At 39.7% G+C, this 243793-nt stretch overlaps 1 protein-coding gene across 5 annotated transcripts; it reads left to right on the forward strand.

The window, feature by feature from the left end:
* The first annotated feature begins 30547 nt into the window (after positions 1-30547).
* Positions 30548-242399, forward strand: COL14A1 (collagen type XIV alpha 1 chain). Of its 5 annotated transcripts, none has more exons than XM_058698926.1 (48): positions 30548-30654; positions 47222-47344; positions 52990-53106; positions 56443-56586; positions 61623-61712; positions 83193-83348; positions 84186-84305; positions 85399-85563; positions 88578-88739; positions 95367-95518; positions 96924-97053; positions 97736-97881; positions 100421-100550; positions 102638-102777; positions 108956-109082; positions 110900-111039; positions 111530-111662; positions 112976-113035; positions 114843-114994; positions 121018-121147; positions 124636-124758; positions 128669-128818; positions 132273-132389; positions 140628-140774; positions 144630-144686; positions 146066-146205; positions 149797-149920; positions 150141-150284; positions 151373-151537; positions 152122-152160; positions 152295-152433; positions 156650-156792; positions 160033-160142; positions 162224-162382; positions 171993-172070; positions 175187-175273; positions 185706-185759; positions 189092-189187; positions 190592-190645; positions 191027-191080; positions 205202-205255; positions 205721-205792; positions 215796-215831; positions 216858-216924; positions 220513-220701; positions 238026-238103; positions 239740-239895; positions 241527-242399. In XM_058698926.1, the coding sequence occupies exons 2-48, from the start codon at positions 47257-47259 to the stop codon at positions 241604-241606; spliced, it is 5394 nt and encodes a 1797-aa protein (XP_058554909.1). In that variant the 5' UTR covers positions 30548-30654; positions 47222-47256; the 3' UTR covers positions 241607-242399. The 5 variants fall into 5 exon arrangements, with proteins under 5 accessions (XP_058554909.1, XP_058554912.1, XP_058554908.1 ...); XM_058698929.1 differs by lacking the exon at positions 30548-30654 and adding an exon at positions 30688-30867 and having other exon boundaries at positions 240713-242399; XM_058698925.1 differs by lacking the exon at positions 30548-30654 and adding an exon at positions 30688-30867.
* Positions 242400-243793: the final 1394 nt, after the last annotated feature.

Genomic DNA, 243793 nt, shown 5'->3' on the forward strand with positions numbered 1-243793 from the left:
ATTTATTATTTATTTATTTATTTATTTATTTATTTATTTATTTATATTTTTAAAATATTTATTCATTTTTGAGAAATAGAGAGAGACAGAGCATGAGCAGGGAAGGGGCAGAGAGAGAGGGAGACACAGAATCCGAAGCAGGCTCCAGGCTCTGAGCCATCAGCACAGAGCCCGACACGGGGCTCGAACTCATGAACCGTGAGATCATGACCTGAGCGGAAGTCGGACACCCAACCGACTGAGCCACCCAGGCGCCCCAACATTTGTTTACTTTTGAGAGACAGAGAGAGAGCATAAGCAGGGGAGGAGTAGAGAGGGAAACCCAGAATCTGAAGCAGGATCCAGGCTCCAAGCTGTCAGCACAGAGCCCGACATGGGGCTCGAACCCATGAACTGTGATATCATGACCTGAGCCGAAGTCAGATGCTTAATTGAGCCACCCAGGAGCCCCCTTTCTCTTTCAATTTAATTGAGTTCTATTCTATCCAACCTTATTCTATTATATTTCATTTTTTAAAAATGCTACTTACAATCCAAAACGTATTTCAAACTTGATCACAATCATAAACTTAAAAAATATTGTTTTATATCCAATCAGAAGACAACAAGCTAAAGGTAAGCCCTAATTTTAGCCAATCAGAGATTATTTTACTAGTTTTACATAGGAAATGTCATAGTGTCCATGGTTCTGCTTGAAGGGAAAAGATAACAAAACAGAACACTGTTTTATTTTAGCACAATCAGCGAGGCTCTCTTCTCATCAGAAGAAGTGGACTCTAGTCATGTTCATTTATACAGCAGGAGCAGATTATTGATCTGGCAGAACCCATGCAAACCCCAACTGATTTAAATGAGCACATGCTCAGGGTCAGATTATAATATTTAGCAAACATAGAAATGTCATCCCTAGGATAATGGATGTTGTGGGTTGGTTGTTAGAAAATCCCCAGTACTTCAGAATTTATGAAACAATACTAGAATCCATAGGGGCAGAATTAACCCACATTCTAGAATGAGAATTATATATACCTTACTATACAATTAACATTCCATAATTATATAGCTCAAAATTCAGTTACTGTACGGGGCGCCTGGGTGGCGCAGTCGGTTAAGCGTCTGACTTCAGCCAGGTCACGATCTCGCGGTCCGTGAGTTCGAGCCCCGCGTCAGGCTCTGGGCTGATGGCTCGGAGCCTGGAGCCTGTTTCCGATTCTGTGTCTCCCTCTCTCTGCCCCTCCCCCGTTCATGCTCTGTCTCTCTCTGTCCCAAAAATAAATAAAAAAACGTTGAAAAAAAAAATTCAGTTACTGTACAATGGTATTCTACCAAAGAATACCAATTGCTTCTCACCAAGGAACTGCTGGAAATCATTAGTTTGTGTAAGTATGTCCCAACAAATTCTATTGTCATTTTATAAAGTCCTGAGTTAAACTCAGTAGGAATTATGATTATAGTTATTGTTTTTTTTTTTTTTTTGGAAGAGAGCGCATGATCAAGGGAGGGCTAGAGACGGGGAGAGAGAGAATCCTAAGCATGGCATGGCACGCAGGGCTCGATCTCCCCACTGTGAGATCATGGCCAGAGCCAAAATCAACAGTTGGACACTTAACTGACTGAGCCACCCAGGCACCGTGAACTTAGTGGAAATTATTATAAATATATATATATGGAATGGACAGACTTTATCATTTTTTAAATTTTTTATTAAAATTTTTTTAATGTTTTTTTATTTTTGGGAGAGAGACAGAATCTGAAGCAGGCTCCAGGCTCTAAGCTGTCAGCACAGAGCCCCACGCAGGGCTCAAACTCATGAACCACAAGATCATGTCCTGACCCAAAGTCAGCTGCTTAACCAACTGAGCCACCCAGGCGCCTCTGTACGTTATCTATTTAAAATAGATATATTTACGGGGCGCCTGGGTGGCGCAGTCGGTTAAGCGTCCGACTTCAGCCAGGTCACGATCTCGCGGTCCGTGAGTTCGAGCCCCGCGTCAGGCTCTGGGCTGATGGCTCGGAGCCTGGAGCCTGTTTCGATTCTGTGTCTCCCTCTCTCTCTGCCCCTCCCCCGTTCATGCTCTGTCTCTCTCTGTCCCAAAAATAAATAAAAAATGTTGAAAAAAAAATTTAAAAAAAATAAAAAATAAATAAAATAAAATAGATATATTTAGGTACAAAATAGGTAAGACCGTGTTTTATAGAGCCCATGCTCATTGCATTGTGCACAAAAGTAGGAGACAGATTCACACCAACTTTGAGGGATCGCGCCTCCTGGTGTTGTACAAGATGGCGTTGTTGGCCAGATAAGCAGTCTTCCATGTGGAATGTGTGTTCTAGGGCTTTACCCCTTTGGCTCTACCAGGTAAGCAAAGCTCTCAGCATAAGGTGATGGACTAAAAACATCACTTATCTCCACTTGAAAGGAAATGAGGCTTTGTGAAACTGTGGTGGGGACACCACCAAAGTGTCACAGCTGATAAGAGGCAAATCCATTATGTAATTATACCAGTGTTCTTCTGTCTGCTCCTCTACGATATTTCACTCCTTCTGAATGAAGAGCAAAAAACAAAAAAACACAAACCAAAACAAACAACCAAAAAAACAAATGGCAATCTTTGAGACAACATAGGTATATAAAGATGGAAGAAGCGTCTAAAGTCTCAGTGAACATAACAGTTCAGTTTCTGGGAACTTAGCTTATGATGCACCTGAGTATGGGAAATGAAAACAGTGCCATCAAGAGCTCCTGCTTGCTATGAAGAAACATGGAAGCAAGAAAAGGAATCCTGGAAAATCTGGAAGCTTCTCCTACCTAGCCGGAAGCTTGGAGTTGTCTTTGCACTTACAACTTCCCAACTGAGTCAGAAGATACCTGAAGGTTGCCTTGTGGTTTACTAAGGATAAATCAGAGCCAAGAGTCCCATCGTTTAAAAACTGAAAAGAAACAAGTAATTCGGCTTGCCTGTTAAAAAGGTGAGAAACATTGAAAAGATTAAAAGAGCCTTCTCTCTTCTGTTGAATGTGGGTAGGAAGGACAAAAGTGGTGGGAAAGGGAGACAGGGACAGACAGCCCCAGAGTCGAGTCCGTGGGTCGCTGCTGTGTGTGGATTCTGCGTTTGTGAGAGAAGACACATGACAGTCTTTCTGCAGTGAGAAGCACGGTGAGATGTTCAAATACCTAAATGACAGGTGGATAGTGGCCATGTGTGGAGAGACTGGGACTAAGACGAGAGTGTGTGGCGGGCTGTGGTTGGTGCAGCATGCGTGCTCCTCCTAAAGTGTGTAACTCCTGTCACTGGTTGAAAACAAAATGGAACACGTCCACCGCCCTAACAAACCAAAACGCCTCTGCAGGCCCTGAGCTCCCCGCAACCCACACACGTTTGTGTGCCGTCCCTGACTGAAAGAGGTCAGAAGCTGGCCAGAGCTGCACCTCTCCGTGTTCTGAAGGTCACAGTTCTGCCACTCAGTGTTCCTTTCATGGGCCACTTCAGGCTTGCTGTAAGTTCAGTCTTGCTCAGGCAGTTCACCCAAGCACATGGTGATAATTCTTCCTGGAAACAAATGTACAGTGAATCATATTAATTATATTCAGGTGTGGCTATTTAGAAGGTTAGGGTTTAGAATCAGTCAGTATAAATGAAAGATGATTTTGTATTGATCAGTACAATCTGGGTGTGAAAATGTGTTCATTTCTGGAGTATTTAAACTTTGTCTCAGCAAGCAAAACCATTAAGCCAATAATAAATAACAGGTAACATTTGTTGTGCTCCCTATGAGTCAGACACCATACGCTTACGCAGGTTATCTCATTCTGTCTTATTAAATGTTGGCAATGACTCTCTAAGGTAGGTGTTGATGTTACCCTAATTTTCCAGGTGAGAATGCTAGGTTACAAGGAGGTTAAGCAACTTTCCCAAAGACACGCTGTAAGTGGCAGAGATGGGATTTGAATCCAGGGGGTGTGGTCAAGTCACCACCCTTAATTCTAAGTAACCAACGTGACATCTCTTGTCCCACCCCCCACTGGACTCCACGAATTCTTTTGAGTTTTTGCCCAGGGCAATGGAGGGAGACACTTCAGAGCCTTAGACCTGCAGCCATTCCCACTCTCACTGCCTCACTGCCTGGCGGAAAGAGATTCATGAAGGCTGTTCTTTGTAGCCCCCTGAATTCTTTTTCTTTTTTCTTTTTTTTAAAAAGTTTTAACGCTTATTCATTAAAAAAATTTTTTTTAACGTTTATTTATTTTTGAGAGGGAGAGAGACAGAGAGCAAGGGAGGGACAGAGAAAGAGGGAGACACGAGATCCAAAGCAAGCTCCAGGCTCTGGGCTGTCAGCATAGAGTTTGATGCAGGGCTTGAACCCATAAACCATGAGATCATGATCTGAGCCGAAGTTGGAGGCTTAATGCACTGAGCCACCCAGGTGCCCCAGCGTTCATTCATTTTTGAGAGACAGAGAGAGACAGAGCATGAGTCAGGGAGGGGCAGAGAGAGAGGGAGACACAGAATCTGAAGCAGACTCCAGCTCTGAGCTGTCAGCACAGACCCTGATGTGGAGCTCGAACCCACAGACCACAAAATCATGACCTGAGCTGAAGTCTGACGCTTAACCAACTGAGCCACTCAGGTGCGCTAGTGAATTCTGTTTCTAATTGGAGCATCATTATCTTTGTTGAAATTCCTCAGAACAACGGCGAGAACCTCAGAGTGTAGCTGCATATTTATGGCCAATTGGAGCATGGAAGAGAATGTCCAGCATGGGCTGGCAATTGAGAGTTCTACCAGCATGAAAGTTTGATGCATCCTAGGTGCAGGAGTTATAACTGATATCTGGTCCCTAGGGCTAAGACTCCCCAAACTGGTTTCCTTCTGATCTCCCAGGCACTGTGCCAGATATGGAAGCCATGCTCCCTGAAAAGTAAATGTGTTTTGGGGTACAGAAGCTTGGGACACTTGCTGGGGATTAACAAAGAGGGGTTTTTTTTTTTTCAATGTTTTTTTTTTTTTTTTTTTTTTTTTATTTTTGGGACAGAGAGAGACAGAGCATGAACGGGGGAGGGGCAGAGAGAGAGGGAGACACAGAATCGGAAACAGGCTCCAGGCTCTGAGCCATCAGCCCAGAGCCTGACGCGGGGCTCGAACTCACGGACCGCGAGATCGTGACCTGGCTGAAGTCGGACGCTTAACCGACTGCGCCACCCAGGCGCCCCCAAAGAGGGGTTTTTAAATTCAGTGCCATTCAAGTTGTTTTCTGCTTCAATACCGCAGAATTTTGGTGTAAGTTCCTTAGAGAAATAGGGAGATAAAGGGATTATTAATGAATCAAATAGCAAAGGAGAGCGGAGCTAATATGCACCCTGAGGACATGGAGGGATCAAAGCCATCTTGCTTGTGACTTAATAAAGGAGTTTGGCCCCAGTAGGAGGACATTTCAATTATCTTCGGCCTCTAACAGACTGTAGCCGTAGTAATTTGTAATCTGCTTTTTCTCTGGCTGGCTGGCGCCCAGGCTCTTTCTTGCCCTAGTCTCACTTTGGCTCCTTCTGGCCCTCTAGATCACCTGAGCCTCTGCCATGTCTTCTGCCTTGCCCTCTGGCTCTGCCCATCCACCCCCAGGCTCGGCCTCAGAGCACCCCCATCCTTTGCCACGGTGGGCGTGTGTTAGGTTGGCAAGCTCTTCACTCTGCTGCCTTCCAAGGTTTCCTAGAGCTGCAAGAACTCCTGGACCCTTGGACGGGGAACTACCCGGAGAAGCTCAAGTCAAGGCTTCCCTCTACTAACCACAATGGATCACCAGGCTTACTTTGACGTGGCTGTTGCCAAATCAGGAGGCCTGGGAAGTGGCAGTCACTTTCCAGGGTCTTAACTGAGAAGGAAGTAGACATCTTCTTCCAATTGGCTTTCTTCTCCAGGTTTTAGCCTTTATCCCAAATAGGAGAAAACAGGACACACGCTGTGAGCAGTTCATCCTCCTTCTCCATCCCACAGCCCCTTCTGTTAGAAGAGGTGAGCTTCAGTCTTACTTTCCTGACATCGTAGTCCCCTTCAACATGGAACTGCAAGCCTCCTGTCCTGGGTGGCAGAAAGGGTGGCTTTTCTATACGATGAGGGAGTCTGTGAGTTAGTCCTAACCTTGATATAGTAATGGGCTCTATAGCTAAAAGCTACAGCAAACTCTCATTTTCTCTCCGTATAAACTCTGATTTTACTGTCCTGATAAATAAGACGAGCACCTTACATCTACCACCCTGAGGTTTAATAATACTTCTTGTAAGAAGTCAGAGAATGCAATAAAACATGATTTGAGGGTGTAACTAAAATGCACATCTTTAACATTTGCAAACCATATTTTAAAAACTATCACTGTCTAACCATTCCCTCGAGGTCTCCTTTCTGTTGAAGATTAGCACATAATTAAACTGGAAGCCTATTTCTGCTCTGGACGTTGATTCATGTTTTATTCAAATTGAACTACTCATTCCTCATCTTTAGGAACAGGCGCCAGGCAGCTGTGCCCTAATCTGTGTCCACAATCAATGGAGACCTTGTCCATGGGCCTTTTGGTGAGAAGTCAACCATTTTCAGCATGCACCAAGTGATCTTGAAGCCAGAAAGAACAGTTGAATGATGTGAGCTTTGGAAAAGGGTCCACCATCGGGAAACATAAGTGGTGATGCTTGTGTTGCTGTTCTTGACCTCTGGTGATTTAAAGGAACTTAAGGTGACCCACTTAATAACCTATTTGGACTTTAGTTTCCTCGCTCAGTAAGACGCTCTCGCTAGGCTCCCTTCTCAAACTCTGGATCTTTACTAAAAACACTTGGTCAACATTCTTTATAATGTTATGAAATGCTGCCCTCTTGTGTTTTTCAGGGTCCATCCAGTTTAAATAAAAAAAAAAAATCTTAATTTTAAATGAAGCCTGATTAAAAATTCCTGATTTGAAAATTGACCCGTTAGGCTCAGCTCCCATTGTATCAAATATTACAGACGCATGGCTTCAAGAAAAAAAAATCCTCTTCTAAATGCCAACCCCATCCCATTAAGTCGGTCATCCTTTCATTTGGAATGCACTGATTCGGACACAAATTCCAGTGCTTAAGAGCACTTAAGGAATTTAAAACGATTGCAGTTTTTCTCAGTGAGACTCGGCATAAACCATATTCTTTAAATAAATGTTTTAACAGAAGTATAACAAGCACAAAGGAAAATGCACAAGCCGTAAGTGTATAGCTCGATCAGTTATCAAAAAATGAACCCAACTGTATAACCAACACCTGAGTGAGGAAAAGGAGCCTTGCTGGGGCCCCAGAAATCTCCCCAGGCCCCTTCCGAATCACTACTCAATTCTTTCTCCTGACTTTTCAGGCTAACCACTCTCCTGACTGCTGATACGGATTCATGAAGTGAAGGTGAAGCAGGCATTCTATATCTTGATCTGAGTTGGGTGTGTTGGGGGTGTCACATCTTATATATCACATGCATAAAAATACATTGAGCTCTATACTTAAGATTTGTGCATTTGGCTGCATGAAGATTATGCCTCAGTAATCTATCCTAGCTTTTCTGATTGTTCTCAACAGGAGAGCTAGCCCCAGATAACCTTCCTTTTCTGTTAACACCTTACATAACCATAGTACAGTGATCAGAACCAGGGGATTAAAATCGGTATTCTGCTATTAACTAACATGCAGATGTTATTCCCATCTCATCAGTTTTCAACTATTGCCCTTTTTCTATTCCAGGATCCCACCCAAATTCCCATTTACTTGTTATTTCTCCTTCATCTCCTCCAGTCTGTTTCAATTCCAACTGGAAGCAGAACTTTCCAGTTGGAATTGAAACAGACACACAAATCCAATCACACCTGGAATTTTGTGATGCTCAACAGCTTCTCTGGAGGTTGGACTCTAGATTTCCACCATTTCAGTAGGGCCTCTCTTCAAGTTTTTCTTTGTCCCAGTACGATAACTATCACCAAGAAAATGTGGTTCCGTCCCCTTGTCTCATTACTCCTCTCAAGGAGTAGCTGTGTCAGGTCAGACTCACTGGACTCACCTCCTGGAATGCTAGTAAGTAACACTGTCTCTATCTTTTGAGCTTAGAAATTCAAGAGACATCTTTACTGTCACTTGAAGGCTGGCTCAGGTGTGGCACTGATATGCTGATAGCTGCACCCCTGCTTACCTGTATCAGTTTCGTTGACATGTCACAGGATATGGTGAGCTTAGACATCATTGTTGGAGCTAGAAACCATCCAGTGGTGGTTTCTAAACAGGATGGTGGGAAGGATGTACAGTTGTGTGTGTGTGTGTGTGTGTGTGTGTGTGTGTGTGAGAGAGAGAGAGAGAGAGAGAGAGCGAGAGAGAGAAAGAAAGAGAAAGAGAGAGAGAGAGAGAGAGAGAGAGAGAATGCTGAATATAGAGCAGGGCAAAGGGTAAAATAGGAAAAGCAGCAGCTTAGACAGAAACCCAGCAACATGGTGAACACTATGTGTCAGGCACTTTATATGCCCTATCTCATTTAACCTTCACATCAACTCCATATAGTTAGGTATTTTGCTATCCATTTGGTAATGAGTAATCTGAGAGAGACTATATAATTTGCTTAAGTCAGACAGCTAATAAGTGTCAGAACTTGGGATCGAAGATGTGTGTGTACAAATTCCCCACTATATGTTTGCACCTCTAGGCCACCATGAGAATTACAATATGATATGATATGATATGATATGATATGATATGATATGATATATGATATGATATGATATAACTAGGAGTAAGAAGCAGAGATTGCTGATGTTCCCAAGAACAGTTACTATGTGTCACCCAATTGATGTGTGTTATCTTACTTAGTTCTCATAATGATGCTGTAAATTAAAGACTACCATTTTGACTATTTCATAGACAATGGAACTGGGGCTCAAAGGGTGATGTTATTTCCCCAAGGGTACATATTTTTTAGTAGAGCAAGAATTCAGATTAAGTCAACTGATGGCTAAGTCGTTTTCTCCCACTTCCAGGATGGCATCCAGCCCTGGAGAGGCCCTAATGTAGATACCAGAGGGTAACATTAGCGGAGCAGTGTCCTCTGTACATGGAACAGGAAAGGAAAGATGCACTACCAATGCATCTGCTTAAACAAGCAGTTAAAGGCAATACTTAATTGCAAAAGGTTGAGAAGACTCTATCTGAATGAGGAGCTTATTAAAAATGTAGAAAACCACAGAACAAACACTCTTACCTTTTTATAGTGATGGTGCACTGTTGGAGAGTATTGGCAGAAGATAATTTTGTATGGAAAATAAACCCATGAAAATTAAGGGTTAGTTTCAGAAAAAAAAAATGCTTGAAGCAGCTTGTGTAAATGAGGTAGGTAGGATTTGATCCCTTATTGGGTTGTGAAACACATTGAGTGGGTTGAAACCAGCATGGAAGAAGAAACAGGGTATACTATAGATGATCTATTGGCACACAGCAAAAGTGTGTATTATTTCACGAGGCTCTTCTTTGTAAGTGTATGTGTTAGAGTGTGTGTGTGTGTAAGGGATCATGATATAAGTTTTCTCATTGCAGTGAAAAATGTTTTAAAAATACTAAGATATTTAATGAAAGTATTGCATAGTTTAGAAAACAAAACAAAGAAAACATGTTTTTGGAGCCGGAGACATCTAGGTTCAAATAGCTGCCCAGCTATAATTTTTGTAAGAACCTAAGTCTAGTCTGCATGCTCACTTGCTGCTTTCCATTGTGAGAGTCTTGTGGAAAAGGTTTAGAGAATCTCCTATATTTTCTTTTCATGAAAAGCCCATCTCTCTTACTGCTTACAAAACATCACTGAAATGCATTTCTTGGGGGCTCTGCTCCAAACATGCTTCTGCACATGATGGACTGGACCCCACAGACCTTTGCACGTGCTTCTCACACATCATCCATCATGGCCTCTTTCTCACTTTCTCTACACCTGGGAGAATCTAACCATTGTTGAGGGGCCAGGGCTAACACTTGACTCAGAGAGTCCGACATATTGTTGGTTGGTGTAGAAAGGTTTTATTTTCAGAATAATTTCTTTCCAGATGGTTTATACCTGAGACCTAAGTGCCCAAATTTTAGGGAGATTCTTAGGAAGGGGAAGACCAGGAGGTCATCTAGCTATGGAGAAATGGAAAATGATTAAACTCTGAAGGAATTTGAACTCCCTTTTGGCAAGTACCCTCCATTTTTCCAGGCTCTCTGCCCAAACATGGATTTACTCCACCCCTTGCAGGTGTCTACATGACGCAGTGGGAGTCGTTTCATGGCAGTAGTGTGGGCTGCAGAAGACCTGGCTTAATTATTGGGACAGATAGTCTGAGGAAGGGGAGGGGACTCAATTTCTTGATGTTTCCCCAACTCTCCCCTTTGCAACTAGATTCCCCCTCCCTGGAATTCAATTTCTAGAGCAAAGAACATTACTAAGTGTTTTCAAAGTCAGAAAAGAACCATACACAAAATTAAAAAAAAATAAAAATAACCTTTGTAAAAATTACAAGAACAAGGCATAATAACGATAGAGAACATTAACAATAGAGAACAACAGAAAGAAGAAATTATTTTAATGTTTATGTTTGAGAGAGAGAGAGAGAGAGAGAGAGACAGAGAGAGAGAATGTAGAGGGAGACCTAAAGCAGGCTCCTCAATGATAGCACAGGGCCCAACACGAGGCTGGAATTGACAAACCAAGAGATCATGACCTGAGCCGAAGTCGGACGTTCAACTGACTGAGCCACCCAGATTCCCCAAAAGAAGAAAATTTATATTGTCTAGTATCTCATGACCCAAGAAAAACCCCGGTTTGCACCTTGGTATATATTCTTCCAGATCTTCTTTATGCCTATGGGACACGGTTGTCTGCTTTGTGATTATCCTTGTCACTTAAACTTCACATAGAGCCATGATCATTCCTTAGGACAATTTCTACAAGTAATTGCTGCATTGCCTAAGTCAAACGGTACACAGAGTTTGAAGGTCCTCTCTTTCAGAACCAGTTTTCATACACATTCCTGTCCTGCCCCTGCCCTGTAACATTCCTATGCAACCTGGACACATGTTAACACTCATAGCAGTGTTGCTGTTCTGCTGTAGTCCATAATATCCCCATTTGCTCGGAAATTATTTGATAAAAGACAGTGTCTGGTATGAAAAAATGCTCAACATTAATCATCATCAGGGAAATACAAGTCAAAACCACAATGAGATACTACCTCACACTTGTCAGAATGGCTAACATTAACAACTCAGGCAACAACAGATGCTGGCAAGGATGCAGAGAAAGAGGATCTCTTTTGCATTGCTGGTGGGAATGCAAGCTGGTGCGGCCACTCTGGGAAACCTCATATGGAGTTTCCTCAAAAAAAAAACCTAAAAATAGAACTACCGTACGACCCAGCAATTGCACTACTAGGTATTTATCCAAGGGATAGAGGTGGGCTGTTTCAGAGGGGCACATGCACCCCAATGTTTATAGCAGAGCTATCAACAATAACCAAAATATGGAAAGAGCCCAAATGTTCATCAATGGATGAATGGATAAAGAAGATGTGGTACATATTCATGTATACACAATGGAGTATTACTCGGCAATCAAAAAGAATGAAATCTTGCCACTTGCAGCAACGTGGATGGAACTAGAGGATATTATGCTAAGAAAAATGAGAGGAAGACAAATATCATATGACTTCACTCATATATGGAATTTAAGATATAAAACAGACGAACATAAGGGAAGAGAAGCAAAAATAATGTAAAAACAGGGAGGGGGATAAAACATAAGAGACTCTTACATATTGAGAACAAATAGAGGGTTGCTGGAGGGGTTGTGGGTGGGTGGATGGGCTAAATGGCCAAGGGGCATTAAGGAAGACACTTGTTGGGATGAGCACTGGATGTTATACATAGGGGCTGAATCACTGGACTCTACTCCTGAAATCATTATTGCACTATATGTTAACTAACTTGGATGTAAATTATAAATAAATAAATAAATAAATAAAAAGACAGTCTGGTTATTCCTGTGAAGGGTATCAGAATATGCCACCCTCAGGGGCGCCTGGGTGGCTCAGTCGGTTAAGTGTCTGACTTCGGCTCAGGTCACGATCTCACGGTCCGTGAGTTCGAGCCCCGCGTCGGGCTCTGTGCTGACAGCTCAGAGCCTGGAGCCTGTTTCAGATTCTGTGTCTCCCTCTCTCTCTGCTCCTCCCCTGTTCATGCTCTGTCTCTCTCTGTCTCAAAAATAAATAAATGTTAAAAAAAAAAAATTAAAAAAAAAAAAAGAATATGCCACCCTCAAATATGCCACTTTGGTATGAGGATTATTTTGAACTAAAAGCTATCGAGAAGTAGACACAAGAAAAACTCTCTGCCTTCCCCCGATTTGTCTAAACCCAGGACATAAACTGATAAAGCCCCCCCGCCAACCTCTCTCTTCTAGGAAGGACAGAAGTCAATCACCAGAGACAACTCTAGATCCCTATCAGTCTAGAGACGGCACCGAAGGAACCTATATAACAACCCTTGTGAAAGCTAGCCCTTATCCACCATTGGTTTTCGCATATATTTGCCTTCCCATAATTTGCTGGCCTTAGAAGCTCAAAGCTTTTCCTTTGGCTTGACACCTCTAAACACATATTTGTTCTTTTGTTAAGATGCTATGCAAGCCCACGTTCAAATCACCCCTTTGAGTTCCTCATCCCTGGGTACTCCCACGTGTATAAACGATGCACAGGTTAATAGACTTCTGTTTGTGTTTCTCTTCTTAATCTTTTATTAACCTGTTAGAGCCCCAGCTGAAGAACAGAAGACAGGTAGAGAAAAAAACCAGGCAGCACAGAGGAGTTAGTTTTTTATGGCATGCAACGGGGACCAATGGTGAAAAAGAGACAGGGGAGTTTGTCTTCTAAGAGGTATCCCTAAAAGGCAGCATTGCAGCAAAAAACAAACAAAAAGTTACAAGATAGGAGAGGTGATTGATTTGCACAGTAATACTTATCAAATTTCACATGACAAACCCAAGTCATTATACTTGGAGGTACACTTTCATTTCCTTGGTGGAGCCTTCTGTATCAGTCAGGGTGCAAAGAGGCAGAAGCCTGAGGAAGTAAACACGCCTGTAAGAGCTAGTTAAACAGCCTTTGTGACACTATCGTCCGGATAGAGAGGGCCATTTTGCACACCTGTCAGCAATGTGTGAGACTACTAGTGACCCTACAGCTTTGCCAACAGAATACATCATCATACCTATTAACTGTTAACTGCTCTGTGGTGTTTGAAGTTCTTTTTTTTTAAGTTTATTTATTTATTTTGAGAGATAGGGTGTGATCGGGGGAGAGGGGCATAGAGTGAGACAGAGAGAGAGAGAGAGAGAGAGACAGAGAGAGACAGAGAGAGAATCCCAAGCCGGCTCCATGCTCAGCATGGAGACCGACGCTCAGGGCTCAATCCCATGACGGGGAGATCATGACCTGAGCCAAAATCAAGAGTTGGTCACTTAACCAGTTGAGCCACCTAGGCACCCCTGAAGTTCTTTAAATAGTGTAAGGAATATTTTATATCTTTTTAGGGGGCTATTTTCTTTAAAAAATTTTTTAACGTTTATTCAGTTTTGAGAGACAGAGAGTGACGGAGCACAAGCAGGGGCAGGGCAGAGAGAGGGAGACGCAAAATCCAAGGCAGGCTCCAGGCTCTGAGCTGTCAGCACAGAGCCCAACACTGGGCTCAAACTCACAAACTCTGAGATCATGACCTGAACCAAAGTCTGATGCTTAGCTGACTGAGTCACCCAGGCGCCCCTAGGGGGCTATTTTCTGCGTCACATGTTTTGCCCCTGGGTTTTAGTCTTTTCTCATTTGATGTCTAAGAGTTCTTCACCTATTAGGGATACTAGTTCGGTATCTATAATACATACTACAAATACTGTCTTCCATTTTGGAATTTGTCTTTTGACTTTGTTCATAGAGCTTTGTACCATGCAAAGCTTCCTTTAATTTGCTTTTATTTTTATCTAGTTGAATTGATGAATCTTCTATTGTATCTGAATTTTTAAACATATTTAGTAAGCATTTCCTTACAGGATTCAAAAAAAAAAATTCTACATGTTCTGTTAGTACTCACATGGCTTCTTTTTTGTAATTAGGCTTCTTATCCATTTGGTCTTTTCTGTTTTTTGTTTTTTCCCCTGTGTATAGTATGAGTTAGGGATGCAATTTTACCTCTTTCTAAGTAGATTCCCAGTTGTCCCAAGCCAAGTTTGGTCTCAGTGCCTAGAGATGCCAACTTTATCACACATTACATTTCCATATGTATTTTTCTAGTCTATTCCATGATCTATGTGTCTATTCATGAACTAGTGCAACACTCTTGTACTTATAACAGCTTTCTGACATATTTGACTGATAGAGATTTCTTCTTCCCTCACTCGTTAATGGTTCTTGTTCAGTGTTTCCCTGGCTATTCTTGCATGTTTATTTTTTCACGTGACTTTTAATATTAACTTATCTCATTTTAAGATAAAAGCTTCTTGGTATTTTTATGGAGGCTATATGATTAACTTATGGAAAACTGACATCTTTATAATGTTGAGTCATTTTATTCAAGAACAAGGGAAGTCTGTCCATTTGTTTAAGTTCATAGGACTTTTAGAAGTATTTTGACATTTTTCCCATGTAGATTTGGCAAATTTCATGTAAGCTTATTTCTAAGTATTTAATCTTTTTTATTGCTACTGTAAATGGAATTTCACTCTTCTATGATTTCATGTATATGAAGGATATTGATTTTTATATGTTAATTTTACATTTTGCTACCTTTCAGATTTTATTGTTTGTATGTGTTTTAGTATTGGTTCTCTAGATTTGAGTTTTTAATTTTTCAAGTATTAGAATTTTCTTTTCTTTTCTTTTTTTAAAAACATTTATTTATTTATTTATTTATTTATTTATTTATTTATTTACAGAAAGAGCACACAAGCTGGGAAGGGATGGAGAGAAAAGGAGACACGGAATCTGAAGCAGGCACCAGACTCTGAGCTGTCAGCACAGAGCACAACGTGGGGCTGGAACCCACAAACCATGAGATCATGACTTGAGCCGAAGTGGGACACTTAACCAACTGAGCCATCCAGGTGCCCCTAGAATTTTCTTTCCTAAAAGCTCCCTTTTCTTTCCAAATCTACTTAGCCATTTTTATAATTTCTTTTTCTTATCATATTCTCAATTCCATGTCTTATTTTCTTGAACATATTGTGTGCTTATTAATTTCACCATCTAAAGTTTTTGCAGATCTGGTTCTATTGTCTGTTTTATTTCTGCTGTCTGTTGCTCATGATCTCTTATTTCCTTATGTATTATGAGATTTTTTTTTGAATGCATATTCATATTCTTTGGAACCTTATCAGTGGAATTATTTGAGGCCCGTGTTTAAAGTGAGTTCCTCCAGAGAGGATCAAATTTGTTTCTGCTGGATGTTTAGGGATAACATCAACATGTGACCAATTCAAAATAACTCTTAGCCTTGGGCTTTTTAATTCCATGGAGAGTGTGAATTCAGGCCATAAACCTTGATGACTATCTTTGGGCTATAGTTTCTCAGAGAATCTCTTTCTTCATCCATTCACTCATTTCCAAGATTAAAAAAAAAAATCTTTACTGTCGGCTTCTCAGAGTGGGTGTATTTCTGGATCTCCCTTTCATTGGTGGTGCAGCCATTAAGATTTCCAGCTGTATGTGGGAGTCACCCAGAAGAATTCTCCCTTGAGAGGCCCTGGCCTTGAGCTTGAGAGACTGTAAAAATAGATCAGTCTCCAGGAGTTGGCAGATGCGCTAGGACAAAAGCATGCTTAAGTGCTTGCTCACCTCTGGATTCCTGCCTTTTATTAATTTTTGGCTTCTAAGGATTTTTTTTTTTTACTTTCTTACTAGCTTAACAATATATTTTAATAGATCTTATTTAGATATGTTTATATAGCTTTTGAGGTTTTTTCAATGGAAACGTTGTTAAGAGTACCCAGGCTGCTGTACTTCCACAAGACTTGGAGGCTGCAGGTGATTTTAAAAATATCAAATACATTTTAAATTAATTAAAATTATGATAAAGATATCTATTTAAAACATGGAAAGATGGTAGTAGTATGATCAGTGAGAAGAAAGAGTTACAAAAGTGTAAAAAGCATGAGCTCATCGTAAAATATTCTCAGAGATCCTTACATACAGAGGAAATAGTTTTTATTTTATTTAATTAATTAATTAATTAATTAATTAATTTATATGTTTATTTTTGAGATAGAGACAGAGAGTGAGTGGGGGAGGGGCAGAGAGAGAGGGAGACAGAATCCGAAGCAGGCTCCAGGCTCTGAGCTGTCAGCACAGAGTCAGATGTGGGGCTTGAACCTATAAACCACAAGATCATGACCGGAGCCAAAGTCGAATGCTTAACTGACAGAGCCACCCGGCCGCCCCTAATTTATTTACTTTTTATTTACATCCAAGTTAGTTAGCATATAGTGCAACCATGATTTCAGGAGTAGATTCCTTAATGCCCCTTACTCATTTAGCCCATCCCCCCTCCCACCACCCCTCCAGCAACCCTCTGTTTGTTCTCTATATTTAAGAGTCTCTTTATGTTTTGTCCCCCTCCCTGTTTTTATATTATTTTTGCTTCTCTTCCCTTATGTTCATCTGTTTTGTATCTTAAAGTCTTCATATGAGTGAGGTCATATATTTGTCTTTCTCTGACTAATTTCGCTTAGCATAATACCCTCTAGTTCCATCCACATAGTTGCAAATGGCAAGATATCATTTTTTTTAACGTTTATTTATTTTTGAGACAGAGGGAGACAGAGTATGAACAGGGGAGGGTCAGAGAGAGGGAGACACAGAATCTAAAACAGGCTCCAGGCTCTGAGCTGTCAGCACAGAGCCCGACGCAGGGCTCGAACCCACAGACCGCAAGATCATGACCTGAGCTGAAGTCGGCCGCTAAACCAACTGAGCCACCCAGGCGCCCCAAGATTTCATTATTTTTGATTGCCGAGTAATACTCCATTGTATATATACACCACACCTTCCTTATCCATTCATCCATTGATGGACTTTTGGGCTTTTCCATACTTTGACTATTGTTGATAGTGCTTCTATAAACATTGGGGTGCATGTGATCCTTCGAAACAGCATACCTGTATCCCTTGGATAAATCCTTAGGAGTGCAATTGCTGGGTTGTAAGGTAATTCTATTTTTAATTTTTTGAGAAATCTCCATACTGTTTTCCAGAGTGGCTGCACCAGCTTGCATTCCCACCAACAATGAAAAAGAGATCCTCTTTGCCCGCATCCTCGTCAACATCTGTTGTTGCCTGAGTTGTTAATGTTAGCCATTCTGACAGGTGTAAGGTGGTATCTCATTGTGGTTTTGACTTGTATTTTCCTGATGATGAGTGATGTTGAGCATTTTTTCATGTGTCAGTTGGCCATCTGGATGTCTTCTTTGGAGAAGTGTCTATTCATGTCTTTTGCCCATTTCTTCACTAGATTGTTTTTTGGGTGTTGGGTTTGATAAGTTCTTTATAGATTTTGGACTCTGACCTTTTATCTGATATGTCATTTGCAAATATTTTCTCCCATTCTGTCGATTGCCTTTTAGTTTTGCTGACTGTTTCCTTCACTGTGCAGAAGCATTTTATTTTGATAAGGTCCCAATATTTCATTTTTGCTCTTGTTTCCCTTGCCTGTGGAGACGTGTTGAGTAAGAAGTTGCTGCGGCTGAGGTCAAAGAGGTTTTTGCCTGCTTCCTCCTCGAGGATTTTGATGGCTTCCAGTCTTACATTAAGGTCTTTCATGCATTTTGAGTTTATTTTTGTGTATGGTGTAAGAAAGTGGCCCAGGTTCACTTTTCTGCATGTAGCTGTCCAGTTTTCCCAGCCCCACTTGCTGAAGAGACTGTCTTCATTCCATTGGATAATCTTTCCTACTTTGTCAAAGATTAGTTAACCATACATACGTTTGTGAGTCAATTTCTGGGTTCTCTACTCTGTTCTATTGATCTGAGTGTCTGTGTCAGTACCATACTGTCTTGATGATTATAGCTTTGTAATACAGCTTGAAGTCTGGGATTGTGATGCCTCTAGCTTTGGTTTTCTTTTTCAAGATTGCTTTGGATATTGGGGGTCTTTTCTGGTTCCATACAAATTTTAGAATTGTTTGTTCTAGCTATGCAGAGTTAATAGTTTTAAGCAGTGGCTATTAACAGTAGCTGTTTTGGGGCACCTGGGTGGCTCAGTCAGTTAAGTATCTGACTGTTGATTTTGGCTCAGGTCATGATCTCAAGGTTTGTTGAGTTCGAGCGCCACACTGGGCTCTGTGCTGGCAGTGCAAAGCCTCTTTGGGATTCTCTCTCTCCCTCTCTGTCTTTGCCCCTTCCCTACTGGTTCTATCTCCCTCAACATTAAAAAAAAAATCCTATAATAAAAAAAAAAAAGCAGTAGCTGTTTCAAGGAGGTTGAATTTTAGGATATCCTTTTATTTTTTTTCTTCTTGTATAGTTTTTCATAATGAACAGGAATTATTTCACTAAAAAGATATTAAAAAACTATTTTAAAAATTATATAAATCAGGGCCCCTGGGTGGCTCAGTCAGTTAGGCATCCGACTTTGGCTCAGGTAATGATCTTAAGGTTCGTGAGTTTGAGCCCCATCTTGGGCTCTGTGCTGACAGCTCAGAGCCTGGAGCCTGCTTCAGATTCTGTGTCTCCCTCTCTTTCTCCTCTTCCTTTACTCCCACTGTGTCTCTTTGTCTCTCAAAAGTAAATAAACATTAAAAAAATGTTTTAATAAAAAATTTTTAAAAATATATAAATTTGAACCAAAGTATTTCAGTATGAAGCAGGAATGGTGTTAGTTGTTTTTTTTTTCATAGCGATTTGGGAGTATCTTACAACTTATTAGCTTCGACTTAAAGTCTCTCTCTTTCTCTCTCTCTGGATGTAGATGTAGATGTAGATATACACACGTGTTTCTGTTTGTTTTCCCCCTCTCTGGGAAAAATCCCTTGAGTGTAGGTTTCTATCTTCTGGAGAGCTATTTAGTATCTAGGAATGAAAAACTTTCCCCCAAATGAGGATGTCAGTACAAAGGGAGGAGATGAGGGTGATTTGCCTTCACTAAAGTCTTAGCAAAAGTATGAGGGTAGTTTGAGGAGTTGAAATGACTTAGATGATTTCTTCCCTGAAAGCAGAAAATGGAGGAGATAATCCCACAAATCCTTCCAGTGGATGATTCTTTTTTTCTGTATGAGTGTTCCCCGGCTGGAATGATTTCTCATCACCCCCCCCCCCCCCCGCCACCCCACACTACCTCATTTAACTAACTCCAGATGAAGACTCTTACAGCTTTCAACTCTTTAAGAGTCTATGCTTTTAATGGGTCTTTCTAGAATTGATTAGAAAGTCTATAGACAGAAACTTATTATGGAAATCAGTAGATCATGAACTCCAAGGACACTGTAACAGACTTTTTTCTGGGCAAATACACAAGAAAGTGCCACTCCAACGAGATCAACTGTGCATAAAAGCAGCTGCTGTAATACAATGAAAAAGTTTGGGAAAAACAAAAAGAATACACTTGAGACTCCAGGAAAATTCCACTTGCATGCATCATACAATTAGATTAAAAAAAAAAAAAAAGGAAGACAGTGTAAGGCCATCCAAGTCAATTCTTGTGTTTCAGTTTAGCCCCAAAGACTTGGTGATGACCGACAGTCATTTGAATTGTGAAGTTCAAACATAAAAACTATATTCACAAGTTTTAAAGGGAACTGCTTTTTGAGACATGCTTCACGTTTACCAGAATTTCACACCTTCACCAACAGAATTTTTGCTTCTTCTAGATGTGGCTGGGTTTCAGTATCAAATAAAATTCCTGAAGCTCTTACAACGTTATAAATGAATACAAATGGTATCCCAGGAGCAAACCAACCATGCTGCATCTAGTTATTTCAAAGGTTCGATGGATATGTTCATTCTGATCGTTGATTTGAAACCTCTTAGATGAGAATACATTTTTGTCCTATGTAGTTAAGAACATATTTTGAAATCTTGATCAGTGCTATCATCACAGGCAGTCAAAAATTACTCCATTATCACAAGTGCTGACAGATCAGACTTGGCAAGTTCCCTTCGCAAGAGGTTCAGAATGAACTGAAGGTTTGTGAGCATTTCTTCCCCAGTTTAAGGTTGGGTCTCTGTGCCAGACACCTCCTCTAGGCAAGGAATATATGTAACCCTTTATGGTCTTGGAGCCTCCTTTGGGTCTCTAAACAGAAGCGTTTTTGTGGTGTTTGAGAATTTGAATGAATTATGCAGTGAGTTGAACCCCATCCTAAAGTGGTAGTTCTTCCTGGAAATCTGCCATGGCCTACAAGAAACATTTTTCTGGGGCATCTGGGTGGCTCAGTTAGTTACGTGTCTGACTTCGGTTCAGGTCATTATCTCATGATCTAATGGTTCGTGAGTTCGAACCCCACATTGGGCTTTGTGCTGATAGCTCAGAGCCTGGAGCCTGCTTTAGATTCTGTGTGTGTGTGTGTGTGTGTGTGTGTGTGTGTGTGTGTGTATCTGCCCCTCCCTGGCTTGTGCTCTGTCTCTCTCTCAAAAATAAATAGATGATACTATGTGCTCTTTCTATAACAATAGCTTTGTGGTGAGGATCATACATAATTGTTTATTTCAAGAAGTTTTGAAAGCAAAATGGCTATACTATAAAATTCTTCTTGTCATCATTCTCAAAAACAAGATTTTCAGGGGTGCCAGGGTGGCTCAGTTGATTAAGCGTCAGCCTCTTGATTTTGGCTCAGGTCATGATCTCATGGTTCGTGAGTTTGAGCCCCACATCAGGCTCTGCACTGAGACAGCAGAACCTGGTTGGGATTCTCTCTCTCCCTCTCTCTTTGTCCTTCTCTTGTTCTGTCTCTCTCTCTCTCTCTCTCTCTCTCTCTCTCTATCAGAATAAATAAATAAACTTTAAAAAATGGATACCTTATTTTAAAAAAAGCAAGATTTTCAGATAAGGGAAGCAAATGAGAAAGACACATCTGGATGTTGAATGGTCTTGGTAGTTAAATCCAGCCATATCACTCATATGTTTAAGACTCCCCTTCTCACGCAGAGTAAAAACCCTAAGCCTTTGCCTGTGGGCTTTATGCTATGTGGACCCAGCAGCCTCTCTGATCTCATCCCTCAACCATGTCTATCTTTCTTACTCCTCTTCTCTCTCAGAGGCATCCTGCCAGTCCCTCCAACCTCACAGGCTTTGCACTTTTGCTTTTCTCTGCCCTCCAGCTAGTTCCACAGTGGGCTCCCTTCCTCCATTCAGTCTCTGCCCAAATGCTCTGTTCTGGGGCTCATCCCTGAGCCTCCATCTAAAAGGGCAGCTTTTGTCCATTTCCATACCCATCTTTTTAATTAAAAAAAAAAATATATATATCAGTTTGTTTGAGAGAGAGGAGGGGCAGAGAGAGAGCGAGAGAGAGAATCCCAAGCAGGTTCCATGCTATCAGCACACAGCCAGATGCCGGGCTTGATCTCATGAACTGTGAGACCATGACCTGAGCCAAAATCAAGAGCTGGATGCTTAACTGACTGGGCCACCCGGACGCCTCTCCACCCCTGTCCTATTCTTCTTTCTAGCACTTACCAATGACAATATATTATATATTTATTGGTTTATGTGTTTTCTGTCTCTCCCCATCAAGGGTAAGTTCTAAGAAGCAGGCACTTCTTTTCTTTACTCTGTATCCCCAATACCTTGAATATTGCCTGGAAGGTCACAGGTGATGAATGAGTATTTACTGATTAAATGAATATATAAATAAGTGGATGGCTCCTGAAGTTTCTGTCACCTACCCTCTTAGTCAGACAGTCACCATGTGCTATGCATATGGATTTAGGTGGATGACTTAAAACTGATGATAGCCATATGGGAAGAATTGAGGAGGCATAATTGATTAATTTCATTCAATGCAATGTAGCAAACCCTTATCAAGCCCCTATTAAGAGTAAGGCCCTATGTTGTTGTTGATATTAGCACATCTGCTTCTCCACAGAGGCCTTGTAATTGATAGTTTTTACACAGGAAGAATCAAAGCAAAAAGACTTCCTCAACCAGTTGGAACCCTGCTTCTGATTCCTGTTGAAATAACTTACAATGACAAGTCTTTGTTGAATCCCTACTATAAGCAAAGCAAGAGGCTATGGGTTATCCCACTGATGCACTTCACAGTGGTGTCAGTCTTTAAGGTTTAAACCATAGCAAACCTAGTACTCAGGAAAAAGAATTTGGTCCAGCAATACAGCATACGATTCTAGACTTTTGCAGGGCTGCATTACCCTGAATGCTCCTAGCAGTGCAAATATTAAAGCAATTACAATTCTATTAGGGTCTTGCTCTCACACTGCTCACTGAAGTGAATTTTTGACCACGACAAAAGGACGTATTACAAATTACAAAAAGTACATATTACAAATTAGTAAAAAAATCTATTTTTTCTAATTATTGTCTGAACATTTAGGACTAATTTTTTGTGCAAATAGGTATAGAGTTTATTTCTGGCATATTTTATCTATATAATTTTCTAATAGTAAATTTTAAATGCACACATATATATTAAGACCTCATTGTACAAAAAGATGGAATAAAAAGAGTGGATGATACAAAGAGGTATCTGGTGCAGTTAATATCAGCTAGCAGTGAGGAACTTACTAGGTGCCTGACACACTTCTTAGGTTTTTCATGGATTCATTAAGTTGGATAGATTAATTCATTTAATAGTTACAATATATCCATGAGGAACATACACTTACTGTTCCTGTTTTAGAAATTAGGAAATGGGAACAAAGAGCTTCAGTAACTTATCCAAGGTTACTAGTGGTGCCAGAACTCTGCTAGAATCCATGCTTTTTTATATTGCTCTATTTTATTGTCTCCCAGAAAGCAGACATTCTACCTGGGCAGGTAAGAAAGAAATATATTAAATATCACCCAGAGTTGACAGCAATAGAAGAGCTCTCTTAAAGTAAGTTTGTTTTTTATTTTTGCAAAAATATACAATAATTACAATAATAGTTGAAAGGAGGGAAAGGTTAGTTCTGCTTGGAATGGAGTTGATTAAAAGTCAGAAATGGCTTCTTCATTACACCAGCAATGCTAGAAGCAAGAAATAAGAGAGAAATGTCTTCAAAATTTTGAAGGGAAATTACTTCTAAGCTAAAATTCTATGCATAGGCAAACTAGTAATGAAATTTAAAAGTAAATACAAACAAAATCTCAAAAGTCTCTCTTCCTTCCTCATGTACCCATGTTATGATACCACTAGAGGATGTCCTTCTTCAAAACAACAGAGTAAAATTAGCTCTAGGAAGATGTGCAACATGGAAAACAGTATATTCAACATAGGAGAGAAATAAAGAGAACTCCCAGGATAATACTTGGGCTTCATGTGCATAGGGCAGCCATTCAGATCGAAATAGCATGATTCAAGAGACAAGCTATCATCACCATGCCTGCTACTGCTGAACCATCTTTTCACCTGGAGAAAACTCCTGGAGGATGTAATCAACCAAAACAAGAAAATATACTTGAAGAAGACATGATTTCCAGAGAATCAGGAAGCCAATCTTGGAGAAAGACAGAGGGAATTCCAAGTAGTTAAGCAAAGGCCAGGATGACACTGAACAGCAGGTCTAAAGAGAAATCTGCCTGGAGAAGGAAGGATGTTTAAATTTTTTTCTTACCCAATATATGTGGCTTTATGAAACCGTACTAAGATGTTATTGGAAATAGTTGGAAAGATCAGCAAAAAAGCAAAAAGAAAATGTAGCAGATGAAAATCAAGGCAATAATTAACTCCTGGAAAAACTAAAAGTAAAAAGGGAAAATAATCATAATGCATTATGATGATTTTATATGAATAATATTTGCAAAGCATATGAATGGAAACACTGAATACGGATTTAATCAAAAAATGTAATCTACTCATATTGGAAAGATAGAGGAGAAGAGAGGATGGAAGCCTAGAAGACTACACCCTCTTCTACCATAATAGGAAACATAAGAATGATGCTTAAAATTGATTAATAAACATATAGCAGTACCTGTGTTTTATCTAGAAATATGGAGATTTGAAAATGTCAGAAAAAACTGCTAAGAGTTAAAAGTGACTACTTCTGGAAAGCAAGACAATATTTTAAAATAAGCTATTAGTATTATTTGAGTTTTTAAATTACATGTATGATTATTTTACCAAAATAATAATTTAAATAGTTAAAATTGTCCCTTTGAGTCTTCTCAAATATTTGGTATCCAAAAGACTCTCAGTAAAGTCTTTTCTTATTATTGTGGTGTTATTATTATTGGAAAGAGTCGTGGCTTATTGTCAGATGATACTAAATCTAGTAATATCTGCCACTGACTCTTTCTGGGGATTTGGACAGTGGATTTGATTCACTGGACCTCAGTTTCTTCATTCGTAAATGGGAGGGGTTAGCTAGCACACATATATAATCCCTTAGGCTTTCTCCAACCCTATTATGCCATGAATAGAACCTTTTATACAGCACGCATACATTGACAGGGTGCTGTCACCCATGAAAAACTGGGCTGCTATTAAAGTCCTGACTTTGATCTGGGCCATGGAGATGAGAAGAAGAGGAATGTCTTAATCACTGGTTCAGGAGTATGAAAGGTGATTGTGTGGAGCTGGGGGGACTCCAGCCCCACAAAGGACAGAATAAGACAGTATGATTTTAACCTTTGGAATGATTCTTGCCTTGCAGAGCCGATGTATTAAAATAGGATGAGATACTTGAATGTACTTCATAAAGCAAAAAGCCTATATATGCATAGGAGGTATCACCAGTATTGCTTGGAAAAGGGTCAGTGCACTCTGGTGGGGAAAAGCTCTGGTCTAGGAGTTAAGACATTTAGGAATTCTAGTGTTGACTTTGCTATTAATCCTCTAGGGAAGGTTGGATATGCTCTCTCTTCTTTGTCTCAGCTTCAGGGTTGGTAAAATGAAGACTGACTCCATTGGAGTTCTTTAGTTAGCAGAAAAAAAAAAAAGCAGATTTAGAAAAAATGGGGTAGCTCACAGAACTGAACAAGAACTTCAGGAAGTACAGAAACCAAAGATATTCTGGAGTTCTGTGCTGATATTAAAAAAATTGAACAACAATATGGCGCAGGCACAGCCCAGTCTGAAGGGGTGCCAGTGGCCACACTTGAGCAGAGACCCAGAGGCCCTTAGCTGATGTAGGGTGTTTTATCCCTTCCTTTTGGGCTGCTATAACAATATGCCATGGACTGCACAGCCAATAAACAACGGAAATTTATTTCTTACAGTTCTGGACACCGGAAGTCTGAGCTCAGGGTGCCAGTACGGTGGGATGAGGGTCCCCTTCTGGGTTGCAGACTTCTCCTTGTAACCTCACAGGGTGGAAAAGGCTAGGGATTCCCCTAGAGCGTTTTTGAAAAGAGTGCAAATCCCATTCATGAGGGTTCCAGACTCAGGATTTAAGCAAATTTCAAAGGCTCCATCTCTTAATACCACTACATTTGGGGGTTAGGATTTCAACATGTGAATTTTGAGGAGACACAAACATTCAGACAATAGTATAAGGGTTAATTCTGCTGTTGTTGGATCAAAGGGAGACCTGGGATAATGGTCCCAGGAAAGGGATGGTGAAGAAGACATTCAGGGGTGAGGGAAGGCAGTTATCTACTAATTGCTATGGAAGTATTTCAATATTTTGGCAACAGGCACAGCTGTATCGGTGAGTTTCTACTGGATGTTAGAACTATGTCTAGGTGTATTTATTAGTACCTCAGGCCTCACTGCTAGGATGATTTGAGATAAAAATTTAGTAAACACTTTTTTTCTGCCCTTTGTCCCACCACTTTCTACTCACATTTTAGGGACAGAGCATCTAGTTGGCCTAGTTTAGAGTTTATGCCCACACTTGGCTAGGGGAGACTAGAGAACTCTTCATGACAGCCCGTCACAACTACATCCAATGGAGTAGAAGCAATTTCCTGAAAAGAACTCAGAGCTCTGTTACTCTAGGGTGAGATGCAATATTGATGGCAGGGACATCCATCAATTATAAGGTACATCAGCCCTTGACTATGGGGCAGGGTCGTGAAAGTTCTCTGCTGTGCAGGAGGTTAATTCTCTCTTACTAGCTGTGCTGATGCAAGATCATGACAAACACTGGGAGTCTCAAGAGCAGGGATGGGATAGTCAGCATGGAAAGGGGGAATATGGGAGCAGGGGCATGGGCCATGGGTATGGCTTGAAGGCATGGTGTATTGTCAGCTGGTGCCTGCCTACTGGCTGAGGGTGAACCCTCTGTTAACAAAAGAAGGGGAAATGGATGCTAGGCTGAGGAAAAAATCATAGCTGCCTGTTACCGGGGGGTTGGAGAAGAATTGTAAATAACTCATGAAGCTGGAAACTGTGGTTTGCTACAGAGTGTATGAGAAAATGCATGGTGGTATTTTGGGTTTTCATAGTGACTAGGTGAAGAGGAGAGTGATACTGGAAATTGGTGATGGAGTCAGAAATAATTAATATCCTGCCATGATGGGGGCAGTCATGCTGTCCTACCAAAATGCCAATAGCACTTCTGTTGAGAAACATCGCAAGGAGAATTTTCTGGAAGGGGCTGCTGAAGAGGGTATAGCCATATGCAATGGGCAGAAGAGGGACAGTCCTGGTTTGGGTGATACAGCTACCATTTATCATTATCACGGATAGGTCCATAAACCCATCTGTCTTTTAATCCACATGGCCATGCCCTGAGATGCAATTAATGACTCCCTTCTTATACACAAGGAGTTAGGCTCAGAGAGGCAAAATAACTTCACCAAAGTGAAACAAGCAAGAGACAGAGGCCCTTCAATTCAAGTTTGGATGCACAGTCCTCTTGTAAGTTTTCAGGTGATTGGCAGGAGAAGGGAAACAGTGTGTGTGGGGTCCTTAGGGAGAAACAATGTCACAGTCATGTCAAGCTCAGGATGAGAGTCTAAGAAGAGTTGCTGAGTCCTGAAATCAATTACTGTGGGAAGCTGACGTTTTTTGGATATGTTTGGGAAGGCCCAGATGTTCACATGTTCATTCAGATATAGTTTTTTCTAGATTGAGGGAGGAGACCATCTAGTCTTGTTTCTATGATTCTGTTCTCTGTACTCTACCAGGTTCTGAGGGCTGACCTTAAGATAAATGTTGAATAAACACCCCTTTGAAGGGGCTGGAAATTTACACACAACTGCAACCTAATGGCCAGCTGATTAAAACCAGTCATTCTGATTCAACATTAACTGAAATTTGTTTACATTCAAAGTGAAATGCCACAAGTCAAAAGTTAAAGAGATGAAGGTAGGATGAGTTAAACTTTTAAAAAATAACCTTTTGGGGGCGCCTGGGTGGCGCAGTCGGTTAAGCGTCCGACTTCAGCCAGGTCACGATCTCGCGGTCCGTGAGTTCGAGCCCCGCGTCAGGCTCTGGGCTGATGGCTCGGAGCCTGGAGCCTGTTTCCGATTCTGTGTCTCCCTCTCTCTCTGCCCCTCCCCCGTTCATGCTCTGTCTCTCTCTGTCCCAAAAATAAATAAAAAACGTTGAAAAAAAAAATTAAAAAAAAAACAAAACCTTTTGTACCATTACAAAATCAATATTCATTATTGTATAGGATTTTTACCAAATAGTATGCTCTATTTGCTGCATATGGATTCTTGTGCACATATTTCACATTTAAAAATCATTTCTACTTTTCTATAGTTTTATCCTAAATACTTTTTTCTCCCTCTGCCTAAAACTTTGTGCTAATATGCCACTACCTCTCCCAGTGGAATTGCAGGAAAAGCTGATTTTACACCAGTCATCTACATCTTGGTAAAAATGAAAGACATGAGTAGATTTTTTAATGTTTATTTATTTTTGAGAGAGAGAGAGAGAGAGAGAGAGAGAGTGTGTATGTGTGTGTGCGTGAGTGGGGGAGGGGCAGAGAGAGGTAGGGGACAAAGGATGCTAAGTAGGCTCTGCGCTGACAGCAGCGAGCCCAATGTGGGGCTCCAACTCAGGAGTAGTGAGATCATGACCTAAGCCGAAGTTGGACGCTCAACCAACTGAGCCCCCCAGGCACCCCAACATGAATAGATTTTATTTAAAAACAGAAATATCATACAATCATGATCCCAAGCCTCTTGAGTTTGAACCAAGCCTTGGGCTTTGTGCTGACAGCTCAGAGCCTGGAGCCTGCTTCAGATTCTGGATGTCCCTCTCTCTCTGCACCTCCCCTGCTCACACTCCGTCTCTGTCTCTCTCAAAAATAAACAAACATAAAAAAAATATCATACAATCCAGTAATTCCACCACTGGGTATTTACCCAAAGAAAATAAAAACACGAATTCGAAAAGATATGTGTACCCCTACGTTTACTGCAGCATTATTTACAAAAGCCAAGTTATAGAAGCAAATTAAGTGTCCACCGATAGATGAATGGATGAAGAAAGTGTCACACACACACACACACACACACACTGGAATATTACTCAGCCGTAAACAAGAACGAGATCCTGCCATTGTGACAATATGGATGGACTGAGAGGGTATTATGCTAAGTGAAATAAGTCAGAGAAAGACAAATGCTATATGATTTCACTTATGTGTGGAATTTGAAAAACAAAATGAAGCAGAAACAGGCCCATAAACACAGAGAACAAATTGTTGGTTGCCAGAGTGGAGGGCGTAGAGGGATAGGCAAAATGGGTGAAGGGGAGTGGGAAATAGTGGTTTCCAGGTATGGAATGAATAAGTCCCAGGGATGAAAGGCACGGCGTAGGGAATATAGTCAATGATACTGTAATCACATTGCATGGTGACAGATGGTAGCGACACCTGGGGTGAGCTTAGCATAAGCTAAATCACTATGTTGTACACCTGAAACTAATGTAATATTGTGAGTCAGCTATACTTAAATTTTACGAAAGAGATTTTATTAGTGAAAAGAGGGAACCGGCACTTGCATGGGGAGGTGGGGCAGAGGAGCAACCAAAGTGGTAGCTGTCTCCAAGAGTAAATTTTGTATTTCAGGAATTCTGGTCTCTTCAAGGCAAGGTGGATGGCTATCTTTGCAGTTCCCGCCCTCTCCCAACCCCCCCAGGCGGAACCACCAGGTGGCGCTCGCACCCTTGCAGTCTATCTGGAGCGCTCGGACGCGGTCGGCCTCCTTCAAAGTTGCACCCGCTGCCTGACCCCCCCCCCCCCGCCCCCGAGAAGTGAAGCCCAGTTTGCAAAACCGCGCCTAGCTTGGGCCCCGCCCTGTGGCAGAGCCAAGGCCAATTTGAAAAGGGACCAATGGAGGCAGAGCGTCGGTGCGGGCCCTTTCCGCGCCAACCGCGGGACCAGCGAGGAAGTTCAGAGCATTGACAAGGAGATAAAACAGCACGCAAAATCGGGGAAAGGGGAGTTGGTGGCTGACAGCGGTTGGGCCGGTTAGAATGTCCAAGGGACCTCCCTCTAAAGGTTTCAAACGCCCCTCTTTCTGTATTCTCAGCTGGGCTTGTGGGAAGCAGGTTAAGAAGACCGCTTGCCCTTTCTCTTCTATCATGAGCCGTTAGCTGTTTTCCAACGTGAGAGAGCTTTTTCCTGCACAAATGAGTTCTTGCTAAATTGTTTCTGTAACTCCCTCCCCAACGTTTGTGTGCACACAAGCTGGAATGTAAAGAACGCCGAAGGGGACTTGTGCACGGTTCAAAAATGGCTAACGATGATGACTTTTTTAGGGGGCCCAGAGGGTGACTGCGCAGCCCCAGTCCCTTGACACTGGACACGGGGTCTTCATATCTCAGGGTAGAGACCCTCACAAGGTGGCCTGCATGCATCAGAACCACCAGGGCGTTTGAGAAATGCAGAGTCCCGGCCTCAGCTCAGACCTGTTGAAACAGGATCTTTGCGAGTGGGAATCGGGAGGTTGCAGCTGTGGACACTGCCGACATTCGTCCTCATAAGCCTACAAAAACATCCATTTCAACACCCTCAGATGATTCTCCTGCACGTCACAATTTGAACGTCGCTGCGTTGGCAGCCCCCGGTTCGGACAAGGAAGCGAGAAGAGGGGAGGAAGGGTACCTTCCGCGCTCAGTGGGTGCACGCTCCCAAGCTCAAAGTCCTTGACGCGGGAAGACAAACCGGGTTTGGGGGACGGGTAGTGGGCGCACAGTAGCTGAGTCCTGGAGGGGGTGCCACACCTCGCAAAGCGGCCGCAGGGCCTGGCTCAGCAGCCCCACACTAGCCACGGTCCGAGGCGGCTCACGACACCCGGCTGCGGCGCGCACCTGGGGCTGCAGCCAGGTCAGGGGCGGCGCAGGGGAGGCGCGCGGGCGGGCTCCTTTAGTGGGGAGGGGGTGGGGAGAGGAGGAGGAGATAAAGTAGGGGGCGTTTGAGACTTAGGCCTGCCTCCCACCTCCCCAACCTCCGCCCCCGCGGCCACCTTCCGCTCTATAATTGGCCGCCCATTAGCCTTCCTTTCCTCTTATCTGATCCTGGGCGCCTGGCAGGAGGGAAGCGCCGGAGAGGAGGTAGCTCCGGGCTGCCGAGTGGGAGCTGGAGTGGGAGAGGGGGAGAGGGAGTAGGGAAGAGGGAAAGAGAGAGCGAGAGGCTAATTAAAAGGGGGCACAAGGCGGGAAGCGAGTGAGAGCAGAGCGCCCCCAAGAACCAGCTCTCGGCGGAACTTGGATCCTACCTAGGCATCGAGAGGTCCCCAACCTGGGCTAGAACATTCCCCTGCACAGGTCAGTTCTAATGTTTCTCTGCCCTACTGCGGGTCGGCCTTGAAAAATCTATTCGTGAGGAAGGAAAAGTGGAGAGAGAGGGTGAGCCACCTGCAGACGCAGCGCAATTCCATGGACCTTATCAGAGCGGGCTCCCGGGATGGCCGGGGACCTCTGGGGTGGGATGGGCTGGTGCACCCAGATGCCTCCTAGCGGGGTTCGCTGGGCAGGGAGTTTGGAGGTGCTACGTGCTACGAATGCAAAGCTAGTGTGATGCCTTGTGTTGTTCCCGGGAACTTTGCCCTGTACGTGGGTGCCTTGAGCGCGCGGCGGCAAGAAGAGGTTTTGGCTTGGAGACACGGGCAATTCCAGGATTTCCAAGTGGAAGCGGCTTAGTCAAGGCGACAGTCTGGTGAGAAAGGGGTTTAGGAATTTGTCTTGGAGGGCTGTATATAAATAGACAGCACGGTCTTTTTATTTAGATTGTATTTGGGGGCTCTTGGAAGAGCAGTCGATGGAGGTCATGGGAGACCAAATTTACCCAGCCACAGATCAGCGCTGGGGTCAGGCGCTAGACGCAAAGAGGAGCAAAAAGAGCGCATAGATGGAGGACGTTGGCGGTAGCTGCTCTTCTGTGTCTGCGCCAGGAAACCCGGATGCTGCGGGCTTTTTTCTCGCAGGAGGTTGCGGCTTTGACACGCACCGCCAGGCTGTGGTGTCGGAGGGTCTTCTCCGCCCTGGCTTTTCCGCCCCTCATCTCCTCCAGGTTTATCCCTCTGCACCCCTTCCTGCTTGAAGCCTAAGGGTACGCACGCTGCGCCCGGGCAGGGATGCATCCAGGAGAGCTGGGCTTTGGCGTGCAGCGCGCACCGGCAGGGCAGGGTTAGGGAAGGGCCGGGAGGAACCAGCGTGGGGCCACAGGAGTGCCTTCTGTCCTAGGCGAGTCTGGACGCCGCCCGCAAGTCCAGGACTAGAGGCCCTCGGACTGTGGTAGTGGGTTCTTGGGTCCTCTGTGTGAAGCACGCCCTGTGGCACACGAGCTCAGGGTTGACTGGGGGTCTCCCTTCCTACGTAGTCCCAGGCTTTGGGCTTGTCTATAGGGAAGATGCCCAAATGGAGCCCGTGTGCAGTTCTCACCGGGGGCCAGGATTTCCCCCCTGAAAATTGCTTCTGGAGCTGCTACTGAAAGCCTCATTCCCTCTGGAAGTTTTGGACTCCCTTTTGGAAGTTTTAGAGAGTCTGCTGGGCAGAGGCTGAAGGGGGAGGAACAGGGAGAGGGAGGAACAGAGAAAGTGGCAAAAACGCAAACAGATGTTCCTGAAACTCCCCTTTAAAGACTTTGGGGCCCCTCACCTAGGAAGGGCTTAGGAGGGCGCTTCCTAGTTTCAGCCTGTGATAAAGGGGTTGTATGCAAACCCAGCAAACAGACTCGTGCTGGGTGCCATGAGGAAAATTGGTGTTCCGTTTCTGATAAGGTGGTCCAGTTGTGCACACAGAGAACTCACTGGTAAATTTAGAATGAGTGAATGAAGGAGTGACTGAACGAAGGGATAACATTTGGACTTTTGCTTGGTTACTGTAATAGGCTTCAGGATTTTTTTTTTTTAAACAGCTTTATTGAGATATAATTCTTATACTATACAAGTATACAATTCCATGGTTTTTATATTCAGAGAGTATATTCACAGAGTGGTGCAGCCATCCCCACAATCAATTTTAGAACATTTTTATCATACTTATCATATTCCATACTTAGCAGTAACTTCCCATTTCTTCTCAATCTGACCATCCCCCACCCCTCAGTCCCTGGCAACCATTGACCTATACTTTCTGTTGACATTTCATGTAAATGGAGGCACACGATATGCACGTGGTCCTTGTGACTGGCTTCTTTCACCTGGCACAATGTTTTCAAGGTTTATCCATGTACAATATACACACTCACTAAACACTGGGCACCTCCTTCTGTCTGGAGAGCCCTGTGCCAGGATGGACCTGAGCCTCCACTGCAGCCCTGGCCTCCTGGGGGTCCCTTTGGAAGGACGGGAGCCACACTGGTGAGGCCTCTCAGTAAATCCCCGAGAAGGCTTTCTTGGAACCCATTAGAATTCCTGGAACAATTTTGGGCAGGTCCCAGGCTTCAGGATTGATGGGAGGAGCCCTTTGGCCCTTTTCCTGCTGCTAACGGTCCAGCTGAGGATTTCGGAGAACTCTTGGGGCCTTCCACGTGCGCGTCTTGGTTTTCCGGATCAGCCAGGGCTGCCTGAAGAATGGGCTGAGCAAAGTGGTATGACTTAAGGGGCACTAGGTCAAGCCCCAGCCCACACACCAAAAAAAAAAAAAAAAAAAAAAAAAAAAATTCCTTGGGGTGTGTGCCCTTTGGCTCTTAAATGCTTCCTAATGTCACCTAGTAAAGCACAAAAATCTTTTGCCTGTTTTAAGCTGACAGACAATTTTAGCAGTTATGTGACTCCAGAGCCACATTTGCCATCATTTTTATCCAAACTCAGCCAGATGACTGCCGTTTTCCTGGCCTGTTGTGTGTAACCCAAGATTCCTTTAAAGGACAAAGGCCTTCCTGAATTGCTGCAGGCTGAGGTGGTATTATTTGAGTACCGCTGAGCTAACAAATTATCTGAGATGAGGACAGTTTATGTAGAACAAGGTTTATGTTGTTAAATGAGACACTAGATGGTGCCCCCAGGGTACAGAGGAGACAGCTGGAGTCCGGGGTGGGGAGTGGAGAGCTTAAAGGAAAATGACAAAAACAAACTTCCTCCTTGGCAGTTTTGCCCTTGATAGTGCTGGGTGTCGGGAAAACAATCTCTTCTTGCTTCTTCTATAACTAAATACAAAGTGGCAGGGATCCAGTTACTCTTCTGTATACAATAAGCCTTGAGTGGAGACCAACCTGTTCCAGCGGAGGTGGTGAGTGTGTGTGTGTGTGTGTGTGTGTGTGTGTGTGTGTGTGTGAGAGAGAGAGAGAGAGAGAGAGAGAGAGAGAGAGAGAGAGAGAGAGAGAGAACTGGCATTTTTTTTTGAATACCTATTGAATACCTGCCTTTTTGTCTTTCAGAAACACATTTAAGTCTCTCAAATACTTGCAGAAGTAAATATTATTCTTCTTTTAGAGTTCACATCACTGAGCTCCTAGAATAGAACTACCTTGCCTGGGGTCACAAAACAGACACACGGTTAAGAAAAGTCTGTATAAGATTTGAATGGGGATGCCTGGGTGGCTCAGCTGGTTGAGTGTCAGACTCTTGATTTTGGCTAGGGTCATATTCCTAAGGTTGTGGGATTGAGCCCTGCATGGGGCTTCATGCTGGGCATGGGTCCTGTTTGAGATTCGCTGTCTCTCTCTCTCTCCCTTTCCCTCTCCCCTGTCCCTGGCTTGCTCTCTGTCTCCGTCTCTCTCTCTCAACCTCTAAAAATTAAAAAAAAAAAAAAAGATTTGAACCCAGATCCCACTGGATATATTCTCCATCAGCTTCTTTGATGGGGTTGGGGAGGGGTGTGTGAATGACATGGACGGTGTCAACTGAGGCCATACAATCTCGTAGCTGAAACAGGAGATGGAACTTGCTCCTCTGTGCCCCTGTCCATGTTTCTTAACCTCTCTGAGCTTTATTTTCCTCACCTAGAAAACAGGGATAACAATAGCCACACTGGAGGGTCAAGATCTATGATCCAGTACAGAGCCTGAAAGACAAAAATGGCTGCTCTCATCCCTTACTCTCCCTTCTTCCCACTTTCCCCCTTCTCTCTTTCTCTTCTCCATTTTTGAGAGGGTGGTGACTAGAAAGGCCATGGGAATTTCTGAGAGTTGAGGGTCTAAGTCAGGACTTGGAGACTAGATTCCCCATTTCTTCAAGGTGATTTTTTTAATCTATGCTCTTGGCGAACTTAGCCCTCAGTGGGTCTTTGTTGGATCCATCCAGGCAGGTGTCTCTAACTTTCAATTTTAGGGAGCAGCGCTTGGTCTCTTTCTTCCCGAAATTACCTGGATTGTTTATGAAAATTGATCTAGAGGGAGGCTGGGCTTTGCTGAGTCCATCGATTGTCTTAGGATGTGTCTATAACTAGGGGCACTAAGGGGACACTATTAGACAACTGTCTGTTCCTTCCTGGGTGGCTCTCCATCTGTTTTTATAGACAGATTGATAATCTACATTGAAATGAATTGATACCTAAAAAGAGTTTACTGCAGGTTTTTGGCTTCCATTCTTCCTCAACTTCCCTGAGCTGCCTCCTGCCATGTACCAAAATTGTGCCAACCATTCAAAATACAATATGCGTTGGTAGGTAGAAATGCAAATAACCAATTACAGTACAGTGTTAGGTGCTTCAGAGTGCAATATAAAGATTACTACCATAGGAACCATGGTGGAGCATGTGACCCACACCTGGGAGATCAGGGAAGCCTTCCTAAAGGATGAGATACCTACACTGAGATGTGCAGCTACCCTTTATACTGCTTATATAGTATAGAGTTTAGTTAAAGACAACCCCCATTTCTTTGACCAAGGAGTTATGTCAGTCCTTAAAAAAAGAAGGAGGTAAAAAGAAAGAGCCAGCTCATGGATCATTCCTGAATCAAGGAGCTGTCACTCTAATTTGTCATGCTTTGGGGATGGCTGTGCCTTCTATCCTGTAGAACTTACAGCACCTAGTTTAAGACTGAGCGGTCTTCTGAGGTCAATTTGCAGTCAAGTCCCTTGCATTTGAGTCATTCACAGGACTGCTGTTAATCTACATAGGATCTTTCTATGAATTAGAAAAAGTTGGTCTCTCTGGGCATACCCATGCCATTGGAAGAAGAAAATAGTACCCTTTCCTCTGAATAACACAGCTTTGCATTCAACTCGGAAAGCAGAGTGCCAGTTTCAAGCATCGCTCACTCTCAGCCAAGTGCAAATTGTACAGTGCATCAACTGTAACCTATACACATCAGCCCTGATCATTCAGTCATCTATTATTCAATCAATCAACACTTATTCATGACCTATTATGCACTTTGAACTTTTTTATTATGGGCTAAGCTGCCATCTAGATGTCTTATAGTATCTAAAACCCAGAAGGTAAAAATAGTTACCAAGGCTCTGTGGTTTGCTGGAGAGTTACGGTGGACAGAGGGGCAGATGCAATCCGTTGGGAGGTCTGCAGTGAGGGATATAAGCCAGTGCCAGGCAAATTATAGTCTGCTGATTGGTGTCTATCCACAAACTGTTACTTCTGCCTGCTGAGATAAAACTACCAGGATGTAAATCAAATATGTCAGTAAGCAAACTGTTAGTTCAGCAGAGATATTTTTTTTTTTCATAGCAAAGCTTTCTTGAAGAAGAAAGCAAACCAATGCATTGATTTACATTTTGGCATAATTTCCTTATCTCATAGTTCATAGACTGAACTATTTTGAGGTTATTTTGAGGACTACCAATCTAGGCAACACTGGCCCATATTTGGCCAGGAAGGTGATCTTGGATCCTTTCTGTCTCTCTCTCTTTTTTTTAATGTTTATTTACTTTTGAGAGAGAGGGAGAGAGAGCGAGCAGGGGAGGGGCAGAAAGAGAGGGAGACACAGAATCTGAAGTAGGCTCCAGGCTCCGAGCTGTCAGCACAGAGCCCAATGTGGGGCTTGAAATCATGAACTGTGAGATGATTACCTGAACTGAAGTCGGATGCTTAACCCACTGAGCCACCCAGGCATCCCCTTTTTGTCTTTATACTATGTATGAGTGTGTGTGTGTGTGTGTGTGTGTGTGTGTAGAAGTACTGCCTTTTTTCTTTTTTTGAGTACCTGCCTTTTTGTCTTTCAGAAACACATTTAAGTCTCTCAAATACTTGCAGAAGTCAATATTATTCTTCTTTTAGAGTTCAGATTGCTGAGCTCCCAGGACAGAAACTACCTTGCCTGGGGTCACAAAACCAGCAAGTGACAGACACACCATTAAGAAAAGTCTGTATAAGATTTGAACATGGGGCAGTATGTACTGTCTTCCTCTTTCCCTTGTTTTTTTCTGTATTTTTACTACCTTCTCATCTTGTCTTTATAATTTTTCCTCTCCTCCCTGTTTCCTTATTTCTAGCTTACTGCTTCTTTTCCTTCTACTTTGATGTTGTGAATTTGATAGTTTTTTTAAATTTTTTTTTTGTAATTTAAGAAGCAAAGTGAGAGGAGCCCAAATGTTTAAGTAATGAAAATAGAAAACAATCACAAAATTACAGGAATTTATAAGAATTGAATACTAATTACAATTATTGTATGTCGATAAATTAGAAAACAAGGATGAAATGGATTACTTTTTTTTATTTTTTTTTAATTTTTTTTTTCAACGTTTTTAATTTATTTTTGGGACAGAGAGAGACAGAGCATGAACGGGGGAGGGGCAGAGAGAGAGGGAGACACAGAATCGGAAACAGGCTCCAGGCTCCGAGCCATCAGCCCAGAGCCTGACGCGGGGCTCGAACTCACGGACCGCGAGATCGTGACCTGGCTGAAGTCGGACGCTTAACCGACTGCGCCACCCAGGCGCCCCTGAAATGGATTACTTTTAAGCAAAGTACAAATTAGTAAAACATCCTAGGTTTATAGAAATTATAAATAAGACAACAGGCATAAAAAATTTGAAAAAGTTGTTAAAAAGTAGCCTCCCCTTTGGGACACCCGGGTGGCTCAGTCAGTTGAGCATCTGACTTCAGCCCAGGTCATGATCTCACAGTTCGTGAGTTCGAGCCCCGTGTCGGGCTCTGTGCTGACAGCTCAGAGCCTGGAGCCTGCTTTAGATTCTGTGTCTCCCTCTCTCTCTGCCCCATCCCCACTCATGCTCTGTCTCTCTCTCTCTCTCTGTCTTAAAAATAAATAAAACATTAAAAACAATTAAAAGAAAAAAGTAGCCTCCCCCAAATGCCAAAGTTCCATGATTTTGTAATTAAATGGTTAACAAAAATGTACAAGAAATCAATAATACCAATACTGTTATAACTGTTCCAAAGGACCATTTACAGAAAGAAAGGAAAAATCAAAATTAAATTTATGAAATCAGAAAAATAATGCTGATATACACACTTGACACAGCGTAAAAAGAAAGCTACAAACTAATCCCACTTATTAATATTAGTGCATTTATTCATATGAAAATTTTATTAGCAAATTTTATCAAAGAATAATCTGCCTCTCTATTGTCATTGCAGTTGCTTTTATAGTAAGGCTTGTTATCAGGAATTATGAGTCATCTGACTTTGTTCTCCTTTTCAAAGATTGTTTTGATTGTTCTAAGTCCTTTGCATTTCCCTGCAAATTTTTTGAATCAATTAGTTAATTTCTATAAAAAATGACCTGAAATTTTGATTAAACTTGCTTTGAACATATAGATTAATTTGAAGACATTTTAACAATTGGGTTTTCAATCCATGAACATAGTATACTGGGTTTTTCAATCCATGAGCATAGTATACTACTCGATGTATTTAAGCCTTTTTAAATTTCTCTCAGGAATTCAGTTTTGTATTTTTATAGTTTTTACATCAAAGAGTGTAGAGCATACCATGTCTTAATTGATTTTTAAGTATTTTGTGTTTTTTGATGTTATCATATATGGAATTTTAAAAACTATTTTCTTTTCCATTTGTTTGTTGCTATGAGAATATGATTAATTTTCACCTATTGATCTGTGTTCTGCAGACTTCCTAAATTTACTTATTAGTTCAAGTAGGTCTTTTTTTTCTTTGATATGTTCTTTAGGGTTTTCTGTGCAGAAAATCATGTTGGTTTTAAATAAAGATACTTTTACTTTTGCCTTCCCATTCTTTCTGCCTTTTCTTTTCTTTTCTTTCTTTCTTTTTTTTTCCACCTTATTGCCCTGGTTAAGACCTCTAGTACAATGTGGAATGAAATGGTAAACATGTTACAACGCTGACATCCATTTCCTTTTTTTTTTAAAAAAAATTTTTTTTTTAACGTTTATTTATTTTTGACAGAGCATGAATGGGGGAGGGTCAGAGAGAGGGAGACACAGAATCTGAAACAGGCTCCAGGCTCTGAGCTGTCAGCACAGAGCCCGACGCGGGGCTCGAACTCACGGACCGTGAGATCATGACCCGAGCTGAAGTCGGCCGCTTAACCGACTGAGCCACCCAGGCGCCCCTCCTTTTTTTTTTTTTTTGTTTCATTCAGAAGGAAATTTTTTTAATTTCTTTTTTCAATTAATTTCTTTTTTATTTTACATCCAAGTTAGTATATAATGCAACAATGATTTCAGGAGTAGATTCCTTAATGCCCCTTACCCATTTAGCCCATCCCCCCTCCCGCAACCCCTCGAGCAACCCTGTTTGTTCTCTATATTTAAGAGTCTCTTATGTTTTGTCCCCCTCCCTGTTTTTATATTATTTTTGCTTGCCTTCCCTTATGTTCATCTGTTTTGTATCTTAAAGTCCTCATATGAGTGAAGTCATATGATATTTGTCTTTCTCTGACTAATTTCGATTAGCATAATACCCTCCAGTTCCATCCACGTAGCTGCAAATGGCAAGATTTCATTCTTTTTGATTGCTGAGTAATACTCCATTGTGTGTGTGTGTGTGTGTGTGTGTGTGTATACAAAAGTATATATATACTTTTTGATTAAAAATATATATATTGGGGTGCATGTGCCCCTTCGAAACAACACACCTGTATCCCTTGGATAAATACCTAGTAGTGCAATTGCTGGGTCATAGGGTAGTTCTAGTTTTACTTTTTTGAGGAAACTCCCTACTGTTTTCCAGAGTGGCTGCACCAGTTTGCATTCCCATCTTGATCTTGATCTTGATCCCTATTCTTGATCTTAGGAGAAAAGCGTTCAATATTTCTCCATTATATATGATTTTTTTTCATAGATGCCCTTTGTCAGATTAATAAAGTTCCCCTCTATTAGTTTGCTAGGTTTCTTTTAAATCATGAATGGGTAGTGAATTTTCTCAAGTGTTTTCTCTGTTTCTATTGAGAGGATATGTATATTTATTTATATATTGTCTAACATGCTGAGTGATATTGATTTTAAGATATTAAACTAGTCATAACATTTCTAGAATATACCCTACTTGGTAATGATTTATATATATATTGGTGAATGGATTTTTGTTTCTATGTTCATGAAGGACATCGTGTAGTTTAAATTTTTTGTAATGACATCGGTTTTTGATAAAAAGATGCTAGTTCACCTCTGTTTTCTGAAAAGGTTTGTGTGGAATTGATATTATATCTCCCTTAAATATTTGATAGAATTCACTAGTGAAACCATCTCTAACTTTGCTTAACAAATGTATACATATATATACATATATATTCATAAAAAGAAAAAATATATATATATTTGAGTATAATTGACACACAATGTTACATTAGTCTCAGATTACAACAGGTGTGATTCAACAAGTTTATACATTATACATTATATTATGTTATGTTATGTTCACCACAAGTGTAGCCACCATCTGTCCTGATACATTACTATTATAATGTCAGACATATTCTTTATGCTGTGTCTTTTATTCTCATGACCTATTCATTCCATAACCACAAGCCTGTATATCTCACTCCCCTTCACCCATTTTGCCCAATTCCCATTCCCCTCCCCTCTGGCAACCATTAGATTGTGAATATTTTTAATAACAAATTTAATCTCTATAATACATATAGGGCTGTTTGGATTTTCTGTTTCTTCATGTGTCTGTTTTAGCAAGTTCAGTGTTTCAAAGATTTTTTCCAATTAAACTAAATTCTTGGACTTACTGGCATAAAGTTATTAATGTTTTTCCTTGTTATCACTTGTTGGTTTGTGAAATATGTAGTGATATAATTTCTTTTATTCCTGGTATTGTTAGTTGTGTTCCCTATCTTTGTCTCTTGACCACTCTTTCTTAAGATCTTTCAAGTTTATTAATATTTCAGAGAAGCAAATTTTGGCTTTGTTAATTTTCATTAATACTAGTTTATGTAGTTCCTTGGTTTGTACTCTTTATTAATCCCTTTCTTCAATTTAATTTGGATTTAATTTGCTCTTCTTTTCCTGGCTTTTTTAGGTAGAACATTAGATCATTGATTTTAAATGTTTTTTCTTTTTTATGTAAATATTTTAACTTAGAGATTTCTCTCTAATCCCTCAACTGCATTCCACAGATGTTCATGTGTTGTCTTTTTATTTTTATTGGCTTCCAAATATTTTTAATTTCCATTGTGATTTCTTCTTTGACCTATGGATTAATTAGAAACATGCTCAATCTCTAGATACTTTGAATTTTTAAAGATATTGTAATATTTCTGATTAAAAAAATTTTTTTTTAATGTTTATTTACTTTTGAGAGAAAGAGACAGACAGAATGTGAGTGGGGGTGGGCAGAGAGCCAGGGAGACACAGAATCCGAAGCAGGCTCCAGGCTCTGAGCTGTCAGCACAAAGCCCAATGCAGGACTTGAACTTGTGAACCATGAAATCATGACCTGAGCTGAAGTTAGACACTTAACCAGCTGAGCCACCCAGGTGCCCCTGATATTGTTGACTTGTAATTTAATTCTGTTACTGTCGGAAACCATACTCTGTAAACTTTCAAGCTTTTGAAATTTTTTGAATCCCATTTTATTGCCCAGTATATGGCCCGTTTTATAAAACTTTCTGTGTACACTTAAAAAAAAGAAGTACATTCTGCAGTTGTTGGATGTAATGATCATTGCAGATTAATTTGTTGATAGAGTTATTCACATCTGCTGTGTTGTTATTGATATTTTGTCTAGTTTTTCAGTCAGTTTCTGAGAGGAGTGTTAACATCTCTAATTTTGCTTATTATTCCTTTCTTTAGTTTATCATATTTTGCTTCATGTATTTTGAAGCTCTGCTATTAAATGCACACACATTTATGATGGCTAAGTTTTCTTGATTACTTGACTCTTTATCATTCCGAAGTATCTAGGATTTGAGGAGAGTTTTTATGCTGATTTTATTTCTCCTCATTGTGGCACACTTGTCTCTGACATGTCCCTTCTCAATTTGCAGTTTCTAGAGTTCCTGAACTCTTTTTGCCCTTTGATACTTTATGCTAATAAGACTATGGCTTTCCACTTGATTTCTGGTCACCATGCCATGCGCAATGGGGAGTTCACTGGGGGCAGGGGTGGGGGGTGGGAAAGGCTAATCACCAAGCTAATAGCACCAAAGCTAGGTCTTCTTGATTCCTAACTTAGAGTTTTCTACTATGTCATGGTGCTCACAGATAAGAGTAATAATCACTAACTTCCTCTGGGGCTTAAGTCAACCTCATTAGCCAATCCTGGAAACTTCTTTGGTTATTCTGGATGTGAGGAGGGTGGTATTTTCACTGCAGAGAAGAAATAAAGAATGCTAAACGATGTTAACACACTGGACCAAAGCAATAGATCTAAAAACTATAGACCTGTTTTTAGTCTTTGCTTTTTTATCTGCAAATCTGTATGACCTAGATCATCAGTTGACTATAAAATTCTCCTTTTATAAAGTGAACATTAAAGTATAAACAGTAGAGAGTTGGAGAAAGCATCTTAGAGGTCATTTTGTCCAGTTCCCTTTCCCTTCTATAGTATCTCTTATAGGCTACTGCCTCAGAACTTCTAGTAAAAGAGAAGACCCAGTTCTAAGTTAGAGAATTTTCACATCTAAATCCACATCTCTTTGGGTTGGTTCATTGATTCAACTTCAATTTGCAGAAGTTGCACAAAATAGCTTGTTTGATTTTCAATAACATGAAATCTCTTCAAGTATTTGAAGACATTCATCATATGCCTCTGATTCTTATTTTTCCTAGGCTTAAAACATGCTTCAACATCCCCATTTTTTTTCACATCCTCATTTCTTTTAAATCTTTGCATGAACTTGTCAACTAGAACTGCTAAGTCTTTTTTTTTTAAGTCTATGAGTTGCTCTTAAGTCAAATTTTTCACATGCTCGTATGGTTGATGATTTTCAATCTATATTGAGCTGTCATGTAGGAAATGATAAAACATGGATAGGAGCATATTTTGAAAAGTTTAAAGCAGTTCACTCATGCGAATAATTGTGTCTCTGTCATTACCTGGGTCTTCGGTTTTTACCTAAGCCTTTTGCCAAGTTAGTCCTACAACCGTAACATGATGGGATAGATAAAGACATCCTGCATTTCCTTCCTCCTTTCGTGTTTACTCCAGTAGCAAAATTTATTGATTCTATCATTCCCTTGTCCTTCATGTTCTTAGAATGTGTTGCTAACGTGGAACTAGTTAGAACTTTCTGAGAGCTACCTTTGTTCTAAATACATTATCTGCATTATCTCAATCACTGTATCAGATAGATGCTAATTTGCACATTTTGTGTGAAGAAACCAAGTCAGAGTGGTTACACCAGTTAGCCAAGGACCCCTAACAAATTATTGGCAGAATTGTCTTCCTAACTCCCAGTTTTCTATTTATATTACCACTTTGTGCTAAGTCTTTCTTCTATTTCATACTTACTTTTATTAAGCTTTGCAATGTATTTGCTCGTGATCTTTCTTTTCAATAAAATTGTGAGATCGCTGAGGGCAGGGATTGTATAGTATAAAGTTTTGTATTTTCCTTAGTAGCAAGTAGAGAGCTTTGGTTATATAGTGGGACTCTCAACAAGAGATTGTTGGAATGGAAATCTCAATACTACAAATAACAAACTCTCTCAAGACCAAATGCCAGATAGCTAGCAAAGATTTTGTTGAAGTTCATGGTTTGTTTGGTTGGGTTTTTTTGGTAAGTCAGCACTGATTGAAGAGAACATTATGCAAGATTGGAAGGTACATGTGTGTGTAAGTCTGTACAAGTGTTTGTGTGTATGTATGTTTGTGTGTGTATCAGTGGTTTACAAAAACTTTAGAATAAATATTTTAAGGAATTTTGATAAAACTGGCTATACTCAGGGCCTTTGCTCCTTATTAATCTCAACTATACAAATGAGATTAAATAAAACAGAACACAAGAAGTAGAAGGGCAAATTAGCCCTAATTGGGATAGTTTTAAATTATGGACCACAAAATTGTGACAGTGTTTTGAGACAACTTATACTAAACATTATCAACTTTCCCAGAATTGGGTGTATACCTTCTGAACTTAGAACTAAGTACCCATTTTTAATATGATGTTTTTAAACCAACAAAATAAAACGAATGAACAAACAAAACAAAAAAAAAAACCAAGGCAGAGTTATTTGTGTTGGGCAGGATTTTGGGCAAAGTTTCAACAAATTAGGCTTTGACATTTTGGTAAATGTTAAAGTGTCTCATGGCACTTTAATAGGAATTGGGATTCTTCTTGCCCCTATTTTACTGTCCAAAAATTTGGAGACTTGGCAGAAAACCTTGGGAAAACTAAAATTCCACTTCTCTCAATATGCTATTACTCATCCTAATTTAAAGTAAACAACAAAAAGGAAGATTTAAAGATAAGCTATGGCACAATTTTTTCCATCTAAATAATACTGTTTGTTTTTAAATTACCAAGAGTAGGGTAGAATAGTTGATTGGTTAATTAATTAATTAAAATTAAATTTTGTGAAATGCAAATTAGCTTCCATTGTGTTGCGTTAATTATTGCTTCAAAACACCTGGACACAGGACTTGTGTTTTGAAGAGAACAGAGAAAGGCTTTTGGCTTATGGTTTGTAAAAGGATCGTTTTCTCCTATGTTAAAATCCTATCATGTGGTATCTAACCAAAAGTCCCCTGATCTTAAAATGTATGCCAGAAACACAAATGTGGCCTATTTCCTTACCTTTCTTCCCCTTGCCTGTTTCTGGTTGAAACCTACAGTTATAATGTTGGGGTACAAAATCTTAGAATATTTTGTTTGAGTTAAGAGGGTGATTCTGCTGGTATGGTTTTTTGGGGGCTGTACAGAACAGCTGTCTGGGTGACTGGCAGATTTATTGATTTCTTGGTTGTGTTAGGGCTGAAGCCCACTCCTATATCTTTTGAAATCCTCTGTATTCATGCCTTTTGTCTACATAAGTGCCACTCATATCTCTTTGGATAATCCATCTAATCTTATTCTTGCCTTTGTAGAGTGAGGGTTCTATATATGCCCCAAGGTCTTTGCTCCTTTAATGTATCAAAATTTGCTCAGTGTTTATTCAATTTCCTTTGTGTTCTGACAAATGGTTGGTTTACTAATCTGTGGTGAATCAACCCATGCTAAAATGCTAAATATATATATAATAAATACATATATTAGTCACTTAATGTGTTGCTTATTCTTTTAGAATAGGCACTTAATGTATTGCTTTCCATTTGGAATTTTAAGGAGCTTCCAGTATGTGAATATTTCAGTCCAAGGAAATATTCTTTGAAAAAAAAATTTTTAATGTTTATTTTTGAGAGACAGAGAGAGAGAGAGAGAGAGAGAGAGAGACAGAGTGTGAGCAGGGTGGAACAGAGGGAGAGGGAGACACAGAATCCGAAGCAGGCTCCAGGCTCTGAGCTGTCAGCACAGAGCTCAATGCAGGGCTCGAACCTATGAACCGCGAGATCGTGACCTGAACCGAAGTTGGACGCTTAACCGACTGAGCCACCCAGGTGCCCCAAAGAAATATTCTTTCGTAATTAGTATTTTGGAACTATGGTAGGATGATAGGAGAAGATATTTTTTGGGTCTCTAGGCACAATTGAGCACATTTTTAAATTTTTATTACAGGATCTTAGCTTGTTTATTTACATGAATATCAAAGCTTACAGATTTCCCTTTTATTGGCAACACAAAAGAGTTGTACACAAGACTATCATTGGGTATTATACAAAAAGTACTTGCCCCCCAATTTGTTTTTGAATGATTTCCTGAGGGAAATACAATTTATTCCTCTGAATATACACTGTATTACTCTGGAATTACACCAGAATCTCAGAGGTTTAAATGCATTAGTCCTATTGCTTTCTCTGTTCATAGACTTTTAGGCTTTACTACATTCACTGAAATAACTCTTCAGTTAAAAAGGAAGTTGAAGCTTATATGATGTGGCCAAAGCATATTCAGAGGAAAACTAATGGCCTCAAATAAAGAATAATATCACATTAAGATTTGACAAAAAACAAAATCACAAAGAAAAACAAAAAGCAAAGAAAACAATAAGAAGAGAAAAGCGAAAAGAAGCAATTCCTGATGATACGCGCAGAAATAAATCAGAAAACAAAACATAGCATTGATGAGTAAACAAAACAAAACAAAACAAAAACTTGTTCTCAAAAAAACCCCCCGCAAAGTGGATAAATATATAGATTCTCTATTCTGGAGGGAGAAGAGAAGTCAGAAACACACCCCTTGAATACTGATAAGGGAGCAAGAACCAAGAAAGATAAGGTTTAAGCTGAGAGATCACACAATTTTGCTAATAAATTGTGTAATTAAATATGTTCTAAATATCACAATGGACATACTAAAAACATTATTTGCTATTTATCTGAAATTTGCCTCAGATCTTTTGTGAGACAATATTGGAGAATGAATGAATGAATACATGAATGAAAAAATGCCCTAGGTAGAAGAAAACTTTTCAGATGTCTTTTTATCCTTTGAGGAAATTTCTTGGAATTTCTCCTTTGTAGTGGCTTATAAAATAATTATGGTCAACAATTTGTAGACTGCGCTCGTAAATTGACCAGTCACTCTTGCTTCTTCTCTCTTCACGCTTCTTCTTTCCCTCCCTCCCTCCTTTCTTCCTTACGTACCTTCTTCTGCCCCTTTTCATTTCTCTTTTTCTTAGAGTTTTTCTTTCATTGATTTCCTCGTGAAAAAGAAAACCTTGGAAGAGTTTTTAGATTTACACGTAGGACAAAAAAATTTATAAGAAAAGGTGAAAGGATTATAGACTTTTCAGCCCAGTGAAATAAAGGCAGAACAGTGATTTAGTATTAGCACAAAGTGGTTTTTCAAATTCTCTTTAATTACCAGAAGAAAGGTCCTATATATCTTTACTTTGTAGGCAAATAGAAGGACTTTTGACTTTATGTGAAAAATCCTGGAGGAACACATTCCTGTCAAGGAAATTGTGATTGTCTCATTTATAATGCTCATTTCACATAAACTTTTGGAATTTAACCATTTGGAAAATTCACTGTGCAATTTATGCCTCACAAGGAGTCACAAAGTACTTCCTGAACTTCTTTCCCAAATCTTTTAGATCATTCTCTCCATTTACAGCATCTTCTCAAAAGGTTTTCTTTTATCAGTTCATATTTCAGAGTGAAGTATACGGTGCCCGGGAGAATGAATTACTTCCTGACATTACTAATCCGTGTTGGGTGGTTGGCCGGTATTAGAGGACGCATATACATTATTTTCAGGCTTCTCAAAACATTCCTGTGTTCTCTATTTCCAGGATTGCTGCATCTCATGTGAAAAGCAGAGGATAAAATGAAGATTTTTCAGTGCGACATGCAATACCGGTTGTTTCCAGCTTTTCTGGCAATCGCTTATTTTTGCACCATTGTCCAGGGTCAAGGTAACGCAAAACTTTAAGATAATCATTAGGGCTGGGACTCGAGCTGCACTGGTTCCGATTATTATTTTTTATCTTACCTACCCTAATAGTTTCACTGGTTCTACTGTGTTTCTAGGCAGGGTCATATGTTGGCTTTTACTCAGTTTTACCAACTGTTTGCCTTGTAGAAATGTGCCACACAACTTTGATGACGGTTAAGACCTCACCAGTGGCTGAGCATGGTCATTTTGTGGTGGTTTGTTGAATAGCTCATTGTTCACATGCTTCTGAAAAGGCTGTGCAGATTTAATTGGCAGAAGCCAAATTTGCATGCTACCAAATCAGTTCCATTAATGGGGAGCTATAATGTGTGTATGTAGGTACCTGAGTCGTGCCTCGTCTCTTAAATAGAAGGTCTACAAAATATTTCTACCACTTGATACCTGGTCCTTATTTTGTTCCTTTCTTTAAAAATTGAGCACACAATGTACAGTTTCCTAAGAGTCTGACAGAAACTGCTGATAACACCATTTTAAGCATTTCCGGCTATTTCTAGCTTCGTTTTCATTGAACTTCATTTTTGAAATCTACTGTTTGTATTACTGGGATCTGCACCTTTATTTTTGGTTTCGACTCATTTTTCTAAAGTATGTTAAGAGTGGGTAAACTACCACTCATGGGCCAAATAACAGAAGACTGCTTGCTTTTGTCATTAACGTTTTATTGGAATGCAGCTATCTGTTTACATATGTCTGTGGCTGCTTCACATTGAGAACTTGAGTAGTTGTGACAGAAACTGTATAGCCCCCAAGGCCTAAAATATTTATTATCTGGCCTTTTGCAGAAGAAGTGTGTTAACCTCCGGAGTAAGTGCGCAACGTGTATAAATGAGCAAAACTACCTTACTGGGTAAACACGATAATCTTGCAGAAACAGAAATGTTGGTACAGAAATCGTCATTCATCAGCTTAGCAAGGAAATGTAAATGAGATAAAGAAAGTTGTTTTAGGAGTGTTTATGTCTAATGCTTGGAATTTACAGTCGGAGAAAAGTCAAATGTTAAGAACCACCACACCCTGCTTCCTTAAAGTGAGGCGTGCTTGTTTGCAAAGGCATGGAACGTGACCCTTGGCAGGCTCGAACAGTGTTCAAACACTGAGCAAAAGACCGTATTTCTGACTACTTCATGCAACACACAGGGAACAGTTAGACAAATTCTGCTTACCCCGTTTACATTAATGTAAGAACACTTTCCTCAGTGGTACTAGAAATCTCAGGTAACTCACCATCGAAACTGTGGGATACAAGCACAGGTCCTTAGGAACAAAGAGCAGGCAAATCACAAAGCCCTTCAGAGCCACTATCTTAGTCTAACTTAATTCAGAAATGGTCGTTGGTGGAGTAACTGATCGCACAGAGACCCTTCTGGGGTGCTTTCAGGGATGCCGTCAGATAGGCAGATAACTCACAATATAAGTTCTGTGTGTGGGGTGGGGCTGTAGCAAAAGACAAAGCTGGAAAGGTAGATTGGAGCCAAATTGTGGAGGATTTTAAACAGCTCTGATTTTAGCAATATCGTTGCTACTCATATTTGTGACCCATAGTGGCTTGGGGAATAAGAATTAAGTAGGAGTGACCATTGGAAGATTATACTAACGTGTCTGGGAAGTAGAGGTTGAGGGTCTGAGCCAGGTGGGGGAACAGAGAGAAGAGAGTGAATCCAAGAACCATTTCAGAGGTAGAAGAGAGAAGACTTCCTTCCTGATTAGATATGGAGGGAGGTGTAAAAGGGAAATATCAAAGAGGACTGTAAGGCTTTTTGCTCAGTAGACGGGACCTTTAATTTCAACTCACATGTTATTATTGCTTCTGTACATTTGCGTCATAATTGCTTGTTTACCTATACTTCAGTACTTCTCTTATTGGTGTCTATATCTCTGATGCAGACCAATGCCTCAGTCATAGTAGACATTTGTTGAAGAGATTAATAAAAGAATAGGGGTGACTGGGTAGCTCATTCGGTCAAGCGTCCGACTCTTGATTTCAGCTCAGGTCATGATCTCAGGGTTCATGGATTGGCCCCGCATCAGGTTCTGTGCTGACAGGGCAGAACCTGCTTGGGATTCTCTCTTTCCCTCTCTCTCTACCTCTCTCTGCCTCTCTCTCTCTCTCAATATTAGAAGAAAAAAAACTTGAAAAAGAATAAATGATGAAGCAAGTTTAATCTGAAGATGATGTCAGTCTCAGACACATATGTGGAGCTTCCACTGTTTGTGGAACATCCAGGACAAGATGTCTGGTGGGTAGTGGGTGGTCTGGAGCTTAGGTGAAAGGAATGAGACAGGGGATATATCTGAACTGTTTTGTGCTTGGAGGTTATCTGATGGGGACCTTTGAGGTCTCAGGTGAATTGAAAAGGCATGGGCCAGTGGAGAAACTTTCTAGAAGGAAGATGGTGGGCACCTGCTGGAGGAAATCCCAGTAAGAAAAGACTTCAGATGTCATTGGCTTCTTTGGCTTTTAGGAAAGTACGTGAGATGTTTGAGAAACTGAATCTTATTTCTATCTACCATGACACCATTTATTTATGTGATTGATTTTGAGCAGAGAATAAATAATTGGAGTTGCTTAAAAAAATTGACTTTAAGTTTTATCTATTTGAAAGGGAGAGAGAGAGTAATTATCACTGGAAGTTAAGTGTACGTATAGCAGGACCTCCTTTGGGCTGCAGAAAGAAAAAGCATGGGTCTGGCATTAAAGGTCCACAACTTTTTGTTCCATAAGACATTTATTTGTGCACTGGGTTTACAATGTTTCTGTCAGTCTTGCTACCCTTGCTCCGGCACAAGTCCCAGTGTCTTCCATACAGAGAAAAAGGAGCTAATTTTGAAGTTTGATACTATGACCTCATGCCTTCTTCTTTCTTAACTAGCATTTTTTCTGTTCCCTGTTTTTCCCCGATAGGCAAAAACCGAAAGGAAGTGTGAACTCTGTGTCTACCCAAGATTTTCTTTTCATGATTGAGAGAGTATTTTTGCGTATATAGGCAATAGGTGTGGTCTGTTGATCAAAGAAAATGGTGGTATTGCTTTTTGCTAGCAGTTGTAATGGGACTGTAGTCATCTGCATCATTTATAAATTGTTTAAAGAGTTGAACGTGGATGGATATTGTTGTTGCAGTTGCCTCACATTGTATTTCTTTGAGCAGTTCAAAGGAAGCCAGTGCCCTCTGGGTCTGGAGCACCCTCTGTATTTTCTGGGCATGGAATCAGAGCATGGCCTTTGTTATCCTAATCACTTTCTCCTGGAGGTTCAGAAGGCTGTGGCTGTTGACTAAAAAAATGTGTCAGGCTATAAACTCAGACCACATTTGAAGAACAGTAGCCTGGCCAGAGAATGCTGTAAAGATTTCTAATCTTTAACCTAGGAATCCTGGGTTGCCTTATTTGCCCTCCTTGAGAAGTCCGCACACCTGGGGTACCAACAGAATGGGTTGATCCTCTTGCAACTGCCTAGACCTGAGGCCCTCATCCTCTTTACTGTACTTTTCCACTTGACGATTCCCAGGCATGTCAGCTGTCTTTCACCAGGGCGTTCAGGCAGAACTCTTTCATGAGCTTGGCCCATGATGTCTAGCAGCCCACTGGCAAGATTTGGTGGAGACACTTGATATGTTGTTTAAAATGGTTTAATTCTTATTTTAAATTTTCTTCCATAAGTCATAAGAGCCTACCTATGAATACATTATTCTCCCCAAGTTCCAGACTGAGCAAAATAGTAATGGTTTTTCTGTTCATCCAAATGTTATGTTCAGCTATCTTCCTCTTGAATTGCAGTGTAGTTGTTCTTATGATAAATCCATATTATCCCATAAACCAGAGAAATGTAAACTCTTCCATTCATGTCAAATTGAGAATGGTAAGCTAATGTTTTTGTTTTGTATGGCTAGCATTCTCTGCTAAGAGGTAGTAAAGGACAACAGGAAGAGAATAATTATTCTTTTTTAAAAAATTTTAATGGTTTTATTTATTTTCAAGAGAGAGACAGAGCATGAGTGGGGCAGGGCCAGAGAGAGAGGGAGACACAGAATCTGAAACAGGCTCCAGGCTCTGAGCTGTCAGCACAGAGCCCGATGTAGGGCTTGAACTCGTGAACCGTGAGATCATGATCTGAGCTGAAGTTGGACACTTAACCAACTGAGCCACCCAGGCACCCCAGAGAATAACTATTCTTGATTGTGTCCTTCACTGCTCATTGATTTTGAATGAGTGGATAGTTTGTAGAGAGGTAAATCACTCATTCACCTAGCTCAATAAAGGGTGCCTTCTTAATATGGCTCTTCTGCCAAAGAAACAGAGCATTTTGCTGGGGGTCAGAGCTTGTCATTCACCAGTATGTAAACTTGGACACATCTCTAGCTTCTCTTTGGTTCCTTTATATGTAAAGTTGGGATAGCTGTGTATTTTTTGTGAGAATCCAGTGAGCTTTTGAGATCACCCATTAGCTGAAGTAAGGGCAAGAGGAGCAAACATTTACTGACCACCTATTATTATACATTGTATCCATTAGCCTATTGTCTACTGCCATCCGTGTTGTGCAGAAAGTATTGCTGTCACCTTTTCTAAAAAGAAGGCTTTGGAAGAAACAATCACTTACTCAAGGTTCTTTATCTAATAAGTGACAGAACTAGAATCAAATTTGTGCCCAAACTCCATGTCATGCTACATCCCTGTGAAAGAGAATGTTTATTTCCTCCCCTCTGTGTTTTCTCAAGCGAGAAAGAAAAGCAGGGCATAAAAATGGGTAGTAAGTGCTAACTTTTCTGTTACACATTAACTTTTCTTTTTTGACAAACTAATTTCGATATTATATCATTAAAATCTTCTTCTTAAAGGATTTCTTTTGAAATTCTGGGACACTGATAGTAGGGTTCCAAAAACATGTTTTGAAGTTTGAATGACATACGTAAAAAGTAATATAGACGTACCCATTGTGTGAACTATCAGAAAAGATTAAATATACTGGGATGATTCATGACCATGTGCTATGGGTCTTGCCAAAAGATACAAATCAGCCAAATTTCAAGAATGGATCAAAGTTTATAAAACATAATCATCTTTTATTGGTCTTTTTTATTTTGGTCCCTTTTAATCTCTTTCTCAGATGTTTTTAAATGAAGATCTTATTACTCTAATATGTCCATGATAGCCTTCTTAAATGACCTTATCATAAAATATATTGGATTATGAAAGTAAAAAACCTGAAGGCATGAAACAGGCCCCAGGAGACTAGATTATAAAAGCTCACATGTTCCAAGTAGGGACACACACACACACACACACACACAATGTTTGTAACATAATGAACACATTTTGCAAGATTGCCTTCAGTTTAAAGTCGACCAGATTATTAAATTTTAATCCTAAGTCACAGTTTTTTGTCATAAGGTCAATACTATTTGACAAATGCTTATCTCTTAAGAAATAGATACTCTTGGGTTTGTATCATTGTGCAAACCGATCAATTCATTAATGGGGTTATAGAAAGAGCATATTTTGAGGTTGATGAAGTCATATATTTTGATTTCATTACTTTGACTCTTCAGTTTAACTAATGGAAACTTAAATGTTTCAATACTTAAGCAATTTTTTGTTTTTCTTTCTCAGTGGCTCCACCCACAAGGTTACGATATAATGTATTATCTCAGGACAGTATACAGATTTCATGGAAGGCTCCAAGGGGAAAATTTGGTGGATACAAACTTCTTGTGACTCCAGCTTCAGGTAAAATAGGGCTGTTTGTATTTTGTGGAGTATTAGCAACTTTTTACACATAGATAACTAAAAATGTGAAATACTGAGTGTTGCTTTAAAATCATTTGTAAGAGGATTTTTTGAAAGTTTTCTTTTTAATTTAATATTTGAACTTGAAATCTCACCCTCTAATCAAGGAAATAATGTTCCTAAAGTCTAGAGAGTCACTATTGAGCTCACCATAATTCTCCGCAGGAGAAGTTTCCGGATTAAAATCTTCACCACTTCTGTTTTGACATAGGATGAATATTTTTGGTGTGTTGACACTTAAAAAAAAGTCCAATACATCTGGAAGGCCGACGGTTGTGACCAGCTGAGTAAATTATGATTAATTAACTTGATAGTATATTATTCAGCAATTACACATTAAAATTATAAAAACTATACATTATAAAAATAAGTGATACGTTAAAACAGGAAAGACAAAAGTTAAATTTATTGATCATGAAGATAAAGTAGTTATGTAAATTTTTATACATTAAATTTTGGTTGACTTTTTTCTTCTATTTTATGTTTTTACTGTACACATCTGATCAACTAAAATAATACAGAGTATGTGGAGGAATCTCCACTGCCACATGGTGGTCATGGAGACAAAGAAGGGATCAAGAAAACAGACTGCTTGCTTTTAGAACTTGGTTCTGTGGGGCGTAAGATGTCATGTGGGCAAGTTATTCAGTCTCTCAGTTCCTCAGTTTCTTCTTACACAAGATGCACAAACAGCATTAGTACTCACCTCATGGAGTTGTTGTAAGGCTTGGAAGCACTCAAAATGTGCTCTGGGAATCAGCAGCAGAAGCATCAGTTGAGAGCAAGTGCAGACTATTGGTCCCCACCCCCCACTTACTGAACTGGCATCTAATTTTTACCAAGACTCACAGAGGATTCCTATGCGTATTAAATTTGGGAAACACTTGTTGTAAGGACTAAATTAATTTATAAATGCCAAGCACTTAAAAGAGTGACTGCCAAATAGTAGGAGCTCAATCATATTAACCCATGATTGATTTAAAGATGATCTTGAGTACGTCTCTCAGACCTCAGTTCCTTTCCTAGGATACATTTTCACATAGTACATAACAAATATTTCATATAACACATCTGTATAATATATATTTACATAAGTATAATTTTTTCCTCTCTATTGGTGATAAAGAGATTTATAAGAACCTGGACTCCTTGCTGTTAGACACCTTTCTGCAACTCATTTAATGAGGTCAACAGATGCTCTGTTGTTCATAGTTGTGGACATTTTACCCAGTGGTGGATTTAAAACAAGCAGATGAAACACCTGGTTTCTTGCTCGGCCACTACTAAAAAAGAACCTTCTTCTACTAACAAATATTACCCATAGGCTCCTTAGAATGATTCTTGGTTCAGTGTTACCGATGCCAACTTTTCCCATGGTGGCCCACAGAAGTGATTCACTTGCAGAAAACAGTATTTCATTCTCAAGCCTGGTTCAGAATTTTCATTTTGAAGCATGGCCCACTTTTGAAATAACTTTGACTTCTGAAAACGGCAGTTTACATTCTAAAATAAGTCCTCATGGGAAATTCAAGTTAAAGAGATTCTTAAACATCATGACTTTAAAGGTCAAAATACAAGTTTCCAATTTGCGGTACCTCTGAGAATTTCCCATATTGGATCTTGAAAGGTTATTCTTTTTTTGTTTGTTTGTTTCCTTCAGGTTATCAGTGTTTTAACTACCTGATTAATTGCTGATAATACTAAACTATTGAGTACCTCACGTAGTTGTCATAAAGGAATCAGGGAGTCTTGGAAGTGACTTGTGTAGCTTTGGAACCAAAGCTCAGCCAGATCTTTCAATCCCCTCCACCACAACATACCCACAAAGCAGACCTCCAGCTCTTGCTTAAACACCTCCAGAGACAAACTAAAAATTGAGAATGAAAGCAAATGATTTCTTCATGAATACTTGTTACATTTTCTCCAGTGACCCCATGTCCTTGCTGCCGTGACCCAAGCCAATAACACAGTGTCGACACTCTGGTATCTCCTTGATAAAACATAAACAGAGTAAATAAAGAGAGTAATAAATGCGTCTAGACACAAAATGCAGACATTTGAACACTGCAAGAGATGTTCCAAGTATTGTTTATATCAGTCTTTCCCAAAGCATGGTCCATGGTAATCTGAAAGATGCTACAGCTCTTAATACAACCTAATGGTTTAATGGTCAAATAAAGTTAAGAACTCCTGTCTTAAAGAGTTTAAAGCTTTTTTATTGCAAGATTCTCAAGGCCTTTAGTAAAATAATACACCCTATGCCTCTCAGAGTGGGGCTCTAATACAAAGTATCCTAAGACACTTTTTTTTTTTTTTTAGTGATGCACAAATTAAGAAAGATTTATTTGTAAGTATTTGTAGGAGATGAGTTTTAAGCAATAGAACTTTGTGAAACCAGGTTTAACATCTCGGACATAAATGCATTTAAAGAAATGGGTTTCGGCAAGAGAAAGGTTTCAGATTTCAGACATAACATCATTAATTTTATGAGAATATGATTAAAATTTATTATAATCTGTGTTATGTTTAATTCATTCAGCAAATTTCAGATGCTTTTTGCTATTAGTGTTAGTGAGGCAGAGGTTTTAAATTTCTCCTTTCTCAGACTTAGTAACTGCTATTAGAAATCAGAAAAGAAAGCTATCTTTGGAATTTTGCATAAAAGTTGAATATTCAATCAACAGTATTTCCAAGAAAGCCTTAGATGTTAGTCTAATTTGATGGAGAGATCATGGAGGTTTGAAATCTTTTCATGAACCAAGCTAACTTTTAAGTAGCCAGGCAATGATTGGTTCCATCAACATCCTGAGCCAGTTATGCTCAGATTTGAGATAATTAAATTGCTAGTGCTTCAGGGATGCTCTGACTCAGTTTAGAGAGACTATAGCAAAAATTCCACTGTAGACAATGACATTCAGTCTGCCCATACCTTTCCCTGCACTTTTAAGTGGAATTCTTTCCTTGAAGAATATATCTGATGGGAAGGGCTTACTGTCTTCTGATCCTGTACTATGACTTTCCCTAGCATATAAAAGCAATAATGCATTGTGATGAATGATTTTTCTGAATGTGTTTTGTCCTATTTAGACAACTGTTTAAGTTATACAAAGAGTAGAGCTAAGAATGAGGAGGAACAATATATTAAAGTTAAGTGCAATGTACATATGCACCATTGTATATATTTTTAAATGTCTTGATTGCTTGATTAATAAATTTTCTTAATGTATACAGTTAACCTGTTTCTTAGTACTGATTTATCTTTCTGTTTTATTATAGGTGGAAAAACCAATCAATTGAATCTCCAGAACACTGCAACTAAAGCAATTATTCAAGGTCTTATGCCAGACCAGAATTATTCGGTTCAAATTATTGCATACAATAAAGACAAAGAAAGCAAGCCAGCCCAAGGCCAATTCAGAAGTACGTATTTACAGTTCTGAAAGTGTCAGCATGGGACTCTGTTCCAGCTCTGAGTTTGCCTATAGTAAACATTGTAATAGGTTAAAATTGGATTGTTTCGATTTGAGGAGATCTTGAAATCATTTAGTACAATCTTCCATGAGTTCCTGTCACTGATGCACCTCTGCTTCTCCCTTTACCCATTTCACTGCATGCCTACTTAAATCCGTTAATTTTTACTTTTTTTTAAAGTTACATCACACTTTTTTTTTTTAATGTTTGTTTATTTTTGAGAGAGAGAGAGAGAGAGCACGAGCAGGAGAGGGGCAGAGAGAGAGGGAGACACAGAATCCAAAGCAGGCTCCAGGCTCTGAGCTGTCAGCACAGAGCCCGATGTGGGGCTCGAACCCACGAACCACGAGATCATGACCTAAGCCAAAGTCAGACGCTTAAGCAACTGAACCACCCAGGTGCCCCTAATTTTTACTTTTCAAATGCTCCTCCGAACACTGTTCCCTGAACCTTACCCAGACAACTCATCTACCCAGCACGTAGCAGGTGCTCAATAAATACTTACTGAGTGACTCAATAGATGATGCCTGTACCTTCTTTATAGTAGCCCTAACAAATGCCAGTCCAGCCTCTGTGTAAACAGTCTATACAATAAGGAATTTAACTTTTTCTAATAATTAATCAGCTGATTTTTATCATTGGCCTGTTACGTGCCAAGTCCTATGACAAACAGACTTGTGAATATGGTAAGTATTGGCTAGAGACATACATTCAGGGCTCTGTGAAGGGAGGTGATCTCTCTGCCCCAATAATGGGCTAGGGGACGGGGGATGGCTTCGTATTTGAGACAGTTCTCAAATAGTAAGTTGGGCAGACAGGGAAAGGCAGGGCCTGCAGGGATATTCTAAGCAGGAGAGAAAGCTCCGAGGTAGCCCAATCCGTGTGTGCATTAGAAAGCCTTTCCTTATACTGAGTTTAAAAGTTGTTCATACAGACAGTGATTCTTCTTTCAGGAAGATACTCATTCATTCATTCATTCATTCATTCACTGTTTTTTTTTTTATTTACCAAATATATACTGCATGACTACTAAGTGTCAGGCCCTATTTTAGGCACTGGGAACATGGCAGATCCCTTCCCCTGTGACCTTATATTCTCATGATCAGAGACCACAGCAACTCCCTCTTCCTGGGAGGGGCCGTTTAAATGTGGACGGGAAAGTTTTGTGTATGGTGAATGCAAACAGAAGAGGCCTGTCCTAGTTAACTTTCTGTGCTACTTCATTGTTAATATAGACTCTTTAAAAAATCCAACTTATTAAAGGATAATTTGAAACATTTTAAAAATCAGGATAGTATAGGGGCGCCTGGGTGGCTCAGTCGGTTAAGCGTCCGACTTCAGCTCAGGTCACGATCTCGCGGTCCGTGAGTTCAAGCCCCGCGTCGGGCTCTGGGCTGATGGCTCAGAGCCTGGAGCCTGCTTCCGATTCTGTGTCTCCCTCTCTCTCTGCCCCTCCCCCGTTCATGCTCTGTCTCTCTCTGTCTCAAAAATAAATAAACGTTAAAAAAAAATTAAAAAAAAATCAGGATAGTATAATAAATCCCTAAGTATCCGTCCGTCAGTCACTTCAGCAGTGAGCCATTCATGGCCAGTCTTGTTTCATGTATTATCCCCCCACCCCACCACTCTGCCCTAATTTTGAAGCAAATCTAGACATTTCAAATAACAATAGCTTTTAAAATCATGCCATTAGATTAATCCACAAATCTGGGAGGCTGTGGTTTCTAGAACTCTGTGTGTAGCAGTGTTCTATCTGGATTTTCTGCCCCTCTTTCCTTTTTCTTTTTTTCCTTCCTCTTCTAAGTAATGTTTTAGGACATGTATTTTGTGATTTTTTTTTTATTAAAAAAAAACTTTTTAAACCAGCTACCTCTTAAAACTTCTGAATAAAGACATTTGGTAAATCCACCTGTCAATAGGACAGGGAGATGTTTCAACATGCCATTCTTTTGAGATTCACATTGTCTGGAGCCTCTGGAAAAGGTTTTTATGTTATTTTCCATATAAATCAGTCTCTGTCTCCCTTTATGGCACCGTACTTCAGTTTCTGGCCTTGGACATTCCGAGTAAGCAAAATAACACTTCTTAAAATTTGTGAGAAGCAGTAAAAAGACAAGGAGACATTTTATTTTAGGCTGAAGTTACTGCGATTGATTATTTCAGATAGTTCCGCTGATTGAGCAGCGTAAGAAACAGGTGACCTTAGAAAGCTTTCCCAATAGCTATTTCCTCAAAACACAAAAGGAAATGCAGTTAGGGGTCCCTGGATGACTCAGTCAGTTGAGTGTCTGACTCCTGATTTTGGCTCAGATCATGATCTCAAGATTCTGGGATCGAGCCCCACATCAGGCTCAGCACTGACAGCACAGAGCCTGGTTGAGATTCTCTCTCTCCCTCTCTTTCTGCTCCTTGCCTGCTCATGCACTCAATCTCTCTCTCTCTCTCTCTCAAAATAAACATTTTAAAGGAAGGAAATGCAGTTTTCAGCTTGCTTAAACTGAAATAATCTTAGTGAGACAGTCTAACTAAGACTAGTGGGATAACTTATATGTAAGCATATATATTTCTTAGCTGCATTGTTTTTATTGTCAAGCTGGAGGGATTAGTTCTTCCCAAATAAAAGTTTGTAACAATGAAATTAAAATAACTTTGGTTGGTTTTCTTTTTTGTTTTGCTCCTTGTGAAATGGAGCTATTAGTCTGGTCTCCCCTCCCTGGAAGACTTTCATGGTTGGGTCCAAGAAAATGATGATCCAGACAAATGCTGTGCATATGGGTTTATAATTAGTGTAGAGACTTGAGGTCCTCATGAGTCCATCTTCTGAACACAGGGAAGCATGAGAAACAATATTTGGAGTTTGAAGATAGAAAAGCATGTCTGATTTGGTGTGTATATTTGGCCAAGCAAATCAAGCATGGCCTCAGTTTTCAGCAAATGGGAGTAATGATATATGCCTATTACTGTGTGGATTAACTCACTTCAGCACATACTAGAGGCAAGGTTGCTGTTGTTATGATTAATGCCACTTTGCTTATGACAGTCTGTTTTCCAATTTAGTCTGCCTCCTGCATGAGGAAGACAGCAGCTTGGTATGACATATGTATTACATCTTATATGTAACCTAAGGGCAAAATTGAAAGATGACTGCTATAGATAGATAGATAGATAGATAGATAGATAGATAGATAGATAGATAGATATAGATGATATAGATGATATAGATATAGATCAGAATGGTTTATGGCTCTATTTGGCAAACTTTCTTTTTGGCCACCATTTTCCTGTCATTTTGGAATGACATTTTGTTAATCTCTGCCTACAAAATTGTGTTCATCTTTTCATCTTTCCAAGTCTGGCTTAAATGTCACCTTCTCTGTGAAGTTTCCATGAGTCTCCACCTCTGGAATTATTCTTTGCCAGATCTATTTCTGCTTCTATCACTACTCGGCACAATTGTTCCCACATTAAAGTTGCAGCCTTCTTTTACAGAATGTAAGCAATTTGAGGCCATGGCCTATGGGTGGGTGGGGTTGAAGATGTAGATTTGGAAAATTTCCACAGGAGGGTGAGCATTACACTTGTGGGATGATAAAAGTGTAGGCGGGCTGTACGGAGATGCAAGGCAACTTTAGTATATGATCATGTTTCAGGAATGGAAAACAGAAAAAGGAGCCAAAAAATGAGAATGTAAAGGAGGGGTCTGAGGAGTACAAGAAAATCCAGGATAGTGCCTTTGTAAAAACTCACAAGGAGAAGAATTTACAGAAGGGGGTGTTCCAAAGTGGCCAAAACTCATAAAAAAGCCAGAGAGTGAGGTCTAAAAAAAAAAAAAAAAAAGGATTTAGAAAATTAAAGGTTCAGTGGGAATGGCAGGATCAAGGCATCTTGTACTGTTTTTTATTTTTATTTTTATTTTTATTTTTAATCTTGGAATTTAACCTCTAGGGTACCAGAAAGCCAAGGAAGGTTTCTAAGGAAACAAATAACAGAACTAGAGCAACATGACCTTGGCAGTTGGCAAGTCTCAAACTCTTTCAGCAAAGGGATTGAAGCCAGTAGAAAGAAGAGGAGGAGAGGAAGGAATGATAGAGATAGCATTAATGGAATAACACCTTAGAGAAAGCAGGAATAATGGTTCGGAGAAAAGCATTCCTTCCCCTCCATAGTCCACGGTGCAATAAATTTGCTGATTTCTTTGAAGTGAATGCAACAATTAAATGAAGTATCTCATCATAAGATAGCTTCTGCCTTTTCATGGGGGTTTTATTTGTGCAGAAACCATCACCATTGGTGGTGGTCTTGACTGACTCAAGCAAGTGAACGTGCCAAGCAATAGCAGGAAATGGCTGTGGAGTTTCAAGCAGTGGAAAGTGAAGCTATGAGGGAGTAGATTGGTACAGATGTATTAATTAATTCAGTATTAATTTTATACTGAAATTGACAAAGAAATACTACTATTTATTAGTAGGGACACTTTTTTTTAAGTTTGAAAGGAAATTATTTTGGATTCTCCACCTTCTATCGCAGATAGCCCAACTCCAAATGAAGATATTTCTGGACATGATCTTCCTAGAACAAAGGCCAACTCACTGACCTTGTTCAGAGACCAGAAGACTTGGCTTGAATCCTAAGCCAACACTTTCCGGTTTTATGAAATATGTTTTAATTACTTAGTCCTTTGTTCCCTCATGTACAAAATGGGAATAATCATGCTGATTTCATAGCAGTTGATGAAAGGTTGAATTTATTAGATACAGCTGCCCATAATGAGTCCTTGACCAAAGTAATTCCTTAGGTGTTTTCCACACCTTCCCATGACAAGGTTAAAATAAAATAGCAGTTCTAATCTTTGGGAGTGGAATTCTACCATGGAGCTAATTTCTACTTAATACTCTCAATACTTGCAAAGGTTTTGGTAAAACTCACTGAATATTTTCTTTCAGACATTAACATAACATGTTGCTGTGTTTCTACTTTCCTTCCAGTTAAAGATTTGGAAAAAAGAAAGGATCCAAAACCCAGAGTCAAGATTGTGGATAAAGGAAATGGGAACAAACCATCTCCACCAGAAGAAGGTCAGATTATTTTTTTTATTTGCTTATTTTGGCAGTTGAGTTTTAATAACACAAGCAATACACACATACCTGGCCGTCGCCCCATCAGAAGAGTGCAGATCTGATATGGAACTCTCCTTCATCCCCATGTCACTCCTGCCTTCCTCACTTGTAGAAACTGTCAGCACTTTTCTCTCATTTCCTCTCCGTCTTTAGTACATCACCAGGTTCTTGTGAATTTTTTTGTTTATTGAAATACTGACAGAATCTGTTCGTTTCTTTCCATGTCAACTGCCATTTCTTTTCTGGTGTACAGGATTATTTAGCAAAATCTCTATTTGTTTTCTACCCAGAAGTTTGAGCAATCTTTTCAAAAACAAATCTGAACTTATGCTCTCCCCACACACATCTTAAAACCCATTCAGTGGCTTCCAACTGCTCTTAGGATACAGGCCAGAATTTTTAACTAGACCTCCAAGCCCTGCCTACCCTTGGAACCTACCTGTATCTTCCTCTCCTTCCTCATCTAACAGCTCACTGCTTTCTAGCCCTGCCGGCTCTCTTTCAGATCCTTTAAAGATCTGGTCTCTCTCTGCTGCACTGTCTGCATGAGATACTCTCCCCATCACTATGCTGCTTAAATACGTCCTCTTCTTCCTGCAAAGCTCAGTTTGATCTCCTTCTTCACATGCCCTCATACAACAACTAGCTTTCCTTCATAGCATTTTATATTTACTTATACTTTGTTTTTTTTAATATTTACTTATAATTTGAATGTCTTTTCCACTAGACTGTAAGATCTGAGAGAACAACCATTTGTCTGTTTTTGCTCCTCACTGACTCCTCAGTATCTAGAACTGAGTATCTAGTAATTTCTGATACGTAACAGGCATCTAAGTAAAGATTCACTGAATGCAAAGATACGTAAATGGTCTACTAAAAATGTAGAATACTAATGGATAAAAAGTATTGTCACCCAGCAGTAAACACTCAGTGTTTATTTTCATGCTTTGGCATATGACTTTTCAGTCACTTTTCTGTGAATATACGGACACATATGCAGAGCCTGCCATATTGTATTTCTTATTCTGTGCATTGACAAAACTTTCCATGTGACTACATCTAGGAGGTATGACAGCCTAGTGGCAAATTGCATCAGCATGCCATTTACCTCCCTGAATTCAAAGCCTGCCTTTGCCTTAAGTTTGAGTGATTCATACTGGTTATACTAAATTCTTTTCCTTTTTTTTTTTTTTTTAATGTTTATTGATTTTTGAGAGAGAGAGAGAGCAAGCAGGAGAGGGGCAGAGAGAGAGGGAGACACAGAATCTGAATCAGGCTCCAGGCTCTGAGCCGTCAGCACAGAGCTCAACATGGGGCTCGAACTCACAAACTGTGAGATCATGACCGGAACTGAAATCAGGAGTTGGACACTCAATTGACAGAGCCACCTGAGTGCCCCCAATTTTTTTTTCTTGTTTTTTTTTAAATACATTTTCCCCCTCTGCTGGACTTAAAGTCCTTTTGTATTTTTTGTATGGTTATAATTAAATTTTAACATACATATAAAACCAAAAGCTAAAACTAATCTATATCTTTACTCTTTCCTAACCAATACAAAATTCTGTAATACTTTAGCTTCAACTATCCATCTCCTGTATTTTACACCACTCAAGGCAGATACATTAAATTTAGCTTCTTTTTTTGCCTCATGAAGTATGCAGTTTAAAGTAATTATTATTTTAACAGTCAGGGTTTGTCCAGATATCAAGATTTCCCATGTTTATGAATTTATTTGCTCATCATTCCATCTTGTATCTCTGATACAGAGAGAGGATCTCTGTTGGTAAACTCGATTTTATTCATACAAAAATATGTTCACCTCCCACTTGGTGTTGAAAGATTAGCTGTCGTCTCTGGTTATTTAGAAGATGTGTCACTATCTTCTGGCTCCTGTTTTTGACAAGCCTGTTGTTAGTCTAAATATTATTCCTTTTCAGGTAGTTTCTCTTTTCTCTCCAGATGCCTTTCAGACATTCTGCCCTTTTTCTTTGGTGTTCTATTGTTTCACTATAATAACCTAGTTACAGATTTCTTTGTGCTCCCAGAACTAAGAGCTCTATCTTTCACCAGCTTTGAAAACTACTTAACGTTTAGTGCTTCAAAAATTTTTTTCTCAGTTATCTATTCCTTTTTCTCTCCTCTCTTTCTCTGTATTTAAATTAGATTTATCATAGATAGTCTCCTCCAATGATCTGTATCTCTTCATTTTCATGTTTTCTGCCTCTGTGATTTTATCAGTGACATTTTGGATAACTTCCTTTGCCTTTCTAATAGTGCACTAATTATCTCTTTTCCTTTTTCAAATCTGCTTTTTAATGTGTACTTTCCAATGAATAAATCTTTCATTTCTAGAAATTGTATTTAGTTCTTTAATAAATTTGCTAATAATTTTTATGGTACTTTGTTCTATTTTAGTGCTTTAAAAATTATTACAATATTTCTTTAAAAATTTTTTTGTAAGTTTATTTATTTTGAGACAGAGAGAGAGCATGAGCAGGGGAGGGGCAGAGACAGAGGGAAAGAGAGAATCCCAAGCAGGCTCTGCACCACCAGCCCAGAGCCCAATGCAGGGCTTGAACCCATGAATCATGAGATCATGACCTGAGCTGAAACCAACTGTCAGACTCTTAACTGACTGAACCACCCAGGCGCCCCGAATTATTACAATATTTCAAAAATGTTTCTTTTATATTCTGAGCCCAATAATTATATTACCTAAAGTATTTTGGAGCTAAATTCTTCTTTTCTTTTTTTATGCTGGTTTTCATTCATGGTGCTTGTTTTCTTGTTTGATGTGTCACGTTGGTTTGTGAGCTCATTTGTGGGAATTCTTCACAGTATGGTTTAGGGGTGTGCCTTTCCAGAGAGGTACCCTTGGGTAGTAACTATTTATGTTAATTTCTTGTCTTAGAACACTCAGAATTTGTCCATGGTTACAAATTCATAGGAGAGACACTTTTCTTCCACATAGAGCTTAGGCCAATACAAACTCTTTGTTATTGCCCTTGCTGGAAAGTAGATATTTTTCTCGTCCATCATTTCACTAAGGGTATAGCCTTTTGAGGGTGCTTCCTTTACTTGGGAAGTATCAATTTCAACCGCCCACATAGAATGCATGCAAGGTCTTGTTCTTATATGAGTATTCAAGCTGAACTTCTTGACTTGCAAATTCCTGGTTGATATGAAATCTATCAGATATATATTTCTCATTACAATAAATAATTTGTGAGAAGAGATTTTTGAGACTATGCATATGTTGCTTTTCTCATTAAATTTTTACGCACTTGTTTTAACATTCATTGATGATTCTTGCCTCAATCAGTTACTACTATAGTGTTTATAAAAATGGTAATTTTCTGCACTCCATTGTTTACATGTATTAGCTGGCTTTCTACTGTAAGGGCTGTCTTTCCCTTTGCCCACATATATTTGTCTATTTGTATCAAAATGGACTCATGGATTCTTATTTTATGGGATGGATTAAAATCCATTGCTATCATTATTTATTTTGATGCTCAAATTCTTCCAGATTTGTTCAGTGGGAGCTATTTCAAGCTGTGGTCTATGCCTATCATTCTTTAAGCTTTTCTTACTTTATGGCACCAACCTTACATTGCAGAGTCTTCTTGTATTTTTTTCTGTCCTGCTCTGAAATCAATCAGTAATTCAAGAAATTCTGGTTTCTTTTCATAGAATGGTATTTAGATACCAAGATGTGGGCACTAGATGTGCTCATTGCTTCTAGGTTGTTATTGTCTCTAGGTCCTCTTAGCTGAGAGTACACATGCACTGCACACACACACTCCTCTGTTTATCTATCATCTGTCTTAAAGCTACAACTTGTATCTACTTTAGACTGATATCACGGGGTTCATTCTAGCCCCTCCCCTTTCCATATTTATAATCCCTTTGCAAGGGATTTGGGAAACATGGCTCCCAAAATCTTAAATATATCTGCTTATATGCTCAGTCATAAAAGTCATTTTAGAATTTCTAATCTATACACACTGTAAAAAATATCTGTTAATTAGAGTTCAATATTTGCCTTTAGTGTGGGTCTACAATAAAACAAACATCTGTGTTCAAAAGGATCTTAGGTTAGTTCTTTTCTTCCCTATTCACTGTGGTTTTGTTATTCATTTTTAATACAGCTAGGTTAATTTATGAGTATGTAAAACACTAATGTGGTTCCAAGAGCAAAAAAAAAAAATATATACAAAAGGTAACGCTCAAAAGAAGTATCAGTCCCCTTTTTTCATCTACCTAGCTTTACTCACCCCTTCTAAGTAACCAAACTCATTAGTTTTGGATTTGTCTTTCCTATTTATTTTTGAAAAGAGAGATTTGTAAATATTTTTATGGAGGATTCTACATGTAAGCTCTTAGCTGAGTTTTAGCTTAGCATTCTTCACCATGCAGTGCTTAAAGAATGGCACTCAAGGTGAGATCTGTCTTCCATCCATGGATTAGAGTTGGTCCCAGAATTTAGGTATAACTAGATATTACTAAATATCCTAAGTTCTTCATTTTTTCCCCTGATTCCCCTTCCTCCTGCCCTTCTGAAATCAAGGATTAAATGAAGTGAATTAAATACAGGAAAATGGACAATGAAACAGTAAGAGTAATGTGGACACATGTTTTGATAACTGTAAATGAACATCTGGAGGACTGGTCCTTCAGCAAAGCATTTGCTTTACTCACTAAACATGATTATGGAAGGACCTTCCCTTAGCCCACTGTCAGGCAGAAGCTGTTTCAAGGTCTTTACTGCAGTGATCAGGACGTGGGCTAAGGCAAACACTCTCAGCAGTTTTGTGGAAACAAAGATGGCTTCCTCTTTTAGGCAGGGGCTCCTGTGAGGTGTGTGCAGAGACAGTGTGGATTCTGAGGGCACTGGCTGTGGAGAATTGTCTTAAGACATAAATTGTAAACAGTGGTGACAGTCCAGGCCAGAGTTAGGGCTTCCAGGAGATTGAGGAGGAGCGTTCATGGGGCCCACTGGCAACCAGAAGGCCTTCCCCACCCAAGTGTTAATGTACCACTTGCCACAGCCCCTCTTCTAAATGTGCTAGCCCCAAGAATTCACGTTGAACTGTGTTGCTGTTTGTTCTATTTATGGTCTACAATTTTTGGTACAAGAGTTGACATTGATAGTGGCTAAGATACAATCAGACATATTTCACATAATTTAGAATTTTAGTTTCAAGGGTTGAGAGCCTTAACAGAAGTTGCTGTGCAGTGAAATAGTTACGTGTTTTCAATCTACTGTACGTTTCTTCAATAATCCAAAGCAAACTCCCAAACAAAAGTGGTATTTGCCTTTAAGCATAATATTGGCATTTTCGCCTCAACAGCTATTTCTCCATTGTCCAAACAGCTTTCTTCAGTTATTTTTGGTGTTTTGAACAAGAATGCAGAGCCCAACTGAAAAAGATTATGAAACAGATAGGAAAAGTCACATAAAATTTTTCCCCCGCTTTTAATGGTTTTTAAAGGATCTGACCCTCTTTGTTTTCTTTTAATAAAAAAAAATATTTTAAGTTTTTTACAATGAGAAGATAAAGGTAAAGTCTTTTTTTTTCTTAGGAAAAAATATGAGCTGAGCACAAGTTACTCTTCCAACAATTGGCAAACTATGGCTCGCAGTCCAAGTGCATCCTCTGTTTTCTTACACCGTATAAGGGTTTATTGGCATACAGCTATGCTCAATCTTTTACATACGGTCTATAGCTGCTTTCCCGCAAAACCAGAGTTAAGCAGATAGAACAAGTATCATAGGACCTGCAAAGACTAAAAGATTTTCTACCCTGCCCTTTTCATAAAATGATCGCTGTTCCTTGCTTTTGAATGTGCTGGAACAGAATCACTTGATGAACTGAGTAATTTATTGCTTTTCTGAGGAGTGCTGGTCTGTGTTGGTATTTTCAATAAGAATTGCATAGGATGGGGTACCTGGGTGGCTCAGCTGGTTAAGCATCTGACTCTTGATCTTGGCTCAGGTCATGTTTGTGAGATAGAGCCCCACATCGAGCTCTGCACTGACAGGGCAGAGCTGCTTGGGATTCTCTCTCTCCCTTTCTCTCTGCCCTTCCCCCACTCTTTCTCTCATGCATGCTCTCTTTCTCTCTCTCAAAATAAATAAATAAACTTAAAAAAAAAAGAATTGCATAGGATGTGCTCTTATGTATAAACCTTCAGTGGATCCTACTTCTCCTACAATCACATTTGACCTCTTAAAATCTGAAACATGACAACTCCCAAAATTTAGTTGTGAGGACTAAATTTGTTAGCATGCATGAAGTGCCTAGAACATAGTAAGTGCTACATAAGTATTTGCTACTGAGATTGCAATGTATAATTTGCATGAATCAATATAATCACAGACCAAACTTTTATGTTATTGATTTAACAATAAATGCATAGAGGAGGTTTGGTGATTACCCCTTAGTGCTGAGCACTGAGTTAGGCACTGAGACTTAACTAGTGATCACAGTTGAAAGGATTCTACCCTCAGTCCACTCATGTAGTCTGGCAGGGACTCAGCACTCTTGGAGAAGAGTCAGTTTTGCCTTGGGTATCATCATTATGGTTGAACAATAGCCAGGGCTCACGATTGTTCTGAAGGTATGTTATTACTAGGACCACCTATTTCCCATTAATAGTTTCATGATTTCTGGGCTCACTGTTAAGAGATAAATTTGAAAATGTTAACACCTTTTCCATCAGTTATTCTGGGTCTTAGATCTGCCGAACCCAGGATTCTGAGTTCAGCTCAACAGGAGTGGGACTGTTGGGGATGTGAATTTTGGTAAGGCAGGAGTGAGAAGATCAGCCACAGTATGGGAGAATGGGTGGGGTGTGTAGGTTAATGCTGGCTACATCTTTACTCTTAGAGATTAGAGGGAATGGATTGGGTCCATTCATAAACTGGACACTGGAGTTAGGTTGTGGGCTGGAATTCATGCGTTAAAGTATTTAGGAGGGTGCCTGACCCCCAGAGCATGCTCTGTAGGTCTTCCTCTTCCTCCTCCTTTTCCTTCTTGTGCTTCACTATCCTCTGACTCCTTCTCATCTTTCTCGTTATTGTTATAATTACTATTATCTAGACAGTGGATATAGTGTATCAGCAACAGCACTAGGGTGGACTAGAATATCTCTGCTCATAAGCATAGAGAGAATTTGCGGAAGCACCTCTGTCTATCTGTGCCTGTGCCGAGTGGGGGGAAATGTCTTGAGAATTCATAACGATGGGCCCATACCATGTTCAAATTAAGCATTCCAATTTGCCTTCCTCGCATGCTCTGGGAACCTTCCATTCAAGAGATTAATGTAAAAAATTGCTCAGCGTTAGTAAAAGTAGGGTACCTGGCAGAAGTAAACACAAAATCACATTTGAGGCACATATGTATGACTCACATTCCAAAGATTGCCACAGAGACAGCAATGCCAAGGAAGAGCTCAGAATCCAGACTTGCGAAGCATGGAAGTAAACCATGTGCTATGAATAACCATCAGAAGACACAGAAAGGGTGGTCTCAGAATCCCGGGGGTTTCAATTGTGGAATGATTACATACAGACTATAAAATAAACAATATTACTGAAGTCATAGAAATATTAAAAATGAGAGAAGAAGAGATTGAGAGACTATGAAAAAGAGAATATATGGATTTGAGAAGTGACCAAGTAGAAGATAAAGAATTGTGAAGAGCATAAGTGGATAGCCATACCCTGAATCGTGTTGGGGAATCTTTGGCCAGAGTCAAAGATAAGACTTTGAGAGACAAAATCGGAATGAGGAGGGATGAAGGGACTGGTTGAAGCCATTTGCAAATGACAGAGAAGTAGCTGCGTGCTGTGGTATGTTCTTCAGGGTTTTTTGTATATTAGATCCACCACTCTTTTTAAAAAATGATGTTAAGGGGCGCCTGGGTGGCTCAGTTGGTTAAGCGTCCGACTTCAGCTCAGGTCATGATCTTGCGGTCTGCGAGTTCGAGCCCCGCGTCGGGCTCTGGGCTGATGGCTCAGAGCCTGGAGCCAGCTTCCGATTCTGTGTCTCCCTCTCTCTCGGCCCCTCCCCCGTTCATGCTGTGTCTCTCTCTGTCTCAAAAATAAATAAACGTTAAAAAAAAAAATTAAAAAAAAATGATGTTAAGTGATTTTATTTATTAATTCATTCAGAAAAAGGTTGAGAAGTTTAGCCAGTTCAGCTTGCTCAATAAACTGGTGACCTGTGTTTGAGGAAGAAAAGAATTATTGTATTAATTTTAAAACAAATCCTGATCTGTTACAACTGTGTAATAGAAAAGCTGTGATATAATTATGGCCCTGTTTCTCCTCACTTCACTCTAAGCATTTCGTAGCATTTCATGGAAGCACAGAACAAGCAAAGATAGTCTATGAAGCACGAGGCATTAGACACATCATAGGTTTCTGGAGTCTGCGTAACATGCTCAGAGGAGACGTCAGAAGGTGATATGAATTGCTTCCCAGCCTGAGGTTTCAGAGAAGAAATAAAAAACATTTTCATCAGAATACTTTTTTCTTCCCATACTGAACCTTCCTTTTTCCATCTTGTTTTCCCTTTTACTTACTGAGATCACTATGACTTAGAATACAGCACACAAGCTCTGTGGTCAAACATCTCTTGATGTAAAATCTTCCCTCGTTTGTTACCTAGGTCTGCAACCTTAGGCACACAGCAGTGCGCCCTTATCTGCAGGAGACGTGTTCCAATACCCCCAGTGGGTGCCTGAAGGCACAGACAGTACCGAACTCTCTACATCTGATGCTTTTTCCTATATATGCACACCTATGATAAAGTCTAATTTGTAAATTAGGCACAGTAAGAGATCAACAACAATAACTACTAATAAAAGAGAACAATTATAACAACATATTGTCATAAAAGTGCTGTGAATGTGGTCTCTCTTTCTCTCTCCAAATTACCCTGGTGTCCTGTTCTCATTTTCTTCCTGGGACAATGTGTGATGATAGCATGGCCTCCCACGTGGTGAGATGAAGGGAAGGGGATGACGTGTAATGAAGTGATAGGCTGTTGTTGACCTTCTGATGATACCTCAGAGGGATGATCGTCTGCTCCTAGACCGAGTTGACCTCAGGGATAAAGGAGGACCATGGATAAGGGAGGACTACTCCATTAACCTCCCTAAACCCTAGTTTCTTCACTGGAAAAAGCAGCATAGTAGTCAAAATAAGCATATGCCTAGTTGTGAGAATGAAATGCTAGCACATATATGACATGCCTGGGCACTTAAGGAATGTCAGGTTCTACCCCATTTTCCATTTCCTTTTTTAAAAAGTGTATTTATTTATTTGGAGAGGAGAGAAAGAGAGAGAGACAATGAGAAGGGGTAGGGAAGAGAGAGAGGGAGAGAGAGAATCCTTAACAGGCTCCACTCTGTCAGCACAGAGCCCGACTTGGGACTCAATCCCACAAACCATGAGATCATGGCCTGAGCCAAAATCAAGAGTCGGACGCTTAGCCAACTGAGCCACCCAGGTACCCTTCCATTTATTTTTATTATTATTATTTTAATGTCTTGATTTCAAGGAGAAAATAGCATACAGAATGCAACAGAGTATCTTATATGATCAACAACTATTTGTTGAATATTTGGATGTGGCTTCTTTGAGACTAAAGGAGAGTCACAATTCTGTGGAGAAGATTAAGAAAAACTGCGTTAATGAAAAGAATGTTTTTCTCACAAAAAAGGCAGAAAGTTGATTTCTGTTTTTCTCCTTGATGTGAAGCATTACAATTCATGTTTTCAGGAATTCAGAGAGACACGAGGCAGAATCAGTCACTCAGAAAATAATCATTGAACACCTGCAAAGTACGTTATACCTGTACATGAAATGACAAGATTTCCTGAGGGCAAGGGGATGAGCTTCACCTCTCAATATACTTCAAGTTTTCTTAGTCTTCCCCTCCCCGGTACTTAATAAGCCATTTTAGAAGGATTTTGACACCTTGTCTGTGGGCTGTTGGCCTCCAGTAACTTTTACCATTCTTAGCCTGTGAATTCTCCAGTGGTAAGAAATCATAGTTTTTCCTTAAATAAGTTTTCAAATGTCCTCATTTTTAAGAGCTAGTAATGTGTGTGTGTGTGTGTGTGTGTGTATGTGTGTGTGTGTATACACACACACACATACACACACATATATAAATGTATATACACACAATTTATATACACACACACACACACACACAGAGACAATTTTTCCATTGGGCACCACTATGGGCACTGCTATAGATTTTGGCAGTCTGTCCCCCTTAGGAATGCTTGGACTCATGTGATCGATACCTTCCTTCTTGTCTAAGGATTTTGTGTTAAACATCTTATTTCTATACCTGCAGTCCTGTTGAGTAGGTGTTTCGACCTTAGAAATTGCAAGATGTCAGGATCTGTTCTCTATGGATGAATTGGAATTACAGGGATGATTGAGTTATTGCAATTTTTCAGAAAAGCAACAACCAAAGTAAACACATACCCAGATCATGTCGTACTATCTACAGAGGTGAAAATAAAAGAGAAGGTAATACACTGGCTTCTGAGGTTGAGCAAGTTTTATTTTTAAACCAACATAGTAAGGTGAAATAGCCTCTCTTGGGTCAGTATTATCTTGGAAAAATCAGGAAATAACCAGGTAATTGTACAAATAAGTTTTAGAGTAAACTCTATATAAAAGTATTTTAAAAGGACCATATATTTTCACTGGAAGTAAAACCTATTTTAAGTATTTTGCATTGGGGTAAGTAAAGCTTGGAGAAGGTAGTGGGAAGAAATGGTGGGGGGCAAGTGGAGAGATAAAAATTGAGGCAAAAGTCTCAGAGATGGAACTGTTTTGCGGGGAAAGAAGGGTAATTTTATTGGGATGAAGAGTGAGATAAATATGGATAGGTCAAGTGGATTTGAATTATGGAAGGTTTTGAAGAGTACAAGGAATAGTTTAGGTTTAATTTGGTAGGTGAGGGAGGGAAGAAATAATCTTAAAATTTAGAATTGGGAGGTACTTTGAGAGCCATTTAGGTCAATCAGTTGAGAGGTTGGCTGAGACTCCTCGGTCATGCCTTTGAAGGTTGACCTGCACCTGCTTTTATTGACAGAGATCTGTGGAGGATCTCTGTCTTTCCCAAGGCAGTATCTGTGGAAATCTTGACCGTTAGAAAGTATTTTCTTTCTTTTTTTTTAAGTTCATTTATATATTTTTGAGGTGTGTGTTGGGGGGGATGATGAACAATTGGAGGAGGGACAGAGAGAGAGAGGGAGACACAGAATCCAAAGCAGGTTCCAGGCTCTGAGCTGTCAGCACAGAGCCTGATGCAGGGCTTGAACTCACGAACCGCGAGATCATGACCTGAGCCGAAGTTGGACGCTCAACCGACTGAGCCACCCAGGCGCCCCTATTTAAAATTTTTTTTAACATTTATTTATTTTTGAATGACAGAGACAGAGCACGAATGCAAGAGAGGCAGAGAGAGAGGGAGATACAGAATCCGAAGCAGGCTCCAGGCTCTCAGCCGTCAGCACAGAGCCTGACACAGGGCTCAAACCCATGGACCGTGAGATCATGATCTGGGCTGAAGCCAGACCCTTAACCGACTGAGCCACCCAGGCACCCCAAAAGTTCTTTCTTGAATTGAGTTGAATCTGTCTCCTGTGGGCATACAGAGCACTCCTAATCCCCCTTTTGTATGTCAGTCATTTAAATTTTTGAAGACAGCTGTAGTGTCTTCTCCTGGTCTCTTACAGCTTTTGAGCAGAGAAGAAATGTAATGAATGTGATGTTTATGGGATTGTCAGTTACTGTTAAGATGCAGGGCTCTGAATGACAGCTGAAATGCTCTTTTGGCTCTGGTTCAGGGATTGGGCTTTACATACCTGCAAATTGTCATGGTATCATTCATCCTAGGTTGGATATAGGACAAGTCAGTATGACTTTGATGTCATGTTCTTTTTAGTGGCAAGGCTTGACATTCTTTCCCCCCCTCCCTCCCTCCCTCCCTTCCTTCCTTTGTCCTCCCTTCCTTTCCCCCTTCCTTCCTTGCAAATACTTCTCTTCTGTGAAAGGAGTTGCATAGCACAATGGCTAAGTGGTTCAGCCCTTGGAGTCGGTCCTGGATTTGAATTTCAGCTTTTCCAGCTGCTCAGTGTGTGATGATGGGCAAATTATTTAACTTTTCTAAGTTTCTAACCTTTCTTTTTCAATGGAGTGAGAACACCTGCCTTGTAGTATGAATATCAGGCTTTAATGGAAAAGACACAAACAAAGCATCTGATGAAAGTGGTCACTAAATGGCAAGTCTTTTTATTATTGTAAAAAAAGGAAATCATGACAACTGTTTGCCTCAGTCAATAAATAAATAACTATATATATTTAAGTTTAATAACTAAATAACTATATATCTACATCAATGCCTATCGAGATCTATATCTCTCTCTCCCTCTTTATCTCTATAGATAAATAGATGGATAGATAGATAGATAGATAGATATAAAGATATATTTATATCTATATATCTCCTTATGTTTATTATAAGGAGTTGGTTCACATGATTAGGGCGGCTGAGAAGTCCCTAGGTCTGCAGTCAGCAAGCTGGAGACACAGGAGAGCTGATAATGTAGGTTTTAGTAGGGAAACTGTTAGGCTCCAGGTCCCAAAAGAGCCAGTGTTGCAGTTTGAGTCCACCCCGTTCCCTTTCCCTTAGTCTTCTGTTCTGTTCAGGTCTTCAGTGCATTGGATGAGGACCACCCACATTGGGGAGGGCAAGGTACTGTACGCAGGCTGTAGATTCAAATGGTAATCTCATCCTGAAACACCCTTACAGACATACTCGGAATGACATTCGGTTCCATTCAACCAAATGTCTGGGCACCCTGCGGACCCATCAGGCTGGCCCATAAAATTAACCATTCCACTAAATAACAAACTTCTAGGAAGTAAGAAGTTCCGCAAACAAATAATAAAAACAGAATAAAGGAAGAGAATGATGGAGGGGTGCTGTCGTAGATAGGGCAGACATCTGTCAGGGATGCTCTGAAAGGTAAGCCTCTGCCAAGACTGGACTATATGAGTGCTAAGCTCACTCTGATTAATGTGAGCAAACACAGCTGACAGGAGGCTTCTGTTGCTCACCTGCTAGAGGGACCACTTGTAACATTAATGTGACAGGTAACCAGTGGCCATCCATGTTGCCTTAGGTGAGCACATTTTCTCTGGCGGTGGTAGCATGGACCAAACCTTTGGAAGACCTGGAAGCCAGCCCTGGCTGTGCAGAAACCACTGATTCATTCACTTGTCTCTCTGAACCTCAATTTCTCTTCTGAAAAATGAGGATGACAATGGCACCCCCAAGAATATTGCCAGAATCAGAATGTGCCTATGTACTGAAAAGCCCTTTTTAGAACCATTGGTAAAATAATGTTAACTCTTAAAAAAAAAAATCTTCAGTGATGCAGCTGAAGCCAGTCTTGGAAATGAGCTCTTGGTTTGGAAATCTGAACTTAACCTCATGAGAGACTAAAGTGAAAAATTGTTCTGTGACCACAGTTTTCCTTCAGATGTCTTGGTTAATGAATGGCCTAGCTACGTATTTTGCTAGTGGCAGAGAAAAAATAATTTGAAGCCACTAAATGAATCTGAATCTGACCAGTTGTAGCGAAAATCATCATGAGAGTTTTTTGAGCGCATATTCAAATAATATGAGTAAAAATAGTACATGCTCTCCTTTCATTCGGCCTCCAGCATTGGAAAAGTAGCAAGTCAGACAAACCTGATACAATATCCCTGATCCCTAAGTAACTTTCCCAGCGTGATAGAGCACCAGGGTGGGAGGAGAGACCACGTTTGGGCTGTCGTCATTCATTTTTTTCTAGTGCTTTGCCAGAGGTATAAATTATGTGAGAAGAGGTATTCCTTTTTAACAACACAATTCAACGTAGTTCCCATTCACGGATGTACTTCATGCCAAAAGCGGAGCCAAAGGAGATGGAAAGATAAGATGCAAATTTCTCATCTCTCAATGAGTTCAGTCACATCAGAGAGGCAGAAATGGAAACAAATCATATTAGTCCAGCACTGTGAATACAGCAAAGCATGTGCAAATGCAGAGACAGTGAAGAGGGGCAGATAATGAGTCCTATCTGAGGACTGTTGGAAAAGCTGCATGAAGTAGTGAAGTGTGACCTGGGTTTTGAAGGATGAATAGGAGTTTATCTGGCAGAAAAAGGCAGTTTCTGTCAATTCTCTCTTTTTTATTTTCATTAACTATGTTGGTGAATACTTTTATCCATAAATACATTGTACCTATTTCTATAGAAATGATACTTAGGTCACTAATTTGAATGTTATTAGAACAAAAAGAATAATATGATATAAAAGGAAGAGTTTTAACTTGTAATTTCCTGTCATTTTAACCAGAGTAGTACCTCGCCCCCACACACATACACAACTCTCTTTGTATCATTCTGTTTATTTTGTTGTTGTTTTATTTTGTTTTTATAAGTAGGTGCCACACCCAGTGCAGAGCCTGGTGTGGGACTTGAACTCACAACCCTGAAATCAAGACCTGAGCTGAGATCAAGAGTCAGATGCTTAACTGACTGAGCCACTCAGGTGCCCCCTGATTCTGTTTATTTTTATAAAGCACTTTAAAAAAAATCTGAATTCGGGGTGCCTGGGTGGCTCAGTCGGTTAGGTGTCTGACTTTGGCTCAGGTTTGATCTCATGGTCCATGAGTTCAAGCCCCGCGTCGGGCTCTATGCTGACAGCTGAGAACCTGGGGCCTGCTTCGGATTCTGTGTCTCCCTCTCTCTCTGCCCCTCCCCTGCTCATGCTCTGTTTGTCTCTCTCTCTCTCTCAAAAATAAAGATTTTAAAAAATCTGAATTTATGTTATCTTGTTAGATTTTTTTTCCCCTCACTGAGAAATTAAGCAGCTGGAAGGCAAGAACGTTGTATGTTCCTGGTTTCCTGGAACAGCCCCTGATATGTAGTAAATATTAAATACATTTTTAATAAGTAAATACATTTTATCCAGAAAAGTAGTCTCATAATACCAAATAAATAAACAAGTTTAGACTAGACTGATTTATACTAATTCAGAGTTGTTGGGGTTTTTTTTGTGATCCACTGAAAAGCTTTTATTAAGCACTCTGGGGCAGTGGTGGAGGGGAAGGTTCAGTTCTGCACCTTGTCTGGAGCAGCTGGCCTGGAGCACAGCCCCTGCGGACAGGTAGGGGTGCTTGAATTAACTTTGATTTTCAACACAGAGTTCTACCATGATGTCAGTAGCACAGTAAAATTGGTATAAAATTATTGTTAAAGAGACACTTTTCAAAAGGGGTGTTTAGGTCCTAAGTGCATTTACAGTTGGAAGGGAAAAAGGTTTGGAGGGACAATTGGAAATGTTTGCAAATGGCACATACTAGTTGTGGATGCCACAGCATGGGGAAGTTCTGTGGGGACACTGCTCCATTTTGGAGACTTTTTCCCCTACTTTCTAAATTTATATAATGTTCAGTACCTCACAGAAGTCTGTATAGCCCTGTGGCTAAAGCTTAGATTTTATAATTTTTTTAATGTTTGTTTTTATTTTCAGAGAGACAGAATGCGAGTGGGGGGAGGAGCAGAGAGAGAAGGAGAGAGAGAATCCTAAGCAGGCTCCACACTGTCAGCGGAGAGCCTGATGTGGGGTTTGGACCCACAAACTGTGAGATCATGACCTGAGCTGAAATCAAGAGTTGGATGCTTAACCGACTGAGCCACCTGGGTGCCCCTAAGAGCTTAGATTTTAAAGACATGTTACTAGGGTTTGCCACTCCTTCACTGTGTGACCTCCCCTGAGAAAATCACTCAGCCGTGTGTATCGTACTTTTCATCCTGGAGTGGGACTGAGAATAATTGTATGTGTCTCATAGAGCTGTTAGGACGTACGTCACTAGACGAGCATAGAGGGCTTAACGTTTAATATCGTGATGTGCCTGTCAGATGGGGAGTTGTCATTTTCTTCTGGGGCCCCTTGTCTTACACATCGAGAAGCTGTAGGACCTAAAGGGAATTGCTCCTTTGGATGCTGTGACCTCAGTGTTATGTTTATGACCTAGTCCATATATTGGGTGCTTTCCTTTTTTTTTTCTTTTTTCTATGTTTATTTATTTACGGAAAGGGAGAGAGAGAGGGAGAGAGAGAGAGGGAGGGAACAAGTAGGGGAGGGACAGAAAGAGGGAGAGAGAGAATCCTGAGCAGGCTTTGGGCTCTCAGGACAAAGCCTGATCAGGGCTCCAACTTTGAAATGTGAGACCATGACCTCAGCAGAAACCGAGTTGGTGGCTTAACCCACTGAGCCACCGAGGCACCCCTGGGTGCTTTCCTTTGATTGCAGTTAGCTGCTTATTTGTTTGTTTTTCTTTTTTCTTTTTACACTCCCTGCATTTTCAGAATTGCATTTAGACAAAGACCATGTTAAGCCAAGAGTGGAATTAAAATACATTTAAGAAACCATTTTCCCTGCCCCTTTTCTTTAACTTTAAATACAGTGTAAATTTAAATACTTTAAATGAGAGCAAAAAGCATTTATTTTACTAAAATAATTAATTACAGAATAATGTTTTAACAATAAAATGATATGTACTTACCTCTTTTAAATGCTGTTTTAAATTACATTTGACTGCAGAGTTGTACACAATATTTACCTGGGCTCCCAGGTGTGTCTGGTTTTCCACCACTTGATTCCTTAACACATTTTAAGATGCTTAATTTTTGTGTTTTTTTTCTGATTGGTCTCTCTCCATTTGAGAATGCTGACATCGGTCACATAGTTTCCAGTGGAAGGAGATATCATTTGTCATCAGTGCTGAATCTGGGCTGTTATTTTTTATTTTTTATTAAAAAAATTTTGTTTTTTTTATTTAATTTTGAGACAGAGAGAGACAGAGCACGAATGGGGGAGGGTCAGAGAGAGGGAGACACAGAGTCCAGAACAGGCTCCCGGCTCTGAGCTGTCAGCACAGAGCCCGACGCGGGGATCGAACTCACGGACCATGAGATCATGACCTGAGCCAAAGTCGGCTGCTTAACCGACTGAGCCACCCAGGCGCCCCTGGGCTGTTATTTTTAATAAGATTTGAACATATTCAAAATTTAATAAAATTTGAATATAGTTTTTAAAAGATTCACTGCAACAGCTGGAGTTATGTTTGAGATGTGTGATTATTTTTAAAAACATTTTTTCAGTTATCCATTTATTTATTTTGAGAGAGACAGAGACAGTGTGAGTGGGGAAGAGGCAGAGAGAGGGAGACAGAGAATCCCAAGCAGGCTCTGCACTGTCAGCACAGAGCCCGATGCCAAACTGTGGGGCGCCTGGGTGGCTCAGTCGGTTGAGCTTCCAACTCTTGATTTCAGCTCAGGTCATGATCTCACAGTTCGTGAGTTTGAGCCCCACATTGAGCTCTGTGCTAAGAACACAGAGCTTGCTTCAGATTCTCTCTCTCCCTGTCTTCATCTCTTCCCTGTTTACATGTTCTCTGTCTCTCAAAATAAGCAAACTGAAAAAAAACTAAGAAAAAATAAAAGAAACTGCCAAACTGTTTTCAGAATCGTTATAACATTTTATATTCCCATGGCACAATGTATGTGATCAGTTTCTACACATCCTTGTCAGCATTTATTATTATCACTGTGTTTTATTTTAGCCATTTGATAGGTATGCATAGTGAAATCTCATTGTGGTTTTAATTTGCATTTCCTTGATGGCTGACGATGTTGAATATCTTTTCATGTCCTTACTTGCCATCAGTATATTCTCTTTGGTGAAATATCTGTTCAAGTATTTTACCAATATTTTAATTGGATTGCTTGGTTGTATTTACTAGTGCGTTTTGAGAGTTCTTTATGTATTCTAGAAACTAATCCTTTGTCAGGTGTGGTTTGCAAATATTTTCTCTGTGTGTAGTTTCTCTTTTACTCTTATTTCCATGGGCGTTCACAGAGTACAAATATTTTATTTTGATGAAGTCAAATTTATTGACTTTTCTTTTTATGGATTTGTACTTTTGGTATCAACTCTAAACATTCTTTTTGTTTGTTTGTTCTTAATGTATTTATTGTCAAGTTGGCTTCCATACAACACCCAGTACTCATCCCAACAAGTGCCCTCCTCAATGCCCATCACCCACTTCCCCTCTCCCCTGCCCCCCATCGACCCTCAGTTTGTTCTTTGTATTTAAGAGTCTCTTAACTCTAAGAATTCTTTATCTTGCTCTACATTCTATTTTGTTCCTAAGTTCTGTAATTTTTACTTTTTACATTTAAGTTGATAATCTACTTTGAATTTTGATGTAAGTTATGAAGTTTAGGTTAAGTTTTATCTATCTATCTATCTATCTATCTATCTATCTATCTATCTATCTTTCTATCTATCATTTATCTGTCATTGGTCTATCATCATCATCTATCTGTTGCATGGATGTCCAATCACTTGAGCACCATCTGTTGAAGTAGTTTTGCACATTTGTATAAAATCATATTTAGATTTAAAATCATAGAGTTGAGCATATGTGTATGAGTCTATTTTTGGCTTTTCTGTCCATTTCATTGACATATGTGTCTATCCCTCTCAAATATCACATGTACTGATTACTATAGCTGTATAGACAATAGGCTCAATATCTGGTAAAATGGTTTCTTCCACTCTCTTCTTCATGATTGTTTCAGCTATTCTAGGGTCTATGACTTCCCATATAAATTTTAGAATAAGCTTGTCTATTTCTAAAACAAACAAACAAAACTTTTCTGCGATTTTGGTAGGAATCACATTAAGCCTGTAGATCAATTTGAGGATAATTGACATCTCTACTATGTTCAGTTTTTCAGTCCATGAACATGGTAAACCTCTTCATTTATTTATATCTTCTTTTATTTCTCCTATCAATAGTATAATTTTCAGCACACATATTTTGCAAATGCTTTATGTGCAAATATTTCATTATCTTTGGAGAAATTCTAAATGGTATTTAATTTATTATTTTTTCCCACTGAATGAGCACAAATTATATCCCATTGTGATCTTGATTTTTTAATTACTGTGATCACTAATGTAGTTAAATATTTTCTTCATTCATTTATTGTTCATATGTATTTCTTATTCTCTATTCTTATTGTCTATTCATGATTTATTTGTTCTCAGTACTGATTCTTTTCCAGTTTCCTATACTGTACTTGTCTACTCCCAGTTGTAACTTGTCTTTTTATTTTCTTTAAGGTGTTTTTGATGAACCACTTTAAAAATTTTAATATCATTAAATTTATCAATCTTCTAACGTATAGTCAATTAATTTTTTTGCTTGCTTTGGATCCATATAGAATTTATATCTCCAGGTCAAAATGACTTGAATGAGCTAAATAAATAGAAAATTTTTATTGGAAATAATTGTAAAATAGAAAATACCAGTTTTCATCATCCTCTTCTAAATGAGCAGGGGGAAATTGTTCCTTTTTAAGAAAGACCCTATATACAATGTACCTAAATAATTAATTAAAAAGTAAAACAGTATCCACCAATAGTTTTGGAAATTAAAGAAAAGAACTCTCCATTTGAAGTTCCCCCATAAAAGCTGAGAGAAAGAGATTCTTAAAACTTCAAAAGATTTTAATTTTCCTTGATTATTTCCAATAACTAAATTAATTTTTATTCCATGACTTCTGGCAATACTACTATAATATTTCAGTGTAGTAGCTTTGTATTTGGTTATTAAGGAAGGGAGATTTGGTGCCCCAAAATGTAATATATAAACTTTGGATTGAGCTGTTCTGTCGAGCTTTCATAATGAGTATCTGGTTATTTCATTGGCAAATACATTTTTTTCCCCTTCTGGTAAAAGGATCTAGGTATTCCATGCATATTTATGTCTGGGGGGAAAAGAAAAACAAGGTTTTTTTTTTTTTAGCATAATGTAGCCTGGTAGGCTTAGGGACATATATTGAATTGCCTACTCCAACCATATAGGTTGATTATGTTTCCTCTGGGGAAAAATATATTCAATTTATTCATAATCACTTCTGTGTTTTGGTTTTCATTATATGAATGTATTTCAAATATTGTTTTATTGTCATTTTAATGTTAGATTACAAACAAAATAGGGATTTGCTGGACAATTTCAAGAAGTTGACATGGTCACAAAGAAACATGCACCCACTATTCGTGATTGCCAGTCTTTTTTTATTTAAAAAAAAAATTTTTTTTTTAACGTTTATTTATTTTTGAGACAGAGAGAGACAGAGCATGAACGGGGGAGGGTCAGAGAGAGAGGGAGACACAGAATCAGAAATGGGCTCCAGGCTCTGAGCTGTCAGCACAGAGCCTGACGCGGGGCTCGAACTCACGGACCGCAAGATCATGACCCGAGCGGAAGTTGGCCGCCCAACCGACTGAGCCACCCAGGCGCCCCCGTGATTGCCAGTCTTAATATGAACATTGAGCAAAGTTATGCAGCCCATTTGAAAGCACAAACTAGGGTATGAATCAATGCCACTGAAGGTACTACCAGTACTGAAAAACTCTAAGGGTTCTGAAATACACTGAAGATATGTTAGTATCTTGGCTCTGTGTGACGGTTAAGTGGTGGTTTTCACCTAGTCAAGCACAGACCACCCTCCATCAGACAGCTCTTGCTTTGTCGCAAAGATCACTGCCAGCTGAGAGTTTCCCTGAGTGTAAAGCTCAGAGTGTAGCCGCAGGGCATCCTTTCCTGGCTCCTTATTCTAAAGCCTGATTGAGCTATTTAAAAAGATAAATTACGAAGTGATGTTTAGGGACAAAACCTTACTGTTACATAGAGACAATATGCGAAAGAATTTGAATTTGGGTAAACTCCTGGGCCCTTTCCCAATTTTCTTCTTCCACAAACCCTCCCTGTGTATCTTTCTTAGATTAAACGCATGGCTGCGACTTTTCCGTGGACTCAGGAAGCCCGTGTTTCTCTTCTATCACTTCCGCCAGCACACTTATCAGCCCAGGAGAGTCGCCTCTCTGCTTTCTGGCCATCTTCCCATCTGAGCTGACTCTCCCACACTGGTTGCTAAGACCTTTCCTGGAAAGAATCTACAGGCTAAAACCCAAATCTGGATGATTTTTCACAGACAGTACTTTCTAAAATACACAGAAGTCTTGAGTTGCCAGGACGGTGTGAACCTGCCAGTGTTTTGCTAACTATTTCCAGAACATTGGCCCTGCTGCCAGCTGTAACCACAAGTTTTCCTAGTAAGAATGCATTTAAGGGAAGAGTTGTAAAAACATGGTTGCTTTCATAGGAACTTTATTGTGTTCCTAGCACTAAGTTATCTGAAAGGTGTAAAATAGAATCACTCTTTTCAAAGTTCCAGCAGTGATATACTTCTCTGGTTTGTGCTGTGCAGAAGTGAAGTTTTTCTGTGAAACGCCAGCTATCGCTGACATTGTAATCCTGGTTGATGGTTCCTGGAGCATTGGAAGATTCAACTTCAGACTGGTTCGGCTTTTCTTGGAGAACCTGGTTACAGCATTCAATGTGGGCTCAGAGAAGACACGGATTGGTATATGTTCCATTATTAGCAGAATAATGTGTAAATCTGCTAGGAAGCGTCATAAGAGATTTCAAAAATTTTTTACAGAGCGGATTCCAGAATTCCAGGATCAACTATCATGATATTCCCAAGAGCGCAAGTTTGGATCAATAAATATTTATTCCCACTAATTTATGCTGAATGATGCTGTCATTCAGTTAATCATTAAACACATTTTAATTTCCTAAAAAGTCAAAATCTTCTCTGCCTAATAATAATAACTTTTAAATTTGCAGCTGGTTTAAGAATTTATCAGGTATAGGCTTTCTTTTATTTAAAAGAATCAGCTGAATCCAGTGGAATTTTGAACTAAGAGAATTGGAAATTGGAAATAGTCTTATAGTACAAACTAATCTTTGCCAAGTTAATTCCAGCCAAGATAAAAAAAAAAAAAAAACAAAAAATGTTATGAATCTTTGAGCAATATGTCTACTTTATCATATACAGTCTTATAGTTCCACTTTAAATAGCCATTAAGGAAAGCCACTCCTTTGAGAATAAAAATGAACCAATAAATCTAGACCGTTTATCTACAAATACAATCAGATTTGTTTTTTAAATACCAAGTGCCTAATTAGGTGCTCACTTCTAAATGGCTAGAAAATATGTGCATTCCTCCTGCCCCAAGATATGTCCAAACTAATTCCTTAGATTGATGCCAAGAATTCTCTTTGAAAATACATAGTGAGGCAGAGCAAAAAATTGTTATAAAGATCAGGCCCTTTATTATGCTAGTTTCACGAACAGTCCACTAGATCTTTGAATAACTCATCATTTCTGGGTGGGCTTTCTCGTCTTTTTTACCAGGTCTTGCACAGTATAGCGGTGACCCCAGAATAGAATGGCACCTGAATGCCTTTAGCACAAAAGATGAGGTCATCGAAGCTGTCCGGAATCTACCATACAAGGGAGGAAATACATTAACAGGTATGCTCTGTTCAGTTCATGTTTTAGCAACATACCTTGCCAAAGATTAGTTTCATTATTTCTTTCTGCCACTTTGTAAGGCTTGGCATAGTGCTTCTAAATCAAACTAAAATCTAAACTTAAATGGCTCTTTTCTCAAACTCAACATTAAGAATTAAAACCCAGACACCCCATTATTTATGCTGTATGAATATAATATCCCCAGAATGGTTTGGCTGGGCCAGAAGGAGACAGAATGATCCTGAAGGCTGACAGTCTTTGCCAGCTGTTCTAGCTTTTGCCATTCATTCGCTTCTTTTCACCTGTTTTCTCCTCCAGCCACCCCTTCATTTAAACAAAAACAAATTTCTACCTTATTTTCAAGGAAGGTATTTTCTTTGGCCTTGTTTTGCCATAAGTAGTTATCATAAAAATATTTGTGAATCTTTGGCTCACTGGTATTTTTGATAAAAAAGGAGTGTAAGAATATTGAGATTATAATTATTCCAGCCACAGAGGTTGTCACAGGTTTTAACCTCGGTACACGCTATTTTCTTCTATAGATGCACAATGTACATGATTGTTTTAAACAGTATTGATGCTGTCAGTGGCTTTTAAGTAAACTGTTGAAATCTTGATAATTTCTTTGCCAATCTGAGGCATAATCTTTTTGTTAATACAACAGAAAACTTTATTAAACATAAATCTTATAACAATATTGCAGTATTTTTTTTTTTTCTGGGTGAAAAGTGTCCCACTCAAAAGTCAGGAATTCAATGATCATTTTGGATCTGTCCCCACTATTCCTAAAAAAAGAGAGAAAGAGAATCTCTGGTTCTTCAGCCCAACGTGTATTGGCCATGAATTTAATATTCTTTATAAATGCTAGTTACTGAAATGATGGAGTATTCAGTTATTTGTCTTACCTCTATTCTGGTGTTATATTTTTCATCAGATCTGTTGAGTAAAGAGTCATTGTAAACGGGAAGATGAAAGTTCATATCTAGTAAAATATTCTTGTAGCTCAATAAGTTATTCATCTTATTGTTATATTTTGCAGAATTGGAAGGCTTTTTATTAGAGATGGTTGGTGTGTGTTTATTTTTTCCCCCAGGTCTTGCTTTGAACTACATTTTTGAGAACAGCTTTAAACCAGAAGCAGGAGCAAGGACTGGAGTGTCCAAAATTGGCATTTTAATCACAGATGGCAAATCCCAAGATGACATTATCCCACCATCCAGAAACCTTCGTGAATCTGGTGTAGAACTGTTTGCCATAGGTATGTGCTATTCATGGTCCTGTTTCCACCATGGCCACAGACACACAACCACTTAAAACAATATATAATGCAAAGTGCACTTCACTGAAAGCCAGAAGACCTGGCTAGTGTCTACTCCTGGCTCTAGGGGAGCCAGTCTTGTGATCTGAGCCCAGTTTGATTCCGTGTAAGATGGAAGTGGTGGGAACTTTCATGTGCCCTGCAGTGCGAGGCTCTCTGGGTGAGATACCGTCGATACAGTGTTGTGAAAGCAGAAAGTGGAATGCAAAAGTTAGGCACATGTTTGTTAGCTTTTAGTTAGTGACGGCTTTATCTTTAATACCCCTTGATGCAGGTCTTTTCTCTGGTAGTATAGGGAGAAACCAGTTCACTGTTTTCGCGGAATTAAAGTCCCACAGCTCTTTAGAAAGCAGGAAGTTCTAGCTATGCAGTATTATTTCTTTATAAGGTATCATTCTCATGGAAAAGGAGACGTATGGCACACATTCAGAATAACTGCAAAACATTTAGATGATGTCACTGCTCTTGATTAAAATGTTTACGTTCTCTTTGGCAGCAGCAAGGTCTTTTACTAAGTAGAGACCAAGCAAAACAAAACAAAATAAAATACAGTAAAACAAGGCAAAACAAAATCCCCAAACAGGGAACAATTCCTCTGACCCATTCCTAGATTTTCTACTGGAAATGTGGTTTAAAGAGTGTTCCATTCAAGAAGTTTGTGTATCAGCCATTGTGGTGGGTGCTGGGGCGCAGAGATGAGCCACGCAAAATCCTTACGAGACAAATTCCTTCCAAGTCATCATGACCTTTTCATCTCTTTTCCAAGCTGTTTGCAACAAACTAGTTTGGAAAGGTGAGAGAGAGAAGAGATTTGGGGCTATCTTCCCCAGAATATACATGTTGTTGTTGTCAGGGTTTTCTTTTTTCCTAGAATATTCTTTTTCTTTTCTTTTTTTTTTTTTTCTTTTGAGAGAGAGGGAGAGAGAGAATGTGCACACATGCATGAGCGAGCAAGGCCAGAGACAGGGAGAGAGAGAATCCCAAGCAGACTCCATGCTGTCAGCACAGAGCCCAACATGGGGTTCAAGCTCATGAAGGAACTGTGAGATTGTGACCTGAGCCCGACACCAAGAGTCAGATACTTAACCACTGAGCCACCTAGGCGCCCCTCCCTAAAATATTCTTATATAAATACAAACTTGTTGGTTTTACCTAAATGCCATCAAAACCATTATTGACATGAAGCTCATTGTCTCTTCATGCACTCAGTGTTATTTTGTTCCTGTGGACACAGATCCAACTGTACAGTTTTTAAACATTTTTGTTAATTTTTTTTTAATGCTTCTTATTTTTGAGAGAGAGGGGTGGGGAGGGGCAGAGAGAGGGGGAAAGAGAGAATCCCAAGCAGGCCCCACACTGTCAGTGCAGAGCCTGACATGGGGCTCGAACCCACAAACCGTGAGATCATGACCTGAGCTGAAACCAAGAATCAGATGCTTAATACGCTGAGCCACCCAGGTACCCCAGCTATACATTTTAGAAGCTTTTGTTGAAGTCCTTCAGGCAAGAAACATCAGAGAAATTTACTTAATTTTTATTTTTTATTTTATCCTTTTGTCCAACAGAGGAAATCCTTTTGGATGACCAACTAATGCGGTTAATTTATGTTTAGTCTCCATCCTGTTGTCTTATTGATAATGAATGCATGAGTTTTAAAACAAAACTTTCAGTGACCTCATACAGATGTGATTTGGGCTTTTTCTCTGGAAATTACCTGGAAATCATTAGTATTTCTTATCTTATAACCCCCTGAAGCAAATAGCTTAGAGACAGCCAGCACTTTGTCACTTAATATGCCGAGGTTAGAGAATAAATTACATGGTACAGCCAGGCATCTAAGAAGTAATTCATGCTGCCCTAGGTAATCTCTCTTCCTTGCTTCCACAGTACCTTTTTTTTAAAGAAAGTAGACTTAGATGATTACAATGACAGGGATTTATAAAGAAAGGCTCCTTGTTTGCTGAAGACTGGTGAAGAGAAATCTGCCTCCGCACCCATAAAACCCAACCCTGTGCCCACCTTTTCTATTTATGCTTCCACTTACTCATTTTAATGTGTCGTCTTCTGAGAAGCAGCATGAGAAAGTGGTTACGGGCACATGACTTTGGATCTAGACTACCTGGGAATCCCAACTGTCCACTGACTGGTGTGTTTCCTCGAGCAAGCTAATTAACCCCTCTGGGCGTCAGTTTACTGATTCATACAATGGGAGAAACAATAGTGCCAGACTCCTAAGGTTGGTTGTGGGGATTAACTATGTTCATGTAAATGAAACACTGCAGTTCCCAGGATAGAGCAGGTACACTCGAAGTGTTAGCATCCGCTGCTAAGAAAGACTGGAAAAGTTGCGTGGGGGCTGAGGATTTTCTGTCCCCCTCTGTTCCCTGCTGCATTCTAAACACCCAGCACTGGGCTTGACTTGTAGCAATGGAATTTCACAAACACTGTGGGAGAACCAGAGCTTCCCTATTTGCATTTGCAAAATTGTAGTGGTTTCTAGTCAGCCAGTTGTACTTAAATATGTTAAAAAATTGTTTTGCCCCCAAGCTTTCCCTTAATGCTATATAATAATACTATAAATAATCAGAACAGTTCCTTTATATATATAATTTTTATTCCAATAGTAGCTCTCAATTTAAGTAAACTTACCTTATAGAAATTTAAACCTGAGGTTTTGATAGTTCAGAAAGCTGACTTAATTACTGTTGCTTTGGCAATATTCATGCAAGACAAATGTTAATTTCACTAATACATCTTCTTGCTAAGACATACCGAACAAAATTAGGATATAATCATTTAAAAGAGATTCTGAAGGTGACTTTTACAAAACACTCTAACATAAGATGCACCTCTTTAAAGTAGCAGATGCTTTGATTGCAGGTGGGGGGCACTGATGGTTGGTGTTTCAAATGGGGCATGAATGTCACGACCCTCCCTGTTGTTCTCCACACAAGGGGTGAAAAACGCAGATGAGAATGAACTGCGGGAGATTGCCTCTGAACCAGACAGCACTCACGTGTACAATGTCGCTGAATTTGACCTGATGCACACAGTTGTGGAGAGCCTGACGAGGACAGTCTGCTCCCGGGTAGAAGAACAGGACAGGGAGATCAAAGGTAAAACAAGGAACAGAGGGCGGTCATTCTGTGCATGTGGATATTACCCTGTGCAAAAGTCTATCATGGATTATGAAAATTCTTACCATTTTTTTATGTTGACTTTCTAAAAGAGTCCTTTATTCCCCTAAGACGTGAATCATCAGAGTAGAAAAGGGAATATACTGACATCCCACTGAGAGAGGAATAGTTTAACCACTAGATAATTTTCTCCATGGTGTTGCATTTAGACCATCATGTTTGTTTGCTTTTTTTAACTAAGCTTTGGGTTTTGAGATAATTGTACATTTATATAAAGTTTTAAGAAAGAATGTAGAGAGAGATCACGTATACTTTACCATTTCCCCTTATGGTAACGTAACAAAAGTGCAATACAATATCCCAGTCAGGATACTAGCATTGATAGCCACAACACAGAACATTTCCATCACCATGGAGATTGTTCCTGTTGTCCTTTTATGGCCACATTCACTTATCCCTCCCCACAACCTCTCCCTCACCCCTGACAACCACTAATCGGTTCTCCATCTCTAAATGTTTTCCATTTTGAAATTACGTAAATGGAGTTATGCGGTATATAATCTTTGGGGACTGGCTTTTTTCCTTCAGGATAATTCCTGGCCATTCATCTTGCTTGTTGGATGTATCAGTAGCTCTTTCCTTTTTACTGTTGTGTCATATTCCAGGGTACAGATGGACCACAGTCTGTTTAACCATGAACACATTGAAAGACATCTGAGTGGTCTCTATTTTTGGCTGTTAGAAACAGAGCTGCTATGCACATTCATGTATAGGTTCTTGTATGAACATAAGTTTTCTTTTCTGTGGGATAGTGCCCAGGACTGCATTTGCTGCACCATATTGTAAAACCATGTTTAGTTTAGCTTAGTTTTAGTTAAGAAACTGTCAAACTATTTTCCAGAGTGGCCGCAGCATTCTACATTCTCACCAGCAATATATGAGTGATTATGTTTCTGTGCATTGTCACCAATATTTGCTGTTGTTACTATATTTTATTTTGGGCATTCTGATAGGTGTGTAGTGATATTTCACTGTGGTTTTCACTTGCATTCCCCTGATGACTAATGAAGTTGGACATCTTTCCACATGCTTATTTTGCATCTGTATTTGCTCTTTGCTTGTTCATGTCTTTTGCCCATTTTCTAGTTAGACGTGTGAGTGTGTCTAGTTTTCAACTGTTGAGTTTTGAGAATTCTTCATTTATATTTTAGGTACTTATCCTTTGTTAGATATGTGGTTTGTTAACTATTTTCCCCCAATCTGTAGCTTGTCCTTTCATCCTTTTAACAAGTCTTTTGCAGAGCAAAAGTTTTAAATTTTAATGACATCCAGTTCATCAATTTTTCATTTTATGGTTATTGCTTTTGGTATCAAGCCTAAGGATTCTTGGCCATAAATCATAAAAATTCCCCTTTGTATTTTTATTCTAAAAGTTTAATGTTTTACATTTAAGTCCATGGTCTGCGTTAAATTTTGTAAAATATTTGAAGTTTAGTTCAAGGCTTTTTTTTTTTTTTTTTTTTTCCTGTCAACGTGCAATTACTCCAGCACTACTTACTGAAAATGCTCCGTTTCTGTGCTGAATTGCTTTATACCTTTGTCAAGTATCAGTTAGGCAGATCTGTGTGGGTTATATCTGGGTTCTTTAATCTGCTCATTTGAATCTATGAGTCTAACCCTTTTCTAATATCATACAATCTTGATTTACTGGAGCTCCAGAAGTCTTGAGATTGAACAGACTGTGTTCTCCCTCTCGATTCTTCTGTTTCAAAATTGTTTGCACTGTTTTACTTTCTTTACCTTTCTATATAAGTGTGAGAAGAATCTTTTTTTTTAAATTAAAAACATTTTTTTACTGCTTATTTATTTTTGAGAGACAGAGACATGGTGTGAGTGGGGGAGGGGCAGAGAGAGAGAGAGAGAGAGAGAGAGAGAGAGAGAAACACAGAATCTGAAGCATGCTTCAGGCCCTGAGCTGTCAGCACAGAGCCCGAGGCAGGGCTTGAACCCACCAATGGTGAGATCATGACCTGAGCCAAAGTCAGAGATTTAATCAACTGAGCCACCCAGGTGCTCCAAATGTGAGAAAAATCTTTATCCTACAAAAAATCTTGTTGGGATTTTGTTTGGAATTGCATTAAATCAATTCTCAATTATCAAATATTAATATGAGAAGAATTGACATCCTTCCTGTGTTGATTCTTCCAGTCCTCAAAATTGGTAAGTCCTTCCATTTGTTTAGATGTTCTTTGATTTCTTCATCAGCATTTTGTAATTCTCAGAATACAGGTTCTATACAGATTTTGGTCTATGTACATCTAAGTGTTTCAGTTTATTTTGAGTGATTTTTATTGTATTTTATTTTTTAATTTGGTATCCACATGTTCATTGCCAGTATATACAGATCCAATTATATTTTTGTATGTTTATTTTGTATCCTATGACCTTGTTATTTGAACGTGCTAATTAATCCTAGGGTTTTTTTTTTCCTCTAGATTTTCAGGAATTGTCTATTTAGGAAATAAATCATACCCTTCACAAATAGGGATAGTTTTATTTCTGTGGTTTTTATCTCTGTGCTTTTTATTTTCTTGCCTTATTTCACTGGCTAAAATGTCTAGCACTGTGATGACTAGGAGTGATGAGATGAACATCCATGCCTTATTCCTCATCCTGGGAGGAGAATTTCTGCTTTTCAAGGAATTAGTTTATTCCGTAGAATTTGTAGAATATAGGTGTGGAGGGTTATTCATAGTATCCCCTTATTATTTATGTCTGGAGGGTCTATAGTTTTTCCCCCGATATAGGTAATTTTTGTGTTCTCTCTCTCACTCATTTTTTCCTTTTTCAGGCTTGCTAGAGGTTTGTTCTTAAATAAACAAAAACTTTTCAGAGAACTGGCTCTTGGTTTCATTGATTTTCTCTTTTTTTCTTCTGTTTTTAATTTCATTGATCTCTTCTCTTATTTTTCTTATTTTCTTTCTTTTACTGGTTTTGAGTTCATCTTGCTCATACTTTTCTTGATCGTTGAGGTGAGAACTTAAATTACTGATTTGAGATGTTTCTTCTTTTCTAATGTAATTACTTACATGTGATAATTTTCCTTCTCAGCACTGCTTTAGAAGAGCTCTACAAATTTCAATATTTTGTATTTTCATTTTCATTCATTTCAAAATATTTTTTGATCTTCTTTGACATGTCCTCTCTGACTCATTGATTATTTAGAAGTGGTTGTTTATAGTTTCACAGTGCTTGCATGTTTTTCTATTACCTGTCTGTGATTAGTTTCTAGTTTGATTTCATTGTCATTAGAGAACATTCTCTGTGTGATTTTTACTGTCTTAAATTTTCCGATGTGTGTTTTATGGCCTAGAATGTGGTTTATCTTGGTACATGCTCTGTGGGTGCGTGAAAAAGGTGTGTATTCTGCTGTTGTCATGTACAATGTTCTATGAGTTTTGACTGGATCCCGTTGGTTGATGGTCTTTTTGAGTTCTATATCCCTGTTAATTTTTCTGTCTAGTCATCTTATCAATGGTTGAGGGAGAGATGTTGAAGTCTCCATCTATAATTATGGATTTGTCTATTTCTTCTTTCAGTTCTATGGGTTTTACTTTGTATATATTGCAGCTTGTTGTTTGGTGCACACATATTTAGGATGCTATGTTTTCTTGGTGGATTAGCCATTTATCATTATGTAATGTCCCTCTTGTCTTTACTAATTTTCTTTGTTATGAGGTCTGATATTAATATATTTGTCTGATATTAATATAGCCATGCCTATTTCCTTATGATTAATGTTTACATGATACAACTTTTAAAATCCGTTTATGTTCAACCTACCTATATCATATTTGAAGTGAATTTCATGTAGACATATGGTCATATGTTTTAATCCACTCTGATAACCTCTTCCTTTTAATTGGTATGTTTAGGCAGTTTCCATTAATGTAATTACTGATATATTTGGGTTTAGGCCTGATATTTATTTGTTGTTTTTTTTTTTTCTTTTTTTTTCTCTCTGGTTTTCATTTCTCTGTGCTCCTTATCTTTTTTTCCCTGTGGGTTTCTTATAGTTCTTAGAACTCTGTTTTTGTGTATTCATAGTGTTTTTTTTTTTTTCTGGAATTTCTTCGTATGGCTTTTTTAGTGGTTGTTCTAGGTATAATGTTATATACACATATAAATTATTCCAGTCTGCCTGTGTTGACATTTGGCATTTTGAGTGAGGTGTAGTTATTACCTCTTTTCAAGAGATGTATAATATAATTGGCTTAAATGTTTCCTCTCTATATCTTCAGAACCGCATCAGAAAATATTGTAATTCTTTAACTATAAAACATAACTTAGGAAACTCAAAAAGAGAAGTAAAGTATATTTATCTATATTTTTATGCCCTCATTCTTTCTTCCTTTCTGTGGCGGCAGGATTCTTTCTTTTCATTATTGGGTTTTTTTTTTTTTCTATTTAAAGAACTTCCTTTAACTCATTCTTTTAGGATAGGTCTGTTGGTGGAAAATCCTCTGATTATTAATTTTATTTCATCTGAGAATGTGTTGATTTTCTCTTCATCCTTGAAAGCTATGTGTGCTAGATATAAAGTTTGGGATGGACAGCTCTTTTGTTTTAATACTTGAACAATGTGCCACTTCCTTCTGGCCTGCATGGTTTCTGATGAGGAATCTGCTGTGACTAGAATTTCCCACCACCATAGATAAGGTGTCATTTTGCCCCTGTGGCTCCTAAGATTTTTCTTTTGAGTTTAGTTTTTAGAAGTTTGGTTCTGGTATGCCTTGGTGTCAGTTTCAGTGGTCTTTTTTTGGGGTACCCTTATTTCCTTGAATCTGTAGTTTATTTATTTATTTATTTATTTTGCCAAATTTGGGAAATTTTCAGGCATTATTTCTTCAAGTACTGATTCACCGCTAGATGTCCCCTGACACCATCCCAGAGGGGACAGGGAGTGGTGTTTCAATACTAGTAGGTGGGGTTGGAAGTCCAGGCTCTTCTTATGGTCTCCACTGATATCACAGATGGGGGTGTGGTGGAAAGATTTGTTACCACCTGTCAGGGGTGATTATCTCTCTTCCCTACTTGACCTTTTCTCACACGGCTCTGGCTGTGGGCTGGGAGGGGGAGAATGTTGGGGCATGCCATTACAGCCAAGAAAGTTGGAAGTGTTGACTACCCACTTAGTAGCCTTTGCTGACATGAATAGGGGTGGGGCCACAGGGTTTTTGTGTAGTATTTGTCGAGAATAGAACAGTTATTGCCTGAAGTTTTTCTGTCTTGGCAGGCTGACCCTTTTCTTGTCCTTTGGCTGGAGAGAGCAGGCTTTGTTGGGGCTTTTTTTTTTTTTTTTTTTTTTTGGTCTGTATCTATTGGTGTTTCTAGGTTGCTGGATTCTTTAGTTCCATGTGTAGGACATATGAGGTGAAAGGAAAACTCAGGAACTCATCACTGTAGTATTCCTTGGGTCCTGCCATCACTTATTTGCCATCCCACATACAAGGTTGTGATCTGAGAAGAGGGTGATATCCATATCCTCCTTTGAGAATTTGGTTTTATATCCTGCTTTCATTGTATCCAGGGTGTGGAATGATTCTATTTGGCTACATCTCTTCCATCATTCCTCTTTCCCTGGACCAGATCTCTTGGGACTAGGTTGGATAGCCAAGAGGTAGTTTCTTGAACACATTTTTCTGAGTATCTTAATGAGACTACTTTAGAGACCGACTTTTCCCCCCAAAAAAAACCTGCATGTGGTTCTTGATAGAGCATATAATATAGTTCCTAACCACAGTTAAGTGTTCAATAACTATGATTTCCTCCCCCCCCCATCATTATTCTGGTTACTAAAGTCCCTAGATGGTAAGAAATCCTAAAGGTCAAGGACTTTTAAATTTACATGTCCCAAATCTTTTATAGAATCATTTGTTTTAACATGTATATAATACACACAAAATGCTAATATAGTGTCTAGCTCATACTGAGCTATTCAGTATATGTTAGTTGCTTTTTCTTCTCTTTTTACTTTCAGATACTGATCATTTGTTGAATTGAAGTCTTCGGAAAAGACTGTACCCCTTGATGCTTAAAAATATAGACACTTAGGTCAAAAACTCAAGTACCAATCTCAGCTCTGATATTTACTAATTGTGAGAGTTGGTCATTATTTAACTTCATTGTACCTTGGTTTTCTCTCGTACCAAATGGAAACAATAATAGTAACTATTAGAGTTAAATAAAAGAATACTTCTAAAGAACTCAAGAGAGTACCTTTAGATACACACATGCTCAATCAATGTTGTGGTTTTTTTTTTTTTTTAATTGTTATATAGCAGAGTCTTTAAGAAAATATTTTGGCGTCAAGGCCTGGCTTATTTAAGTCCATATCCTCAGAACCTAGCATAGTGATTGGTACATAACAGGCACTTAAATGTTTCAGTGTTTCAAATGTCAGAATGAATAATTGAATCAACTTGGCTAGAAATGAAATATTAGAGGTAGCATGAAACCAATAGGCATTTCTAACTAATGGGTTTCCTGGGTACATAAGAAGTAACTTTGGGAAAGAGGTTCACTTTATGTGTTTCTCTACCCTAGCGTCAGCCCTTGCCACCATTGGGCCGCCTACACAGCTGATTACTTCTGAAGTCACTGCCAGGAGCTTTATGGTTAACTGGACTCATGCCCCAGGAAAAGTGGAAAAATACAGAGTCGTGTATTATCCTGCCAGGGGCGGAAAACCAGACGAGGTAATAAGGAGACGATATTTTCAAACCATTATTTTCATTCCCTCTAGTCTTCCACTGTAGTGAGGACAAGACAGAAATGCATATATGAGGAGATGATTCTGTCACAAACATTTAAAATTCTTCGGACTGAAGTACATTTGCATGTGTCCACTTTTCTCTCCCATCTCTCTGGTTATGGCATTTATACCTTCTCCTCCCACCTCTGTCAAATAACCCTCGGGGCTGGTCATGTGTTCATTTCTAACATGACTTATTTTGACTTTTCTTCTTTGTAAAATCAATACATTCTAAAGCAGAAGGAATCAGTAGTTAATTATGTGGCCAGAGCCCCTTTTTGCTATTCATGTATTCTTTCTACTTTGGGAGTGGTCTGAACTTTCTGCCTTAATGAAGTATGTACGTTCCAAATTATGTGGTCATATCGTCCTCCAGGGTTTGGGATTTCCTAGACATTTGTGGAGAGATTAGTGCCATAGAGAAGCCACAGTAAAGTATCTGTAGCCAGCTTTTTTCATGGTTTGGCCATCACAGGAGAGAATACCTATTGCCAGATGACTGGGTCTTTCCCATTTCCTACCTTTGACACAGTAGTCACAGGGAATATGTTAAAATGTGATGAAATTTCCCTTTCTTTCTTTCTTTTTGAAGTGCTAACCTTAACCTTTTGTTGTTCCAACTTCTGATTGACCTCAACGTGTCTCACAATTTTTTATGTATTATGGCAGTATTTTTAATTTTTTTCTTGAATGTTAGAGAAGTAGATCTGGGAGATTTAAATCATCTGGACCCCCCCCCCAAAAAAAAAAAAAAAACAACAAAGTGCTTCCAGTGGTCCTTTTTCATGACTACTAAATCACTTAAATGCTTCCCAAAACTCCATGGAAAAATATCACACGTCAACTGTTTTAAGTAGAGGTGGTTAGGATAACAGCCAGGGAAAGACACTCTCCGTCGGGTATGGATTAATAAGGGACTTTTGGATATATTCCATGAAAGGTGCCTCGCTTCACATAGGAATTCAAGGAGAATTAACTGCCACAGTGCAAAAGAGGATGTGGCACAAGTAAGAAAATATTTAATGAGGGGCGCCTGGCTTAGTCAGTTAAGGGTCCAACTTCGGCTCAGGCCACGATATCGCAATTTGTGAGTTCGAGCCCTGCGTCAGGCTCTGTGCTGACAGCTCGGAATTTGGAGCCTGCCTCGGATTCTGTGTCTCCCTCTCTCTCTGCCCCTTGCCTGCTTGCACTCTGTCTCTCTCTGTCTCCAAAATAAATAAACCTTTAAAAAAATTTAAAAAAATTTAATGAAACATTCTTGCTAGAGATATTTTGCTGTTTGGTTTCAATTCTGCATGTCAATTCAATTCAATTTCATATTCTCATTCCTTGAACTGTTCTTTGATCAGGTGGTGGTGGATGGAAGCGTATCTTCTACGGTGTTGAAAAATTTAATGTCTTTAACTGAATATCAGATAGCAGTCTTCGCAATATATGCTCACACGGCTAGTGAAGGCCTGCGGGGAACTGAAACCACACGTATGTATTGAACGTCTGCCTTTGTATGGCGTTGCTTCAGTGGCCTTTCCTAAACTGGAATTCCTCTCAGGTTGTCCTGATGGCCATCCTGAATCAAAGTCATAGAAAATAATAGCGGTGCCATGCGTGGTATCGGCCCATCCTGTAATTGCACTTGGCAGGTGCTGCCTATTGAGAGGGGTGTCATAAAACTCGGGTATGTTTAGGTGGTTAAGGGTGCAATACATGTATTAACTCAACAAATGTTTGGTGAATGTATATTATGAACTAATTTAACTGCTGACTCGTTCACATCTCCTCACTGTCTCTGATTGAATGCGTTGTTGATGGGTATCTATTCACTCATATATTTGTTCATTCAACCACCCATTCTGTCATTTACTAAGTGACATGACTGTTTTTAATTGCTGCTTCATGTCACACTCTATGCTTGGTGATGGGTATAAAATAATGGTCAGAAGAGTCTCCTTGCTCTTGACTGGCTCCCAGAGAAATGTGCCCATCACTGTAGTGGGTTATAAGAAACTAGAAGATGTTGTTTCTGCTTTTAAACATTCACTGTGTTTTCCCTCTCAGAAGGGGTTTGCATGGCTGTACGAACATATTTAAGGATGAATATCATCTGAAAAATAAGCAAGCACGCTGATAAATGGCAGAGGATTAAAAAAAAATTATCTTGCAGTTGCTTTACCCATGGCTTCTGACCTTGAACTGTACGATGTGACTGAGAATAGTCTGAGGGTAAAATGGAATGCAGTGCCCGGAGCCTCAGGATACCTGATCCTCTATGCTCCTCTCACGGAAGGTCTGGCTGGGGATGAAAAAGAGGTAAACACCTGCTGTCTACTAGAGTCCCAGAATCTTTGACTTCCTGAAAATGGATTTTTTAATTATAAAAATTTAATGTATAATACTTAGAAAATTCACATTAGTAAAAAGGGGAAAACATCACCTGTAATCCTGCCACCTAGAAATCGCTATTGTTAACATTTACTTCAGTCCTTTTCAATGCATTTTTAAACACAGCAAATGGGAATTGTTTTGTAGTCTTCTGTTTTCATTTTGTTTATTGTGAATACCTTTTCATACCATTAGAGAATATTTTATATGTTCCTTTTAAACAGTTGGTTCGTTGGTTTGTACCAGGTCATGTTTAATTAATTGCATGTTATTGGACATTTAGATAATGTGTTGTATAAATATGCTTTTGTGATCATTCTTAACACGTAACTTCGCAAGGTTGTCAGATTATTTCCTTAGGATACATTTGTAGAAACGGAGTTTCTTTTTTCAGATGGCATGCAAATTATTAAGGCTTATGCTAAGCATTAGCAAATGATTCTAGAGAAATTTGTTATAATTTATATTGCTGTATGCAATTCACAAATGGCTATTTCCTTCTATGTTCACTGACTTAGAAACTTTTTCTTACCAATTTGAGAAGTAGAAAATGTATTGCATTGGTATGGATTATTATTTTTTGCATGTATTCTATTTTAAATGTTGAATCTTTGACTTTCAAATGATTTAGTCTTTGTTTTTAATTTATAGGGAATGATGACTATAATATAGATATTCGAGGAATAAAGAGGAAATGTCTGTAACACTTGGGAGTGTGAGACCAGGCAGATAGAGTGATTAATAGGGGGGAGTTCAGAACTCAAGTCTTTGATACTGTCTAACCATTGTCTTTAACATTGCCTCTGGCGACAGAAATGTTTAGGATGAAAAATGTGGTGAATCTGAGTATCAGGAACAGAGCATTGGTGACATGTGGGTTTTTTCTTATTTCCAGGGCTTAGACAGCTTTACTTCATTTGGATTTAATGTTGATCTGAATTATTTTGGCAGAAGGGAGACTTCAAAAATGATGCTAGAAAGATGATTAGCTTCACCAAGAAGGAAAAAAAATAAGAAAGAAAGGAAATACCAGTTCACACCCAGTAGATTAGCAAACAGTTTTTAAAGTCTAATAATAACTGCATATTAGTGAGTGTACAGGAAACAGAATCATTCATGTAAATTGGTATGCAAATTGGTACAGCTGCTTGGAGAATAATTTGAAATAATATCATCAAGTTGAAGATATGTACCATTTTTTTTAGGAATATATTTTAAGGAAACCTCCTGCAAGGCTTTTTTTGGATGCAAGCACTTGGTCAGAACAGAATGTTGCAGACGACCAACATGTTCATCAATAGAGGAATGGAAAATAGCAACATATTTATACAAACAAATACCATAAAAAATATAAATATCATCTCTGTCCCCTTGTATCAATGTGGATAAACATAGTATTGACAGAGAAAAAAATTTCAAAAAATTATGTTCACATGGTTCCATTTATGTACATAGTTAAACATACAGAACTATATATGATTTACAGATATAAACACAGTAGAAGTAAAAAACTGGATCAGTAAGATGCATCTCATCCCTAGGGTGGAGGTAGTGAACAGAAAGAACGAGACAGAACTTTGGTTTTATCTGAATATATTAGCTCTTTTTAAAATAAGATCGGAAGTCAATATGACAAAATGTTCCTATCTATTAAATTTGAGTGGTGTGTGGAGGGTGAATTATATTCTTTTCTCCACATTTATTTTCTATATGTTGAAATACTTCGACATTAAAATTTCTAATTTGACCATAACATTGGCAGTTGTGTGGCTGGAGACTGACTATGGAGATATTTTTCTTTCTTCCAAAACAAAAATAAAACCATGCTGTGATGCACTTGTCACACTGCTGAGAATGTTGGCTAGTTTCTTTGACTTCAAGGGTCAGAAAAATCATTCTGGAATCAAAAAGCAAATTGCAGCATTGGAGGTCAAGGTGGGTTGATTGTTGATCTCTTCTGAATCCTGGGAGAAAACTGCGATCCCAAGTGCACAGGCCCCTTTGTTGAATGGAGCGACAAAACTGGTCCAGTTCAATCAGGCTTGAGGCAAACACTGGGCACCCAGCCTAGGGAGTGGTTAGAATTAGCCAGGGGTGAGAGGTGCCCACTTGGCTGTGTCCCCAGCTTGCTTCGAGCTTATACTCTTTCCAGACAACATTTGTGACTCAGTTCCACCCACGCTCCTTTGAGGACTAAATTTTTGACACTGTTATCCTCTCTGAGATTACTACCTGTCCAGATGTAAAGAGTTATCCTAAAACAGCACGTGTGGTACATTCATTTTTGTATGGTCCCGTGGCATCTGTTCCTAATATAAAATGACACAAGACAGTGAAAAATTATGACTGAAGCCTGTCTGAATAAGGGGTTACAAGGAGACAGAATTCTCACCTTAACTCAGTTGTACTCTGATCACCAGGAATGGTGCACACTGGCAAATGATCTGATAACGTGTGTTCTTTTCAGATGAAAATTGGAGAGACCCACACAGATATTGAATTGAGTGGGTTGTTGCCCAATACGGAATACACAGTTACAGTTTATGCTATGTTTGGAGAAGAGGCCAGCGATCCTGTTACGGGCCAAGAAACGACATGTGAGCAATTCAATTGTTCAGAAGAAATGCTGTAATAAAAACCCAAATAAATGTTGGGATTCTAAATTGGAAATACTGGTTTAAGTTGAAATATCTTAAGAGCTAATTGTAACTTTAGAAAATGTAAATTTTATTTAGGGGAAGGAAATGTACTAGCTGATTAAAAGAAAGGAGGGGGCAGTCCTAAAAAGTGATGTCCCTGGGTACCTGTTCTTAGGACAGGCATTGTTTTTTTTGGTTGTTATCAAAAAAATTTTTTTTAACATTTATTTATTTTTGAAAGACAGAGAGACAGAGTATGAGTAGGGGAGGGCCAGAAAGAGAGGGAGACACAGAATCTGAAGCAGGCTTCAGGCTCTGAGCTGTCAGCACAGAGCCTGTTGCAGGTCTCAAACTCACAAACCGTGAGATCATGACCTGAGCAGAAGTTGGATGTTCAACCGACTGAGCCACCCAGGCACCCTGAGGACTGGCATTTTTAATGCAGTAAGGAAACTAGACATTGTTCCACCATGCTGCTGTATTTAACTGGACTCCAGAAAATTTTAGAGCAAAGTGTGCACAATTCTTGAAATAATTCTATTGCTTTTCTCTCTCCTATACTTTCACTCCAGCCCCTTAAGTATTAAGAGAGTCACTAAGTTCTATAGGCTCTTTAATGACAAATAATCAACGTGTATTGAATTAATGAAAATAATTGGCCTTTGGGGTGAGGAAGCATTATACTTGGTGGCTATGGCTGACAACCATGGTTATTTGTCTTCTAGGTTTTTTTTCTGCTGGCCCTATCAGCACTGTGTCACAGGCTCTCACATCAATGATCAATTGCCTGGGTTAAACTCTAAGTGCTCTTCTGCTCCAACTGCGACTTTGGCCAAGTTACCTCAGTCTTATGACCTATATAATGGGGATGTTGTAATCTCTTCGCAGTCTATTGTCAGGGTTTAATGAGATACATGAGTTGTTATAATGATCAGTTCCAGATCTTCTCGGATTCATACAGAGCACGTGATAGACCTTCACAATTGTTTTTACTGTAAACCTGTAAAAGCTCACGAAACTGTCAAAGATTATTGATAAATTTTAATCTGTTGAATTGGAAGGGGGGCCTTGAAGAAGTACAAAAAGCTGTGGAATTGATGGTCAAGAATCTGCAGAAATACGATTACCTCTTTAAATAGTTTTAGAACAACAGCAAAGTGTTTGTTTTTATTTAGTTTCACAAAGCCACTGGGATTTATCCAGGGCAGGACTCCTACTCCTTGAGTCAACAAATATATATTGAGAACCTGCTATATTGGGGATAAAGCCAAGAACAAAATTAATCCCTAATCCTCTAAAATTACAGTATATTGAGTGAGAGATATAGCAGACCAATAAAAGTACAATATAAAAAAATAAACCAGGGGTAAAAGGTAGCATTGGAGTGGAAGGATTACTTTACATACAGTGATCATGGAATACTTCAGTGAGAAGGTGACATGTTCAGAAACCTGAATCTTCGATGACTCAAAGGTTTCTGGCCTAAGCAGTGGGAAGAATGGAATTTCTATTTGCTCAGAGGGAGAGATTGAGAGAAGATTGGAAGAGATGGCTGAGTCAGTGGTTCAGTTTTGGACAAGTTAAGTTGGAAGTGCCTAATGGATACCTAGATGGAAAGGACAGAGGCCATCAACCTCATTTTACACATGGGAAATTGCAGAGAGGAGTAGAGTGACTTTGCCAGAATCATATGACAGTTGAATGAAATAGCTAAGATTTAATTTCAGGTGCTCTGGTTTTTGATCCATTAGGTTTCTTATTTACAGCAGGTCATAATAATAGCCTTGATTGGAGAAGAAGGGCACAAAGAATTTATCTAAATCTTACTTATTTCTTAGCATGTATAATTTATCAATACTATTCATTCTTTACAAGGAAATTTTTTTCTTTGTTAATTTGTTAATTTTCTTTGTTATAAGTTATTGTCTGGGTGAAATTTTTCATATGTAAGTAGTTCAGAAGTCAAAGATACTGGGGGTTTTGTGGCTTTTTAACATATATATTATTTAACATTTTAATTATGTTCTATTCCTCTTACTGCAAAGTGCCTTTAAGTCCACCAAGAAACCTGAGAATCTCCAATGTTGGCTCTAACAGTGCTCGGTTAGCCTGGGACCCAGCTTCAAGACAGGTCACTGGTTATCGAATTGTGTATAACAACGCAGATGGGACTGAAATTAATGAGGTAAACTGTGGATCACAATGTCTTTTTTTAAAAATTTTTTGAAATGTTTATTTATTTTTGAGAGAGAGAGAGAGAAAGAGAGAGTGGCAGAGTGCAAGCGGGGGAGGGGCAGAGAGCGAGGGAGACACAGAATCTAAAGCAGCGTCCAGGCTCCGAGCTGTCAGCACAGAGCCCAACATGGGGCCCGAACCCATGAACTATGAGATCATGACCTGAACCGAAGTTGGAGGCTTAACCGACTGAGCCGTCCAGGCACCCCACAATGTCTTTTCTTTTGGCAGTTGTATATTAGTTTTTAATGGCTGCAGAACCAAATCATCCCAAACTATAATGGCTTAAAACAATACTAACTGTTTATTTTATCTCATGGTTTCTGTGTGTCAGGAATTAATGTGTCAACTACTTGGACATGTAGTTCTGGCTTGGGGTCACTCATGAGATGGTAGCCAGAGAGTGGCTGGAGATGGTGTCATCATAATGGCTCCTTCATTCCTATGTCTGGTGCCTGGTCTGGGAAGACTGAATCAGCCGGGAGCCAGCGCAGCTCTCTGTATCTCTAAGTAGCCTCTTCACATGATCCCTCCAGCATGGCAGCTGTAGGGGAATTAGACTTTTTGCATGTTTGCTCAGGAGTCCCTAGACATGTGTCCAGAGAGACAGGGAGAGAGACAGAGAGAGAGAGAGAGAGAGTGCAAACATGTGCTAAGTGGAAGCTGTGTCACCTTCTGCCACACTCCACTGGTAGGAGATATCACAAGTCTCTACATGGATTCAACATGGGGAGGAACACAGGTCCCTCCTATGGCGGGAGGCAGGAGGGATGGGAGACATATGTTGATGTGGCCATCTTTGAAGTATATAGTCTGCCCCTGTGAAAGGAGGTGGAGAAGTAGGTGTCTTTCTAGATGTTGTAAACGAGAAATAATGACAGTGTTATCCAGGGTATCCTGCTGTTGAGTAAACTAACATCTGAAAGATGCAGGTCAGATGAGTTAAATACAAAACTGAAGAATTCAAGTTTTGAGTAGGAAGATGCTTTGAAATAACAGAACTTATTAAAACTCATGATGATGCAGTATCTTATACTCAGTGACTAATACTTTTCATTAATTCTTTCCTTGGGAATATATTTTAACAGGATTGATAGCAGAGTTATTATTATTTTTCCTCAGCTTGGTCCAAGAAATTAAGACCAAGAGGGAAGTATGTTGGATTACATCACTTCTAGTTTCTGACCAAATAAAGAAACTATTTTCATTTGCAGAGACAAACTGTTTCCTACAATTAAATCCAAACAGTAGTTTGCAGAATGGCCCCTCATACAGGACATTGGGTAATGAATGGACAATACTGCACATTTGCTGTTATTTGATATTTGTATATATTGTAAAATGATCAGCACAAGAAATCTACTTAACATCCACTTAAAAAATATATAGCTGTGGTGGCCTCTTATGATATTTTATTTATTTGCCTTAATGAAGAATGACCCCAGACTATATATTTGTTGAGAGCTACATATGCTTTTTTTGTAGGGTTTTCAATCTTGGAGATGCCTTTGGCACTTACTATTTCTACTTTGTGTTGTGCTGGAAAACTTGAAAACTGTATTTAGTAAAACTGAATTTAAAACATGAGAAAATGGACTACAAATGAAAATCTGAGAAAACATTGTTTGAGTAAAATACATAAACAATGTGTGGTTTTGTAACATTTCCATCTTAACTGGTGTGTGTGTGTGTGTGTGTGTGTATGGGTGGGTGTGTGTTCTTATTTCTTAATTCTTAACCATGTAATTGAGATTAGATGTGGCTAGACAAATGTCTTTTGTTTACATGTAATATTACTTTGCCTAATTTGTAATATTACTGATTTGCCTAATATATGACTTTAAGGGTGAGTATTCCTACCATATTTTAATAACTTTAACTTCTATTAATTAAGTTTTTACTTATAGGTAATACTACAATTGGGTTTTTAGGAAATTTCCAGTACATTCTGAAAGGAACTTTAAAATGTCCCAAATAAAATCTACTTCTGTGTAACATGCAATTGATTGTAAGCTTTTGTTTACATGTTATATATCTGTGCTTTACCTCCTGTTCCTCCCAACTTCCTTCCTTCACTTCCTCTTCCTTGTATCCTTTCTGCATTACCTGTATCCCCGACTGCTTGGAGACCAAGGAAGAAAAATAAAACAGAGCACCCAAATGTCAGTGATGATGATGATGATGATGGTGGTGGTGGTGGCTCACACGTGTTGAGCACTTACCTTGAGCCAGCCACTGTTCCAGAGCCCCCTCATGCAATCCTTAGAGAAACATGCTGAAAACATGTTTTCAAACGGAAGACAGCCGTCTTAGATAGCATGTGCTAGGAGAGGATTTGGGGAAACGTACAAGCATGATGGAAAGCTAAAGTGCTGCCATTTGAGTTTTATACATAAAAGGCCAGTTTTCAGACTCCAAGGCAAGTCCAGTTCCCGACAGCTATGACTCAACAACAGAGCCCAAAGTGGAGCCCAGTCCCTCTTTCCTCATCAAGGGCTCTATCTTCATCCCTCCCAGAATTAGGCTGAAATTAAGCTTTTAAGCCAGACTGTTTGAAAAATTTTCAAAAATGGTTGCATAACCGTGAGATCATGGTCATTTGTTATCATTTTCCCAAATTCTTCTACATCTTGAAAGTCCTACCAACAGAATCAGTTCCAGAACTTAGTCTAAAACATAATATAACTAACAAAAATATATGACACCTTAAAGGTTTCATTTGGTCAAATAAAATAATCAATAGTTAATGCATAAAATATGGTCTGTTCAGAGTCAAATAAAATGCTTTAATAAATAAAATAGATCTTTTCAACAGATACAAGGATATATGTAGAAACATATTGAAAAGGTATACACTTACACATATATGCTTTTATATATATAAATACGTATATAAAGGGGCAAAACTGTGTGTGTATATACACACTATTCCCCTTTTCATCTCTTGGTGTACCTGAGAAACTTTAATTTTTAACTGCTTTTGTGTATATTTGATATCCTCACTAAATTGCTATTGGTCACAGATTTGAGACTTAGAGGTCAAGGCATAAGTATCCATTCCAGTTAATAGTTTTGTATCTGGAAAGCTAGTTAAAGATCTTTGGGCCTCCTATTCCTTCTTTGTGAAATAGCTATTATAAATACCCAGGGTTTGGTGGGGGGAGGAGGAGGCTAAATAAGACAATGAATGTAAAGTTATTGACACATCGTGAGTGCTCAGTAGATAGACTCAGCTATTATTTTTTTAAGTTTTTTTTTTTAATATTTATTTTTCAGAGAGAGAGAGAGAGGAGAGAGTGCGAGCAGGGGAGGGGCAAAGAAAGAGGGACACACAGAATCCAAAGCAGGCTCCAGGCTCTGAGCTGTCAGCACAGAGCCCCACGTGGGGCTGGAACCCACGAACCACGAGATCATGACCTAAGCTGAAGTCGGATGCTTAACCGACTGAGCCACTCAGGTGCCCCTAAACTCAGCTATTATAATCCAAAACAACAGAAGCAATATGCAAATATAACGTAGAAGAACATGTCTTGAACTCATATTTTAAATATGCATTTGTCTTTTCTGTGAGTTGAAGTAATGAGGCCATACTGTAAATAGTGTTTACAAGCGTAGGATTTAGAATCTGAAACATTTGTGTGGAGGTACTAGGTACTAGCTGGTTTTCCACTGGGCAAGTTCCTTAACTTTTCAGAGTCTCAAGTTTACCGTCTTCAAATTAAGCATAAAGATTAGCTAGACTACAAGACTGTGGGCTAACGATTAAGTGAACTAATACACGTGAACCATACAGACAATGCCCGAACCAAAGTAAACATTAAATGCTAAGGATGACCTATAATATTATCAGGCCCAGACTCAGAAGATAACCCCGTATTTTCAGTTAACTCCTGCTGTGTAACTAACAGCCCAGCTGAAAAAGACAATCCATGATTATGTAACCTGGGCAGAGCTCAGCAAGGACAGCTTGGCTCTGCTGCTCCTTGTAGTGTCAGCCGAGGTGACTCTTGCATTTGTGTGGGAGCTTGACTGGGCCAGACCTTCCAAGATGACTTCACTTCTGCGTCTGGTGTCTCAGCTGGGGTAGCTGAGAAGGCTGGGGACGGTTGGCCCTCTCTGGCAGAGTGGCTCAGGGCTCCAATTGTGTGAAAATGGAAGCTCCTCCTCCAGGGCTGACCCTCTCCTTTTTGACCTGTGGTTGATTTCTTAGTGATGCATATGGTTTCTGGATTGGTTCTTAGTTCAGATGAGCCCTTTCTTATCTCTCTTAAAAAGGAGATTTGGTGTCTCCTCTATGTACTCAAAAGCAAATATAATTCAACACGCAGCACTGAAGGAGCAAAGCAAGGTCCTGCCCTGAGGGGGCTTACACTCAATGCATAGGATATAAAATAATATCAGGCTGTGTTTAGTACTGGGGAGGGAACAAAAAAGGACGATGTTAGGGGGTAACACCATGAGATAGGTGGAAAGAGAAACCCCCTGTGAGGAGGTAAAAGTTAAGCACAGTCCTGAGAGATGACATAAGTCTAGTTTTGAAAAGAGCTAGGGAGAGAGGGTCCCAGACAGAATGAATTGTGCATGCAAAGGCCCTGAGGTGGGAAAGACACGGACCTGACAGGTCAGTGTGACTGGGGCTCAGCAGGTGATTAGAACTTCGGCAAGAAGGGTGCCTGGGTGGCTCAGTTGGTTAAGCGTCCAACTCTTGATTTCCGCTCAGGTCATGATCTCATGGTTTATGTGGTTGATCCCTACATCGGGCTTTATGCTGACAGCAGAAGAGCCTGCTTGGGATTCTCTCTGTCTCTCTCTCTCTCTCTCTCTCTCTGCCCCTCCCCCTACTCATGTGTGCTCTCTCTCTCTCTCTCTCTCAAAAATAAAGAAATGATTTTTTTTTTTAAAAAGAACTATGGCAAGAAAAAGGATCACTGCTCCAGATAATGCAAAGCCAAGGCTGCGGGATGCTCTGTTTTGGTTTGGAAGGCAATTGGTAGCCAAGGAAGGTTTTAAGTAGGAAAATGACTCATTTTAGATTTTGATAAAGGTCACATTGACTGCTATGAGCAAATCCCTACAGGAAGCTTAGTCACTTTCCCCTTAACTTCAGGTACTCTCAAGGTTAGTCATCGTTAGTATAAATAACAGGTCTCACTGACATTGCTCTGAATGTCTCTTGAAAATATTTTAAGTGGGATCTTTTTTTTTTGGGCAGAGTCTGCTTTCAGGTAAATAGATTCATTTCTTCAATTCCCCAAGTCTCTTTATAGCTAGAGTGAGTGTCTTATTGTTAGTACCTCTCTTATAGGGGTTTTGTGAGGGTTAAATGAGAGAATGTATAGAAAGTGCTTAAGCGGGACACCACTTACTTGGTCTATAATATGCCCTCATTGCAACATACCTCAGAGGCCCAAGATCCAACCTTTCAGTGATAAAGCTGCATCTATTTTTTCTCTTAGTCGAGGATGGTTTTGCTCAGGGTTCTGTATTCTAGATCCTGCTTCCGTTTCTTCTTACTTTATGGTTTCTTTCTTCATTTTTTGCTGTTCCTATTTCTAATCCTTCCCTTTGCTATACCCTAGGTCCTTATCCTTGGGCTTCATCCCTTATGCCCTCTAAAGAGATCGGTACATATCTTTCCCAAATATGTCTTTCTGTGACATAAAGATAAAGGGATATTTCACATATTTGCTATTATCTTTGTGTGGCTATCCCCTGCATGGCTGCTCATCTGTGCAGCTTGTATAGAAGTTATTGTGTGTTACTTAGTCACAAGTTAGTGGAGACCAGGCCGTGAAGCCAAAAACTGGCCACCCCTAGCTGATCAGGCTGGAAACATTAGATTTATTTCTAGTAGCACTGTAAATTGTGTGCACTTTCCTTTCTATGTCTTTAACGGGTGGGAATAATATTGGTTGCAAAGACATCCTGAGAATTAACTGATAGATAATCTATTTAAAGTTGAAGATTAGAAATGTGTAATATAGAAGTTGTTTGTATAATTCAGTAATTTTTGAAGTATTTAGAGCTCAGCTGCCAGGCCAAATAAACTACAGACAATAATAAAATGCCTATACTTCTTGTGTCTAGAGAGTATCCTATATAGCTATTATGACTTCTCTCTTTTGCAGGTTGAAGTCGACCCTGTTACCACCTTCCCTCTGAAGGGCTTAACGCCACTCACTGAGTATACGGTCGCCATTTTCTCTATCTATGATGAAGGGCAGTCAGAGCCCCTGACTGGAATTTTTACCACAGGTAAGTCTTATTACGGTTTGAAATTTTATAAGAGAAACTATATAGAAACCAGAAGCTGGAGCATCTTCTTCAATTGTGATTTTGAAGAGACTGCATTTTAATCTTTGTTTACATTGTATTATTGTTAACAAATGAACAATTGGGCGACTAGAATGTGTACTGGCTAATTATTTTCTGTCAAAGCAAGGGAAAAAGAGGAAAAATTATCTGAATTCCAAAGGTCCCAGTTAAGTAACTGCATGTTCTTTTGTTTCATGGATCTAAAAATTTCACAGCTTGTATTTTCATGTGTATGTATTAAGTTGAACTTCTAAAATTGCTGATACCCAATAATGTTTTGACCTGCAGAAATGTTAGTTTCATACTATTTAATGTTTTATTTATTTTTAAGATAGAGAGAGACAGAGCATGAGTGGGGATGGGGCAGAGAGAGAGGGAGGCACAGAATCCGAAGCAGGCTCCAGGCTCTGAGCTGTCAGCACAGAGCCCGAAGCGGGGCTCGAACCCACGGACGATGATATGATCTGGGACGAAGTCGGACACTTCACTGACTGAGCCACCCAGGCGCCCCAGTTTCATACTATTTAACCTGAAACATCAATCTATAGCCAATAATGTATTTTCATGCAGACTGAAATACTAATGCAACAATATGGGGTCTTTTAAATACTAAAATAAAAAAAATAAGACATGACTGCATGAGTTTCCTTTTTGATATATACCCTGGAGTCAATAAATATAAAGCTTTTTTGCCTCTTGGTGGCAACAATTCTGTTGTTTGCTTTCTGAGCTTAACATTGATTGCACTTGGAAAACAGGTGAGTGCTATACTGAGGAGATGAGAAGCTATTTTGGGGACATAAGAAATATGCCCCACTGAGAAATAATGTTCACAGAAAAAAGTTCAGTAAGTTCACAAAATCTCCTGAGGGCTAATTCCAGTTGGGATTTTCCTGGTATCCTATGAAAGAGTTTTAAAATCTCTGATTTCAGAGGTGCCTGGGTGGCTCGGTTGAGCATCTGACTCTTGATTTCAGTTCCAGTCACAATCACCCAGTTTTATGAATTCAAGCCCTGCATCGGGGAGAGCCTGCTTGGGCTTCTGTCTCCCCACCCCTCTCTCTCTCTGACCCTCCCCCACTTATTCTCTGTTTCTCTCTAATAAATAAACTTAAAAATTTTTTTTAAATAAATAAAATCTCTGATTTCATGTCATAAAAATCAAAATGACTGGCAATGACTGATAATGGTTGGATGCTGTGCTCTAGCCGTACATCCCAGAAGTGTGAAACTGTAGAAGGTCTGATAAATCATTTTTCACTTCCGATGACACCCATATATACAAGATTAAAAGGATGAAGGTTCTTCTTTAATTTATCACTAGTGCATGAGTTAGGCACAAAAGCAAATAAAACTGAAAGGGGCATATCTCCGGCCTCAGGGGCACCAATTTGTTAATTTCATCAACATATTAAGAAAATAATGTTTTTGTAAAATAATGAATACAGCACTCTTACTATTTTTTTTACAGTTAGTGAAAAGAACCAAATAGAGAAGCTAAGAGTTCTGGAAATTAGTGGAAGACTTAAAAAATGTGCTGTGTCCATGGTCTTCCTAATTATACTGTGGGTAAATGCTGGCAAAAGAAACTTAAGGCCACACTGGACTGATGGGCAATGCTTTCTCGGCTCCCATGTGCTTTCCTAATGCTAGAGGTTCTTCAGAGACTCTTTTCTTCTTGCGGTCCCGGGAGCTGCTTGAGTTTGGCTTTCCTGCCTTCTCTATTCCCTGACAAAGTGTCCTTCCTTGGCTCACAGAGGAAGTTCCAGCCCAGCAATACTTGGAAATTGATGAGGTGACGACAGATAGTTTCAGAGTGACCTGGCATCCCCTCTCAGCTGATGAAGGGCAACACAAGTTGATGTGGATTCCAGTCTATGGAGGGAACACCGAAGAAGTGAGTTGTCTGAAACAGACTGAAAAGTAATCCGGAGCATTTTCTCTGGAAGTGAATACCACTGCTGCATTTGAGGTGGTCTCCACTTTAAAAGAGATTGAGAATCCCAGAAGTAATTAACATTTTGCCTGGCATCGAGTTTTAAAAATGTCAAATTATATGATTTTTGTAAGATTAAAATGGCATTTCTAAGATTAAAATGGCTTAAGTCTGTATTTTATATATTTTTCACATTCTTTGATTTTCATAAATGTGAATAAAACTTCAAAATGGCACTTTTACAATACTAATACCTTATTTGTTGAGGGAATTGAAAGGAATGAAGTCTCTGGTTTGACTTTAAAATTGAATTCAATGACCCTGGAGTTCTTTATGCTCAGTTGTATCTTGCTTCTGTTTAGGATGACATTTTTCCTTTTTATTATTTTTTCTTAAATTTCACCTCTGTTTTTCAAGTAAATCCAGTTACTGAGTGCCAAATGCTTTCCAGGTCGTCCTAAAAGAAGACCAAGACTCACATGTTATTGAAGGCCTGGAGCCCGGCACTGAATATGAAGTCTCGTTGTTGGCTGTACTGGATGATGGAAGCGAGAGTGAGGTGGTGACCGCTGTAGGGACCACACGTAAGTCTCGGTCTGGCTGAGATGGACTTCATCAATTCTCATACCCTCCCTCCTCCGAGGTTCCCTTCCCATCCACCTCATCCGGGGCTACAGAGGCTTCCATTTCTCTGTGTCCCGCAGAATTCTTCCTGTGTCTCCACTTTTCGTGAAACTGATACATGAAGCATAGTAGAATCTTGGCTATTATCACCGTAAAAGCAGAGGCCATATCTGTCTTGTTCACCATTATGTCCCCAGTACCGAGCACAGTACTTGTGAAATTTTGACTGTGTAATAAACACTTATTGAATGGATGGAGGGATGGGTAAAATAATTTATAAATGAATAAATGAGTGAACGAATAAACCTAGGGCAAGCGTGTCCAAGAGCTTTTGGAATTTCCCGAGTCAATCTTGGTTCCAAGAATCTTGTATGAAATGCACTTACTGATTCATTCATCCCTTCATTTTTTAAATATGAGGTATTAACCACATATTAAATTTTCTTTGATTGGGTTCCCTGGAATCAGATTCTGAAACAGCAAATTGCATCCAGAAGGTTAATTGGAGAGTGTAATTGAGAGGTACATCTGTAAGGAAGTAAGGGTGGCAGGATGAGGCACAGGGAGAAGCTAAAACTGAGCATTTGGCTAATTCTGTTGGGACTTCTGGACCTGGGATGACCCTCCCGAGTTGTCCAAACTGAGTCAAAGGCGGTGAGCCTTTGTGCCCTTACGTCCCCAGTCACTGGAGATAGGCCATCCCCTGACAGAGCCTGTGACCTCAGGCGAGGCAGTTCCCAGAGCTCTGAGCCATTGGCAGCCAGTATTTCAGAAGCTGGTGATGAGTGCGTTGACCCCAAAGAGGGGCTCTGGGCGGAGAACCACACAACTGCTCCATTCCACTGGTTGTCCAGGGTGAATACAAGAAATAGAAAACGTGCTTATTTTCCTTCTTGGTGGTCTTGTTTGAAAGCCCTTCCCCAAGGTGATCTTCAGCACTGTTTATCTCCCCTTAATTACCATGGTTATGCCCCATTTCACAGTAACTGGGAGGTTTCACAGTTTTATATGTGTAATTCAGATGTTTATATGAAGGCTGGTGTCTGTGATTAGAAATGTTATTTCTTTGGGTTTTAGTTTCCTTAGCAGCAGAATAGGTATCATGTCTGCCTTATTTACAGCTCATGTCTTCATGCTTGCAACCATCGTCGAGGTGGAGGGAAGAAGCAAGTGAGATAATATAGGTGAAATTTTCCTCAAAAATTATAAAATGCTATAAAAAATGTGTAGTTGGTATTATTACAGAATTTTAAAGTAATGAGTATTTTTTTAGTTGACAGTATTTGGACAGAACCAGCTACGACCATCATCCCCACCAGACCTGTGACGACAGGTAAGGAGAAATAGAAGTCCATTTCCCCATGAGAAAAGTTTGATTAGAAGTTACGTTATCCCAGTTTTATTGATATGATATGATATAATATAATATATGTTTATATTATTATCATTTTTTTGGTATTCCAGTTCAAATTTTACCCCCTCAGAACCTCTCAACATCTTCTTAGCTCTAAATGCCAATGAGTCTTCTCACCTCATTGTTACATCTCTCTACATTTTCCATCTTTGTTTTGGGTTCCTATTTAGTCTTTCAGAGGATGTTAGCACAACAAGCCCCAAGAGTTTCTCCCTTCTCTTGATGTCAGTGACTTGTATTTCTGTCTGTTGAGAATCACTCACATCATGGCCTCCTTGCATTTCTGTGAGTAGCAGAGACCTGGCTGGTCTAATGGGCTTCCTACCTCTGCTGTTTTCTCCTTCAGCTTAACTTTCCCCCTGCCTTTATAATACACCTTTCAACTAGCTGTCAAAGTCAACTAAGTAAAACACAAGTTCAGTTATACCATTTATTTCCCTACCTAAAACCCTTCAGTGGCTCTCCATTGCCCATTCATTCATTCACGGGTTCATTCATGTTCCAGTTAATCTTTATTGAGCCCTTCTTTATCACAGTGCCCCACAGTCTCTTTCCATAACATCCAAGATCCTTCTGCTTTTCTTCTTGGACTCTACCATATTTTTCAAGCTCTCCCATTTCCTGCTGCCATCCAGAACGTCTAGCCCTCTGAAGGTGAGACCCTGTCTCCCATTCCCACTGCCTGATACCCTCCCCCAATTTTTCCTGCTACCTGTCCTGCCTCTTCTGTGACATTTTTAATATTTTTGTCAAGTGTTAATCACTGTGTATCCTAAGGCCTAACATGATCTGACATACAAGAAAAGCTCAATGAATGTTTACGGGAAAAGCTCAATGAATAAGCTGGATGAATAAATGAATGAATGAAGAGAAGAAAGAGTCACTGGAGCTGGATAGAATGACAGGAAGTCAGATGGGATAAATGAGGGAGCCGGCATCTTGGGAGATGAGAAAGAATGTGTCAGAGAGCACAGGTGAAGGAGTTGGGTCAGATATCAGAGAATGGATAATGTCCACGTGGGCTGAGTGGATAGAGGCAGCCATGGTGAGAGATGCATGCTTTGAGTGATGAGCGTTGAAATAGAAATGGGGGAACAGGGGAATAGGATGTATGTTGGATGGCGAATCGTACACTGAGGCTGACCATGTCTGCCCCCCCCCATTTCTGCTTCTCCAGTGGAATGGTGAGAGGGCATGCCGCCCTGTAGGCTTCCCTAGTCTAAGGGTTTCTCCCCTGTTCCCTTTACTGGCTATATACAGAGCTGATAGTTTTGAGGGGTCCATAGTCTCACCTTGTAAGCATCTTTCAAACTAATTTCTCTTTTTTTTTAACGTTTATTTATTTTTGAGAGAGAGAGAGACAGAGCATGAGCAGGGGAGGGGCAGAGAGAGAAAGAGAGAGAGAATCTGAGGCAGGGTCCAGGCTCTGAGCTATCAGCACAGAGCCCAATATGGGGCTCAAACTCATGAACTGCAAGATCATGACCTGAGCCAAAGTCAGATACTTAACTGAGCCACCCGGGTGCTCCCAAACTCATTTCTATTTGCTAACAGGAAGTATGATGGCCCCCCATTAACCACTAAAGCTGAGTTGTTCTTCATATGGCTCTACATTAGAGAAATACATTCAGTGATATTTGTTGCTATGCCCACCAATGGTCTCTGGAGCTCATTTTTGAATATGATGAGTTAAAAGTTCTTTAATCCTTGGTTGTGCTTATTCCAGTTTTCCGGACAGGAATCAGAAACCTGGTTGTAGATGATGAAACCACTTCTAGCCTGCGGGTAAAATGGGACATTTCAGACAGCAGTGTGCAGCAGTTCAGGGTGACCTACCTGACTGCTCAAGGGGACCACGCGGAAGAAGTGGTAGGAACGGTCTGTATTCAAACAGCTGGCTGGAAACCGCACAATTTCCCGATTAACAGACCTAACAAGGCTATTTCCAGAGATCAGTGCAAGCTTTTCTGCTCATTTATTTCTTGGTGACTCTACCGTCTCCAGAAACTAATGTTTTCTGTTAATCCAAACTTTACTGGTTTCTTGATGACCTTTCCATCTCTGAAACTTGATCCACATGCAACCTACTTCAAACAGATAAAGCTTCTGAACCTCGTTTCCTGTGCTGCTTCTGTGGCCTTGATGGCTCGTTAGAGCACCGAAGCTGAGTCCATTGCACACTTGTCTCTATGTATAAATATGGTTCACCCTTGAACAACACGGGCTTGAACTGCACAGACCCACTTACGTGTGGATTTTTTTGATAAATACAGTACTGTGTGTGTATTTTCTCTTCTTTCTGATTTTCTTAAAAAATTTTTTTTCAGTTTATTTATTTTCAGAGAGAGTGCGTGCGTGCATGTACAGGTGTGCACGAGTGAGCTGGGGGTGGGGGGCGTTGTGGTGCAGAGAGACAGGGGCAGAGAGAATCCCAAGCAGACTCTAAAGTGTCAGTGCTAGCCGATGCAGGGATTGAATTCCTTGTGATTTTCTTAATAACATTTTATTTTCTCTAGCGTACTTTATAGCAAGAATACAGTATGTATGCATATGTAATATATATATATAACATACATATATATATATATAACATACGTACATATATAACATATGTATGTGTTAATTATTTATGTTATTGATAAGGCTTCTGGTTAACAGAAGGCTATTGGTAGTTATGTTTTGGGGGAATCAAAGGTTATACATGGATTTTGGACTGTGCAGAAGAGTCTCCAGCCATAACGCCCATGTTCAAGATCAACCATATATAATAAACAAACAAATAAATAAATAAACTTTATATATACATTTAATATATATATTTAATTAAATATATATATATATATTTTTTTTAACTCCTGCTCTTAGGAATATGATTACAAGTTTCTAAGCAAAACATGCATGAAAGGTCATCTCAATGTGGTTGAAATGTTCCTAATAAAATAGCTTCCATTAACACATATTTGCATTTTTCACTGACATCAACTCATTTTGTTTTTTTTTAAATTTTTTTTTTTCAACGTTTTTTAATTTATTTTTGGGACAGAGAGAGACAGAGCATGAACGGGGGAGGGGCAGAGAGAGAGGGAGACACAGAATCGGAAACAGGCTCCAGGCTCCAGGCTCCGAGCCATCAGCCCAGAGCCTGACGCGGGGCTCGAACTCACGGACCGCGAGATCGTGACCTGGCTGAAGTCGGACGCTTAACCGACTGCGCCACCCAGGCGCCCCGACATCAACTCATTTTGAACAGCTTTATAGTAATTTCTAACTTATTCTTAAATATGAATATCTCCCTTAGGGGATTTGGATTTTTATATGCTGAGTTTTCTTTGTTTCATCTAATTTGTTTCTCTGTATTAGAAATCTGGGTACACTTTTAGTCATGGCCTTCCTGTATTTTCTTTATTTATATATATTTTATTTATTTTTGAGAGAGAGAGAGAGAGAGAGAGAGCAAGTGAGCATGAGTGGGGGAAGGGCAGAGAGAGAGGGAACAGAATTCAAAGCAGGCTCCAGACTCTGACCTGTCAGCACAGAGCCCCACCTGGCGCTTGAACTCATGAACCATGAGATTGTGACCTGAGCTGAAGTCAGAGTCTTAACTGAATGAGCCACCCACGCGACCCCTGTATTTTCTTAATTTATACCATATCATTCTTTTTACTCAAGAACCTGAAAATTGTTTCCTAGACATGCTTCCTATCAGACCAGATAACTCCAATTTTCATTGAAATGAGTTTTTTCTTTTTCATCATGGAATATGCTTTAGTTAGCCTCATTACTTGCATTTCTTGCCCTCTGGTGCATTATTTGAAACACTCTAGGAAAGGTGTCTCCAAATTCATTATTGCTCAAGAATAACATTATTGTCCTTTCTTCCTCCTCCTTACTTATAAAGCCTTTGATGGAAAATTATTTATGTGATTACATAAACAATTAGTTGAGCCCAAATTCTCTCAGCAAAGTACTTAATTTCAGGTTGATAGAGGAATTACTACAGAACACAGTGATAACCCTGAGAATAGAAACATCCAGTGTGAATAGCCAGAAGGTCCATGAAATTGGTCTGGGAGGACCTTTAGAAAGTTAATGGACACTTAAAATAAATTGTGTTATAAATTTGCTCAGATCATACATTTCAAATGACCCATGATTGAAAAATTCAAAATAAAATTGTACCTAACAATGGGAACTAAGGACATAATTTAGATGTTTTATTTTCCCTGTCACTGTCCCATATTTCAATTTAGTTCCTAAAAATGAGATCCTTAAAAACTTCCCAGAATAAAAGTTTTATTTTTTATTTTTTGTTTCTACTCTTTCCAAGAAACACATTAAACATCTTGCTAAATTATTCTTGCTAATTTGGAAAGAGTAACAATTTAATCTCATGAATGCACTTGTAAGCTATGCAAGGTAAAATAATAATAATATTTAGTTTGGGTTGTCTCTAGATAATTTTCCCTTTGCTAGTTTCTTTCATTTCACACTGTTTATTTTGAAACACTTGGACACCTACATGCAGGGAAAAAAAAAAGATCAAAAGTCTGACACCCATGTGCCCCAGTTAAGCAAACCCTTCATAAAAATGAAAAATATTGATAAATTTGGTGGTGATTATTTACTGCATAGAAATGTTTTTGCTAAACAGAAGAAAGTACTGTAGAATTCTTTAAATATCATGCCCCCTTCCAGTCAAATTGGATTTGTGCACACTTAATTTACAAGCATATTTTCAGGGACCCAGTTGAGGATTAATTGAGAATTTATATCTCAGTGTTTTAGGAACTGTTACTTCTACATAAGTGTATTATTATTGGAGACAGAAAGTGTGTGCATCTAGATTTAGATTATAAAACAAAAGTAAGGCAGACAGCTACAGATCTCTATCAAAATCCAAGGGCCTTGAACTCCTACCAAATGAATATCTTGAAATAATAATGCATGTCAGGGAAAAGAAGATAGCCAAAGCCCATTATAAAAGTGAGAAAGGAGATATGTCCAGATGAGAGAATGCCTCTTATCATCTTTCCAAATTTTCCTTAACTATAAAAGCTAATTAGATTTGTTTTAGGAAATGATGGATCAAATGAGAGAATGGTTGGTGTATATAACATTTGTAAAGCAAAGTAAAGCTTCAGTACATGCAAAACAAGAAGAATTCAACTTATTTTTCCAGTTGAGTAAGTGAAGTATTAATATATTTTCTCCGCACAATCCAATCTACCAAGTCTTTCCAATGAAAAGATTTTGAACTATTAGAAAGTAAAGCTACCCGTCCAGTATTTCGTAAGGATTGACTTCTAACTCTGCTCTGAAATACAGAGGAGTGGCAATGACTTTGCCCTGAGTTTGTTGTCAGGGTCTGGAAGTCTCACATTTCTTTATTTGTGAAAGGCTGATCAGGATTTCAGACTTTTCTAGAGCCCACATGTCAGCATCCATAACCATGACCTGAGTTCTGAGTTGCAAGAAATGTTCCAGAACACGTATGCTCAGAGTGTGGCTCTGTCTCCTATAAGACAAGTTTAGTTCTTAAAATTAAGCTTTTAGAAACATTTACAGCAACTTGGCATTGTGCAGCATCCAATAACATAATCATTTTTTTTCTAGCAATTTTGTTTTATTGTATTTTATAAAAATATTAGTCTTCAATACTTTGGAATTAAAACAGCAACACCAACACTACCTAGTTCTCTACTGCAGATAGAATGAGAATCACTATTTAGACACAGAACTTTATAACATGGGACCACAATGAGATGCAGGGAACCCTATTTCTACTGATGGGATCCAGGCTGCTCTGACAGCTTTGGGCAATATGGAGCCAGACATGAAGTTCCATTTCTAAAATAAAAAACTTAAAACGTGAAAGTTCACGGGTTAGATTTGCATCTCATTTAACCATAAGCATCTTTTACAGAATTGTTTTATAAACAAAACCACCATCTGCGATGATCTATGGCATCTGTTTTTAGTAAGAGCCCATCTTTACCCTGCTTTGTGCAAACAAGCAGAAGCCAGGTAGAAGGAACTTTGCATTCCCAAAAGGAGATTTACATTTTATTCTTGGAACTGAGTGTCATTAGGGTAAAAAGGTTCAAGCGGTATAGCCACACTGAACAGAGTGCAGCCTTTAAAGCAAGGCTCAGACCAGATATCCAGGATTTCCATATGGCTTCTTTGCTCACAAGCTGTGGGCCTCAGTTTCCCCATATGTAAAATTAATGTAATGTTCCTCCTTACCTGAAAGGGTTGTGGTGAAGAGTAAGTGACTTACTGTATTAAAATTTTTAGGGTAGCACCTGGTGCATAATAATTGCTAGGTAAATGATGGCTGTTACTATAAACCATAGCAACTATTTCCTGGCAAGCTGAGGGATTCCTCCGAAATGGCCCTACCACTTTTCAGAATTCCACAGTCTAGATGTGATAGGTTCCAAGCCCATGTATTTCTCAGCTTGAGTGATGATGACCTTATTGAAGGAGTATCAACATGGGTGGTTTGCTAAACAGACAGCCTGGACCAAATGCCCGGCTCTGTACTCCGAAGGAGTTACATTTACAAGCAGTGCCCTGAAAGAAGCTACATTGACAGTGTAATGCAAGTCAGGGCAACCACTGTTCTTCCTTTACCTGTCTTTAATGCCCTGGTTATCGAATTTATTATAAAGCAGAGCTCTTTTTAAAAAACCTCCCTCCCAGGTCCACATCAACACGCCCCCTAGTGTGTTTCAATGTCCCTTTCATATAAGGAGTAAAATCATACTATTTCAATGTAAATCACCTGATTCAGACTTCCTTTTTAACAATATCGTTTAGAAAATTGCTTCTAGAGCTTAGCAGTATCTTAGCAACAGCTGCTTCTGGGTTCAACTCGAGGCTTCCGAGGGCTTATTCCATGATTTATAGGTCTCTTCCCTGATCCAGAAGTAGACAGCACAGCCCTTTGCCTGCTGGCATTTTATCCAGCCCTTGAATCAAAAAGCATCTCCAGCTGTCCCAGTCTTGTGACTCCTTTAAACGCATTTGAGTCAGTGCTTAGATCTTACTTAGCATTTTTCCAGCCATGATTAAATTCCTTAAATGCCCCAGAGGTGTGCCAGCATCTGACTGCTGAAGCAGAGGCAGAAAGTTTTGTGGTTTTAACATTGAGAACATGTGGCTTCCCTAGTCCATATGTTCTTTGAGGGATGACAGAATTTGCACCGTGGAGCCACATGGCACATTATGCCATGGTGTGGACCTCACCACTGCATTTCAGTTTGTGCAGCCTTGAGAGGTAGAGTGATGGTGATTTTAGACTGAGGAAGACCTCTCCTTTCAAAAAAAAAAAAAAAAAAACTAAGCTGCCACATTTTTTAGTGGTAGTGGTAAATCTGTTTCTCTCTGGAAAACTTGGATTTAATCTGTGGTTAATCTGTCGTTCTTGGCTGGCTTGCAGTCTTTTCTAAGATGCTGGGAGTAGATTATCTCTGAAAGGATAAAGAACGGAAGGCTGAATTTTCAAGAGGATACTTAAGTAGAATAAAAAGTCATAAGCAGACTGTGTTAGAGAATGGACACTCCTAAGCTATAAACACCCGTTTTCCAAAGCAATGATTATTCTCACTCCTGAATACTTTGCAAAAGCTGAAAAGCTGTGAGCAGACTATTCCTCAGAACCTACACGCTTCAAAGTTAAACCTGCATTAGAGGTTCAAAGCTGAGGGCTGCTGTGAGGGGAATTTCAGGGAGAGATGATTTTGCATGGATGCCTATTTTTCTGTCCTATTTCACTGTCCAAGCGCATCGCCTTGCTTCTGATGATTTCAAGTCCCCCGTAGTAGTCCTGCTCCATTGGTTGACCAACAGGAACAAAGGTCTTAATTAAGACCATCCTCCTTTGCTTTTCCGTTCAGGTGATGGTGGCTGGAAGCCAGAACAATCTCCTTCTGAAGCCTCTGCTTCCCAATACCGAGTACAAAGTCACGGTGACTCCCATCTATGATGATGGAGAAGGCGTCAGTGTCTCTGCCCCTGGAAAAACCTGTGAGTGAAGCTTTCTCCCTGTGTATACTAGCTGGCCAATTAATTGAAAATGCTCACCCCCTGCAATGTGCCTTGAAAGCCACGGTGTAGTGTAGTGAGAAGGGCAAAAGAGATCGGGAGACGGGAAATCTGTGTCTGAATCCAGGGAAGCTGTGTGGCTTTGAACAAGGTGAACTAGCTGCTCTGGGCTTACGTTTTCTTCTGCATAAAAGCTAAGACTTAAGAAAAAACTATGTCTTCCTCAGCAGCATCTGATTCATCACAAGTCCTGCTGATTACCCAAAATGTGTTCTGCAGACCAGCCCTCTTTGTCTTCGTCTGTCTGCTCCGCCCTGATCTACGCCTCACTCTCCGTCACTAAAATGAGTGCACCAGCCTCCTCGGGAGACTTCCTGCTGACACTCTTGAATCCTCTATTCTCCTCCCTGCAGCCCAAGAAGCTTCTGAAAATATAAATGATCTCGTGTCAGGCCTGTTTCAAGTCTCCCAGTGGCTTCCTACTGTGCTCAGGATAAAACCCAACATCCCTCCCATAGCCCTACAAGGCCCTCTAAGACCTGGACCCTGCCGATTTCCTTAATCTCACCCGCTAACAGGTGCCCCAGCCATCCTTCCTTTCCTGCTCTTCACATTTAAGCTTGTCCCTGTCTTAGGACTGATGTACTCGCTGTTCCTTCCATATGGAATATCCTTCCTAGATATTTGCCTTTCTGGCTTTTTCTTGTCATTTTGGCTGCAGCTCAAAGCCGCCTCCTCAGACTTTGCCAACCACTCCATGCAAAATAGCTCCCAATCTCTGTGCTATCAACCTGTTTTTTGGTTGTTGTGTTATTGTTGTTGTTGTTGTCTTATCATGTTACGGCACTAATTACCATCTGATATTTTCTTATGTACTCATGTATTTGTTCATTGTCTGTCTCCCTTCCTTGGAGAGCAGCATCACGAGAGCCCAGGACCTCATCCGTACTGTTTGCCTCTCCATGCAAAGCTCCTCCGGTACTGTGTGGCACAGAGGGGGCACCACTCAATGTTTGTTTGGGGCGAATTGGCCCTGATGATCAAGCGAGGAACACGCACCAAGGAGCAAACGCTTGGTCAAAGCACCACAGTCTTTACCGTGCGGTTATCTGTACTTGCATGAACCACCTCAGAACCTAGTGGCTTAGAGTGGGAGCTATTTTATTATATTGCATGATTTTATAGGTCAGGAAATTAGGCAGGGCTTGTTGGGAGATTCTTCTGCCCCACAGGGTATGGATTAAGGTCACCTGGCAAGTGGGTTGGTCTAGGGCGTCCAAGACAACTTTACCCACATATCTGGCATGTTGGTGGGGACGCCTGGAAGGCTGGACTCAGCTGATCCTGTCTCTCTCCATGTCGGGTCGGAGCCTCTCCATGCGCTCTTTCCAGCGGGATAGTCGTACTTCGGACATGAATACTTGTTTCGAAGACAAGAGTTCCAGGAGGTGGAAAGCGGAAACTGTCAGGACACTTAAGGGCTATGCTTGAAACTGGAATGGTGTCATTTCTGCTATAGTCTGTTGGGTGAGGGGGTCATAGAACCCACCCAGATTTAAAGGGAGGGCCATAGCCTCCACCGCTCAATGCGAGGAGGGTTAAAAACCTGCACCCATCTTTCGTCTACCACAATTACCAGACAGTCATGTGCGATTAGGAATAGAATGGTGGCAAGGGCTGAATGAATTCTGTACCTGGGCACTTAAGTGTGGAATTTTCAAGTAAGTGTACACGTCATTAAATTTCCGTAGCTGCAGCCCCAAGTCCTGACTCTGCTCTGCTGAGAAAGTGGGTATTATTTCCTTAGTTAACAGTGCTGGCACCTCTCCCTCTTCCTGGTGCCCATGCTGTGAGTGCCCCCACCCAGACTCCCACCAAACTTGCACATTTTGTTACAGATCATCCAGAGTATTAGGAGCCCTGGGAGCTGCTACAGTTATTTCCTCTGGGGTCATGTGGAAGGAGGGAGGAAAAGGGGGGGAAGAGCAGAGCAGTGGGAGAAGACTGAGCCTTTCTTCCACTCTTACCAGGACGCTGGCATCTTGATCTTGACTTGATCTGCACGTTCATACTTTGAGCATATTTTGGTATTTTGCTGCTACACAAATATTTGGGAACCAAAGACTTAAACAGCAATTAAAGAAGAAAGTCAAGTAGTAGGTAGTATGGAGCACCTATACCGTATGCTTTTGTTTGTCTCAAATCCGGGTTATTAGGAGAAAAAGAAAAAGCAAGCAAGAATGTTTTATTTTTATTTAGTTTTTTAAACACTTTTTTTAAAGTTCCTTTATTTAGAGAGAGAGAGAGAGAGTGGGAGAAAGAGAGAGAGCAAGAGCAGGGAAGGGGCAGGGAGGGAGAATCCCAAGCAGGCTCCCCACGGAGCCTGATGTGGGGTCACAGGAACCGCGAGATCATGACCTGAGCTGAAATCAAAAGTCAGACGCTTAACTGGCTGAGCCACCCAGGTGCCCCAAGAATGGTTTCAAATAAGCATAGTGAATTCTGCTCTGCTGAGTTGGTTTGGGATTGTTTTTAACTGTCTAATGTTCCATAAAGTTACCATAAACCCTGTCGCTGTGGGGAGAGGTAGGAAAGGGAGGAAAGGGGATGATGGGGAGGCCAAGGGGCTCCATCTAACTACTGCTGACCTGGGCTTAAAGATCTCCTTTTAACTTTCACATGTTAGAAATTAGCATAATATGTAAAAGGCTTCCATGATAAACAAATATATATATACACTTACACAAAACCCATTTAAAGACTTTTACTCTAGAAATATGACTTAAATCTCATTGCAGAGATACCACCACATGTAACAAAATCTATGTAGTAACATTACTTTGAAGTGTTAGTGGATGGTCTCTTTATTTTAAACAGTGGTCAGCACAACTACATTCTATCAACAATAACAAAAGTGGTAATGATAATATATATCAGTATGCACAATGGTTTACAAAGGTTCTCTATATAAATGGCTTAATGTTGTGATAGAAAATAGGTGAACAATAATATAAAATTTCAAACAATATAGGCAACATGAAGATGAAAGAAAGAAAAAATTACCAGAATCTAACCTCCTAGAATTCCCATCGGTACCATGGTGTGAACCCCCTCGATATTGCTGTACAAATATACTTTGATAGTGGAACATGGTGTATAGACAGAAATTTTTGATCAACACGATTCAATCCAGCTTTACTCAAAATAAGCTAAAGAAAAAGGAACCGGAACAACCGTGAATGGACAACTGATCTTCAGATGAATGTGTTTCACCAGAAGAGCAGTAATTTCCTGTACATTCCATTTTTAAAACAACCATAGACTCTCCAAAGATTCTCACTGTGTGTTATAATGCATTTTTACTTGTAAATACTTTAACGTTATGGGAAGATAGCTTAGATTTTGTTAACAGCGTAGTTTGTAAAACTAGAAACCACACCAAATCACTGTTTTTCCTTTTCTCTGCTCAGTGCCACCCTCTGGTCCCCAAAACTTCCGGGTATCAGAAGAATGGTATAACAGATTGCGCATTACATGGGATCCCCCGTCTTCCCCCGCAAAGGGCTATAGGATTGTCTACAAGCCTGTTAGTGGTAAGTAATGCTTTTAAAAAAAATATTGTTACCATGATTAGACATCTAAAATGGTTTCTTTTAAAAAAAATTTTTTTTAACATTTATTTAAACAGAGAGAGAGACAGAGCATGAGTGGGGGAGGGGCAGAGAGAGAGAGGGAATCGCAGAATCCGAAGCAGGCTCCAATCTCTGAGCTGTCAGCACAGAGCCCAAGGTGGGGCTCGAACTCAGGAGCAGTGAGGTCATGACCTGAGCGGAAGTCGGACGCTTAACCGACTGAGCCATCCAGGTGCCCCTAAAATGGTTTCTTTGTTTTAAAGTTTATTATTTATTTTGAGAGAAAAGAAAGTGAGAGCACACATATGAAGAGGGAAGGGGCAGAGAGAAAGAAAGAATCCCAAGCAGTCTCTGTGCTGTCAGTGCAAAGCCCTACATGGGGCTTGACCTCACAGATTGCAAGATCCTGACCTGAGCCTAAATCAAAAGTCAGATGCTTACCTGACTGAGCCCCTCAGGTGCACCTAAAATCGATTTTTAAGATGTTATTTTTGTTTTGTTTTTCCATCTATCTTTGATTTCATCTTTAGTTTTGAGAAGTGGGAAGAGTCCCACCTTTTATGAAAAAACCTTTTTTTCCTTGTATGATCATTGTTAGGATAGATATTATCAGAACGTTAAAGTTATGACCCCACCTAAAAAATGACTGGGACCCGAAAAACAAATAATCCAGTGAAGAAATGGGCAGAAGACATGAATAGACACTTCTCTAAAGAAGACATCCAGATGGCCAACAGGCACATGAAAAGATGCTCAACGTCACTCCACATCGGGGAAATACAAATCAAAACCATGCTCAGATATCATCTCATACCAGTCAGAGTGGCTAAAATGAACAAATCAGTAGACTATAGATGCTGGAGAGGATGTGGAGAAATGGGAACCCTCTTGCACTGTTGGTGGGAATGCAAACTGGTGCAGCCACTCTGGAAAACAGTGTGGAGGTTCCTCAAAAAATTAAAAATAGACCTACCCTATGACCCAGCAGTAGCACTGCTAGGAATTTACCGAAGGGATACAGGAGTGCTGATGCATAGGGGCACTTGTACCCCAATGTTTATAGCAGCACTCTCAACAATAGCCAAATTATGGAAAGAGCCTAAATGTCCATCAGCTGATGAATGGATAAAGAAATTGTGGTTTATATACCCAATGGAGTACTACATGGCAATGAGAAAGAACGAAATATGGCCTTTTGTAGCAACGTGGATGGAACTGGAGAGTGTGATGCTAAGTGAAATAAGTCATACAGAGAAAGACAGATACCATATGTTTTCACTCTTATGTGGATCCTGAGAAACTTAACAGAAGTCCATGGGGGGAGGGGGAAGAAAAAAAAAAGAAAAAAAAAGAGGTTAGAGAGGGAGAGAGCCAAAGCATAAGAGACTCTTAAAAACTGAGAACAAACTGAGGGTAGATGGGGGGGTGGGAGGGAGGGGAGGGTGGGTGATGGGTATTGAGGAGGGCACCTTTTGGGATGAGCACTGGGTGTTGTATGGAAACCAATTTGACAATAAATTTCATATTAAAAAAACAAAACAAAACAAAACAAAATGACTGGGCATGTTTATGAGCAGAATACATACTTGTTATGCACCTAACCTAGGCACATCCCAGACAAGGAACCAGCTGAAGGAAACCTTGACTTGGTAGGAGTAGGAAGCTTCCGTGGCTCAGTGGTTATATAAACCCTAAACGCTTAGAATCTCTAATTTCTAATTCCTCCTCTACCTCTTACTTCTTCGATTAGTAGGAAAAGGTTGACTTACCAACTTCTTAGTCTCTTCATTTTGGAAGCTGTGTTGGGGTATAAAATTCCTCAAAGCCCTGAGGTCATGGTAGTAAAAGGCTTTTCCATTAGCCCCTTAGCCGCCTTGATGAGGAGATCCCTCCCTCCTTACCTGCCACATCTTTACATCCTGAAAACAGGAAAATGGTGCAAACGGGGGCGGTTGTACCCTGGATCCACACGTCTGTGGAGATGAGGCCATGAATGACTTCACCTGTTACGGTATCAGCGCCCGACACTTAGCACTTCTGTGAAGTTTAAACAGGAGACTAAATATAGATACTAGAGGGATTTTGTCCATTTTCTGGACCTGGGCCTTCATACTCTGATTATTCATAAGAAAGATCTTCTCTCCTTATGTTGACTTATTTGGGAAGAAAACATAAAGAGTATTCTTGGGCCATTAAAAAACTCTTTCTGCCCTCAAAGAGCACATTAGGCTCAATGTGTCCTCTGAGCTGTTCCTCTTGCCTCTGTAACACTTTTCAGCTTTTTCTATTGTGTCCTATTGTCCAGGTCCATACAAGTAAAATACCCGTCCGCCTCCGATTTCTCCGGACAAACATCTCTATGAACCATGAAGGCGAAATAGCAAGAATATACCATGGGTGAATTAGCCTGCTTAAGACTGGTTCTTTAGGATCCATCACAGTTTTTTGGTTTCTTTTCTTTAGGCCCGAGGCATGTGTTAATTTGTAAAACAGCGTTGCTGGATTTGTTCTTGGACCATTTTGTAGATGTCTATCAGATTTTCTGAGGGAAAGTAGCTTTGTGTTGAGCCAGTGGTTCTCAATTGATGGAGTTTTGCTTCCCAACAGAGATGTTTTGGGTTGCTACAACTTGGGGGGGGGGGTAGGAGGTTGCTATTGGCATCTGGTGGGTACTGTTAAGCATCCTACGAGTCACAGTACCTGCCCCCCCGCTGCCACAGAGTTAAGAATTATGCAGCCCAAAATGTCAGTAGCACTGAGGCTGAGACATCTTGCTCTAAATCAAGTGGAATGTGGTATGTGGTCATTTGAATGGAGAGTTTGGTTCCTGAGAAAATCTCTATGGAGATAACATGTACATACAGAAATATATAAATGCATTGTTGGAAGGGGGTTCTGAAGTAAAGTCAGAAGTATTTTAGGAACTTGTTACTAACTCAAAACTCTTAAAGAATGAGTACAGATGGGAAAAGGCAGGAGGTAAATAAGTTTGTAGAGGACTTATCAAGGAATGTTTTTAATGCTAAAGACTCCAGTGGGCTGAAAAAGAGGGGAAAAATGTAAAGGCTCAACAAAGCTAACTGGTCAAGGGCCTTGGAATAGTAGTAGTGTCATCTGTCTGTTCTTAAAAATACTAGGAGAGGGGCGCCTGGGCGGCTCAGTAGGTTGAGCCTCCAACTCTTGAATTCAGCTCAGGGTGTGAGCTCATGGTTTGTGGGATCGAGCCCCACATCGGTCTGTACACCGACAGCACAGAGCCTGCTTGGGATTCTCTTTCTCCCTCTTTCTCTGCCCTTCTCCCACTCATACTCTTGCGCTCTTCTCTCTCTCTCTCTCAAAGTAAATAAATAAACTTTAAAAAAGTGTTAAGGGGAGGGGATAGAACTAATAGTGGCAACATATAGGCTGAACCCCCATGTGGCAAGGTATAGCATAGCGTCTGTGACAAATTTGCTGCTACTGCCACTTGCATGCCTCCTGGAGACAAGGGGTGTCTCAAAGGGGCAATTGAGAATGGCTTCTTTAGTTTGGCAAGTGCCCCAAAGCCTATGACTAGACAGTAGCTCCACTGTGAAGGCCGCACAGTATGGCCTATGGTGGATTGTGAGGTGGACCCGCTTCTCTGAGTAAGCACTAAGGAAAGAACTATATTTGAGAAGAAGGAGTAGGTTCCTAAAAAGAGCCCTAGCATGGTAGTCAGGTATGTAAGTTCCAGAGCCACATGGGGCTAGGTTCAAACCCCCAGCTCTGCTGTTTATCTTGTATGTAATTCCGGGCAACTGTAACACAGTTGAACAAGTACAATTCCTGTCAAGAGTGTTTCCATTTTTCCATCTTCTGGTGTAACTGAAATATACTCTTTCTCCCCTAGTTGCTGGCCCAACACTGGAGACGTTTGTGGGATCTGGCATTAACACCATTCTTATCACAAACCTCCTCAGCGGAATGGACTACAACGTGAAAATATTTGCCTCCCAGGCCTCAGGCTTCAGCGATGCTCTGACAGGCGTGGTGAAAACACGTAAGACCGATGTCCCATCGCCTCAGCCCCTGCATGTGGTTTTGCTGCTTTGTTTTCGCTGTAACTCAACCCCTGCTTTAACTTGGCGGTTGTTTTTTATTTTCCTCAGCATTGCCCTTTCTGGATGGTGTTTCATGGAAAGAAAGGTGTGCTCCTTACTCAGGGCTGTAGTTCAGAGTCCCGGCTGGCAGGCGGAATGTCAGAACCTGGCATGCAAATATACTTGATGGTGGCGGATAGGATTTCCTTCTGGAAAGTCTTTGTTGGCATTTTTCACATTAGGTGAAATTTTCCAACCAGTCTGTAGCGACATGGCCAACGCCAGTCAAAGTTGGACCAAAGTTTGGCTTTTCTCAAAGTCTTTGCCCCTCCCCACTTATGTGAACACACACACACACACACACACACACACACACACACACACACCATCCATAAAAGATACAAAAAGGACTTCCTTCTGTACCTTTTAAGGGTTTTCACGCAGTCTGCATACCATCTGGGACTTCTCGTTGGCCACACCATCTGTTTAATATGTTTCTTTAAACCGACTTACATTTTTTTACTTAAATACTTTTCAAAACCCACATAATTACTCTAAACAGAAGACCAGGATTTTCAATACACACGAAAGATGATACATAAATGACAAAAATAAAAATGGTGTGGCTGTTGCTAGTTGGCATCATCCTCAGTGCTATCAGCTCCACCTGCCCCAGGTAGATGATACTGGAATGATACTTACGGTATAATCAAAAGTAGAAACCTTAAATTTGCTACTTAATAGCTGTGACCTTCAATGGAATACTACGTGGCAATGAGAAAGAATGAAATCTGGCCCTTTGTAGCAACGTGGATGGAACTGGAGAGTGTGATGCTAAGTGAAATAAGCCATACAGAGAAAGACAGATACCATATGGTTTCACTCTTAGGTGGATCCTGAGAAACTTAACAGAAACCCATGGGGAAGGGGAAGGAAAAAAAAAAAAAGAGGTTAGAGTGGGAGAGAGCCAAAGCATAAGAGACTCTTAAAAACTGAGAACAAACTGAGGGTTGATGGGGGGTGGGAGGGAGGGGAGGGTGGGTGATGGGTAATGAGGAGGGCACCTTTTGGGATGAGCACTGGGTGTTGTATGGAAACCAATTTGACAATAAATTTCATATATTGAAAAATAAATAAAATAAAATAAAATTAAATTAAATTAAATTAAATTAAATTAAAAATAAAAAATAAAAGTGAAAAAAAAATAGCTGTGACCTTGAGCAGATTACTAAACTTCTCTGAGCTCAAGTTCTCTCAACTCTAAAATGAAGACAATATCCTGATTGTGAGGCCTCCAGAAATAATGTGTAAAAATGATCTGCCATATGGCAAGCACTAGTGAATAAGCATTATTATTATTGTAATAATTGTGCTTTACACCTTTGGCCCATATGTCATTGTCATCCCTAACCAAATAATTAATCAATGAGTGGAACAATCAAGAATGAGGCATATATTAAACCAGACCCCAAGCCACCTCTATTTGGCCACCTAAATTTTAGATAGGTCCAGGCTTTTTTTTTTTGTTTTTTTTTGTTTTTTTATAATTTTTTTTTTTTTAATTTTTTTTTCAACATTTTTTATTTATTTTTGGGACAGAGAGAGACAGAGCATGAACGGGGGAGGGGCAGAGAGAGAGGGAGACACAGAATCGGAAACAGGCTCCATGCTCCGAGCCATCAGCCCAGAGCCTGACGCGGGGCTCGAACTCACGGACCGCGAGATCGTGACCTGGCTGAAGTCGGACGCTTAACCGACTGCGCCACCCAGGCGCCCCAGGTCCAGGCTTTTTGTTAGAGGAGGCTTCCTGAACCTTTTTTAATGGAATATCTTAAGACCTTAAAGGCTAGATTACAGAATCAATTTAATCTCAAAAGAAATAGTGTGTCTTCAACAGATCTAGGAAGGCCTTGGTCTATGGTTTTGATCTTGTACTTGGCTGGTAGAGTAATGCCATTCTGGGCATTACAGTAACCTCCAAGTGATTTCCCTCTGTTGTTCTATTACAGCAATCCCATTCCTTAGGAGCACCCTAGAATCCCCTGTACACTTTCCCACTCAGTCTCTCCCCTTCACTAGCTGATTTTCATTTCCTCCTCTAGAGTAATTACCCTTTCTGTCTGGGCCACTTTTTCTGTCTCTGTGATTTTTTTTATTGACCTCTCTTCTCCCTGCTCTGTCTTGTTTCCATTTATCTTCCTTTCTTTGCATCTTTCTTTCTTCTGTTCCATCCCTCTTCTCTTCTTCAAGAAGTGTGTTGGGTATTCCACATATATTTTAAAACATTAAGAGTATTGAATTGTTTTATATTCTGTCTTTAAAGGAAAAGTTAGATGGGCTTATTATTTGTTTTCTCTCTTTCTCCCAAGCAAAATAAAAGCCCATACAATGGCAAATAAGTTAATTTAAGGTTTCTTTAAAATTTGGTGTGGTTACATAAATAACAATTTCCTTTTTTTTATGGAACAACAGGGCTCATTTATTTGGCCTTTGGAAAAGAGGTCTTCTCTCTCTAGTCTAACAGAAAAGAACAATGTGAAAATGTAAATTTTGATTAGATAAGATTTTTTTTTTACCATTTTGAAAAATAATTTTAAACTATTTTTATTATAAAGGTAGCTAAGAGAGAGGGAAAAGTAAGAAAATGATGTGGATGAAAGAGGTCATTGGAGAATATACATATTAATTTTTAATTGTGTTCTTTTTGAGTCTAAATGATAAATGCCAGATACTTACTCCTTTATTGTATTGGAGAAATACTATTTTTATTGCTTCCCAAAATAACCTTTCTGTGAATCATTTTTGTATATCACAGTGTTCTAAAATTAATAGGAATCTTTGTGTTTGATTTTTATAATTTTTTATCTGTGTTAAATCTTTCATTTTTACATTTTCAAAAATATGTTCATTTCCCTTCAATCATGTTTTGAAGGCCGGTCCTTATGAAACTCCTGTTTGAGTAAGACTTCCCTTTGTCTATTTTGCTTTCCTTTTTATTTAAGCCAAGGCTATCCTTCAATGGTTGATAAGTGCTAATTGTATTTGATTTTTTATTATAAAAGTATTATATTAATTGTGGAATATTTAGAAAACATAAATAAATAAAGACAGATTAAAAATCAGATAAAAAACCAGAATTTCACCATCCATTACATCTGGTCTTTTTTCTGTGACTATTTCCCTTTTTGTTTACAAGTGTAAAACAGACCATATTTATACATGTTTTGCAACTTCTCTCTCAAGTAATAAAATAGTTATCTTTTGTGCACTAATTTATTGTGAGTTCATGGATTTCCCACCACTGGCTATGGGAACTTTGAATTAGAATGTTATTGGGTTAAAGTTAATTTCAGACTTGGGGACATTTGTGGCGTTGTCTGTAGTGTGACATAGGTGTGTTTCTTTTCATTATAGTGTTTTTGGGTGTGACCAATCTTCAAGCAGAGCAGGTTCAAATGACCAGCTTGTGTGCCCGGTGGCAGGTGCATCGCCATGCCACTGCCTACAGAGTGGTCATCGAATCGCTCCAGGGTAAGTGCCACCTATCACGGATGATTTTGTCAAGCGCTCACGTACTTAGTTCTGTGCAAATCTCTGTGGACAACATGCAAGTAACAGACTAGAGCTCTCTTCTTGAGGAGCCAATGTTATATGATGGATCATGCGGGGTATGGAGTCAGAATGGCTAGGGAAGCCGATTATTTAACCTCTCCAAATGATTGTTTTCTCATCTGTTAATGGGTATAACCACAGTGCTGATCTTGTGGCATTCTGGAGGATTACGTGGCGATAACTCTGCGTGAAACACTTGCGACAGTGCTTTGCCCACGTTAACCTCCAGAGAATGGAAGCTGCTATTGGCAATAGGAGACAAATAGCCATGACTAACGTACGTTAAAATGATATGGTGTTATTATTTTAGTGTTACTCCATGGGGATCTCATTTTGATTTTAATGGTTTTCTTACTGATTGACTCTCTTTATTTTGGAGGATAAATGGTGAAGAATAAACTCTCATTCAAGAGATGGTTTAAGATCTATGCCATCATAGGCAGGTTTTTCAGCATTACTGTTCTCAAGACCATCTAAATTTGGAACTTTGTTTCAAAGTTGTAAAACGAGAAATGTCTGCCTATTTTCATTAAAAGTTTGAAGAACATGGGGGAGGGGAAGGAAAAAAAAAAAAAAAAGAGGTTAGAGTGGGAGAGAGCCAAAGCATAAGAGACTGTTAAAAACTGAGAACAAACTGAGGGTTGATGGGGGGTGGGAGGGAGGGCAGGGTGGGTGATGGGTATTGAGGAGGGCACCTTTTGGGATGAGCACTGGGTGTTGTATGGAAACCAATTTGACAGTAAATTTCATATATTAAAAAATAAAAAAATAAAAAAAAAAGAAGTTTGAAGAACAACAACAAAAGGCTGATTCCCAAAAAGTAAGTTTGTAGGGACTATTATCAGCTTGCAAAATATTCAGAAGATGAGATCAAATAATGAAAATTACTTTAATCTGATTTATCAGATTAAATACTGTATTATCGGTGCAAAAGTTATATCTTGTTATTTGGGGGAGACTCTAGAAGATGCTGGAGAATTCCAAGTGATTCTTTTAACCTTTCAAAATTGGTAATAAAATTGTTAAAAAATTTTCTTTCTGGACAAATAATCATGGTTTCCCCATGATTATTTCTTATTCATTTTGTTTAATTGAAAAAAGCAGGCTTTTTTTTTTTTTTTTTGGCTCAGTCCATTGAGCATCTGACTCTTGATTTCAGCTCAGGTCATGATCCCAGGGTTGTGGGATCAAGCCCCACATTGGGCTCCACTCTGAGCGTGGAACCTGCTTGGGATTCTCTTTCTCCTTCTGTCCCTCGCTTGTTTGCATTCTCTCTCTTAAAAAAAGCAGGAAAGTGGAAAGCACAGGTTAGTAGAGAGGTGAGAGCATTTGGAAATATGCTGAGAATATGAGAATAGAATATGAGCGACACAAAAAGAGACTTCTGCCAACCGCAGCCAAGGCATTGTCTCAATCGACGTGCTAAGCCACTAATTCCTTGATTCCCTGTGTGTGATACTTTAAGGATCCCTTTAGCCTGGCATGACTAAACATATAGGAGTGGCTTTATGCTGAAATAAACACTGAGTGAGGAAATGTCAGGACAAGTCATATGGATTTTGTGGTTGTATTTAATATGATTTATGAGATGTTTAAGCAGAAGTACATGAAAGGTATGCTACTGTTTGAGAAATGACTACAAAATCTTGAGGAGTCATGTTTCACATATCTTTATAAGACAGGCTAAATCACATTTTCATAGAGAAGGGTTGACATTTAGTGGTATTTGTTAAGCTTTAAAAAATTACTAATGATAAAAATCACACTCCTAAACTGCCCCACAATACTTTTATCCTTTTGTGTCATTTAAGAAGTTGACATGAAGGGACATAGGCTCCTATGGATATTCATTGGCTTTCATAAAAATTTTAGTTATATAGACTGACATAAACATACATTGAAACTGACTTTGTCAATGGAATTAGTAAGCTCTATAAGTATATTTTTTATTTAAATGTTTTCATCTTAGCATATTTGCAAAATAGCACTGGGATTGTCATCAGAGGACATGAGAGATGTGTGTGATAGCATTGATCTGGTAGTCTAAAACCTCACAAAGCTCTTTTTTGAAGCCAAGATCTTTGTTAACAAACAAACGAGTCCACATTTCCTTCTGTCTTCAAGTGAAGTTAACTTGTCCTCCCTTGGTATTATCTCCAGGCTGCCAAAAACCTCTTCAACTGAGCCTTACATTCAAGGCTCAATTAAACAAGAATGAACAAAGTGTTGCTCAATTGGTTTTTCATCAACATTTATAGCTAGGAGATTTATGAGCCCAATTAGCTTACATCTCATTCATCTAGTTGTCTAACTGAAGAATATTAATTAATGGGCAGCAACAGTTTCTAACTGACAGTCTACCTCAAAGAGGAGTGTTGGGAGTGGGAAGGGAGTATGGGGATAGCAGTAGGGAATATGTTTAAATGGTTTAACATATAGTTTATTTAGATCAAGGGATAGTCTTCCTACTTTAGGGAAAAATTCAGTTGTGTTTCTTTTTTCTTTCTTTCTTTCTTTCTTTCTTTCTTTCTTTCTTTCTTTCTTTCTTTCTTTCTTTCTTTCTTTCTTTCTTTCTTTCTTTCTCTTTCTCTCTCTAACATTTTTTAACTTCCTTCACCCATTTCTCCTACCCGCCCCCCCCCCCAACGCCTGCCTCTGGCCACCATGAGTCTGTTCTCTGTATCTAGGAGCTTGATTTGAGGTGGAGTTTGTTTATTTTACAGAGAAATAAAATCATTATCCTGATTGGTGCCTTTGAAGGACTTGTGGTCAGATGCAGATTCTTCCATGGGGAGATGAGTTTCAGGGCCCCCTCTGTTTTAACTTTGTAGTGTCTCCCATTGGCTACCTATGCTACCTGTGCGAATGTTTAGTCCTTCTATCCCAGAGGAGATACTAGAGAGAAATGGGATCTGATTCTTCCATGTGATGGAGAAAAGCTTTATCCCAGAGTGACGTATTTTTTAATGTTTCTGATAAATTCTTACTGTTTGACAGGTAATTTTTTCCAGTTTTTTAAAAAATATAATCCCCATGGTCTGGTCACATGCACTTGTATTCTGAGATGAAGTCAGTGGAGAGGCCCTCGGCTTTGACCATAATTGCTGGTCAACTCTCTGGGCTTCAGTTTCTCTAAAATTGAGGCTTTTTTTGAGGCTTTTATCTAAGGTAATACCTACAAATTTCCAAGATTTTTGTGAATAAAGTGGCCAGGCTGTATCATTTAGGTTTGTTTGTAAATGGTAGGGGATGCAGATAAAAGGAGCTTAAACAAAAGGGTCAATTTATTGACTACTGAGAAGTTTAGAAGTGTCCGGCACCAGGCACATCTGGATCTAAGTGTTCAAACAATGCCATCAAGATGAAGTCTTGCTCCCTTCTCTTGCTCTGTACTCATCCTCGGCCAGATTCTCTGAGTTGGCCCCAGTCGGATCCAGAATGACACCTCCCAGTTTACAGCTTAACCAGCCTGAGTAAAAAAAGAGCTTTTCTTTCTCAATAATTCCAACAAAAGTCCAGGAACTGAGTCATACTTGCTTGGCTTGGGTCACATGCCCCTAAATCTGTCATTGAGTTCAAGGGCATGAAATAAACCGACTGGTCGGACCTGGTTGCCTCCCACCTCTGTATCTGGAGGGGAGAAGGGTTGTTACTCAGTTTTTTCCCAAATCATAAAGACCAAGAGTGGGGAAAAATAGATTCAAAGAAAGGGAGAATGGTTGCAAGACAGGCAAAAACAACAGATGTCCTCTACCCATTTAATATTATGACTTTTGTTTATAGCCAAGAAGGAAAAAAAAAAAAAAAAAAAAGAAAGAAAGATTACCAGAAGGATGAGGTCCTCTCAGGAGAGACTGAAATAAATCTGTGTTTGAGTCACTCATCCATTTGCCAAATTAAATTGTAGGCTTTTGGTTAATGATAGGACGGACCAAGTCAGAGACTTTTGGTTGGTCTTAGGTAGCTCAGAACTCCAAGAGAGTTTCCGTTAGTTCTGTGGATGCTCTGGAATTCTGTCTCGTTCTCCAAGCTATTTTTGAGTTGACTTGGCATCCAAGGTTGGGTATATCATTTCCCTTTAAGTTCATGTATTTAGATGCCACATGATCCCAAATACTTTATTCCCTTTGTAGTCCCCATAACTTGGTGAATTTCTTGTTAGACTGCTTAAGGAAGATTTCAAAGAATGCTCAACTTGTCTTCTGTCACTGAATGTTGAAATGCCAATTTTGCAGTATCATCAACATAATTGCAGCATAGTGGAGAGCCTCCCTTACCAGACACCAGATCCAAAACAAAAGATCGCATGAAACAAAACATAGTCTCAAGATTAAGCTTTTTGAGGCAGTGACATTATGACCATTTTATTTATTTTTGAATGTTTATTTATTTTTGAGAGAGAGAGCGAGTGAGCATGCAAGTCGGGGAGGGGCAGTGACAGGAGGACAGAGGATCTCAAGTGGGCCCTTCCCTAACAGCAGCCAGCCTGAGATGGGGCTCAGACTCAGAAACCACGAGATCATAACCTAAGCAAAGTCAGACGCTTCACCGACCGAGCTACCCAGGTGTCCCGGCAGTGACATTATGATTGTGTGTCAGAGTATTTGAGAGACCTAGAGATTGGAAGCATTTATGTCATAAAATTCCAGCAGAGTATCCTGGATCCTGGATATTCTTTGCTTGTGCATCTCAGTAACTACTCATAGGACATTTTGGTGAGTCAAGCTGGTGGCATCGTTTTCAGCACAATAACCCAGAGAATGTATTTAGCCATGGTTCATAAGAATGAATGCACAAAGACAGAATTTCTTCTCCTGTTCCAAAAAAATAAATTAACTCCTTGCTTTTGACACAAAGAGTTGAGGAAATCAGTCATCATTTGATCAGTTTAAATGTTTTCTTTTAAGGCTAAGCCGTTAGACCTAAATCACACATGCCAAAAGCAACATGGGTACATCCCCATTCATGTAACCCCTCTTTGTTATTATTGGGAATTAAAGTAATATCATTTCCCAAAATTTTACAGTGCCTGTTCCAGTTTTCCCATGGCTTTGAGATTTTTATGTTGTTGCTTAACAGTAAAATCAATTTATATTCTATTGTTGAGGGTTAATAAAGTGCATGAACATCCATGAGAAATAGAGATGACAGAAAAGCACTTTTCTAGAATTGATTCCTGTAGAGTTCCTGGAAGCTTTTATGGAAATGGATAAATATCCATGCCATAAGGGTTTAGAAAATTTTTGTTTTATAGGTGACTCACAAAAGCTTGCAAGAGGCTCCAAAGTTGTGGGTAAGGGTTAGAAAGAAACAGCTCATGTGGGGTCCTGAACCTGGGAACCACAGACTGAACTGGGACGGCAACAAAACAGAGTGCAGGGTTTATGAACATTTCCTTACTATCAAATTCCTGTCACAGCAAGATGTAATCTCACAAACACCTGGGAAAATTTTTAAGTCATTTTTAAAATTTTATTTTGAGAGAGACAGAAAAAGAGAGAGAGAGAGAACCAGCTAGGGAGAAGCAGAGACGGGGGGCTTACAGAGGATCTGAAGCGGTCTCTGTGCTGACAACAGAGAGCCTGATGCAGGGCTCAAACTCATGAACTGTAGATCATGACCTGAGCCAAAGTCAGATGCTTATCCAACTGAGCCAACCAGGTGCCCCAACAATTTTTTATTTCATCATTTTGTCACATAGATAAGAAAATTTTTGAAGTAGACCTTAAGTCACTCTGAACAAATATATTACTAAAGATTATATGAAGTTCACTTTTGAAACTCCTTTATATTATCAATCATAAAAATAAAAAAATAAATTTCACATTCCATTTAATAAGTGGCTTTAATTTACTTATAGTTTTAAAAATCTTATTTGTATTTTTCAAAGAAGGATTTTGTCCATGGACAAGTTTTAAATGATATATATCATGTCTGTTCTAATAAATGTATGTTATAACACATGTATGTTTTGTTCCATTATATATTAAATTACAGATTGAAATTTAATAGGTATTATTCTTTCAAAATAGAAAAATTAACATTTTTATATTTTGTACTGTTCTGTTTTTGTTTTCTATATTTTATTTATATTTAATAAACTTCAATTAACAGTTTGAAGGAGTTCTTTTTTTTTTTCAACGTTTTTTATTTATTTTTGGGACAGAGAGAGACAGAGCATGAACGGGGGAGGGGCAGAGAGAGAGGGAGACACAGAATCGGAAACAGGCTCCAGGCTCCGAGCCATCAGCCCAGAGCCCGACGTGGGGCTCGAGCTCACGGACCGCGAGATCGTGACCTGGCTGAAGTCGGACGCTTAACCGACTGCACCACCCAGGCGCCCCATGAAGGAGTTCTTTCTTAACCAGCAAATAATATGTGTAATGTGTTTAATCAATGCAGTTTTTTAACACTGGATTTTTAAATTCCTAGAAATAAAGTTATATAAGGCATTAAGTAGATGGATACAACTTATGGGTAAAACTAAGATCAATCTAGATCTTTTTAAATAATTGTTCTTTTCATGGTAGCATCAATTCTTCCTTTTAACCAATCAACCATGTAGTATAAAATAATAAATGCTCTATGCCAATGAAGAAAACCCATTTGAGACTCTTCAGTAATTAAAGCCACCAAGGTAGGCAGCTTTGTCCAATGGAGTGATAAAGCCCCGACACGTAAGGGGTCCTCATCTGACCTCTGCAAGCTATCATGTTTGCTCATTTCATATGCAGTCAGCCTCTCTGAAACTTTTATTTAGAAAAACCATTTAACTTACATTATTTTATGATATATTAATGGAAATTAAAGCAGTGTCCTCTGAGACTGTGATTTAGAGTTCTGAATTTAATTTCAGTTCTGCTACTTAGCCATATGGACTTGATTAAGTTACTAACTTTTCTGGCCTTCGGTTTCTTGTCTCTAGATTGGAGCAATTATAACTATTATAAGGATCAAATGAGCCGATACATGTAAAATCTTTAGGATAGTGCCTGGCACACGGTCAATGCTCATTCAATGCTGGCGAATATTATCTTTCTGGTTATTGTATCACTAAATACAAAGCACAGAATCTGGCACATAGTAAGCCCTCAGAAAATGATGAGTATAATAAATCCAACTACCCTAGACTCCAGACCCAAGGGCCAGCACTAATTTCTCCAGAAAGGCGAAGCAATCTTGCTGTGAGTATGGGAATAAAGAAAGTAGCCAACAGTTAATCAGGTCTGCTAGGTTCTTTGTGCTTCTGCCATGGTGGAGACAAGAAAGAGAAGGTTCTTTGTGGAGATGGCTGTATACTGCTGTCTTCTTCGTAGAACAAACAGAACTTTGGAACTAGGGCCTTGAGCCACTGAAGCACCATGTTTTACTTACTCAGTTGTGATTTTGTAAGAATAGAAAATGATTTTCAGAGTAGAGGCAGCTTTCTCCAAGCTTCCTAGGAGTCTTTATTGCAGTTGAAAGAAATCATGAGTGTTGGTTAAAAATTAAGGCTAAGAGGTAGGAAATCGGACATTCTGAGGACTTCCTGGCTGTCTCAGTGATGCTCTAAGCTCTTGCCTACATTTGTAGCAGTTCTGAAAATAATCTGTGGATGAAGTTCCGGAAACCCTGGAGGAACACCTCTTCATCCACAGGCATAAGGATTGCCTAGCATCCTATAATTTCTAACTCCATACCTATATTTTTAGGCCACTGCCAAGAAGGGCATCTTTTTGCATGGTAGTAAGTTGTATGGGGCCAAAAGGATGTATCTTTTTGTCGATTTGTAACTGGTTGACTGTATTCTGGAGAATCATGTTTGTAAAAGAATATTCTAATTTCTAAAAAATATACTCACCTCCACACCAAGAGATCCAAGGTATCAATTACGATGTGCACACACAATTATATGCATTAATAGTTTTCCATTAAAGGGTTGATCTCTGGAGTCTTTTATTCTCATTTTTTTTAACATAGAAAATGTGATTTTCAATTACAAAAAAATCAGTGGATGTATTAACTCTTTAGGAAAAGATACAGCACCTAAACAAGTGTAATTTGTTCTGAAGTTATCTGATTAGGCCATGCATAGTAAGTGTTTCAGAAGCAAGTTATCTACTGGTAGCTGTTTTTAAAAATTTCATGCATGTACATTTTGCTCTACTTTGATTTTAGATACAAAAAAGCAAGAATCCACTGTGGGTGGAGGGACAACCAGGCATTGCTTCTACGGACTTCAGCCTGATTCAGAATATAAAATCAGTGTTTACACAAAACTTCAGGAGATTGAGGGACCCAGTGTCAGCATAATGGAAAAAACACGTAAGTTAAGTGTGTCCTCTCCTGATCCCTGTCTCTGTGAACAAACAGTATTTTAGGCATCCTGTTTTGATTCAAAAACCTTATTCCATTTAGAAAAATGTTAGCTATTGCTGCCCAGGAATATCTGTAATACAAGTTTTTGGTCCTCTTCTCCAGTCCCATAATTCACCGCATGTGGCCCACTGATGTCATCTGTATGGGTTTTTTCCATCCTCCATATGCTTCACAAGGGACTATAAGGCCATATGATAGCAAAGTGCTTGAAACAATGACCTATATTGTGATCTATATCCATAAGAAACTTTTGTGGTATGTGGAGTGTGAAATGAAGTTTAAGGACCGGGTCCTGACATTCAAACAATGGCATATTACCACAGCTATGAGGTGGGAATGGAGCCAAGATGTTCCAAATGGCTGACCCTCGAGTTATTGCCTACTTAAGAGGCTCTTGCACTTTTTCCAAGTTGGCTGCAGATCTGATGTACTGAAGGGAAAGGCAAAGTATAAAATTAAAACAAAGCACTTTTTACATGTTCTAAAGACCAAGGAGAGTGTCAACTTCTTGGAATGGCTTTTAATAAAGGATTCCTGACGTAAAGGCCACAAACATGAGAATGGTTTTAATTGTAGTGAATTCTGGGAAAACGTTTGTGGGCTAACTCAGGATCTTGAACTTAGGCTCAAAGTCTCTGACGATTTATATCTGAATAGGTGGAAGGCGATGGGTTTTCTTGGTAGCCCCTCTATCATGTATCTGACATTTGGAAAGTTCTATTGTCTATGTGGTCTGGCATAAGCAGGAAGAAATCAACAATGCGTGACCTTCAAATGAAAGTGTAATAAATGGAATCATCCATTTTTTTTTCAGATATAAAGACTTCATTTCATAACTCTAAAATAGAGTTTGCGTGTGCACTATATATGCATTTTATATTGCGTATGTAGTTTTGAGGTGTAACCTATATATCATAAAAGTCACCCATTTTAAGTGTACAATTCAATGATTTTTAGTACATTCCAAGAGTTGTATAGTCAATACTACAATCCAGTTTTAGAACATTTCTGTCCACCCAAAGAGATCTTTCATACCCATTCACAGACAATCCTCTGTGTTTAACCTCAGGCAACTTGCTTTCTTTTCTTACACATTTACGTTTTCTGGACACTTTATGTAAATGGAAATAAGGAATATGTAGTCTTTTGCATCTGACATCTTTCACTTAGCGTGTGTTTTTGAGGTTTATTCATGTTGTAGGCTGTATCAGTAGTATCTTTCTCTTTATTGCTGATTAGAGTTCTGTTTTATAGATAGAGAGGATCATATAATTTGCAAGTTATTAGGCTCCTGGTAGTGCACAAGATTTAGAGTCAAACAGGCTTGGTTGGGACTCTTTCTCACATTTACGGCCTTCGGCATTTCTACATCACTGAGCTTCTCTTTGCTCGGCAGTAAAATTTAATACCTACTATCTCATGTCATATGGTGGTGAAGATCCAAGAGAACCTGTTGAGGAAATTTTCTACCTGTATCTTATTGAACAAGTATTTGTTATCACCATGACTTTCTTCTTAGAAGTCACAAACTGATACTCATGGGTTAGATATCACCATCAGATATGTTTTCTCTGAGCCATACTTCCCTGCCCCCCGCCCCCCCCCAAGTTTTAAAGTATTTGTTGAAGGTTCAAAAGATTTGACAACACAGGACAGGCATATATCCTCATGGTGCTAATCTGCTGAGACCAACTGCTGTCTCTTTTTACACAGTAAATGTGCTCTCAAGTTTGCCACTCAATGTTTAGGCCAGTTCTTTGCTCATATTCATTACTTGCACGACCTCTAAAAATTTTTGAGTTTGCGATCCCTGGTCTATTTCAACTCCCCCTAACCCTAACTCCACAACTGTTAACTACCAACCCAGGGTTAATTTGGATAGCTCTGTGTGATGTAAATGTTTTCCTTATATTGGGGATGTCTATCTTCTTGTAGCTTCTACCCACTGGTTCTAGTTCAACCTTTGGAAGCAATGCAGATCAAGACTGCTCTGTCTTCTATGTGACAACTGCTCACGTATTGAAGTCAAGGGCCATCTGTATGCCACGTGGAGAATATAAATATGTGTTAATAGTTCATCGTGGTTCTTCCCACCCAAAAGATTCTTTGGCCAGATGTTCTGCCCAAACATATTGATCTGTCTGCCATTGCTTCTCATTGATTTGGTTCTTAGGATTTAGAACTTAGGATATGCCTCAATTTTCCACATTAAAGAAGATGGACAATTATAAAGATAACCCATTACTTCCACAGATTTTAAGATAAATAAATCTGGCTATGTAAGCATTTTATGGTGTTTTCAAGAGAGGTTTACAATCCTAGTTTTGGTATTAAGATAGCTCAATTTGTATTTTATTTTTGAAATGTTTTAGCTTCAAAAATTGTCTCTAAAAGATAAAAATGATGTGTGTATATATATATATACATATATATGTATATATATATACACACATATATACATATATATATATACATATATACATATATATACATATATATATATCCATAATAATGCAACAAAGGTATAAAGCACTTTGTTGACCTCCCTCTTTCCCCATTCTTTCTTCCCAGCTTGGTCTCCTTCAAGAAATTCTACCTGATAGATTCTATCCAATCTATATCTATATAGACATATATAGATATATTGATATATATCATATATATATATATCAGATTTTTTTATGTTTCACTAATGGGATCATACCATGGTATTATATGTCTTGCTTCATTTCACATACTAATTAATCTCAGTTTCCATATCAGTAATATACAGTTATCTCATTTTTTGATGTTGATTTCACTTAAATAATTTCATTTGATTGTCTCTTAGAATTGGAAAAGACCTTAAAATTAAAATTCATCTCTTCCAACCTTCCTGCCAGTGAAGGAATTCTGTTTACAACCATCCTGAAAAATAATCAGTCTGCCTGAACTCAAATCTTTCCCGCTGTTTGGTGCTTACTATCTCCAGAGCGAATGGCTATGCTTAGTTGAGAGATTTCCCTCAAATTAAACTAAGATAATAAAAATACATTTCTCAGTTTTTCTTAAACTTTTAGTGTCAGATGAGAATAAGAAAAGAATATAGTAACATTTAGGATGTTTACCTAATGATGCCATAATTTTCTTGCCCTTTGCCACATGAACGGCTATGATAGTCACCGCTCTCACTGAATTTTCTTCTGTTCCTTTTCGCTAACCACACTTTGCATATTACATGAGCTTCTCATCCCTCCTCATCCAGGTTAAACTGATGTGGACACACGGTAGTCTCCCAATGTCCTGCCATTTGGTCCTCAGAACTGAAAGTTTTCCAGATTCAGTCTGAGCAGAACAGAGAGCAAATTACATTCCACTGGGGACCATATCTGGGGGATGCAGGGTGAGAAAGGAGAGAGGGCTATTGAGCGAGGATTGATGGTCAGTCCTTAGTTAGGCAGAATGAAAATGACGTTTATTATATGTGTGAAAGCAGCCAGAGACTAATCTGAAATAGGTTGGCAAGATTCTTGCCTTAAATCAGCATTAGAACCACTTTGTAGTTGACAGTTTGATTGCATTGACTCCTGCTGGGTAAACTGAATTGTGGCAAAATGGTATTTCAAGCTTTCAGTCTGAGTTTTAGGGGATGGAGGGAGCCAGTTTTCACAGGCTGAGGCTGATTTATAGTAGTCGCTAAATTCTCCAAGAAGACAATAGTCAAAATCATTGACTTTCCTGAAGAACTATGACTCCATGACCTCCCTCTCTTCGCCACAGATGTGATGGCTAATTGATGTTCTCTTGCCCTCTCCTTTACAGAATCACTTCCTACAAAACCACCTACTTTTCCTCCGACCATTCCACCAGCCAAAGAAGGTAAAAGAATAATATGATAATGCTGTGATTTTAGGTTTAGGGTTTCTGTTGGGTTTGTTTATTAAACAAACATTAAAAAGTAGAAAAGAGTACAAAGAAGAAAATTAAAAACACAGTTTCACATCCCAGAGGTAATTCCTTCGTGCATTTTGGTGTATTTTTGCCCTCTGATTAAGTAAAATTTTCATTCTGAGTATATTTTCAAATAGATTTTGCTCTCATTTCAAAGTTGGAATCTAATCTTGATTTAATTTTTCCTTGGACACAGAGGACGGGGTTTTCTTTAATAAGCTTATAATTAGCATATCTTGTGATCCTTTTTAGCTTTAAATTCAAACCATAAATTTATAAAATTTTATTAATCTCAGAATTTAAGAGAACAACCACACCAGATCCTGGAGTATTACCTCACCTGGAGATGGTTTATTCTATATTATAAATAGCTTTGAGGGAATAAAGTTGCACTTAATAAAATAAAAACCCAGTGTGGTTTTTTTTCCCTAAAGAAAGGAGAAAGGCACATTATCTCATAGAATATTTGTGTGCAGCTGGCCTAAGTTTAAAAGATTCAGATTATTGAAGATTAAATTGTTTGTTTCATCATAAAACAGAGTTAGCCACAATGATCCATACTAATAAGGGGAAGAGAGGCATAGATAATCTGAAACAACACAGGATACCAACAAAGGACTACTAAAAAATGCTTTCAGTAGAGTAGGTTTTTCTTGGTGTGTTTTTTGCTTGTTATGTTGAAATCAGTAATACCTACTGATAATAGTTTCCCTGGGCTAGCATTAGGGTACATTTCCTGACATGTACCTATGGGTGGCAGGAAAGTATAGAGAGAATTGTAGAGCAAGGCTGAAATCTTGCTTATGGCCTCAGCCCAAATGCATACCACATTGTAGATTAATCTGCTTCCATTGTGTCCCGTGGTTTTCTTCTGAATTTGAATTTCTCTGAAGTTACTGACTCAATAAGCAGAGGACAGGGTGCTCAGAGTAATAGTTTGGGCTTTCTTTTAATAAGTGAGCACTAGAGAGCATTTGTTGATACTTCTGTCTCTAAATTGCTTTAGTCCCTCATTTTTCTATTCTTTCATTTTCTGTTTTTGGGGACTGAGATTGGTGGATCTTTTTTTTCCTCTTCTGATTCCACCTGTTTGATAAAAGCTTCTCAGTCGTGAATAGGAAGTTGACCATAGGAAAGAAATGATTGTCAGGAAGTGTAATGATTAAGAGCTTAGAATATTATTATTTATACCTTTTCTATGGGAATGGGCTCTAGTTACCAGAAGGAAAAGATCATCTACTTTGTTGATTTGACAACTACTATGTTTTCTCCTTATCTCTGATTCAAAATTCATTCTTGGTCTTTAGTATGTAGAGCTGCCAAGGCAGACCTGGTGTTTATGGTGGATGGATCCTGGAGTATTGGAGATGAAAATTTCAATAAGATCATTAACTTTCTGTATACCACTGTTGGAGCCCTGAACAAGATTGGTGCAGATGGAACTCAAGTAAGGCTAAGAGAACAATCTTTTTTTTTTAATAAAATTTTTATTAAGCTTATTTATTTATTTTGAGAGAGAGAGAGAAAGAGCAAGTGAGCATGAGTGGGGGAGGGGCAGAGAGAGAAGGAGAGAGAGAGAATTCCAAGCAGGCTCCGCACTGTCAGTGAAGAGCCCAACGTGGGGCTTGAACTCACAAACTGTGAGATCATGACCTGACCCAAAATCAAGAGCCAGATACTCAACCAACTGAGCCACCGAGGCACCCTCATAAAACAATCTTTAACTCATTCTATGTATTAAAAAAAAAAGTATCCCAAGCTATTGTTAGGGCTAGTTGATATGAGTAATATAATGATCGGATTTGACCTTGAATGAGAGAATAGACAAGTCTGAGTTTGGAAGCAGCTTACTGATGCCTGACAGAGCTTGGGAAGATGCTAATCCTTAAAAGCTATTGAATTCAGCAAACTAAGACAAGTTGGAATGGCCACATCAGTAGATGTTTATGTACACAACAAAGTAGCTCCTCTAAGGATATACCCAATATTTTCCCTGCCCTCGAGGACATTAAAATCTTGAAAGAGAGGGTTATGGCCACAAATTACTGTAGATCAAGTAACACATAAAGCAAATCAAATTTATTCATTCAATCAAATAAATATCTATTGAGGATTTATTCTGGTCAGGTAGAGTATACTGTCACAATGGTCATGACAACATCCCCAGTTTCAGAGTGCTCATCTTCTTAAAGGCAGGAAGAGGATGAGGATGAGAGGCAGATGTAAAACAGGAAACAAATAAATTCATAAAGTAAGGATGCAAACAGGGTGCCTGGGTGGCTCAGTTGGTTGAGCGTCCGACTTCAGCTCAGGTCATGATCTCACAGTCCGAGAGTTCGAGCCCCAAGTCGGGCTGTGTGCTGACAGCTCGGAGCCCGGAGCCTGCTTCGGATTCTGTGTCTCCCTCTCTCTCTGCCCCTCCCCCGCTCACACTCTGACTCTCTCTCCTTCAAAAATAAATAAACATGAAAAAAAATTTAAAAAGTAGGGATGCAAGCTATGAAAACAGTTATATGATTTAAGTTCACTGAAGATTCTTTTAAACTGCGTGGTCAGCAAAGACCTCTTTGAAAGGTGGCCTCCAAACTGAGATGTGGATGATGTGAGGAGGAGCCCGAAAGTAGAATTTCCAGAAAGGGAAGGTAGGAAGTACAAAGGGCCCAAGATGAAAATGAGTTTTGGGGCTTCAGATGCTAAAACTTGTGGCTAGAACATAGTGGGTAGGCATGTAGGGGGTAGGAAACAAGGTGGAAGAAAAAGAGAAAGCCAGATCATCTTAATTCTTGTGAAACATCGAAGGAATTGATGTCATCACAAATGCGGTGGGAAGCCGCTGGAAAGCTTTAAGGAGAGATCCGATGTGCTTTTTTTTTTTTTTTTTTTAAATGTTTATTTACTTTCGAGAGATAGGGAAGAGCATGAGCAGGGGAGGGGCAGAGAGAGAGAGACACAGAATCCACAGCAGGCTCCAGGCTCTGAGCTGTCAGCACAGGGCCCGATGCAGGGCTCAAACTCACCAACCGTGAGATCATGACCTGAGCCGAAGCCAGGCGCTCAACCGACTGAGCCACCCAGGCGCCCCCCGGTGTGCTTTTTCAAAAAAGGACATTTTTGGCTTTTGTGGAGGGAATAGTCACACGGGTAAGAATAAGAGTGGAAGCGGCAAGACTCTTTGGGATACTGCTCTCATGGTCCAGCGCAGAGATGAGGGAGGCCTGGGGGTGGGTGGTAGCAAGGAGATGCATGGATAGGAACAGATTTGGAATAGGTTATGAAGGAATGGCTAGGAACGTGGGGTGTAAGGGGAACCATAAGAGAGAAATAGATAAAGTGCTGAGGCATTTCGGGGAAGAAGAAACTTGTTGGGAAAAGCAGAGACAGGGCCAGTTCTCTAGAGATGGTGGTCTCCTCGGCTGTGGACCTTGATAAGCTGGTGGCAACTGAAGTCTCACACGATCAAAGAAAGCACTTTGAAGATGCTGTATTTACTCCCTCCATCATCATTCTGAAAAACAAACAAAACCCCAATAAATTAAAAATGGCTCCAGAGTTCCACTGGAATAAAAGCAAACTGTAAGAAATGAAGCCAGGGAGGTTTTTATTGCAGTATTTAAGAACACAGATTTTGAAGTAGGATTTATCTGGCTTTGACTGTGGGTTCTGCCAGTGGCCACTTTTAGGATTTGGGGTAAGGTAAGGGGCTTTTGAGTGCCTCCATCTCCTCGTGTGTAAAACAGTGGAAGAGTAGTAATTACTTTACAGGTTTGCTTCATGAAGAAAGCCTTGTAAATAATCCACCGCCAATTATCTGACATTTGTCCAATTACAGGGGTGCTTTTTTTCCATCTGTCAAATGACATAGCAAAAGGCCTACATACTATAGAGAGAGTTTTGTGAGCCCAAGGGATATTTTAAGAGATTAACGGCTTCCACAGGGTGCCTGGTTGGCTCAGTCAGTTAAGCATCTGACTGGCTCAGGTAATGCTCTCACGGCTCTGGAGTTCAAACCCCATGTCAGGATCTGTGCTGACAGCTCAGAGCCTGGAGCCTGAATCAGATTCTGTGTCTCCCTCTCTCTCTGCCCCTCCCCTGCTGACAGTCTGTCTCCCTCTGAAAAATAAATAAACATTAAAAAATTTAAAAATAAAGTAAAATAAATTGCTTCCATGGAATATTACTCAGTGATCAAAAAAGAATGAAATCTTGCCATTTGCAACAACATGGATGGAACTAGATTAGAGTGTATCATACTAAGAAATAAGTCAGTCAGAGAAAGACAAATCTAAGATTTCACGCATGTGTGGAGTTTAAGAAACAAAACATATGAACATAGGGGAAGGGAAGGAAAAATAAGATAAAGACAGAGAGGGAAACAAACCATAAAAGACTCTTAAATACAGAGAACAAACTGAGGGTTGATGGAGGGGAGGTGGGTGCGGGGATGAGCTAATGGGTGATGGGCATCAAGAAGGGCACTTCTTGGGATGAGCACTGGGTGTTACATGTAAGTGATGAATCACTAAATTCTATTCCTGAAATCATTATTACACTATATGTTAACTAACTTGGATTTAAATTTAAAAAGATAATAATAAAATAAAATAAAACAAAATAGACTGTTTCCTGGGGCGTCTGGGTGGCTCAGTTGTAAAGTGTCTGATTATTGATTTCAGCTCAGGTCATGATCTCACAATTCGTGGGCTTGAACCCTGTGTAGGGCTCAGCGCTGACAGCGTGGAGCCTGCTTGGGATTCTCTCTCTCCTTCTCTATGCCCTTCCCCCACTCTTTCTCTCTCTCTCTCAAAATAAATAAATAAACTTAAAAAAACTGCGTCTTGAAAAATACTTAGAGAACAAACATGCTCTTTAATGTGTTGTCAGATTTGGTATGTAACCTGTGTAAAATTTTAAGCCAAGGAAATTGTGTTTGGGTTAAAAAGGAAATTAAAATTATAGGTGAATCATGCCATTGTGTGTGCTCTTTGGCCCAGGGAAAGTTCTTTATATATGTGAAAACAAATACATCTTCTCTCTCCAGGTTGCAATCGTTCAGTTCACTGATGACCCCAGAACAGAATTTAAACTAAACGCCTACCAAACCAAAGAGACCCTTCTTGATGCAATTAAACATATTTCATACAAAGGAGGAAATACCAAAACAGGTAAGAACAACAACAACAACAACAACAACAAAAACTCAGCAAAGACCCAAAGTAATTAATTACTAGTAATTACTGATATGACAATTCTGGAGGCATAGTAATATAGATTTTTTTGAAAAAGCTTTTTCACTCATCTAAGAATTTCCTTCCCACCCTTCCCTCCCCAGTAAAACAGAAGTGGGAAGGAATAAAATTGAACTGTTGTCTTCCTTTGTTTCAGGAAAAGCAATCAAGCATGTCCGAGATAGTCTGTTTACTGCAGAGTCAGGTACCAGGAGAGGCATCCCAAAGGTCATCGTGGTCATAACTGATGGCAGGTCACAAGATGATGTGAACAAAATCTCTGGGGAGATGCAATCAAATGGTAAGTTTTACACAGATAAATAGTAGTGGCCACCAGTCATGTTGCCATTGTTTTGTGGGTACAAATTTATAGGCTACATCGGAATGACTTTAATGTTTCTAAATCTTTCTTAATATTTAATCTAAACCTTTCTTAATATTAACTGGACAATGTAGTTTTTAAAAACTTTCCAGGTTATAAATCTATTATTTTGCTGTATTTTCCCTAATACTTTATTTACATACAGGACACCCTATATAAGAAATTATAGTAATTAAGTGCATTACTGTGAAAAGGCCCATTATAAAGGGCCAGGGAGGGACCCTGATCGCAGGAACTCCTCAAGCCTCCTCATCTGTAAAATGGAAATTCTCCTTGGATTATCATGAAGATTACATTATTTTTTTAAATTTCTTTTTTAATGTTTATTTTTGAGAGAGAGAGAGAAAGACAGAGACAGAGCGTGAGCCGGGGAGGGGCAGAAAGAGAGGGAGACACAGAACCCGAAGCAGGCTCCAGGCTCTGAGCTGTCAGCACAGATCCCAATGTGGGGCTCAAACTAACAAACCATGAGATCATGACTTGAGCTGAAGTAGGACTCTTAACCGACTGAGCCACCCAGGCGCCCTGAAGATTACATTATTTAAGACATGCCTAGCAAATAGTAGGTTAATATTTATTTGCATTGAAGCATGACCCATTTCAGGCTGCTAAACCTATTAATATCTGGGCTTTTACATGGAAAAAAGAAAACTAAGATAAAGTTTCTCTGTTTCAACTCCATTTCATCCCATAAATCTTAAAATAATTATTATATATATGTAGAATAAAGATGTTCCTCCAATGGCAACGATATTGTCTCAAGCACTAATTGGGGCATTGACCACCCTGGGTTTCTTTAAGATGGAAAACTGCCTCAGGGATGATGGAGTCATCATCATGTAGTGAAATATGTGCATGCAGAATTCTGGTGGACTGTGGAAAATGACTTTTCCACCCCCCACCCGGCCTCCTTCATAAACACATTTTAAATATTGGAACGTGTCTTATATTGCATTATTTGTATCTTGTACAGTTTGAAGTAATTGAAATCCCTTCCCCTTCCCCAGGCTACAGCATCTTTGCTGTTGGTGTGGCCGATGCGGATTACTCAGAGCTGGTTAGCATTGGCAGCAAGCCCAGCTCACGGCATGTCTTCTTCGTGGATGACTTTGACGCCTTTAAGAAAATTGAAGATGAGTTGATTACTTTTGTCTGTGAAACCGCATCAGCAAGTTAGTTCTTTGGAATTTGTACTTCACTCATGTTGCTTAATGGTTGAAATATTTAATACCGGTTAAATCATGAGTCCTGTCTTGATCCAAGGAAAGAGTATTGACTCGCAAGCTGTTTATTATGCGGACATGAAGTTTCGTGGTTTTGAGCATTGGGAAGTAAACCTCCCCTCTCCCTGTTTTCGGGTTTTAGGTAAAGACTTTTCCTAATGAGGGGAGAGTCTGTGCCTAAAAACAGCCCTGCTTAAAAGCTGCAGCAAATGGTTTCAAATGTATTAAGACTGCTCATCAGGGTAGCACATTAGAAGTGAGACTTCTCCCAACACGTGCTCTCAAGAGACCACCATAGATTTTAATAGACGCGTGAGAGGAGAAGGAAGCCTTGTCCTTTTGGTTGTAATGGGCCAAGCGAGAGCATTTCAGTCTTTAGGAATCCACAGAAAACCATAGCCACATCTGGTTTGGATTCCCTTCACAGTTGACTTCCGCAAAGATTATGTTAGCTTCCTGTTCTGAGGATGGGGAAAGAATATGGTTGGAAAATATCTAAATTAGTGTTTTATATTGTTTGTTTCATTTCCTAGCCTGCCCACTGGTGTTCAAGGATGGCATTGATCTTGCAGGTATGCATTATCACAATTTTTCCAAAAGCAAATACATTAGCTCTCATTTGGGGTCCAGAATTTTTTCATAGACTAATTTTGAAATTTAAAATCCTTAAATGCCTGTGTTTTTCTTTCTTTCTCTCTCTTTTTAGGATTTAAGATGATGGAAATGTTTGGTTTGGTTGAAAAGGATTTTTCATCTGTGGAAGGGGTTTCTATGGAGCCTGGTACCTTCAATGTGTATCCCTGTTACCGAATTCATAAAGATGCCTTGGTTTCCCAGCCAACCAAGTACGTTTCCATTGCAAGATGTTAAAGCCAATCATTTGTTACTATAGCTCAACGTGAAAATTGTGTCAACTTGAAATACGCTATAATAGTTCCCAGTAGGATTTTCCATGATGATAAAAACAGGTGATGTTCAGATTGCTTTGTTTAGGAACCTCAGACTCATGCATAATCCTGGTTGAATTTTAATATCTGTTAGTCTGAGGAAATGTATATAGATAGTTTACACTTACCTAGTGCTGCTGTATACCAGGCATCGTTCTAAGTGATTATGTATATTAACTCACTCAAAGCTCCAAACATTTCTATGGATTAGATTCAGCTATTGTCTCAATTCTGCAAATAATAAAACTGAAGCACAAAGAAGCTAAAAGACTTGAATGAGATCACATGGTTTGTTTACTGAAAATACTGGGATTTGCACTTGGCAATCAGGCCCCAGGGCCCACACCCTGAACCATTTCATGCCAGTGCCGTGAATTCAGCTGATTTTTAATCTTTGAGAGATCACAACAGCAACTCCATATAGTTGAAAAGTAGTGTCGGGATTATGTAAAAATCACATTATCTACTCGCTTTACAGTTTGTGATGCACCTACGGATTCTTGCCCATTTATAGCAATTCTGCAAACTCTGGGGGTACTTGAGATTGCAGGTTGGGAATTCCTGGTTCAAGGAATCATCTCTCAAGATGTTGGATATTTTACATTCCAAATCAACATTTGTTTTTGTCTCCAAATGCCTTTGGTGTTGTAATGTAAAACATTTTCAAAGTCCAGATTTTGATGTAGTGCACGCGTGTGCATGAAAAAATGGGAGAGAACGTATTAGAGTATTAAACTCATCTATCCAATTTATCCACAAGTTGCTTTTCCATCTTCTTCAAAATATTATTTATTAAATTCTAGCCTATTACAGTAGTATCCAAATTATTGTGTTGTGCTTCATTTGGGGGAATAATATTTGAAATGAGATCTCTATTAGTAATTTAAACTATTTACTGTTAAAAGTATAGCTTCATTTTCTAGAAAATTGTTATAAATGCCTTTGACCTATATAGAATATATGTGGTTTTCGTTTTGTTGTTTTCTTTTTTTACGTAGTCTAGGAATGAATATTAAATTTGTTTTTACATTTATTTATTTTTGAGAGACAGAGAGAAACAGAGCACAAGTGGGGGAGGGGCAGAGAGAGAGGGAGACCCAGAATCTGAAGCGGCTCCAGGCTCTGAGCCGTCAGCCCAGGGCCTGATGCGGGGCTTGAACTCACGAACCGTGAGATCATGACCTGAGCCGAAGTCGGACGCTCAACCGACTGAGCCACCCAGGAGCCCCTAGGAGTGAATATTAAAATGGATATTTGAAAAGTTCTTCCTGGAAGCCTAGCCAAAAATGAGAATTGTCAAAGGGAAGATCCTCTGCCCCACTGAAATGGCTCATCCAGTGGGCAATGCCGTCCAGTTGCTAAATCCATTCAATGGCTCCCAGCCCTCACCTCACTCCACCTGTCACCAGCATTTGACAATTTCTCACTTCCTCCTCCAGGTTTCACTCTCCTCATTGGACTTCTGGGACACACCCTCTTGAGCTTCTGTCTACATTACTGGCTGTTCCATTTCAGTGCTGCCTCTTCTTGCCTCCACTTCTTCATGTTGGAGGGATTAGGCCTGGATCCTTGTTTTCCCTGTCCATACCCTGATGATCTTTTGAATAGTATTCAGCATTGTTTATATGCCAATGACTCCTAAATTTGTATTTCCAGTCTAGACCTATTTTCCCAATTTAGACCTGTGTGTGTAATGGTGTACTAGACATCTTGCTTGGATATCTAAATGGGCATTTCAAACTTTGCATGTTCAAGACCACATCCCTGACCCTCACTCCAGAACCAGCTTCACTTATTACCTTTTTCATCGTAATGACAACTACATCTAATTAGTTTCTCATGCAAAATATTTGACACTTGCTCTCATGCTCTATATCCATTCTACCGAGGAATCCTATTGTCTGTGCCTTCTCATCACCTCCATTGCCTTCACCCCATATGAGGCACTGGCATCTCTTCCCTAGATCACTGCAGCAGGCTTTTAATGCTTCCTGCTCCTACTTTTGCTTTCCCAGAGTCTATTCCCCAGGAAGCAGTCAGAGTGATTCTTTTAAAATGTAAATCATGCCATTCCAAAATCTGAAATTGATTCTCCATTCCCCTTGAATTAAAAGTCAAAGCTCTTGGGGCGCCTGGGTGGCTCAGTCGGTTAAGCATCCAACTTCAGCTCAGGTCACGATCTCGCGGTCCGTCAGTTCGAGCCCCGCGTCGGGCTCTGGGCTGATGGCTCAGAGCCTGGAGCCTGCTTCCCATTCTGTGTCTCCCTCTCTCTCTGTCCCTCCCCCATTCATGCTCTGTCTCTCTCTGTCTCAAAAATAAATAAACGTTAAAAACAAATTAAAAAAAAAAAAAGTCAAAGCTCTTGAATGGCCCATCTGGCTCAACCTTATTTGGGTACCTATCTTTGACTTTACTTCCTTCTTACCTGTCTCCTTCAGTCCATTCTCCAGACACATAAGGCACACTCCGTTTTGGTGTCTTTGTACTAGGTGGATGTCTTTGTCTTTGAGTTTTTCTTCAGATATAACCTTTTCAATGAACCTTTGCTCAAATGTAACCTTCTCGATGAGGCTTTGAAGTGAAACCGGCAGTGAGGACTTCAATTAACATTGCAAAATAGTACATTCCAGCATTCCCAATCCCTATTAAATGGCTCTATTGTTCTTGTTTTGTTTTTTGTATGGCATGTTTGCCTTCTAATACATTGTTTAATCCACACTGCTGGAATTTAATGCTTCTACAAAGAGAGGAACATTGTTGGTTTTATTCATTGACATAGCTTAAGTGCCTGTTACAATGTCTGGCACATAGTAGGCACACAATAAATGTTAGATGAATGAATGAACTAATATATAAACAAAATGAATGAAATGAAACATTTTTATCTATTCAAATCAAACTTTCATTTTCAAATTCATGCTAAATTCCCATATTCTCAAATTTATCCACTGTTATGGGGCTCCTACATGTGGGAAGGGCTATATTTGTTGCTTCAAGGAAAAAGTTTAAAGTATATAAGAGATCCACTTAATTGTTAGAGAGAGATAAGCTGGTGTTGCAGGTGTGGTTTCCTGGAGGCAGATCCAGAGGTGGAGACAAGGATGCAAGGAAGTTGACGTGGGTATACTCTCCTGCAAGGGAACAGAAAGAGGTGAGATGAGACAAAAGAGAGAAATGATGCTATGAAGCAATATCAGTGAGACTCTCAGTTGCTCCACATACAGGAGTTCTGAAAATGGAGCTACCTCGACTGGAATGAGAGGCTCTGGTCTTCATATGCCCTCAAACACCAGCTATTGAAACAGCTGCCAAAAAAAAGTTGGCATGACTTTGGGGGAGGCTTTTCTTCTGCTGAGGCAATTTTAGAAGCAAGTTGGTATTTGAGAGTTGTGTACACACATCACTCCCAGAAGCAGGAGTTACATATTCTCAATTCTTGAAGGTAGATCTGGAATGGTACATCCCAGCACGAAGCATGGACAAGAATGCAACTAACTACAACTTACAGTAGAAAGTGCAAATGTCTTTATAAAACGACTGTAGTTGAGATGAGCACTAGGTGTTATATGTAAGTGATGAATCACCGAATTCTACTCCTGAAACCATTATTACATGATATGATAACTAACTTGGACTTAAATAAAATGAAAAATAAATAAATAAAAAGTCTGTACATAAACATTATTTATAATACCAAAACTTTTGAAATGACTTAAATGTTTGATAAGAAGTGACCAGTTAGATAAATTACAGAACAGCCAGACAAGAAAAGATTGTACAGACGTTAAACATCATACTTTAAAAAAAAAAAAAAATTGAAGGAAATACGAATGGTGTAGTAATTGCTGCTAAGAAGAAAGAAGGAGTAGCATTATATAGATTGGAGAAATACTTACAGACATTCATATAGATTGGAGAAATACTTACAGACATTCTTTGAAAACTGGAGGGAAATGTACCGCATCAAAACAGTGGTCACCTCCATGGGATTAATGGTGATCTGTTATTTTTTTTTTCTGTTTTTCCTAAATGTTTTAAGTGTATTTGCTTTTATAATCAGATAAATAACTTTTTTTAAAGGGATGCAATAAATGTTTTTTTTCCCATTTTTCAGGTATTTGCATCCAGAAGGATTGCCCTCTGACTACACAATGAGTTTTCTATTCCGGATTCTTCCTGACACTCCAGAAGAGCCATTTGCTCTTTGGGAGATTTTAAATAAAAATTCTGACCCATTGGTTGGAGTCATTTTGGATAGTAAGTGTATCTATTTACATATTTGCACCCACATGTGTGAGTAGTGTGTATAACATACCATGCTGTCTTGCCTGTTTTGTGTACGATTGGCCTTGAAGAGCATGGGTTTGAACTGCCTGAGTCCACTTCCACAAGGATATTTTTTGGTAAATGTAGCACAATATTGTAAGTACATTTTCTCTTCCTTATAATTTTCTTCATAACATTTTATTTTCTCTAGCTTCCTTTATTGTAGGAATACAATATATAATACCTAGAACATACAGAATATTGTTGATGGACTGTTTGTGTTAGAAGTAAGGCTTCTGGCCAACAGTAGGCTATGTGTAGTGAAGTTTTGGGGAGTCAAAATTTACATGTAGATTTTCTGCTACTTGGGGTGTTGGTGGCCCTAACCCTCACATTATTCAAGGGTCAATTATATATTGTAGAGTAACTCATTTATCTTAAACCCTGAGTAAATACTGACAACAAATTATGTGCCAGTTGATTCATTCACTGATCCACTCATTCTTTCAACAAACATTCATTGAGTTTCTACTATGTGCCAGCGCTAGGCTCTGGGATTCGATAGTGGGCAAGGTAGAGAGAGAGAGACAATTACTGAGATAGTAAAGATTTTAGGAAGAGCAAAGTTGATGGTGGGGGAATGGGGAAGGCCAGTGGGAGGGGAGAAACCAGAATCATTTTTTGTACATGGATATGATAAGTGGAAGATTCTTCTTTTGGGGTTTCTTGACCCAGTTCCAGTGTGTGTGTGGGAGGGGTGTCGGGAGGGTGGAGAGTTTTGCACACAACATCAAACAGTTCTCAGATACCAGCAGGATGTCTGAGAATTCAGCTCAATTCTAATACTGTCAACCCAGACATAGCATCAGATTCCGTAGGTTAACGGTTCAGTCCCATAAGACTGTATCCTGCCACTCCTCTTTCAGACTCCAGTTGCAAGCCAGGCTGTTACCTGTGTTTCTGGTTGGCTACAAACAGAAGTTTTCCCGCAACACGCCCCCCGCCCCCTGCCCAAAGAAAATCAATCAATCAATCAATCCCAGGAGCTTGTCCTTGGATTTGATTAATTTGCTAGAGTGGCTCATGGAACTCAGAGAAACATTTTGCCTGCTAGATTACTGCTTTGTTATGAAACGATATAGCTCAGGGACAGCCAGGTGAAACAGATGCATACGGCCAGGTATGTGGGAAGAGGCACAGAGGTTCTATGCCCTCTCCAGGCATTCCACTTTCCCTAGTCTCCATGTAGTCAGCAACCTAAAAGCTCTCTGAACCCTGTTGTTTGGGTTTTTATGAGGTTTCATTAAACAGGCGTGTTTTATTAAATCATTGGCCATTGGCAATTGAACTCAATTTCTAGCAACTCTCCACTCCCAAGAGGTGGAGGAAGAAGTGGGATTGAAGGTTCCAACTGTAATCACAGGATTGGTTCTCTTGGAAATCAGCCCTCCATCCTTAGGTTGCCTAAGGGCTTTCCAAAAGTTACCTCATTAATGTAACAAAAGACATCTTTGTAGCTCTTATCACAGAAAATTCCAAGTGCTTTAGGAGCTGTGAGCCAGGCACCATGGACCAAGACCAAATACATATGAGAAATACTTATTTGTTCATCTGAATGACCAAATATATATCACAGTGCCTATTTCATATCCCAGAAAAAAATGCCAGATTTGCAGCAACATATTTGGGGAAGAATTCTGGGATGGGGATATAAATTTGCAAGTTGTATATGTGTGGCATATAAGCCATGATACTGTGTGAGATCATCTAGAGAGTGAGTGGGAAGAGAAGAGGTCTGAAGACAGGGGCATCCCATTGTTTGGAGGTTAGAAAGTTGAGGGGAGCCAGTGAAAGGAGCTTCTCAGTCACATGCTCTTGGATGTCACCCATGATGATCATTTAAGAGGATCATCAGGTTTTCAGTTAATGTCACTAAGTTTTCTAAAGACGTTTTTAGTTTAGGATTCCAATCAAGCTAGGAACCAAAATTTGGTGGCTATTGTTAGGTGCTAACTCACAGCCAAATATGATATTGTGAAAGCATTTTGCATATACTGAAACTAAGGGAAAGCCGTAGATTAAAGGGGTATAAATAATAAGCTCCCTATGCACATGAAACTTAAAAACCAAGAAATCTCTCAAAATGATTAAGACTAGCTCGTTCCCTTTGATATCACAATCAATAATTACCATGTAACCTAGGAATTAATTAGTGAAAAAAATGCCTTTTTAAATTTTTTGTGATATAATATTCCTTGTAACATGAAATCCTGAAGATTAGGAAGATTTCGTTTGTTTGTGGATTTAGTTTATTCATAGTAAAAGGCATGCTGGAATATCCCTCTTCTGGAACAGTATAAATTGCATGTCCTAGAAAAGCTGGTTGCTCCAGTGGGTCAATAAAGCAAAGGGTCTGGTTTCTAGGTCTTAAGATATGATTAGCTTTATTCTCCCTTTTTGTCTGCCTCTAGTCCCAGCTTCAGACAACCGTCCCTGAGCAAGGTGTTGGGGATGAAAGTACAGGGAAGAAAGTACAGAGGAAGAGTATATGTAGGGGCCCAGCCTCACCATCATCACCACATGGCTAACTGGCCAGCTGAAAGCCTAGGGCAACCCAAGGACTATAGATCATTTCTGTACTTACTCATCTCTCTGTTCTAAACACAGCCTTAAGGGACGCCTGGGTGCCTTCGTCGGGGCTCAGGTTGTGATCTCACAGTTTATGTGTTCAAGTCCTGCGTCAGGCTCTGTGCTGACAGCTTAGAGCCTGGAGCCTGCTTCAGATTCTGTATCTCCCTCTCTCTCTCCTCCTTCTCCTCTCCTGCTCATGCTCTGTCTGTCTGTCTGTCTCTCTCTCTCTCTCAAAAATAAATAAGCATTAAAAAAATTTTTTTAAATATAGCCTCAAAACAAAGGATGCATTATTTTCAGTCTTGAATTTTTTGTAAAAAAATTAAAAAAAATTTTATGTGTTTATTTTATTACTTATTTTTGAGAGAGAGACAGAGTGTGAGGGGGAGTAGCAGAGAGGGAGACACAGAATCTGAAGCAGGCTCCAGGCTCCGAGCTGTCAGCACAGAGCCCGACGTGGGGCTCGAACCCACCAACCACAAGATCATGACCTGAGCCAAAGTAGGATGCTTAACCAACTGAGCCACCCAGGCAACTTGAATTTTAGAAAAATTATTTACCCATTATAATACTTTTTAAACTTTATTTTTCTTTGATTAGATGGTGGTAAAACCTTAACATATTTCAACTATGACTACAGTGGGGATTTTCAAACGGTTACTTTTGAAGGACCTGAAATTAGGAAAATTTTCCATGGCAGCTTTCACAAGGTGAGTAATGCTTTGTACACATATTTTCTTTGTTTGCTGTGTGCAAAGCAACACAGACGTATATTCTTTATTCTATTTGTTGTGGACAAAGCAGCAGAGAAGTGTGAAAAAAAAAATCCCATGGAGCTTTGGATCTCATATTTTCATTGGAGTAAGAATTATCTGTGGGCTTATTCTGTTTTGGTAGTTCTAAGATGCGACCCCAAGCCATGCATTTTTATCAGGTACCCAAAAAGTGGTCCAGGCTCACACTTGGAGGAACAATTACAGGGTACTGTATTACTAGGAGGACAGTTGTTAATTTGCTACATGATGTGTGATGTGGAGAGGATTGCTGGTCTACCCAGCCACCAGTGTAGATGAAAGCCCAGTCAGCTAAATCATGTTAAAACGTGAAGATAGTTTGTACTGATATTTTTACACATATACAGATAACCCCTCACTACCATTATAAAAGTTATTCTGAGGAAGAATTTTGTAAAACCTGACTGACTGTAGTTCTCATTTCTACCTGGTATTTGTGATAGAATTCTGCCCCTTACTACCTCGTATCTCTGAAACACTTAGTTTTGGGGTTGCAAGAGTAGATCCCACATTTACTGTTTCCTTTGTGCTTAGCAAATGACCCCACTGATCTCTGGGCTGTGAAGGAATGCAGTCTGCCAAGACCACAGGGAGAGCAGCGTTTAGAGGTGGTGCTGCAAAAAGCCTTGCCTCTTGACCCTCCTTCTTGTGTGTTCAGTGAAGGAAGGGATGTTGCAAGCAGTCTTCCTCTTGGCTTCTGTCTCCTGACCTAGATCACGGTCAAGTCCTAACTGACACAACTTTGCTACTTTTTGGAGTTTCAACTACCATAGCTGCATAAGAACAACTGCATACCAATGTTCTTAATCGTCTTTGCACAAAAAAAGTTGCATACAAAAAACTGTTTATGTTTAAAAGAACTGTACAACCAGAAGTAAAGTATCTTAAAAACATGAGATGCAGGTAGAGATTTATTAGTTCATGATTCAAAATAGTTCCATTAGCATCTCTTTGGATTTATTGTCATTTACTCACCACATTCCTCTTGGTATGATTCGTTCTTGGTTAAGCAGAGTCTATTGCAAAGCGGTCAAGAAAAATTATAAGGGAGATGAAAGCATGTGAGATCCGTGAGTATTAAAAACCACATGGCCGGGGGTTCCTGAGACTGCTGCTTTGGATTCTGTGTCTCCCCCTCTCTCTGTTCCTCCCCTGCTCGCTCTCTCTCTGTCTCAAAAATAAAAAAGATAACACACATTTTTACAAATCCTTACAAAGAATGTATACACTCCTGAATATATTACTATAGATCTGAAAATTCTAGAAATTTCACTTTGAGAAAATTGTGCCACACATTAAGCCAAAAGGCTTTATTTCTTTTGGTCCTGGAGTCACCAGAAAGAATTCCTCTTTCCTCTTTAGATTCTACATCTCCTCTCTTCATCTTAAATTAAATAAGTATTATGAAAATGAGGTTTGCGAACAACTGGAAGGTACCATAGATAACTTTTGCTGGTAAATCAGTTAGCATTTTTATTTTAATATTTTCATGTTCATTTCCACGTGCATTCAGAAAAGTAACTAGTGCACCCATCCTGTCATTTCAGGATATTGCTGCTTTAAACATGTTTTTAAATTTTTTTAATGTTTATTTTATTTCTGAGGGAGAGAGAGAGAGAGAGAAAGAGAGAGAGGGAGAGGGAGAGAGAGAAACAGAGCATGAGTGGGGAAAGGCAGAGAGAGAGGGAGACACAGAATCTGAAGCAGGCTCCCAGGCACCCCAGGATATTGCTGCTTTAAAGAAACACTAGATTGGGAACGCTTTTGAAGTCATTTTGAAAGAAAATGTTAATTAAATAAAGATAGAAGTGCTACCTGAATGTGGGACAGTCATGGTGGTAGTAAAAGTAGAACCTTTCTCTTGTAGCAAAATGCATAGTGCCAGAATTCCTTCCCTTCCCTTTCCTACTTTTTAGTGATGAATCATGCAGTTATGTAAGTTTGGTTGATATTTCTTCCTGCCTCTTACCTCCTGAAACATCTTTACCTTTATCCAGATACACATTGTTGTCAGCAAGACTCTGGTCCAAGTGGTTATTGACTGCAAGCACGTGGCTGAGAAGGCAATAAATGCCTCAGCTAATATCACGTTGGATGGTGTTGAAGTCCTGGGAAGAATGGTCAGATCAAGGGGACCAAATGGAAATTCTGCACCAGTAAGTGGATAAACAAGTGAAGCTGTGCTGTTATAGGGGGAAAACAAGGGTTTTCCTGGGGGGAAATTTGGTAAGAGAATGGATGGATGGATGGATGGATGGATGGATGGATAGATGGATAGATAGATGGATGGATGGATGGATAGATGGATGGTTGGGTAAATAGATAACAGCCTCTTTAAATGAATGAAAATATACATTCAAAGTTCTTGGCAGTAAACCTCTGCTGTATTGTAATAAGGATAATGTTCCAGGAATTAGACTAGTATGTTTTCTAAAGGCATTTTAAAATGCATATGGTAAAATATTCATCAAATGGTTTATGGCATAAATGGTTTGTTAATGAGAATTGAAACTGTAAATCAGACCTCTAAATAAGCAAATATAAATTCGTACAAAATATATGACTATAATACACAGGAGATTTATGTAAATTTCTCATTTGGGTTAGATTTGGGCATTTTTAAATGAGATTTTTATTATTGGTAATGTGAAGTTTACCCTTTAATCATTAAGTTATTTAAGTAACAAATCATTTTAAGACAATATATTTTCATCATATAACATAGAATTTAAGACTAGGAGACTTCCAATCGGCAAAGAAATCACATTCCTTTCTTTCACTACCCACAAAAAAGAATAGTATACACAAGCTTTTGTTTTTACACCTTGTGTTCACAGCTAATTAGCGACATTCTCTAATTTGAGTCATTCTATAATTAGAACCAATTAGCCTAGAAGGCATTTTATTCTTGGAAGCAATTCCAACTATTTTAATGAACATTTCTATGTAACAGAATAATCAAGTTAATTATGAGTCACTATTATTGTCTTCCGCTTTCTAGATTTGTAGAACTAGCCAGCAATATGGAACTGGAGAATGCCTTGATGGTTTTCAAAGTCTTTCTAAGCTGAAGATCACTTTATACAAATGAAATCTTCTAGTATGTCAAATAAATAAATAAGATTAAAACAGTCTCATGCTAATTGAAGGGGAGAGAGGACATGGAGGAGCAGGTGTCCCCACCCTTCAAAGCAGTTCTGTTCAAAACAGTTTCAGAGTGGTCAAGTGATTTCCTCCGGGACACTTCGCTATTTAGTGGCATTTCTCTTTGTAACAATACAAGGGAAATCTTTGTGTATATAGGGAAACCTTAATGCTTTCAGACCTTGAGAGATGTGTGCTGATTAGCTTAACAATTAGTGTTGATGTGTCTTTAAAAATACTTTTGTTTCTACTTTCCTTTGGAGAAGCATGGATTAGATGTTCAGAAAGAGAGACTATGAAAGCTATGGAAGGCTCTCTTATTTTCGGTTATGGTAAGGGACTTTTAAGAATGCTTACATTAGTGCAATTGTTGGGTCATAGGGTAATTCTATTTTTAATTTTTTGAGGAACCTCCATATTGATGGGCAGTAAGGAGTGTTGGGATGAGCACTGGGTGTCATATGTAAGTGATGAATCACTGGGTTCTACTCTTGAAACCATTACTACACTGTATGTTAACTAACTTGAATTTAAGTAAATAAATTTTTAAAAAGTATGTTTACATTATAACCTTTTGCAAGGATAGTGCCCAAAGTGGAGAAGGAAGCCCCGTGCTCCTCCCAAAGCTGAAGTCAAAACAAAGGCTTTGAGGGCCAAGAAAGCAGTGCTGAAAGGCATCCACAAACACATCCACACACATACACACACACTTCCTAACCTTCTGAGGGTCCAAGACATTGTGTCTCCAAAGGCAGCCCAAATATCCTCAAAAGAGTGCCCCCAGGAAAAACAGGCTTGACCAATATGCCATCATCAAGTTCCCCCTGACCACCAAGTCAGCTATCAAGAAAATAAAAGTCAACAACACACTTGTGTTCATTGTGGACATCAAGGCCAACAAGCACCAGATCAAACAGACTGTGAAGAAGCTATATGGCATTGTCTTGGCCAAAGTCGACACCCTGATCAGGTCCAATGGAGAGAAGAAGGCATATGTTTGAATGACTCCTGATTATAATGCTTTCAATGTTGCCAACAAAATTGGGAACATCTAAACTGAGTCCAGCTGGCTAAATCTAAATACAGGTTTTTTTTTTTTTTACCATAAAAACAAGAATGTTTACATTATATTGAGGAATTATCAACTCTTAATGTTTTGTATTTCATACTGATTAAGAAACACACCATCTTCTGCTTCACAGAAGATACCTTTTGATAGCACACTCCAGAATTTATAAGTCTCCATAATTAGCAAACTAAGGATATCTTGTGGGGATAAATGGATGTCTATAGATAGATGCTTGGATGGGTGAACGAATAGACTGCAATTTAAGAAAGAGAAACAATGCTAGCTGTTTGAGATTCTGGACCCAAGTCACTTAGTACTATTATTTTTTTTTTCATTTTAGAAATAATGCATATAAAATCCCTGACACATAGTGCCATTCAATGAAGAGCGGTAGTTATTATTAATGTCAATATTACCTCCTCCACCTTACCTTTTCTAAACCTCTAGTGCTTGTTTAACACTCATTTATTTGTAGCCATCTATTATGTTCTTGCACTTCTATTTATATACATTTTCCCCCTCTAGCCAGAGTATAAATCCCTTAAAAGAGATACCATGCCATGGTCTTCATTTACAACTACCACCTTCTACCCCACATCACAGTATCTAATAAATTCGGATCAAAGGAATAAGCTCTCAAGACATACTTGATAGACATTAAGTAGAATGTCATCTATTTGAATTATATCGTGTCTTTTCTTAAAATGTTGTTTCGTATATATTGTATTCCATATGTGGCATTGATGGTAGTCCAGTTATATATATATCCTACCTTCTTCTAATTTGTATTTTAAAATTACAGTTTTATAATTATAATTACAATAATTACATTTCAAATTACGCTATCTGTAATAATTGTACTCCAAGTATATGACCAATTATATATCAAAGAATTTATTTCTGAAAGCAAACGTGCCTGTAGGTTTTAAATCTACGGGCAATAAATCTTTACTTTTGGGCACGAAAGAAAAGCAATTAAACAGAGCACCCTCTGTGGTAACTTCCAGCCAGTAGCAGACAAAGGGGAATTTATGGAAGTCAATAATTAAAGAGTTCTTTGTAAGGCTCCCAAGGAAAAAGTTGTGGCTTTTGTTAGAATCTGGAAGTCTACAAAGGATCACTAAATAGATTTTCAGTGTGCCCACTTATTAAAGAATTTGAATTCGTTGAAATGGATAATATTAGATTAGATCTCAAGAATGTGATCGGAAACTCACTTGTTCTTTTGGGTGATTACTTCATTGTTTCAGTGCAAAGCAAAAAGAGGTTTCAGTATGCAGCTTTCAACTTAGAAGTCACAAATTACTAACATAATTTTGATAGATATCTGTACCCCTGTACTCAGCAAAAGGGAACATGTAATGTGCAAGTATTGGATTATTCCAGGTGGAGTAATTGTCATATAAGAGAGATGAGTAGTTTATAGGCCAGCATTCTCTAGCAAATTCAGCAGTGATTCAAAAAATGCCAGATGATGGGAAAACTATAATATTCAGTCTTTAAAGAAAATAGATTCTTCTTAAACCAAAGTTGAGTGGAAGAGAGATGAGTGGATTTAGGGATACAGTAACTACTGTATTAAAATTGCTCACATTCGTAATAAAAACAGCTTGTGTTCAGTAATGTGAGATTTTATAGTTCCTAGTGGGACTAAGCTAAGAAGCTGGCTTAACTAAGCTGTCAAAACACATGTGGGAAGAAACCTAACAACTGTGCTTCTCCTTTCTGTTCTCTCTCCTAAGAAGTTTCTTCTATCTTTTTTGATACCTGATAAAATTATAATGCTGCCAGATGATCCTAGAAATATTTTCAGCTTCCTGGCATGTGATCATGTTCTTTGTGCCTTTCTTGCCCCCTTTCCAAATCTAACACATATAACTATCCAATTGACATTTCTTTAGTCCTCTGCTATATAAATAAACATGAGTACAAGTTATATTATGGAGTTTTTTTATAACATAATTTACTGAGTTAAAGCTTTTATGTGGGAATCAACAGTAGACTAGTCAATGATGGTATAGAAACAAGTGTTTTAATTTTTTTAATGTGTATTTATTTTTGAAAGAGAGAGAGAGAGAGACCGAGTGTGAGTGGGGGAGGGGCAGACAGAGAGGGAGACACAGAATCCGAAGCAGGCTCCAGGCTCTGAGCTGTCAGCACAGAGCCTGATGCAGCACTTGAACTCACCGTGAGATCATGACCTGAGCCAAAGATGGACGCTTAACTAACTGAGCCACCCAGGCACCCCGAAACAAGTGTTTTTAAATTACAAGAAAATGATCATGTTTTCATATGAATTATGTATTTTAATCCTTAAAATAATAGTAGCTCATATTTATTGCATGCCTACTATGGACCAGGCAGTGTGTGCTTTTCTGAGATTATCTTGTTTAATCCTCCAAAAACTGTAGGAAGAGATCCTTATATTATCCCCACTTTATAGATTCAGAAACTGAGACTTCAAGAAGTTAGAGAGGGATCCCCTTTCAAAAAGTGAGGAAAGCAAGATATGAGACTGTATGTGACTTGCCCAAGATTACCTGCCTGCCTTGGTAAGCTCTCTACCACTGGGTCAGACTGATTCTTATAGAATTTAAAGCATAGGAGGGGGTCTGGTCTGTGCCTATGCCCTGTCTGTTCACCAACATATTCAAAGACTCATCATTATTTAAATTCTGACCCTGAAAGTAAATGCAGTCAAGATGTCCTCCCGAAGGGATGCCTACACCTAAACAATTTAATTACAACCAATAGGTACAACAGCTGTTAATTTTCATCTCCTCATTTAATTAGTGCCATTATGGTTTCCCTTAAATTCAGTAAATTGACTGAGACCAAGTAAGACAACCATGCTCAATAGCTGAGAAGGGGTCAGTGCTTAATAAATCTTAGCTTTGAGATGGAGTCTGTAAAAGTTAAACACCAGCTTAAAGCAGAAGATGACTGAGGTCCTCAGTTGCTCTTTCCCTAGTATTCCTGTGCAGTGTAAATCTCTCTAAGTATTTGTATAATTTCAGGTACAGCTTGACTTCAAGTTATAAGCTTAGTTATGCAATGCTGGAGAAAAATCAGAGGATAAAATCTGGTTATCAGTGGAAAGTTGAGCCAGGCTACATTTTCATTCCCATTCACATCACAATGACTCAACCGATGAGAAATATTTTATTCTCATTTTCATGTTAACTTTTGACCCCAAATGACTTGCCTTTTGTGTTACACCCAGACCAAAATGTCCAATAATGAAAAAAGAGCATTTGTAATTGACTAAGCGTTCCCCTGGAAGGTATTACAACAAATGAAAGTAGGAGCTTTTGCACCCCTGTCTCTTTTCTCTCTTTTTTCACACATATATTTTTTATAATGTTCAGTTAGTTACAAAAGCAAAAAGAGGCTGACTCTTGCGTTAGTTGCTTAAAGTATGATTGATTTTGAACCACGTTGTCTTGTATTTTCAGGCACTCAAATATAAGATCTTTTGCCATACTATGTCTGTACTGTTCCCTACACAATTTCTACAAATATGTATGTCATTGCTTTTGGAATAAAATTCAGAGGGTTTTTTTTAATCAATCTTCAGAAATGTGCCTTGGAAAAGAAGTCCCTAAACAAAGGCTGAGGAATCCAAGCAATTACAAATACAAAACAATTATGAATAAATTTGTTGTACTCACAAAAAAAGGCTGCTGACTTCATCAAACTTGAAAAAGAAAAGACAGCCCACAGCATTCCACAAATGATAGTATTGGCTTCATTCAGCACTTAGTAGGCATTCAACCCCTTGAATAAATAAAATAAACTCCTAAGGATCCCAATAGCTCAATGGGACAGAAGGTTAGCCAAAGCTTTGTTTGTAGACATCATCCTGTTAAAGGTGATTAGGTAGTGAATGTTTATTTGAAAAACATCAAGAAAGCCTGGTCCTTACTGGGGTTCGTGACCCTTCTTTCTTTTACTTACATCTTTCCATTCACTAAAAAGCTTTTACACTGTGGGCTCTATTCAGAAATGGGGAATTTCTTAATGGATGAATGACTAACAGACTGAACTGAATCTAATACTGTCATAATGGGGTCCATTTAATAAATGCCCCAGACAAATAGCATTGTAAAGTTAGGCTGGGGTGTCTGCATTTTAAACATGAGACCAAAGATCCTTTCACTGCAAAATGAAGCACAAGAAAATGAAATGTGCTGTTCAAATCCCGACCAGAACTCTGCTTTCATCTCGTGCTTACGTTTCTTAGGCTCTTTCTTCCCAGGTCCTGATCAGCAGAATGGGGTTGGCATTGCTAGTATACCTCACAGTGGTGAGCTGAGGATTAAAAGATACATGCAAATTCCTTAGGATAGTGCCTGGCACATAGTAGGTTGTCAGCAAATGTCCACTGCTATTGTCATTATTTGCTTGGATTTTTCTCAACCAAAGTGTTAAACAGATATGATTAATGTGGAAACAGACTACTGTTACATTTCTGTCCTTGATAATACCACTTTCATTTTGATTCCATTCTTTTGGCCTTTGTATTATAGACTCCTAAACCTTAAATAATTCAGTTATGAAAGGGCTGTATATGCTTCATTAAAATAATATGTATTATTTATAATGACTGTATTCTAGGCACTGTTATAAATATCTCACTACATTAACTCATGTTACTGTTTTTTTTTCAATTTTATTTAAATCTAAGTTAGTGAACATACAGTGTAATGATGATTTCAAGAATAGAATTTAGTAATTCATCACTTACATATAACACCCAGTGCTCATCCCAACAAGTGCCCTCTTCAATACCCATCATCCATTTAGCCAATCCCCCCACCCACCACCCCTCCAGCAACCCCAGTTTGTTCTCTGTCTTTAAGAGTCTCTTATGGTTTATCTCCCTCTCTGTTTTATATTATTTTTGCTTCCCTTCCCTTATGTTCATCTGTTTTGTTTCTTAAATTTCACTTATGAGTGAAATCCTAGGATATTTGTCTTTCTCTGACTGACTTATTTTGCTTAGCATAATACACTCTAGATCCATCCACGTTGTTGCAAATGGCAAGATTTCATTCTTTTTGATTGCTGAGTAATATTCCATTGTTTATTATACACCACATCTACTTTATCCATTCATTAGTCAATGGAAATTTGGGCTCTTTCCATAATTTGGCTATTGTTGATAGTACTGCTATAAACAATGGGGTGCACGTGCCCCTTCAAATCAGAATTTTTGTATTCTTTGAATAAATACCTAGCAGTGCAATTGCTGAATCATAAGGTAGCTCTATTTTTAATTTTTTGAGGAACCTCCATATCATTTTCCAAAGTGGCTGCACTGCTGGTGGGAACTCACTTTATTGTTATAGCTATTATTATTATTACACTAATGTCTAGCTATAATTAAAGAGCTACTATTATTACATTAACTTTACAGATGAGGGAACTTGAGACTTGAACACATTACATCATCATTCAAAATGACTTTGTGAGTGATTCAAGGACTACACCCAGGCAGTTTAGCTCCATAGCCTCCTAACGTCTATGGTCCTTGAAATCTCTTTGTTGCTATTAATCATAAAAATCAGCATCCGTGTTCCTTAAAAATGTTTTAATTTTAAAAACCTATTTTTTCTTGGTTTGAAAATCTTAAAAGCCTAATTTTTTTTAAATGTGAAATTTATTGTCAAATTGGTTTCCATACAACACCCAGTGCTCATCCCAACAGGTGCCCTCCTCAATGTCCATCACCCACCATCCCTTCCCTCCCAACCCCCATAAACCCTCAGTTTATTCTCAGTTTTTAAGAGTCTCTTATGGTTTGGCTCCCTCCCTCTCTTAACTGTTTTTTTTCCGTCCCCTCCCCCATGGTCTTCTGTTAAGTTTCTCAGGAACCACATAAGAGTGAAAACATATGGTATCTGTCTTTCTCTGTATGACTTATTTCACTTAGCATAACACTCTCCAGTTCCATCCACGTTGCTACAAAAGGCCAGATTTCATTCTTTCTCATTGCCAAGTAGTATTCCATTGTGTATATAAACCACAATTTCTTTATCCATTCATCAGTTGATGGACATTTAGGCTCTTTCCATAATTTGAAAAGCCTAATTTTTAAATGATCAGTATTTTGCTGTATGGTTGCCCTCCACAGACTCAGATATCATACCCATTGGGAATTTTTTTTAATATGGAGAAAAATGAGCAGTGAGCCATGCGCATATTTCTTCAAACAACTCAACAGTTGTATATAGAAACAAACAAACAAAAACCCTGTGATGCTTTGATTCATGAATGTGCTTTCAATATTTAAGCTTTATTTTATTAGTCTTTCAAAACTCTTGGGAAAGGATATTTATAGCAAAGCACAGTTCTTTCATATTACAAAAGAAAGCCTGATTTTATTTTCTGTACTGTCAGAGCAGGCTCTTCTGCGATGCTGTCTGCATTGTTAACAACCTATTTCAGGAGTACTGTCTTCTCGGGCATTGTCATTCTCATCCAGGGGACCCCTGACAGAGACAAGTAGTATTCCTTGGGAGAAAATAAGGCACCAAAAGAGTTTCTAGAACTTGCTGAAAACACCACTCCCTCAAGGAAGGTTGTAGATGTAAAATGAAAAGATTTCACCCTTCTCCCAGCTCTGTAATTGGTGACACTTCTAATACTTGAAAATAATAGGAAGAAATATATTAGAAATGATTAGGTCATGAAGCTAATGTTAGCCCTCAATAATGTTATAGTGATATTTCTGTATATTTCAAAATGAACACTGAGTTTCACCAACATACATGAGTGGAACAAGACTAAATATTTATGGCATGATCAATGGCTTATATAAAAATAGACTTAGCACGGATTCTCACAATTCCATTTGTGAATTTGTCATGACATTTACAATGTTATATACAGTATTCCTGTGCCTACCTGTCACCCCAGTAAGGTCTTTGAGGGCAAGATTTTGATTTTGTTCATTTTCATATTCTAAAGGTTGATGTAGTATCTGGTTTGCATTATACACTAAAGAAAAATCTGTTGAACATATGCATAAGTGATTGAAGTCAGAATTCATTTGACAAGGCTTTGTGAATACCTACTACATATCACATATTATGATGGGGGCACAAAGATGAATTAGTGGTTCTCTGTTCCTTGAAGAGCTCACAGTCTAAGGAGGAGCTAATATAAATAATCATACTGTATGGTGGGTGATATGCTGTGAAAGAAACATGTGGAATGTTGTAGGATTACAGAGACACTGGTTGTAACCATGAAGACAGTACTGGCCGACTTTTAACTGAGGTACTAAGCTTCTTTGGACAGAAATGAGAGGTGAAGTTGTGATAAATAAGGGAATTTTTGATGGATTAATTATACATGAAATCTTAAGTCACTGTGTGCTTGAGGAACAAAGTTAGTTTTATATTTTGGAATGACTTTCTTATTTATTTACTGTAATGTTACGTTACAAACATATCAGTGTTGTATTATGTGATGCAGAATATGAAATCATAATTCTAGACACAGTGTGTCTATTTTTAATTAAATGACAATTTCATTTTAAATTACAGTTCCAGTTACAGATGTTTGATATTATTTGTTCCACATCATGGGCCAATAAAGACAAATGCTGTGAACTTCCAGGCCTGGTAAGAATTCTTCTTTTATTAGTAGGCCTGTTCTTTATTGAAAAGTTCTAAAATTATATTTAATTTTCTCTGAAAGTTAAATGTGATTTCATAACATTCATAACAAGATAATTCATTGTGATGATCACAATGAAAAGCCGAAGAGATTGAGAAGGAGGCGTGTCTGACATCAGCAGGATATACTGACTTACGTGATGGGGACTGCCCAGATCCAGGCGTGCAATTTACACATAGTCCAGAGGTTCTCAAATTTCCTGGTTCACGAAAACTTTAGTGTTGCAATCATTTTTGTTCATGGCACCCCTAAGCCAAAAGAAATGCCTAACAAATCTCTATATGAAGGAATTAGCTCCAAAAATCTTAAACATTGATGCTCTAAACTCAGTAGCCGCATTAAAAAAAAAACACATGAATTGAAAGCAAAAAATGGTATTTTTATTTTATTCTTAAAAAACCACATTACTTACTAATGGGATGCACATGCCTATCAAGAGTGCATGATTTTTCATATGTTAGAATCTGATTGGATGTCGCCACCCTCACTTCTTTTTTTACATTGATGTTTCCCATGGTACTTGCTTTCCATCATAGCAACTGCCAAAACCCCAGATTTGCAAGTATCTGACGTCATCAAACAGAGTATTTCAGTATCTAATGTTAAGACTGTGAACTACTTTGAGCTAGTTGTTCATATGAAGTCCTATGGGTGCCGAATATTGCTATTTCTCTTGAGTTTTAAAAACATTCACCATGCCCCTGTGAGTTTGCTAAGGTGCCCCAGAGAATCTTGACACACAGTTCTGAAATCGTAGTCATAATCTGTTCGACATATGCGATGCTACTAGAAAATCAAATGTTTTTCACATTATTAATAGCAAGTGTGGTTCATGGGGTTATACCTCTATGTATAAAACCAGATTCATATTTTAGGATCCTTGAAGACAGCGAGCCGAAATGGATGACCCTGTAGTGGTTGGGTAATAGTCATGTCTTAATAATTAAACTTGGAGAATGTGCATGGAGTAACCTTCATGAAGTCTAGAGATTTGCTTTTTTAACTACTTCCTCCAGATCACATCCTCTGTTGCAAGCATTACATTCATGGTGACTATGTTTGAGAAGGAAATACAGTTGGCCTTGAACAGTGTGGGGGTTGGAGTCATCAGCTCTCCTCCCCACTCAGGAAAACGTCTGCATATGACCTTGGACTTACCCAAAACTTAACTACTACTAGTCTTACTGATAACAGAAACAGTTGATTAACACATATTTTGTACGTTATATGCATTATGTACTATATTCTTACAGTAAAGTAAGCTAGAGAAAAGATGTTATTAAGACAATCACAAGGAAGAGAAAATATATTTACAGCATTGCACTGTATTTATTGAAAAACCAATCCACAGGTAAGTGGACCAGTGCAGTTCAAACACATGTTGTTCAAGAGTTAACTGATGGGGTGCCTGTGTGGCTCAGTTGGTTGAGCATCGGACTTTGGCTCAGGTCATGATCTCGCAGTTCATGGGTTTGAGCCTTGTGTCCGGCTCTGGGCTGACAGCTCAGAGCCTGGAACCTGCTTTGGATTCTGTGTCTCCCTCTCTATCTGCCCCTCTCCTCCTTGCACTCTGTCTCTCTCTTAAAAAATAAATAAACATTTAAAAAAATTAAAGGGTTAACTCTAACTTTCTCTTTCTTCATCAAAATTAATTTCCAAGTAAACTCTGGTGAAGAATTAAATCAGAGACACCGTGATATTATGCTTAAGCACAGATGGATTGGAAATTGGAAGCAGAAACACTCAGAATCCTATGCTGTCTCTAGCCAAATGCAATCACCACTTTTCCTAGGAAGGACTCAGGCCTGATGAGAGCTTTTCTTTTCATTTCTATCACTGAAGATAGGCCAGTTCCATAGTAGGAAGGCATGTATAGTCAGCAGCAGTGGCAAAACCATTATGGCCTCTGGTCACAAGAGGCCTGGTATCAGCCTTGTTAGGGGGCTCTTTCTGGATACTTAAGTTTGTATTTCACTCTAGCTGCCCACATGTCAGGCCGGATGTGGTAGCAGGGGGGTTTCCTGTAATGAGCTGAAAGCTTTGACTATTGTCCAACATTTAGAGAAAAGTATATACAGTATATATATATATCCCCTGCTCAACCTTTTTTGGGTTTCTGTTGTGAACATTTTAGATACTGAGATTATTTTCAACTTGATCACTTAATTATCATCTGTGTTCTATTCAGTTCCAGCTTTATTTTTCCCCAGTCTTAAATAATGATGTTTATTTTCTCTCTATCCAATGGGACTGGTGAACCCTATGAAGTTCTGTAGTGTCTTATCCCAGTGCAGGCTTCATTTTTGGCTGGTGCTTCAAATGAGATATTCACAAAGTTTTCGATAGCTGTTAGCAGGTACTCTGTCTTCATAGCCCGGTAACTCATCCAGAGATGTTCAACCGGACATTCATAATCTATCTTTAATGTCATGTGGCAACAAAACTGTGCTAGAGAAGCAAAATGAGCCCGTCCCAAAGCTTTAGATTGATGCTATGATGTTTCCTAATTTCAACCACAGAATGTGAGTCGTAATTAAAGTTGCTGTGGGGAATTGACAATACATTTAAGCACTGTTTTTACTTTGTTTTGTGTGTTTTAGTGTAGATGCAGTTCCGAGTGACTATTCCAACACATTTTTTTTTATCCTTTTGAAAGGAAAAAATATCCTTTGAAATAGAAAAAAGAAAATTTTCAAGACCTGTAGTTCATAGAGTACTCCTACTCAAACTGAGGGAAATAGTAACCAGGAATTTTTTCTGCACCCACTTCTGCCTTTCTTTCTTCGCCTGCATTTCATTTTTCTTCACCTCCAAGCTCATTTTATCAACGTCCTTTGGTAAGGGTGATGATCAGTGACTCACTAGACACTCATTCATTTTTCTTTAAGAAAAATATTTTGTGAGCAGGAGAGAATATTCTTTGCCTTTCCACACCAATGTTCACTTAAAAGTTTTTTTTAAGTGTCTTAAATCAAAGTGTTTTCCTTGATCCATAAAGCCATTGTATTGTCTTGTTAACAGTTATGGTTTGGTTGTGTTTTTTTTTTTTTTCCCCTCTCAGAGGGATGAGGAGACCTGCCCGGAGCTACCACATTCCTGCTCCTGTTCTGAAGTCAATACAGGGACTCTGGGACCAGCAGGTCCACCAGTAAGTCTTGCCTAATTTAGACTTAAATGTTCTTTAGCAATATTTATAGCTATTATCTGTTGTGTGTCTAATATGTGTTTGCCACCATGCTAATAAACATATACTTAATTCTGTGAGCAAACTGAAGCACAGAGATGTTAAGTAACTTGCCTAAAGAATACATCTTTTCTTCAAATCCAGGTCTCCATGACTCCTACAGATGACCCTCTTTAACCTCTATAGCATACTTATCTCTCAAATGGTTATGTATTTCAAAATCTCCCCTTTAAACTCCTGTGGTTCATTTTCAGTGTGAATGTTTCAAAGATTGGCCTTCTACTTGTAACTTTAAGATTTGCATACCCTCCCTTTGCCCATTCTGTATTACAATTGATCCATGAGGAAAATTCAGCAGGAAAATTACCCTATCTGAACATGAAGTTCCCCACCACTGATGGGAACTTCCTGCAAAAAAGGAGAGGGGAGGGGCACGTGGGTGGCTTAGTCGGTTAAATGTCTGACTTCAGCTCAAGTCACGATCTCACGGTTTGTGAGTTTGAGCCCCACGTCGGGCTTTGTGCTGACAGTTCAGATGGCCTGGAGCCTGCTTCAGATTCTGTGTCTCCCTCTCTCTCTACCCCTCCCCCACTTGCACTCTGTCTCTCTCTCAAATATAAAACAAAAAAAAAAATTTTTTTAAAGAAGAAAAAAAAAAGGAGAGAGAAGGAGATTGGCCAGGGTGAGGGTGAGGGGGGAGGAGGAGGAAGGAAGGAGGGAGACAAAGAAAAACATCTTTGTAAAACATAAAATGTATGTAATTGCACTATGTGGGTCTTCGGATTTGCCATGATGAATTTTTCCATTTAATGTGTTTAAGTGCTCATTTTATGTCTAATCGCCTAAACTGGGGTTATCAGTGTTTCCTTGAGATGAATATGATATAGTTGGTCTGTGGCTAGGAAGTAGCTAATGGATCAAGGCAGAAAGACAAAGGAAGCAGGGAGAAGAATCACAAGCAAATAAAGAAATCCAGACCTTGCAGGAGGAATGTTCTGATGCCCGAGCAGCCCTTGCATGCTGGCCTGCCAGAGGAGGTGGCCCCACCAAGATGCGTGCAGGAGATCACTCAGACTGACCACTGGCTCACAGTGGGAAGGTTCACTCCAGTGTGGCCCCACCACCATGGTTTTCCTTCATCTGTGCACCACATTTCCTGAACTGAACAAAAAGGAAGAGAACCTACTGAATGTATCTGAAATATATCCCAGCAGTTTCTCCTTTACCTTTGGCACAGAGAACATTCTTTCAAGTGCAGATGTGGAACCCAAATCCCCCCCCTCCTTTTTTTTGGAACAGGAGACTCTTTATCCCAAAGAAGCAAATATGGAGTGATGGTAAAAGCATTAAGTTTAAATCATAAAACTGGGCAAATCTTGGGGCACCTGGGGGACTCAGTCGGTTAAGTGTCTGACTCTTGGTTTCAGCTTAGGTCATGATCTCACAGTTGTGTGTTCAAGCCTGGTGTCTGGATTCTCTCTCTCTCTCCCTCTCTCTCTCTCTGTCCTTCCCCCCCCACCTCAAAGTAAATAAATAAACTTTTAAGAAAAGGCCGGGCAAATCTTTGAACCACAGTGAATCTCCATTTCCTCATGTGTCAAATAGCACCCTTCTGTGATGTTATGAGGAATACATGAGAAAAAGTGTATGTAAGTATTCTGTGTATTACAAAATTTAAATCAAATGAGGGGCCTGGGTGGCTCAGTTGGATAAGCATCTGTCTTCAGTTCAGGTCATGATCTCAAGGTTCATGAGTTCGAACCCCGCATCGGGCTCTGTGCCGTCAGATCCTCTTCCCTTGTCTCTCTCGCCTCTCCCCCACTCATTCTCTCTCTCTCTCAAAATAAACACATAAACTTAAAATAAAACTTAAATATAAGGAGTGATCTTTAGTTTAATGTTGGAATTAGAAACATAGATTTATTTTCAACTGTGTAGCTTGCTTTTTTTTTAACCCAAAATCATGTCTTTGAACTTTATCAAGGGTAATGCACATTGTTCCATTATATAAACTACAGTTTATTGACCCACTACTGTGGAGTATTTGCCTACTGAACATCCTTTGTGTGTCTCTGCAAACATAAGTCGAGTGCTCTTACAATAACACTTAGAATCAGATTTGTTGTGGAGAATAGGGATGGTGTACCTTCAGCTTCATGAAGAAGCCGCTAATTGCCTTTCAGGGTGGTTGTCCCAATATCTTTTCCCACAAAATCTAGAAGAGTTCTGGCTTTCAAGCATCTCACCAGCACTGTCTGTTGTTGCCAAACACAAGAACTTTTGCTTATCTGATGACTGTAAAACTCTGTGTGGCTGTTATTTGAAATAAGACTTTCCCTCTCTGCTAGTGACATGGGGCAGTTGTTCATTTGTGTCCTGAGCCATTTGGATTCCTTTTTTTTTTTAATGTTTGTTTGTTTGTTTGTTTGTGAGAGAGAGAAAGAGAGAGAGAGAGAGAGAGAGAGAGAGCCAGCAGGGGAGGGGCCAAGAGAAAGGGAGAGTCCCAAGGAGACTCCATACTCAGTGCAGAGCCAGATGTGGGGCTCAATCCCATGAACTGTGAGATCATGACATGAGTCAAAATCAAGAGTTGGATGCTCAACTGACTGAACCACCCAGGTGCCCCAGATTTCTTTCTATATAAATACCTGTTTATAAACTTTTTTCTTGGTTTTGTCATGCAGGTTTTTTGCTCATTAGTATCTAAGAGATTTTATGTATTCTGGACACTAATCTTTATTAATGAAATGGTTTGCAAATATCATTTCATGGTCTATGGCTTTCTTGTTGTTTATGGGACTTTTTATTGTCTGTACATTTTAATTACAGTGTAGTGAAACTTAAGATTTCTGTGAACTATCATCCTTTACGTCTTTTTTTTATTCCTCTTTTAGCCATGATTTACTTAAAAGTGCCTTTTTAAATTTCCAATTGTATGTGCACTTTTTACTGTTTTCTTGGTGGATTAATTTTATTGTACCTTATCATGGAAGATAGTCTATATAGTACCAATTTTTTGACATTTGTTGATTCTTTGACATTGCCTTGTGGTCTTGGTCAGGTTTTACAGATGTTCCATGCATGTTCTAGAAGAATGTGTGTGTTCTAATTGTGGAGTTCAGAATTCTAAGTATAAATGCCCAGTAAATCAAATTGTAAATTGTGTTGTTAGAATCTCCTTTGTCTGCATTATTTTTTTATCTTTCAATTAGTGACATAAGTGTTTAAAGTCTTCTACTTCAGTGTCCTTCTGTCAAATTTTGTTTGTAATTCTGCATTGTATATCTTGAGTTTGTGTTACAGTGTGCAAAAAACTGAGAACAACTTGCTATATCAACATTTCTTGCTTGACTTATTTTCCTGGTAGGTATTTTCTCCAGCCTCTTAGTTTCAGCCTTTCCATGTCTTTATATTTGAGATGTGTTCTCTTTAAATAGCATATGGTTAGATTTTGTTTTCAATCTGGTTTTGCAATCTTCCTTTTTAGAGTTTAGTCCATTCTATTGTTTTTGATCATTAACCTCTTGGGGCAAATATTCCTATATCCATCTATCACCGCAATTTTTGCTATTTGTCCCACATGATATATGTGTGGATTTCTTGGTTTGTTGAAGATTTATCTACTTTTTGACTTTCTGTTATTATTCTCATTCTTTTCTCCCCCCCACTAATTCAGAAATTATTCTCTCTATAGCTGTTTTTTCAGTAGTAAACCAAGAGATTTTAACAAACATATTTAATGTGACAAAGTCCAAAATGAACCATAATTTCTACCCTTATTTCAAACAACACAATATTCTTGGAATTTTTTTCTCTTGGATCATCCTTTTTATAATTTATGTGCTGTTGCTATCTGGTATTTTAGTACTTTTTTAACATCACAAATTAGACATTTTATTATTATTTGTTATAAATTAATATGTGGTAAGACTTGCTCCATATTTGCTATTTCTTGGCTTACAATATCTTCTGGTATCATTTTAATTTCTCCTGGAAGACACCCCTTGGGTATTCCTTTAATGAGAGACTATTGGTAGTAAATTTTCATTTTTTGTTCATCTTAAAATGTTTTTATTCCCCATATTATCAAAAGATAGTTTTGCTGGTCGTTACAGAGATTGTTAAATGCACCCCCCCACCCCGTATTCATTGCCATGGCTTCTTTTTCATAGTAGAATTCCCTGAGTTTTAGCTAAGTACATGGCCATTCAGCTAGTGACTTGATTTCCTAGCATCTATTCAAGTAGGTATGACCTTATGACTAAGTGCTGGTAGTGAGAGGAAAGGTGTATGTAATCACCCTAGACATTGTTCTTAAATGAAAATGAAGGGCCCTCCTTATCCATGCTTACCTTTCTCAACAGACTACTGTGGGAACTTGTGGTAGGGAGTTCACTTTGGTAAGCAGTGTCCTGGAACAGAGAAGAGCAATAAAAGGAAAGCAACAAAGCTTCCACATTGTCTTACACCGTAAGGCTTCTCTACTATACTGAACCATTATCAGCTCAGATGTTAATATAAGAGAATAATAAGGCTCCTGTCTTGCTTAAACTTTTTAATATTGACCTCAATTAAAGCAGTCAGACAACTTTCCAAACTAATAAACAGGAAGATCTTGGTTTCAAGATCCCTTTGTCTTTAGTGATCTGAAGTTTCACCACAGTATGTTTGGTGTGGGGTTTTCATGTTATTATTCTGCCATTTTGGAAAATTTATGACTTCATGGCTTGAATACCAGTGTTCTCATTAAATTTGGAGTTTTCTTAGTCATTATCTCTTTGAAGATTGCCTCTCTCCTGTCATCTCTATTATGTTTTTCTGAAACTCAATTAGAAGTACATTGTAACTTCTCATTTTACTGTCATGTCTCTTAACCTTTTTTACTCATTTCTCCTTGTGTTTCCAGGATTCATTCTGTGTAGTTTCTTCAAATTTACCTTCTAGTGTACTCTATGTTTAGCTATGTGTCATATGCTATTTAACCTATCCATTGTATTTCTGATCTTGATGGTAATATTTAGCATATCTAGAAATTCTGTTTGGTTCCTTTTCAAACCTTCTGGGCATTTCTTTTTGGTTGTTGTTTGTTTGTTTCAGGAGAATAATTTAGTGATTCATTACTTACATATAACACCCAGTGCTCATCACAACAAGTGCCTTCCTTACCACTCATCACCAATTTAGCCCATCCCCCACCCACCTCCCTCCATCAATTCCCAGTTTGTTCTTTATTGTTAAGAGTCTCTTATGGTTTGCTTCCCTCTTTTTCCCCTCGTCCCATATGTTCATCTGTTTTGTTTCCTAAATTCCACATTTGAGTGAAATCATACGGTATTTGTTCTTTTCTGGCTCACTTATTTCACTTAGCATAATACACTCTAACTCTATCAGCATTGTTGCAAATGGCAAGATTTCATTTTTTCATGACTGAGCAATATTCCATTGTGTGTGTGTGTGTGTGTGTGTGTGTGTGTGTGTGTGTGTATTAATTATCTTTATCTATTCATCAGTTGATGGACGCTTGGGCTCTTTCTATAGTTTGACTATTGTTATAATGCTGCTATAAACATTGTGGTGCATGTACTCCTTTGAATCTGTATTTTTGTACCCTTTGGGTAAATACCTAGTAGTGCAATTGCTGGGTTGTAGAGTAGTTCTATTTTTAACTTTTTGAGGAACCTCCATACTGTTTTCCAGAATGGCTGCACCAGTTTGTGTTCCCACTAACAATGTAAGAGGGTTCCCCTTTCTCTGCCTCCCTGCCAACATCTGTTGTTTTCTGAGTTGTTAATTTTAGCCATTCTGACAGGTGTGAGGTGGTATCTCATTGTGGTTTTGATTTGTATTTCCATGATGATGAGTGATGTTGAGCATCTTTTCATGTGTCTTTCAGCCGTCTGTATGTCTTCTTTGGAAAAATGTCTATTCATGTTTTCTTCAAACCTTGTGGGCATTTCTGTAGTATTTCTTCTTTTGTAACACATCAAAACTATTTTTTTCTTTCAGTATTTTAAATACAGTTTATTTTTTTAATCTGATCATTTCAATATCTGCATTGTATGTGGTTCTGATTCTGCCATTTTTTTCCTGCTGATGTTATTCATGCTATCTTGTTTTCACATGTATTTTGTGAATTTTTTTTGGGTGGGGGGTGTATATTGGAGTTTCATTAGATCCTGACAGGCAATGTGAATTCTGTCTCTAGATTGTATGAGAATCAGCTTCTGTGTAATATTCTTTAGTAGAAATGTTTCTTACTCCTCCCATAGCTAAATTGGAAACAACATCTTTGTCATCCACCTGCTAGTTTTTGGGTTTTTTTTTCCTAGCTGATTCACAGTGCAGCCTTACAAATTCCTCAGCTTTAAAGAACATTTAATTTTCCACCCTGCCCCCACTTATCATAGGCCCTAGTTCACATTTCCGTGTTTTGTGTGAGCTTTAAAATACAAACTTTGCAGCAAACCTGAACCATTTTCCCCATGCTCCCCCAGGGCGATCTCCGTGCACATGTCTGCTTCTCTGTTTTTGTTTGTTTGTTTGTTTCTTCTTCATTCCTAGTGCTTATCCGTTCAGTTCTTAATTATAATAATGTTTATTTTATTTTAAGCAGCATTAATAAGCTTTTTTAGCTGGAGGGTTTTCACATTTTTTTCATCTGTGATACTGCTGGAACAAGTTATAAAATATTTACATATGACTTAGAGTCAAACTTTGTAATGAGGAAAAGAGCAGCAGAGAAGCAAATGGGAAGAGTTGAGCTCTGACTTGGAGAGAAAGATGTAAATTAGGAGAAAAACTATTGAAATATTTGAATGTTTAAAGTATAATAAACTATACTTTTATAGTTTATAATATAACTTATAATATAAACTATTCAAGAGATAGTATCCCAAACAATATGCAATAAGCCCCATCTAATGATTTAACATAGTTGTGATTATTTTCTCATTCAAGAATTTCCACAATGGTGTTTTGTGCCAAGAAAGCTATAAGAGAGCTACAAGAAGGCATGGGTAAAAGAACCACATTTCCTTGGCCTAGACTAATAACCCTTTTTTATTAAAAGGATAGAAGTTAACATCCAAAACAATATGTTGAATTCTTATGTGCTCAGTGATGAAGATTAGGGATAAGGTACAAAGTAAGTTCAAAATATAAAAAGGTTTGGGGTGCCGGGGTGGCTCAGTTGATTAAGCGCCAGACTTCAGCTCAGGTCATGATCTTATGGTTTATGGGTTCGAGCTCCACGTCAGGCTCTGTGCTGACAGGTCAGAGCCTGGAGCCTGCTTCGGATTCTGTGTCTCCCTCTCTCTCTGCCCCTCCCCTGCTTGTGCTCTATCTCTCTCTCTCTCTCTCTCAAAAAATAAATAAACATTAAAAAATTTTTTAAAAAAGAAAAGAAATATAAAAAGGTTCTAGGCTTTTAGACGTGGTGCCTTTGGTGTGAATATCCATGAGTCACTGGAACAAAACCTGTAGTTAAAAACCAATCATTGAAAATGCGCAGACAAGAAGAGTGGTGCCAGAATGGTATATTAATTGGGGTGCATTGGGCTTGCTGCAAGGAACATACGATATGACTGACACAGTGGTGTAAATCATTGGGACATTGAGACATTTATTGTTCTCACAGCAAAAGCTGTAGAGGTGGATGATCCCAAGGCAAATGTGGCTGCTCAACAAATTCATCAAGGACCAAGCTTGTCCCAGCTCCCCAGTTTCCTTTCGATAGGCCTGTGGCCTCTTCATCAAATTGGCCCAAAGTGTTTAATGTGCCCATTCTTGGGTGCAGAAAGGGGGCTGGGCAAGCAAATCTATCTTCTTTAGCCCTTACAGTAGGAGAAATAAAATGGAGAAGGGAGTCAGGAAAGATTCTTTGGTAGCCAATCAACAGTCTGCCACTCTGAGGAAAAAGATTTGCATCTCATAACAGTGAAAGGTGTGGTATCCAAATATATGAAGAATTTCTGCACAATAAAAAGAAGACGACACTCAGCCCATTAGAGTATATATAATAGGTAAAGAATATAAATAGGGAGTCGCACTGAGATAAAATGCAAATGGGCAAATGTTATGAAAAGATGTTCTGTGATAGTAGTTTCAAGGGAAGTGAAAATTCAAATAAGAGTAAAATATTATTTTTACCTTAGTTTGGTCAAAATGTAAAGTTTGACAATATTATAGGAGGAGAAAAATAATTTTCCCTCTACCCTTCTGGGTTCTTGGCTAAGATACCCCTGTTATAAAAAGACAGACGAACAGGAGAAAAACAGTCAAGAGTTTAATAAGACATGTATCTCTTGAATACATGGGAGATACCCAGGAAAGCTGAGGAGCCCCCCAGGGTAGCTGAAGCCATCACTTTCAATGTCTTCTTCAGCTAAAGAGACAAAAAGGTGTTGGGGGTGGGGATTATTACCAGGAATGGCATAGCAAATGAGGGTGAGGCTGATGTGCAGACCCAAGTCTCTGCTTTCTTCATAAGTAAGTTTCTAGAGATTTAGAGGCATCCCTTCCTTCCTGGTAAAAAAAAGAGAAATGGAAATTTCCCTTATAAATGTAAATGCATAAATGTAAATGTCTCTTATCAAACTTTACTAGATTTTTGGTTTTCAGGGTTTCTCCTGAGTTTCTTAAGTAATCAGACTAAAATAATCCTTATGCCAGAGAGGCATAGTGTGAAGTACCAAATCCCACTCCCCTTCAGTATCAAGTGGTGACTAAGGTTTAGAGAAGCAGGAACTCTCTTAAACTCTTGGTCGATGAATTAAGTAGCACAGCTCTTTTGGAGCACAGCTGGAAAATATATCTGCTGATCTGCACATTTCATTTATAATTCTACTTGTTGATATACTAAATATTAACATTTGTTCTTAAATATTGAGGTTTATATTTAAAGGATGTATAAGGATGTTAATTATAGAACTGTTTAAACAGCAAAAAAAAAAAAATGTGCAAAAAAACCCCTACATTTCCCATAAAGAAGAATGGTTAGACAAACAATTATATAATCCAAGGTTTGGACAACTATGCAACTCATTCAGAATGAGCTAAATCATATGTTATGTCATGGGAAAAATCTCCAAAATACATGAAGTTAAAATATGTAAGTAAAATATGAGAAATATGTAAAAAGTGTGATATCATGTATGTAAATTCTAATACATCATGTAATAGCACAAAAATACTATAGGCAATATTCTCTATAGATACATGTACACATAAAATGCAATTTTATAATTGTATTTTAAAAGTCTGGAAAATAAGCAACCTGGTGTTATTGGGGAGGGGAGTGAATTTAAGTGGTGAAAACAAGTTGGAAGAAACCTTGAAAGGTCTCCTGATCATTCTTTCCCCACGTGCTGTAAGCATTCCACTGATGGTAACAAAACGCTTTCTGGTAGTCGCATCCGTAGCAGGAAATGAATTAGAATCACACACTGAGAAAGTTATTCCATTTTTAATGAGCTTGTAACCCTTCTGCTCAGGTGAAAGAGATATTCTGTATTCTTACTCACCTCCCTTTTTAACAGAGCAAGTCCATGGCTCGCAGACTTCAATAGGAACAAAATCTAGCTAAATTTAATAGCATTATTTATAGTATATTTTTAAGGTTACCTTCTATTCTTAATAAGTAATACGTTTTCCCCTTAACTTTAGAACTATAATGTTTGCTTTTAAGATCAGATTTAAGTGAAATAGTGAGTCAGTTGAAAAATAGAGTATAAATGGACATATGTATTTATGCACATATATACAAAGACTGTGTTCACAAAGAATACATATACACATACTTACATATGTACATATGTATGTACATATATATCTAGATAAAGAAAATGCTATTAAGTAATTATGCAGATATATTAATAGGGCAAAAATATTAGGGAAATTCAAATAACTGAAGTTTCAGTAACACTAATTAGCCTTTTACGGTGTAAATAAAATTAAATTGTTACTATTTTTATAGTATATAATAATATATGGTATATATATCTTTTATAATTTAATTGAAGAATCTCAAAGTTGTGGTATAAGACACACGCAATTTTAGATTAGCAGTGTACTTTATTATTTTGCAGTGTACTTTAATTTTATTATTTGCATCCATTAATAGCAGTGGTCTTACACACTGAAGTCCCAAATACTGTAAGTTTTTTTTAATTTGAAAGGATTTGGCATTGAAAGCTTTCTCAAAGTATGAGATCATCAGCAGGAAGAGGGGAGTCTGGCAGGTTTTCAGTAAAGGATCATAATGAACATATACCATTACACAATGAGCTGGCCTTTATTCAAAATAAGAAATTACATAATCCATATTATTGAGGAAAATGGATGAAATATGCTGCTTTAAGACTTGTCTTTGTGCTAATAGTTAACATCTGTTTGCCAGGGTGGTCCAGGACTCCGAGGACCAAAGGGCCAACGAGGTGACCAGGGTCCAAAGGTAATGTTCTTTCTGTCTCTCTGCATCTCTCATAACTGGCAATAATGTAATTTTGGAGCCTAGTACCATCTACCCTTTGTGATCCAAAACTCATTATATTTTTATGAAAGTTGTATCTCAGTCTTTTCCCTTATTCTTAAAGACTTCATTTTTTTCATAAAAATATTTAATAACTTAGTAAAAGAAAGGTTTGTTTCTGGGTCAAAAATCGGATGTCGATGTTCTGAGTGGTTTAGTTTCCAAGGTAGTATTCCCTCGTGTGTGTTCTGCTCTTCCTCGACCTGCAACAAAGTAAGGAGAAAACTGAATCACAACTAGGGAGCACTGCATCCCAGGTGATTTCTCAAGTTTTAGAGTCCTCCTCCCTCCCCACTATGTATAATCAAACACACAACTCTATTTTCCTTTCTCGCTGCCCAGGGCCACCAACTGTGCTGGTTTAGGCCATGCACTGCACAAAGGCACCAGCTAAGAAGGCCAAACCATGCCAAGCCATGTCCAGGGACACGTTTTACTACTTTGCACAAAGGTGCCCTAAGGGATGGGCAGGAGCCCAGTCAGTAATTGAATTCAGGCCTCACCATCTTCTACCTGGCTTTTGGCAAATCTTATAACTGGTCTCCTGGCTCTAGTAATTTTGATTTTCTGACTGATTCTTCACATCTGCCCCCAGATTTATTTCTTTAAATTTCTGATAGGTCATATCATACTTTTAAACTTGTAGTCATATGTTATTGCCTTGAGAATACAATTCACCTTCCTTGGCACAGCATTCAAGGCCCTCTATTATTTGACTCCTTGTTTCATGTTCACCCTGTCGCCCCACATGATCTCCCCTCCACCCACCTTGCTTGACTCACTGACTTGTTTGGTCACTTACTAAATTTGCATGGTATTTATTCATGGTGAAGAGAACATTGCAAAAATGTTTACTATAAAATTGGAAACAAATGAAGCAAGGTGAGAGATAATATGGGGTGGGGGGGAAGAAGTAAATGAAAGAAGACTGAGAATAATCAAGCACTAGTCAACTCAAGACTCAGTCCATGAGATATCTCCTTTTTTGTTTGTTGAAATTTCTGAGATTGTGACACATATCTTAGGCATAGACTTGATGTTTCTTATGGTGCTACAAGGAAGGCTAGTGATTTGAGGGCCTCTTCTCAGACAGCAATACAGTGGGTCTTCCTCGGTTCCACCCCAGGGCAGTGCCCAAGAGCCCATGTACATTCTGGCTTCCTGTTCCCATTGGGATCCCAGCACAATCCCATTGTCTTTCCAACGTTCCCTCTGGATGGTGTTTCTGATCATGAAGACACATTAGGAGTTCAAAGATGTTTGATGATCCCAACATTTACCCCTTACCTCTAATAATCCATTTATTAGACCACTGGACCACTACTGATGTGGCTATTTTTATATAATGATATTGATGAATCACAGATACAAATATGAAGTGGTTTTAGGAAAAGGTCTTGTTGGACAAAGGATGCTCACATGTCCACCAATGTGGTAGTGGAGGAACAGATAAAGTACACCTTCCACTTGGAAAGCCCCACTCTGTATTATTTTCCATTTTGTGGCTCCATATTTCAGTTGTAGCAAGCAGATAAAAAGAATTTAGAACCACAAAGCAGCCATGCTGTTGATCTCTCTGCGTTGTCTTTGTCTCCTACCGTCCAGAATGAAATGAGACCCTTATTTGCTGCCTTTCTGCTCCATTCTCCATTCCTCAATATATTTAAGTGACATATGATTAAATGATTGCAAGTATTAACTAATATTTGTCAATTACCAGCTTGTCTCTTCCATATTTTTAAATCTAGCTACCTTGGTCTCCCCTCCTGTTATATACTATGTTTCTTTTAAGAATAGTTTTCATTCAGTTTCTGCATTCTACTTATAAAATAGTTCTTTTTTTTTTTTTTTTGGTGCATAAATGTTCATAGCGCCTTTATTCACAATAGCAAAAAACTGAAAACAATTCAAGTATTCACCTGCAGGTGGATGAACAATTTTCTATATTCATGCAGTGGATACTACTCACAAATCAAAAGGAACAGACTATGGAAACATGCAATGAAATGTATGAACCTCAACAACACTCTGCCACACAAAAGAGGCAAGAACCAATGAAGTGTATAGTGTATAATTCCATTTCTGTACAACCAGCATCATACTTAACCTGCAGATGATTTCTGTTCCTATAAGAATTCTGTAAAATTGTCATGAAGGCCACCAATTACCTCCTTGTAATCCAATCCACAGGCTATGGTTTAATTCCTGTCTTACTTGAGATCTCTACAGCATCCGGCATGGTTGAACACCTCTCTCTTTGAAATGTTCTCCCCCTTTGGCCTTTCCTACACTGCTCTTTCTTCTTCTCCCTTCTACCCACTTTTCATCTCATAACCTCACCCACAAACACACCTTGAACTACTCCAAAATCCAATCCGGCTCAGATCTCTCTTGATCCCCAGACTACTGGACATGTCCCCATGGCTATTCCCATGCACCTAGAACTTAGACTGCGCTCATTATTTATCCCCACTTCTGTATTGCTTGTCTCAAGTAATGGAATCGTCAGTCTCCCGTTTAATACGATACCCAGGTGTTGGAAGTCTTAACTTATACTAGTTTTCCCTGGAGTCACAGAACCAGAGAGGGGAAGGAAGAGGTTGAGGTAGTTTTTCTGGATCGGAGATTACAGAGGTGGTATAGCTTTAGCTAAACCACAAGGTCCAAACTACAGAAATAACAGTTGCTGATGTGAAGGAGTGCCTGATCCCGAGAAGAAAGAAAATCAAGTAATATTGCGCTGAGGACAGGTCATTAAGCAGACAGTCAAGAGGCACAGAGCGGTGGTGGGATCGAGGTGAGGAAGAAACGGACTGGGTGCAAAGTCTTCAGTAATGTAGGCGTGCCCCTGAGATGAGTGGCTGACAGCTGTGGAGGTGGAGAGAACGTAGGTCAGCTAGATGGTATGAACCTGCACAGACCAGGAGGGTGGTCTTGAAACACTTTTGTCTTTTGGATTTGTTATGGAGTATGGGGGGTCTAGTTACTCACATAGTTGGCACAGCTTTCTTATTTATGGAAGCAAACAATTAAAGTTGCAGCAACCCCTATGTGTTTACTCTTTTGGTTGCCTGATGACATCTTACCTGGGAGGTGCACCCTTTGAAGCATGTTGTCTTGCCATCCTATCAGTGTTCTGTGTCTTAGGGAAATTTATTTAAAGAAATAAATCATAAGTGCTCTAAGCAGAAATATCTTTTGAGTACTGAGCATCTAACTTACCTCTGGAATGACTTTTTTCTCTTGTGTTCCAGGGACCAGAGGGCCCTCGGGGTGAAATAGGCCTTCCGGGACCTCAGGGTCCCCCTGGACCCCAAGGACCAAGTGGTCTGTCCATTCAGGGAATGCCTGTGAGTTGTGTGTAGACATTTGGGTGGATTGTATTGTGATCACTTTTTCATGAGTCACAGATGAACTTTTGTCTTCTATAACCTTCATAATGAGCCTCAGTTCCTTCCTACTCCTAAAAATAAAAATTGAGAAATGGAAGTATTTACTGAGAGTTCATTCATCAGCCAGTTTTGTTGTTATTGTTGTTAAATGACGAGTGTCTTTTACAAATAGATGCCTCCACTCAGAGTAAGCATATCCATAAGCAATTTGTCTATAGAAGAGAATCAGGGCTGTGACATGTATTGTCCTTTTTCTTGTTGGATCAAGTCCTTAACAGATGTAATAAAATCTAGAAAGCAACAAATGCTACACAAATTTAGGTTGTTCATTATGTCTTTGTAGTAATCATGGATACAGATTCATCATTTATTTATGATTTTTTTTTTTAATTTTTTTAACATTTTATTTATTTTTGAGACAGGGAGAGACAGAGCATGAACAGGGGAGGGTCAGAGAGAGGGAGACACAGAATCGGAAACAGGCTCCAGGTTCTGAGCTGTCAGCACAGAGCCCGACGCGGGGCTCGAACTCACGGACCGCGAGATCATGACCTGAGCTGAAGTCAGACGCTTAACCGACTGAGCCACCCAGGCGCCCCCATTTATTTATGATTTTTATCTCAGTGGGCATCAAAGTACAACGCACTTAGTCGAAGTTTTAGATTATAGACAGTGTACTTTATCTAGGCACTTTGTAAAAGCTGTTCGTATCACTGAAAGCAAATTTAATGCAACTTACTGGTTTTCATTAATCTTGCTGGGATCTAGGTTTAAAGAATAAAACCAACTTCTATTAATTAAAATTAATATTTGAAGCCAACAAGCCCTTTAAGCACACGTTTCACAATCTTTCTGGGCATACGATTGTATCTCCCTGGCTGACAAGTTTTCTGCTCCAGGGTTATTTTCACATGTTAGAAAGCGTTAGCATGCCAGGTATATAACTACTGCTACTACTAAGGCTTTGGTAAGGTCTTGCTATGTGCCAGAGTCTGTGTTTGCTTCTCCATTTTTATATATTTCTAGCCAAAACGAAGCCAAAACTCTATAAATACGAACTTTAAAAATCTAAACCATAAATGGTATTGAACTGTCCAGTCCCTCCTTCATCTATCTCCAGGATGGGCTTAGCCATAGCAGACTGTATGTTCTGTGTTTGAACTGCTCTGCTGTATAAATGTTCAACTCCATAGGAATGCTTACATACATGGGGTAGTGGATGTGAGAAGTGAAATATGCTGTATTGGATGTTAATGTAAAAGCAAGTTAGTGGTAAAAACGTTAGAGCAGTCCGTGGAGAAGATGAAGAGACTAAGAACTTACCCTATGTGAACTTAACCCTGTGTAATTTTGGATATTCAGGGAATGCCCGGTGCCAAAGGAGAAAAAGGAGAAACTGGCCTTCCTGGTCCACAGGTATTATTACTGTTATTATTATTATTATTATCGTCATCTGCTAAAAAGTGCTCTTAGGTCTAGAGCATTGCAAAGGGGCAAAATAAAGGTTGTCGCTTCTGAAGTCAGCTTTGATTTTAGCAATAGGTGGTTTCTGTATTAAAGACTGTTAGCCTGCATTCATTTATGTTAGCCCCCACTGAGCATCATACTGATGCTCTTGAGGACAAGCCTGGGGGGGGCGGAAATTTCTTTCCCATAAATAACTTCAGGGTTCTTCATTTGCCTTTATGCTATTAGGTTTGTTTGGAGGCCTTACTCTATTTCAGGGAAGCTGGGTGGAAAGGCAATTGATTGCCAATTTCCGTGACTCTGACTTCTTTTGGTCCTTGCTCTACCTAGGGTATTCCAGGAGGCATTGGTTCACCAGGACGTGATGGCTCTCCAGGCCAGAGGGTAAGGACCTGCCCAAGGTTGTTAGGACAGTAGATTCCTTACCAAGGCATTCTTTTCTATGCAACAAAATCAAACAAGGTTGTTTTTTTCCCCCCTTATTATCCCTTCTGTCTATCTATATCCTACTATCCTGTGTCTATTTCCCTATCTTCTATGTCCGTTAGTTTCATCAAAACCTGAGAACTTTTATCAAACCTTTCCAAATGAGCAACACCTTTTTCTGAATGTTCCCATAACCTGAATATAATTTGCACTGAATTGTGTGCATTGGTTTAGCAGATTTTCCAGTTCTTTTCAAATTCTCAAGGCATAAACATAAAGGAAGGATCATATAGGTTCATATGGATCATATAGGTTGAAATTTAAGTACTATGCTATCTACAGTATTTTTTATTTATTTAATAGTTGTCACTTATCTCTTCTTTTAACCTGTTCACATGGACAGCAGCGAAAGAAATTATAAGGATGGTCAGGAGAGGAATGAGTTAACACCCAATGTTTGTTTAGCCAGCACATTTTCCCTGAGCCAGGTTTAAGGTTCTTATCCTCAAAGAGTTTATAGTTCAGTGGAAGAAAATATCACCAAATAAGAAACTGTAATACATGCAATAATGGGGGTATTTGCAGAGCCTGATGAGAGTATTTACAAAGAATAGATAACTAAGCCAGACTTGGAGGGTTGGGAAAAGCTTCCTGGGGGAGGCACCATCAGGGCTGAGCCTCAAATGAGAGATAGAAATTAACCAGGTGCATGAGGATAGGAAAGCTGCTGCAAGCAGAGAACAGCATGCACAAAGGTGTGGTGATGAAGAGAAGGCGGGGCATTTCCAGTATTGCAAAGAGCTCAGTGTGGCTGGAGAGTAGAGTACAGTGTGTGTATGTGTGCGTGCGTATCATGTACGTACACACTCAGATCTGGGCAGATTGTCAAGAAATGAAGCTGTGGAAGTAAACACAAATTCAAGTAAATATTTTATTTTTAGGCTAAGAATTTTGTGCTTTATCAGGAAGCAATAGGAAGTCATTAAATTTTCAGGCAATGGCTAGTCTTTCTTAGATGGTCTCTGATTTAGGATTTGGGTAGCTCCACAAATTCTGTCAAGACTGAATTATATGGAGTGGCAACTACTTGGATCCGATCCCATGAAGGACAACACATTTGGCATGCCCTGGTCATTGTTGGTACAACTTACCCACTGGGCTGGCAAATGACCGGCTGAAAGACTCACGTCTCTACTCAAACAAGATCCGCCTTTAGCTCAGGATAGTTATACGGCTCAAGAATAAGGAAATTGTTTTTTCTATAGACATGTAGGTGTGGGGCCTTCAATTCCTTCCATGTTCTTTTTTTTTTATTACATCAAACTTTCATTTGCTTAAAATCTGTTTAGTCTCTGCCCATTAAATGGAACTACTCAGTCTGTAAATCATATCCAAGTAACCGTATCTAAAGGAGGCATTCTCTATAAAAGTTAGATTTATGTAGGTTTCTTGTGAATGTACAAAGAGTGTCTAGAAGTATTTATATGTTTTGGCAAAGGGCTTAGGCTAAGATCCTGCTCCGTTGCACATCTAGGTTCTTTCGTGATTCCTGAAGCTCTGAAAATGGGAATTCTAAAGATTTGGTGCAGGGAATTTACTTGGTTTATCTATGCAGGGAGACGAGTCTTGGCAAAGAACTCCCAAATCAAACATATTGTATTGGTGTTTGGATCATTTGGTTTGGGAATACTTTCTTTTAAAAATTCACTTTTTTTTTCTTTTAAAGCTACTTTTTTTTTCTGTTTATACCAACACAGGCTTTTAATAAAAATTTTGCTATTCCTTCAAACATGTTTTCTTTTAGAGAATGAACAGCCTTAGAGCTGTAATAAAGTGATAAAATATCTACATGTGGATTTTATTGTCCTCCCTCCTTCAATCTGGAGGCAAAACTTTCAGAATGCATCCCATTCCTATTTTGAAAAATTCTTGGATAGAAATGGACTTATTTCTAAGTAATCCACTTTTCGGGAGGTACTCATTCTTATAGGGTCATGTTTTAAAAATATTACACAAATTCTGTGACAATTGTTTTAGAAAAGGACAATGCTATTTCAGCGTATAATTTGAGGGGGTGCCGTTCACACAGAATAGAATATACTGGTGCCTCCTGGAATTGTGTAACATGGTTGCCCTGCTTGCAGGGGTGGGGGGACTGCCTATATCTTATTTAATAAGATATTACTTGAGCACACATCTTACCTGAGGACCTGCTATGTGCCATGTGCTGTGCTCAGCCTAGAGAGGGTTGTCCATTACTGCAACCAAAGGGGAAGGATCCAGAAGAGGAGAGACTTTTAATAGCTAAAGGAGGCAATTCCTAGATCATCCACCTAGAGGTCAGGGAAGGATATGGTGGCGTCAGGGGCATGACACTTACCCTGGGCTGGGAAAACAAATGGGTGTTCCTCAGAGACAGTTGGAGAAGGAAGGACAAGTGGGTGAAAACAGTTACTTAGGTGGCTCTGATGTATTTAGTCAAATATCTGGGAGCTTAAGGAAAGTGAAACGTCCAAAGCGATGAGATAGTTACATAACAGCACTGTAAAGGAGGAGGTCCGGAACCAGTGTTCATGGCCATTGTGGCAGATCCAGACACAGAGCACCTTCATGAAGCACCGAGTCTCTCTGGAGCAGCAGCAGTATCTAGGTCTCTGTGGCTCGGCAGTGAGAGAGGGTGTCACTGAGAGCACTAAGGACAAAACTTGAGGATCATTCCTGCTCTGCTGTTGGCCATCTTCAAAGGCAAAGCTGCAATCAGAAAAAAATAAAATAAACAATAACAACCATGGTGTAGAACAGACTGAAAGCAAACGCTGGATGATGAAACTTCCCATTAAAATGCCTGGAAAGCCACTTGCAGAAAACTGCCCAGTTAGAACTCAGGGAGGCAGAGTTATGTTGTCTTTTCTTCTCACTACCCCCTTAAATCGCTTCCTATTACTGTACCTTCATTGCCCCTGATCCTGAGTGAGGAAAGCACACTCGAGACAGAGGCGGAAGCAGCTGGGATAAATCTGTGTGACGATGTCCAGTTTGTGCTTCTACGTCCTTGGAGAGCCTCGGCAGGAAGGGGAGTGAGTGGGATTTGCTCTAAGAGTGGTAGGCTACTCATTACTGCCCATTCGTCTTCCTTTTCAATCTTTGTCTTCTCTTATTGACAGATAAGAACTCCCAGCCCAAAGCTAGCACCAGCACCTTGACTATCGGCTTACAGAACAGTTAGCACCTCTTCCCTGGGGCCAGTGTCAATGTTGCCCCTTAGTTTAGCTGGAAAGAGGGAAAGGTGAGCAAAAATAAAAAGGAGAAGATTAAACCTCTCCTCTTTAAGCAAGGAACATGTTTTCTAATGTTTCTAGCTTATTCTGGCTTTTCCCGTGAGGAATCTTTGACTCTTAGAGGCAACTCACATTCAGCTCTGGGCCTGGGGCCATAAGCAAGTCCAGCAAAAGTTGGACTTCCTCACTGAACAAGTCTCAGCCTCCTGCTGGCAAGTGATGGAGCGCAGTGCAGAACCACAGTTGATTTGATTTTACTTTTTATTTTATTATTATTATTTTTAAATACCTGAATTGTTTTTATTAAGTGTAATGGATGCATCTGGAATTAGGAGCATACTTAGCTCCTAAAGAATAACAAGAAACAACTTATTTATACAACATGTGGCAAAAATGCACCTCCATTAGGAATAACACCTTTAAAAACACAGCATAAAGGTTATACATTATTTTAGCATCTAACAGTCACTCTAATTGTGTTTTCCAATTCTATCCCTGAGGTTGGAAACATATTTTCATAGAATGTTTCCCATATGTACATTTAATCTTTCCATAAAACACTTAGTTGCATAATAAGAATATGGCTTATTTTTTCTTTATTTTTAATTTAATTTTTTTTTAATTTACATCCAAATTAGCATATAGTGCAACAATGTTTTCAGGAGTAGATTCCTTAGTGCCCCTTACCCATTTAGCCCATCCCCCCTTGCACACCCCCTCCAGTAACCCTCTGTTTGTTCTCCATATTTATGAGTCTCTTCTCTTTTGTCCCCCTCCCTGTTTTTATATTATTTTTGTTTCCCTTCCCTTATGTTCATATGTTTTGTCTCTTAAAGTCCTCATATGAGTGAAGTCAGATGATATTTGTCTTTCTCTGACTGACTAATTTTGCTTAGCAGAATGCCTTCCAGTTCCATCCATGTAGTTGCAAATGGCAAGATTTCATTCTTTTTGATTGCCAAGTAATACTCCATTGTGTATGTATTTATGTGTGTGTGTGTGTGTGTGTGTGTGTGTGTGTATATATATATATATATATATATATATATATATATATATATATATACTACATCTTCTTTATCCATTCATCTATCGATGGACATTTGGGCTCTTTCCATACTTTGGCTATTGTTGATAGTGCTGCTATAAACATTGGAGTGCATGTGTCCCTTCAAAACAGCCTACCTGTATCCCTTGGATAAATACCCAGTAGTGCAATTGCTGGGTTGTAGGGTACTTCTATTTTTAGTTTTTTGAGGAACCTCCATACCGTTTTCCAGAGTGGCTGCAGCAGCTTGCATTCCTACCAGCAGTGCAAAAGAGATCCTCTTTCTCTGCATCCTCACCAACATCGGTTGTTGCCTGAGTTGTTAATGTTAGCCATTCTGACAGGTGCAAGGCGGTATCTCATTGTGGTTTTGATTTGTATTTCCCTGATGATGAGTGAAGTTGAGCATTTTTTCATGTGTCGGTTGGCCATCTGGATGTCTTCTTTGGAGAAGTGTCTATTCATGTCTTTTGCCCATTTCTTCACTGGATTATTTGTTTTTTGGATGTTGAGTTTGATAAGTTCTTTATAGATTTTGGATACTAACCCTTTATCTGATATGTCGTTTGCAAATATCTTCTCCCATTCTGTCGGTTGCCTTTTAGTTTTGCTGATTGTTTCCTTCGCTATGCAGAAGCTTTTTATTTTGATGAGGTCCAGGACCACATTTTAAAAGGCAGCTTTGGCTAAGGGAGTAGGTCCCAAATGTTCATACCACAAAAAATAAGTGGTCATTGTGTGATGGGATGGAGGCGGTAGCTGAAGCTATGGAGGCAATCACTGTGCACTATATAAATGCATCAAATCAACAACAAGTTGACACCTTAGACTTACACAGTGTTATATGTCAATTATATTTCAGTATGGCTGAGAAAAAATTGTGTCTTCAAAAAATTAGAATTTAAGAAAGTAAAAATCAAAGCAACAGTGCACGTCCACAGTGGAATGCGTTCAGCTTCATTCTGAGCCATTCCCATCAATAGCATTTGGGTCTCATCTTCCTTTCTCACTGTGTATCCTGCCACTTCCCTCTGGCTCCTTCCTCTTCTTTCCTTGGTGTCTGTGACCTGAGGGCCTTCCTGTGATCTTTGAGCTCCTCTGATGTAGAGTGGGTCTCTCAGCCCCCACCCTGGGCTTCAGGTGATCCTTAGCGAAACTACAAAGAACAGGCAAGATGTGGATGATAAATATAAGAAGTGAGAGAAAGAATTTGAAAAGGGAAGAAAGAAAAGAAAACATAACCTCTTTTCCAGTTCGGGGCTCACTTACTTCCAAGAGCATGATCTTTCTGTCAAACACTCCAAATAGAAATAGTAAAAATTATTTTTATTTTCCAGTTCTTAATATGGTTATATAAAAAGTCGGAGAGACAAGAAACAAAAATGACAAGGAGATAGATACTTTATGGCACCTGGTGGATAGTAATTCCTCCATAGTACAGAGGGTATTCATCTTTAAATTCCACGTGAACTTCATTTGGAATGCGTCCTTTGCCCCAGGTTACTGGTCCTCCCATTTCCATGCCATAATCACAGCTTCCCTCTCTCAGCTGGAAAAGATCGAATAGTAGAAAAAAAATCTTCTACACATGAATTCTGCTGAACTTGTGAGGTTATGAGAAGCAGGGCCAGTGGTGAATATTGTAGATTTGGTCTGTTCGCCAGACCTGAGTTTGAACCCCCGCTGTAATGACATTGGGCCAGTTACTTGCTATCTCCAAGCCTCACTTTACTCATCTGTGAAGTGGAAAAAATATTTGACTCCATAGAGTTACTGTGGGAATTGATTCATATAAAGAATTTCTATATAAAAATTTAATTTTAGCAAATATTAGTATTAACTATTTTCAATGTAACCTAGTAAGTCAGGACAGTATATTTTATAATGCCTGTGCTTGCCATATCAAGATGCCTTGGAGGATTTTAAAGAACTCTAAAAAGGAGTCTAAAGAAAAAGCAAGTGGTTTGTTGCTGTTGTTTAACTTTCTTGGGTTCCACATTGAAAGTACACTGGGAACATGCTTCCTTTTGATGTGGCTTTGATGTATATAAAGGCCATTTTTGTGATGAATGTTCCATTTCATCGAAGTGAATTGGATTTAAAATATTATTGACAATTGGAATTTGAGTCAATTATCTGGATTTAATTCCTATCATAAATGCTAAGCAGTGATAAGAGATTTATCCAAGAAACATTTTCTTAAATACGAAGATTCATGACACTATCCCCCTTGAGTATTTTCCTCCTTCAGAAGAAGGAATGTAAAAAGCCATCACAAAGCCAGTGGAGAGGATGATTTGGTTTTCTTTTTTGTGGGTCTAGATGGGTTTTTATAAAACCCAGGGAAACATTCTCACAGTCAGCCACAGTGATGATAGTACTTGCCGTTAGGACTTGGCAGTTTATCTGAATAAAAATAACAGGAATCGCTATTACTAATTATTGACTAAGTGCAGGTGCTTTATGATGTTAGTTCTATAATCCTCAGAAAACCCACAAATGCTAAGCACTTTTACCCCCATTTTACAGAGGAAGACTCTGTAGCTTAGAAAATGGAAGTATTTGAACAATGCCATACAGCTAGTAAGTGTTGGAACCAGGATTATAATCCATCTCTGTGGCTCCAACACTGAGCTCTTTCTTCCTAAACGTTATGTTTAATAAAGGTCACTATGGGATCATGTTCATGTAGGAAAGTCTTGCATTAAGGATATTTAATAAACAGGACTGAAGATACCTCGCCTAGAATTTTTGGGCTGTAAGAACCCAGTTTGGGTTACTTTCTTGGTGAAGTAGAAGTTGATAGTTCACACATAGGAATATGTTTCAATTACTTTTCACCTTCTTTTGGATAGTGGCACATCTGGGACACATTTGAGAACAGTTAGGGGATTTGTTGTATGTTATTACTGGCTTTACAGATCCTTCTGTTGGAGCACGGGGTGCAGACCATATCTGCCTTGCACTCTGGTTCCAAGGCCATCCTTCGGGGCCAGGCCAGACATTTCATATTCATAAACCAGCAGTTCTACAGCTTAAGGGATCAGGTTGTTGTTTCAAGTTTTGCTTTGTTTTTAAATACACTGATTCCTGGGCTTAGACCTCAAGATTCCAATACACAAGGTCTTGTGTGTGACTTTGGAATCGATAGTTTTAAAAAGCTTAATGATTCTGATAATCAGCTAGGTTTTTAGAAACACTGGATAGTATAGTGGGTTGCTATACTATTACGCCTACTGTATGTCTAAGTAATTTCTTGCATAGGATTTTACTGCTGTTTCAATTCACTGAATTTTTAGGTTACTGAAAATATGTTTATATATGTGTGTGTGTGTATATATATATATATATATATATATGTTTATATATGTGTGTATATGTATGTGGAAATTTACATACATTTAAATTTGTGTAAATGTAGGGGCACCTGGGTGGCTCAGTTAGTTAAGTGTTCAATTCTTGATTTCGGCTCGGGTCATCATCTCACGTCTCATGGGACTGAGCCCCACATTGGGCTCTGTGCTGACAACGTGGAGCCTGCTTGGGATACTTTCACTCCCTCTATCTCTGCCCCTCTCCCCTGCTCACTCGCTCTCTCTTTCAAAATAAATAAACATTAAACAATTCTTTAAATTACATATGTGTATATATATGTAAATATATGCACATGTTTGTATATACATTTATACACACATAGATAGTGTGTGTGTGTGTCTGAAAATTCCCCAGTGTGACTCAACGTGGTACCAACACTTAATGACTGATCTAACCTGGGCCAGTATTTACAGAGTCTGTGGCTTTTTGGTCCTTGGCCTCTTAATCTGGTGGTTGGTCTTAATCCTTTGCTGCAAGTAGCAACCTTATTTCCCATGGCTGACTGCCACGCTGGTACATTGGCTGGTGCTCACAGCAGTCCAGAGCCATGCCACAGGGTTGAAATTGTGCAGCAAGAATGTCTTCAAGTTTTTCTCTAGGCCTCACTAGAGAGGTTTGGTTCCTCTAAACAAACCCGTCAGATGCCTGTTGCTTAAAGATCCCACTGTACCTGAAGGTGTAGTGTAAGAGGACCTTAACAATTGGCATGTTCCAGAATCTTAAGGTTAATATCTGTGACTCACCATTTAAGTCTTCAAAAAAGACATGGGTGGTGTTTATCAGGATTGAGTCACCAGTTCTGAACACTGATAGCTACCTAAACATAAATATTCTAGCTTCTGACTTTAATTTTAGTTACAACACTCTTTGTGGGCACATTGGTTTCATCCTTCAAATTTCATAGACACAGAACTTAGAAACTACAGACTTTTTAAGACTCTGTAGGAAATTCTTGCCACTTCAATGTGTGTATATATGCTCCAGAACATGGAAAAGAAAACAGCAAAATGGAAATGAATGAATGGTTAATTAAATGTCTATAAAACAGTCCACTTTGCCAATTTCAGCCATAAGTAAATTTAGTATTCATTCAAGTATCAGTGATTTTGAAAGCAAATGTTGGGGGAGATTTCCTTTTGCTGACAAATCATAGCCAACCATAACTTAACAGCTTGCTCATAGCTGACTGTTTTCAAAAACAAATTATAAAAATCCTTTCAAGCTTTTATAGCAAAACTTACTTTTAATGTGGGTTGTGGGTGCATATTAATATTTTAAGGTGGGAATCTCAGGAAAAGAGAAATGCCTGGGTCTATTCATGTCATAAAACATCCCTGTTTGTGGGTGGCTGATTTCATGCACTTGAAAAAATATATTTGTCGGCTTCAGTGAATGTCTATATTATGCTTATCACTTAATCTTCTATTCCCTACTCTTCATTCTTCATTGCTTAATTAGGGGCTTCTGCTTTTTCTAGGAGTGCTTAATTCACAAACATACATCGTCTCAGATTGGCTACCTAACATGAAATGGAAAACGTATAGACATAGAAATGTTCTCGGAAATGCAAACACACTTTTAGTTGATAAGGGTTGATGGCCATTCATTCGATGAGCTTTGATTTAGATTAAGCTGAATCCCAAGGCTAGGATTTGCCAATTATTTTGCCTTGTAACATGTGGACATTTTACAGAGTTTTTCTCTTCACCAGGTTTATTGCTCTTATATAGAAAAGGTCCTGCCCTTGCTCCTCACCCTGAGGTGAAGGGATGAGAGGCAGGATCTGAGCCCTGGCTGAATGTTGCCTGGTTTGCAAAGATGAGCCGTAATGTGGTGTCATGGTGGCCCACAAGCAGGGAAACTAATGCAGTGGCCCAGTCATCCTGGGTCCCTTGATTCAAACGTCTCTCCAGTCAAGCCCTCTCTCCATTCCCTTGCCAGGATACTGTGTTCTTCCTACATGTTTCCATGGAACTCTTCTCATCCATCATCATAGCACATTGTCATTTTCTTTCAATCATTGACTTTGCTCAAAACTGGAAACTTCTTGGAAAGACTGTGTTGTTCCTCATTAGCTATCCAAATCCTACCAGAAAGCACAGCACAGAGTAGCTCTGCAAATAATTTTCTAATGTGACAAATGTGAGGCTTCCAAGTAAAAAAACATGTTTACTCATGTGATTAAAAAATTAAACTGCAAATCATATTTACATGATGAAAAATGTGAACTTTTTATTTTCTAGGGTTAGGAAGAGAATTTGGGGAAAATGGGTTGGATAATGATTCTAAAATGGTATTAATTTTAATATCATCTTAGTTATAACAATATGGAACGAGTGCATTTTACTTTGGAATCAGAGAAGCCGGTAACCCACGGTAACCTTAAGAATGCTTTTATTCTTGAACTGTCATATCCAAACATGCTCGATTGTTCATGACAATCCTTGAAAGAAGTTGCTAGCGTAAAATGCACTAGAGTGGCCACTGTTAGTGTCCTGATCAGATCCCCCTTTCCTGGCAGGTGTCCTGCATCCTGTAGCTGTGGATGTTGACTGCTAATGGTTCAGAATTGGCCCTTCCACGGAGAATTGCCCTTGGAAATGCCACCTTGGTCCCGGTTAATGACTAACTGATAGGAATGAATAAAACCTTACCATAGGTTATAGCTGGGCTATAACTCCCACTCTAGCTCTCCTCATGGGATAAGCTGAGGCCAGATTTCAGTGATAGCCAATTCTCATGCCTCTTCCCAGGCCCTCTCCTGCCTCCTTTCCTCCCTAGCAGGTGCCTCCCAAGTACAGTCCCTCTAGATATCAAAGGCATAGTATCCAGGTCTGCTTCTAGAAAATTACCCCTAAGACATTCACTGAAATGAAATTTCAGCTTCTGAAAGTCCCTGACTCCTGATGCCTTTCTCCTGCATTGTGGACAGCTCAGCAGCAAGGGCGATGACACTGGCATTTCCCCCCTGCCCTACACACATTTCCAGACTAATTATGCTTGAGATTAATACTTATTTAGTCAACACGGTAATCAGAATACTTCTTCCAGCATCCTCAATTTTATTCGAATTCTAACTAACATTTTGTTAGTACCTAGTTTTGTGCCAGCAATGTGCTAGGAAAATATTAGGAATGGAACAACGAGTAAAACTTAATGTCTGCCCTCTCAGCTTCTGGCAGGTAGAATGACACAGAGTAAGCAAACATCTTGTCTAGCATCCTTTTTTTTTTTAATATGAAATTTATTGTCAAATTAGTTCCTATACAACACCTAGTGCTCATCCCAACAGGTGCCCTCCTCAATACCCCTCACCCACCCTCCCCTCCCTCCCACCCCCCATCAACCCTCAGTTTGTTCTCAGTTTTTAGGAGTCTCTTATGTTTTGGCTCTCTCTAGCATCCTCTTTTGATCACACTCAACCATGAGCCCCTCCGCCAAATTTAGCTCCTATGATGTAGGAACATTGCTCTGTCTTCCCTTCCAGATGAGTCACATGTGGGGTCCAGAAATCAGGAGAATTCAGAACTGTTCACAAGAACATCCTTCAGTGCCGCTGTGGAGGACAGAACTGATGTGTCTCTTTTTCAGCTCCTTCCTCATGATTGGGAGGGGGGCGTAAATGTGTTATTTCCTGCAGATCTTCCTTGGAATCTTGCAGTTTTCTTATTTTTTTTTAGGGTTTATTTATTTTTGAGAGAGAGACAGAGTGTGAGCAGGGGAGGGGCAGGAGAGGGAGTTACAGAATCCAAAGCAGGCTCCAGGCTCTGAGCTGTCAGCACAGAGCCCAACATGGGGCTCGAACTCACCAGCTGTGAGATGATGAGCTGAGGTCGGAGGCTTAACCAACTGATCCACCCAGGTGCCCCTGATGCACTTTTCTTTTAAGAAAATATGCCATGGCTTGCCTCCCTCTGTGAATAAACTTGCCCCTGCTTGTTTTGGGGAAGGCCTCCTGCAGCAACGCTACGGTGTTGATTGCTGGGCGTTGTGTTGACGGTGTGTCATGTGTGGGTTACACACGGGTCCGTGTTTGCTTCCCATCCACTGCTGGAAGAGTTTTAAGGCAGGAAGCAAAAAATTTTCTTTTTACAATGTCTTCTTAAATTATCGAATACGTGCCCAGAGTCCATTTTTTTCTTATGTGAACTTCATTGAGAAAATAATACATTTTTTAAAATTCCTTTTTATTTTTAATTATAAGGTCTCCTAACTTCTCTTGGTCCCACGTTTTCTCACTTACACCATGAGAGGACTGAACTGAAGGAAATCTTAGGTCCTGTTCATCTCTCACATATTCTGATCTTTTATGTTATATTTAAACAACATGCAAAATAATTTCTTTCAGACTATGTCAGCATTAATTTTTGCTATTTAGTTAACAGATCCCCAAAAGGGTGTGTGTGTGTGTGTGTGTGTGTGTGTGTGTGTGTGTGTGTTTGCGTAACTTAATCTGTATCGGGGTCTATTACTGCAGCTTTTTGAATTAATTTTTTTTAAGTAAGTTCTAAACCCAACATGGGGCTTGAACTCATGACCCTGAGATCAAGAGCCATGCTCTAGTGACTGAGCCAGCCAGGTGCCCCCTGACTTAATATTTTTGACTGAATGTCTTAAATGAAAAAACAGAAATAGTAAAAAAACCCACAACTAGCGGCAGGTATATTAGTGTAGGATAACTGATATCACAAACAACCCTAAAATCTCAGTGGTTTAATGCAATAAAATAAAATAAAATAAAATAAAATAAAATAAAGTAAAATAAGATAAAGTCTATTGTTGGCTCACAACCCAATGCTATCAACAAGATAGACAGAGGAGTGGGGAGGTCTAGTCTCTGCTCCATATGGTCATTTAGAAACTCGGGGTCTTTCCATCCTGGGACACTTTAATCTTTAACATGTGGGCTCTGAAGTTGCTACAAAAGGGGAAAAGAAAGTGGAGGATTACCCACAGGAAATTTTCATAAGCCAGAACTGGAACTGGCCCCTTTCCATTGGCCAGAATTCAGCGCTGTGGCTCCAACATGATTCCTGGAACCGGAGCCTGGGAATTTAGCCTCACAATGTGCCTGGGCAGAAAAGGAAAATCACAAATATCGGTGAGCTCTAGAATCATCAACCTTATCTAGTTTTCAGAGTTGCCAGTATTTGAGCTTGAGAGCATGAGAGGGCCTTGCCGGCCCCCCAGTGCTGTTCCTACATACTTATCCCACCCCCTCATCATGCCCCTTTGGTTCCTTTCTTCCCAGTCACACCCCGTATCCTTTTGTCCAGTCTCATCTTTACTCTTCTATTTGATACCTTGAAGTAGGGAGAGAGAATGGGAATGTGGACAGGAACCCCTAAGAAGATGATTTTCATGGACAAGACAAAGTGGGAAAAAACAGCTCACTGGAAAAGTGGCACGGATTTCAGAAAAGGAATTGGGAGAGGCAACAAGTGAGCCAAGAGAGGTTGATTTGACTTGGGTTGAGTTGGTTTGAGATGGAAATGGATTTTATTCCGAAGAGAGACAAATCTCAAGACAAAAAGTTCACTTCTCCATGTAGAAGAACATGATGTTTTGATTAATATTTTATTAACCTGTTATAAAATTCAGACTGAAGATCCCTTTTCCTGTCTTTAACTGGATTGGAAGGACCGGCATCCACAGTTTAGAACCATAACCATTCAAGAATCACTCGTGCCGACTGTTATATTTTTCACATAAAACCAACACACATTTACCCACATTAAATCATTTAGGAAGATACTTTCAGAAAGAATATCATTTGCCTTCTGCCTTAAGCCCTTCCAACATGGAATGGGAAGCCAGCATGCACTCATTTGTAAGCTCGTGATGACACATTGAACAAGTTGGCCCAGCAGTCAAAACCATATCATTGCAACAGGAAACCTACCCCACTGTTCTCCAGGCTGCTCCTGAAGAGTTGCATTTTCAGATATTATAGTAATTTTGTAATGTCGATTTCTTTGATAGTCCTTGCCCCAAATGCTCTCTGACTTCAGATCATGAAGGATACTGACTCGTCTTTTTGTCTTTTTGCCTGATTGATTACCAAAACTTCATCTCCCTTTTCATTTGTTATGCTTGGTTTAAGAAAAACACTTTCTGGAAACAAGTTCCTTTTTAAGTTTGTAAGTGGCATGTCTTACTTAGACCTAAAATTCTTGTGCTAGACAATTTCACAGAGCCAACAGACACAAAAGTCTTGCCAAGAACAATTCTTATGAAGGGTTTAGAAGCGGTGAATCCTTAGAAGTCCAGAGTAAGCAACAGCACTTGCCCCCTCCAAATATTAAATGGGATTAAGTACATCTATCTGAAAACCATATAAAGCAATTGCATAGTTAACACACTGTTTCTTTTCCCCAGGGCTTTCCTGGAAAAGATGGGTCCTCTGGCCCTCCAGGACCACCTGGGCCAATTGTAAGTATTTCCAGAAACTACTAGGATATGTTCTGCGTTAGAGCGTTTCATTTCTTTTGAGAAATTTTCTTTTGCTCAACCTTCACCTTGGCAGCCATCTTTGCTCTGGGTTAACAACTCACTCCTTGGTACAGAGCTCTACCTAATATATCCATGTTGCTTGATAATTCTATCAGAGCCCCTTTGCCTATACAATCCCCTGCATTGATTTAGTTTTCCTTAAACATAGCTAAGGCTCAAATTTGAACAAACTACGCCTAATAGTGGGGCTTCTGAAAAATACCTCCCCTACTTTTATGGTAGTTGGGAACAGGAATGAGCAATGGATATTGCTCCAAGTCTTGGTGTTGAGGGAGAAGGAAGCTATCGCTGTGTGTGTTTGCTACTCCTTCTTGAGAACTGGCTGTCTTCGGTGAGAATGTATGAGTACTCACCTTTGTTCCATTCTCCTCTCTCTCTATTCAGGGCATTCCCGGCGCCCCTGGAGTCCCAGGGATCACAGGAAGCATGGGGCCTCAAGGTGCCCTGGGGCCACCTGTGAGTATGCAGCAGTAGCAGGTGCTCAGTCATCCCTTGGTTTATGTATGTGTTTAAATTTACCAGCATCTCTGTTGGCCAAAAATGTTTCTTCGGTATTGGACTCTGTGGGAATGTATGAAGGAAACCAGAGAAGCTTCTTGGGGAAAGAGTAAGCTCAGACTGTGCATATATCATGGCTAGAGACAGATGGTCCCCATAGGGATTAATCAGCTATGCTTCTGCTTATGTATATTTCCATTGTTTGCAATTCTCTGTTTGTCTAGGTACGTTCAGTGTCATCTTTACAGGGATTGGGTATAATAGCTATGTGTTAATTAGGCCTGTCTCCTGGGGAAAAAATACAAAGTTGAGAAATTCAAGCATTAATAAGAATGGGAATAGGTTTTTCTTTCGAAATCCTGCAAGAAAGACAAGATTTCCTGTCGAAACACACACTCACACGTAAGCAAATAAGTGAAAGCCAGTAAGTGGAACTAATTACCTCCCATTTTTGTGCTTCTAGTTTCTGAGGGTTTTTAAGTGTGATCAACGGGAGGGATAGAGATAGACTCAAGGAGAGAGAGAGAGAGATAGGAGAGAAAGAAATGAGCACATCCGGGTCGGTTTCCTCATCTGTAGGCTGAGGTGGTTGCATTTAATGGCCTCCAAAACCACATATGGCATCTTCTGTGACTTTCAAGTTGTTCCTTCTACGTGTCGGTATTAGTCAGCATTCTGACATTATCTGTGACACATTAAATCTGTATCCGTAAACTGAAGTAATTGGAGATGCATAAATGTATGCAGTACCGCAAACAGGTAAAGAAGTTGTGGAAGAGTGAAATCTGAAGGGTGAGGGAGGAGATGTTAGCGAGCTAAGATTCTATGGCTGCCATAGCAGATTACTGCAATCTTGGTGCCTTAAAACTACACAAATTTATTAATTTGTAGTTCTTTAGGTCAGAAGTCTGACATGGTCTCATTGGGTTAAAATCAAGGTGTTGGCATTTCCTTTCTGGAGCTTCTAGAGGAGAATCTATTTCTTTGTCTTTTCTAGTGTCCAAAGACCCCCACATTCCTTGGCTGATGGCCTACTGCCATCTCCAAAGTCAGCAGTGTTTCAGCTCTCTGGCCATTCTTCCCTAATCACATCTCCCTCTGAGCACAGTCTAGAAAGGTTTTTTGCCTTGAGGACCTACATGATTATATCTGGGCCACCGGATAATCCTAGATAGTGTCCCTAGATAACCTCAAAATGTTTGACTAAGTCACATTTGCAGAGTCTCTATTGCCACATAAGGTAATATATTTACAGGTCTGGGGATTAGGACATGGACACTCTGGGGGATGCTTTTTCTGCCTACCACAGTCAACAAAACATTACAGAAACATTGGTTCTCATTTGGAAAGACACCACTCTCCCTCTGGCTACCCAGACTGCCATACTACTTTTTGTTCTCTAAACTCATTTCAGTACAATTATGTCATCCTCAGAGTTCTTTCCCAAGCTAAGATTTACATGACACATATGCAGGTGTATACACACACACACACACACACACACACACACACACACATAAGATATGAACATAAAAAAATGCCTCCAGATTTTAGCAAGCACATCCTTATTTGCACACCCAAATGAATGCTCTTCTCAGCAGTTACTTTACAAAGCCATATACTCATTCCAAATACAATGTCATTGTTCAAACACTTTTATATCTCCTCTTTTCAAATCCAGCTGTAATGGGTCACAGAAGAAAATTTGATTGCTTTCTCTTCACACATATAGTTTTAATCCAAAATGGTATTACTAATTATGGTCATGCATGTGGAAGCATACTCTAACACTCACCTTCATGATCATGCACAAGCACACATGCAGGCGCATGTGCATAGACACACACACACACACACACACACTCCTGTCTGTACCATCCTTTCACTGTAAACTTTTCCGTTCATTTGGTCCTAGTCTATTCCTCACCAGAAAAGAGATTTGAAAACATTATCTCTCCTACCAGGCTTTAGTCTGCTTCCCAAACTGTTCTTGGGAACAAGAGTTCTGGAATATGTCAGTGGGGCTCGGAGAGTAAGGGGTGCTGGTTAAAGCAGTGTCAGAGACTGTGCATACTAAATCTGTTTCTCAGAAAGTCATGAGGGATTTCAGGACATCAAAGACTTTGAGGCATCCTGAAATGAAATGAGAAAAAACAAGAGCCTGGGGCGCCTGGGTGGCGCAGTCGGTTAAGCGTCCGACTTCAGCCAGGTCACGATCTCGCGGTCCGTGAGTTCGAGCCCCGCGTCGGGCTCTGGGCTGATGGCTCGGAGCCTGGAGCCTGTTTCCGATTCTGTGTCTCCCTCTCTCTCTGCCCCTGCCCTGTTCATGCTCTGTCTCTCTCTGTCCCAAAAATAAATAAAAAAAAAAAAAACAAAAAAAACAAGAGCCGGTTAATTTGGTTAATAAAATCACGTGTGCACGAGCTGATCTTTTTGTTCCTTGAACTTTTGCTGACACCTCCTAGAACTAGTTTCCCTTAACCTGAGCTGGGTTCATATGATCTATGAGAGATGGGATAGGAGAGAAGAACCAGCTCCAGGATCCTACGGAGAAGAAAATGGGGTGTACGAAGGGTGGAGAATGTGTTAGGTAAGCAGAACCCCACTCTGCTTATCCACCTGGCCTGCTGTAGCTCTTGAATATGGCCATATAGAAATGCCAACAAACTATTTCCCAGAAAGAAAGCACTCGTTAATAATATTGTCTTCGATCATTGTAAATCAACAGAAAAGGGCCCCCGTGGCCCTGGAATTTTTATCCAAGACAGAAACCATTTAGTGTATAGGCACTGGGCGGGGATGCCACAGTGGTAGGCTGTGGGTATTCTGTTAAAAGCCAGTTGTTCTCTGATCTGTCTCGCCCATACTTTTCCTCGCGCTCTGTGCTCCGTGCTCCAGGAGGTGAGCAGCCAGATGCCTGCTGGCTGCCAGACTGGCGTGACTAGTAAAGCAGGCTCAGTGTCGTGGTGTTAAGGCCTTGATTGATTTCCCATGGATGTCTGTCTAGGAAGGCAGGAGGGAAAGAGACCAAGAAAGACAGACTGCCCTACTGAAAATAGCAACGTGTTTCCTAGGCCGGTGCCAGGAACGTGTGCTTTCATGCACTCTGCCTGCAGCCACCGACTTCCCTGGGTGGACCGTGCTTTGCTGCGGCTGCCGGCGTAGCTCCTACCTGAGGTTTAAGACTTGGCTAAAATACAGTGCCTCCCCTGCAGGGGAGCACACAGAGATGAAGCTCATGTAAGAAGGGGCCATGAGTTTAGCTTGAGATCAATATAGGTAGACAGGTCCACTACATCATTTAAAGAGCGCTGCATTAGAAGTCAGGATTCCTGGGTTCTAGAAGTGGCCCTGACATGACCTTAACTAGCTGTGCGAGCCACATCACTGAAGCCATTTATCTAGACTGTCAGGACGTCAGTTTCCTAAGTCACTCATGTAAAAATATTTGCTGGGTAGTCACAATATATGCAAGAGACATGGGGAAGAGGGGTTCCGAGGGGTACAAAAGATGACCAAGGAATTTTCCCACATTCATGGAAAGTCTAGAGAGTGATTTTGTTTTAAGATTTTTTTTAAGGGACACCTGGGTGGCTCTGTCAGTTAAGTGTCTGACTTCAGCTCAGGTCATGATCTCCCAGTCCGTGAGTTCAAGCCTCACGTTGGCCCCTGTGCTGACAGCTCAGAGCCTGGAGCCTGCTTCAGATTCTGTGTCTCCCTCTCTCTCTGCCCCTTCCCTGCTTGTGCTCTGTCCTCTCTCTCTCTCTCTCTCTCTCTCTCAAAAATAAATAAACATTAAAATAAATTTTAAAAAATACATAAATAAATGATTTTTTAAAGTGTATTTATTTATTCTAAGAGGGAGAGAAAGCACAAGTGGGGGGAGGGGCAGAAAGAGAAAGAGGGAGACGGAGGATCCCAAGCAGGCTCCACACTGTGTGCACAGAGCCCAACTCGAGGCTCGAACTCACAAAACTGTACGATCATGACCTGAGCCCAAACCAAGAGTTGGATGCTCAACCGACTAAGCCACCTAGGTACCCCAAGAGTGATTTTTTTAAATGTAAGTAGGTATAATAAAAGGCAAAGGTGAGAAATGGTTTAAGGGAAAGACGACAAAATTGCTATGGAAGTCCCATTGAGAGACAGAGAGACCTACAGAAAGACAGAGAGGAAGAGGCAGAGAGGGAGCTATGCCCTGAACTGATGCGATGAGGAGAACAGCTCCTGAAGGAGGCAGCATTTCCTTTGGATCTTGAAAGGAGGGTGTGCTTTGCTTCCATAAAGGCAGGGAGTTGGCATTGTTTCAGTGGGGATTGTGGTAAAACATAAAGCCAACACAAAGCACTGCATCTTTTGTACCTGTTATATTTTTCGACTCTTTCTCTTGCTTCGTGGCACCTGCCACAATTATATTTTGCACCCTTGTTGTTTCTCACCGAGTTTATCACAGGAAGCTCTAACCCGCTCCCTGGCCTCTGCTCTAGCCCTGGTCTCACCCATTCCCCAGTTGCTGGATGATCCTTCTAGTATATCTTTGATGTGTCATTCCCTGGCTTGAACCTCCTCACCAGATCCTGTTACCAGAGGATGGGTCCCACATATTCAGCCAGGTATATGTGGCCCTTCATGATGAGCCCTTCCTTTCCCTTCCAACTGACCTCCCACTATCCCTTCATCTGCCGTTGAGTCATCCCAAGTTATGTAAAGCTCTCCCAACACGTGCTATACTGTTTCATACTTGTTTGGTCTCTGGGACATTTTCCCATTTGTCCGGGCTGCTTTCTCCTCCTTGCCCCACCTGGTGAGCTCCTGGCTAGTCTCTCTTGAAAACTGTGCATTTTCTGTGTGAGGACCTCCCCTCCCCCACCTCCTTAGGCTGAGACATTTCATATAAATCTCCATGCCAAGTCCTCCACTGAAATGACCATTCCTCAAGGGCAGAAATGTCATCATACCCATGTACTCATGTTTTTATTCCTAGATTCCAGCTCAGTTTCATAGAAGTTTCTTAATCAGTCTTTGTTAAAAGGAAGAAAGAATAAGGGTCAGTGTGTATTCTAGTTAGGCTGATGTGCAGGGGAGTCTAGGAGATTATTCTTAGACACGGAGGGTCAGACCATGGAAGACCTTTAGAGCTGAGCGAGGATGTTTTGATTCATGTTAACAGACATCTTTAATGTGTGGGACTTGGACCATGATGAGATCATTCCTCTTCCCTTGGCACTAAACTTCTGTGAACCTATGAATGTAACTACTGTAGTTTCTTTTCTTTACATTTCAGTGATTCCTAAAATTATAGGAAAATGTGCCACTTTTTCTTGCCTACGTTTACAGGGAATATGTGTTTTCCCTCAAAGCATACTTTGGTGGAGTTATGGACCTTCCCTTGCTCAGGAATTTTTATTTTGTTTTTGTTTTACTTTGCAAAAATCAAAGGAAAAGATGTCAGAGACGTTGGAATAACAAATAACTTCTTGCCATACAGATATTCTACTAAATGGATCTTTCACTGAAATTGCCTAGCTGTGCCCTGTAGCTACTTAATAACCTGCATCGTGAGGCTGAGTTTGAGGGATTTCAGGCCGGATTAAACATATCCATCCCTATGTACCAGAAGGCGCTGACCTGTCAGGTTTTGTTATCAGTCAGGTTGGCCCTCTAATTCCTAAGTTTTAAACATTTGGAGGAAGCCAATTTAATAAACAATAGCTAGCAATGGAGATGTCAAATAGTGTATTGGTTCAAAAATAAATATATTCTAGATCAACTGGTTTTTAAGAAATGACTCAAGTTAGGGGTGCCTGGGTAGCTCAGCCAGTTAAGTGTCCAACTTCAGCTCTGGTCATGATCTTGGGGTCTGTGGGTTCAAGCCCCACGACAGAGCCTGGAGCCTGCTTCGGATTCTGTGTCTCCCTCTCTCTCTGCCCCTCCCCCACTCACAATATCTCTCTCTCTCTCTCTCTCTCTCTCTCAAAAATAAATAAACATTAAACAATTTTTTTTAAAAAAAGAAAGAAATGACCCAAGTTAACACTGAATTCTGAATTGTGAGGGTTAAGTTGGAGGGATGCATGATTGCTTTTTCATTATTGTGTAATTAGGAAATGGAATGGAAGACACTGGCTGGCAGATTGTCGAATAGTGTTCTCATTCACTTTGCTGAAAGCACACTTTGCTGGGGAGGCAACAGACTCCGGAGACTGGCTGATGGGGTTCTGGTCCCAGCTTTTCCATTTTCTCACTGTGTGACCATGGGCGAGTTGAGTTGTTCAACCTCTTCCTGCATTACTTTTCTTATATGCAAAATGGAAATAATTTCTTCTAGGGCTGTGACAAAGAATAAATTAGTCTGCTTTCTCGGAGTCTTACAAGGATTAAATAAATGAGTTAATATTACAAGCGTGTTATAGGGTTAAATAGGTTAACACACCGAGAACAATGCCTGTGACATGGCAAAAGCTGCTAAAGTGTTAAACTGCTGGTATTTGCAGATGGTGTCTGAATATATTTAAAAAGTGGAATATTTACCTTTTTTTTTTGCTGATTTTTGGCTTTTGTTGTACATTTAATGCTTGAAAAGCTGGTTCCATTAAAGATTTATTTCATGGTAACATAAGTAGCTCTTTTCTCCAGTTAAACCTATAAGGGGACATTGCTGCATCTTTGGGGACTTGACCATTTGTGGAGTCTAAGAAATGAGGAGGACAACACCAGTACATCTATAAGAATCTGAAAAGAATTGTGAAGGAAGGATGCGTTGTAAATCTTACTTCAGCCAAAAAAAAAAAAAAGTTTTATAAAGGAAATTGGATACTTCTAACAGAATCAACTCTTTTTCTAATGGTCTAGGAGCTCAATGCCTGAGAATGTCTTAAATATCTTTTTTTTTTCAATCAAGGCAGTTAAAATGAAGCTGCCATCCAGATTTGAAGTAAAATTCAGCCATTCGTTCATTCAGTTAACATATTTTTGAGTACCTGCTATGTCCCAAGCATAGTCCCAAGAAACGGGGAGACAGGAGTTTGGGAACTAGACACAGACTGAGTATGGAACCTACATGTGGAGAGAGGTTATAGTGAGGATATGCTTTCTTTGTAGAGTCTGAGATTCTGCCCTGGCAAGCCCAGCTTGTATTTTTCATAAATCCTGTTCCTTGAGCTACCTCATTCCAAATAATGACGACACTGTGAGATGCTAGCACGTTAGCCTTGTAAGGAACCCCAGAGACCATTTAATTTACTGGCCTGATACTACAAAGAAAGAAGCTCAGAGAGTTTAAGTGGCTTACAGATCCCATGTCTCATCTATTTTTTTCTGAAAATACTAGTATGAAAAATTTCAAACAATCACAAAGTGGTAAGAATTTAGAGTGAGCACCCATGTACCCAGAACTAATGTTCATTATGTGTATGAGTGTGTGTATGTTTTTAAATAAAGTTCTCTTGGGCTTTTTTTTTTTTAATATTTTTTAAATGTTTATTTTTGAGAGAGAGAGACAGAATGTGAGCAGGGGAGGGACAGAGAGAAGGAGGCACAGAATCCAAAGCAGGCTTCAGGCTCTGAGCTGTCGCACAGAACTCAACGCGGGGCTCAAACTCAAGCTATGAGATGATGACCTCAACCGAAGTCGGCCGCTCAACCGACAGAGCCACCCGGGTGCCCCATCTTGGGCTTTGTTGATTGTAATCTTGAAAAATTATCATATGGTACACTAAAGGGTAAATTTATTTTTATGGTTGAAGTCACTTAATATTTTTCTTCTCACTTCATTAACATAACAAAAGGAAACTCAAGGCCAGAGGAAGCAGACAAAAGTCCTAGATTTATAATAAATGTTTCAGTTTAATATTGGACTTAGTTGAGTGTTTGAGCAACTCTTTTATGCAGGAAACAGGCTAGGTGGTTGTAGAAATATAAATAGGGGCGCCTGGGTGCCTCAATCGGTTGAACATCTGACTCTTGATTTCGGCTCAGGTCATGGTCTCGCGGTTTGTGGGATTGAACCCCCTGTCGGGCTCCACACTGATGGTACACAGAGCCTGCTTCTGATTCTCTCTTCTCCTCTCTGTCTGCTCCTCCCCAGCTCATGCTCTCTCTCTCAAAATAAAAACTTTAAAAAAAGAAATATAAAGTAATGTAAGTTATGGTTTCCAGTTTGGGAGATCCTACCATCTACAGAGAGACAAGAAATCCATAAGCTGATTTGCAGTTAAGTAAATAGGACAAGAAAACATGCAGTGTCAAATAACTGATATTAGAATATTCCTACCGTTGATACTTCACTCATAAGATTTATGTTTCTAAATACTTTAATATTTTTCTTACATTTCAAATGTTTTCATGCACTGGGTAGGTCAGGTCTGTGAGAATGAGAAAGTGTAATTTTGAGGAGTAGCAGATAGGGAGGCTGGAGGTAGAAAACAAAAGACTGAACTGAAGAACCAACTTTGTCTCATGGGTGTCTAGGAACCAATGAGTGATTCTGAATAGAGGAGGAGCTGCCATCATCCAGTGGTCTCTGAGCTTTGTGAGTTGTATGCTGGTGGTATGTGAGGAAGGACTAGTGGTTATGTGGGGGAGGGTTTGGTAGGGGGGTCTTTAGTTAGGGAAGTCAGTTAGAAGGAAGTTGCAAATGGCCTGGTGTGAGATTGTGACATGGTAAGGGTAGCACTTGGGTCGTGGAATAGAAGGAATGGCTATGAGAAATTGCAATGCAAAAGTGTGTTTGTGTGTGTGTGTGTGTGTGTGTGTGTGTGTGTGTGTGTGTGTTGAATAGACATGCGAGATGCAAGGGAGAGAGGAGAAAAGACAACCAGTGGTGGGCTCCAGCTGCTTGCAGCTGCTCAGGAGAGTAGGTTACGCACTTCTCTTCCCATCTCATTTCCGTCTTGAGTGGCAGCACATTTTGTAGCTTGAAAGCAACCACAGTAGATGGATTTACACCTCCAAAAATGGCTAACACTACAATTCAGGGCATCTTATTTTTCCAGAAAGTCAATATCCCTGCACACCATGGGGTGAACCACAATTTGGAAGGTGACTGTTGATCAAGTAGAGATTTTGGAGAAGATACTTGGGTAGGACCTGTTGAGATTATTGTAACAACTCCCAACAGTCTGACCATGTGGGTACATTCCATCTGTAAATGCCATTTACTATCCTTTTGGTAGAGACTATAAAAATATTGTTCAGTGAATTCTACTACGTTGTTTTAGAGTCGAAACGACAGGTGGAATGCTCTGAAGACACATGTTTTGCTTATTAGTGTCACTTCATTACAGATACCTTGAAAACTCCCTTGTCTTTTCAGTAAAAATGTGTGCCATAATAATAGTTTCTTATGGGTCAAAGAGTAGCTAAGCCACGAAACAAAATAATAATTTAACTGAGAATTCATGTTAATATGAGTGCCCGTTATCAGGGAGAACTGTGGGGAAGGAATTGTGTGCTGTGACGCCAGACGGAAAGCGGAGTCGGGTTATGGGGTTTCACAAATGTCATCTCTTAACCCTGAACTCTTATGGTGGAAGATCTTTTACTTCCTTCTTTTAAAAATGGAAACAATTTAGCTATTCAGCAGAGGTTTGTAAGATAAACCAGGAAGCATCGGTAGAGTACAGTCCGTGGGCGGGAGGTGTTTAGTGTGAAAAGATGTGAGCGATCTATTCAATAGTGAAACTACATGGCAAAACAGCATTGCCCCATGATCCCAACTTTGTGTTAAAAAAAATGCTCTCTCTACCTATTCAAAGGCTGGGGGAGCAACATGTTTCAAAGAGCTACTTCTATTTGCTGGGTTTACAGGTCGCTGTTTGTTTATTCCTGTAGTGTACCTGTTTGTGCTGCACAATCACTAGAGCTAAGAAAAACATCTTAACAAAATAAGAAAAGATGCATCCTCATTATGCCCAGCTGAATGCAGTGCGATAAGTAACTTGACGATTTACGTTTTTTACAGGGTATCCCTGGAGCAAAGGGGGAACGAGGAGAAAGAGTAAGTACCCTCCGGCTCTGTTTATCACACACAGCTGGCTGCACATCTTTCATCACCAAAGCCTGATAAAGGATGACCATTTATACTGTCATGATTATTCATTGCTCTTATTTCATTCCCTCTCTCCTCGCTCTCCTCAACTCATTGGACTGTGAGCACATTGTCAGGTGGAAAAACCCCCGGTGGGCTAGAAGTCAGGAGAGCAGGTTTCTAGTTGTGTATCTGCTGCCATTCAGCTAAATGACCTCAGGCCCATTTCTTTAAGGATCAGAGAGAGAGGATCAAACAGCTCTGAACTCCGGAGTGAATTTGAGGACAGACTTATACAATGGATGTAAAAAGGCATCAGAGAAACAAAAACCCTGTACATTTGCCAAGTAGTAGAAATGGGGCTTGTGTCTTGCCTGATGGGCCAATGTTAACAGCCAATGGCAGACATACATCAACGAACTGGCTGTGTCCTGTAAGTCAGTTTGTTTTAGGGACCTTCTCTCCCTTTTGAGAAATTGTGCAGCTGCTGATAGAATTGTGCTGTCGCCTGATAGAACTGGGCTGGGTAGCAGAAACAGCAGCGGCTTTGGGCTCATCCAGTCAGTTACCTTTGTGAAACTTTGGGCAACGTGTTTAACTCTGTTCATCTATAAAATGGGTTTAATGTCTTTCCTTTGAGTTGTTATTGATAGTAAATAAGCCACGGCCTGAAAAAGTGCTATATTTTATAAGCTCTAAATAACTATAAAGGAGGCATTAAATACATATGGGTTTGTTTCAAAACTTAAATTTTTTAGAATCTGGGAACAGAAATACGTACTTGGGCCTTTACATTTAATATAGACTCCCAGGAACCTGACACCATGAGTGTCAAATTGCATGACCTTCTCTGCACATGGTGGTCAATCCTGTCTGTCACGGGAGCCACAGGGACCAGGCGGGAACAGCTAATGAAGCCAGGTCTGCATCCTGGAAGTATCGCCATGCAGCTGGGCTTGGGCCTGAGAGTCAGGAAGATGCTTCTTTTTCATCCAGGGCGATCTGCAGTCTCAGGCCATGGTCCGAGCAGTGGCGCGTCAGGTGTGCGAGCAGCTGATCCAAAGTAAGTGCGTGACACGGGGCGCCTGGGTGGCTCAGTCGGTTAAGTGGCCGACTTCAGCTGGGGTCATGATCTCGCGGTCCGTGAGTTCGAGCCCCGCGTCGGGCTCTGTGCTGACCGCTCAGAGCCTGGAGTCTGTTTCAGATTCTGTGTCTCCCTCTCTCTGACCCTCCCCCGTTCATGCTCTGTCTCTCTCTCTCTCTCTCTCTCAAAAATAAATAAACATTAAAAAAAAAATTTAAAAAAAAACACAGTAAGTGCGTGACAGTTTCGGATATTGTTCTCTGTGGTTCGTCCAGATGGGAATCTGCCCCTCCCAAGAGTTAGTGGCTCAAGAGAACACCTCCAAAGCTTTGTCTTGGTGCAGATGGGTAAGCTTTACAGATGGCCATAACTAACCCATTACAGAGGTCATTACAGATCACCCTTGAGTTCTGTGTCGATGTCACAGATACCTAATTCCTCTGTGGCATCTGTCCAAGAGCTCTCCTTTTGCCCATATAGATCTAACTTGACTGCCCCGATCAGATCTTTTGTTCTTTCTTCATCTTCAAGTGGATAGATTTTTTTTCCTCAAGTACTCAGCACTTGAAATCTGCCAGACGAAGGAATCCGAAGCTGCTTTCAAAGAGATGATTCATGGTGTTGATTTCTATCAACTCGCTAGATTTAAATCAATACCTCCTTTTTGTCCTTTTCTTTGGACTGGCCTAAGGCCCTTCACTTTATTCTGTAACATTTATGTAAATACAATATAATAATGCCCCTACACGCACACAGGGGCGGCCTTCACGTGACATTTTTGACATGACACTGGTGCTCATGCCAAAAATTACACTGGAACATGCTTTATATGACACCCAACTTTCCCACAGCACAGTATTCCAATTACTGATTCGTGTTCATTCACTTGTATATCTACCCGTTTTGTGTTTCTCCCAGGCCCTCTGACGTTTTGTCTCAATAATCTAACCAGAGGGTTACTAGTGTGGGCCCTCCCTTTTGCCAATGATTTGTTCGATTCCAGGAAGATCTAAGGCCTTGTAGAGACGAAATATTCAAACCCAGCCATTTCTGGCTTAGCTCTAGCTGTCAAGCCCCCTACTCTGGTAGCACACGCCCCTCCCATGAGCTGAGTGGCTGCCTCAGCTCTGAAAGGTTACATTTTTTTTTGACCCAAGGACGTCTAGGAGTCTCATAAGCATCCAGGTAGGCCTTTTGGCTGTAGCAGATATCCCAGATTCCATCTGTAGTAGAGAAACCCAGACCTCATCTTTGGGAAGGCATGGAGTTACTGTCCACACCATCTTGGGAGCGTTTTCATTAAGACATAAATCATGCAGACCATGTACAAAGCTACAGTCTTCAGGCATAGGAGTAATGCTTCCTATGTTTTAACTTTATTTCATTTTACACATTGCCCAAACTAAATGTGTGTGTGTGAGAGAGAGTTTACCAGTTTTATTTTTTTTTAATTTAAATTTATTTATTCTGAGAGGGAGAGGGAGAGGGAGAGGGAGAGACAGAGAGTGTGTGTGTGGAAGGGGCAGAGGGGGAGGGAGAGAAAGGGAATCCCAAGCAGGCTCTGCACTGTCAGCACAGAGCCCCATGTGGGACTCGAACTCACAAACCGTGAGATCATGACCTGAGTGGAGATCAAGAGTCAGATGCTTAACCTACTGAGCCACCCAGACGCCCTGAAAATTTACTAGTTTTAAACAAAACTATTAAAGTTTAATGCCAAAATCAGATCATTAAAAACATAGTAAATTATAAAAACTAAATGGAACATTAAGTGGAATATGTCCAAAGCTAACCTGTACCTTGGATTATCTTGTAGGTTTCTCATTTCAAGTAAATGAAAGTAAATGAGCAGGTAATTATTTTAAGGAAGCCTAAGGGTTAAATCCAAATAGGACTCACTGACCACAAAATGTGGAAGATTTCACAATAGTTGTTGTCATATTCCACGGTAGAATAAAAATCTTTTAAAAGTATATGATTATTTAAGACGTGCCCTACAAACTCAGAGTTCAAAATGGAGTTTTTTCCCTCAGGAAATCTCAGATTCTTGTGAATGACTTGGAGGAAATGAAAGCCAGCAGGGAGTTATACAAGAAAGCTGAAATGAGCCTGTAGAATAGGGAGGCCCTGCCTGTGAGTGCCGTTGTGAGAGAAGAAATAGAAAAGATTGCATGCAACTTTATGAGCAAGCCCCGACCTGCCCAGAGGCTGTTTCTGGCACCTCAGCCATCTTCCCACATCCCGCCTCAGGTCCTTCCCACGTGCCGCCTCAGGTTCCTCTGGGCTCCTTACTTCATGGCTTAGGTTTCTGCTCAGAACTTCATTCATCAGTTAGCTTCTAAGTGTAATAAAACCATGAGTTATCTGGTTTTTGGTCCAGAGCTGATCAGAAGAATGACTCGAGGAAAGGTTATGTGGCGAACTGTGTGAGGTCAAAGTGATGACAGGTAGAGAAAGTGATGAAGGATGGCCCCTTGTCAAAAGAGAAAGGTGGAAAAGCACACGCCTACAGGTGGCCCCTGAGTCACCAGGAAGCCAATCCTAGTTGCGGTCATGGTCCTATGCTTAGGAATGCATTGAATATATTCTAGAAATAATCCCTCTAAAAATGGTTACTATTCTTTATTTAGATTTGAATGTTTGAAAAGGGTGAGATTTTCATCCAGGAAATTCACTTATGTGGGAAATCTTACCTTCTGATGTTACCGGAAAACTGAATGAAGCATTATGGTAGCAAGCTCTTTATCAATCTATACTTCTGATTATTAAGATACATTCTTCCAGGGGCGCCCAACTCTTGATTTTGGCTCAGGTCATGATCTCGCGGTTCATGGGTTCGAGCCCCACATGGGCCTCTGCGCTGACAGGACGGAGCCTGCTTAGGATTCTCTCTCTCTCCCTCTCTCCCTGCCTCTCTCTCGTTCACGCTCACTCGCTTGCTCTCAAAATAAATAAATAAACTTAAAAATAAATAAAATAAAATACATTCTTCCAGCCATAACTGAGTTAAGGGATTATAGGAGAGAGCGCCAGATTTTCTTTCTTTTTTTTAATAAAGCTCGTGGGAGTTTCTGCAGCTGGGACCCAAGTAAAGGTTCCTGCAAAAAGGCTTGGCGACGAAGAGACGAATTGAAACAGAACACTTGTCTGGGGATTTGTGAGCAAGAGGATGGAGCAGTCTTTGTGGGTTTGGAAAAAAGGCAAATAAATTGGTGGGGTTGTTGCTAGAGAAAAGGGGCAGCTGGGTGAGGGTTTGGGGGTCAGATAAATGTAGGGGGCGAAGATCGAATTTATGACTTCTGCCCATTGATGTTTACTGGGATGCTGATGTGAGCTGTAGGATTCCAAACTACTGAGATGCGTCTTGAATACAGTCCAGCTGTTCATATCATCCAGAGTAAAATGTAATAATTTTTAACTTGGAAAGCAACATATTTCAGAGGGGTGTGCTTTTCCTCTTGTGGTTATCTGACAGAATTGTTTGGAACCTTGACAAATAAAACCGCTTGTCTCCCCTTTCTGTGTGTGACAGTTCATTGAATGTTGTCTTTGCCCTTTGTGTCTCAGGTCACATGGCCAGGTACACAGCCATCCTCAACCAGATTCCCAGCCACTCCTCATCAGTGCGGACCATCCAGGGGCCTCCCGGGGAGCCTGGCAGACCAGGCTCACCTGGAGCCCCTGGTGAACAAGGGCCCCCCGGGACCCCAGGTTTCCCAGGAAATGCAGGTGTGCCGGGGACCCCAGGAGAACGAGGTAAGCTGGGGCGCCTCTCTCGTTGGAACACCACTGAGGTGTGTACAGTGAAGCAGAGTGGAACAGTGGTGCTCATGCAATGACGAAGTCCAAAATAGTGAATGTAAATTCATTTCACCCCATCTATTCTCCAGCTTCTTATTTATCCATCTCCAAGACTGAGAAATTGAGTAATCTACAAAGCATTTCGTCAAAAGCCATGTCTGCTCGTATGAAAAAGGAGGATCAGGGCCCTCAACTCACCTCTAAGAGGCTTTTGAGCTAATGAGAGGAAGGTATCCCCTCTTAGATGGAGGAATTAAGAACAGGTGCCCCTTCCAGGTAGAAGAATTAGAAAATGGTGCCCTCCCCTGATGTAGCATCACACATATGTTATGCTAAGCCGAGAGCTCACTTTGTAGGTCTGGTGCCTTTTTTGTGCAGTGCCCATACTGGGCAACAGTTGGTGGCAGCCCTCAAGTGAGTCATGAGTCATATCAACCTATGATTTACGTATGTCTATGTAGACCATGCCGACTATAAACTTCGGATGAAAATATTGTTTGTGGTTCCTCTTTCTATAATATAAGGCAGCATTTTATTTAATAGTTTCACAGGCCAATGTTTTGTCTTTCCTAGTAAAGTTTCTTGAAAATAGAAATCCTACTTAGCCTTTGCTGTTATACTCTACAGGTTTTAGCAGTGTCGTGTAATACAATAATAAGACTGGCTGAATTTCACCCAACTCTATAATTGGCCAAGGTCTCCCACTCCAGAAGCAGATTAAAGAGATGTGGGAAGTTGGGGTTCCATATTAACCACAAAGAAAGCAATGGGGAGAAAGACAACTGATACAAGTATTTTCTAAGACACAATTTTATAGAATGTGGGTCTGGGGAAGAGCTAAGTATTATCTGTTTGCCCTGTGAATCCTACTACTTTTGTGAGATGGATAGGATATATTCCTTTTGTAACATCGGAGATGTAAAATGCAGATGACAAAGGGGATACTTTATGTTCATTCTTGAACCGTGCCAACAGGCCACGTGTGTTCTGCCTCTGCGCTTTCGTACACATTGCCCCCCGCTTTGGAAATGTCCTTTTCTTTGCCTGTCTTGTGCGTGTCTTACTCTTAGCTCAGGGCCCAACTTCCCTTCTGTTTCAAGAATGAGGTTGTTGTCGATCGCCCCAGACCACAAACGGCTTCACCCCCTGAGCACCTGCCACACCAACTGTCTCTCCCACCCATTTGAGCACTCATCAGGGGTGGGTGAACAGCTAGACTGCCAAGACAGGGTCAGGTCTGAATTGTGTTGCACACTCAGTAGCTGTTGCTCTAATGGGAACCCAGCTCTGGTTTTCCTTTCTGAAGGTTTTTCCTGGGCCAGGGCACTAAATCAGCACATGTAGAGAGGGGCATAATTCCCTCACAGCACATGGAAGATCTGGCAGCTAGGAAGGTGGCCACCTCTGTCAGCCGGGCACCCTCTAACGGTGTCGGTGATGGATCACCTGTGACTCAGGGGGCACAGGGCCAGCGCCTGAGTCACTCTCAGCAAGTCACAAGTTGTGTTTGTTCTTTTTGGAAGTCCTGTTCTTGTTCTTGCCAGACTGAGTCTCTCCTGCCCTGCAAGAGGACGCGAATGCTTAGACTGGAGGAAAATCATCCAGGAATTCTCAGTGACCCAGACAAACTTCGAAATAAGAATTTCCATGATGTAATTTTCCTACCTACCTATAGCTGTACAGGTATTCCTAAAAAGTGTAGAAGACAAAGCAAAATCCTGTCCTGCATTTCACAAATACGTGGAGGATGACAGTAGGACAAGAAAGTGAGAAATGGCCTTTGCACATGAGGGAAAGTGATTTTGGCTTATTACCAATTGAGGGGAATGGTTTGGGGCTTAAGGTTAGGGTTTATTGACCAACGCCTAAGGACTTTTTATTCCTAGCAAAGTATTTCAGTCCTGTTGCGCTTGGGATTTGTTGCTGCAAGGCAGAAAGTGATTTTTTTTTTTTTTTATCTTGTGGTCCAAATGCCCAGAAAGTATTGAGAGAGACAAGTATCTACCTTTCCACTAAATCAAAACAATAGAATTTTAAAACTGAAGATACTTCAGCCATCGTTTCTCCTAACACTCTCATTTTGTGTAAAAGAAAGCATATGAAGATATTGAAGCCCAAAGAGTCTTGAAATCAGCCAACATCAGGACTAGAGAGAAAACCCAGACATCATGGAATTTCTTTGTTGTTGTTATTGTTCCTTGCTATATAAAATATGATTATCATGGTACTCCCTATAATATAATTTTAAAAGGACATTATGTTATAGTAAGTAAAAATAAGTATTGTTACTCAGGAGTATATTTAGCCAAATACTGAGCTACAAAAAGGCAAGGCAAAAAGCACGATGCAATATGTACGTGCATGTGTATGCATGCACACATGTGTATCTGAGGCAAAAAGAAATACTACTGACCCTTACTATCATTTGTTCTCTTCTAGTATTAAAAGGCCAAGGGGCAACCTTGGATTTTATGTCCTCTTCGAAATACACTGTTCTAGTACAAACGTGTACTTTGATTAATCCAATCATTATCATTGAACTAGCCAGAGAGTATGCATTTTGGAAAACAGAAAAGAAGTGACGCTCTCCCCATATTTGCAGTGTAGACATTGTTCATAACTTTCCTGATCATCTAACAGAAGCCTATGTTTTGCCTCCATTTGAATAGCTACCTCCCTCTCATTAACCCTTTGTCTCCTTTAACTTAAACAAAGTATTTTTCATGAGTTTGTGTGGAGCAGTCTTTTTAGCTACGTTCTCACATGGATCGCAATATATACGGAATCCTTAGAATTTAAGGATTCATTTGAAGGATTCCTGCAGCTCCCATTGTTCATCTAAAGCTTGACTCCAACTCAGGCTTGTCTAATTATTAGCACCCAGAAGTGAAGAGGTCCCATTTCCATAGCATAAGCAAAATGTCATGTAGCCCAATTTCTCACCCGCTTTTCTCTTCTTGTCACTGATACTACATGGCTCATTGGCAGCAAAGAAAAGCTATCCCTCCATGGGCTACGGTTTTGTGGCTTCTCCCCATTAAACGCTGTGCTGTCTTCAGGTAAATGGCTCTGTACCCTGGCTTCCAAAGTTCACCAGAGCTCTACAGTTCCCCATTAGTCCCCAGAACTGAAACAACAGCGTCCTGACTTTTCTGACGTGAACTCACTCTCCAATCACAGCCTTGCTTCTAACTAGAGCCCTAGATCATCTCTCCAGTGCTAGTTCTGATCTTCGTGTACCATTCCCAGAGGATGCACCTGCTACTTCCTCATTCCATTTAGTTAAATAATGTTCATATTCCACGTTGGTGTCTCGAACCATATATTAACCCAAGTCAAAAATAAGTTCGTTGGTCTGTAGTTGGCAAAATTAAATTTCTTTATTTGAAAAGAACTGGGAGCGTTTTCTGATTTCAGTCTTTAGGCTTCAGTTTGTGTCGTTACCCAGAAAGTATTGGATCACAGGAATCATCCAACTGAAGATTTTCATGTTCAGATTGTACACCCGTAAAGCCGGAGTTTAATCTGGTTTATTTTGTACAATAAATCAGTAAACATGTATTGAATGCAGGGTTCACATAAGGCTTTTGGCTTGACAGTGTGTGAGATAATACTATTATTTACGGCTTTCACTTATTAGGCACTAAACGTATCTGCCAATGTTGTGCTTATACTATATACACAGTCTCTCATTTGGATAAAATAGAAGACATGGTTTGGGTAAGGAAGGAACGCGGAACATTAGTGGATGCGCCAGTTAGGAGAGTAGATAGATGCTAAGTGAGTTACGTAGAGAGTACATGCTGTCAGAGTTTAGAGGGAGACATCACGCAGCCTTTGAAAAGAAAAGGTGCCAGCACTGATTAAGCAACGACTGTTGTGGAGCGACTTATTAGTGCTCATAAAAGTCTTACGAGGTCAGTATTAGCTCCATTTTTAAGTGGGGAAACAGAGGCTTAGCTAGTTTGTCAGTTGTCCGAGGTCACACCGCTGGACGGGGGTGGTGGGGGGGGGACTAGAATTCAAGTGCACATCTGCATAGTTCCAGATTATCTGTGCTTGCTCCTTTCCACCCTCTTGCCACCTTTGAGTTCATTGTGTAGCGGGGGAATCACGTGGGAGAGGCCAGAACCGTGCAGCATCTGGTGGACCCCTGTTTCCTGATGGCTTCTAATCACCGACAGTTCACAGCTCAGTTCACAAAAACCAGTCAACTGCCAGACTGACCAGAAGGCAGAAGCGGGTCATGGTTGTACTACTTGCAAGCTCTTTGCACACTCCGTTCTGTGTTTGGAGAGCCTTGGGACACCTGTGACCCAGCAAGTGACCAGCTTGGAGGTGAAGCCAGGTGATTTGTAGGATAAATATGAATGTGAATAAATTATTTTCCTTGATTATACATTTTGACACTTGAGGAGTTTTTCTAGGATTTTAACATGCTCCCAGGCTATACGAGAATCCAAATAGGGAAATTGCCTGAAGGAAAACTGGCCATGGGTCTGGCAATAGAATTATACTTCTATTATAACTTCTCACCCTGGGGGACATAGAGGAGAAACCTGGAGCAAGGCAATTCAGTCTTGTTTCACTTGTGACATTTTAGGTGAGACACTGATTTCACTTCACTATTTGTGATGCTGCTTTAGCCAGAAACAGGTGATGAGATGTGGTTTGGGGCATCAATCATATATATGTCAGGATCTGAGCTTTGCCACTTGCTACCCGTGTAAGCTTGGCTGCTTAGTCGTACAACTTGATTGTTTTGGGATCTTTATTCATTCATCTAACCAGCATTTACTGAGCATCTACACCACATCAGGCATGGTGCTGGGTGTTAATGACATAGTGGTTAATCGGGCTTATATTTCCTACCTTTCATGTACCTAGCATGGAGACAGATATTAAAGAGACTAATAAAAAAATACATGAATGGTTTCATTGCGTTACCATCATTGTAAGTGCCATGAAAAACTACATGATGCTATGCAACCTAGAAGAGGGGACTCTGACTTACTTTGTCAAGTCAGGGATGTTTTAGCTGAGACCTGAAAGTTTAGCAATTTGGCATATCAAGAAGAGAGTCAGAGGAGAGCATTCTAGGCAGAGACAGCAATAACGTGTATAAAGGTCCTGAGGTGGAAAAAGGCTTGAAACCTTTAAAGCCATGATTCTCAATGCCAGTAAACATATCGTCTCTTTTTCTTTTTTTTAATTTTTTTTAATGTTTTATTTATTTTTGACACAGAGAGAGACAGAGCATGAGCAGGGGAGGGGCAGAGAGAGAGCAAGACAGAATCTGAAGTAGGCTCCAGGCTCTGAGCTGTCAGCACAGAGCCCGACATGGGGCTTGAACTCATGAACCGTGAGATCATGACCTGAGCTGAAGTTGGACTTCAGACATTTAAAAAAAAAAAAACAAAAAAAACGAGAGTGCCATCTAGTGTAATAGAAAGAAGTAAAAAGAAAGTAATGTATAGTTAAATCATTTATTCTAATAGGCAAATTCTCAGCATGACTACACGGGAAACATAATGAAGAAGTCAAAATGTATTTATATTAAAGAACTACTGGGAATACAACAGCTTTAAATTCGGGCTGATGTAGCTGACCTTTATCAATAACATGTCTTTCTGGGGCGCCTGGATGGCTCAGTCAGTTAAGCATCTGGCTTTGGCCCAGGTCATGATTTCATGGTTTGTGACCTCAAGCCCCACTTCAGGTAAAAACACTAGCCCTGCCATCTCTCTCTCTCTCTCTGTCTCTCTGTCTCTCTGTCTCTCTCTCTCTCTCTCTTTCTCCCTCTTTCTCTCTTTCCCCCCCAACCCCTGCCCTCGTGGGAGTCTCTCTCTCTCTCTCTCCCCCTCTCTCTCTGCCCCTCACTCACTTGCGTGCCCCCCCTCAAAAAAATTGCCTTTCTGTATTGGTCTCTGTTGTGTTCACAGTGAAGATCGTTTGATAGTAAATACATCATTGGCACTATGCAAATAAATGTAAATTATATTCTATTTTTTTTAAGTTTTCCATTATATTTTGTTTTCCAATGTGGGCAGAGAAGCCTTATACTACCCACTATCTCCTCCTACCCATCGACAGTGTCAATGTCTTTATCCATGTTAGTGCCTGGCAAAAGCTAAGTGGAAATGACTGGGAGGTATCATTCCAAAGATTTTCCCCCTGGAACTCGTTAGTTTCTTTAAGTGTCATTAGCACTTTGTACCTACTCTGTGGGATCAAATATTTTGGGTGCAATCTTACTATTGAGGCTCAAAAAAATAACAGTGTTGGGATGTCATCTGTAATCACAACAAAATTGCATGTCTTTGTGTAGAGCTTGATGCCAGGGCAATTCTCCCCTCTGTTTGTTACCCAGGTTAATTTTTTATAGTCCTTTGAGGATAAAATCCCTGAATGACTTTTGAAGTTGGAAAATTATCCCCCTCAAACGTTCCCTACCACAGGAGACCGAATTTCTAAGGATTGAATGTAAAGAAAGACAAGATTTAAGGATCAGTTTTGATGCGTCCTGAGGTTCTGTGGTTAATTTGAAAAAGATGGACTTTGTTCCAGAAAATGGCAAAGGGGGAATGTGAAAAGAAGATGCAACCCAACCGAGTTCCCCCGAGCAAACACAGGTAGGAAAGGAGTCCGCCACTCTCCAGTTGCTGAAAGTCCATGATAGCGCCGCTCAGGGACATAGAAATGGCAGTCAGAGCAGAGACATGTTTGCGGACACACAAAAGCTAAATCCGAGTCCCTAATGCTCATGCCCATTTCCTGTGAATCAACAAGCCTGAGAAACCTGGAGAGAAAACTGGGTCCCAGGTTGGTTCAAAGCTGGGAGAGAGAAGTAGGGTCCTTGTGTTCAATATTTCTGTGGTTGAGAAGAGCTGTTGGCACTGAAGATACATCTGGCTGAAAACTTTGGCCACAAATTCAGAATAAAAGTGTAGCAGTTGTGAGACAGGAGTGCCTCAGTGGTAAGTGTCCGTAGAACTTCCTAATGTCCCTTTTCTCCTGGTTTATTCCTAGAAAAACGATCTTTATGGGACAGGTCAACTTGATTAAAGATAGAGGGTTGGCAGGGCTCTGGTAATAATTTTCTGGCTGATACTTAAATATTTACAGGTCTTCTCTGTGATGTTGTATTATATTTGATATTCAGTTGCATGAGGTATAGCCTTTTCATTGCTGTTCAAAATCTGCTGAAATGCATGTTTCTTTTCTCATCTCCTGCTTCCCCATTCCCTGCCTGTCATCTCCTGAGAGGTAAACTCTGGATAAATAAAGGTAGTTTTCTCTTTCCTCACCCCATAATTATCTGATAAAGTCCAATGCGAATGTCCTTTGGAACAAGACTCTCTTCTCTGAAGGGTTGGTGGATTGTTTTTTCCTAACGTATGGTAACTTTAGCGCATTGGAAAGGAATGCTCTTTTTTTTTCTTGTATCATCTTTTATTTTGTAAGGGTTTTTTTCCCCTATTACAAAGTGACTCTGTACATTCAACATGACTGCAAAGAGAAGCTCTATGTGTTAGTCATTTATTACTATATAATAAGCTACTGTAGAATTTAGCAGCTTAAAACAATGAAACATATATGCTCATGGTTTTTATGGGTGAGGGATTCGAGAAGGGTCTAGCTGTGTGCTTCTGACTGAGGGTCTTTCACGAGCTTGAGTCAAGATGTCAGCAAGGCTGTGGTCTGTTTTGTCTTTTTATTTTTTTATTTATTTATTTTTTTGACGTGAAAGCTATTATAATTGTTTCTGTGGCTTAAAATATTTTGAAACCCTTGATTGGAGGGTCTGTATAGTAGATCTTATCAGATTCTTGCATTGGATTTCAGTCTCTGTCTGGGGTAATGGGTATCATGTTAGAAATATCACTCTGATATTGGAAGGTTAATGCCATCTCAGTTAAGATGTCTTTATATGGTCCCGGTTTATATTTTCTGCTTCACTTCAAGTATGTACTTTTCCCTTTGGCCAAACTGAACTGCTCAGTGCTCTCAGTATTGGTCAGCTCTTGCTGCATAACAAACCACAAAAATCTCAGTAGGATACAACAATAAATATTTTTTTCACCACATATCTGTGGGAAACAGGGGCAGTTCTGCTCTGCTGGGGCCATGGCTGGAGGAGCTAATAGTTTCCTAGAGGATGTAATCCTTATGGCAGTGGCAGAAACAAAACAGGGCAACCCATCCACCTAATCATATTTCAAACCAGCCTCTGTTCCTGACATCGCCACCAACGCCCCATTGGTCAAAGCAGGTCACATGACCAAGCCCAACTCCAAGAAGTCAGGAAATACATGGGCCTGAAGTAAGAGAATGCGGGGGCGTATAAGTCTTTTGCAGAGTAATGAGGAGTCGAGACCGCTAATTCGGCTTACCGCATTCTTCATACGTGTCTTTTCCCTTCCTACAGCCCTCAGTGCTAATCCCTGTTGTGCCCTGTTCTTGTACCATGTCATGGATTTTTTCACCTGCTCTTCTCACTCCCCAGAACCCTCTTTTTTCCTCTGGCTCATTCATACTCAAACTTCAGAACTCATCCTAAGACTCACGTCTGCCAGACCACTCATTCCTCCCCATGGTTTATTTGTTTGGCCAGTGTATTGGTTGTTGCTACCCTGCTCGATTCCAGCTGAGCCCGACTGAGTAAGATCTCCCTGGTTTGTGCTCCCCAAGCACATGTCTCCACCACAGAAGTTTCTCATTAAACCGTAATCGGCGATGTACTTGTTTGTCTTCCCACTGGACTGCGAGTTCCTTGAATGGGGCTGTGCCTTTCATCTTTACATGCCACCCTGCAAGAAGCCTGAACAAATATTTGATAAATGAATAGACACCTACCTCATTAGACTATGAAACGTATCATTTAGCACCCAGGTAGAATATACTTTCTTGAATTGTCTTTTAATGATATCACTTCTGTTAATCCTGTCTCACCAGTAAGGCCACATGCTCCCCAAAGACCAAACTTGATGTCTATTTTCCTTTTATTTTTCATCGTACCTGAAGTACAATAGTCATTTCATGAATCATAAGTGATTTATGGTGTTGATTACTACTTGGCTAGCTTTTTTGGCTGCCATTTGTCCTTCACCCTAAAGTCATGATAAAAACAGAAGTCCATGTGGCTATAGTACATCAATCCTAAGACATCCTGTTAATAGCCAGTTACTGCCAACTTGACAATGTCAGCATTTTCTTCAAGTCATTATCGTGTAAATTCAGCCAGAAAAACAGGGTGAGATTTTTAAATAGGAGGTTTGGTTTTACTGGATAGGAAATACATATAAAATAGCAAATACATTGGACATTTCAGTGCCCAAATTTTGGTGTGTCTAATTTAGATGTCTGTAGTCAAAAGATCAAGGGACCTCCTGCTTATAATGCCTGTGTGTGTGTGTGTGTGTGTGTGTGTGTGTGTGTACTTTATGTGTATCTATCCTTTGAGAGACAGAGCCACAGACAGAGAGGCAGAGATATTTCTTTTATTTTTTTATTTTTTGTAATTTTTATTTATTTTCGAGAGGGAGATAGAGTACGAGTAGGGGAGGAAGAGAGGGAGAGGGAGACACAGAATCCAAAGCAGGCTCCAGGCCTTGAGCTGTCAGACAGAGCCCAATATGAAGGCTCAAACTCACAAACAGTGAGATCATGACCTGAGCCGAAGTCGGATGCTTAACTGCCTGAGCCACCCAGGGGCCCCAGAGGTATTTTCTTTTAAATGTAGGAATGTACTTTGCCATTTTCTAAATTTCTGGCCTTGTACACAAACAAGTAAAATGGAAATAAAACATATGCTTACTTAGATGATAAAATTAAAGCTGTTTATATTAGCTATGATAAACCATTTTCTGTGGATTTTTTAACATGGCTTTTAAAACAATAAATACATTACAACCAATAAATATACCAAAACATATTTGTATAGCTGGGCAAAACATATATAGAAATGATATATTCATTAACTCTTTTCATTTTGATTGGTTCTAGATTTAATTAGGTAGGAGATGTATTTATCTTAGTAGTGGACTCTTCATGCTTATTATGAAGGGCTGTTGGTCATAACACATTTTGTTTTACACTCTGCAGACTCTGGCCTTATCCCAATGCCTGACAGAGCTTTCTTCTTTTCCAAGAGCAGAGAGCATCACAGCACTTTTCATTTCTGCAAGGAATAAAAACTAGACCAGGCACTAATTTAAATATCATCAACTGGTTGAATATTCATACCGAACCCAGAAAGTTCATTTTTGAACCCATAGAAATTGGCTTATTTTTCTTTGAATTATTTATCATTTTCCAAACAGTCCATGCTAGAAATAACATAATAGCATTTATGGGGGATCAGTCAAAACTTTGGAGCTGAAACTGATAGATGGGTATTTGGTCTGATAGTCTTATTATACATCATCGTATCGGTTTGCAAAACTATGGGGACAAAAATCCAGGATTTCTGGTGCCCGATTTAATCCCTGTTTGTTTTTACCATGCACCTGCAGGTGTGAACAGTTAACCTGCACATGACAACATGGGGTTGGTATGCACTGATGAGGGGTGCTCCTCATCTTCTTTCCTGTCTTTTCCCTTTTCCCTTTACAACCTCCATCCTACCCCTTTCCCCTCCCCCCTCCCTGCTGCACTCCCTTCCCCTCTCTCACTGCCCAGATGTCAGTGTGTCTAATTTAGCCATGTGTGATCAGACGACGAAAGGACCTCCTGACAATGTTACCATGCCTCTAACTGATAGGAATGCCTAAAGTGCAAATATCTCATTGTCTTGATCTTGATCTGGTAGTGGTTCCTTTGGCCACTGAGTTGCCCTACTTAATGATTCAACATGTTTTCCTCTGGCTTTTCTGTGGGATTATCTTAGTGTAGAGTTGGGCTCTGCAGGATTTTCCAGTCCAACCTGAACGAATTTTACTGCTTTGTAGCACCCCACGGGGGCAGACCCAGGTTTTATGAGGCCCGGGGTTTAAATGATAGGGGGTTCCTCTTTCAGAAAGAGTATGAAGTTACAAAAAATTAGGTAGATGGTATTGAAGGATTTTTTTTTTTTTCTTGCAATGGAATAGCTATCCATTGGGCCATATCCAAACTCCTTAGCATGTCATGACCTGGCCTAGACTGCCTGCTTACTCTACCAGTCCCCAACCTGCAGCTGTAAAAGTCATAGGAAACCACTTGGAGTTGCCCTTGCACACCTGCCTTTCAAGACTTAACTTCAAGGGTCAGCTCTATCGGAAAGCTTCCTGTGATTTCCCACAGATGCCTCAGTTCTGTACTTTCATATGTTGTCGTAGCTATTCTCACATCATGTGTTATAGTTGTCCGTTTGTCTGTTTCCCTGCTACATGGTGACCTGCTACAGACAGGAAGGTGCCTTCTACTCTGAATACTCAGAGCCTGATGTTGGGATGGACCAGGCCGTTTGCTTTCAGTCTGCTCTTCCCCTTCCGTTAGCTATGCCTCACTGTCTTTCCAGGCTCCCTTGGCCTCTGCTCCTGAGAAGGTTCAGCCAGTAGGAAGCATTGAGGAGGATTAGAGAATTTGAAGAGGGGAGAAGCCAGGATATTTCTCCCCTCACCCCAATCCCTGCCTCCCCTGGAATTCCTGTTGTGGTGATGACTTTTACGTGGCTCTTGTTTCCACTGGAAGTCTTTCCCTCTGGTTCTAGATCCTATCAGAAGGCTCTAGGCTCTGGGCTCCGGTCACACCATTTCTTCCCATTGTCCCTGTGCTTCTAAAGGTGAGAGTGACTTCCTGTTGTTACTACTTTATCAATTGCCTCATCATCTTTCATTGGCTGCTCAGTCCTTCCATCACCCATGTAAACAAGTCCCTGCATTAAATTCTCTCTGCCTGAACCATCTGGAGGGCTTTATCTTTCCCTAAGTCCTGAATTATATAGTCATAGTAGATGGGCAGTTGTTGTATATAAAAAAAAAAATACAATAAGGAGCAACTCTTAGCAATGATTTGTGAAGTTTGTTTACATTTGAAAACAATCATGTATTTTCCAATCTTGGCCCCCTTAGCCGAGACCTTAGCCAAAACATGGAGTCCCACATGCTGGTACTAATCCCACAGGCCAAAAATATAGCAATAGCAGACTCTGGAAAAGTGCACAAAATACTTAGTGAATTAAGTCCAATTATTCTGCCATCTTGTAGCTAGGTGCCTCTCCAGTGCCTTGCACTTGCATCTAGGAGGCATTCAAACATATTTTGAATGGAAAACAGACTGTGCTTGCCATTCATTGTCAGCATTTCCTAGGCAACAGACAATATAATAACATAACTGAAGCTTTGTCTCCCAGTTTCTGTGACTTTTTGGTACAGTTACAATGAAAGCATTGCCCAGGCTTTGCATATGTGCCCGGGCATAAATCCTGGGAGTTGCTCAAAATGTCTGGGATCAAGAGAATAACTGTGCTCCCTGGAATAGCATGAGACTCTAGCGTGGAGTGCTCGGTATGGTTGGGGGGTGGGGGGGGGGTGTGCAGAGAAATGAGTAAAATCTCTCTACTCAGAGACCAACGGGCCAAAGAAAATAGGAAGTAGACAACCAAGGGCCCAATCCTGGACATGCAGTCAGTGTGAGCAGGATAAATCCTCCAAATAGCAATGCTGAATCTCGCTCAGAGCAGAGGGCAAGTATGCAAACTAAGGGAAATAAGCTGAGGAAATGTGATAACCACAGGGTTGATTTCTGAGCACGGGACCAGAGAAACCGTGCACACTGACTCAGCAGGCAGTTCCGGAAGCCTCACCTGCAGTGAACAGGGCAAAAATGCAGCCTGCCTTTTGGGATGAAAAGGCAGGGAGGGCAGTGGTTCAGTGTATAGGCTTCAGCGCCAACCTGCTTGGCTTGAAATCTTGGCTCAGGAACTTATTAGGGCAGGTATCACAGCCTTCTCTTGCATTAATAGTAGTGCCCGCCCTCTTGGTTCTTGTAAAGACTGAATGAGTTTATACATGTCAAGCATCTAGCATTCAAAAATCTACCAAAGTAATTTATAGGCCTAGTTGATAAACTGACTAGCCACATTTTTTGGTTTGTCAAAGTCTGCCCTTGAACTTAGGATTTCATTCATTCATCCATTTGTTTGACACATATTTCTTGAGTGCCTTAATATGTGACTGGAACTAGGAATATAATGAAAAACTAAAACAAACGGGTCTCTGTCTTAGTAGACCTGTAAAAATATATATATATATATATAATAAACATAAAATATAAAAAATAATAAATATAATATATAAAATATAAATATAAAATATAAAAAAAGTATAATAAATACATGTATATTGCAGGGTCAGTGTTAGGTTAGTGGTAAAAGAGAATCCGGTAACCCTGAAATGGTTTCTAATGAGACTCTTAAAAAAGAATGAATACGACAAAGGTCCCTCTCTACTGGGGGATGTTGCTAATGCATGTGTAGGGGCAGTAGATACATGGGAAATCTCTGTACTTTGTACTCAATATTGCTGTGAGCCTAAAACCAACCTAAAAAAATAAATGTTTTAAAATATTTTTAAAAGAACAAATGAATGAATGAATGAATGAATGAATGAATAATAATCATCTCTCTGATTCTCCTAAATATATTTGGTAACTCAAAAGAAAACTAAAGATATTTTAATCTTACCTAAATCATATTTTTAGTAAGCTGTGCTCAGTTTTTAGAAATGACAGAAACTTAAACTTATTGTTATCTATTATATTCATCTCTTTAGAAGCACCGGCAGTTGATATTGTCAAACAAAGAACTTGTTACAAAAAGCTGTGTCCCCGGAAGCCAGGCATGTGAAAGTAAAAAGCAAAGCTCCAGCGTAAAGCATTTTGTTTGTTGATCCTTCAGAGGTCATGCTTGCTTATAAGAGTCAGCTACAAGTTGGTGTAGACATTGTCATTCAGTTAGTCTTCTAGTATTTACTGGGCCACCTACTCTGTGTGAGGTTCTGCTTGGATCTGACACTAACAATAAATACGACACGATCCCTGCAGTCAGTAGGCTCCTGGGCTCAGGCTAGATGAACAGGAGAACAAGCAATGCAGTGAGGTAGGTGCCAGAGGCGGCGTGGACAATACAGAAGCAGAGAATTTATTTGTTCATGCATTCGTTCACTCAGTCAGTATGTAAGTTCCATACAATGTGGAAGGTGCTCTAGAGGTGTCAGGGATATAGCCATGAATCAGATAGACAATCCTTGGCGTCTGGAATCCATTGTGCATCTGCTCATTATGGTTGCAGAGAAGCCTTGAGTTGGGTCTTGAAGAACAAGAAGATTTATGAAGACGGCCAGTGTGCAAAGGGTATTCCAGAAGGAGGGGCTATACTGTGCACTCAGGAGTCCCAATGCCCTTTGAGGAAAGGATGATGGCACATGACTCTGGTGACTACATCTCAACACCAAGTGGCTTCACATTCAGTCCTCATAAAGAAGGACAGGCTGACATTTGATTTCTTTCCTTTTAATCAATCATACATGGCTTATAAGGCTTATCAAAAGTATATGTGGATCTATTTTTTAGAGATCTGAGGTCTCTAAGCTTAGTCTTTAATTTCAGTCCTCATCTTAGGTACTTAATTATTGATTTTTAACATGAGTTTTTCATTCCAAGAAAAAGATTTACAACCAAATTCAGTTGTCATGGACATGAATATTCCTTCAGTCTCAGAACCATAAGTGAATACATGGACGAATATTAATATATTAGCCTACATGTAGTTGGAACATATCTTTACTTCAAGGATAATAAAATCTAAAATTCTCTGTTCATATAATTATATCCTTAGAATTTTTTCAAGGCATTTTGAGGGGCTGGAATATTTTTGTGAGACTCTTCCTCTCTTACCTTGATTTGTAGTAGAGATAATATCAAATGCCATTTGTTTTTCCTTACATAACTAGAAAATTAAAACAACTAGGCTTTCTACTGCCCAATCTTTCCCACCTTTCACTTTTCTTAATGAAGAAGCAAAGGATAAATCAAGAAACTCTTATCAGAGAGTTACTCCTGAGAATACTTTCCTGGATATGCTGTTCAGCCTCAACTGCATTTCCCACTTTGGAGAATCATTGAGAAGCCATGTTGTTAATGTTGATCCTTGAGTACCGTAAGGTCATGGGAGGCCTCTGAGTCACCACAGACTTAATCATGAGCAGCCTGCCATTAGTCATCTGTGTATGTGTTCTAATTCTTGAAAAATTAGTGGTTCCCTGTGGGGAAAGTGACTCTCATTCAAACAGAAGAAGAGGCAGTTTCTGCTCAATTCCCAGATGCATGTTAGGACACATTTGCATCTGAGAGAACACCTACCAGCTAAAAAGTACTTCTTTCAATTAGCTACTAAACTAAGAGCTAAACTGGGAGCTAATTGGGTGATATCTAGTAGATGCACCCAGTGTGGTTTTCTGTCTAAACAACTTGATAGCAACTGAGTATTACATGTTGGTTAGTCTGAGTACGTTGTGTGCTTTTTGAACTCAGATGCAACTATATTTTTACTTTTTAGAAATTACCATCTTCCTTATGGGCTCCTAAGAGAAGAGTCAGACCCAAAACAAGAGGTCGTAACAGGCTCAGTGGTCAGTGTCCTGCTCTCTCCCTGCTGTGCTGGTCTCTCCTGAGCTCAGAAAATACCACTAAGGCCACGTGCGATAGGCCTGGGTGTTGGGGAGGCATAGCAGTGGGTGAAGGAGCCCTGATGACCACTAACAAGGAAGGAGCACTTAAATGCCAGGTATACCTTGACCCCAAAAGGTGGTCCCAAGGAACACAGCAGACACCGAAGCTTCAAATCAAGGGACAGTCATTATGTGTGCAGTATTAAAAAAGCTGTTAGTTGCTCACTGATCTCTCTCTCTCTCTCTCTCTCTCTCTCTCTCTCTCTCTTTGCCAACTATTCCAAGAGCAAATACTACATGAATGCCTTTATTTCTGGAAGTTATAGACCAAGATGTTAAAAGTGATTATTTTCAAGGGCTGAAGTCCTTGCTTGTGGTGTCTTTGAATTTGTCTACAGTGAATACGCGTTGCCTTTAGTAAAAGGGAAAAGTTGGGGCGCCTGGGTGGCGCAGTCGGTTAAGCGTCCGACTTCAGCCAGGTCACGATCTCGCGGTCCGTGAGTTCGAGCCCCGCGTCAGGCTCTGGGCTGATGGCTCGGAACCTGGAGCCTGTTTCCGATTCTGTGTCTCCCTCTCTCTCTGCCCCTCCCCCGTTCATGCTCTGTCTCTCTGTCCCAAAAATAAATAAAAAACGTTGAAAAAAAAAAAAAGGGAAAAGTTATTTGTAATTTTAAACATTCTAAATCACTTGCATGCCTGCCCCCTATCAAATTGGTTATTGTCATTTGTTTATGTTTCCTTCTTGGCTTTGCCAATTCATACATAATTTCTCTGTAAGTGTAATTACATACAGATGTAATTCTGCATTCTGCTACTTCAAAGCATTGTTGTACATGAAAAACAGACACCAGAGACCTTCTGTGATGTGAGTCTGGGTAACCCGGCCCTCATCTGATGCAACTCTGTCTCTCGGACTGGTGGCCCTCAGTATGGCATGTTCTCACCTGTCCAGCAACCTTGTGATAGAAGCTGTTGGGATGATGAGGTGTCAGAGTATATGTTTCTTTGTTTTTCCCCTGTGAAAATGTATAGTTTTGTTAATAGCACTGTAAATTATTTGGAATAAGGAGTCAGCTCAGTGGAAAAGAGACATGAATAGGTTTAGACTTTTATGGGGCTGAATCAGCCAAATCAAACACAGGCTTTCCTGAAGCTTCCAAGTTTTTAATGGAAACTCACGCTCTTCAGAACTTTGCTGCCTAATTATAATTCATGCCTTTTGCAGATACATTACAGAGTGGACCAAAAGGAAAATGTTAGACATGTCCACTTGTGATTTCTATTGTGTTACTCTGGAGTGCCAACTGCATACGTCGAATGGCCTGGTGCGTGCAAAGACACGGGCCGGTTCCTGGCAGGCTGACCCACTTCAGTAGGAAGGAGGAAAATAAACTTGCAGTACCACAAATACGGGCAGCATGCTCAGCCACAGAACTGGGCTCCCCTCTATGACTGTACATGATTCACAGTGTCAGAATTTAATCTCAAAGTCCCCTGGTAACCATCACCCCCAACCAACCCACACCATTCTCTTTACCAGAGAGGTAATTTTGAAGCCTGGAAACATGGAACTACCTAGATTTTTGTCTTAAGGACTTTTCCCTCTTTTCTTTATTTCCTTCTCAACAGGTCTCACTGGTATCAAAGGAGAAAAAGGAAACCCAGGCATTGGAACCCAAGGTCCAAGAGGCCCCCCTGGACCAGCAGGTAAATCTTTCTACCTAACAGGAAGCTGCACAATGGGTGTCCTAAATCTTTATATTTCACTTGACATCACTGGTGAAGAAAATGGCCGTGTTACATCCTTGCATCTAACTGGAATGGCTGTATTTCTCATTCACTTTATTAGAAGGCCAGTTTGTTAAGTGATGATTCTCCCAGAAGCTTATAGCATATTCTGGGATCCACTTGGCTTCATGAGTTAGGCTATGCTAGGCTATCCTGAGGTAACAAATCAATCCCAAATGCTTAGTAGATATACATAAAGTTTGAGGTGAGTAAGGTGGCTTTCCCCCATTTTGGAACAAAAGGCTCTTAGGAGAAAGATAAGGAGGCACATCAGCCTTCACCTTTCTACATGGAGAATGACATATGGCACAGCCATGCATATTTCACTGGCTGGAACTAGCCACACTCTCAGCTGAACTGCACGGCAGGCTCCAAATATAGAGGAACACATGGGTATTTGATAAAGACTCAGAGTCTCTGCCACCATGGCATTCTTACTGAACGAGTTTTGTGTCAGTTTTGTGCACATTACTATGTGCTTTGACAATGGTCTCTAGATTATCATCCTCATTATTAGAATTATAAGTTTGCAGTTCTATTGGACGTTTATGATCCAGTTTTAGCCACATTGAATCAAATGCTTTACAGATTTTTCTTTCCAGTCTAATGATGATTTTGGAAAGTACTTTTTCTAGGAGGGATTCCTAATGGAATAAATCGACTGAGCATAAATGCTCCTAGCATTAGAGCCTGCGTGAGAGGCTGATCTAGGATCATGTGTTCCACAAAAACAGTGATTGGTGAATGTTGACTGGATGGAATTGAATGTATCTAAGAGCCGCAGCACTTTTCAAATATAAGGGGATACTTGTTCCTAATTTCCATTTAAGTTTTAGTTGAAAGAATGTCATTCTTGGTTGAAGAATGCCTTTGAAGCACTATTGGAATCCGGGCCTGAAAGCAAACATAAAAACAAACAAAAACACTCAGCTCAATACACTTCCTAATATCAGAAAACTTTTAGTCTCTCTCCCATTTTCACTCAATCTAAGTTCTCAATTGATATAAGGTAGCCTCAAAGAAATTTTGGATTAGTATTTTAGGCCCGGTTTCAGACTTTTCCTTCTTCTCCTGCAGGATGATTTCTTTCACACTCAGGCTAATTTATTTCGATGATCTGAGGCCATAAAGCAGTACAGATTACGACGCTGAGATTGAGTGTGTTTGTGTGTGTGCATGTGTGCACGTGTTCATGTATGCCCGTATGCTGGATTCCCACTGAACTGCACTGGGAAACAGGAATTCTGTAATGAAAACCAGGTCGAGAGCGGTGTGTTCCTTTCCCTTTAATATCCAAGAGGTGATAGAAAAGAATACATCCATTTTGCTTTCCAGTTTCCTGAGCTGATTGAAAGCACTGACCTCCAGGAGAATGTATGATTACAGTATGATCCAGTTTAGGAATAAAAACTCAATGAGCAGGGAGAGGCAGACTATCCTAATTGTTAAACTGTGTGAGGTGGCTTTTTTTAAGAGTTAGTTTACTTCTTGGGAGTCTCAAAACTCACTCTGTGATGGTGAAGACCAACTGTTTTCATTTGTTGGTGCTTCTTAGGACCTTCGGGGGAGAGTCGGCCAGGAAGCCCTGGGCCCCCTGGCTCTCCCGGGCCCAGGGGTCCACCTGGTCACCTGGGGGTGCCTGGACCACAAGGTCCTTCTGGCCAGCCTGGATACTGCGACCCCTCTTCGTGTTCTGCCTACGGGGTAGGAGGTAAGTGCCGGCCTCTCGTGGCTTTGAGCAGTGTTTTGCTACGGTTAGAACTATATGATGGGGGTACAATGAAAAGTAGACCAATTATGGGAGGGAGGCAGAAGCTGAGCACCTCACTACCTTAAATTATTCAGAGATATCTTCCATGACGTGCTAATGACTCTAGAAGCTACCCCTTTAAAAACCTTACGAGGAAAATGAAAATAACCTCATATGTAAATCTTTCTTGTTTACAAATGGCAGTCCACACCTTCTTGGCCTCCGACCTCACGTTTGGTCATTGCGGGGCATGTCTGAACTTTCTTTGGGTGCCCTAATTCTGTGTTACTGCTGTGGTGTGGTCGTGATGCCCTGTAATTTTTTACTCTTGTTTCGGATAAACCTCAAACTTAGAGCTTTCCCTAGCGAGGAGGGCCCCCTAGATTCTTTTGGGTGACCTTCTGCGCACCACATGCATGTTACGTGACCAAAGATAGTTTTAAGAAGAAACAAGAGTGGCCATGCTGTCCTTGCCTCGTTACTAACGACTGGACCGAGACTCTGAAAGATAATGCTTCCTAAAAACATCTGCAGCCTGCATGTCGGCGAGTTGTGCAATGGGACATTTTCTGACATAGTCACTCTTGGAAGCATCAAGAGACATGTTCACAGACTGCTTTGGGGCAATAAACTTATTAGTCAAAGAATTTTAAGTTTTCTGCTTTAGGAGAAATTTAACCTTATTTGCCAGAGGAACTGGTCAGAGTTTTGCTGATGTGTTTTTCTCTGTTCATCTCTTCCCTCCTTGTTCTCTCAAATCTCCCTGTCCCTTGTTAAGATCTGATCCCTTACAATGATTACCAGCACTGAGGTGCATCTCCTCCACTCTGATTACATTGGCCTGGGCAATTGGCTACGGATACAGAACTGTCCTGTTGACTACCACCACCCAGCCCCTGCCCCTAACAATGGGCACCCTGCTTTCCTGCCTCACCTGCTTCCCTCCCTGCCCACTGTCACATCTCTTGCCCTCCCTACTCGAAACACGTACACTGAGAATACTGAAATTTCACCAAATCCCATGGGTCAATTGTATTAGCAACCGACCGCTCTGTATCAGCCTGGCTAAGGGTATATGATTGTGTACCAAGGATTTATCCCTAACTTTTCTATGTGAAGGCTCAGTAGTAGTTGTTGAATGAAGCGTGCCTTCTCCTCTTTCCTGTCCCTGCACAAGACTGATGGGCATCTTCCTCCCTGACCACCCTACTCTCCATTCTCCTCTTGACTGTCCCCTGGTGATGGGTTTCTAACCTGAGATGGGTTTTGGTAAGATTTATTTTTCTGTTACAATTCTGCTGAGATTCAGGGTTCCTTTTGTAAATAAAACACATAATATTTAAGCAGCTGGCTGTGATCTGGTTTTCTAACAATTTCTGCCATGTATCCGTCCCTTCCTTCACTAACCGTCTGAAACCTCCTGGGGAAGGCACAAGCGGCGTGGTGGGTAAAGGTGGCTACTGCTTTCTACCCAAGCAGGATATCTCTGTAGTTTAGTGACCAAATCTGCCTCTTACGGACCCACACGAGGAGAGAATATCAGTTTATGGTTCCTGGGTCCTATCAAGTCCCACCCCACTCTTCCTCTCTAGCTCCTCATCCTGATCAACCAGAATTCACTCCTGTCCAAGACGAGCTGGAAGCCATGGAACTGTGGGGCTCGGGGATCTGATAGCCTCCGGACAAATATGAAGACCAGCTACAAGAACTCTTAGAGAAACTTATTCAAGAAGAATGTTGTGATGTGGTTTGTATGCTACCTTTTGGGGGCTCGTTTCATCACCCTAAGTCTCCTTGGGTATTGTTAATATTGCTATCATTAACAAAAAATTGTATTTAAAAAACTCCCTTCATCTATGACACCACAGGATTTACTTCTCTCTGCTATTTTAATGGCATGCCAGATTATTTGTGTGTCCAAAGAAGAGTGCTCAAAGAAAAATTGGCAAAAAAAAAAAAAAAAAAAATTGAACACTGGACTCTTTTCTGTATTAGACGATCTCAAGTTCTAAAATGTATCAAGACAGCTATGATTGTATTCAAAGGAAACCGAGTAAAAATTTAAAGAGATTCAAAGATTATGCCATTTATCTCTATCTCCTATAGCCTTGCTAAAAAGAAAAAGGGATATTATTAGAGAAACTACCTCTTGATTAACTGATCTGCCCGCCACTGAGATCACTTGGTAACTCATTTCACTGGTATCTAAGAATATGTTTTAGACTATAACCTTTCTGAAGTTGGTGACTTTAAAAATAGATTCAGTGTTTCAGTGGTTTTGACCTGTAAAATAATGACTTGCCACCAGTTCTGATGCAAGGAGGTCCAATTTTGATGAACAGTTTATCCAGCAGTATTCCAAGGCTTGCCCTCTTTATCTACATGGATTACTTTGTACATGCAGATAAGTTTTTGCAAACCCATTTCCATTCTCTTTTATAAGCAAATAAAATTTTAAAATAACATCTGTGGGTTCTTTTTACTGCATTTCTAAATGCCACCTTAAACTTTTAGTAGTCTTAGCTGAGTTTTAACCAGAAAAACAACAGTTGGCTTCCTTTAGACAGGCATTCAAATTTTCATTTATTCATTCATTCATTCATTCATTCATTCTCCACTCATCCATTCTGACTGTAGTTAGAAGCTAAACAGAAGAAGCAGTTGACGTGGGCCTAAGGTAGAATTTTATCATTCATTTGTAATCCACCAGAAAATTCAAGACTGGTGCTAAATAATTGTTTACCAATAGTTGACTGAAGAGTTGTCTTTTTTCTGATATTAAGAAGAGTCTGAAAAACTCCAGAAAGGAAGAAAGGAAATGAGGGTGAATCTAACCGACTTAACGCCTAAACCATAATATGTCTTTTGCTCACAAAGGAAAAATCTAGATATTTGAGAGATATTTAGGTTCTATTATCTGCTTGTTGAAAATAAAAGGAAAGAGAATTATAAACTTAGCGTATGCTCCTTTTCCAGTGGCGTCTCCCTAGTAGCAGCTAATTTAAAAGGTAGAGGTGGGGTCATTTATAACCAGAAGTTGGATTCTTCCAAGATCAATGAGATCTTCTGACCTTCTTCAGTTTACCTCACCAAATGGATCTGATCCAAGGCCTTTCCAGCCAAAGGATTCAAAGGTCTACTTATGTGCCTTTGGGGATCCAGGCAAAGACATTTTTGGTGACTTTTCGGGAAATGAAAGAAGAGAGTGAGCAGATACCCAACAGCACTTTCCTTCTAGTTATGGCAAATCATTCCACATGTAAGAAGCAGGACTGATGAGGAGGAGAGGTTGCACAAGGGTGAGCAGGATGACTTCACCCAGAATCACGTAAGAGACTAGGGCGTGTCGTTAGTTACATCAGACCTAAGAGACCCCTCCTTAAATGACTAGGGCATGTTTCGTAGTTACATCAGACCTTTGTATCAGATTTCTTAATCTTTTAGCGAGCGAGTAGAGAGAAGAATATTCTGTGTGTTTGGCTCTTGGAAATGCATAGTCTACTGTCATGTCACTAAGAAGACTCTCAAAGTCGGTTATAAACAGTGAAGTATAAGCCACTGGAGGTTCTACTCCATTCATACCATTCTTGAGTTGTTCAGTTACACTTGGATTTGATTTTACTTGGTGGTCTAAATTTGTTTATTTATGCTACAGAAAAGTTTCATTAGTTTGGAAGGTGTCATCACCTAGACCCAGTATATCAGATTTCTGTTGAGTGAAATGTTCAAAATAAAAGGTATAATTCGGATGTAGGACTTTTGTGTTTATAATACATTGCCTTGTTAAAAGCTGGTTTCGAATTGCATTTAAAAATTTTTCTTTTAATGTTTATTTTTGAGAGAGAGAGCGAGAGCGAGC

Source organism: Neofelis nebulosa, chromosome 14, assembly GCF_028018385.1.
Source record: "Neofelis nebulosa isolate mNeoNeb1 chromosome 14, mNeoNeb1.pri, whole genome shotgun sequence".
Lineage (NCBI taxonomy): Eukaryota > Metazoa > Chordata > Mammalia > Carnivora > Felidae > Neofelis > Neofelis nebulosa.

Excerpts from the sequence above, each read along its gene's own strand:
- COL14A1 (XM_058698926.1), top strand. The coding sequence starts at position 47,257 with ATGAAGATTTTTCAGTGCGACATGCAATACCGGTTGTTTCCAGCTTTT. Across the intron at positions 102,778-108,955 it reads ATGGGACTGAAATTAATGAG|GTTGAAGTCGACCCTGTTAC; the intron begins GTAAACTGTGGA and ends TCTCTTTTGCAG. Across the intron at positions 128,819-132,272 it reads GACAGGCGTGGTGAAAACAC|TGTTTTTGGGTGTGACCAAT; the intron begins GTAAGACCGATG and ends TTTTCATTATAG.